Below are 248,379 nucleotides of genomic sequence, written 5' to 3'. Positions count from 1 at the left end.
TAAGGTTTGAAGGTGGTACAGTCAGTATGTTCTTATACGACAAGCTATTCAGTTATGTGGCAACATGTCTTTTTTTTCTAATACAAGTTTATTACAAAAGAAGTATTCGGAATTTAGATCCAATGTTAATGTATATTTAATGATATTAGATTGGTTGATAGTATTATTTCATTAAGTAAATTGACAGTTAGGAAAATATATTATGAATTGATCCAAGTAAAAACCAAAGAATCTAGAGCAGAGGAATTTTGGGGTAATACCTTAGTATTTGACTGTTCACCAGTTTGGATAGATGTTTGGTTATTTAAGTTAAAGTTTGTTAAGGACAATGGTCAATTTTAATTTTAAGTTCATGTATAATATTTTGGCCCCACCAGCTAACCTTTATAAATGGAAATTAAAAGAAAATGACCAATGTTTTTACTGTGATCAAAAAGGTGATTGCAGTCATATGTTTTTCTCTTGTAACATAATGATAATATTTTGGAAAAAAGTTGAAGAAAATGTACAGAAATATATTTTGCCAAATTTTTTTTTCCAGCCATGTCATATATTATCAGGAATTTCATTTAGATCAAAAGAAAAAAATGATGTAGATATAATTTTGAATTATGCTTTATATACCATTTATAAATGCTTTGCTGGAAAAGAATCTACAAGGAAAATAATGATTCAAAGGCTGTTTAATATTTTGTTTTACCTATTAAGATATCGTTTACAGATAGAAGAAAATGTGAAATCCAGAAAACTATGTATTTCCCTCCAGAAATGGAGGCAAATGTTAGCACTGTGAATGTATTTTGTTTGATGAATAAAGAAGACCAGCAATGGTTATTTTACTTATACGAGCCTAAATCTTTTGCAGAAGTACTCCATGGGGGCTTGTAATATTTAATAAATTCACCGCTAATCGACGTAACTCAACAGACCAATGCCAAATATGACTTTTGTACGGTAATCCCTCCGTCGATTAGGGTTGGATAACGATGCATAGAAAAAGGGGCAAGGCCAACGGGCATAAAGTCCCCAAAGGAAGCACAGACAGTATCACTGGTGTCGATCCGTGACATATTACGATATAGTCGAGATAGGGGGGATCATGAAACAATATAATAGATCATCACCCCTTGTCCTTCGACAACAAGACATAAATCGACACCCATCATTGCCCATGCACAGTGTATGGTCAATGGATACGAAATACAATTTGTATAATATTTTTCGTCAAGTAGGATTTACGTTGTGTCGAGGGTCTGAGAGCATTAAAACCACTGGCACTACATGCTACAGAGATTTTTACTTGACGGGACCTGACCTAAAACACACGGGCCACTGCCCGGCGGGAGTCTGATTGAATGTGGAGCAGACGCCATGGAGCCCGGCCGCTTGTTCATGTTGTTTTATCTCTTCAATTCAGTTTCACGAAAAAAAAGTCCCAAGTACTTACGACTGTGTACAAATTTACGTGTGTAAGAGTACTGATACAGTATGAGATATGACTTGTAAGGCTGCTTACCCTAAACTAATCGTAAGAAAGAGTCTTGAACACTCATCAATCGATCGAGTCTGAGCGAATTCGGAAGAAAGAGGCGTGTCGACATGGTGCATGCACGCAGCTGATGCGCCTAGTCTTGATGTTAAAGACTCGACTTCCTGTTTCCCTGTTGAAACATGGACCTATTATGAAATAGGTCCATGGTTGAAATAACATTCTCTATATAAAAAAAAATAATAATAATAATATATTATTATTATTGGCAAAGTTCATGATGTTAATTAATAATAATGAAAATTATAAAAATGCTAAATAAGCAATTGTAACATATACAGGATGGTGATGATGATGATGATAATGATATTAATAATAGTAATAATAATAATAATGATAATAATAATAAAACTAGTAATAATAATAACAGTAATAATAATAATGATAATAATAATAATAATAATGATTACGATAATAATTATGGTGACAATGATGATGGTGATGATAGCAATAATGATGATGATGATGATAATAATATTCATAGTAATGATTTTTTTTAAAGAAAATAAAAATCAGTATATAGTTGAAATATTATCTCTTTCGAGATCTGAATATAAATTTAGGATCACCATTGAAATGAAATAAATATATATGTTACAATTTTGATGGATATTAATTATGTGATTCTGTTATTAGAATTGACAATAAAAACTCCTTAAAAATGGCTAAGATGTATTGTGCATTTTCCATGACTTTTCAGGCCAAGGTTTGTGGGTACCATATAGCGCGGTAACATTCTGCATGGCCATGGAACTCTTCTGAAGATTCGCAGGATATTTAGTCATAAATTCAAAACAGTTTAGTATACTGTACACATACAATTCATAATTAATATGGCGCAAAAGTGATGCAAATGGGTCCTGCTTGCTAAATGGCACAAGTCCACCCCAATAAAAAGTGATTTGAATATACGGAGAAAATTTTAGAAATCATACTGCAAAATATTTCTCCCTAGAAATCAGATGTAAAATAAAAAAGTTAGGACATGATTTTTCAAGTTTCACTCATTTTTCATGAACAGCACAAAAAGATATGCAAATGGGAGTCGATAATATAATCCGTCGCTATTTCTTATTATTTCATTATAGGCTTCAATTTAAATCAAAATGATTTTATTTTCCAAATCGTTAAAACATGCATAATGTAGGCCTATACACATAATCCTACGAAGCCCCAAACCGGACATTTTTGACAACGAAAAAAAAAAAAAATTATTACGTACGTACGTGGTATTATTACGTACGTACGTAGTAATTATTACGTACGTACGTGGTATTATTACGTACGTACGTAGTATTATTACGTACGTACGTAGTAATTATTACGTACGTACGTGGTATTATTACGTACGTACGTAGTATTATTACGTACGTACGTAGTAATTATTACGTACGTACGTAGTATTTATTACGTACGTACGTAGTATTTATTACGTACGTACGTAATAAGCACCTCGCCGAACCTGTCGAGGAACCTGTATATAGAGTTTGGATTAATATATGGATGTCAAATTTTTCCATTCATTTATTTCGATTTCCCCGCCTTTTGTGACTCCTGGGTGCATGTGACTACATATTCACATTACAGCACATTGAATGATCGCTATGTGAGTTTGCTGGACGATATGGGGAGCGGGGGGGCGGGGGTCACCTCTCCCACGTGTGATCGAGCTTTGTAGTCAGTTTGTGGCGTGGCAAGAATCAGAATTAACATCGTCATAAAAATCCAGGGGCCAGCATAGGCAGATCCACTACGTGGTAAAGCTTAGGGCCGCCCCTCCTCCATTGGCGACGCGAAAAGAGGGGGAAAGAAAGAAAAAAAGGAGAGCTAGGGAAGGGAAGGGAAAGGAAAGAGGCAAATAACAATAGGGAGACGAGTGAATGAAAATAAGATGAGGGGAAAACTTTGAAAATAAAAAAATCTTGATCATGCAGCTACATAGTATATAATTTTTTTGCTCTTGCTCCGCGCTCTCGTTGCCTGTTATGAGATAGGCCTACATATCTTGCTCAACATGCTGAAATGGAGATAAACAACACATATTCAGCTCAGACATCGAGATTTATTTATTTTGTGTAATTTACAAATTCATTTTTAAGTGCTCTGTATTTTTTTAATGGTCTGCATCTCGAAATATCTCAGCTCGAGCTTCGCCCACGCGCATTATTCATGTGGGAAAATATATCCTTTTCATGAAAATACGACTATAGAGAATATAGGCCTATCCTATTTTGGGATTTAAATTTCAAACTTTGCGCACGCATCAATCTGCCTATATCGTGATCATAATTATTTTAAAAAAAGTGCTTAGAATGTCCAGTTTTTATGTCCGAATATCAATTTTTTGCTTTTTTTCGGGCACTTTAATCTTTGAAAGGGCACCGACAAAAGTTTAAGATTTAGATAGCAGTATAACTAAACAATTTATTGATGCGAGCGGAAAAAGTTTGAGATCGAGATCTAAAAACTGAAAATTATATTTTTTAATTATGAAAAGGATAGTTATCTTTCTTTATGAATAATGCGAGCGCGAAGGAATACAAAATATGCAACTAAACAATAATTGATGCGGCGAGCGCAAAGCACGAGCGGAAAAAGTGTGAGATTTAAGAAAACGGGATACTCTATTTTGTTACTATATTTATTTAACCTAGAAACGGGACATTCTAAGCACATTTTGTCATCATATGAAAAGGATAACTATTATTAGTTCCTCTACCCAAGGGCGAGCTGAAAATATTGTTAATATTCCGATCTGAAAAAAGAGACAATAAGGATTATGAATTCATAAAAAAGATTTTTTTTTCATTTAATAATAGGCCAAATGAGAACGCGAAATTTTGGAATTCATACAGAAGTATTCTCACTAACCAAAATGCAAGCGCGTAGTGCTAGCTGATATATTTTTGCAATCAGACCTGAACAAAAGGGATTTATTTAGCATTTAATTATTACGTACGAACGTAGTATTTATTACGTACGTACGTAGTATTATCACGTACGTACGTAGTATTATTACGTACGTACGTAATATTTATCACGTACGTACGTAGTATTATCACGTACGTACGTAGTATTATCACGTACGTACGTAGTATTATCACGTATACGTGATAATACTACGTACGTACGTGATAATACTACGTACGTACGTGATAAAACTACGTACGTACGTGATAAATATTACGTACGTACGTAATAATACTACGTACGTATACGTACGTAGTATTATTACGTACGTACGTAATATTTATCACGTACGTACGTAGTTTTATCACGTACGTACGTAGTATTATCACGTACGTACGCAGTATTATTACGTACGTACGTAATATTTATCACGTACGTACGTAGTATTATCACGTACGTACGTAGTATTATCACGTACGTACGTAGTATTATCACGTACGTACGTACGTAGTATTATTACGTACGTACGTAATATTCATCACGTACGTACGTAATAAGCACCTCGTCGAACCTGTAATCTTAACAGATCAATGACAGTCGGACTATAGATTTTGACTACTTTTGATGGATGTCAATCTTTCGATTTCCACACCTTTTGTGACTATAGATCTGCTGGACACTTAAGGGGGGTCACCCCTCCCATAATAGTGTTGGCATTATAATATTGATACATTATGTGATCGAGCTAAGTCAGTTTGTGGAGTAACAAGAACATAAAAATTAGCATAATGTACGTTCATAGAAACATTGCTATTGATCACCAACATCCTAAAAGATTTTTTTTTAAGTGCAGGGGTCAGCAAAGGCGGATCCAAGAGAAAAGGACAGCGCCCCCCCTCCCCCTTCCCCCTATTGGCGGCGCTATAAGAAAACTTCGGGACTCAAAAAGAAAAAAAAGGAAAGGATCGATCGAGAGGGTAAAAAGAAATAATGAAGACGGGTCACGAGTGAATAAAATGAGGGGGGCGGTCGAAGACTTTGAAAAAGTAATCTTTCATGTCAATTTATAAAGGTTGATATGGAGCTTAAAATATTCAATTTTAAGTCAGTCCACAAACATATTCCATTTCAGACATAGAGCATTCATTATTTTGTCTGATATGCACTCGCATTATTTGAAACGTGAACTAGGTCCTTCTTCGTGTATTCCATAAAGTTCTCAAGATGGTCTATTGTTCAGGTCTTATTGTAAAAAAATATCAACAGCACTGCGAGCTCGTGTTTTGGTTAGTGAGAATACTTCTGTATGAATTCCGAAATTTCGCGTTCTCATTCGGCCTGTCATTAAATTAAAAACTAGGTTTAAAAAATATATAGTAATAAAATAGAGTATCCCGTTTTCTTAGATCTCACACTTTTTCCGCTCGTGCTTTGCGCTCGCCGCATCAATTATTTATAGTTGCATTATTTGTATTCCTTCGCGCTCGCATTATTCATAAAGGAAGATAACCATCCTTTTCATAATTAAAAATATAATATTCAGTTTTTAGATCTCGATCTCAAAGTTTTTCCGCTCGCATCAATAAATTGTTTAGTTATACTGCTATCTAAATCTTAAACTTTTGTCGGTGCCCTCTTAAAGATTAAAGTGCCCGAGAAAAAAAATGCAAAAAATTGATATTCGGACCTAAAAACTGGACATTCTAAGCACCTTTTTTTATAATTATGAACAAGATATATGCAGATTGATGCGAGCGCAAATTTTGAAATTTAAATCCCGAAATAGGATAGGCCTATGTACTCTAGTCATATTTTCATGAAAAGGATGGTTATTTTCCCACATATGAATAATGCGCGAGGGCGAAGCTCGAGCTGAGATATTTTGAGATGCAGACCATGCATTAAAAAAAAATACAGAGCACTTAAAAATCAATTTGTAAATTACACAAAATAAATAAAAGCTCGATGTCCGAGCTGAATATGTTTTGTTTATCTCCATTTCAGCCTGTTGAGCAAGATATATGTAGGCCTATCTCATAACAGGCAACGAGAGCGCGGAGCAAGAGCAAAAAATTTATATGCTGTAGCTGCATGATCAAGATTTTTTTATTTTCAAAGTTTTCCCCTCACCTTATTTTCATTCACTCGTCTAGCTCCCTATTCTTATTTGCCTCTTTTTAAAATCCTTTCCTTTCCCTTCCCTCCTTTCCTTTTTTTTTTCTTTCTTTCCCCCTTTTTTCGCGTCGCCATTGCAATGGGGGAGGGGCGGCCCCTTTACCACCTGGATCTGCCTATGCTGGCCCCAGTGGATTTTTATGACGATGTTTCTTTGACCGTACAATATAGATAATTTTGATTCTTGCCACGCCATTAAACTGACTACGAAGCTCGATCACACGTGGGAGAGGTGACCCGGCCCCGCCCCCGCTCTCCCCATATCGTCCAGGGGCCGATTGCACGAAAGGGTCTTTGCAAGGACCGTCTTTCGTGTCGCCCATTTTTTATGATGCGCCATGTGAAACGCATTTCAATAAATTATCTGCAAACATATTTTATTCGTCCGTTAAAATAAACAAAATATTTGTTTATAAAATGATGTATAGCTCATGAAATTGTATAGAATTTGATTTAAAAGCAAGCTTACGAATTTTATTTGTTTATCATAAATTTCAGGAACACCCCGCTTATAGCGCATCATAAAAGATGGGCGACACGAAAGACGGTCCTTGGAAAGACCCTTTCGTGCAATCGGCCCCAGCAAACTCACATAGCGATCATTCAATGTGCTGTAATGTGAATATGTAATCACACCCCGGAGTCACAAAAGCCCTCAAAAGGCGGGGAAATCGAAATAAATGAATGAACAATTTGGCATCCATATATTAATCCAAACTCTATATATATATACAGGTTCCCCGACAGGTTCGGCGAGGTGCTTATTAATAATAATATTACGTACGTACGTAATAATACTACGTATGTACGTAATAAATACTACGTACGTACGTAATAATTACTACGTACGTACGTAATAATACCACATACGTACGTAATAATTACTACGTACGTACGTAATAATTACTACGTACCTACGTAATAATTACTACGTACGTACGTAATAATTACTGCGTACGTACGTAATAATTACTACGTACGTACGTAATAATACCACGTACGTACGTAATAAAACAAATTTTTTCGTTGTCAAAAATGTCCGGTTTGGGGCTTCGTATAATCCATTCTCGATAAAACTAATTGATCATGAAAACAGGAAAGAAGCAGAAAGCAAATACATAACGCTGTTTCCCTTTTCATTAAGAAATAGCATAGATAACAATTTTGCAGATTTGACAATAACAATTTCAAATCTTAATGAATCACAATCGTTTCAACTGACAACCCCTTATTTCCAAGTATAGGAATCAATTCAAGCTTGTTTCACTTTTATAATGGGGGGGGGGGGGGGGAGAAAATATTTCATAAAACAAAATAAAAAAGAAATGGGGAGTATAAAAAATGTAGGTGACGCAATTCCTTCTTTTGTGCATATAGTGATACAATACTTGGTGACACGACATTTTCTCCGGCGACAAAATGCTCCGGGCTTTATTTCGTATAAGATAGGGTTAGGGTATAGGCCTATAGCAAGGTTTTATGTTTAGGTCAGGTTTAGGATAAGGGTAAGTATAGTGTTAAATTCAAGGTGAAAGTTGGTCATTCCATTTGTGCGGGGAATTTAATTATAGCGGAGCAATATTGTCGCCGGAGCAAATATCATGGAAGCACTTTTACTACAACAGGACCCAAATTCTGGAACAGCCTAAATAACGAACTGGTTGATAGCCCCTCTCTCAATTGTTTCAAACGCAAGCTTAAGTTATACCGAGAGGTACAAACCTGGATCGTTCTGATGACTGCAAATATCTTTTTTTAGAGTTCAAACAGAAATATAGATTGTAACTCTGGATTTTTTTTTTTTATCTTTGAGTTTTATTTTTGAAGAAGAAAAAAAAAATCTTTACTGATCATAATCATAAGTGTACATTGCTGTTTTAAGGTCAAAAGAGGAAAGAACTTTGAAGCTTTGTCATGTAGGTTTACTCTGTTCACTGAGGACGTATATAGGACATGATTATTTGTAAAACCAGTAACCATTCTACATAAGAAAAAGATAGCTTTAGTTAATTTGTTTTTGACAAATCAACTATGATTAATGTACAGTGTAACATGATCTGGATCTCAGACGATCATTCTTTTTATTCATCAATTCAGCGGTATTTTGATCAAGCCAAACAAATTGTATACCAGGTGTAAGAATAGAAGTTTTATTTAAATGTACGAACACCATAACTACATTCGAATGCCTTTTCACCTTCTTTCAGTTTTCTGGGAAGCATGCCCTGAGTAATTTGTGTCATTCCTTATTCTATTCTTTATATGGGAGGCTTCCCAGCTTGTTTTATTCACGGGAGCTCACCCAACTCTTTTATGCTTATTTAGTACAAAAATTTTACGATGCAATTGACATCGTATATAATTGCCAATGTTTACCTGATGACTTTTCATGTGTTTGTGCTCCTTTTCTTCATAGGAATGTGTATACCGGTAACCAGTTTTTCTTTGTCCAATTATTATTCTCTCCAGGTCCTTGCCTCGCTGACACTCAGAGCACGCGGTCTCGTCGGTCTCTTCAGGAAGCGACTCTTTTGCATTTCGTGTTTTTCTCTTTCTATTCCCAGTGATTGAAAACTTCCCCTTTTCAGTGTTGAATGATGATGAGTTTTACAATTTGTTTTCCAAGATAACCATTGAATTTAACTCTTCATCACTCAAACTCTTGTATTTTTTTTAAAAATCAAACATGATTATCATGTCACGTACGCTTTTACATCTCTTTCGTTTTCCTGTCGATCAACGAGGTCCGTCTGTGAGTGCTGGGGCTGGATTCTGGAGACCTTTAATCTCTCTTTTTCTTATTTCCTTTTCTATTTTAATTTCCCCTATTTCCTTTTAATTTAACTGGTTCATGCTCTATAGTTGTTATTTTGATTTTTATATGTTATGCAACTACAAGAATATTTATTAGGAGGCTGCACTCTACAAGCTCCGCTTTTTAGCAGCCTCCTCCATTTCCAACCTGATATGTAATAATCTTGAATATAATTTTTGTACAGGAATACTTGAAATATGTTTTGTTATTTATATGTTAAAATGTACAAAATAAACTGTAATTGTTGAAAATGGAAATAAACGAAATGAAATGAAATGAAATGAAATAATAATAATGATTATTATGTTTTTCTATTCTTTCTTTCTTATACTCTCTATTATCCCTTGACTCCCCCCTCCATCTTTTTGGTCGTTTTCCAATTTCATTTTATCTTACTATTGTTATTCTTTTTCTACTTCATCATTTTCTGGTTACTTGATGCCTTTCGATATATTTTTTGTAAAACATTCAATGTAATAAATATGTTCGCCCAAAGTAACAACTTATATTTTCTCCCAATGGGACTCTAATTTTCTACAAGCACAGTGCTTTTTATTTAGGCTCCTCACTTTTTTTTTACATTTTGTAGTGTACCTTATGTTTAAATACTTATGTTAGTTTGATCTTTGATACACTATATACAGTATGTTTACAAATACATTTGTTATGTATATTATGTTATTTGTTTTAAAAGTGGAATCAATAAATGAATGAATGAAACCAGCAAAGTCGGATGTTAATTCTTTCTGATTTTACTTCCGACTTTGCTGGGGTGGATTTGGCCTTCAAACCGACCAGGGTGACACAGGGGGGCCGTTTCATAAAGCTGATCGTAAGTTAAGAGCGACTTTAAGAACGACTGGTGATCCTTTCTTGTGGTATTTGTGTGTGCGCTATGAACGCCTATAGCTTAGCCGGGTAATATAGGAGCGCCTTGAGCACCTATACTAACAAGGTGGATATGTGCGCAATATAAATACCCTATATTATTATTATTATTAAATGATATTCACCATTAAATGTTCATTGGTGATTATTTAGCGCGTAAGAATGGTTCACCAGTTCTTAAAGTCGCTCTTAACTTACGAACAGCTTTATAAAACACCCACCTGTGGACCAAAAAGAGGAGAAAAGAAGAAGAAAATGAAGAGAAAGGGGAAAAAGGAGTATCATAAAGACATGTATAGGCGCTAAAACTTTTTTTTCATTTTCGTCTTGTAGCAAATGTTAAACCTCATCACGGTTTGAAAAAAAAAAACAATATTCACTTACCATTACGGTTTTTTTTTGTAAGGGGGGGGGGGGGGAGAACTTTGGTGTTTACACAGGGTCAGCTAGCCATTTACTGGATACGCCGTATGAAATATGCGAAATCGAAACAATTAAACTATAATATGGTTCATCAAGTCATCAAGGTTGATGACTAATAATGAAGCGGGAAATTAACATAATCACAAGTCATCATTATAGGACTATACAGTGCGTCCCAGAAAAAACGACATCGAGATTTAGCGATGATTTATCATAACTTAGTCACAAATACAATAGACAAATGACCTACCATTGTAAAGCTTAGAATCTCCTCTTTCATCTGAAATTACTTAGATTATTTCTCATTCACGCATGAGTGAGCAAAAACAATTTGAAGAGGGGATACAAAAAAGTCTTTTGGCGGGCTGTATCTGGGTTTAAAAAAAAACACCACATTTCTAAAAAAGTTCAATATCTGCTTTTTAATTTGATACCTCAATTACAGCAAATGGTAAAGAAATAGGAAAGTTCTGGTTATTTGAAATAAGGCTTGAATTTCAATAATTTCATATAATGAAGAGGTTTTACAGGCTAGCGTTCAAACTCACTCGACACTCCGTTTTGTTGACGATCAGCCATGCATGAAGTCTTTTGTTAACCATGCGATAGCTTCTGTGGGAAACCGGTGAAAACACGTTTATTTAATGAAATTATGAAAATACAAGCATTATTCGAGGGAACGTAACTTTTTACTTCTTGACCATTTTTTGTGATTAAGGTATCAAATTAAAGAGCAGATATTGAACTTTTTAGGCATGTGATTTTCTTTTTAAAATTCAGATACCCCCCGCCAAATGAGTTTTTGGTATCCTTTCTTCAAATTGTTTTTGCTCACTCATGCGTGAATGAGGAATAATCTAAGTAATATCAGATGAAAGAGGAGATACTATGGTTTACATTGGTAGGTCATTTGTCTATTGTATTTGTGATTAAATTATGATAATAAATCATCGCTAAATCTCGGTTTCGTTTTTTCTGGGACGCACTGTACAATGTGTCCTTAAAAAAACCCCAATCTATCAGTGCCAATTAATGGTTTGATTCGCTTAAAAGGCAAAATGTTGGAGTCTGACTTTGAACAAAAGTGTAGGCCTAATTCCCATTTATATAAGCCTACTGCAGGTATAGGGCCTACGTATAGATAAGCTAGAAAAAAAATCAAAAGGAAAATATATAGGCCTTTAAAACCTTCTGTTCGTTTCATAATAAATCTTTGTTTATTATAATTTGGTCAACAAAGTCCAATTTAAAAAAGAACTGTAATCAAACGCAGCTTGATTTCTAACAATGCAAAAAAATCACAATCAGATGGTAATTGTTACGTTTTTTTACATGCATGGTTATGGGAAAAGTGTGGGGGTTGAAGCCCATGGCACAGCGGCGAGTCCCCCCCCCCCCCGCGCGGTTCCTCCACCGTCTTACAAAGAATTACATTAAATTAAAATCAACCTCGACTTTCGGTCGACATACTCATGTACAATACTATCTCATAAAAATCAACCTCGATTTGCGGTCGACGTACATGTAGAATAATTATTATCTCATAACTACAAAAAGAACCTATAAGATCAATCTCAATTTGGGTTACAATAGATTTGAATCTAGAGCGACACTTTTTAAGACGATCCCTGCCTGACCTCACCTTCGCTTAGAGTGTCATAAAAATAAAGGCTTGGAGGGGGGGGGGATCACCAGTGTCCCGTTTCATAAAGTCTTGTAACATTGCACAGTTTATATCCCGGGTTTATATAGCAAATTCACTATCAGCCAATCAGATTGAAGGACTCCAGTATAGCTTTTAACTGTCACTGTAAATTTGTTATAACAAGTTTTTATGAAACTGGCCAGTGTTAGCTACACACTAGCGTACCTACGGGGGGGGGGGGGCAGGGGGGCACTCTGCTCCCCCCTGACGAGCCACAACCCATGCAAAGGACGTATACCTGCCCCCCTGACGACCTTGAAAGACCTTTTTTTGCCCCCCCTGACGAGCTTGAAGACCTATATTGCCCCCCCCTGACGAGCTTGAAATCCTTTTTTTTTTTTTTTTTTTTTTTTTTTTTTGCTTGTCATTTTTTTTCTGGTACGAAATCCTTTATTTGTGATTGAAGACTTTTTTTTTTTTTTCTTGTCAAATTTTTTGGCGGACAGTTTCGCCCCCCTGTGGAAAATCCTAGGTACGCCACTGGTGCTACAGTGTTTAGACCATCAACAAGTATGTTTTCCGTGTTTTTTTTTTAAAAGGGGCACACTGTAACTTTGAATCATAAAGTAAAGAGAGGTAAAATTAGAGCATGATAAGGAAAGACAATGTTGTAATGCCAATGGGAGAGTGTTTGATATCCTGTTGGCTGAATTTAAACACTATATCGGAGCATTTAATTTGCTCCCTTTTTCCTGTGTAAATTCCGTTAACAAACATAACTCAAGTACAAATATAAGGCTTTCAAAATAAGCAACAAAAGAAAAATGAATAGTGAAGTAGATAATTAAAATCAATTATTTGTCGAAAATTAACTTGTTTTACTCTTAACAGTTTTATAATATGGATATGGTATCGCAAGTGAGTATATTTTGCTAAGAACTTCCTAATATCTCATTCGTGTCTTGTACTGATGCCATAACCAAGTAATACAAATGCATATAATAAATATCTTCGTTGCCTCTGATACGTCATGTCAATGGGTTTCTACGACATTAAAACATTTAAAAAAAAATTGGTCCCCAATGAACAAAAAATAAACGGACACAAAATAGATAAAAGTGCTGGACATGAATTCAGTTATTAATTTTATATATTTCGTCTTTAAAATTATTTAAACAGGTAAAATATATAATATAGCATACAAAAGTGACATTAACAAGCATAAATAATACATATATCAGGAAAAAAATACAAAGTTGATGGCGAATATAGTAATTTTTAACTATTATGAGATTCTGCTCTTTATGAAATTTCTTATTTTAATACTAAATTGAATATGCAAACATTCCAAAGCTTAGGCCGATACTGTGAAATAAAATTGTGTTCTGAGCCCATTTCACATGCATTTGAATTCAAAATTATTATTCACATTTCTATATTTATTTTGGTCGTGATTCTAACCAAATCAAAAATAACTTCGCTTCTTTCTGTCTATTTTAAAGACTCAAAGGATTAAAAATTAAGATTGAACGGTCTCTACATTAGAATATTAGACCATCTCAAATTAATGATGTCACTCACAGCGAGAGAGTGACATCATCACCTCTCTCATTTGCATAATTAATAATTGTTGTAGTGAATATAACTGTTTTTTTTTTAATAAGCAATTATGTATGTGAATATCCGATTTTGAAGAAATTTCAGCATAAGGTATACTGGACTCTTCTCTATTTTTATTTAAATCAGCTTTTTGTTGGGGTGGACTAATATTCTTTAAAAACATGATCACATGATCACAACATTAGGATTCCAACTGTATGCAGTCAAAGATCCATATGATATATAGGCCTTATACCCCCTCATAAGTTTACCTAATGGGGTAGAAAGAGAACATCCATGTTTGTTGTGTAAATTGGTATGAATACTTTGTAAGAATTTTATATGATGATGTTGAAATTTACCTCAGAACATAATCATGATATGGGATAAATCTGACCCCAAAACATCCATGTTCCCTAAGCTATTACCCAATATTCGGTAAATCTTTACTTAATCTTTTGTAGAGTTTTTATAAAACATCATTGGTTGTCTTGGTTGACAATTTTTAATGAAATATAACTAGAAGTTGTCTTCCAGACTATTGAATATCCTATCCAAGTTGTTTGATATAGAATAGATATTATTGGTATGCTCATAATACTAGCGCTGCACACCCCGATGGTCAAAGATCCCATGCAGTTCTATGGAAAAATATTCCTCATTTTGATGGAAAAGGTCTTATCAGCTAATGCTGTTGTTGGATCAAAGTTTATAATCTTCAAACCAAACTTATGGGGTTGCACTGTATATTCATTTATGAATAAAAGGTTGTCTTAATTGTTTATCCCTTGTTCAGGCAGGTGTTGACGGAAAAATCCAAACCAATTAAGTCCATGGTGAACTTCCACATAATCAGATCTTGAAGGTGCTTAGCTAGCCATCAGTGCAAACTCCTGTGGCTGAAACTAAGTTCTCTCCCAGATTTCCAGCACACCGATGAAATAGATATACATTTCTGCACCGAGTTTACGATTGAATTGCATCTTTAATTATTTATGAAAACAAAGGTCTTGTTACATCTTGAATCCGTGCAGGTGTTGACTGATATTCCCCAAAGTCCCTCACCTGATGATATTCCTCAGGTCTGTCAGCTTCTCTAAATTCCACTGATCCCAGGTTTCCAATGACAATGACAACTGTTAAATGATCCTACAAGTTGGCTGGCCTAGCTACTAAAAAGTCTCACCCTCCGGGCCCTTACGAAACAACGTAGAAATTGTCCGGAGTGTTTACGATCTGCGTGTAGACCGAGATCCAACCCAAGTCTTTGACGATGTCCTTGAGAGCTCCTAGGGTGGCGTTCTCCCTGTATGTTTCCCTCCACATTTCAAGCATCTTAAAGACCTGATGCTGCAGGTTTCCAGACTCTCTGACCTGGTCTAGCTGTGTCCTGGACAGTCCAAGCCGCTGACCAAGCAAAGGGTAACGGTCACCGATCAGAGTCGACAGGGTGATCAACTTACGATTACTCAGGATACCTGAAAAATACAACCAAGGCATGAATTTTATGCATATAATTTCGATTTCAAGTTAAAATCAGTATTCATCTTTCAAATATTCATCTTTTATTATCATTTTCTCATTTTTGTCCTCTTTTCACCCTGTTTATTATAAAAAAAAATGAAGGAGGCACGCACTCACAGCTGCCTTCTTGGAATATTTAGAATGAATACTACTGTAAAATGCAGAATAATATTAATGATGCAAATATAGTATGGTATAAAGCATGATCCAATTCAGATGTGAAAACAAAATATGCAGGTCGAAGTTATTGAATAATATATATATATATATATATAAAGTCAAATGATCTGCTCGGAGATTATAAGTAGGTTCAAACAAAGAAAAGTATAAAAACTCTGTGGACAATAATATTTTAACGAATTTTCGCCCATAGGGCTTTGTCCACGGAGTTTTTATACTTTTCTTTGTTTGAACCTATATATATATATATATATGTATATATATATATATATATACACACACACACTCAGTATATACAGTGGCGTACCTAGGATTTTCCACAGGGGGGGGGGGCAAATTCGTCCGCCAAAAAATTTGACAAGCAAAAAAAAAAAGTCTTCAACCACAAATTAAGGATCTCGTCCGCCAAAATATTTGACAAGCAAAAAAAAAAAAAAAAAAAAATCTTCAACCACAAATAAAGGACTTCGTACCTGAAAGAAAAAAATTTGACAAGCAAAAAAAAAAGGTCTTCAAGACTCGTCAGGGGGGGGGGGGGGCCTTGCATGGGTTGTGACTCGTCAGGGGGGCAATCGGCCCCCTCTGCCCCCCCCCGTAGGTACGGTAGTGAGTAAATCATCGGTATTTAGGCTTCAATCATGAGAATAAATCGTCATTAATTCAACAAATCAATATGGCTGTTCACGAAGAGCGAACTTGTGTTATTTTTAGAGCAAAATAATGCATTCATAGCTTGTGCGTTATTAATGTTCCCTTCGTCTGTTGAACGTCGAGCAACGCACATGCACACTGAATGCAGGGGTAATAGGGAGGGCGGGGAGTGAGCTCTATTGCACCTGTCGCGAGGCAGGAGCTAGCCAATTCTCTATATATATTCGCCAACCTTTTTTTTTTTTTTTTTAGATCTACCATCAGAATTTAAGGGTGAAATTTTGTTTCAGTCGAATTAATATGGCATAAGCTTACCGTCAGGATCATAATACGAAGTTACATTCGTCGCCATGGTTGAAAATATTAATATTCCATTCACTTCCAGTGTTTGATCAGCCGACACCGGTCATCCATTGTTTACCGTCGCGTTGCAACAACAGTGTTTACGTGATATTCTTATTTCAAGACTCCTTTGTTTTCATATTACTACGGCATGTCCATCGAGAGTCTACTTCATTTATATTGAGAATGTAAATTACATGCCGTGCTGTTTTTTTTCCTTTCAAAGCTTCAAATTGATTTCGTCAGATGGTTCTCCATTTTCGTTGTATTTATGCATACATTATATTATATATTATTATCAAATAACTGTAAACGACTTAAATAAAGAAAAGACAATCTAGATATCTCCCACGATCATAATTATATATGTATAAGTATACTCGTAATATACATGTATCTCTATATGCCGGCACTCGACGTGAATTACCTCTCCAACTTCATGTGATGTAATATGTTCTCATCATTCTTATATTTTTTTGAATTAGATAAATTCACTGGTATAAACGTACGGGTACAAAATTAATGTACCTACAAAATGAGAGATAAACAAGTATAGATTGAATCACCTCATTGAATATAAAAGTCCTGCTTTGCATGTTTGTATTATTTCGGTCATATAATCACAATATTTCAATTCAATTTCAATTTATTTACCATTTTCAAAAATCAGCATACATAAAAATATGACATGAAATAAAGTACATATTATTTAAAAATGGAGGGATACTACCATTATTAAGCAAAGTGCTTGTAGGCAGGGTCCCAACATACACTAGGGCCTATAGACCTACATTTGAAGTTAAAATTAATAAAAAGAATTAATATGTGATAATTGTAATAATAATAAAAAAACAATTATAAAATCAAATAAATTAAATTAGGTTTATTAATTTTAGATTTTTTTTTATAAGTAGAGTAATGATATGCGTTTTATGACAAGTCTTTATGACACGGGCCCATGCAGTTATTAGTAACAGCATGGACCTACTAGTATAGGTCTATACTTGTAACATGTAAGGAAGGGCGAGAACGATAAAAGAGAAGAAATATAATGGAAGGTTTTTCTCACTCTTGCACTTACAAATTTCAAACAGTGAGCTGCTAGGAATTATGTCCATCATTTTGGACTACCTACCCCCTTTTAAGTTTGTTTTGTTTGTCAATTTTTTTTTCATGGGAGGCAAATTTAGGTCCGTTATCCTGGGCGCGCCGTGGTCTAGTGGTTCTGACTTTCGCCTTTCAAACAGAGGGTCGTGGGTTCGAAACCTAGCCGTGTCGTGTTTTCCTTCAGCAAGAAATTTATCCACAATGTGCTGCACTCGACCCAGGTAAGGTGAATGGGTACCTGGCAGGATTATTTCCTTGAATGCACTGAGTGCCGGTGATGGTAGCTCGAGCTAAAGCCGGGGTAATAATAGCAGCGCCCGCAGCGCATATCCTCAGGTAAAAAGCGCTTTATAAATCCAGCTATTATTATTATCCTGCTTTTTTTTTTTTTTTTTTTTTTTTTTTTAGTTTAGTTTAGCTTTGTTTGTGTTTTTTTTTTTTTTTTTTGGGGGGGGGGGGTGCTTGTCAAATTTTCCAGAGTCGGCGCCTTTTTAGGCCTAAACTGGCTTACAAAACGTCAAGAACAGTCAAATCGCTGATTGGTTCATAGTTTTGACCCCATGACCCGAAGAATTGTAAACAATCGCTCATGCACGTGGAAAGTTGATCTCGATCACCACCGAGGAAAGGGATGAATTTGTTCACAGCTTTTAATAGTTTTATCACTCACGATTACTTTTAGTACGACAAGCTTGGATAAACTGGAAAAGGAGAATCAACAAGAACCTGGAACACCACTTGACAACTGATTGCCGGTATATGCGGTACCGGTACTACAGTCTACATGCTCTAGCTCAAGTTCTGCTCTTTGTGAGTCCCAGACCCAGTCCCAGATACATATTTTCATGTTTGTTTTTGTTCGAGTCATAGATCATCTCAGACATAACTGTGTTAGATCACTCTAATAATAATAATAATAATAAACAGTTCTTGTATAGCGCATATCACGATTATGAATAAATGTCTCTATGCGCTTCCAAAGGACTTGGATAAGCACCAAGGCTATTAATTCCTGTGTTAAAAAAGTGAGTGCACGCGAATTAAATGTTGGACTTAAATTACTTGATCTTACCCACTCAATATTTGTCCACTATGTTAATCTTGATCGTATGATCAAGTTTATTAGAAAAAGCAATTATAAATTATTTATTAAAGTGTTTTTATCGCTTACCTCCAAATCTCAACCAGGATACTTCGCTCGGTCCGTCCTTAGTCATCCTTCGTACTGCGGTGGAAATTACGCAAACAACAATCGAAATGCGAAATTTTCCTATCGAACATTCTCGATTCAAGTCGTCGGCGCATAATAGGAAATTGTACCAAAAATCAACATACTGTATAGTTCTCTATTTATTCAAACAATTTTTTCTGGGGTGCACTTGACCTTTAAGAGATTTTCCAATGAAAATATTACATGGAACTTGGAAATACAAATCATAATTTGGTTGAACAAAATGTTTTCTGTTAAAGTATAAAACAGAAGAGGAACATATCCTTCACGTATTTTTATATCCAAAATATGTTGCCTTAGTATGGAATAATCACAATGACATAAAATGAAAATGGGTAAAGTACCTTTCTAATGATCATTGAGATTTCGCCTATGGAATCATTGTTTGATAATTTTCAAAGCTTTAAATAGATGAAAATGTTCATTGAGAAAATATACATATATATGTATGAACAAAATGATAATGTCCCGATTGTTTCGCATTACGTGTGTTAGATTGCGGGCGTTTGTGTGTGTGTGTAGGAAGCAAGATGTTCGTGTTAATGTTTGCACAAAAAAGGAGAGGGAAAGGGAAAGGAAAAGGGAGGGGGAAAGGTAGAGGAGAGAGAGGGAAAAGGAGACCATAAAATAGAAAGAAAACAAAGGAAAGGAAGAGGGGGAGGGAGAGGGAAAGAAAAATGGAAAGAGCGAGAAAAGACTATAGGGGAGGGAGAAAGGAAAGAAAAGAAGGGAAAGGAAAAAGCGAGAAAGGGAATGGAGGGGGCGGGAAAGGAAAGGAGAGACAATAAAAGACAGATCAGGGGAGGGGGAAAGGTAGAGGAGAGAGAGGGAAAAGGAGACCATAAATAGAAAGAAAACAAAAGAAAGGAAGAGGGGAAGGGTGAGGGAAAGAAAAATGGAAAGAGCGAGAAAAGAGTAGGGGAGGGAGAAAGGAAAGAAAAGAAGGGAAAGGAAAAGCGAAAAAGGGAAGGGAAAGGGAGAGAAGAAAAGAAGGGAGAACGAAAATGGGGAAAGGGAGAAGGAGAGGGGATAATGAAGGGGATAGGAAAATGTCAAGTTTGAAGATCTGAATATTAACACTAAAACAAAATTAGACTCCCATGTTTTATTTATAAAAATACCATCTTTTTCATGATTATAAAGGTTCAACGTCCCTGTTCTAGGTCTAAACTTCAACATAAATCTACTGGCGCTTCGCGCTTGAATTCTGGAGGTCATTCCTCTTTTAAAAGTATAGGTAATCTGTCGGACTTTTCAAATCCCAAATTTAAATCTTAAGCGCAAATGCCCTCGCATTATTTTTCATTTAGATACAGTCCTGTCATCAATATCAAAAACATTTTTGTAAGTGACATTTATGATGTTGTTCATATTTTAAAAATGTCCATTTGTTGAGGTTTAAATGTCCAAAAGTTCAGCGCTCGCATAATTTGTAAGGTAAATAGACCTACCCTTTTAATTGTTATACAAAGGCGCTTATACAACGTCCAGAATGCAGTTCGGAATATTGAAAATAACTATTGGTCCCGCTATTTCTGCCCGTGCGACAAGCATTTATCATTTTGAATCATGAGATTCACCTTTAAAATATGATGAAAAAGTATTGTTAAGACTGAATTAAGAAAAAAAGAAGCTCACGTTTCACGCTCGCATTTTAATTGATCCGTTAGCTTGTGATAATAATGGTGACTTCGTTAATATATCTTAGCGGATCGACATGTCCACCTTTTGGTGCTTCAAGAAAAATAAACACAACACACAAATAATAATAGAAAACGAACAAGAATAGAATAGATAGTTACCTATCCCACTCATGAATTCTTATTTAACAGTCCCCAAAACGTATTTTTTTCGTGTTAGCTTATTTCATATACATATATATATATATATATATATATATAGGCGTAAATAAATCAAGCATTTTATATATATATATATATATATAGGTCTCCTCATCATGGTTATAAAAAGTGCTCAGAATGTTTTATTTTCAAGTCCTTGTATCAGAATTTTCAGCTCGGGCAGCTCTATCGCATTTTGATTACTATCCTGTTGATTTATTTACTTGAACAAAATATTTAAAATGTCCAGCTTTTAGAACAGATATCAAAAAAAGGTATTCACCTTTGATCATAGATGAGGAAGAAGAAAAAAGTGAAAAAAAATAGGAAACAAACTAACAAGGCGACTCTTTACATTTCATCATCGCTGATGGCGCTACAATAGAAAATACCGCTTGACAGCAAAAAAAAAACAGAAAGAGGAAAATAATGCTGAGCGTCTAAAATGCAGCTAGCAGTACAAGCTGCAGAACCGTAAACAAACATCTTGTGAATAATATCGCGCGCCCTCTTTAAGCAAAAGTTTACAACCACAATGACCCTGCGGTATCTACGTGAAGATCACGAGAAAATGCATTTTTTTTCTTAAAAACACACCAAAGAGAAGACAAGAAACGATCCATATGGTTCGGTAAGTGTCATAGCACAATTAGAAACATTATTTTAATAGGAATGGCTTAGTTATTTTAGTAAAAAGGGTGTGAAAAATTCGCGTGCACCATGTGCATATGAATCCTTCGCACGCGAGATGCATTGATCCCATGAGTGGATCTTACCATGGAGCTCCATGACGAAATATGTTCTTAAATTAGACTCTAGATATTAAAATTATTACTAAATTGAAAAAATGTATAATTTTATAAATATAAAATAGTACTCGCCTGGTCTTTTCTTGGGGTATTGAAGCCTTTTTGTCCAGAACTTGCTCAACTTTTGCGGCAAATTTTGTCGCCATAGGGTTGTGCACATTCTCGTTTAATACTGGTTGTTACCACTGGTTCACCCCGACCATTCGCCATACAGAAAAATGTACGGGGTGGGACTGATCTGAGACCAGTGCCGCTAACACAGTCATTTCTATGTAGGAACGCGCGAAGTAAAAGAGTCTGACTTACCAATTCTTGTGTTGACCCAAATGCAGATTTTGGTTCTACTTAAACAGGGGCCCGTTTCTCAACACCGTCATAAGTATAACTTCTTGACTAAATCGGAGATAGTGAGCTACTTGTCCGCTAACCGTTTCACGAAGCCCTCTTTACCAAGATCGGGTACAACAACCTCACTAAATATTTATGACACCTCCGAACCTGTCATAACTTCTTTCTTAATGACGTAGTGGCATCACGTGGGTAGACTATGACATGCAAAATTGCCCCGAAATTTGAAAATTGTAATCTTACGTAATCATTCATAGAAGTTGAGATTACATTGAAAAACAGGTGTGATAGCTCATTCAATAATAATTGTAATACACAGAAACTATAAAAACTGTTGGTAAAACGCAACAAATCCACTCATTGAAATAATAAAATAATTGAATCGATAAAGATTCTACCACGTCAGGTCATCCATAACTGGACTCGTATTCGTCGTTTTCAAACACCTATCAACATTTTTGATAAATTCTATCTCTAATTTATGCAAAGAATTTGTCAAATCGTGTGTTACGGTATGTAAGAATTTAAACATTTATGTTAAACTATATTTTGATGATGTTTGGAACCATAGATGATCGTATAATTATCATTATTTTACAAAGAAAATAATTGTGGTTTACTTTCGTAAACTATCAAAATTTACTATCCCGGGGATACCCATCTCAATGTCCACATGTGATTTTTTAGTCATGAAATGAATTATTCATAATTTGATTTTCTCAGCAATTGAATGCTCCAGTCTTCATGGTTTAAGTATGCATGGTTCATATTTTGCCTCTGCTATTATTTTTATTAGATTTATTTCCAAATTAATCACAATAATTGCAGTTTTATCACATTTTTGCTTTTCAAAAATTATGCTATTTTGTGACTAAGGCTACGTCTCGTCTGCTCTTTCTACCGATAGTATCGATATCAAGGAATTCTAGTTAGGAAGCCCTTCGTGAAACGGGTTTAGTAAGATTGGAACTAACTCCGTGGTTGGTGGATAAAGATATGACTAACTTGTCCAGGTGTTGAGAAACGGGCCCCTGGATTCCAATGCCCAATGAGTCAAATATCGTCCTTCAATTGAAGATTTCTTTCTAAATCGGGTAAAATCATAAGGAAATTTTTCCTTATTCTCGTCTGGTCCATAGTCTCCTACGCATAGCTCCTACGTAAGTATTTCAGCACGCCCTCTTGTGCTGAATAAAAGAAAGCTAGCCACTGAACAGTGGCAACCACAGAGCTGGTTACAATAAGCTCCTACCTGTTTCCGGTGAAGCATAATAATAGGAAGCTCCGCGATCCGGGGACTGTAGTCTTTTTCTCACCTGACACCACTAACGTACCTAAGGGGCAGGGAGGGCACACTGCACCCCCTGACGAGTCACAACTCATGCAAGGGACGTACCCCTGCCCCCCTGACGAGTCACAACTGATCCCTGTGACGAGCCACAAGTGGCCCCCTCTTTTGAACTTGAAGACCCAGCTTTTTTTTTTTTTTTTTTTTTTTTCTCAAATTTTTTGGCGGACGAATTTGCCCCCCCCCCCTTTGGAAAATCCTGGGTACGCCACTGCCTGACACTCAATATTTTGTTCACTATTTTTTTTTACACAAGAATTATTGTTGTCACAGGCGGCTGAGGGGGGGGGGGGGGTTACACATTCAATACCCCTTAAATTTCAGGAGGAGGGGAGAGTTCCCCTTAAGAAATAAAGAAAAAAAAAAAAGAACAAAGACTGAGAAAAAAGTAAGAAATAAAAAATCAAAAGAATTAATTTACGCTCAAAAGAAAAAAGAAAGAAAGGGTAAGGGAAGAGGAAAACAGACAAATGATGCTCTGGATACAGTACTAGAAATATTATAGATAAGCCCCCCAAAATAGCCATTTGGAGTTTTTGGACTTTTTTATTCTTTAAACATGTTTATCTATACGAAACAAAATTGCCAATCTGTCGAGGCTATCGAGACATGTTTACCAGAATGCATCACGAGTAGTGTTTCATCCATCCGGGTGGATGGACCTCTATGGCTTCGTGATATTTTTTTCTTTTTCGATTTGTCACGGTCAAACACCATTGAACGAACCAAGAGTAGTGACGGTCACCGGAGGTGGAAAAATCGGTGAGTTTTTAGTCATTTTTCATATTATTTTCAGCAATTAGATCATATTTGCTATATAAATTTATGTCAAGTATCACACTTGATCTAGTTCGATAAGGTCATGATGTTTGGGTGAGGGAAGAGGAGGAAAATAGTCGATGCTTTTTTTGGCCATGCTAGTGTATACACACGAGAACGAGGTTATATTATAAATAACCTCGTTCGTAGGATGAGTGGTTGTTACGTGACACGGCAATGTCGTTAGGCTGTTTGGCCTGTATTCAAGGCGTTCTATCCGTTATGATTTTATATTGAATGAAGCTAATTCCATCAGGTATAGCCTCACTATAGGCCCCTATCAAGTCAAAATCGATACAGGGATCGAGAGGGGGGGGGGGGGGGGTGGAGCCAAAAATTTCCCAGTCACATGGTATGAAAATGATATTTTTTAATGATTGTCCACGATCATTAGGGCAAACCCGTGTGTGGCAGTACGGTAGCGTGATGAGTAAAAAAAAAATAAAATAAAAGAAAGAAAGAGGGCCAATGTAGGCATACATGGCGCATGGGAATAAAGTTGCTTTATATGTTCCAAGCGAGTGAAGCAAGCGAGAAAAAAACTTTTCGTGCAAATCTAAATTTGAGATAGATATCTTAACTTACACTTTTCCTCTTCTTTTCATTAATTCCCTTCATTTCTTTTTTATCTTGGTTGTAGAACTTTCGGGGGCCCCTAGGCCTAACCCTTCCATCGTGTACCCCCAGTGCAATATCAGCAGGTGGGTCTCGATAACTCTGGATATTTAGCAATTAGACCTATTTATAGAAAAACATAACGTTAATGTTTTGACCCCTTCCCCCCCAAAAAAGGAAAAACAATTATAAACTAAGTTATATACATCCCCCTTTTCTCATTTCGCTTTTTATTTTCTCTATTCCCTCCTTATTTTTTTGGGGGGGAGGGACCTTTTCGGGGGGCACCGCCCCTAGCTACGCGCCTATCAGATGAAGAGGCGAGCGAGCAAAACCTTTGTCACTTTTATTACAAATATCAATTTTGCAATAGATTTTGACATAACATTTGGGTTTTAACTATAGCAATGATCGAAGGTCATTTTGTCTCGCGTAAAATTTGACAATTTTTTTATAAAGTTGTCACTAAAAAAGAAGGTCACTTTTTCCACCGTTATATTTGGCAAGCCCCCACCCCCATAAAAAGTTTGTCCCTAAAAGTGATGTATAGAAAGTCATATTGTTAATTTGTTCCCAGTAAAATTTGACAAGCAAAAAAAAGGCAAAAAAGAGAAAAGAATATGAACGAAATATCCCCATTACAAATAATGCTGTGATTCTCATAAGGGAGGGGGGGGGGCACATAACTAGTATTAACAAAATATTTAATTCCAAAATGTTTACTATAAATCTCAAAAGGGGGAACGGGCAGAAATGCTCACCCCAACCCCCCCCCCCCCCCCCGCCACTGATTCCAATCAATAATGACTTTTCTCTGCAATACTGATGCTTTGAAATCAAGATACTGAAGATTGATACGCTTAACATAAATTATGAACGTCTGACAAAAAGATAACCAACCGATCACCTGACCGATCAGCTGACCAGTACGCGTATCACTTCGGAGTTGATCACTCGTCGCAGCTGTGTGGAACGCTCACCGAAAATCAACAAAAAGGGCCTGAAATGTAAGTTTAACAATAATCGATTTTAATTTCAACTATTTTTACAACTAAATAAAGGTTTGCCGTCCGAATGAAAGGTATATCGGATAACTCTAACTTGTATTAAGGTGTACATTTACCAAAGTCTTGGGTTGGAAATCAGAACAGCATTGTCCAACCCATAATTTGGGTAATGTCGCCTATGAGGTCCATACATGTTAATGTTTGGACCTCATTGGTACTAGGAGTGTGTTAGATCTGAAAATTTGGGCCTTTACTTTTGAATTTTGCTTCTAAAAATAATAAAGAATGTTACTGCATTTTTGTAATTTATTTGAGGCCTGTGCCCGTGGCTGAGCTGTGCATGCATGCATGTAATTTTTATGTATCCTAAATTCAAATTGTAAATTAGCACTCGTCATGCTCATTCAATGAACAAGCTAACCTCGCACTATGTGTGAGTGGGTCATAATATACGGGAACCTACCCCAATGATGTTCGTGTAGGCTCCACTCCACTTCAATACCGCTACACCTACCCGAACATCAAGGTCCAAAACTCGCTCTGATACTCCGAGGGACAAAGGTGGATTTTATAAATATAAAATTTGTGCAACATCACGATCTTTAAAAATAATGAAAACTAATAATAATATTCTTACTTTTCACAAAGTTTCACTTCTTTTCCATGCTTCTAATTCTATCAGTCTCAAAATTGGTGATTTAGAGTCAGTAACGATATCCTCACACATAAATTCACTGCCGATTAAAAAACATCGCAAAAGCAAGCTGCACATGCGAGAAAATCGCTGCTCAATTCATGAATATTCATGAGTAGGACTATAGACTACGTTGAGATCTGATGCAAATGTGAAACGATCTGTCAATCATGTCAATGCATAGTAATTAAAGTGCTTTTTTAAAGCCAATGAGTAAAAATTTGAGCAAATTCTTAGCCCAAGTCTGATTTTTTCTCACAAAAAACCCATTCCATTTGTATATTTTTGGTCTGCTAAAATAAATATATTGACCTTGTTATTTTTTTTGCATTTTATAGTTGGTGGGATGAAGGCAACATTTCAATTTTTTTTAGGCCCTGGGGTGGTATTCTGAAAATGTTCTTATCTTTGTTCTTATCTTTTATATTATCTCATTGAGATAAGAAGACACTAAAATCATTGCAAATCGGTATTCTGAAAATCTTCTTAACGCGTTCTTATCTCTGTAAGGACTGCCTCCTTATCTTCAACACACCCATTTTTAGGATATTACCAATCAAAATGCGCTTTATATTGTCAGTTTAACCAATAGAAGCGTTCCTTATGTCAAGAGAATATCATGGGCACTGCGCGAACACTGTTTCTGGCGCATTGCGCGAAATAGGCATTTTATACGCAATGACTGATTATTATTTCGAGACACGTGCACAATAAGGAAAGAAAGAAAGAAAGAAAGAAAGGGAGGGAGGGAGGGAGGGAGGGAGGGAGGGAGGGAGGGAGGGAGGGAGGGAGGGAGGGAGGGAGGGAGGGAGGGAGGGAGGGAGGGAGGGAGGGAGGGAGGGAGGGAGGGAGGGAGGGAGGGAGGGAGGGAGGGAGGGAGGAAGGAAGAAAGAAAGTAAAGAAAAAAAGTAAATAAAGCAGGTACGAATAAAGAATAAACAGGAAGAAAGAAAGTAAGTAGGTAAGAAAGGAGACAGAAAAGGGTTAGAATGAAGCAGAAAAAAAAATGAAAGAGTAAACGAAAGAAAGCAAGCAAAAAGAACTTAAATGAAGAAAAGGAAAGAAAGAAATTTAAAGGAAAAAACGAAAAAGGACCAAAAAAAGATTAAAAGGATAAAATGAAGGAATAAAGAACTGGAAAAACAGAAAAAACGAGTGAAAGAAAAAAAAGAAAGAGAAAAAGAAGGAATAAAAATGTAAAAGGTGAAGGAATAGAGAAAAAAGGAAAATGAAACAATGAAAGAGAAGTAAAATAAGAATAAGGAAGAGATTAAAAAATTCAAAAGAATAAAGCAAAAGATATAAATGAAGAATGAAAGAAGGAAGATAGACAGATAGAAAGGAAGAAAAAGTGAAAATAGATAAAGAAAGACAAAAGGATAGAAAAAAGGTGAAAAACAAAATAAAGGGTGGATAAAAGAAAGGATGGAAAGAATACATGTTATTACCAGTGGCCATCTTTTTTTAGCAAGAAAGAACGCGAAGATCGTGAGATGTGATAACCCTCTAGCTATCTTAAATATTATCATAAATATCATAAAAGATAAAAGATAAGAACGTTTTCAGAATACCACTTATCTTTATTTTGTTCTTATCTTTTTAGCGCGCTTTTGTATTATGCGCGTGTAACAAACCTACGCGCTCAGCATAGGATGGAAAGCAAGATAAGAAAAAGATAAGAACAAAAGATAAGAACGTTTTCAGAATACCAATTTGAGAACGTGACGTAGATAAGAACAAAATTAAGATAAGAACATTTTCAGAATACCGCCCCAGGTCTTAATAATTAAAAGGGGGACTAATTTGATAGTTGCCTGGGGCATATTGAGACCAGCCAATGGGGCATCATAGCTTTGGTCTTGGTAGACTTGAATTATTGAATTTTATATTTAAAAAAATAAATTTTAATTAAGAAAAAGAGTGATTTAGTAATATTGCAAAGTCATTGCCTGATGCTGTGTAATGCAGACGGGGGTGTAAGGGGTGTTCCATTTGTAAAATCTTTATTATGTTTTATTTATCTGGGGTTGCCTTCTTGGTAATCTGAGTACTGTTTTCCAGGCAAAACAAATATTTACAATATAACATGCTAACAAAAAAAAACGAAAAAAAAAACGAACAAAACAAGCAAAATAATCTGTCTCTGTATGGCAATTCAGTGGTCTTCGCATTTCCTGTTTGATTGAATCATGCAGATATGCAGATATATGGGGCACTGGGCAGTGCTAGACAATGCACATCATATTATCATCATCATGTCTTGGCTCTTTTTGTTATCTCTCCCCAGATCAATATGTTCAGACTGGAAATATTTGCTGATTGTCGAGATGGATCAAACAGCTTTTGTACCGCACCTGGGACATGTCATTAAATATGAGCTTTCTGGCCATTCCCAACCTAACAGGGACAGCGATAAATCTTTATTCAGCGATGACTCCATATTCAGCGGCAGCGACGCACAGGCCATTCAACTTCAAGCGGTGTCTTTTGGATTTTCTTCAGAGAGGAGGAGTTTCGAGGAGGAGACTCGAAGCAAAACTTGTGTTCTTCAGAACGCTGATGGCAGAATCGTGTCAGTGAAGTGCCTCAGAGAAAGCCATACGGGTGTCATTCTTCCGTGCACGATCATCCAGAGTAAGACCTTACATGAAGATTATGTTTGTTCAGTCTTCTTCTACGTGCCTTCCAGTAACAAGCTCTGCCTTTACGGAGAGTTCTCCACCAAATTTGCACTGCCAAGGAATAGCGTTTACTTAGCTGATGGTCCGGTTATATGCTGGAGGGTGGTTGAAAGGAATGAGTTCCTTATCGCCAGGACAGAGGTCGGGAGCCTAAGTTTTACAGTGCATCGGTTCATCGATGTGAACGATGCTAAGGATAGCAGCATCATGCATTGCTCGGCGAATCCTGACGGCAGTTTACACCTCATCACTGCCCCTCAGATTGAAGTTGATGGTGGCAGCGAAGAAAGGATATGGAAAAGAGCAATATGGCAGTCGGAGAAGAGTTTTCATTTCACAAACTCCAGCTGTCTTGTGCCGGGGGTGTATGCTTCCATCACGTGTTGCATGCTTTACGAGGAAGGGAATACATCGAGCGGGGAATCTGAGAATGTTGGAGATTACAACCCATCTCTACAATGCTCATCGCCCTCGATGAACACAACTTACATTGCCACTTCCATGAAGCAGCTCTTGAAGTTCCAGAACGGTGTGTTCTGCAAACTCACCAACATCCCTTTCGATGATGCGATGGACATCGTTACCATGGAAACGAGAGGAGAGAAGGTGCTTGTTCTAAGGTCAAGGAGAAGTGGAATCTGTGTTATCAGTTGTACATTTTTTAAGGTGAGTGAGGTATTCACCTCTTACATAGAGAGATAAAAATTACATGTTTTTGGTGTGTCATAGACCTACAGTTACGCTTAATAGTGTTACAAACTTTGATACAACTGACCATGTCTTTTATTTATAATGTTAATATGTAATAGGCCCAGGCATTAGGCACAATACTCTTAATTTGATGTCATATTATAAAGTGAGAATCGAATAAAAAAAAATTGCCTTATCTAAAAAGTTGTATCATTGCAAATTTAAATTATTTGCAATTTTGCAGGGAAATTTAATAATGTCAACACTAGAACTGACTATATTAACAGACACAGCCACATAACCCCCCCCCCCCCCGTTTAAAAAAAGAAATAACAAAGAATCACAAGTTGCATGCTAAATTCATGATGATTTTCTAAGGAAACAAATGCTCTTCCGTGTTCATGTTGGTTATTTGTGATTGGAAGAGGTCTTTCATTGGTGGTGAGGTATAATGTATCCTCCATAACTTTGAATTCTAGATGCCACTGGACTGATGCCATATTGTCGGGCTTCTTTCAAATTCATTTTATTTCTTGATTATAATCAACTAAAAACATCAAATATGTATTATTACAAAAAAGTATACACTAAAAAATAAGCAGTGTATAATACTGAGTATAAAAATATTGATATTTTTGTATTATTTTATGTATTCTGAGTTACATAAGCACCATCCGTAAACAACTTCAAATCAAAACTATAAAGTATGTTAGGAGTCTTGTAAAGCACAGTAGAATATATACTATAGTGAATAGCTTCTGCACTTTAATTCTATATATTATATTTGTTATTATTGTTATTGTTGTTATCATCATGATTATTGTAGGTCATAGAGGAATGGAAGAATGTCATGTGTGTCTGTATTGATGATATCCTTGCAAATGGCCGAGACCAGCTCCTTATGCTCCTGCATGCCAATGAGGGCTCTCCTGAAGAGCAGCCGTTCCCTCAGTTCATCCTCACCGACCTTGATCTATGCCACATTATGAGATGTGACCCAGCACTGCATGATGGGAAAGGTCAGAGGTCGGGTGACAGGAAGTCTGCATCCAGCCCAGAGAGCCTTATTACAGCCATGAAAGCTTTAGAAGCCAAGGTGGAGGTAAGTAGAAGGCAAAAAAGAAAAAAAAAACACCTATGTATATTTTGGGGGACTAGTTTTCACAACCTACTGATTAAAAAGTTGGATAAGCTTTAACATTGCAGTGAATGGGGATTTTCCAGGGCTCTTTTGAGCATTTTGGGGTAAAATCTTCCTAAGCACCCTCTTCAATTCTCCCCCCCCCCCTGGTAGGTAGCATGATTTAAAGGGGAATGAAATATTTGGAACAAGTGGGCATGTGTGGAAACAAAAATCAAAGAATAAGATCAAAGAAGTTTAGAGAAAAATCGGACAAATAATGAGAAAGTTATGAGCATTTGAATATTGCTATCACTAATGCTATGGAGATCCTCCCGTTGGCAATGCGACAAAGATGTGTGATGTCACATGTGAACAACTTTCCCTTTGATGGACTATGAAATACCCCCAACATATATTTTTTGCTCTTTCGTATGGTGCCTATTCTTTGAAAATCTGTATTACATGCCTTCTTATAGAAAGAATACATCTTTTGAGAGTTGTGATAAAAGAGGCAGTTTAGGGGAAATATATACAAAAGTATTTGGAAAGTTGTTCACATGTGACATCACACATCTTTGTCGCATTGCCAATGGGAGGATCTACATTACAATTCATCATCTAAACTTTAAATGCCCATAACTTTCTTATTATGTAATAAATTTTCCTCAAAATTTTGTTGATCTTTTTCTTTGATTTTTCTATTATTTTGCACAAGCTATCTTGTTCCAAAAGTTTGATTTTCCTTTAAGGAATAAGTAATTGCTTTATTTCTTCAGGATGTGTATCTGAATATATCCTAATCACTGTGTGTCTAGAATAACTGGAAATGTCAGAAATGACTTGACTGAAATGCAGATTTTCAGAATAACTAACTTGTTCTTATTTTCAGATAGCGATCACCTTTAGCTGCTTATATTGTATCAACTCTGTATAGAATAACTTGGAATGTCAATAAATGACTTTTATTGAAATTAGATGCATGTGGCATAATTTCCTCATATAACTTCAGGAAATGCATTCTGATCATGTTGTAAAAGCATGCAAGGATTGCAAGATATATATGTATGCTTGCTGAGACAAATGCCAGTCACAACTAAGTTAGTCACAACAGTAAATTGCCAATTGGGCTACATCTGCTTTGCCTATTTTTTGTTAGGACTCGTCCCGCATGGTCTGTTTAATGACATTTGCTCCGACGACAATTGCTCCACTATAAATTCTACACACTAATCGAATGACCAACTTCAACCCAGGATGTAACTCTATACCCTATCCTAGTCCTAAACCTAACAAAACCCTATTGCAACCCTAATGGTAACCCTACGTCATAGACGAATTGTCTTTGGAGCAAATGTTTTGTCACGACAGGGTCTAATCCTATACATTACTGTAGTTGGTCTATTTATCCATTGGTCTAATTGCCATATAGCTGTACTGAAATGCTTATTTTCATTGTAGTATGTGTTTTGGTTCCTGAATAATACCTTATGCAATCACTGTTTGAAAATGCAAATTGGTAACTTGATGTTATATATAGTCATGATGCTATTATACAAATTTACTGATGTTTTATCCAAAGGATATTTTTATTTTCAAAGTATGAAGAAATTAATAGAAAAGGAATGATTATTGACAAAATGAATTTGATAATTAATTCAATCAAAGTATGACAATTTTTGATAGAAAATGAATGATTGTTGTCAATTTGATATTTTATATTATTCAAAGTATGAAAATTATGAAAAGAAACATTGATGATTGTTGCCAATTTGATATTTTATGTTATTCAAAGTATGAATATTATGAAAATGAATGATTGTTGCCAATTTGATATTTTATATTATTCAAAGTATGAATATTATTTCATAGAAAAGGAATAATTGTTGCCAAGTTGATATTTTATTTTATTCAAAGTATGAAAATTAATTCATAGAAAAGGAATAATTGTTGCCAATTTGATATTTTGTTTTATTCGGAATATGAATATTCTGAATAGAAAATGAATGATTTTTGCATAGAGATGTATACTAATAACGCTAGAGGGCGTACTTCGTCAAATCTCTGTGATTACGCGGAGACCGGCCGCCATTACTCGATAGGTCTTCGCAGCCTGCCATGCGCGTACATTACCTATGGGCCATGTACTGTGATAGCACAGAAACGGAACAAAATGATGACATATGAGCTTGAAAGCAAATGGAAAAGCAAAATATTGTAAATCGCACTGGATTAAAGTTCAAATTAACAAAGAATCTATCAAAACTGAGGACAAAACTGCCTATATAGACCTATCTATAGGGCATAATATATCCTACAAATAATACAGTCCAACGATAATATACATCCCCAATCGTTTTTGCTTTGGTCATAACATTTCGATGTATCATATATATGACTTCTATTTTCTGATGATTTGGAAGGGATGAATATTAAAAATAACATGCAGCTAGGTCTAGGCATATCGTTCTAGGTCCTGCAAATTTAACATGATCTGGTGTTCAAGTTGACCTCAGAAATTTCATAGGCCCTTTCACAGTGTCTGATGCATCCGAGACACAAGCTATCGAAAAAAACACGATTGCATTTTTTTTCAAGTATAGTTTCCTTATTACTATGATGCTGATTGCTGATAATTTATTTCTTTACTTTTGATAATTTTCATAATTCATTTTCCATATAGATCTACACATAGAAATCATATATAGAATATAGAGCCTAACTCCTTTCCCCATGGTTTTAAACGTCGATGTAACCAACATCACAACAACTCGTGAGTCATAAAATGACTTTTATTTATAATATTTGAAAACGATTTATGCATTGGTCCAGTTAATTGATAAGTTTATGATTTAAATTTCCAATGCTGTAACCATCCGGTCATATTGATTACTTATATACGTGCGAGCAATATTAAGAAATGTTTGTTGACAGCAAAATTTGCATATCAAATGCGCGCATGCAGTAGTATAATTTTGCAATGTACAGGAGGCCATGGGGTAAAGTGTAAGATGTTTACCGTGTATTATTGACTTGCAAACATTTCAATATTTCGGAGAGTAAACAAATTACAATGCGTGTTTAACGCAACATAGAACAATTTCACTTTGATTTTCTGGAAAGTCTAAACTTGATTCACTCCGGCTGAAATACTATGCAGATCGGCAAACCGGCTGAAATATTCTGTTGATATAATTATGGCCGGCGTTTGTGATCCTATACTGATTGGACCAATATTATGTGAACAAATCAAGGATAGAATAATAAGAAGGAGAGTAATAAGGAGGAGAAGAGAAGAAAAAGGGCGGGAGGATATTTGTATTATACTACAAAGATTATTATTACTAAAACTGAGTGTATAAAACCAGTTGATAACAATATCATGAAAGAGATTCATAAATGCAAACTTAATAAACTTATATGAAAACGGTTGCAAAATTGTGAGTACTAAAACCAAACATAAATTATTTGAATATTGCAAAACTGAAAATACTTGGAGTAAGATGTTATACAAATTGTCAGCTGTTGAGTGATCATCATAATTACCTGTCTTGAAATTGTGTTAATTAACTGTGTCTGTGTTAAATTTATGGCAAGGATTTCCAAACACTGGCACCGGCCTATGTCATAAACCGGTAAACATGCGTTTTGCATATTCAGTTTTGTTTGTCACTTTAAAAGTATAACTAATTTGATCTTCTAATTTTATTCTTTTAATTTCATTGGCTAGCCTATGGACCTGAGTTTGATTATTCATGTTTGTTTTATAATAAGGTTTTCACGGATGAACAAAATTATAATATCATTTACATACGGGGCCGCAGAATGATTTTGAAACAGGGGGTGCATAAAATCACAATCATTTATTATGTCATGTTCATTTTCACTTTAGGGAGGGATCCATGCAGTCGCGCCCCTATTTTATTTTTATTATAGTGTGTCAAAGTAATTTTGATTGGGTGCGTATGACACTTTAATTACACCCACCCCTTAAAAAGCGAATAAAAAATCGATTCTAGAATGTACACTGGTGTAACGCCAAGAAAAGTAATGAGATACCCTTTATACTACTTGCTATTATAATAGCGCATAATCAAAGATCAAAACACTAACTTATACAAATTATTGTTAATGATATATTTCTTACAAATTAAAGCAAGTTACATATAGTAGGCCTATATAGAAATTAAAATATTATATCCAACATAAACAAATTGGTCATGAGAACATCAAGTGACTTGAATGAAGGAAATGTGGAAAAGAACGATGCAGTTAAAGGTAGGGATATCCAGCGGAGAAGATGGGCTAATTCACTGTCTTTTGAATTAATTGTCAATTTTTCCATTAATGTACGTTGTATATCTTTATTTTTATCTGATATAATAGATATTATTATCTATTATTATCTAAAATAGGCCTATAAACAGAGAGGTAAATGCAAAAATTATATAAGAAAATTTCATCCCGAGAAGTCAGGTATAAATGCCAAATTCACAGCATAATCCCCATGTAATCACACTAATAATTAATTGAGATGCAATTTGTCATTAATATTTTCGACTGTAATGAGGTTGGATTCTTTTCTTCAAGAAAAAAGGCCGGAGACGGCATCCCTTTTTCACAGCGTTACAACGCACGAGCTATGTGTACATCCGGGTACTTCTGCAAATCAAGACCTATCGAGCAATGGCCGACCACGCTCCGCGCAATCACAGACATTAAGTACGCGCGCCTATGGCGACTCCGCACTCTAGCGTAATTAGTATACATCTCTTTGGATTTTTGCCATCTTATTCAAAGTATGAAAATAAATGATTGTTGCCAATTTTATATTTATGTTATTCAAAGTATGAAAATTATGAATAGAAAAGGAATGACTGTTTCCAATTTGAGGAGCAAGAAAGATTAATCATGAATATTCATTTCTTTGCTGTCAGATTGGAATAACATCATTGAAGGAGCAGGAACTAAGCAGAAGGCTCAAGGATTCTATCATCACACAATCGATGGTGAACCTGGCTCAGATGGCACATGGTGTATCTATCTCATCGCCGGGACAGGTAAGGATAATAATAATAATATTCCGCATTTATATAGCGCTTAACACATCGGAACGACATCTCTAAGCGCTTTACAGATATATTATTACCCCGGTCATTGGATCCTTGCATGCCTGCATACAATGTATGCACCTTCTCCACTCCCTGGGGAGCATTCCAACAAGAGTTCCAAGACTCAATTGCTAGGCATACTACATAGGCTTTTGCATCCTACCGGGCACCCATTTAACACCTGGGTGGAGAGTGGCAAATTGTGGATTGACGCCTTGCCAAAGGACGCTAGGCCATAGTGGGATTCGAACACACGACCCTCTGACACCACGGCGCTTCCACAAGGATGAAAAAAAGGTGGATTCGAATAAAGAGATAAAGGGAGAAAAATCAAACAGGCAAGTGATATCTAGTTATGATGGTAGTGTAGCATAATGAGTTATACCTTTAAAATGTATTTCATAGTTAAATCGTAGAGGGCGATATTTTTATGTTGTGGTATGCTTTGCGATTATTGGAGAAGTACGTGAGTTCGCTGGGAGCTGCGGTGGCGTGCGGTTGTAAGATGTAAGCTCCGAATAAATCAAGTTGAACTGTATATTGAATATCTCCCAAGTTGCTTCATTTGCATGATTTAGGGTGAGTGAGCGGGTGATTCGGTGTATTTCAGAGGAGCGAGAGAGTGTACCACGTTGCACAATATACTTTTGTGAGCGAACCTGCCCAAAAAGAGATATAAAAGTGAGGAGAAGCGTGGACCGGGTTCTGGAGACTGCGAGACGGCAGAACGCTACCCCGACAGAGCTCGGTTACGCCACACTGGTGGCAGCGGTGGGATCGAACAACGTGGTATTGGAAGCTCAGACAACTTATACAGGGAGCGCCACGTATAGAGCCTAGGAAGGGTGCCTGGAGAGAGGCAAGAAGAGAGCGTCTACACCCGTTGGTGAACAGCGCCCTGAGTGTGTGTGGCGGAGGTAGCGCCCATGCACGTAAATGTATAGTGGCTAGGAAGGGTGCCTGGAGAGAGGCAAGAAGAGAGCCCCTACACGCGTTGGTGAACAGCGCCCTGAGTGTGTGGGGTGGAGGTATGCATGTAAATGTATAGAGCCTAGGAAGGGTGCCTGGAGAGAGGCAAGAAGAGAGCATCTACACACGTTGGTGAACAGCGCCCTGAGTGTGTGGCGGAGGTAGCGCCCATGCACGTAAATGTATAGTGGCTAGGAAGGGTGCCTGGAGAGAGGCAAGAAGAGAGCCCCTACACGCGTTGGTGAACAGCGCCCTGAGTGTGTGGGGTGGAGGTATGCATGTAAATGTATAGAGCCTAGGAAGGGTGCCTGGAGAGAGGCAAGAAGAGAGCATCTACACGTGTTGGTGAACAGCGCCCCGAGTGTGTGTGGCGGAGGTAGCGCCCATGCACGTAAATGTATAGCGGTTAGGAAGGGTGCCTGGAGAGAGGCAAGAAGAGAGCGCCTATTCACATTGGTGAACAGCGCCCTGAGTGTGTGTGGCGGAGGTAACGCCCATGCACGTAAATGTATAGCGGTTAGGAAGGGTGCCTGGAGAGAGGCAAGAAGAGAGCGCCTATTCACATTGGTGAACAGCGCCCTGAGTGTGTGTGGCGGAGATAGCGCCTACACACGTTGGTGAATAGCGTCTTGAGTGTGTGTGGTGGAGATAGCGCCTACACACGTTGGTGAATGGCGCCTTGAGTGTGTGTGGCGGAGGTAGCGCCTATACACGTTGGTGAATAGCGTCTTGAGTGTGTGTGGCGGAGATAGCGCCTATACACATTGGTGAATAGCGCCTTGAGTGTGTGTGTGGCGGAGATAGCGCCCATACACGTGGGTGAATAGCGCATATTGAGTCGGTGTGTAGACGACAGCGTGGATAGCGCCTATACATGTAAATGTACATCGCCTAGGAATGGAGCCTGTGAGGAGCGCCTACGAGAAGCGCCTGTGAGGGGCGCCTATGAAGTTAGAGCGCCTACGGGGAGCGCCTGTGAATAGCGACTGAAAATGGAGGAGCGACTTTTCCCTGCATATACGCTGGTGTATGTTGACTATGATGTTGACGTTTAATTTATCCTGGAGCTCGCCAACATGAGGCGGGACAGCAAAAATAGCTTAGAATTAATTGCAATTTACTAGAGTGTCGTCTGTGTACATAAGAAATATAGTGTTCGAGTGTCGTGTGTGTACATAAGAAATAGTGTTGTATAAATGGCTGAACAACGAGTGGCTATGAAGAATGGATCTGAAATTCCGTGCAGGATAAGTGCAGTGTGGAGATGGGAATCTCTGAACATCGAAGAGAAGTACTTGTTGGATATGCAGATACTAGCAACGAGGGAACTGAAGCTGTCCTATGTTGGGAAGGAGCAAGTAATATCATATGCTAGTGGGGTACTGCATTCAGAAAGCAGAGAAAAACTACTATGGGGCTCAAAGGGAGTCATGGGCCATGGTAGTATTTCGGAGCTGCAACAGAACTTCTATGGGAAGAGATCAGGACGGATCATCGGGCACTTGGTTGGATCTTTGAAGAGGCAAGGGTGGTGCCGTGGAACTTGACATTAGCAAGGAGCAATTACCAACAGAAAGAAACTTCGATCTGGGGAGTGTTTCATCAATATTTTCATCCGACAAGTTGTCAGATCTGTCATCTTTCCGTGACTTTGATTGGCAGAGAGGCACTGTTCCTATGGTAACTGTCGGATAAAATGGGACTTGTCGGATAAAACGTCCGACAAGTCCTTTCATGAAACGCCCCCCAGGTAGATCTTGAAAGCAGAGCATCAGTCAGTCGACCGGCCCGATTGGTCAACGGTGGCTGCACAGTCTAGTGTGGAGAAGTCCTATTGGAGGATGCACAGCTAGAGATGAAGTAAGACGTACTCTACAGGAAGTAGGAGTGTGACCAAGGTCGGAATGTAACCTGGCATGTGATGTTGCTCTTCAGATAGATATTTCGAAGGAATTGCGTTGGAATGGATGCACATCCGCTGATTGTTATGGCAGGGTAACGCCTTGGCCTCCAAAGAAGTCTTTAGAGAGAGATCGAGATGATGAAAAGTAGTTCTAGACATGCGCCTTGAAGAATCCCCAAGAAGAAATCCTCTAGCACTTAGAAATCCGCAGAATAGATATTGGACATAACTTTCGCTATAACTTTGTGCCAGAAACAGTTAGTAAAAGACTCTGACGCATCTGATATTTGTATTCAAAATGTTGTTTTATGCCTTGATGTATGCTTTATATTTTTGGTTCCATGTTTTCCTTTTCCTATTTTCTAACCTTTCTTATATCATTCTCATCTTGACATTTTCCTGATCTCAATACAACTCCCTTTGCTCTTTCTTTCTATTTCTGTATAGATTATTTTGGTTGTTAATGTAAGAACGTTACTTCCTTTATGTACTATGCCAATGTATATACCTGTATACTTTTAACGATGTTTTAATGTTTTCTTTTCTTCATGAGAAGAGCGAGATAACATTTAAAGAAATTCTTTTTTATGCTTTGTTGTTAATATACATGTACCTGGTCCGAGGACAGTCCAGTCTTGGGGAGGGGCTATGTAGCATAATGAGTTATACCTTTAAGATGTATTTCATAGTTAAATCGTAGAGGGCGATATTTTTATGTTGTGGTATGCTTTGCGATTATTGGAGAAGTACGTGAGTTCGCTGGGAGCTGCGGTGGCGTGCGGTTGTAAGATGTAAGCTCCGAATAAATCAAGTTGAACTGTATATTGAATATCTCCCAAGTTGCTTCATTTGCATGATTTAGGGTGAGTGAGCGGGTGATTCGGTGTATTTCAGAGGAGCGAGAGAGTGTACCACGTTGCACAATATACTTTTGTGAGCGAACCTGCCCAAAAAGAGATATAAAAGTGAGGAGAAGCGTGGACCGGGTTCTGGAGACTGCGAGACGGCAGAACGCTACCCCGACAGAGCTCGGTTACGCCACAGTATCTTAAAACAAATGAATAAAATATATTTATTTTCCCCTACTTTCTTGTTCTTTTCAGGCTGTGCCAAGTAAGAATATGTTTATTACGTAAGATAATGGGGAGTGCAGGCGTAATACAAAACCAATATCTCTGGTGCAAAGATGCATGGTGACGATTAAGCTTAAAAAAAAAAATGTTAATGGGGGGGGGGGCAGGATACCCCACCTGAAATACATAGGAACCTGTCTGAAAGTTATGGGGTAAATTCTAAAGTGGAGATTTTCGTAACAAACGGATTTGTTCTATTTCACCCTCAGGCAACTCTAGTCCACCTCTGTGGGGCAGTCGCCAGCCAGCCATCGCAATGTCCGGAGCCCAGGAGAGATACAGGTCAAAGGTTAAATGTCACCAATGGATGGCATAGAATCGTCAATGGAAAGTGGGTCATTGGAGTCAAGGTCACAAACGATACCCCATGGTGAGGAATGGAATTAATAATTATAATAAAAATAGAACAATCTATTATTAATTAATTGTGATCGAATGTTTCCTAAAATAAGTGCAATGACTCGGGCCTATTGAAATCAAAGGTCAGTTGAATCTGATAATTACACTGTTGATATGCAAATGAGTTTCATATATTGATCAATGTCAAAATGGCCTAAATCTGAATGTGTTAGGGCATGGCCACTTTTGTATAGTAAAGCACTAATGGAAGACAAAACAAAACTTTTACAAATCTCCAATGCTAATAAGAGGGGGGGGGATGGGAGCCAATCAGAAGGGCATTAGATTTAGATTTATTTATTTCCGTTCAACAAAATAATATAATTGGAGTAACAGTATAAATACATATTAAACTGGCCATGGAATCTGATGGCCTTTGATTAATCTAGGGCCTGTATTAAACCAATGTTGGGTATTCTTGACTCATTTTCTAGGGCTGTGTCAGATGTCAAGTTGCTAGTATTGCCATGGAAGACTGATTTGTTTCAAGAACTTGACGGATGTGAGGGAAGTATTTATCATCCAGTATCCCACATTACCTCTGAGGATTGTCCAGAAACAGAGTTCCAAGAATCCAGTTCTGGTCCACCAAGTAAAAGGACAAAGCTTCAAGATGTGGCGGGACCATCCGCTAAGGACCATGGAACAACATCATCATCCTCATCATCATCAAGAGATTCATCATCTCCTGCATCGCCTCTGATGCCAGGAAATGAATGTGATGCTGTTGCTATGACGTCCATACCAACGTTCCTTGAAGGTTCTGTGGTCTTTCGATTGTTGATCCTACAGTGGATGAGTCTCCGTCCAGGAGAGCGGATTGGATCGGACAGACCAAGGGTGATGTCAAGGATCTGTGGGCGTGTCAGCGTTACTGCAGCTGACGTCCTGGGAACCAAACTGGCTGTGAAGTTACCAGAAGTCGATCCCACACCGGCGAAGCCACTTCCACTTCACCAAAACCAGACTAAAAGTAAGATAATATAATAATGATTATAACGGTGTATTTACCCAGGGTAGCCACTTCAGTTCCGAAAACTGTTCTCCCAGCGGGCCCTGCTATTATTACCCGGCTAAGCTAGGCTACCTATTCGGTGCACACAGCTTTTTGAGGAATCACTTCCTGTGGGTACCCATTTACCTCACCTTGGTCGAGTGCAGCACACTGTGGATGAATTCCTTGCTGAAAGAAATTACGCCATGGCTAGGATTTGAACCCAAGACCCTCTGTTTCAAAGTCCGGAGACTAATCAACTGGGCCACGACGCTCCACAGATATCGGGCTTGTAACACAAAGCTTAGCAATCATCGCAGAAGAATATCTTTACGATTGATTGCATTGACTACAATTTACAATGAATCATGAAAATCAGATGCACCATCAATTGCTATTAAACCTTTGCGTTACGGGACCATCACAATCGAGCTACGGAGGTCAAAGAAGATTTAACTCTTAACTTGCCACATTAATTTGTGTTGAAAAAATAGTAGATGTTCTTTTTGATCTTTGAGATAATACAAAAGATCCTTGCTTGGTCCACAGACACAATACAAGAAATAGAGTTGCTTTGTAAAGTCTGTATTGCTGGCATTAGAGAGAAAATGAATTATTACATCTGTATAAAGTACAATTGCATGCAATTGTGTCCGTGGCATGCTAACGTAGACTTGAGTTTTTTTTTACCAAAGTGACAGAAATAAAGATAAATATTTTAATTTATATCATCCATAATGCTGAAATCATTCTTTACATCAGGGTCAGTGCTATCAAGAACAGACAGACTAGCCATGGATGCATCGCAACTTTCCATCGCTGTCCGGGTCAGCTCTCGGTACACCCCTCTCCAGAACCTCCCCAGGGTGCTGTCCAAGGATCTGGGTTTCCAGGAGATGAGAGGAGAGAACAACTGTCTGTGTAACTGCACCAGTGTGGTATTGAGAGGTACGAGGGTCTATGTGGACGATATCAGAAACCATAGTGTCCTGCTAACAGTTTGTGCAAGGTATGTATTAATATGATATTGATTGGTCTTGAGGGGAACATCATGTGTATTGCCCGCAACAGAATCATGTTGGCCAGAGTTTTCGATGAGGGCAGTACGGTTCTTTTAAGCGCAATACATTTGATGTTTCCCATAAGAAGAGCCAGCCAATTCTTTTATGATAATCCAAATCAGACATCGAGAGCCAAAATCATGAAAATAAATATTTTACCCTTTAAAGGAGAATGAAAACTTGGGAACAAGTGGGCTTGTATGGAAAGAGAAAAATCAAAGAACAAGATGAAATAAAGTTTGAGAAAAATCAGACAAATAATGAGAAAGTTATGAGCATTTGAATATTGCAATCACTAATGCTATTGAGATCCTCCTGTTGGCAATGCGACAAAGATGTGTGATGTCACATGTGAACAACTTTCCCTGTGAGGGACTATTGAATACCCCAAAATATATCTTTTTGCTCTTTCGTATGGTGATACAAACTGTTTATCCATAATGTACTCTATGAAAATCTGTATTACATATGCCATCCTATAGAAAGAATACATGATCTACTAATAGATGTGATAAAAGAGGCAGTTTAAATTTAATATGTACAAGAGTAATGGGAAAGTTGTTCACATGTGACATCACACATCTTTGCCGCATTGCCAATGGCAGGATCTACATTACAATAATCAATCTAAACTTCAAATGCTCATAACTTTCTTATTTATTCAATTTTCCTCAAACTTTCATTGATCTGTTTCTTTGATTTGTCTGTTTTCACACAAGCTGTCTTCTTTCAGAGGTTTCATTTTCCTTTAAGATAGGATTCTAATATGTTATTTTTATGTCAAGACCTCTCAGCTGCGAAGCAGCCACCACCTACATGTATACACTCCGGTCTTGTGTTCTTGTCGTTTTTGTATGGACTATGATGCACTGCGGGTTCATTGTTATGAAAGACTACCACTGGACAATCGTCAATAAAAAAAACAAGAACTAACATGAAAATGGAGTGTATGCTTGGTGGTGGCTGCTTCACAGCCACTTTGCATAGTCTTTCACATCAGATATATTGCTGATGTTTCTCTTAACAGCATCAGATTTGTAAAGGCAAAGAACAAACCTGCAGCCTCTGCCTACATTATAGCTAAGCTTGTCCTAGTTTTCATAAAGATATATTTGTTGAAATACTTATTCATCCTTTTTTGACAGAGACAAGAGAGAGCTGATGCTATTCTTCCACACCTTGAAATCAAGTCTTCCTGTCGATATACAATTCAACTTGGACACCCCTAGTGAACAAATAGAAGAGGCCATTCAAAATGGCATCAGAAGCATGAACAAAGAGCTTCAGCATGTGCAAAAGACAATTGACCTGGCCTGTTCCACTATTGATGCAGGGGTGAATCATACAGAGAGGAACACGGAGGGAAGCGAGGTTGATAAAATGGAAATTGGTGGAGGTGGAGGAGACGGTTACAGTGGGGAGCAGGAAAGAGTCAAGAGATTGCGAGAGGATTTCCTGACACAGCAGGCATACACCAAGTCCAAGGATTGTGAACTGAAAGGCGAAGAGGCAGAGTCTCTTCGCTTCAAACTCTTAGAACTCAGAGAGACTACTGATGCTGCTGTCACGACACTAAGTAGATGCATCAGATAGAAGTAAAGTCAAACCTATATATAAAGACCATCCAAGTGACACAAAAAAATAGTCTTCATAAAGAGGTGGTCTGTGTGGACATGTTCCTTCAATACATGTTTCAATGGGGAATAGTATTGAAGGGAAACCCAACTTTATAGGGTTTCATGATATTTGCTCAGGTGACAATTGCTCAGGTGTAAATTCCACACACTAATGGTATGACCAACTTTAACCATGGATTTAACACTTTACCCTATCATAAACCTATCTCTAAATTAACCTAACGTAAACCCCTATTGTAACCCTAATCCAAACCCTATATCTTAGATGAAGTAAAGCCCATGCAGAGCATTTGTCGCCGGAGCAAATGTTGTGTCACCCTTCATAGGTAAGTGGTCCTTCTATACAGGTGATCTCCCATGCAGGTTTGACTGTAAATGTTTCAATGGGGAATTCTATTCATGGGAAAACAAAGATAGGTAGATGCAAGTGGGCATTAAAGTTGGTTTTACAGTATGTTTCCTGTTTGATGACCTTCATGGACAGGTGCTTGTAGTTCAGGGTTCAATGGGGAACTTTAGTTAATTGAAACCCAACTTGTGATCTTTTCAGATGGTTGTTTCTTCTGCACAGGTTGTCACATGACTATAAAAGCATGTTTGGATGATGATTTCATACTGAAAATCAAGGAGATATTAAAAGATCATTGATGGTATCTGGAGCATTTATCTAATAAAGCAGCTGTTAACTACAATTACAATTTCACCCAAGCTGTTCTTATTGCCTATCAATGCCAAGCTATTAAAAGTGACCTTGATGTATATCACAAAAATCCATTATAGCCGCTCCACTGCTCTCCTGTCCTGGTGAGTTACTAACATTCAGTCTTCAAGATACGTCACTTGCGGGTTGGACCCGACGATCTCCGAACCAAGCGGAGGGATGAGAACAGAGAGAGAGAGATGTAACATAGGCAGAACGGAATGAGAAAGAGACGATAACTGTGTACTTCTAGTGCAGTATTTGTTTCCTAGTTTAATTTTCTTTGTTATCCCCTTGGATCGCCCATCCTGCGGTGACATGACATTTGCTCCTGCGACACTTGCTCCGGGCTTTATTTCTTTTAAGATTTAGGGTTAGGGTTGGAATAGGGTTGCATGTAAGGTTTAGGATAGGGATAGCGTAAAATCCAGGGTTGAAGTTGGTCATTCCATTAATGCGTGGAATTTACAGCGGAGCAATCGTCGCCGGAGCAAATGTCATGGAACCCATCCTGCAGCATACTCATGCTGGTAGTGCTAGGCCCCGTGTTACATAAAGTTGCGATTGATCCAATCAACCACAACTATGGAAAGCCAGCAATGTCAACATCTAACCTGCATGTTTATTCAAATTATATTCTAGATATGATATATATATATTCATACATTCTTCGTTTTTTGTTGTTGATGACAATTCAGTGTGCTTTTCTTTGTTCAAGAAGTACATTGTGCAAATTTTCTGAAGAAAAATTATGGCATTGATGGATTTCCATATACTAGTAGCTTACATTGATTTGATCAATCGTAGTTCTTTATAAGACATGGCTCTGTTCTTCTATTCCATCACCATACTGGATGTCTTGAGATTATGTTTGAGATATCATCTGTATGGTGGCTCTGAATTACGGTCGATCAAGCATGACTCATGACTTCAGTCCAATTTTTTCGTTGCAAACTTTGTAAAGAAAGTTGCGAACTTCATGACTGAAATTGCAAAGTTTGCAACGAAAATCATGAACTTCAAATTTGAAGTTGTGTGTGTTCGTCTTCAATTCAGAGCCACCATAGATCTGAATTTTGCAGTTGCCCGTTATGTTTTTTTTTTTAGGTATTACAAGAAAGAAAGGGGGCAAGTTTTGGAAGGAATTCTGCATCATGAAATTCTATAAATGCCACGTTAAGTCCCCCTTGCACTGCCAATCTTAATAACTTGATGCCCCCCGAAACATTTTCCACCTTTAAAGTGCCTTGGTGTCTTATGACAAGAAAGATGATAATAATAATCAAATATGCATGTTGCATTGATGAGTTGCTGATTATCTCGTTGCCTATTCAATGGCACACTACATGTATATCACCCTGGCTTTAGGTCCAGCTGCTAAAGTTGCTTGGTGCATTCAAGGAATTAATCCTGCTGGGTAGCCATTCAACTCACTTGGGTTGGGTGCAGCAAAATGTGGATCAATTTCTTGATGAAAGAACTATTATGATCAACCAAAACCCTTCTATGTTGGTTAGAAATCATGTCCAGCTGTGTATTTTCGTGTCATAAAAATAATATATGTGATCTATATGTGGTCTGCAGTTTTGATTTCATAATATATTGTACCTTATAATTAAATTGCAAACAAGCAGACAAAGAGATTGCGTCTCATTCATTTTATGAAATCAGTGTCTTGGGTGAGGACATGGGTAGGGTGTTTCACAAAGGTTGAAGGTTGGCTAAAGATTGAATTTAAATTTCTGGTGGTATGTTATATAAGCAGAGGCAGCGGAAAGTCAGGCGCATACAATGAAAGTGGAGGGGCACCTACTGTTTGGCAGACAAAAGGTGCCCCTCCACTTTCTTTGTCCGAGCCCGATGTTCCGCTGCCTCTGTATACAAGGCATCACTGCATTGCTCAGCTTGGGCACAATGGGATGCCTGCTACCAAAAAATCAGATTACTTGTTACATATCATGTGTGCATTGATACTTGACTTTATGCATGACCTTAATGCAGAAGTAGGGAGTTTAAACACCACTAAGCAGAACAGATCCAAGAAAATACAAATGTATTGTCAAATGCCCTTTACGACATAGAAAAACTGACAAGGCTGTCAGAAATTGGTGATTCAAAACAGCAGTGTCGTCCCTGCCTGACTCTGGACAAAATGACATATAATTTGTCAGCCCCAAAACTTAGGAACAAATCTGCTGCTGTTCCGGTTCACCAATTTTTGACAAAGCCCTCCCAGCTGTTCTTTGTCAGTTGATGGGCATTTTCAAATAAACTTACTGGCCCGTATTCTGAAGTCGGGTTTAACTTAAACTCGGCTTTAAAGTTGTGGTTTAAGTATGGATAGCCAATTGATACATAAATCACTAAGAGTAGAGATATCAAATTCCAGCACATTTGGCTCTCAAATCATTCATAATTATCTAGGAAGTATAAATAGATGATTGTCTTCACCATTGAAGAATCAGGAAAGAGCACAGTAAATATAAGAAACGTACAACTTAAAGATTTTGACACCTTTGGCTTCCCATAATTTTAGCACAGAGTTAGACCATGGTCAAAGTTAAACCCGACTTCAGAATACGGGCCATTGTGTTCTTGAATCCATCCTGCGTTGCGAAAACTCTCTTATTAAATCTTTGTGAAACCCACCCCCCTTCCAGGTCAAATGTATTCACAAGGTTATGTCTTCTCATTATCTATTATTTCAGTGACTGACAGTTCTTTATATATTTCTTCTTTGATCTCAAAGACCTGGGACCCATTGCAGAAAGAGTTGGAATCAATCGTAACTCTAAATCATGTGCTACTTGATCTTCGACCAAACAGGGCGCATTCGGGACTTGCGATTGATTTTTTTGGCTTGCGTTTAAACGCAACTCTTTCTGCAACGGACCCCTGCATACATAAAAACTCATGAAGATCGGAGTAATGATTTCAAAGTTTATTCAGTTTTGACAACATTATTGCTTATAATACTTCAACAGAAATCACTTTAACATTTGACCAATACCATAATATACTTTCCATACCATCTGACATACATAAACACACCTGCATATCATTTCAGATAAAACTTGCCATCAAATTGAACAAACCACATCCCAACATATTATTCTCAATACATTTCAGTGACACAATGTAAGTACAGGGCCATGTCTTACAAAGAGTTGCAATTGATCCGATCAACATCACCACATGGAAATCCATCAATGTCCTGGGGGTGTTTCAGAAAGAGTTACGTATGACCTAGAGTTGCACTTTAATGCCTTGTTGCGTGCGGTATAAAAGCCATGACATTGTCAGATCATACAAAGAGGACATGCACTACTGCATATTAATAAGATAGCACGTTTCATATCGTGTACGCATCAGCATTTAAATCTTTGTGAAACACCCCGCTGGTGTAGATGCTGAATATAACATGTATATTTATAGAAGTGTGTATATCTTGCAATAGAAACGGTTGTCACTGCCACTTAGCTAGGTGGACACTTTCTCCTGAGGACGACAAGAATACACTTGTCGAAACGTCAAGTTAGGGTGGTCCTTTTTAGGACGAACTCATACCCACAAAAGAATGCATGGTGTATCGTGAAAGTGGTGAAACCTCTACTCATTTCAACTCCCTCTGAAGGTACATAATTTCCATAACATTTCCACTCGGCAGTGCATGCTTCAGGCAAAATATAATCCCTTCTGGGAAATGAAATGTTATATTCACTTCAACCAGGTAGGCAATGTATAATATTCCCATCTATATGGGAGCTGAACTTATCGTACACTCTTAAGTATAATGAGATATATTATATATTGCATCTTGTCTGCCAAAATCACACAAAATTTTTCAATAACTATATCAAAGTAAATGTACACCAGTCAGTTCACAATGGAGTGATATATTACATCTAGCTACAGACAAATCAACAAAAATACAACTTACAAGGGATATATATTGACTAGATTGAAATCTAAATTACATTCTATCCTTCGCTACCCTGTTTCTAATTCTACATCTATTACAATATGGCAGTGAATCCACAATGCTTTGCTTGCTTAGATTCCTTATCGCTTTTTCTTCATAATTTATTTCAATAAATTATCACAAGGACATATTCATTATCAAGAAAATGATTGAATATTCATGATCAACAGGATATTGAATATTCAAGATCAATATTCATGATAAGAAAATATACTGAGTAATCAAAATCAACAAGATGTTTGGATATTCACAATCAATATTCATGACAAATAAAATATTCAGTATTCATGATCAACACAATTTTGAATATTCATGTTGGCATTCATGATCATCAACATATTCAATATTCATGATGAACAAGATATAGAATATTTATTAACTGACAATATACTGGAAAACTTACAAGTACTGAATAAACATACTTTATGGTGACAATCTTGCACGACGGAAATGAGACATGGAAGAGCTTATACAGGTGTACACATATTCTAGCTGCTGTAATGATAACAAAATTAGTTTCAACAGAATGAGCATTCAACAAAATAACTACCAAACTGTTTAATGACTTTGGTTGAAACTTTGTAGTGCAAGCATGGTATTTTGTCTGGAGAAAGGTATATTTCCAAGCAATAAAAATAATACACATGCCCATATGTGCTAATCCATGTTGGCTATTTTCATCTAAATTTATATTGTAACAATTAAAAGATCTAGATCTATGATGATATTGTAATATTTGAATTGATATCAGACATTTTTATCAAAATCACTGCTCTCTGCAAATTCCTCAGTTCATTTAGAATATTTGCATGAGGGTTAATCGGCATTGATAAAGAGATATATATTTGATACAAGACATGAAATACTAAATTTGATTGATTTGGGGTAATTTTGCTAGAATGAGGACCTTTGTGACCATAAACATGTTTTTAGGAACAGCTAGAATAAAAAAAGATTAAAAAACTACAACAAAAAAGGAAACACAACATCAGCAGCTGATGTTCAGCACCAATCACCTTGTAAAAATTAAAAAAAAAGAAATATATAACAATTTCACTTCACAGTAAGATGCACAGAAAACATGCATAATTGCCTTGCTCTATACAGGCTGTAGTAGTGCCCTGTACTATGAAAGATACTATTGATTGTTTAATTAAAAGTTTACTGTTATTCTAGGGCAAACCATTTACCAAACGTTACAATCAGTCATAAATACATGTATGTGCACGCACACTAGCTAAAAGCTACTCAGACAACATGAATTGAGCAATTACATACCCGCTGGGATGTAGTCAAGCCAGGCCTCAAGGCCATATTTTGCCGGCCTTGGCTTCGACCTCGGCCCAAGTCACGTGTTCAAAGTCTTTGGGAGAACATTTTCTCCAGTGGCCTCTTGACTCCAAACTACTGGCCTCTGCTACATCCTTGTGTACTAGAATACCTGTTCGGACAATTACATATTACTATTCATCACAGTTATAATTTCATCATATGAAAGCTATAAATCACATCATCAATTTTATACAAACATTGAAAAATAATGCCAATTGTATTTAGAGTAAATAAAAGAGATGCACACAGTATCCCTTCCTTGAATTGAGTTGACAAAGTTTGGCTTTAGTACAAGATTCTTGTACTAAGGAACATGGCCTGTATTCTGAAATCTGGCTTAATTTATAAACCATGGTCTACATTTGGGCTAAAATTATGAGAAGCAAAAAGTGCCAAAAATCTGTTTACACTGTTATTGTGTAAAGCTTCTTGTGTGTACTTGGATCACTGCCCCTTAAATTGTAGGTGAACGGGCAGCAAGTAGGAGGGCACCAGCCCCCACCAGGATGTACCTAGGAATTCTGGTGGGTGATGCAAAACTGTTATCTTTAAAATTATCTCCCAGTTTGAATTTGTTAAGATCTCTTTTTTGACTTTGTTTACATTTATATTTGTTGTTGTTTGTATATATATATATAAATCCAAAAGAACTGTTGCTGCTCTAGCGCCATGAGCGTCTGTGGACGGTGTGTGCGCTCAGTAAGATATCACAATTATTATTCCCATGTTTTAATGAGAACATAACTGCGCTACCGGTAATCATCGAACGACAATATTGATGATTTGAATGCAAATCTGTGATTATTTATCATCTAATAAAGACATTGCTGTCACATATGGCTGCTTCCCACAGTTAAACCACAACCTCAGACCATGACTTAAATTATAATGGAGTTCAGATGGTAAATTGCCAATTTGTCTACTGCCAACTCGTCCAATCACCACATGGTCTACCTTCATTTAATCTAATGTCATTCCGTCCATCGACGTTTTGTCTAACAACCAAGTGGTCCAATCATCATTTCGTCCATGTCCATTTCTTCTCATAACCAGTTGGTCTAATATGCATTTCATTTTCATTCATTTTGCAGTATTAACACTTAGTCCAATTTAGACCAAATGTATGGACTAAATGGCTATTGGACCAACTGGTTATTAGACGAAATGGTGAGTGGATGAATTGGCAATTAGACCATGTGGATAGTAGACGAACTGATGGTAGACCAAATGATAGTAGACGAGTTGGCAATTGGACGAATTGGAAATAAACCGTTCAGACTAAGGGCCCATGTGACAACAACATACATTCAGATATATCCAATGTACATGTACTAAATTGCCCGGCCCGACATGCATTATTGGAAGCAAATTATCACTTGGTCTAATCATATTACCATTTGGTCTAATATCTCACAGTTCATCCATTTCACCCAGTTGGTCTGAATACCATACAAGTCACTCGCAATGTTACATATTTCTACTTTGGCTATGAGCACATTTGTCAGGAGACCAACTTGAAACAAACATCAATATCTGATTAATTAAAAGTATTGTGTAAGTCAGAACAAAACTGAACACATAATTATTGTATATGGCCCAAAAGACTATTTTCTCCCAAATAATGTGATACAATATTTATGTGGTAAGTCTTCACGCTGGGATAATCAGTAGGCATTCTTTGCTGTGATGTAACTTTTGATTTGCGTCAAGCAAGGCTCGACTGCAATAAGTGAATCCATACATGAATGAATTCATAATCCTACAAGGGTTGGGTAAAGTTCGTTGGAAAACACCTTTCCAATAATAAACAAGTCCTCAACTACTAGTATCTGGCCAGGTTCCTAACCCACAATGCATCATTCTCAGCCGTGTAGTCTTGTAATATAAACCCACTTGAATGGCAACACACCGATTCACTGACTACTCATTAGAACCATACTGCCAAGATTATGTTACCAAGTAGCTGTAAACAAATACTTTTTCTGTCGAGAACTGTTAGTTTCTCTGTAGAAATGCAACTATAGGCTAATTTATTCTCTGAACAATTAATAGTCATTTGAAAGGTACATTTTAAGACTAGCTAATGTATTTATGCATACAGTCAATAACGGACCCCAGACAATTCGCTCCCCCTTTAATAAACGAATAGTATCGACTAAGTTACTGTTATTAAGAAACACCACCCAAATTATTAGACCAAAGTTAATGGTTATGAACCCGATATTTCATGTTGCAGCTTTCTGATTATATCATCTACTCTTCTCGTAATTTCCTGGTGAAGTACTTTGGTGTACTCATGTGATATCGATGCCGCTCTCCAGATCCATGCCCTACTCGATAATCACCAAACCTTCAAGAAAAAAAAGATTAACAGTATCAAACATAATTGCCAGTTACGATGATGATCTCATAATGAGTGCAAACAGAATCCAATAAAATGACCAAGTATTTGCATGTACATGTATGAATCCAAAAATATGTGTCAATTGAATCTTGTAAAATATTCTGCTAATTGCTGAGAAATTAGAAGTATGACCATGGCATTCTAGTTTAGGGGTAGGGTCTTTATCCAAGTTATAATAATACACTGTTCGGTAAAATTGCCTTTTCGTCTATTGCCAACTTGTCCACTCATCACATTGTCTAGCTTCATTTTATTAGTCTAATGCCATTTCGTCCATCGACAGTGTGTCTAACAACCATTTTGGTCCAATAACCATTTGGTCCAATAATCACTTTGTCTAATCGCCAATCTGTCTATGACCATTTTGTCTTATAACCAGTTGGTCTAATACCCATTTTATTTCAATAATTTTGCCCAACTAAACACGTAGTCCAATTAGACCAAATGGTACATGTATATGGACTAAATGGCTATTGGAGCAAATGGTTATTAGACGAAGTGGTGAGTGGACAAAACTGCAATTAGACCATGTGGATAGTGGACGAACTGATGGTAGAACAATTGATAGTAGACAAGTTGGTAATAAAATGAATCGGCATTAGACCAAGTGACAATAAACCCACCGTTCCACATGTTTTTCTGTGTTGGTGAGCGTGAGAGATTTCATGATTTCAAAAAGTTAGATTTATGTACATGTAACAGATTTGAATCTATGATGATATTATGACAATTAACATTGGCCTTACAAGACTTTCTCATCACTTAAATACTAACTGAAAAGGTCACTTACTTATCTGTAAATCTGACGCTTTCATCAATCCTATTCTTGTCTGTGACGATTTCATCATTGTCTTCAAATTTTCTATTCTTGGGGATCTCAAATTTGGCCATCTGGTACTCAAACTTAGCCATCTGGATCTCAGTATCGCTAAGTCCTCCGTGAGTTACCCGGGCATATCCTAACCTGAAAACAGAAAAACAATCATGACATTCTGCATTATACAACTCATACAAAGATTCAGCTCATTTGATTGGTTGAAAGCCATTCAATATGTGATCCATTTTGTGCTGCATGCTAATTACAATACTGAAAATCACTGAGAAATGCATTCTTATCTGAATCAATAGTTATAAAGAAATTCATCAATAGGTATTAAAAATAAAATTACAATATACACCACTTACCTTCTTAATCCTTTATACATGATGTATTCACAGAATCTGTGGATATCAGTTGGATCTATATCCTGATGGGGGATACAAAGAGAGAGAGAGAGACAAAAAAATTGATTATCAGCATCTAAAATAGAGATTTCAAGCAGTTCATTTCACCACCATCATCATCATCATCATTATCATCATGATCATGATCGTCATCATCACCATCACCATAATCATCATCATCGTCAAAATCATTAAAATCATCATCGTCGTCAATATCATTAAAATCATCATCGTCGTCAATATCATTATAATCATCATCATCATCATCATCATCATCATCATCATCGTCGTCATCATCACATTCTGCTATAATACAGTATATTGCTTATCACACATGTATCATTACACCAGTCATTTGATTCTGGCTTGCCCACATACAGTGTGCAAACAATCTCCACTCCCTGGGGAGTATTCTGGCAATGAGCAGTCATGACACTCTTAATGCAAAGCCAATGACATCAAAATTCACATTGTAATGGGTACCCATTCACACCAAGGTGAAAGTGGTCAATGTGCATTGATGCCTTGCTAACGGACGCTAGTGCCTCATTGGGATTCAAACACATAACCCTCTGATTACAAGGTGAGAGTAAAAAACACAACACCGCATCATTTTCATCACCAAACCCACCAACAGAGCAAATGACTTGAACCACCCTTAAATCAGATACATTCACTTTTTGTTTTATATATGAAATATTTTATTACCTTTAACTTCCCAAAAGTTGTCAATTTTTTATAATCTCTGCTTCCTGGTTGCGATGTGACGTATCCCATAAAAACAACTGGATTTTTGCTGAAGAAGAAAATAAAACAAATTTATATTTAAACAGTGGGTGAATGAAGAAAAAATATCACAAGAAGATAAAATTGTCAGGTATAACAGACTCTAAAATAGTGGGTAAATAAAAAACAAACATCACAACAAGATAAAAATTTCAGGTATAAGAGAACCAGGAAAGTTATCATAATAAAGAATACATTCCACAATCAGATTACATCCATGCTATATTTAGGTAACCGAAAAAGGATTTCTAATTTCCAGAAAAATAGTAGTAATAATAACAATAATAATAATTAAAAAGATCCATTAGGAAGCACATAAAGATGTTATACAGTATATGCACTTTACAAGAACTGATTGTAAATGGTCCGTATTCTCGAAAGAGGTTTCAATTGTACCATGGTGCAAAATCATGGACTATGCAGATTTTGATACATAATTACACTTATTTCATTGCGCACACTAAGACAAATCCAAGTAAATGCGCGTATTTGGCAAAGGGCGCAAAAAAGGAAGCGGGATAATACAAGGATCTGCATGGTCCTTGGTTTTATATCATGGTACCATTGAAACCTCATTTGAGAATACAGGCCTTCATTATCGTTGTTATTGTTGTCATCGTTGTTGTTGCTGATGTTGTTATAATCATTATTATCATCATCATCATCATCATCATTCTACTTCTTCTTGTTATTCTTCTTCTTCTTCTTATTATTAGTAGTAGTATTACCTTCTTCTTGTAATATTAGCCAGAAATTCTGCTTGCAACTTTCGATCCTCGTCATCTCTGTCATTTCCCATGTGAGTGACGACAAAATCCACTAAGTTACCCGTCATATTGATTGTAGCGCTGATAGCTGGTGATAACTCGCCCCTCGGTGATGGAAGAAGATGGTGCTCCGAGTTTAGGATGGGGTAGCGGGATAGAAGTAAATTCCTGAAAAGTAGAGATATTAATAATGATGAAAATAGGCATTTACAAAGTGCCATCTATCTACAAATAATCTATTCTGAGGCGCACTATTATTATAACCTCAGCTTAAGCTCGAGCTGCCTTCCAGGGCTCAGTGCATTCATTGAATCATTCCTACCAGGAACCCATTCACCTCAGCTGGGTTGAGTGCAGTACAATATAGGTAAATTTCTTGCTGAAGGAAAATGCCATGGCTGGGATTCAAACCCACGAACCTCTGATTGAAAGACTCGTCATAACCACTAGACCATGAAAAGCAGAGACATTGATGCAATTACATGATAAACACAGATTAATTATGACAATAATGGCAAGTAGTTGGTAAAATGGGTGGTAAGGTGGACGTTTTATGGGAGTATTTCTATCATTTTTTTCTTCTAACGACTACTCCCGAGTCACAGGGCCCCTGGAGAAAACCTTCTCCCATGGACTTTGCACACATGACCCCGAGGCAAATGTGGCCTCCAAGCCAGCCTCGACAACATCCCTGCTAAATGATATTGTTGTGGTTGTTTTACCTCATATTGGTTACAATAATGGCATAAGTAGCAGAAGTGCAAGTCTTTTCTGAAACAGATTCCTGGATCCAGTTGGAGAAAGATTTGCAATCAAATGCAACTCTCAAAATCATACCCAAACTTGCTTTCAACCCATTGAATTTGCGCAATCGGTCTTGTGCTTGATTTTTTTTAGAGTTAAATTTAATGTAACCCTTGATGGAATATGCTTCCACTATCAGAAAACAAATGAAGAAAGAGATAACTTACCCCCATGTGTGGAGCTTGGTGGAAGGCCCAAAGTCATCTTGCATGCGTAGCCTTTCTCCCAGCCACATACTGATATCATTATGACCCAAGAACGGCTTTGAAGCATCACACTCTAGGAGTGTTATAACATCAGCCCCTGCAACAATAAGAACAATGAGATAGATTCATTAGACTAAAATAACTATTTTTTCAGTGGAGCACACAACCTTAGAATGACCTGGGGGCGTAGCAGGCCTTTCAGTGCTTCCACAAATGGGAACCCCCCTCCCCCTGCCAGACGGACTCCAAAACTATTAAAGGAACTCCTTAAATTGAATTTGAAAGTTTATTGCCAACATGAAGGAAAAGTAAGTTACTCAATGCTGCAATTTAATCATGGCACAAATAAAAATCTGAAATACTGGGAGAGGGGGATTCCATTTCTGTTAGAACCAAAGATATAGCACTGTTTAGACCCACCTGAATCTTCCAGCATCTGAGCAGCCCTTTCATAGCTTGGCCATCCATTGTTATCATACATAAAGTGTGCTGTCCAGATAAGACTGGTGAACTGTTGGGGGTTCTCTTTTGCTACACTCGATCTGGAGGCGTGGGCTGGAAGACGGAATGCGTATCCAGCAGTACCTACGATGGCAACCAGGATGATCACTGCAAAAATAATTACGGAAAATCATAAAGATTTAATCCCAATTAGGCGCGCCCAGGTATGCTGTCTGAAGTTAACTGCATGCCAAACCAAAGTTGCGCACAATTGTGATTTTGTGTAGAATTTAAAACAAATTTTGTTTAAAGCAAAAATTCAATTCAATTCAATTCATTTATTTTCTCTTTCAATCTTTTTACATTTACAATGATAGTTCAATATACATATTTACAAAATATAACATTTAAATCATTTTTATAATACAACAATACCGTGAAATCGAAAGAGAAGGAGACCAACTAAAAAGCAGAGCTTGTAGGGTGAAGGCCCCCTTTTATAAGTACATTTTATGAATCAAAATAAAATTAATTAATTTTATACTTCTAATCAGAATTACTTAAATGCATTATCGTCATCAATCATCAATATCATCATCATCATTATATCTGATAAATACATGTGTGCCAAAATTACACATCATTATCTTCCTTACTATCATCACTATCATCAATCATTATCATCATGAATATCATCATTACCATCATCATCATCGTCATCATCATTAATATCATCATCATCAATATCATCATTACCATCATCAATGTCATCATTACCATCATCATCATCGCCACTGTTACTATTATAAGATCACGGCCCCCTCTTACAAAGAGATGCAATTAATCTGATCAACCATAACTATGCAAAGCCAGCAACACGAACACCTAAAATGCAGGTTTGCTCGAAATATTTTCTACATATGTTTTGAATTAATAAATTCATTGATTGTTTGAAAATTCAGTGTGCTCCTCTTGGTTTACAAAAGACATGTACATTTTCCAAGAAAAAAATTATGACATCAATGGATTTCAATACAGTTTGAGGATGATTGAATCAATCGCCACTCTTTGTATGATGGGGCCCCTGATGTATACATGTGTGCCAAGGTTACATAAAATTCTTAAACTTACAAATCTTGGCATCCGCAAAAGCCTGGTGAGATCCGGTTCCATCTAGATTGGAGAATCCTATATGAGTGCAATCCTTGTCATCGGTGTTCCTCGGTGATCCCTTGGTCAAGGCTCGACCTATCGTAAACACACAGAACACCAATAGGATTGCACTCTGCTCCCTGCAACAACAACAAAAAATAATGATAGCTGGATTCATATAGCGATATTTCCAGAGGATACGAAATGCAACTATTATTTAGCACTCAGGGTTTAGCCTGAGCTGTTGATTCCTGACCACAGTGCATATTGCCAAGTAATCATTTACCTCACCTGGGTCAAGCAAGTGCAGCACAATATCAATAAATTTCTTGCTGAAGGATAGTGGTGCTGGGGTAGGGTTTGAACCCTGGACCATCTGATTAAAGGGATGGTCCGGGCTGAAAATATTTATATCTCAATAAATAGAGTAAAATTCACAGAGCGCAATGCTGAAAATTTCATCAAAATCGGATAACAAATAACGAAGTTATTGAATTTTAAAGTTTATCAACATATTGTGAAAACAGTCATATGCACATCGTCATGAATATTCATTAGGTGGGCTGATGATGTCACATCCCCACTTTCCTTTTTCTTATGTTATTACATGAAATCATAATTCTTTCATTTTTTCATACATGTGTAGATGGTGTGTCTCCATTATGATGAAATAAATTGTGGCAATAAAAAAATAATGCACTTAATCAGTTGTCAATCCAATTTTTAGTTCTTGGTAGAAAATTTTGAATAAACCTAATGTCATATAATAAAATACAAAAGAACAAGTGGGGATATGACATCATCAGCCCACCTAATGAATATTCATAAAGGCATGCCTTGAACTGTTTCACCGGAATAATGCAAATTTTCAAAATTCAATAACTTTGTTTATTTGTTATCCGATTTTGATGAAATTTTCAGCATTTTGCTTTGTGGATTTTACTTTATTTATTTAGATATAAGTGTTTTCGCCCCGGACCATCCCTTTAAGAGACGGGAGCCCGAACCACTCCAAATATACCTGGGCAATTCTATAGAACATTCAACCTTCTTGTATGTCCTACTCGAAATTCTCTCTAGTTTTTTACACTACATGAAATACACCAGCCAATTATAAAATAATTTGAAGAGCATTACAACTTTCATATGACCTAGAAATAGCAAAGGAAATACATGAGGGCAACGGGCGATTTCTTTGTAATGACAAAACAAATCGCCCCTAAAATTCCCCCAAAATGCGGCAACCATTCTTTGTCCTACGCACTGTCACAAACAATATTCAAGATTATTTAGAAAATCAATATTCTAACTATGGCAGAATAATGATACTTGCTTTTACTGGATAGTTGTAACCCTAAGAAATAGCCCATAAAATGAAATAAATAGCCCCCATATTCTGCAATCTCCCCTATGTGGGGGAAAAAAGGTAGACCCTGAAAACTAAAAATGATTTCCTACCCTGACTAGAAAACAGAGACAAATAATTTCAGAAAGTGCTCAAATGTAGGGGATGGGACGCATACACGACATGATTGCCAAACATCAATTTCAATGCCATCACTCCATTATACTTCACAGTTACCATAATTTCATTAATACAACCAGTTTTTCATCCCCTTTTCATGTATGGCAGGGAAAACTTACATGGGGGCACAAGGTAAATTTTCCCCCAAAATGCTTTAAAGAGCCCTGGAAAAAAAAAGTGCCACGGAAAATAATTATTCACTGCGATGTTATAGCTTATTCAATATTGCAGATCAAGGCAGCTACATGTAGTTGTGAAGAGTAGCACCCCTAAAATAAAAAAAAAAAGATTTTTTTTTCTTCCTAATATACAGCATTACAATAATTCAGGAATATCGACCTGGTGAGATATCCATAGGGCACAAAGTTGTAGGCCACGGTCCACACCGAGAAGAGCATCTCAAACAGATAGGTTGCCATGACAAGAAGCAGTGTCTTGACCGGAGGGCAGCTGGTCAAGCGGTCACTCATCTCTGGCCACGCGGCCATGATGAAGAGACTGAAGATGAGACCAAGGGCAAAGGAGAAGAAGCCTGAGGAAAAAAAAATGGGGAAAATAAATGAAACTGGACATAAGATCAAATAATACAGTGTGTCTTAGAAGAAATTGAGAATTATCAGTGATTTATCACAACTTCATCAAATTTACAATATGCAAATTACCTATAATTGTACATCTTACAATCTCCTCTTTCACCTGGTATAACTCGGAAAAAACCTCATTCTTGCATGAGTGAGTAAAAATAATTTGAAAAAAGGATACCAGAAAGTCACTTGTCAGAGGGTATTTGAATTTCAAAAAGAAATTTGCATGTCTAAAATGTTAAAAATCTGCTCTTTAATTTGATACCTCAAACACAAAGAATGGTAAAGAAATAACAAAATTTTGTTTATCTAAAATAATGCTAGAATTTCAATGATTTTATAAAATGAAGACTTTTCGAGGCTGGCTGTCAGGACTTGCTCAAAACTCCCGTTTTGTTGACATGCATTATTAAAGTCTTTTGTTAACCGTGCGATAGCTATGTTAGAATCCTTGAAAACGCATTAGTTTAATGAAATTATGGAAATACCTCAAAATCATTTTTTTACCTGAAAGAAAGTATAGTCCAATCGCTGCATGTCCCCCAATAAACCAAACCCATAAGAAGTTTGTGACAAGGTCCAGCTTGGTCGACAGCAGAACACCGGTGACGATTTCAAGAAATACTGCAGCACTGAAAAAACAAGAAGAAAAAGAAAGTTTATTGAAGAAAATAAACTTGATAAAAAAAAACAAGTTTAGTATTCTTTATTAGATGGTGATGGTTTTAGATAGTCATGTAGTTGTTCAAATGAAAAGTTTATTGAAGAGAATCAACTTGATTTGAAAAACCATGTTAATATTCTTGGAGAGGGTGATGATTTTCGATGAATAGTTGTTCAAACAAAAGGTTTGTTTTCAGGGATGGAATCGAGGTGGGTACTTCTGAGTCACAAAGCTGCTGGAGAAAACCTTCTCCAATGGACTTTGAACGTGTGACTCGGGCAGAGGCCAGCCTCGACTACATCCCTGCCTGTTTATCTATCAATGTGTACAGAGGCAGATCAAAAGGCTATTAGGCAGACCTGCCAACCTTCTACGACCCAAAAAAGTACATTTTGACAAACAATAGTATTTTTAAAAATTTGTCTCCACGTAACAATCGCCTGCCCGTTGTAGTCAGATCGGTGAAAAACATGTGAAATGACTCTACTTGAAAACCTGATAATTCACCCTTTTAAACATGTGCTCGTTGGCAAGAATTTACTTGTTCTTTTCATGCAACAAGTTACTGGCCCGACAGTGATTTTTACTGGTCTGAGACTGTCGGACTGGCGCTAGTGTCACGAGCTGTGTATACATGTAATACATACTCCATGATCAGAAATTAAAAAAAAAGTAACAAATCATACAAAAAAAGTATTGGTGTATTTATAGCAAAAAAGAGGACCAAATACTCTAAAAAGGGAACGATTGGCATGTCTGTATTAGGATATCAGTGGAGTTCAAACTAGCTTCATACATGCAGGTTAAAGGAATGTAGCATCTGGTCAGACTACGGTAATTTCATTTTTGATTTCCTCCTTTTTATCCTTGGTACTTACTGTAATACAGTAGGAACACAGGGCCATATTTAGTGTACCTTAGGCCATGGTCTAACTCTGTGATGCAATTATAGAAAACCGAACAAGTCAAAATTTTGTTTACAGTAAATTTTTGACAAAAGATATAAATTTTTTTTCTTGTTTTCTCTGCTCTTATTAAAACTAACTTTACATTGGGGAAACTTCTCCTTTCACTTTGTTACCATGTAAAGTGGAGCATCGTGGCCCAGTGGATTAGTCTCCGGACTTTGAAACAGAGGGTCGTGGGTTCAAATCCCAGCCATGGTGTAATTTCCTTCAGCAAGGAATTCATCCACAGTGTGCTGCACTCGACCCAGGTGAGGTAAATGGGTACCGGCAGGAAGAAATTCCTCAAAAAGCTGTGTGCACCTGAATAGGTAGCCTAGCTTAGCCGGGTAATAATAATAGCAGGGCCCGCTGTGAGAACAGTTTTCGGAACTGAAGTGGCTACCCTGGGTAATTATAACGTTATTATTATTATCATTATTATTATAAGTAGCCCCTGATGGCCCCATTGCCATTCAAGTTTTAGGCAGCAATTCCCACAATGCTTTGCAACTGAAAAAAGTCAAACTCCTAAACCGTATACACATTCATTTCATTGAATTGGTGATATGTTTAGCAATAGTTTGAAAACACATTTAAAGGGGAAGTTCACCCTGAAGAAAACTTTGTTGTAAAAATAGCAGAAAAATAATAAAAAATATTGGTGAAGGATTGAGGAAAATCCGTTAAAGAGTAAGAAAGTTATTAGAGTTCAAAGTTTAGGATTTGTGACGTCATAAATGAGCAGCTGCCCCATGTGTTATGTAATATAAAATGCATGAATTTCAAATTTTGTATGGTTCCTGATGACTTAATTTAGTTTTCTATTCATGATCGGGTGTGAAATGATTTGTCCATTAATATACAAAAGGTACAGTGAAAACCATTTTCAATTTTCTGAGAAAATGACATTTCATTGATTTTTTACCATTCGCTATGTAGGAATGCTGCTCGCATATGACGTCATAAATCAAATAATTGAAATTCTAATAACTTTTTAATTATTCGATGAATTTTTCTCAAACCTTCGGCAATATTTTTTATTATTTTTTCTGCTATTTTTACAATAAACTTTTTGTCAGGGTGAACTTCCCCTTTAACATTTTGTAAACAATGAGGAACCCAGTACTCTCCATTCCATCATCACGCATTTTGTAAAAAAAGTTTAGAGACATGCAATTTTGCCTGCTGTATTTTGTGCTACACAAAAAAGTTTCATTATCATTATTATTATTTGGTGATCTCTTACCTTGCTGGGAATGGGTGCGGCCCCGGCATGGGATACCCAGTAACCGACCATCGGCTGACCACCGACACCTCCCCATAGATCCAATGCGTTACGAACAGAAGACTCCCAAAGCCAATACCGATACTCTTCCAATAACCCGATATCGAAGCATTGGGCTTGGGCTCCGGACTCTTTGGCTCGGCTGAAAAGAATATATTCAATGAAGGTAAAGTGCCACTAGGTCTACTCCCACTTTTTCTACTCTGCGTTTGGTCTCATCCCACATGGTCTAATCCTAGTTCGTCTACAAACGAGCTCATCTGGGGAGCGTTTCATGAAAGGACTTGCCAGACTTTTTATCTGACAAGTCCCATTTTATCTGACAGTTACCATAGTAACAGTGCTTCTTGGCCTATCAAAATCAAGGAAAGCTATCAGCTCTGACGACTTGTGGGACAAAACTGTTGATGAAACGCTCAGCAGATGATCGTTTGGTCTAACTGCCATGACATTAAGCCAATTTAACAATTTGTCCAATTCCAATTATGTTATATTTCAACTACATGTAATATCCACTTGGTCTGAAACCACTTAGTCTACACGATTAGATGAACTGGTATGTTCAAACCTAAATTTTCATTTGACAAAGTGCAAAAAAATAGATAGACGATGTGGAAATATGACCAACCGAGCATGACACTAAATGACGGTCATACCAAATTAGTTGGACCAAATGGTAATTACTGTAGACCATATTGATAGCAGACCAAGTGGATTTAGCCATGATGTGATTGTTGTTATATTACCAGAGAATAAGATTATTAGCTTGTAAAACAAATTAATGAAAACCTAAATGAACACAATTACCATACTACAAAATGCTTATAAATTTGGATCAAGGTGTTGTAAAGTCACAAAAAGGTGTATTTTTGTTCTAAAACATTGCTACCGGGAAAACCAACAATTGTAACAGGTGCTGGTAATATTTTTTCCCACTATGGGTGCCGAAAGCAGAGAATGTAAAAATGGGGATATCATTTTTCTAAAAGAGAAAAGCAACAGCAAAGTTCAAAAGGTTAAGAATATCCGTCAACTTATGAAACTTCTTCTAGGGTCAGGAACTTCAAGGTAAACAAAACTCATGAACTTTTCAAACTCCCTTAATATACGCTTTGTAGTTTGTACGAGTTTTATGAACATCTATTAGTATATATCCTTACCAGTGAAGTATCGTTCCAGCACAGCGATGGCGCCGATGGTGAGGACGAAGGTATTACTGGTATTATCGCTCCAAGTTGGGTTGATTGAGACGTACCAGATACGGGATGCCAACATCGCTAGGAACCCAACCATGGATCCCCAGAAAGACACCACTCTGCAGTCAATAGAAAGACACAATGATAGGGAATCATCTTACTGGAAAGTGTTTCATGAAAGGACTTGTCTGACGTTTTATCCGACAAATTTTGATTTCTCTGACAGTTATCATGTAGCAACAATGCTTCTTAGCCTAACATAATTAAGGAAAGCTGTTGATGAAACGCTCCCCAGGTGACACATCGCAAAGCTACATTTTTTTTTATTTGTAATGCTAAACAAAAAGTCTTTTTGTACGGAAGATGTTGATCATTGCGGAACTTGAAAGAGAGAATAAACTTTATCTGTGGTCACACGAAGAAGTTGCCTGATGAAGACTAGCAGCTGGCAGTCAAAACATTACAACTCTCTCGTTTGCTCCTTCATGTGACAACGGATTAAATTTATTAAAAAAAAAAAAAAATCTTGTTTGGCATATTTATCTATTTATATTTTTTATCACATTAAAACAATAAAAAAAAAAATAATGATAATTCACGACCATCCTTATCCACCACAACAATTAACTTGAAGGTAACATTATGGAAACACTCGGTTATCTGTTAGCAAGTATCTGTAGATCTATTAAAAAAAGAGGAAATTTAAATAATAATAATAATAATAGTAGTACAGTTCTTTAAATAATACGCACAACACCTTCAGGTCTCTATGCGTGAGGAAAGCGAGAAATGTGGTTAGAATTGTAAATTTAAAAATTAGACATCAAATAATTATACATAACATCAAAGAATATGGATTGAATGTACATGTGACTAAGTTAAACATTCTGAAAGAAATGGGTTTTTAATTGTACTTTGAACTTCTCAAGCTGGGTAACATTTCTATATTAACCAGCCTAGTTCTCACAGACTAAAGAATTCTTTACCAATGAATGTTGCTAACCTTTGTTGAGATGTTTTATGCCACCAGGTTGCACACCACAGGAGCACGAGTGCAAAGTTACCGGCTGTTAGTACAACAAGGCGTGTCAACGTTGTGGGTGCCTGGAAGGATGCCACGCTACCCACCATGATCGCCCGGAGCAAGAACAGTCCCGTCCTGGTCTGCAGGGCTGTGAATATGGCAGGAATGGCGCAGAGGATTGGTGCGAACCAGACGACGGCGAGAGCTTCATACCCCGAGATTTCAAGCATGTTGAGGGGGTAGAACCATACCATCGGTGCAAAGCCATGGAGAACGCTCCAGAAGATGAAACCTGTAAAACAAGATAACATACAAATATCAAAACATACTAGTTGCAGGTTTAAACAAATCCAAGGCAAAAAAAAAGGGCCGTGGATGCTATTCATCCATTCACTTGTCAAGGGCAGACACCAGTCGAGTGCGCTAATTAATGTAAACAAATTGGTTTCATAACAAGAATGTAAGATAGCAAGTCATAATGAACTGTGGGAATCGACTCAATCGAGGTCACAGAATCTATTTTTAACTAAGCATTCTCAATCCCTGTTAAAAAACTTTCTTCAGAAACAATGACAATCTTGATTTCTCAAGACATGATTTGTCTTGGTGTAAGGACATCCTTGTTTTCTAGGCCAATCCTCATTTTCAGACCAGCTCCCTTACATTTTTAGTCAAAACAGTAAATGCGAGGCCCTCTACATCTACTCTTTAAGAATAATAACAGTCTACAGCACGAATGGGAAATACATGTATGAAAAACGCCTATTAAACTTGCGAATAACTGCTGATCCTCGAACGCGGCCTTGGCACCGGGGAAGGGAGAGGAAGCTTGGGTTGGAGTGATTGGGCTTAACTAAGACTAGTTCACTCCTTCACCAAAGAAGTGAACTAAGCCAAAGCCATCCCTAAAGTGAAGACTTCAGTTCAGGCCCCACCCCCTAATAACTTGTTTTTAAGTTACTTGTAGAAAAGACCAGGAATTAGACATGGCAGAACTTGAAAAAAGACTGAGGTTGCACCATTGCCAAAGCACCCTAAGGATTTTTCTAGGGGTGCTGTGTATACTAAAATGTAACACTAAAGATCTGACCCTAATCTTTTTTGTTTTCGAGCATTACACCCCCCCCTTTTTATTTGGCTTGTCCAATTTTTTCCAACCAAGGCAAAGTCACAGTACCATCGATTTATTAAATGAAAACCTTTTCTTAATTTTTTTTTCTTGTCTTATTTATTGGACCAAAATGTTCTTCATCTGGTTTTGACTTTTGAGTAATAACATTTTGTTCGCTCCTCAATTTTTCCCCCTATATGTTCACAAAGACTCTAATATATTTTAAAAAGATGGGACACTTAACCAATTACATGTAGGCCTATGTGTAACACTGTGTAAATCTGTAAGTTTCCGAGAATTCTTTAAATCCATTTGTACAAGTGATTTCTTTTACTACATGTAGTATAAAAGACTAAAGAAATCATCAATAGAGGCGCTGGTCCAAAAATTGAAATTGTCCCAGAAAACAAGGATATCCTAGAAAACCAAGACATATCATGTCTTGGACTCTTGATAAATTGAGATTGGCCTGGTTTATAGGGACAGTTTTTGTTCAATTACCCATGCGGGACATAGACGGCAATTACGGGGATCGAGTGCTAAAAATAGATTCAGTGACAGTGACCTAAATTTCCCCCAGTTCATCAACTATTTATCATGACTTGCCGTCTTCCAATAATTTTGTTATGATTATGAAATCTGATAGGTTTAACGTTACATTGACTAGTCACTAGGACACTGTCTAGTGCACTCTATTGATGTCGGCACTTGACAGGTGAATGAACTTTCCTAACATTAGATTTCTTGTGACAGTTGTATCAAGAAATCTTTGTCACTTTGATTGAAAACTGAGACAGTCCCTGTAAACTGGGACGATCCCATTTTTCTGACAAGCGCCTCTAACGTTAGTATAAATAGTAGTGCAACTAAAATAGTACTGATCATGGATGGAAATGTTGCAATTCAGTCAGTCTGCAAATCCCTATGTTAGTGAGCAAGATTTATCTAAGTCCTCTCGTGGCTGAATTCATATCCGAGCGTGATCGGTTCATCACGGACGGACATTTGATAGATTTTGGAAATTTTGAAGGCTTGTAACAAATTAGGAATAAGATGAACAAGGTTCCTTTGTGTTTTATAGAGAAGGGTAGGACAAAGTATGCTGAATGATGAAAAAAGTTTGTTGCCATGGTTACCTACAAACATATATATCCAGTAAATGTGCCATATCACAGACGGACATGATAGAAATGTGGTTTTCAGAATTTTTGTACATTTTTATTGTTTCTATCTAAACAGCTTAACATTGACCAATAATTGTTAATGCAACTAACACTCAGGTATGTTAGCTTAGAACTATGTTCAGCATATTGAATTCTTAACCAATATCAAACTTCTGAGAGGATTGCAAATATTTTCCATCACGGACGGACATCTCGGACGGACATCACGGACGGACACAATTAAAATACATTGGAAGTACCTTGTAAGACGTTCTTATTACTTTTTTGGGGGAACAAATGTTATTGTATTGATGATTTGTACATTTTTAATATGATTAAACAGTATTAGTTGCACAATCAAGTTGCTACAACTTGATTTAAGTTGTAGCAACTTGATTTCTATGCTAGACGCACAGTATAATCTAGACATATGATTGCTTTCAATCAAATGTAAAGAATGTCCTAGTGCATATTGTCTCCTTTTCAAATTATAGAATACTAGTAGGTACCAATTCAACATCTAGTTGATCAATGATCATGTTGATACAACTATTTTTATGATATATCATGATGATACATGTTAATACATTTTTAGGCATTAATTTTCCAAAAGCAAAGATATTTTTTTGGTCCATTAACTAAATCCAAAAGATTAAAAGGTTGCTGATCCTTATGCTTGTTTGGTGGATCAAGTATGACCACAACACTTGTCAGAGGCTCTCTTCAAATTTATCTTTTGTCCATATTAAAGTGGAGACACCCCATAACTTCAACAGCCCTCATGTATTTTGGCTCTGACCGAATCCAAAATTGAAATTGATAATTCATGTACCAATCAAAAGCTTATTATGCTTCTAATTACTGCAGTGCAAGCTTCATAAATAGTATGCATTTTAACAGTTTACCAGATAAGCAATTTGCTTAAAATTAGCTCCAAAATGGACTTCAAAAAAAGGTATTCTTGTACTTTTCACAATCCTCAAGACCGTGATGTCATGTTCTGTTAGAAGCATTGTGAATCCATAGGTTTGTACATGGAAAAAATTGATGATTTTTCTGCTTATCAGATTATGCATTCTACTTTCTTGTTTTCCATCACTTTCTGCAAGCTTGAATAGATTAAATCTACAGCTTTGGACTTGTTCTTGCAATATTTTATTTCCTGCTTTTTTGACACACATGTAGCTTTCCAACTCTATCTGCATTCCAATTATATTTAACAATTTTTCCTGACAACAATTTAGCCCCAATAACATCCAAACAAAGATACCATTAAAAAAATGTGAAGAGTTGTAGGTTTCCATCCATTTGAGTTCTGAATAATTTTCAGTGACATTTTTCACTGCAAATTGAAACTAAAGTTAAATTCATAATCTGTTCAGCAAAGTTTCCCATTTGCATGGATCATTCCACAGTATTAGCGTATATTGCTCACTTGTCCATCCATGATGAAATTAATGTCCGTCCGTGATCATTTCTTATTGATTTATGATATGCGTAAGATGTATAGATTTTAGCTATGTTCAAATAAAATGATGTAGGGGAGACCGGGGTTAGTTGGAACATGGGGTAAGTTGAAACATTATAATTTTCTTTAACGTCTTTAAATAAATTTCTGCAATACTGCCCTCAAGTTATTGTCATTATCAACGGCCATCCACCATATTACAGACAACACATGTGCAACAAGCCTGGTGAAGTTAGAAACAAATTTTTGTTTTTTGACCTTCTGAGTAAATTTTTTCTCGTTCAGAAATGTTTGATTATCTCGGAGAAGTTTACAGATCAAGTTGGCCAGTTTAGGGGTATAATAGACACTAATACCAAGCTACAAAATGAGGTTATTAATATGCCATGGTGAAGTCCCTTTTTTGTGCTGTAAGCTTATAAACGTCAAATGAGCCTCCGGGTTTAGTTGGAACAAAATTGAAGGGGCTAGTTGGAACATGTTCCAACTTACCCCAAACATAATTATGAATGAAAATATTGGATATGAGAAAAAAAAAAAGTATTTCACACTCTTCTGAACATGTATTGTATACCATGCTTGTTTTCTTTATCAGTTAGGTCTGAGTGTGCATTTAAGGCCTATTGTAGGCACCTAATGCAATGTTAACCCTTATCAAAAGGGGGGGGGGTCAATTTGAGCCCCCCTCAAGAAATTTTGTCACTACGCCGTCGCACAATTTTTTTTTATTACACTGCTAGCTGACTTTTTGCTCTCAAGTCTTGCGCATCATTTGAGACCAAATTGGTGATGCCTGTGTTTCAAAATTACGCAACAGATTGTATGTGCATGTTCGGACCCAAAATTGTTCAAAAAGGTGATTCCATGTACAAGGTCAATGCAAATTGTATTTTTCAACCAAAAGTCATAAATGTATGATTATTTTTCATTTTGCTGGTTCAAATAGATTCATTTTATGCTATTTATGATCGAAAAAGACTCCTGACAAAGTCCATCGGAAAAAACAAAGTTCGAAAAAACAAAAAATACATAAGAAATTATATTTTTTGCATTTTTTGGTGGATATTTGTTATTAATGTGAAAATTAATACTCTCACCAAATATTCTACTAGCTTAATAAATAGAGTTAAAGGCAAAAACATACAAAAGAAACAAATTTCTGGAAAATTTTATATGCTTATTTGCATAATTGATTATGAAAAAACTAAAAACAATCAATTTTTGTCTTATAAATTTGATGCAGAAGTACATGAAATTGCTGATAGTACACTTAATTGCATGTAAACTCAAACGCACCCAAATATGCGGAATTCTACTACACAGTCTGCTTGCGTGAGTGGCTGTATAATAGAAAACATAAAGTTCAACGAATCCACACTTTAATATTTTGAACTTGAATAAGATAAAGCAAATAGGCTAAAACCATGTAATATTACAGTTTTAAGTAGTTTTAGTATAATTCTTAATTGACCATGCAGTGTTCCAACTTACCCCATACTATGTTCCAACTTACCCCGATATGGGGGTAAGTTGGAACGTTTGCGATAGCCTTGTTCAAGGTGGATTTTTTCAGTAACCATAATAGAGTTAAAAATTTTATGGGGTACATTTGAAGCCCTGAGATATATGCTTCAAGCTGATAAATTGATTGTTTCTCGAATAAAATCTATTTGGATTTTACAGCCATTTTTGTAAAAAATGTTCCAACTAACCCCGGTCTCCCCTACAGTGTCTAGTGAGATACTTCTACACACTTTTAATTTTGTTTCTATTTTGATAAAGAATAAAAAGCTGAATCCATACATATTATCCATATCAATATTATCATAAACTCAATAAAAACTGATCACGGACGGACATTAATTTCATCACGGACACATCTACCAGAAAAATTTACTTCCTATATTTTTTTCTACTGATTTATGTTTGATGATATATTAATGTTAAAGAGTGCAAGAACATCCAAACCAAATTAGAGTAACTTTGAAAATAATAAATCTAGAGTGAATTGAATGTGAGTGAATTTACTTTGTCCGTCCGTGATGAAATTAATGTCCGTCCGTGATCATTTTTTATTAAGTTTATGATATGGATAAAGTGTATGGATTTCAGCTATGTTCAAATAAAATAATGTATGTACAGTGTTTAGTGAGATACCTCTACACCTTTTTATTTTTTATTTCTATTCTGATAAAGAATAAAAAAACTTTTCATCTTTTTTTTCATCACGGACGGAAATTTCAAAATGGAAATGTTAACACCTACCAAAAAAAATTAGTTCCCAATATTTTTTTTCTACTAATTTATGTTTGATAATAGATTAATGTTCAGAGTGCAAGAACATCCAAACCAAATTAGAGTAACCTTAAAAACAATAAAACTAGAGTGAATTTGATTTAAGTAAAAATGTCCGTCCGTGATGAGAGGTAACAGCACCCCCATGAATATAATGGACTATGTCAGTACTTTTGGAATCATCAATCTTCATGAAATTAATTTATTTGAAACCTGAGATATATTCAAAGATTATTTAAAAGCAATTTTGATAGAAATACCTTTAAAAAAATTTTTCACCTCAATGCTAACCCTTAAAGGAGAATGAAACCCTTGAAACCAGCTGAATCCATATCAAAGAGAAAAATCAAAGAAACATATTGTTGAAAGTTTGAGGAAGATTGAATGAATAATAAGAAAGTTATGAGCATTTGAATATTGAGATCACTAGTGCCATGTAGATCCTCCCATCGGCAATGCGACCAAGATCTGTGATATCACACACGTACAACTCCCTCATTACTTTAGTACTTATTTCACGTATATTCTCACTTTTATAGAGTCTATCACAAGGTGAGGTGTTCTCTTTATGAGATGACAAGTACAGAGGTTTCACAACATTATATCATTGATGAATCGTTTGTCATATGATTAGAATGAGCAAAAAGATATGTTTTGGGGTATATTTTCAGTGTCCAAATGGGAGAGTTGTACGTGTGTGACATCACAGATCTTGGTCGCATTGCCGATGGGAGGATCTCCATAGCATTAGAGGTGGGCTATAGAGGGTGACATTTTCAGAACATGCTCATCACACCTTAGTTTGATGAATTAGTGCACACTGACACCATAATCAGAAAAAAAAATGAAAAAAATGCGAAATCCAGGGTGCCCTGGCCGAAAAACCCGAAAATCCAAGATGGCCGCCGGTTTGCCTAAAAAAACGTGTTTTTGGCCATAAGTTGGTCATTTTTTAATCTCTTAGCCTAGTTTTGATGTCTAAACCTATGTTTTTGGGGTCACTGAACCCATTTATGACATTCATTTTAATATATAAGTGTTCAAATTCATGTTATATCAGTATTTAATCAAATTTCTACTTATTTTCTCAAAAAATGCGAATTATTACAATATCGCGATTCTACAGCTGACGTGTGCATCACAATCGTTAGTTTAAGCCTTCGTTTTTTTTGCTTCTCCTTGTCTCATGCCCATTATCCAAAATTTTATCTTCCACTTTGTAAGTATAGACAACTAGTTCCAGCACAGCTCCCTTCATCAATGCATGTAATGTCACTACATCACCACCTAATCCTTATTTCTCAACCATCTGCTGATCCCTACCATTTAGTAATACTTTCCTCATGTTTGATGGGGAATTTGATGCCATTTATGTACTTATCTATGACAAACAAATGTTATGTAATACATCATGTTCCTCTCCTTGCATCATATGGTAAAGTCATCATCTCACTCTGTGGCTGAAAGTGGCTATAAAATGAAGGAGGATTGTCTTTTGCTACCTCCACTCATGCCACTTTATTGGCAGTCATTCCCAGTTCTCTGGTCTAATTCTGGGGTCCATAATTGCTGACACAATGTGCCTTTACTACATGTATGATTCAACTTGGAAGACATGGCTGCTGAAACCAATGACCATTTGGTATTTGTCTTCATGGACATGCTACCTACCACAAGTGAGTGTGTTCTGACTATAACCAACTATTCTTCCAAACGTGAATCTACAAAGCAGAAACACGCAATTCACAAGTTTGCTGAAGCCCTCCAATTTCAGTGGCAGAAGGCATTTTCTGAAGAACATGTACTGACTCTCAACCCAATCAAGAAAAGGCTGTATAGTGCAATACAAGCATACTCAAGTAAAGTTCTCAAAAAGGCAAGAAAGGAAAGGCGAATTCATCACCTCAGATGGAAAGCTGAAGTGTCAGGGTTATTTGACATTTTGAAGCCGACTTCTGATCCTGACAAGTTTGATCCTGATGAACGTGCCTTCTATTACGATAAAAAATTTGGTGCTAGAAAGATGGCACTGAGTGATCAGATCGATCTTGAGTATGATGTTGCTGGTGAACAGGAGCGAAGTGAAGCATTGGAGCATCGTCAGGCCGAAGAAGCAGAACTGGCTTTTATTGAAGATGGTGCAAGACTGCCTGCTGCTGCGATGGATGCCGATTATCAGGATGATCACATGTCTGTGTCAACTGACTTAAATACCTCATTTACAAGGGCAGGCTCAATTCGACAAACCGTGCCAAAAGTTGATGAAGCCACTCAGACTACTCTTGATGTCAACTCGGCTGTTCCAATTCGTACTGGAAAACGCAACTTTGACCCCAAAATTAAGTGCGCTCTGGCATCAGCAAGCAGCCAAGCCTCAATAAGTGTAGAACAAGCACGTCGATCATTTCAAGTGACCAGTGAAGTGTTTTTTTTCTTATCTGCAGATGAAGCTCTACAGAATGAATTGGGTGAGTAATACATTCAAGCCTGTAGGCTAAGTTGCATTCAGTTTACAAGGGAACAAAATACAATGTATAAATTGATCAAGATATAACATTTCTAAATGTCCAATCAGCCAACATATTCAGGATAATGTTAGCATAGATTACAGCATTGCATAATAATAAATCATGATAAAGAGAGAACGAGAAAGTGAATATGAAAAAGAAAAAAAATGTTTCTTGTACTAGTACAAAAGCTGTGTCCTTTTTTATTTTCAAACTGCAGGTCAAGCTACTAGCAAGTCTCCTAAGCGTCCTAGGAAAGCTGCAGAGTATGCAGCAACTTACCAGCATGTTCTGCCTTCAGCCCGTGTCCTTGCACGTGAGAAACACATGCAAGCAATACAGCAAGAACGTAATGCTGCACTGGCTATTCTTGATGCATCTGGTGAAGACAAAGTGACTATACACTATGATACTACAACACGGCGTAGGATTTCTGGAGAGTGGACATCCATAATTGTCCGACTAGCAAGTGGGAAACTCTTCAGAATGCGACCTTTGTCTATGGCTCTTGAAAATCGAGAAAATATCACAAGGTTAATGGTTGAAGTTATCAAGCGTCTCTCTCTTGCTACGTGCAACCAAGCCTCACAAGAGGATCTGTGGAAGAAGGTTTTTGCATTTATGACTGACTCAGTTGCCAAAAACCTACACATTGAGTCTCAAATAGCAGCATCTCTTAACAGTCAGCACATACCTCTACACTTGTTGTGTGTGAGCCACACATGTGAGGTATTTGATGCAGGCAATATCTCTACCCTTGTTCAGCATGAAGTCAAGTTAGGGCTTCGTGAAAAGCTAATTGCACACATGCCGACCCTGAAATCCTTCCTCAAGAAGAGTGTAATCATAGCAGCAATACAGGCACTGACAAAACTAGTAAGTAATGATGGACACAAGTCGTCCATGTGGGAGATCTTCGAGTGTGAGGTTGCATCTGCAGGCAAAACAAAGAAGCACAGCCTCTTTAAAGAACGCCGATTTGCTCAGATGGGATACACTGCTGCGGCCATTCTATATCACATCCCAGAGTATGAGGCAACATTGCAGAACACCAAATCCAACAACCTACTTGTTCAAGCCTGCCATCTGTACCTTGAGTGTGACTTCATCATGCTAGCATTGAAGGTATTGGCCTGGTTCACATACTGCATAACCCTCCCATTCCTTAATATGGTAGAAGTCAGCTCTCAGAATGATCTAGTGACCATCCTCCCACGTCTTCATGATGATCTGCTGAATAACAAGACAGATACGCTGTCTTCATACAAGGTACCATACTCTTTCCAAGTGGAAAAACCAGAGACAACTGTAGGCATGTATCTTCTGCAGCAAATGTGTCAGCAAGCTGCCAAAGATTTAGCCACTCAGAGAGGACGTGAGTATGGATTTCAGCAAACAGCAGAAACGGGTTTGGCAGAACCTAGAGCAACTGAACTCCACAAACTCACACCAGAAGATCTCACCAATCTACCTACAAACAATTTGCAGTGTGAGCGGGATCTGTCAAAGTTTGACAAACTCGCAAAACGGTCTGCAGCTGCTTCCAATAGAAACTTCACCGGCAAGGGTATTCGAGATGATATGACTTTGAACAAGGCTGGTGTAGTAACTGTGGAAAAAGTGACCCATAACATTGCAAAAGTGTTGGATAAGAGTGAACAGAAATGGGTGGAAGAGCAACATCCTCTCTCAGGAAAAGCTTCAGCGAAATGTGGCCCAAGCACAACAAGCAGTAGAGTATGTGCATAGGCTGTTACAGAAATGTAAAACATGGGGAGGTCCTTTAACAAATGTTGATGAGCTTCAGGAATGCCTGGATACCCAAGATCCCACCAAGCTTAAAACTATGTTACGTGCAGAGCTGTCATATCGCAGACACATCTCCCATCGAGATTACTTGGTGCGCCCACACTTGTATAAGGTCAACCAACTATGTGAAACACAAATGAAGGTGAACTTGACTCTTCTATTGACTGGAGGAGAGTCTGATAATCTCCCTGCCCCTGATCTTCCAACTGAAGATGACATGGTGAATGCATTCAATCTAAAGCCATCCAGTGGGATCACACAGCCAACTGCCCATTCCAACCTTGAAGAAAATACCGATAAAGAAGTGGGCATCAATGAGTTCTGTATTGTGATATGGGATTACAAAGATAAACGAAACTGGTACCTTGGTATGTGTCGAGACCAAAATAAAGACGGATATGAAATCGAGCACATGGAAAGAGTGAAAGGAAAAGATCAGCATGAGCAATGGAGATGGCCAAAGAAAGATGATGTACATACAGTACTGCCGATGCAGATCCTTCCATGTAATGTAATTGGCTCATGGGATACAACTTCCAGCAGAAACATGACATTTGTGCTTGACAATTGGCATATTGTAGAAGGCTTATTCAAGTCATTTTACAATTAAATATGTACACCCACAGTGGACCTGTATGTACTCTCTGACTAGAGGTCTAATGACCAAAATCTTATTAATTGGTACTTTTAAGCAGATACAGTATTACTATTGGCTCCACAGTTACCATGCCTGTCGACTCGAAATTCACCAGCCACATACAGGTTTTCTGCTTGACACATACATGTATGTAAGTTATTTGTATACTTCTTGCTGTATTGTTTAAAATACAAAAAAAAAAACACCTTTAATAGCTAGAATTCATTATTAAGAATATCATAGCTAGCATGACTTGAAGAAAATACAGAAAAAAGTACAATTGCTGTTGGGGTAGGGGTGAAGGAGAATGAAAATTTAACATTAAATATGGGGAAAAGGTGAGTATAATGTAGAAGATTAGGTTTAACACCAAAAATATCATTATATTCAATTTCTTTGACCCCTAAAACATGGGGTTAGACACCAAAATTATTACAATAGACAAAAAAATGACCGAGTAACAGCCAAAATTGTCTCTTTTTAGCCAAAACGGCGGCCATCTTGGATTTTTTACGTTTTCGGTCAGGGCACCCCGGATTTCACATTTTTTTAATTTTTTTTTTCAAAAATGGTGTCAGCAGGCACAAACTCATCAAACTAGGGTGTGATGAGCATGTTCTGAAAATGTGACCTAATATTGACCCTCTATAGCCCACCTCTAATAGCATTAGTGATCTCGACATTCAAATGCTCATAACTCTTTTATTGCTAGTCCTATTTTACTCAAAGTTTTGTTGATCTTATTCTTTGATTTTTCTGCTTTCACAAAAGCTAACTTGCTCCAAGAGTTTCATTCTCCTTTAACCGATCATGCTCATCCCTGCAAAATCTTGTGAATTGTGAGACTTTCTTTCTCCAGGAATTTCAAGGCCAAATAATTATTATAATCACGTATTAAATTTTAGTATTAGTGGATCTATAATAAATTGTTCTTCAAAACGGCATTTTGTAACATCGCTAATCAAAGGTACGTCATACATGTCATAACGATGCGGTTCGATCAAGTGACAATTAAGGGTCAGACCTATTGTATTTGCTTTGTTGACAAACGGATCGAGGGATCTACACGAGATCGGTCTGACGTCTGGTAAGAAATCTTCAATTTTTAACCTTTTTATTAACCAATTTTTGAAACCTTCATACGCATTAGGCGTATGAAGGTGTAAAACTAAAATTTGCCAATAAGGCAATAATTTAAAATTTTAAAGAAAATCACGGCAGCCAAAATCACAAAGTGACAAACATTTATTTAGCCTAGGCCTACGTGATTTTTATCTTAGATGGATTTCCTAGGCCTTAGGGAAATCCATCATTGTTTTGATGAGTCTCTTATACATATATGGCAGGCGGTTCATCAAGGCTCCATGATGAAGTATATGTCAAAATATTAATAAATATCATCATGGAGATCAAGGCTAGTCCACGCCGCGCCTCCTGTATAGGCTGTACACCCAACAGCAGGAACTATGAATGGGACCTACATGTCGGTTTACGCAGCGTGGCCGCTTGCGACTGTCACTGACAGTGACACTGCACTGGGCAAGCCAACCAATGTTAGCTTTTGTTACGTACCTAAAATTGACTCCGAAAATATATCTCGCATGAAACTTCTACCATTGTAGACCTGTTTAATAGGCTTCCTTGTAGACGGTTTCTCAACATTTTCTGGAGAGCTCTCTTTTGTGGAACTGACTTTTTGTTTGGCTGATTCTGAACTTTCGTTGCTCCGGATTGACGCCATTTTGAACAGCTCCCTCTTCGCTCGCGAGCTGAGCGAGCGCGAGGCGCGGGTATTATGTGTGTATAACAGCGCAATACAGCATACCAGATTCAGACGGAAATGAGGCTAGATTAAACTGGATATTTTGACTTCAAGTTCTGTTCTGGTAAGGTTATTTCTGTATATTATGTATTAAAGCGAGATAACGCAGGCGTAACGTTTGGTACCGTACCGGTATATAAATTTCAGAATATAAACTTCCAATCAAATTAATATGAGTTTGTTGTCGCCTGTCGTCGAGTTTTTTTAATGTTGCCGAGTTCATGATCCATGTGATGAGGCCGATGTGCTAAGCGTAGGACTAGGTATGATGGTGGGCCCTTAGTCTGCGCACCTAACAATTTGAGTTAAGATTTAACATGAATTTCTTCTTATTTCACAAAATCTTTTGGATAATAATGTTCCTTATATTATTGAGAGTAAGTATACCAAATTTCTCATTAAAAAATAAAAGAAAATATAGGATTTTCTTGAAAAAACCTTGGGCAGTCATTTTCAGATTGAAAAAAAAAATGGTACCGGTACCCCATGTCTGCGCACTCATTCACTTTGCACACGATTCAGAGATTTTGATGAGAAAGGCTGTATTTTGAGGCCGTCACATGAAATGCCCTGAATTCATTATTTTTTCACCATTTTGAGTCGGATTTTTTTATGAATACCTGTCTATGTATTGCATGTGTAAAGTTCGTGCTCGTTGCGTATCTTCTTTTACTAGAATCGCGCAGATACGCGGGTGCGCAGACTTGGGAGACCGCACAGACATGGGGGAACTGACCATACATGTAGATATGTAGGCCTACATAGTACAGGTCTAACACAGTTGAGTTAGGTCGACTGTGAGTGTGAATGTGATGAGAAGTGATTGTGATTGACGACTTAGCTGAGCTGAGCTACATGTAGCAGACTGCAGAGATCTGTTATTATACTACTAGGGTGAGTGACTGGGCTGTTTAACTTAAGTTAGATCTTATTCTTGGTTTAGATTCTGACTTCAATTCAAATCCAGTAATGCAGTACCGTAAGTAACGGTGTATTAACCGCACCTTTTTCTCGGCGGGACAGAATCAAAAGTCGGGGGTGCGGTTTATACACGGTGACAGGTCTGAGCCAAGCCAATCTCAGCCCGATACCACTACCAGTTTTCAACTCGCGTCGGGTGGCCGAGCGTAGCCGCTTGGGGCAATCCCGTTTAGAGGGGTATGAGCCGCGGGTATAAAAGGGAAGCAACTATGACTACCGGTATCTGCCGTAAATGTCCCTCAAAGTTATATCACGGTAACAAACGCACCTACCTTCATGAAACTGACTTTTTTTAATGGTGTGACTCTGTCTTTGTTGTCATTTTTTAGTCATCGCGGCAAAGTTCAGACGCCAATCGATCGCACAGCGCGGTGCAGCTAGCCGAATAAGACATGCATGTGTAATGTTTATCGCAACGTCAACGTAAGCTGGCGCTTTACCTTTCCGTGGAAGTTATTTTGTTTGACAAATTATTGGTATTATTTGACAATTAATTTCTTTCATTTGCCTTTCCTTCATTTCTCTCTATCATCCATCATCTCAAAATCAATCTTCAATCCCCATCTTTACTCCTTCCGACTTTTTATTTTTAATTATCATTCACTTTATTCCTGCCCAGAGCTCCCATTGAAAATACGGTATACCGGTAGCCTACTAGCATTTTTTCCCCCTATTTTGCTGTCTGTAAGATACCGCCACACACGTACTGAGAACTACCGGTAGTGGTTCAAAGCAGACAAGAAAAACACCTGAACAAAATCGCAAATTTCATGTATCTTGAACCTTCCCGTATTCCCTTGTCTAAAATTCATGTCAAGACATTGAATGCTAGACAGAATTCTGAAAGCAAAAGTGGGGCTGTGATGCAGGAAATATGATATGAACGATCTTCTCGTATGGGTCCTACATGTCGGTTTACGCAGCGTGGCCGCTTGCGACTGTCACTGACAGTGACACTGGGCAAGCCAACCAATGTTAGCTTTTGTTACATACCTAAAATTGACTCCGAAAATATATCTTGCATGAAACTTCTACCATTGTAGACCTGTTTAATAGGCTTCCTTGTAGACGGTTTCTCAACATTTTCTGGAGAGCTCTCTTTTGTGGAACTGACTTTTTGTTTGGCTGATTCTGAACTTTCGTTGCTCCGGATTGACGCCATTTTGAACAGCTCCCTCTTCGCTCGCGAGCTGAGCGAGGCGCGGGTATTATGTGTGTATAACAGCGCAATACAGCATACCAGATTCAGACGGAAATGAGGCTAGATTAAACTGGATATTTTGACTTCAAGTTCTGTTCTGGTAAGGTTATTTCTGTATATTATGTATTAAAGCGAGATAACGCAGGCGTAACGTTTGGTACCGTACCGGTATATAAATTTCAGAATATAAACTTCCAATCAAATTAATATGAGTTTGTTGTCGCCTGTCGTCGAGTTTTTTTAATGTTGCCGAGTTCATGATCCATGTGATGAGGCCGATGTGCTAAGAATTCTGAAAGCAAAAGTGGGGCTGTGATGCAGGAAATATGATATGAACGAGCGGCGGCGGCGGCGTCAACATAAAATCTTAACCTAAGGTTAAGTTTTTGAAATGACATCATAACTTAGAAAGTATATGGACCTAGTTCATGAAACTTGGACATAAGGTTAATCAAGTATTAATGAACATCCTGCCCGAGTTTCAGGTCACATGACCAAGGTCATTTAGGGTCAATGAACTTAGACCATGTTGGGAAAATTATTTTCAAAATCTTAACCGAAGGTTAAGTTTTTGAAATGACATAACTTAGAAAGTATATGGACCTAGTTCATGAAACTTGGGCATAAGGATAATCAAGTATTAGTGAAAATCCTGGTCGAGTTTCAGGTCACGTGACCAAGGTCAAAGGTCATTTAGGGTCAATGAACTTTGGTCAAGTTGGGGGTATTTGTTGAATTACCATCATAACTTTGAAAATTTATGGATTTAGTTCATGAAACTTAGACATTAGGTTAATCAAGTACCACTGAATATCCTGTGCGAGTTTCAGGTCACATGACCAGGTCATAGGTCATTTAGGGTCAATGAACTTTGGCCAAGTTGGGGGTATTTGTTGAATTACCATCATAACTTTGAAAATTTATGGATTTAGTTCATGAAACTTGGACATTAGGTTAATCAAGTACCACTGAATATCCTGTGCGAATTTCAGGTCACATGACCATGGTCAATGGTCATTTAAGGTCAATGAACTTTGGCCGTGTTGGGGGTATATGTTAAATTACCATCCTAGCTCTGAAAGTTTATGGATCTAGTTCATAAAACTTGGACATAAGAGTAATCAAGTATCACTGAACATCCTGTACGAGTTTCAGGTCACATGACCTTGGTCAAAGGTCATTAAAGGTCAATGAACTTTGGCCGTGTTGGGGGTATTTGTTGAATTACCATCCTAACTGTGAAAGTTTATGGATCTAGTTCATAAAACTTGGGATATAAGAGTAATCAAGCATCACTGAACATCCCCTGTGAGTTTCAGGTCACAAAACCAAGTCAAAGGTCAGTTAAGGTCAATAAACTTAGGCCATGTTGGGGTAATTGTTGAAGTGCCATCATAACTTTGAAAGTTTATGGATAGAGTGAATGAAATGTGGACATGGGTGTAGTTGACAGTCTTAAGTCTCCGTTCAAATGTCATTTATGGTCAATGAACGTGGTATTATGTCATTATATGAATGATGTTTTTGTGAATGATTATTTTATAGTAGTTTTCAAAGTTAGCACTGCTGCTATATTAAATCGCGTAATGCAGGCGAGACTGCCAGAGGCGTTCCACTTGTTATTGTTTGAAAACAAAGTGCGTAGCTTTAGGTCCCCCATCATATAAGAGACACTTGTAAACAAAGATGGATTTCCCTAGGAAATCCATCTTTTATTGTTTTAATATAAAAATCACGTAAATTGTTGTGATTTTATTAATCTCTAGGCCTACAGTGTACACTTTTACTTGCCCTGGGCAATCGGGCAAGTGCTTATGTAGCACCCGGCACACACACAATAAACAAATGCCTTGGGCTTCTGAGTAGCCTGGAGGCTTCTGGGGAGTAAAAGATACGTAGGCTTACTCCCAATGAAGCCTGGCTTCGCGATGCCAAAGGCTCACACACACCGATGAATCGGGCAACAATAATAATGCGCCAAACTGTTAGTTATGTTTAGAATGTGATGTTAACACTTATGTCGATGGGCAATAATGTTGGTTGGCAACGTTTGGCAAAAATATTGTTATAGAATAACGCTAAAATGACATGAAATTATTAAAAGTAGAAGAGCGTCGTCAGGGACTCGGTTTTATAATTATAAGGGGAGCAATAAAAAGCTCTCCTAGAACTTTTAAGGAGAGCGGTAGAGGAGCACTTCAAAAAGCTCTTCTTCAACATACAAGGGGAGCTTTTTGCCCAATTAACAAAATGGATGGAGGAAATATATGTACTATAAAATTACAATCAACAACCAAAGGAAGTATTTATAATTGTTTTACAATGTATTGTAATTAGATTGTGTGTTGTTAAACCTGTTTTAGTTAGGTTTTGACTTTGGCTAAAAGTTAAGTCACTGACAATTTTATTTTTTTTCGGGGGCTCTATTTTAATTTTTTTGTCAAATTTCGGGGGCTCTTTTTAAATGCTACTTTTTTGTATTTTGAGGAATACCTGTTCACTTATTAAGGAATTATTACTTTTTGTTTAATATTGTATGATTTTTAAAGTTATTTATCATGTTTAGAATCTTGGATGTGGGTGTGTGTGGATGGGTGGGTGTGTGTGGGTGTGTGCGTGTGTGTGTGACTGTGAGTTGGACTTGGATATAAATGAATTCAATATCTAATTTCTACTCCACTTATTCCAGTACAATACCCTAGTCAGCCATGTACATGTAATAAAGGCCCACTTACCCTAACTTTTCCTGAAGTTCTTTGAAAACGCAGATCTCCATAAAAATTTAATTTCTCTATGGGGGAGTCTAAATTTGGTGAGAATGTATTCATTAAGAACTTAAATATACATGACAATGAAGAAATCATCAAACTTTATTGGCAGTTTTGAATAATATTCCTGAAATGTAAACTCTGTCTGAAACAGAAAATCACCATCATTGAGGCCTTTACTGAGCGAATTGTCCCCCAGAGCTCTGGCAGAGAGACAGAGCTCCAACTGGCTAGCTAGTAAAAGCGCCAATGCGTGAGCCTGCCGCCGTCCTTGTAAAAAAGATGGAGCTTTGTTTGATGATTTATTGTCTGATATAATACCTCATCCCCTAGAAAAAGAAAACAAATGATTTTTTAGTTATGATAAATTAGATAACTTATTTTAGAAGTTAATAAGCCGTTTTGAAAAGCAAAGCCGAATGACAACTCACCAATGCTAGGTTACTAGACTCAGGGATTTATTTCCTGTGTAATTCGAATTATTTTATCACAGAATTGTGATATCTGTAGGGGAAACATGTGCATTCGAAATGACACACGGTGGTAGTCATAATGGACCCCTATACATGCAACTCTTTCCCGACCGTTGCGTTGATTTTTTTTTTCCATACCTGGTACCATGTGTATGGAAATACGTGGTACAGAAAAAATAACGCAACTTCGGAATTTGAAACTGCGCTACTCGCTACTTTTAAGGTTTATTCGTGATTTTGAGTGTGGATTTTGGATGGTTTTTAAATGGTAAGCGGAGCTCTAGCATATGGCACTAGTGGGCCGTTGAGTTGTTATCACTCGGCAATAATTTTGAGGGCGAAATTCAGATTTTATGTCGCCCCCGAAAGCATGATTTTGGGTGATTTCGAGGGCGACTTTAGGCATTTTCGCGCTGGTCAGCTATCGCGAGGCGCGCTATTAATCGCGCTACCAAAAATGGATTAAGGCGCGCATGTAGCGCGCGATCGCTCTCGCGCGCCTTAAAATCGAGTCCCTGCGTCGTACTTACATGTTATTGACGCCATCTTGTCTCCTTTGTGATTGCATCCTAGCGACGTGACGCGTCTATAGAGGGCAGCAAAATCATGAGCAGTGCCAATTGTATATTATGAATATTAACTGGCCGAGGTTATCAATTAATTCACCGATTTGAATAAAATACAATCAAACGTTCGAAATGGATGATAGTGCTGCCACCAAACGGATATCCGAACGGTTTCCGCCCGCGTGGACTGATAATGGTTTTCATTTTTCGGGTTCTGGTATCCGTGGACACTGATTCACCACTTTCCTGTCACAAAAACTCATTAAATTTAGTAAGACTCGCCAACAAAATTTATAAGTTTTAGTCGCCAATATAATCACCAATATCAATTAATCTTCTTCGGTAATATATTCCCACCGAAAACCATCGTTTTTATATCAGTTTTGGAGCCAAAAAAAAAATTGCACATGGTGAAGTATGGAAAAACCGCTACCGGAAGCACGCGCGCACATGTATTACAGAAAAAAAAGATGGACGTAGCTCACTTTTTATGGTACAGAAAAAATACGCACTTTGCAATTTGAAACTGTGCTTATCGTAAATTGAGTTACTTGATTTTGGCTTTTCAGATATTTAAATTACATGTATGATATGGCTTCACTGCTCACTCACGGCGGGCGCAATTACCAGGAAAATATTTGCGCCCGGTCGTCAAAATTTTGATGATTTTGGGGCTTTATGGGCGCAATTGATGGTTTTATGAGCGCGAATTTGCGCTCAGCGCCCGCTTATTTCAAGGCTGGCTTAAATCTTTGTGAAACACCCCCCCCTGGAATCTTCAAAGAAGTGGAGGGATCAGCTAAGAGAGAGTACAATGTAAATGGAAATTGATATATATATTTTTATTCCATTTTTTTTCTCCTCCTGCGTGTAGGTTTTATTCTAAAGTAGTAGCGGAAAACATCATCAATCTAGAGGAGAAAAGTCAGTGCAATGTTTGGGGGAAGTAAAACCCCTTTTGGGGGGACATCATCATTTGGGACAGGTAAGTTTGTACCACTAATGCAATTAAAGTAGAAAACAATGTTTACTTTATTTAGGGGCTATTTTTAAGTTTCACAACGGGCCATTGTTGAATTTTTCAGGGCCATTTCTTACACTTCGAGGGCTACTATTTTGCCTAATAATGCAACAAACAATGATATGTTAGATGAAGATATCATTATTGGTGTGTGTTTGGAATACTGAATTTGTACATGTAAATATTATGGGATACTGTATGTCACAGATCTTGGGGCGACTCTTGAAAAATAGTTGCCCAAAAGCATTCAAATAGGGAATTTTAATAGGGGCAATATGGAGACATGTTGCATGAGGCTGTCAATTATGACCCTCAACCCCAAAACCCATTATAAGTTGTTCCAAATGAATAAATTTAGCTTTTTAATAGATTTACAAAAATCATAAGCTTTCATTTATATATAGCTTGAAAACTTATCAATAAAACCCACACAAACTTTTGATATAATGGAGAAGAATTTCAATGAGTACCTCAAAGGATAAAATTTTAGGTTCAAAGTTTAGGTCTGGGTTGACTCTAGCACGGAAATTGCACACAGTGTAACTTGTAATTCCAGCAGTCTAGAACTTCAACAAATTCAAATTTTTGCCAGAATAGAGAAAAACAGCCACTCTTGCAAACAAACTGATCTTTCCAAATGTTCATTTTTTTTAGATGATATCGTATTACTATTTTGACTGATTGTAGAAAACATTGCCTGAAGACTTGTTTTTGATTTTGAGGTGGAGGGCCACTATTGACCCTTTACTGTGATGGTTAGAAATTACGTCACCCTGGTTGATTTACCATTTAGTTTACTCTGTCAAATCATGAATTGCATGCAAATTTAGCTAGACTCTTGGACAACAGATTTAATGGTCTTCAGCGTTCAACTCGACTTTCTAATCTGACTTTGTGTTTTAATCCCTACATATTAGGAAATTGAAAAAAAGACATTGCTTCTGGGCAATTCCGTAAAATGATCAACCTTTTTGTATATCTGACCCACATTTTTCTCAAGCCCTACTTCACTTCATAAACCGACCAAGTTATGGTCATTTGACAGCATTACAGATTATTAAAAGAACCAGAAATCAGAGACAGAAACTTTCATGAAGGTCCCACATATAGGGGGTCGGATGTACATGTACATATCTTATGGAATTGCCCTTCTGGCTTCTGCATTAGTCAAAGGCAAGTATGTGATTGGCTGATGCAGAAGTGATGTTTTTAAAAATGTCAATCTTACAAACCTATTGTATGCCACGTATGGAAATAAATGGTCATTCAACAAACTTGGAATTTGGATGATACAAAATCCGAGTTTTAGGGGTGTTTGGTTTGATGAGATATGACCATTTTTCTGACGAGGTAGAATTCTTTTGGCAAGTTCACACTCTGTTGCAATTGGGTGACAAAGGTCAGGAGTGTATTAACAATCAGCCTGAGTGATTTGTTTCAAGACATTTCTTTTTTTAATGATTCCTGTTGGCCATTTTTGTAGCAGAGACTCGCAAAACAATGAAATAAAGAATTGAAATTAGTTTGACCAAAGACCTTATAAATTGACTTGTTTTAGGGAATAAATTTTCTTCTTATTGAAACCTTCACATTCTACCTTATTACTGATAGACCAGGGGTGTGGGGGAGGGGCATTATGACCCCCTTTGTGCAATAAATCTGTAACATGAAAAGCTTGCACATGAAATGAATATTTCTCTTTGAAGTGTTTCACAACCTTGAGCTGGTGTTTGTAGTTCCGATGGTCACAACATGCTAGCCCTAAAATTGTTTTAACGAAGAAGTTCACCCTGACAATAAGTTAGTTTATTATTAAAGCAGAAAAATAGGAGTATTAAAAGTATCGATCAAGGTTTTGCTGCATGTCATGGCCTTATACAATTACAAATGTTTAATCACATACCTGTATGTGCCAATTTGATAATTTGATCCTAATGTACTCAGAGTGGCATGTTATGTATACATGAGATCAATTGATTAAAGAAATCCTGTACATGCATGTATTATTAAACAAAATACTGCTCTTATACACATGTGATGTCCATATGTGTATTTACATTGTGTGCACAAAATCTGATGGGAGTTTACTGTGGTGTGTTTTTTTCCAATAAAAATGTGAGTTTCCATCTTTTCCGCCACTTCCCCCATTGTCATACTGTAGAAGCTGTTATTTTCGCGAATCGCGGGGGGCCCGACATTTTCGCGATCGGGAGATGTAGAATATATTTCCACAGCACTTAAAAGAAGTAAATCTAGTGCAAATCACGTACATATTTCTACTCCTCAAATGCCCTATGCTGATGTGTGTTTTGTACATAAATATGTCCCTGTAAAAACAGTTACAAACTGTGGAAAAAAGTGGTTTAAATTTCAATTTTTTTACCTTTAAATCTGAAAATTCATCATGCCACAGTTTGATCTGTAATTTATAGGGTTAAGCAATCTTTAGAATTGGTGTTTTGTTCTATTAATTTTTCAAAAAGATGGTAAAAGTGCAAAAATGTGGAATTTTGTGAACAGAATCTTCACCTTTAAAAGCTCTGGTCATATGACTTATGAATATTAATGAGTATGCAAATAGCTGCCAATACGTGTGTATAGAGTCAATCAGATGACAATAAAATCAAATTATTTCATGGAAAATACATTTTAATATTACAGTGAGTGAATAGATATTGATGAAATAATGTTAGAAAATACTTTAGGCTCTGATTTTGTTTGAGAAATTAAAAAAAGTGAAATTCTAGCTAACTTTTTGAATCACTATTAAACTGTACTTTCTAAGCCTTATTTTGTGTACATATACAGGTGCATATCTCCATTTTCTCACTGTACAGTATGTTTTCAATAGCAAAGCTTTGCTGCGGGGAACATTGGCACTGACTAAGAAGTGTGTCAATATTTTCGCGTGTTGTTAAATTCGCGGCCGATCGGCAATTCGCGAAATCCGCGAAAATAAAACCCCCGCGAAAATTACAGCTTATACAGTAATTTTTGTTCCCAAAATGCACAGATTTGATGATTGAAAACATGCATGCATGTCATGAGTCACATTTATGATTGTCATTAGAAATTTCCTGCATATCAGCATGGGTGAGGGGTCACAAGAAGCGGCAGATTGGGGGGAGGGCGGGGGGATGGCTGAAGGGGCATTGGCCCCTACAGCCCCATTTTTTTGAAAATTTGGCAATGGCTTCTATGAAAGTGACCTTTGAAGAGTTTTTTTGTTGTTGTTTGGTAGAACATATTTGTACAACAATAAACTGCCCCCCAACCCCCGTCAATTGGTTTATTTCCAATTCGCCTAATTTCAATTCGTCTAATTACCAACTCGTCTACTATCATTTGATCCATCATCAATTCGTCCACTATCCACTTGGTCTATTTTATTTCGTCCACTTACCTTTTCGTCTAATAACCAGTTGTTCCAAAAGCCATTTAGTCCATAAACCATTTGGTCTAATCGTATAAAGTGTTAATTGGGCAAAATGAATGAAAGAAAATGGGTATTAGACCAACTGTTTTTTAGACGAAATGGTCATAGAAGAACTGGTGATTAGACGAAGTGATCATTGGACCAAATGGTTGTTTAATAGACAAAATGTTGATGGATGGAATTGCATTAGACTAAATGAAGGTAGACCATGTGATGAGTGGACGAGTAAGCAATACATGTAGATGAATCGGCCGTCCTTGGTCTTTATTACAACAAGCCTATTTTATGAATTAAAAAATATCATAGTATTAAATGATCTAATAACTTTAATACAGTATTATGAGTGCAAATAATTAGAGCTTGATACTTGTAGATTTTATTTAATGAGCAACATTCAAATACTTGAACTTATTTTTGTGTAATATTTTAGCATTGGCATTCTGTATGATGAAACTTCTCTTCAATTTATCCCCAATCTCACTTTCGCCATCCAGACTTCTCATGTATAACTATTCGTTGAGATGATTGGCAGTGCATGCAGCGCAGAGGCGTGCTGTCATGAACTATCAATAATCACGATAGTTAACTTACAGTGCATTGATGTACATGTACGTGTATACTTCTGTTATGAACCAAGCTTGGTGTTGAAGCTTGATCTAGCAGCATTTTCACACTCTAAACCAACATCAAATATCGGACTTGAAACACCCACTGTAGCTTACATGTACAGTACATACATGTATTCAAATTGTGAATATACCAGCTTCCTTACAGTAGACTTCAAATAACCTAAAATCTTGCCTGACCGGGAGCTGGGCTATTGTAGTAGAGAAAAATCAGACAAGCATATAAACTCAAAAGTTCATCAGAATCAGATGTAAAATAAGAAAGTTATGACACTTTAAAGTTTCGCCTATTTTTCACAGGGCATTAATTACAGGAAAGTTTCAAGCTGCAATGTATTGCATTACATACCGGTACATGTATGCTACTTTAGTGTTTATGTGGATAAAATGAGTCAATAGGTTTGTTTCCTTTTAAAAATGCACTCCCTCTTCTGACTCTTTCTCAGATCACTGCTCCAAAGGTAAATACAGTTTATTTTGATGAAAAAAGTAATGATTTTTTAATAGACCCCCACCAAAAAAAAATAAAAATAAATAAATTTACTGACAGTGAGTAAAGATTTTGACCCAAAAATAAATCATTTCACAATATTGTGAAATGAACGACAGTATTATTGGGTCAAAATCTTTACTCATTGTCAGTAAATTTACTTATTAATGATCTTTTCCCCCCATACAATCTACATGTATGATCTTCCATAAAAAAAAATATGGGGAAAGAAAAGTACAGACATAGAGAGAGGGAGAGAGAAAGGAGGGGGGGGGGTACATGTAAGAGGGGTGCAGACAAAGAAGGAAATGGGAGAAGGGAGAGGGAGAGAGAGAGAGAGACAGAGAAAGGGACAAAGAGATATAAAAGAGAGAGAGAGGGAGAGGGACAGAGCGACATAGATAAGAACAGAGAGAGGGAGAAAAAGATACAGAGGGCAGGCAAAACATTGCCAAGATCATTGGCGGAAGTGCCATGACATTTTTAACTGGCTGGGTAGCTGTAGACTCGCGGGACCAGTGGTGAGAGGCAAATGTAAACTGAGAAGTCACCTCGAATTAGTTGCGTAATTATAACCTGTGCTGTTACGGTGTGGGGGAATAACGTGTGGGCATTCCCCTGGGGTCCTTGATTCAGCCATAGGTCTTAGGCAGACATGGGGCTTATCTTTGTGGATTCATTTTCATGCCGGGGACTCACTGGAGAGGGAGAGTGTGCAGGGGATGTTCCCCATTTCTCCTGCCACTTTTTTTTCAGGGATTGTCTGCCTCGACGTCAGTCAAGTAGGATGTGCCGTTTAGCCAGCTCTGGATCAAGCTCGTGTTTATTCTCACCTAGTGCTTTGAGTGAACCTTTATGCTACAGTTTTTGAGAGGAAGGAATATCATCAAAATTATATTATGATAGCTCCAACTCATTACTTACTGGAAGGACTCTGAAGTCTCTGATACTGTGTGGCACTGGAATGCCAAGTTATTTGTAAAATGAAAGCATTTGGTCTGTGGTGTGTTGTAGAAGCTGACCTCTCCTGATGAAGGACTTATTAGTGTAAAGTTTTTTTTTATATCAAATATAAAAAGATGATGACTTGAAGGGCATCACTTGTAGCACCTGCAGCGATTGCAACAGTGCAGGAAGTGTCCTGGAAACTGTGTTGTAAAACCAGGAAGGATGCTTCATCCCCTCTCCCAAGAAGCCTCAGAGCTCTACCTTGATGGCTTGATGGGGGGAATCCCCAGACACCTCTCTGATCTTGGTCTTTACTTCTACCCTCCAGGTAATACCAGCTTTGGTGGGACCACGCCTGCTACTGGAGGCTTTGGGACCCCCAATGCCTTTGGACAAAGCACCCCTGCAGGAGGAGGACTTTTTGGATCCAACCCTAGTACTTCAACTTCAGGTGGACTGTTCAGCGGGGGTACCAGTTCATTCGGACAGCCAAGCAGTACAGGTATGTTCTTTCTTAAAAGTCAAGACAAGTTTTCATACTGTGCTTGAAAATTTGTGTTGACAATATATCAATAATATCTGACAACTGCATTATTTGTTTAATTGTTGAATATCACAATGTTCAGTGACCAAGCTACAACAAGATTGTGGCATTATTCACTAGGCATCTTGGCGAATCATAAGGAAAAAAAGTAGAAGTTCAACTGAATTTATTTCTGAACAAAGTGATTTTTTTTGTTCTGGAATATGAATGAAACAACAATCTGATTTTAAGAATAGTTTTCAGTAATTTCTTTTCTCTGATATAAGATCAATCAATGACAGTTTATATGCACTTGGTGCAGATAGTCTCATTCTCAGATCGTCTGATAACATCATGGCTAAACCTTCTTTGTCTACTCTCAATTTGGTCTAATTACTGTTTGGTCCAATAATTACCTGGGCTCTGTAACACAAAGGTTAGCGATTAATCACTTATTTGAAACAACAATTCTGATTGGTTCCTATTCCGTCTACAGAGCAAAATGCGCATGCAAGGATGATCATGATAGGCCATTTCATTTAGCGATTAATCGCTAACCTTTGTGTTATGGAGCCCTGGTCATTTAGTCTACAATTCCCAGATGGTCCAAATCTACAATAATGTATTTATTACTTTTCACTTTGTCACTCTGATGATAGACTAAGTACATGTAGACAAACTAGGATTTGTCTATTTGGGATGAGACCAAATGGAAAACAGACAAAGTGGGTTTAGAAGAAGTGCCAATTTACCTCACTACCCCCCCTCCCCCTCCCCCTGCAGATGGACATTTGATGTGAGGGTTTTGATGATTTCCTTTGCTACAGCTTCTGTCACATTCATGGGATATTCCAATTTCTTTTGGGGGCAATAAAAGAGAAGGGGAGAAAGTTAAAACTTCCCCTCCAGACTCTCATTACAGTTAATAACCAGCAAAGAAAAAGTGATGATTCATTAGAATCCAAGCCATTAAACATCTAATTGCATAATACATGCTTCTAACTCAATTACTCAGTGGCCGTAATCCTCATGTGCCAATCGGGTCTCCGACCGTAATTTGATTATTGTGGTATTGGGACAAATTTGATAGATGCGGGAAGTGCAAAGTCATGAAGAAAATTCACTTCATGTGATTTTAACTCAAACAAAAATGTACACACCTGTCATATTCATTTTTTTCAAAGGAGCGTGCACTTTGTTGAGCATTGCCAAGGGCATAGGAAAAAAAAATGGGGGGGGGGGTCTTTACGAGTTAGTGTAGATGAGTGGTAAATGAGAAGAAAATATAGATAATGTAAATCCACCAGAGCACATTTAACTTTCATTTCAATGTATAATTTCAGTTCTGAAGCTATAACTTTAGGAGTAGAATTATATATTGGGTGATTTGCAGGACGGAGGAGGGGGGGGGGGGGTGTTGGGCTAAGAGCAGTACTCATCTACATATGGAAAAAAAAAATAAGAAAAGAGCCACCTTTAAATTTCTAGTTACCGGTATTTTAATACAAGCACACACTTCGGATGAATCCTTAGGGGTGTTGCAAGAAAACATTTGCGATCAATTGCAATTATTCTGTTGCAATTTTCCAATTGACTGATCTTTTAGCAGTAGCATATTGGACTACACTCCTTGTTTCAAGAAGCAGATAAGTTATCAATCACAAATTTGCGATTACTTTTAAAATTTTTTGACTTGTGAATTAGGTGCTGAAAATAGACTTGCAATTGATTACAAGATTCTTGCAGTTTACCCATTAGTCTTCAATATTACAGATCTATCCTATGATACCTCCTCTTACCGACCCCTGTTCTCTGAAAAAAGAAAAGAGAAACTTTATGTTTGTTCATGGCGTAGGAAAGTTTGCACTTTCCGTGGTGTCACTAAATACATGTATCAGATTTTGGGGAGCATACTAGTTTCATAAAACAAATGGTGTAGGCCTACACTGTATCTACTGACTTCTTGTTTAAAGCTATTTAAATCCTTGCATCTGATTGGCTCAAAGCAGATCTTTCACTGACAAGATGCTTCATGAAACACTCCCCTTGGGAAGTGTTTCATGAAACAAGTAGTTAGTTATTTTCACTGACAAGTGTTATAAGCTACTAAAATCCTTGAATACGATAGGCTCAGAGCAAATTTTGACAGTGAAAAATCAGTGACAGGATGTTTCACGAAACACTCGTGTGCTGTACAGTCATGTTGATTGTCAGCAAGAGAAGAATAGAAAATGTTGCAATGTTTATGAACCCAGAATAGGGGGACTGTGCTGATGATGTTTGTTGATAGAGTGCTGATGTTCTGTGACGTGTGGGGCCGTCCCAAGCGACCGGCTCTCGATTGACGGATTTCACCAGACACTGTATCGGGTATCTCCCTTCAAAGAATTCATGCCTTGAAAAGACAAACCACAGATGTGCTCAAAGTACAGTGTAAGAGAGAGAGAGAGAGAGAGACAGAGTGAGAGACAGAACGAGAGAGAGCGGGAAAGTGAGAACGGAGGGGGAAGCTGGATTGTCCCCCCCAAAAAAAAAATCTATAACCAGGGAGATGTGTAATTATTGTCACAAACTGTTAAATATTTAGGGAATACTGGACGGTCTTGAGTGGGATGCGAAGAAATATTGTACGAGCTAAAGAACAATATTGGATTCGTCTCCGACTCATCCAATATTGTTCTTCAGCGAGTAACAATATTTCTACGCATCCCACGAAAATTGGTCATCCAATATTATTATTATTTAAATACCCTCACAAAGCTAAACATAAAGTAATGAAGCAAAAAAAAAATGTTTTTAGTAACCATCATTAATGGCAATCCTGCAAATCATGAGCATGGCACCCGAGTATTGTCATTTAAAAAAAAGAAATCGCTGTATTAAAGTAGCGTATAGTGCAAGCGCATTTGAATTCAATAAATTGATGCTCCTTTACCACACCTCCTGGCAACTACGCAATGCAATTTCAATGTGACGTAGCAATAGCACAATCATTTATTAACCAATGATAATCTTGTGGGCGGGGCAAAATATTTATGTCTTATATTTTCAATATTGGATGGTTTTCATAGCATGCTCGTTAAAAATCAGTTTGAATATTTTGTCTCTTTGAAACGGCCTCGCAAGACGTCAAGAAATATCTGCGCCTCTATTGGGCATAACTTTTATTAAACTAATATTGGACGACATACTGTCCACATAAATATTGCTCAGAATCTGCCCAACTTGTAATAATTTTTGTTATTTGTGTTGGGTGAAAATTACACAGTGGTGTTTATAATTTACCGAGAGTTGGATATAGTTTTAACCACTTGTTGTGTGGACAGTATGCTGCCCAACATTTTAAGAGTGCAGATTTTTTTTGTGTGTCAGCTTTTAACAAAAATTCAATTGCTGTAATACGCAGTATACTGGTGTAGCGATAGGTAAACCGGCCTTTTTGAAGAGATATCGAGCATGAATGTAATGTAGGATACGCACTTGTGAACCCCTGCACCTACACAGACTACATGTGTCATTAAGTGTCTTGCCCCACATATTCAAGTTTTCTGGAGTTGGAAGGTATTTGATATAAAGCATAATAAATTATCTATTTTGTATATTTTTTGTTAATAGCTTTCAGTTTTGGGAATAAAACCACCAGTGCATCTGGTAGTCTATTTGGAGGTACCAGCACCAGTACAGGAGGGGGGTTGTTCCCCACCCCCTCTGCATCCACGTCCTTTGGGGGTTCCACCGCCTTTGGTACGGGAGGCGGCAACAAACCACGTAAGTACAAAATATGAGTTCTTTTTATAGCTGTTCTTGCAAACACACTGATAATGATACTATTAACATACATGTAGCATCTTTCCCAGGCGATGCAAAGGCGATAATCAACCCTAATTAGGTTGGGGTTTCATAAAGCTGCTTGGAAAGTTACCCACAACTTTACGAACGATTGAAACATGTACTTTGTCCTAAATGAATGACATAGGGATGTATCATTTAGCACAAGAAGGGGTCACCAGTCGTGCATAAAGTAATTAGTATCTTACGAACAGCTTTAAGAAACACCCACTAGGTTGATTTTTTTTTAGCTGTGCTGTGGCCCCAGGGAGGGTGGGAAACACCCTTTCAATAATCTTTTGATTCATATCCACTCAACACTGCTTAACATGTTTGCCATCATAATATAAAAATTTCGATTCGAATTGAATAGCAGACGGGGGGGGGGGGGGGGGGGAAGGAGGGGAACTCCCTGTAAAGTGCCCCTCAAATTACTCCAATGATTTCAATTAAAATCAGGAGAAATAATAGGCATGGGGGGCGAACTCCTTCGAAAGCACCCCTCCCCTATTCCTAATGTTCACACCCACTCAGCACTGCTAATGTTTGCCATCATGATATTCAATTGACCTCGGGAGAAATAACAGACAAATTTTGCTCTTCTCGTTAGGCCTGGGACTTTCGGGTATTTTTGTCTTCGGGTACCCACGGTAATTTTCGGGGGGGGGGGGGGGTACCCGGATAACCGAAAATTGTGTCGCATGAAATATGACTCGTGGAACAACCCCGTAATTGGCTAGAAATACTAAGAAGATAATGCTAATCTAACACTATTAAAAACGCAAGGATCATTTAAATCTAAATAATATAAAGTGAAGAAACTTGTCATGAAAATATTTTTTAAATAGTTTAAACGAGCCAAAAAACAGATTTTGTAAAGCCGAGAAAATTTCCTTTTCTTTTTATTTGATAATTTGTTCCTTCATTGGCACCATAACGTCTCAAACTCTCAACCGCGGACAAGCTAATTGTCTTCGCCATTGCGAAGGATTGCTGCACTAAATTCGATGTTTCTATCTTTTATGTACTAGTATTTGATCAGATATTGGGGATATTTGTCATATAAAGGGATATTCACGTCACATTTTAGAATTATCCTATTGCCTAATATCGATGTCGTCCATGTCCAGATGGAAGGGGTAACGTGTCTTACACTCCGCAATACAAATCAAATACATGTTTGTTATACCGGTAAGCAATTTTCGGGTACCGGGTATTGATTTTTCTTCCCAGGTACCTGAGGCTTCCGGGCGGGACCTGGGTACGTGTGTTTTAGTCCCAGGCCTACTTCTCGTACAAAAAATGTCATTTTTGTCACTTCTCTTCTCATTTTCAAAGTAGAGCAGCATGATATCAAAGTGTGACATTGGCCAAATTTTTTTATTATCAATTTGTCAAGCAAGAGATTTGTATCTTCGAGATGTACTAATGTTGTTCATATCACTCTTTGTCATTGACGCAATGGCTACCTAAAGCACTATGGGCGTTTGCATATACTTTTCATGTTTGCATAATTCCTTCAAAACCATTTAAAAACAAATCTTTTTTTAAAGTCCAAATAGGGAAATAGCTTGACATTGGTACATTCAATCGCTGTAGAAATGATCTGAAACTGATTGTTCTTCAGGCTTAACTGACAGAACCTGGCAGACGATATGAACTGCTGAACCTCCCAAATTTTGGACTGAGAATTGGGTGTCTTGGTTTATTTCCATGGCAATGTCTCAAAACTCCCACATTCATATCTTTCGTTCTCTGTCTTTCTTGTTCTGCTATTTTTCTAAAAATCTCTATCTCTTTCTCTGTCTCTGAATTTTTTTCTCCCCTTCCCTCTTTGATTCCATACCACTCCCTACATGTACATGTATCTCTTGCTAGATCCCTCTATCTTTTTTATTCTCTCTTGCTCTCTCGCTTTCTTCGTCTCTTGCTCTTATCCCTCATTTTGTTTGTTTCTCTATTTTCTTTCTTTCTCTCTTCTGTTTTGCACTTCATTTTTCTTTGGATTATCATTCTCCCTCTCTCTAAATCTCTTTGTCTCATTATGCTCTTACCCCTCATTTAATTAATTTCTGTCTTTCTCATGCTCTTCTATTTAAAACATAATATTTATCACTTCCTATTTCTTGTTGGACCACCTCTATTCCCCCCTCTCTCTCTCTCTCTTTGTGTGTTTCTTGCTCTTCTCTTCATTTTATTCCTTTCCCCTCTTTCTTATGCTCTGTCTTTAAACACACGTTTATCAATCACTGTTTCTTGCTGGACCCCCTTTATCCTTTTCCCTCTCTCTCTATCTTTTTGTCCCTTGCACCTCCCTTTTATTTCTTCTTTCCCTCCTACTTATGCTCTTGTATACATTTATTGCTCCCTTTCTTTTTGGAACCCCTTTCTATCTCCCCCTCTCTCTCTCTCTTTATGTCTTCTTGTTGGTCCCCCACTCAAATGATTATTGCCCTTGGCGGGCTGATGCGATTAGGAGATCCTGCGATTTTGAGTATCCGTCTGGCATCCTTGAATTAAGTAGGGGGATCCACATTGTCAATCTGCCACTTCTCCTTGGGAAGCACCCCTTTGGGACGACCATCCTCGGGTCTGGGGAAAGGCCAAATTAAAGAGGGATCATCGTCATCGAACTGATATGTGACTGATTGCTATGTGCGCAGCGTGTCCTTCTGATTAGACCATTGACTTTTATTTGTGTGTTATAAAACCTGTTGACCTTTCAGAATTGAGTATTATCAAAAGTTAGGGTCTGTATGCACATTTTAGGAAATAATTATTTCACTATTTTCCTCTTAAACTCCCACAGGGTATGGTCTAATAGTTATTACTCAATTTGTATTTAGCTACACATGTGTATAATTCAAATCTCACCTCATAATTCTATTTCTCCCATAAATGCCAATCCATCTGTCTTTTCGTCTGCTTATTTTCCTGTCTACCTATCTGTCTATCTCTCAGTCTCTCTATTCTGTCTCCCCACAAATCTTCACCTCTGCACCTCTTCTATTTTCGCTCCCCATTATGAACACTTTTCATTTGCATTGTGCATTGTTCAACTTCATTCGTTGTACTACTAATATTCTACATGTATGCTTTCATTACTGCTGTTAATAACAGATGATTTTCTGCCTGGCAGTGACAACATTTATCTTCAAACATGCCAAGCAGTTGGCTTCACTGGAGCACTGGCTTTTTCCATTTATAGTTTATTTTCTCATTTCAAAACACAAAAGTTTGATTTTTATTCACAATGTATGATATGTCTGCCTTTTATGTCTGTTTTTGTACATCATACATGTATAGTACATCCATGTATGTCTGATTTTTTTATGTATGTCTGCTTTTTTCCCATGTTATGTGCCTGGTATTTTGTAATATCTGTTTTTTCTTTTTTAAATAAAATGTAGTACATATCTGCTTTATTTCTACACAGTGTTTGGTACAAGCACTTCTAGCACGAGTCTGTTTGGTCAGTCGTCGACCTCCACCACACCGTTTGGTCAGACGAGCACCCAGCAGCCCTCAGGGGGTCTCTTCGGAGCGACTACTGGGAGTGGACTCTTTGGGGCATCACAACAACAGAATGGCACCACTATCAAGTTTGCGGTAAGTAATAATAATGAAGAAAGCAGTAAGTTATAATGATAAATGAAGCAGTAAGTTATAATAATAAATTAAGCAGTAAGTTATAATAATAAATTAATGATGTTTTATCTACCCAGGGTAACCACTTCAGTTAGGAAACTGCTCTTCCAGCGGGCCTTGCATGACGTAATACAGGGCTCGAATTAATCGACTGCCTCGACTCTTTGCTTGGCCGTTATGCCCTTAAAATTTTGGGGCATCCAAGGCCACTTTGCCCCAAGCTGAAAGTGCCCATTTAAAAATGGCCTTGCCCCTCTCAATTCTTAATTTAAGTCCTGGTAATATGTTATTACTACCCATTTCCAGTATAAATGCTGAGCCTCTAGCAAGAAGGCAGAAGGTCACATTTTGATAAGTCTTTGGTATGACTCAGATTGGGATTGAACCTACAACCTCCGTTCATGAGGCAGGCACTCTTCCACCAACCACCATAAAAGTATCATTAATTTTTTTGTTTTTTGGTGCACCACCTGTCTTTAGTATTATTGTGAAGGATGATTCAAGATTTTCATCAGTGTTTTTGAACATCTTCAATATTTGTTCTTGAGTTTGATACACAAGTTTGTGCAATTGTAAGAAAACCTGATATTTATGATCATCATTTCATATTTCCCCATTCCTCTCCCCTCTACCCGCAACAAAGGTTTCAATTTGGCAGAGAACCCCCGTTCTCTTGGGGAGCATTTCACAAAACGCTTCATCAGCGATTTCCACTGTCTAATTTGCTCTTTATAGCCAATCAGGTGCGAGGATTTCCAGTAGCTTAGAACTGTCATCAGTGAAAATCACTTGATGAAATGCCCGCCTGAATGTTAAACATTCACGATCCAACATCTGTCATCCAAGATGTAACCGACTCTCCGTGTGTTTGTCATCATGACGATGAGAACATTATAAAACTGACTCATGGCCTGATCTCAATACAGATATCAGATTATCACTAACTACAGCCCGGGACCTCAATACAGCTGGGAATACAACAGCCCTCCTTCCAAATACTTCATTTTTTTTAATGGTAAATCCTAATGTTGGATGGAGAAGGAATGGGGGTAGTTTTCATTCTGGATTGTGTAGATTGATTTGCATGGATGTTCATGGGGACGACCGGTTCTGACATTTAAGGGATGGTTGCAAGTGCGTTATCCCGTTGAATATGGAATGATCTTATTCCCGCTGGCCCGTGTTTTGAATCTCAGTTTAATTTAGACTCTGGTGGGTGTTTAAGTTGCAAATGATTTTATGAAGACTGGTGATTGTTTCTTGTGCTAAATGATATGTCCCTGTGTATCTGACTTACCACCTAAGAACATGTTCCAGTTGTGCGTAAAGTCATGAGTAACATAACAAACAGCTTTATGAAACTCCCACCTTGGTCCATTAACACAAAGGTTAGTGATTAATCGCGCACTTGATTTTCATGATTGACTGTTTTTCGTAGTCCTTGTAATCTATCATGAAAAAAAAATGTTTTACAATGATTGCTATTAAAGCTTTGTGTTACGGGCCACTGGTCTAATGTTGTGATTGAACTATGGATAGCCAATTGTGACATTAATCTCTAATAAGTACAGTTTCAGTTTGTCAACAATTTGGTGCTCGATGCATTCATAACTAGCCTTGGAATAATGACGATTAAAAATAGTCTTCGTCATAATTAAAACACAGGAAAAGAATAAAGAAAACGTACACTGTAAAGACGATGTGGACACTTTTGGCATCCCATAATTTGAGCACAGCATTCAGACCATGACCTGAGTTAGACTGGACTTCAGAGTATGGTCCATATACAGTACAGGGACCACTTGGTTCTAATATATATTATGTACATTGGGTTTATTCACAAGCAGAATCTTGGGCACATGCCTTTGATCTACCCTAGGGTGTGGAGAATGTCCAAACATTGAAATTCACATTTTTTTCTCTCTCTCTAAACTTTGCCTGCCACATTCAAACATCAGCAGAAGTGAATATGATAAACTTACACGATGTTGTGCAAGTAACAGTTGCCATATGTGTCATGAGAAGTGAAATAATTCAATTACAGCACTTTTGCATCGTTTTAGAACAAAGGGAACAGTGGGGTACATTAATGTATATTTTCATGCACTTCATGTGTGTTGATAGAGACATATCCCAGTCATCGTTTCAAAAATAAATATATGAAACGGCAGCCAGTGTAATTACACAGTTTTGGTAGGTGAGAGGGGCTGAAAAGGGAGAGGGAGAGGTGGAAAAAAAAAATTGGTAGGTGACAAAACAGAAAGATTGATCATGATTTAGGACAGGTGTGTGAGAGTTCAGTTTTGTTGTTGTTGAAATTTCAACTTATTTTAGCTTTCATCTGTTCAAAAGTATGGGAGCTCTTTTAATTCCAGCTTTTATCAACACTCTTCAGCCCTTTTTCAGCTCTTTATTTGTAATCACACCCTTAATAGTGAGGTTAGCATATTCTTACCTGATATTAAGTGTACAGTGTTTTTAAATACAATAAGGGAGACTTCCATATACTGTATATACATTATGGCAGCTTCTATTCTTGCACGGTCACATTCCGCCTAAGATGGCTGTACGGCGAGTCGAAAAAGTCGTTGTCATAATTTTTGTACCAGTTTCCTGGATGGGGTTCATGTAGAAATCCGTGAACTTACCATGCAGACACCGTAGGGGAAATGTGACCGCAGCATTCGAACATGATGAAGACACAAATAGCTTTCAGCAGTAAAGAAAAGAAAGTGAAGAATTACTGCATGCTATTCTTATTATGCATTTTTCAAATTCATGGATTGAAGATTGAAACTGAATGATGTGTTAAAGCTGTCATAGAGGAGTTTGGTTCATTACCTTGACAAATTGCAGTCTCTAAAATAAAATAAAAAGTTGTCATTTTGGTATATCTCATCACCTGACTTCCAGAAGATTTACACGTTCATCAATTCCCATGATAAAACTAAAAGAGGGTAGATGACTTCAGGCAATCCAGCAATCTGATTAACATTTGGAGACATTCACGAAAGAAAACCCCTGATTAAATCTTGATCTGTTTGTCCTTTCTGTCATGTTAATTGGGATGTAGATGGAGATCTGTAATAAATCCTGCCCCCAAGCCAGGCTTTGTTTGCCTTGCCGGGAGGCTCGGAGATCACATTACGCACAGGAAATTAATTCAAAGTCATTACCAAGGTCGGGTATGGTGTCTCTGAAGGGGAAATTCACATTGAACCCCTTCCAGGAAATCATCTAATAGCGGCTGCTTCCTATAATTGATCAGACATCGAACGATCAACCCATCCCCTCCCTTAACCACCCAAACAGTTGAATCACATTAATACCAACTTTGAATCCAAATGGATTATGTTCTGCAATTAAAAACCTGAAGTTGAATTATAAGTCCTTATCCCTGAACAAAGTAGGCCTGCCTACTTTGGTAGATCATATTAAAGAGATCTCATCAGTTGACTGCATGATCAGGCCAAAATGGCACCTGATGTTGTCCATTGCATAATTGATGAAAAAAAGACACTATTTAAGAAATTTGTGTGGTTTCATTGATTATCGATAATTTTTGCATGAAATCAGGATATTGCTCTTTAATCAAAACATCTTTTCACTATTTTGACATTGAGTCATGGTGGGGCTTGGAGCACCCCCCCCCCCCGCACGGCAATTGTATTTTTTATTCATTTATTTATTTTATTTATTATTACTATTATTATTTTATTTTATTTTTTTTTGGGGGGGGGGGTTTCACAGCTTTTTAATACTGCGTAAATCTGCAACATTGGATAAGCTTTATCAGCACAATGAATGGGTATATTGTGGAATCTTTTTTTTCACTAGGGCTCCTCTGAGCATTTCAAGGGCAAGATTGCCGAGCCCCAAGTAATTTTCCCCCCTCTCCCTCAGATAAGGTAAAATCTGAATAAGTTGGTTCCAATCGTAATAAATGAAAACTATAATGTAGATGTGCATGAGTGATTGTGTCACCTTGTAGATGCACCTTATGTGTGATGTCATATGTGTAAATAGTTTTACAACCAGAACTAAACTCTAACCATTTGGATCAATGTATTTTTTTTCTTACAGCCTACCACTGGTTCTGATACAATGGTTAAAAATGGTGCATCTACCAATGTTAACACCAAACACCAAGTCATCACCGCCATGAAGGAATACACCAATAAATCATTTGAGGTGAGTCGTATAGCAACATATTCATTTATTGATTAAGGTCAGACACCAAATCAATTAACACCAAACACCAAGTCAACACTGCCATGAAAGAATACACCAATAAATAATTTGAGGTAGTAGTATAGCAACATATTCATTTACTGATTAACGTCAGACACCAAATCAATTAACACCAAACACCAAGTCAACACTGCCATGAAAGAATACACCAATAAATAATTTGAGGTGAGTCTTTTATCTTAGTATTAATTCATTTGATTAACACCAAACATCATATTCTTCAATGAAAGAATATAAAATCATTAGAGGTGAGTCATATAGGCAAGTATTTATTCTTTGCTTTATACCAAACACCAAGTTATTACCAAGTCATTACTGCCATGAAAGTTTATTGATACACCAATAAATCATATGAGGTGAGTCCTATAGCAAAGTAGACATTTATTTGATTAACACCAAACACCAAGTCATTACTGCCATGATAAAATACACCAATAAATCATTTGAGGTGAGTCATATAATATGTCATAATAGCACTTTTAGCGAGTGTTTCTAATTGCTTTACGTAGGAATTAATACAAAATCACAATACAAATTAGTGAACATGTACATTTCATATGAATGCAACAATTAGTCAAGTAAAGATATTAACAGAAATTTAGAACAATTACAAACCATTACAATTAATACTTAATAAATTAGGACGGGAAGCGAAAAGGAAAGTATTTATTTATTTGATTAACACCATGACAAAATATACCAGTCAATCATTTTAAGTGTGTCCGATAGCAAAGTATTCATTGAATTGAATTGGAGGTTAGATTTTTTGCTCATTGGTTTTATTTCATTTAAAGATTTAAAATCCAATTAAAATCCAATTTAAATGGGGATTTTCTCCATACAGGAATTGAGAGCAGAAGACTACCTGGCCAATCGGAAAGGTGGATCCTCTGGTGGCGGGTTGCTAGGGGCAACAGGAATGACCTCAACAGACAACAAGCCGAGTCTATTTGGGCAACCCGCTTCCACGGCAAGCAGCGCATTCAACTTTGGTGGTCAAAGCAAGAGCACGTTTGGAAGCAGTAAGTATATCCTACCAAGTAGTCTGTAGCAATCAGAATATTGTGTTTTTTTATGTGAGAAAATCTGATCATTTTAAAGGAAATGAAAATTTGTGAGAGTTCTCACACAGTAAGGCTTTCCTCAAAAATTTGTTTCCAAAATTCCTTCAGGAAATTATTTGAACATTATTTTGAAATATAACACCAGTTGATGCAGTTTAAAAGTATGAAGGCAACTTCTTTATTATACAGTGGGCTTTTTTTTTTACTATTGCATAGGAGTTATTTCATAAGATCAAGTGGAATCAAATTATTCAAGGATAAGTTGATGAATGTTATAAAAGTCTATGCTGTCCAAAAGAACTGAACTCTTTTGCATCAAAAGCAATATAATATTTTATGAGTGTTGTCCTGCATAACTTGATGACCTGAAATAATAAATTCATCTTTTATTCTCAACATACTATAAATAAAGGCTTTATTTGATAGCTGGAAATTTTGAGGTAACTTTTCTTGTTTGTTAAGAACTGAAGATTTGTACTTTGTTATAGTCTTTCATGATTGTTGACATACGGTTTCTCTGAATTGTTGTTCATAACTAACAGCTCCCAGCTCCTTTGGCACTGGCACCAGCCTGTTTGGTGGCAACAACAACCAGCAACAGCAGCAACAACAACAACAACAACAACAGAGTGGCGGGCTGTTTGGAAGCAAGCCTCTCTTTGGTCAGACGTCAACCAGTACGGCTGGAAGTGGTCTCTTCGGACAGTCGTCAGGGACAAGCTTGTTTGGCCAAAACCCAACCCAACAAAAGGTAACTCACTCACATAGCCTATTTCAAGCTTTGGTTATCACCCTGACGTGCCTTTCACCATTCAAAATCATTACTAGTTTATTTGAATGTTGATACCCTAAAACAATTTTGTTATCGAGGTTATAATATAGACATTGTGTTCTTCTGGTAAATTTGCGGTTTTACATGAATATTCATTTTGGTTGGGTGCTCGATCGCAATTAGATATCTGTAATTTCTTACCCTTTTGATATTAAAGCACTTCTCAAGCATGAGATTGGTTGAAAATTTCAAGATTGTATTTTATTTTTGTCTAGCTTTCTGATATTGAATTACTAAATTTTTTTAGATACATTCTCAAAGGTTCCTGTAAAAAAAGAAAAGTTACAGAGAGGTGGATAGATGTTTCTGAATTTTCACAAAGAAATAAACAGCAGAAAAGAGATTCGACAGCCAATGTACTTTTGTAAGCTTGGAACGTTAGGTGATGCTGGAGTGTAATTCACATATATGACCCTTTACAAAAGCTAATGACGAGTTTAAGTCTACCACAGCTGTGGTTTCCAGCTGTAGAGAGCAGCATTTGCAGAAAGGTGTATTTGTTCCTGGTGGACGCGCCGTGGTCTAGTGGTTCTGACTCTCGCCTTTCAAACAGAGGCTCGTGGGTTTGAATCTAGCCATGGCGTGTTTTCCTTCAGCAAGAAATTTATCCACACTGTGCTGCACTCGACCCAGGTGAGATGAATGGGTACTCGGAAAGATTAATTCGTTTAATGCACAAGCGCTGAAAGGCAGCTCGAGCTAAAGCCGCGGTAATAATAATATTAACAATGTGCCTCTGAATAGATTGTTTCTATATAGATGGCGCTATACAAATGCCTATTATTATTATTTGTTATTTGGAGTTTATCATCAGTATTTGCACCCATTTGCAAGCTCTAGGTTTAGCTTAATTATGTTTTCCTGATTGTATCAATTGACAGAATCTATTTGGTGGAACGTCACAGACCCCAGGCACCGGTCTATTTGGAAGCACCCCAGGCTCAACAGGTTCAACAGGCTTTGGTACGGGAGGATTCGGAACCGGTACCTTTGGACAGCAGACCCAGGTATGAAGTGACTGTAACGGTGCTGATGGTACTAGGATAGAGATAGAGGGAGTGGGGTGGTTGGGGGTGGAGGTGTGGGCTGATGATAGAAATTATCAATTTTATCTAATTGTCATTGCTCCAAACTCATCTTATTGATAGATTCGCAGTAGTGCGCATCCTCATGGTATGATCTGACCAACGCGGTCAAGCCTTTCATACCGTACACAACTCAGTATTTAAGTGCGAATCTAAGTCATACTTAAATCTTTGTGAAACACCCCCAAGGTTTAACTTTAGTCTTGTACACAGACAGCCTAATTTCCACTTTATTTTGTTTTATTACTTTGCACGTTGCAAGTGAAAATTTGGTTCATAAACAGTTTGTCAAATCACATGGACTAAAATGGTGTTAGACTAGATAGCTGTCAGATGAAATGGGAAAAGCCTTCCTTGAAAAATTAGACAAAATGGTACATGTAAATGGACTAAATGGCAATTAGACCAAATGGGTTTTAGACAAACTGGTAAAAGACAAACTGGTAATAGACAAATTGGGATTAGAGCATATGAATTAATTAAACCAAATAGATAGTTGACAAAGTGGGAGTAGACCTAGTGGCTATTTACCCTTTTCAAAAATCCTTATACCAACTCTCTCTTCTTAGGGTTGGGCTCAATCACTTTCTTCAATTACAATCAAAATTGTGTAATTGAAGAAATGTTTAATTACAATTACTTTTCAATTAAATTTCATATTTTTCAATTACAATTACCAATTACTTTTGTCAATTACAATTACAATTTCAATTACTTTCTGCAAAAGTTATAAATGAAACCAATTTTAATTTTGTTCATAGTACCACCTATTTCAACATAATTCTAAGTTACAGAGAATCTGGCGAGATGAAGGTTTAGGTTAAAGAGCACTGATTTTGCCTATTACTTGCATTGATGCTGAAGCAGTTGACATGAAAAAGGTCATGATATTAAATCATAAATTAAGTATGTTTATTGTGAAGTAATTGAATGTAATTAAAAGTAATTGACAATAATTCAAGTCAATTACATTTTTTGTTCAATTACAATTACAATTGCTCTCCCTTTTAAAACTTCAATTACATTTACAATTACTCAAATAAATGTAATTGATTACGTAACTGATCAATTACCTTGTAATTGAGCCCAACCCTGTCTCTTCTTACCAAATTTTTACCAGCAGGGTGGCCTATTCGGGAAGACCGCCCCGAACTTTGGAACTCCCGCCAGCCAGACAGGTCTGAGTCTTGGAACCAGTACAGGGACCGGAGGTCTGTTTGGAGCCACTAGCAAGCCAGGACTAACCCTGGGAACCGGAACAGGTACAGGATTCGGTGAGTGGAAACATTCACTTTAAAATCTTCTTTTCGTACTAAGTCACAGTTAAAGATAAATACCAGTTGTGGTAACGATCTCAAAATGAGTTCGAACAGAATCCAATGAAATTACCACCAAAGTGTTTGTATGAATGGATAAACTATATGTGCCAAATAACTCTGGAAGAAAATGCTGTAATTGCTGAGAAATTAGCAAAATAAGCACAGAATTCCATCAAATGTCAGGTATTTTTTGAAGCAATATTAATACACTGTCCCACCTATGCTTTTCTGTGTTAGTGATCATCAGAATTATCAATTTTGAGCTAAGATTTCATGATTTTACAAATATATGTTGACATTAATGTACCAGATCTAGATGTATGATAATATTTTGGCAATTAGCCTTGCTTTAAAAAACTTTTTCAAGAAATAATTGTTTGCTGCAACTACTGTCTTTTACCTATAATATTGTATCCCTTGTATTAATATCATAGTATTATAAGTAAATAAGTGTTCAGTTTTGCTCACTATATTTCCTTGGCCTGCTCAATATCTCCTCTAGCATGTGCAAAGGGGGGGGGGATGCTTTATAATAGTACATACAATCATGTTATATTATTGTTATTGTAGATTTACTTAGTTTTGAATTTTCACCTATTTAAATACAGTGAGGATACCCAGACACAATGACAGCTTGTTGTAGAGACCCCAGTTTTCTGTTTTCTAAAAACACAAATTCGATGATATTCTGTGAGCACTATAAACATTGCGTTGGGTTGCTTCAGGTTTTTTTTTTTTAGTTCCTCAGGGACATGTACATTGTAAAAAGTAAACATCTTGGAAAAGTGCAAGTTTCAATGCAGATAAAGCGTGACAAAAACATGTTGAACACTGTTCAGATTGATAGGTAGATTCTGCACATATGCAGTTTTTTTTTTTTTTTCTTAGATTTTCATGATTTTTAGGGTTGTGGGAGGAATTGGGGGCTTATAATTCTGTGAATTCCCTGTTCCTTCTGAATTCTGTGAATTTTTCTTCAGTATTCCCTATCGCATAAAACTAGGAATTCTTAGCTTGCTCTTACACTATACCTTTGAATATTCATAAGCAATCCAAACTTCATCAGAACACACTGTATCTCATGACATATAACATTTTGTAAGGTACAACAGGTTTCGGAAGCGGTGCCGGTACAGGGTCCAGTCTGTTTGGAGGTAGCAAGGGCACCACAGGCTTTGGTACAGGGGGATTGTCTGGCGGTACCTTTGGTACAGGCAACCTAGGTTCAACCTTTGGTGGGGGCACTTCCGGTTCTCTCTTTGGAGGTACCAAGCCAGCGGGACTTGGGACAACCTTTGGAACCACAGGTAATTCCTTTGGGCATGCTAGGATCCAATGACTGGGGGAATAATTTATCTTTAAAGCCCTTAGCAGAACTGCGAACTAGTACTGAGTACTGAAAATAAGAATACTGATGGTTTAATGCCAAGTACTGACTTTCAATTTTGATTTATTTTATGTGTATTTTCTTTGAAAATACCGATTTTCCTCACCAATCTACCGATATTCAGCTTATAGATTACTGAAATTTTCTTGTTCACGTTGGCAATTCTGCTTTAGAGATGTCATTCCGATGTAAAAGCGGTATATTATTACTATTGTTATGATATTTGATTGATATGATTTCTCAGGTGCATTTGGTGGTGGTCTGGGAGGCACTACTGGTTTGACTGGTGGAGGAATTGGAGCTGCTCAAGGAGTAGGAGGGTAAGTACAAGGCGGTCATAGATTCACTGGAGGATTCACCAAGAGGGGGGAGGGGGCACTTGATGATGATAACGAGGAGGAGGAGGTCATGATGGTGGTGGTGGTTATAAAGATAAGGATGATGAAAATGATGTTGGTGGTGATGATGATGATGATAATGATGATGGTGATGATGATGATGATGATTGTGGTGGTTGTAATGATGAGGATGATGCAGGTTGTGGTGGTGATGATGATGGGAGTGGCGATGGTGATAATGGCAATGATGGTGGTGGTGGTATGAAGATGATAGTGGCAGTGGTGATGGTGATTGTGGTGATGAAGATATTGATGGTGATGATGATGTTGAGAGCCATGTATATATTAGACCTGATGAAATGTTCTGTTTTTATTTTCAGTCAACAAGCCAATGTCGATATGAACACTCAAGTCCAACAGCAGTTGATGACTCTCTTCAACTCACCTTACGGGGACAACCCTCTCTTCAAGAACATACTTGTGGTAAGTCAACAAAATAGCTCTCACTCAGCAGAATCACGTAGAAAGAATTTTCAAGATTTTTTTTTGTTCAGTAGTCAACGGGTTAAGAGAAAGTGAGAAAAAAAAAAAACAATGAGCCAAGAAATTCCAGTATTTGAGATGATTCCTTAGATAAGCAGTTGATGTTCTTGGAAGTGTAATTTCTTTTGTTTGATTCATTTTTTGTTTACTTATTTAGAAGTTTTTGTCTCGCCTGAACAAAGTTCGGCAGAGACCTACTAATCACGTAAGTTTGTTGGAAAATGTTAAAGTTTTTGTTCAATTAGGTTCGTAATTGGTATATATGATCCTTGGCAATACCACATGTAACGTCATGAGAATGATGGAGTCAAAGGTCATCTAGGGGCCAAACGGTCAAATCATAAGAGGTCATGTTCATCCTTTTAGAAGTTTTTGTTCATCTTCCTCTCATTTCTTTATTTCTGCATCAATTTTGATCACACTTGGCTAAAATGATCCAAGGGTGATACCACATGTGTGTTGTTGAGGAAGGTGGGGTCAATTGTCAGCTAGGGGTCAAAAGATCAATTTTTTGTTCAAATTGCTCTCATTTCTTAATTTCTGCATCAGTTATGTTCACACTTGGTACAAATGATACTTTGGTAATGCCATATGTGTTTTCTTGAGGATGGTATTAGGTCAAAGGTCATCTAGGGGCCAAAAGATCAAATTGCATACAGTATTTCATTGATTGTGAATTCAGGTGAGACTCGTGGTTCGTGAACCACCTTGTTTGCTGAACTCTTTTTCTTTTTTTTTGCAATACCTTAATCAATGGTAATACTTTGTTCATTCTTTTTTTATCTTCGTAGGATTCTGATAAGAAGAAAGACGCTCTTCCTGGAAGTTCCGCTCAGAAGTCACTGAGCTCTCCATCACATTATAAGGTAACTAAAAAAAGAATGAATAAATGATGAAAATAATGCATGTATCTAGCATATATGAGGCACCCATTATCTAGTTGCCTATCTAACGGCGCACTATGTATTACTGGGCTCTCGCTCCAGCTGCGAGGTGCTTGGTGCATTCTAGGAATTAATCCTGCAGGGAACCAATGAACCTCACCTGGGTTGAGTGCAGCACAATTTGCATCACATTCTTGCTGAAGGATATTGCGCCATGGCCAGGATTCGAACCCACAAACCTCTGTTTCAAAATCAGAAGACTAATCCACTCCACCACAATGCTCTAAACAGATAATCTTTGAGAAATTAATGCAGTTTCATTTCTAAATCTGTCTTCCCATAATTTTTTTCAGTGTAAAATGATGACAGTATTTAGCCCTTAAATACACAATACAAATTGTCTCTGTGTGTGGAGAAGATCCATTTTCAATGATTTTTATCTGTCGAAATCTTTGATTCTTATAGATGCAGATTGTATGTATAAGGACCTGTCTATAAAGATCACATTTTATGTACCTATTTTTGGTCACTATAGACAGGTTTCACCGCACTAGTGATTAAAGTGCTATTTAAATTCAATCTTGCAGGTGTCAGCGAGACCAGGAGCCAAGCTTCGACCAAAGCTACTTCAGAGAGGCGGAGGAAAGGTAGGCAATTTGTGCATTTCTTAATATATGCGTTACCAATGTTCATCATCATTTAGGGTCATGAGGTCAAAGGTCACAGAGGTCATCCCATACAAGGAAATGTCTTGTTCTTAGTGATGACAGAATAACCATTTGAGGGATCAACTTCAAACTTAATTCATGTGTGAATTTGTGGCTTGTGGGAAAATAAAAAATTGAATCGAGTTATGATGAGCTTGTGGGTCAACCGATTTCTTCATAAGATGGGCCTTAAGTAAGTATTGAACAATTAAAGAAATGTTTAACTTGGACAATGAATACCAAGCACAGGGAAGAATAAAGATTAATCAGTTGAACTATGTTTCTGTTTCTCTGTTATGGTAACTCTTGTAGGAACTCGGCAGGACAGATCTTTGCTGGTTTAATTCCAAGCTGGTACATAACCAGTTACATAGGAAACATTTTACGTCCAAGTTAATCAAGCATATAGTGGCTGACCTTTTAGACAACAGAAATTACTCTCGGGTCTTTTTATCAAAGTGGAGACAATAGCAGAGTGGGGATTAGAACTCACAACCTTGCGATCATGAGTCCAATGATCTAACCATTGGTTAGAGACTTCAGTGCTCTAACCACTAGACCACTCTGGGTGAGATCCCAAGGAAACAGAAGTGTTTGAATGGGGTTTGTGGCCACTTTGAAAGAGAAACACTGTGATCTTGTTGACTACCCTGTGGTCAGCCAATCTCTTGCATACTACAAGTTAAGTAGGTATTGTACGATAATGATAATTTACACTGTTTTTTTTCCTTTTCAGTCTAAACTCTTTGACGGATTAGAGGAAGAAGACAACACACTCAACTCAGAAACATTTGTTACCAGACGAAGCATCAAGAAGCTTGTCATAAAAAACAAAGGAAGTCAGGATGTAAGTCAATGTTGTATTTTCTTCTTAATGAAATTTCTAATAAATGAGGGCACTGTTTATACTCAAACCTTAAAATAAGGACTTAGAAAAAAGGGTTATTTACTCCCCTCCCTCCCCCCAAAATAAAATGAAATAAGGCTACCTGATAAATATCTTGATTTTGGTTAATGTGCTGTCCAAATCAATCAGTAACACAATTATTTTTTGAATTAATATAAAATCATCTTCCAACAAAGATTTTATTGGGCCATCTGGGTTTGTTGTGTTCAAATTGAAGGCATGTTATAAATTCTGTTCTACAGCCTTATGTCCCATTCTTGAAGTCTCCAACTTTGTCAAACTGTTTGTATTCCATAGTAATACTTTAGGACTCTTGGAATGAAAGCTATGGTTCTTGCAGTTCAATCAAAGCTGACGAGCTTGCCTCGTCCCTACCAGTCTACCCATGGGATATACCAGACCCCCTCCTTCCCCACCCCCCCCCCTCTTCTTACCTTTCTCCAACGTGATAACACTTTTTGTTTCCCACAATGTTTCAGGACTCTAGGAATGAGAGCTATCATGGTTCTAGGAGTTCAGTCAAACCTGACGAGCTTGCCTCGCCCCTATCGGTCTACCCATGGGATATACCAGACTCCCTCCCCTTCCCCCTGTCCTCTTCCCCCTAATCTCCAACTTGATCACACTGTTTGTTTTCCATGTTTCAGGACTCAAGGAATGAAAGCTATCATGGTTCTAGGAGTTCAGTCAAACCTGATGAGCTTGCCTCACCCCTTCCAGTCTACCCAAGAGATCAGTCTAATACATCAGTTCGTCTTACACCAGACAAAGAGTGAGTGTATCTCTTTTCATTTTCATTCTCTTCATTATTTCTCTGTACTCTCTCTGTTGATTGATAAAGATTTATTACTGATGGCTAAATGCAATGACTTTCCTTCATGAATTTGACCCGTGAAAGCATATTATATGAGGAACATTTTTTGCAGGTTGACAGTGATAAAGCAAGTCTATTGTCTTGAATAAATGGTTTTATAGAATTCATTAGGATGGTGGAATTTTAGGTTACATGTAAAAGAACTTAAGAGATTTGCACTGTGCAGATTATTATCAAATTTGCAAAAAACTTTGATTATTTTACATTCTTTTCCCTGTGTGTGCGTGTTTTTTACAGCGACGAGGAACCAAATACTTCAGACATTCCCCTCTTTAACAAACCTAAGGTCTTAGAAGATACAACCGCCATGGAAAGGTTAGAAATTCATTCATTCTTATTTTACACCTTGGTATGAAACTGGGAGATTCATGTATATGAAATAACACATATCAAATAGAGATGGGGTTCAGTAGTGTGAGTAGTTGGTTAGTCACAGGTGGACTGTTTTTTAAATTCCAACTTTAGGGCTCGAATTCACAAAGGTGGTTTTTAAAACCATCGGTTGAACCCTCGGTTTATGCAGACTTTGTGTATAAATGACGTGTATTTTCCGCCTATGTTAAAAAATGTCCAATGCTGATGAGTGCTTTTGTCACGGTGTGCCAAATTGATGCCTGTTGCCTTGGTTATCCACGCTATTTCATTTATGAGTCCACTGTTTTGAATTAAAGAGTCCACTCTTCAAACAGTGGACTCATGAATAAAATAGCGTACTTAACCATGGCAACAGGCGTCAATTTGGCACACTGACAAAAGCGCGCATCAGCATTGGAATTTTTTAATATACGCGGTAAATAAGCATTATTTATACAGGAAATATGCATAAAGCATGGGTTCAACTGATGGTTTTAAAAACCACCTCTGTGAATTCGTGCCTTAAAGTCTGTAAATTTAATTGACAAAGTAGTATTTCTTTCTCAAGGGCCCACCATGATTGGATTAAGAGTATTCTTGGAAATACATAAGTTTGGTTGTCATGGTTTTCTATTTAATGCAAACCAATGAAAGACTCAAGGACATGGAGAGCGGATGTAGAAATCGCTCATCTTATTACATTTACTACAGTGAAACTTGTCTATAGTGAGTACCTGAGGAAAACACAAAATATAGCCTTCATAGACAGTTGGATGCTATAGACAGGTTCTTATACACACAATCTGCCTCCATGGGAATCGGGTTTTAGTGGTCACTGAAGGCAGGTGGCAGGTATTAAGAAATGGCCACTAACACAGGTTTTTAGAGGTTTTGTGGCTGAATGGATAAGTCTCCAGACTTTGAATCACAAGGCTTTGGGTTTGAATCCCAGCGCAGCACTCGCTTCCTTTGGCAAGCGTTTATCTACATTTGCCACTCTCGACCCAGGTGTAGTAAAGTGGTAACCGGTAGGAAGAAATTCCTTGAATGCTCGAGCATCCAATCAGGGTAGCTGTGCTAAAGCCGGGGGTAATAGTTTGCAGTGCTTACAAACATTTGTATTAACGGTAACCATAAAAGAGCCGGATTATTTGGACCCCTCTCACAGCCAGGGGCAGAATCCCCCCTCCGGGCCTTTTAGGGTTAAGTGATATATAAATGTTGCATCGTATCATGAGTAATTTTGACTGTAATACCTTTTGTTTATCCCGTAGTCCTGGCAACAAGCATGAAGACCCTGACTGCACGATCCATGCGATGAACGCACAGCCAAAGAGACAGCAGAGAAAACGCAGTGGCTCCGGAGCTGCACCAACCCCACCGATCAGCTCCCTCTCTCCGGGCAGATCCCCTCCAGCATCCACCAAGGAGCCTCTCAACGTCAGCAGGGGGAGCCAGGGTGATGTGTCTCTAGAGGTCTCAGGTCAGTGCCATTTCATGTCATTATATTATATCATTCAGAATGTGTATTAGGTCTGAGTCGTATCATACCAGTTCGGCCCTAATCTGGCAAAAGGGTCTATCTGCAAAATTTTGGATTTTTTTTTTTCATATCTAGGGTTTATGAGGCCAAAATTTTCATCTGGCCAAATCTCAGTGGTGCTCGAGCTTTCGTTTTTGAGATACCAGAAGACACCAATATCAAATTCCATCATTTTACTGGTATCTAATCTGGCAGAAGGGTCTATCTGCACATAGTCCCTATAAAAAGTGGTAGTAATCTGGCAAAGGGGTTTATCTGCACATATATCCTTTTGCCGGATTACGTGGTGGAGAAGACGTATTTATTTAATCAGGCAAAAGGGTCTATCTAGTCCAGTAGATATGTGAAAAAGATGCTCGAATCTGGCAGAAAGTGTGAAATTTGGCATACAGGGGTATTTTTGGGCGCTGATTTCAAAAATTGTCAGCCCCAAGCGATTTTACCATCGGGTTGGCCGTCATTTTAAAATCCAAGATGGCTGCCATGAAAAATCATTAAATGTCATTTTCTTGAGTTTTACATGACACGTGACACTGAAATTTGGCATGTAGGGGTATTTTAAAGCACTGATTTCAAATATTGCTGGCCCCCAGCAATTTGAACATTTGGTTGGCAGCAAAATGGCCGCCATCTTGAAATCCAAGATGGCTGCCATGAAATATCGTTGCAATCATTTTCTCGAGTTTTTTATGAACTGCGGTATTGAAATTTGGCATATAGGCTTAATTTTGGGCGCTGATTTCAAATATTGCCGGCCTCAAGCGATTTGACCATCGGGTCAGCCGGCATTTGAAATCCAAGATGGCCGCCATGAAAAATCATAGAACTCATTTTCTTGAATTTTACATAATATGTGCCACTGAAATTTGTAGTATATGGGTATCTGGGTGCGTTAATTATAAAAATTGCTGGCTCCAAGGAATCTGACAATTGGTCGGCGGAAAAATGGCCGTCATCTTGAAATCCAAGCTGGCTGCCATAGAAATATTGCAATTATTTCGTTGAGTTTTATATGATCTGCGGCATTGCACTTTGACATATAGAAGTAGTGTGGGGAGCTTATTTCAAATATTGCTGGCCCTCAGCGATCTGATCCCCTGAGTCAGGGTTATACGGGCGTAATTACAACTGGCAGGCCAAAGATATTCATTCGAGCAAACCCATTCTAAATTTTTAATTTTGATATTGCTGATTGACAAAAATGAATGAATATGATTGATAATCTTACACTGATTCTAGGGAGGGTAACTTTACTGAACTTGCTTTTTTCAAATTGGGAAGAATTATCACCACTTTGGAACTATTTTTATACTGGCGGAAGAAGTATTGCCATTTTACTGTCTCAAGCCATGAATTTGATCCTGTCAGGTGAAGTCTTCATAAATGCCGATTTATTTTTAAAACGAGCTGCTCGAGGTACCCTTTTCTTAAGATGGCTGCCATGAAAACAAAATACGTGCATGTACATAATACCAATTTACAGTGTCACATGTAATGTATAGATCAGGAAAGATATTTCATAATAGCCATCCTAGATTTCAAAGTGGCGGCCACTTTCAGCTGACCTGGTGAATCAATCAATGGGGCAGCAATATTCTAATACCAGCAGGCCAAAACCTGCCTGTACATGTATGTCTAAAATGCAGTGCCTGAAATTATTTAAAACTCAAGAAAATAATTTTGATTTTCATGACAGTCGATCCTCTCTAGATTTCAAGATGGTGGCCATTTTGCAGCATATCTATTGGACAGACTACTGGGGGAAATTTCAATACCCCAAGTGTCAAATTTCAAAATAATATCTACGTTATAATTATAATACCTGATTTTTTTTAATGATTTTGTTTTCATGGCAGCCATCTTGGATTTCAAGATGGCTGCCAGTTTGCAGCTAAGGTATCACGGGCCTAAAACATTTCCCATAGACTCGTGTGTTAAAGAGGCGCTCAAAAAAAGGATGAAATTCGAGAATTGAATGTTTACTACCAGTGGATAGGATATATGTCTGACATTCCATATCTGACCAGAAAAGGGTACCTCGAGTAGCTCATTTTAAAAATAAATCGGCATTTATGAAGACTACACCTGACAGGATCAAATTCATGGCTTGAGACAGTAAAATGGCAATACTTCTTCCGCCAGTATAAAATAGTTCCAAAGTGGTGATATATCATCCCAATTTGAAAAAAGCAAGGTCAGTAAAGTTACCCTCCCTAGAATCAGTGTAAGATTATCAATCATATTCATTCATTTTTGTCAATCAGCAATATCAAAATTTAAAATTTAGAATGGGTTTGCTCGAATGAATATCTTTGGCCTGCCAGTTGTAATTATGCCCGTATAACCCTAACTCAGGGGATCAGATCGCTGAGGGCCAGCAATATTTGAAATAAGCTCCCCACATTACTTCTATATGTCAAAGTGCAATGCCGCAGAACATTGCAAAAGGTGAATACAGATTTAAGAAAGGAAGGGATGGATAGCACGAAAGGAGAAGAGTAGAGAAAAAGAAAAGGAGAGCAAGGGAGAGAGGAGAAAAAGGCAAAAAATAGAAGAAATGAAAAAAACACAATTGGTAGTTGTTAGACTGCCATATAAAAAATAAAATCATAGATTTTAGAAGAAAACAGATAGCCCTTAAAGAATGAAAGGCAAAGTAAAACTCTTCGTCAGTCTGTGGCATGTGTGAGAAAGAGAAATAAAAATACAATTGGTTATAATTAATGAAGATCTTATAAGATGGATTAAAAAAAAAAAATATTGTTATGCCCAACTTTATAATTGATTAATTTTGTATAATCAACAATATCCTACCCAATTAAGTGTAAAATCTTGGATAGTGTCATTATCATTATTATTATTATTATTTTATTTATTTATGTATTTTTTGTTGGGGGGGTTAAGTTTTAAATTTTCCAATCGCTAAGACACGCTGTGCATCAAACCAATTGCTTTCAGAACAAAGTCAATTAGTTATAAACGCCGTAGACCAAATGGCTGTGGACCAAATGCCTGTGGACCAAATGCCTGCTTAGACCAATTAGTTACGGACCAAACGCCTAGTACATGTAGATCAAATGTTTTTTGTTACATTCCTGGTAGACCAAATGGTTGTGGACCAAATGCCTACTTAGACCAAATGGTTGTGGACCAAATGACTACTTAGACCAAATGGTTGTGGACCAGACGCCTAGAAGACCAAATGCTTGTGGACTAAACGCATAGTAGACCAAATGGTTTTGTATCAATGCCTAGTAGACCGAATGGTCGTGGACTAAACGCCTAGTAGACCAAATACTTATGGACCAAACACCTAGTAGACCAAATGCTTATGGACCAAACGCCTAATAGATCAAATGGTTTTGTAACAACGCCTAGTAGACCAAATGGTTGTGGACCAAACGCCTAGTAGACCAAATGGTTTTGTAACAAATGCCTAGTAGACCAAATGCTTATGGACCAAACGCCTAGTAGACCAAATGGTTTTGTAACAAATGCCTAGTAGACCAAATGGTTATGGACCAAACGCCTAGTAGACCAAATGGTTTTGGACAAAATGGATAGTAAACCAAGTGGTTGTAGACCATGAAGTTGAGAGTCCTGCACAGCCTGTCCAATATTATAATAGTTTACCAACCATGCAGATATACCTTTCTGCCTGATTAAATTAACACAATTTCCCTCTGTAATTATCTGACAACAGGGTGTATCTGCAGATAGACCCCGTTTGCCTGATAAAATAAACATATTATCTGTCATCATTTAATCTGGCAAAAAGGTCTATGTGCAGATAGACCCTTTTGCCAGATAAATATCACTGTCTTTGCTCCCGAGATTAATCTGGCAAAAGGGTCTATCTGCATAAAATTTGATCTTACAAGAATAGTAAAGGGATTAAAATAATAAAAAGGGACTAAAATAATTTTTCAAAGATAAACTAAGTGACAGAATAGAGTCCACCAGCTAAAATTAACTCTCAAGTATTCTACAAGTAAATTAAATGCTCAAACTTCAAAGCTGATTTTCTCAGAAAGTTTTTCGAGGGCGAATGTGCAGATGACCCTTTGCCAGATTACGGCCGAGTTGGTCCTCCAGTGCCTTACTAATTCTGCTAGTTATCGATGTATGGACAGTGATTTTCTGTTCTCAGGTACCCAGTAAATCAAAACGGAAAATCTGTTTTAGTTATTTTCATGTGAAAATTCATTTAAGTTAGATGAGATTCATATTTTTTATGTGTAAATTTTCTATGACAAAACTGGATTTATATTGTAGATCAAGTTTGAAATTAATTATGGAAGACCAGTTTTTGAAGCGGAAATCACTGTCCCTATCTGTGCAATATCCTCCAATAGGATAGACCGATGAAATAAAGAAATGCATAACACTAGGCCAATTAACCATTTTGAGAACTAAAATTTCTTAACTTTTGGATGATATTATCAGTCAAGTGGGATGATACGGCATGATATTTAGATTTATTTGAGATGTTACAATATAAAATGTACAAAGGTTAGAAAATGGGTAGCACCTCAAGAAGCTTAAGCTTGACGAGGAAGGTGCTCCATTACGGAGAACAACAACATTAATAAGATCGTTACATTGAACATAGACACATGAGACATGTACAGTCAATGAAATGAAATGGATACATTGATACTGCAAGTTTTGAAGATAAGCCTCAGGGCCATCAGTTAGATATCTGTGATTGGAAAAATACTCTCTGATATTGTACAGACCAAAAAATATTCTTAATGCCACCACTGAATGGCCCTATAAATATGATAGTACTCTGTGCTCTATGTGATAATTCCCTCCCTTAATTGAAATAATCTTTGTCATCACAGGTGAAGATGAGATATTAGATCAAGAGAACCAACCCCCGCCCCACCCCGCCAAGGTGGTCCTACGTCGCACGGGGTACTATACCATCCCCACTCTCAGAGAGTTGGCAGACCTCACCGACGATGACGGGAATTGCTTTGTGGATGATTTCACTGTCGGAAGAGAGAGATACGGAAGTGTCTTCTTCCCCGGTATGACCAACGTTAAAGGCCTCAATTTGGATGATATCGGTAAGTTCATGAAGTCGATACTTTCATTGAGAAATATTTTGATTACTTGCAATTTTTTTGTGGGTGTTGTGGCTTGCGCCTGTAATCCTAGCTACTAGTACATTGTGGAAGTTACAAATTGATACACAGGTTCAAGGCTTGAGCCCTGGTCGCATCTTTCGGTTGGTGATGTTAAATGTCGGTCCCAGAGGTAAATAATCAAATCTGTTTGATTGATACACATCTGTTAAAGCTCAATCATACACACTCCTTGTTTCTGAGCAATTTTATAAGCTTGTTCCAATATTACTGATTTTATATGATGAACTGTGAACTGTTTGTGAACCAACCTTCATTTGATAAAGTGCGATAAAGTAAGTCAATGAAGAAATTGTGCCATCTGGGCATTAGACTAAGTGACAATTAACACAAATGAGTTTGAGTATGAGTGATGATTGACCCAAGTGGTGATTGGATCTAACTGATTGTACACCAGATTGGTTTAGCCACGATGATGGTAGACTATATGAGAATCCGTCCATCTTCTTGTGGACAACAAACGCAAGTTAGGGGAGAGTCACTTTGCTCTTCAGGAGCGATGTTGGCTCCGTGGTAAACATTGACCAAATGAAGGGGTGGCATAATGGTGACCTTTACCTGGAGTGGGTAATGCGACTCAAGAATTTGTGTATTAATAATTAATTCAAGCAAGCAAGTTAAGACAGTTAACTAGCATCTGTCAGGTATATTCATTTACTTATTGATGTAAATTAAAAGAATCTTACCTAATTTTTCTATTTCATATGAAGAAGTTACAATGTTCTCAAATTATCATGGCTTACATAGTTCATGAAGTAATAATAATAATAGTTTGTCCAGGGGAGCTGCTTCAGTTCTGAAAACTGTTCTCCCTGCGGGCACTTAAGTGAAGTAAGAATGCAAAAAAAAATGTACAAAAAGGTTGATTTTTTAATGAAATTGCCTTCATGCTTTGAAATATATTCTCCTTCATGCAGTTCACTTTAGACGGAAGGAGATCACAATCTACCCAGACGACACCTGTAAGCCTACCGTTGGTACAGGACTCAACAAGAAAGCAGAGGTGACCCTAGACCAGACCTGGCCCATTGACAAGTCAACAAGACAACCGATCAAGGTATGGGGAATTCATCGAGGGGAAAGGAAGGGAGAGGGATGCATACTTCAAAGTCTATTTAATTACGTTTGATTTAACAGGGATCTTGTTGACCCAATTTGCATTTGTTTATATATAAACGATTTTTCAACTGATTGCATTGACCACCGATTGGTTGACCAATGAAAACTCAGTCCTGGGTCCAGTCTCACAAAGTATTGCGATTGATCCGATTAGCAACAACTATGGACGGCCAGCAACGTCAACATCTAAAATGCAAATTTGTTCAAAATATTTTCTAGATATGTATATTCATACATTCATCATTGTCTTGAAGATTCAGTGTGATATTCTTGTTTACTGAGGAGATTGAGATAATTTCCTGTAGAAAATTTCCTGGGTGGATTTCCACACAGTCATGATCGATTAGATCAATCGTAACTCTTTGTGAGACAGGGCCCTGGTAATCAAGGGTACGATCAATTGCTGAGCTTGGTGGTACTTGCATAACTTGCCTTAGAGATGTTGTTTCACTTGATGTCTGTATTTTTTCCAGGATCCTGAAAGGTTGGTTTCCCTGGAATACGAGGAAAGGCTGGAGAGAGCAACAGCCAAGCTTGGAGCTAAGTTCATTGAGTACCGTCCTGAGACGGGATCTTGGGTGTTCCAGGTCCAGCACTTCTCAAAGTACGGTCTAACTGATAGCGACGAAGAGGACGGAGGACAGCCCCAGCAGCAGCAAGGGCAGAAGGGGGTTAAAAAGGTATTGTATACTTAAAACATCTAGGCTAATCTTCCCAGTTTTCTGCTGTATGGAAAATAGAAGATTTCAATCCATAAGGGAAGCACATGAAATTCAAAGAATTTCTTGGACAGATGATGATGGTGCGATTATGCTGGTGATGATGATGATGGTGCTGGTGATGAGTATGATGATAGTGATGATGACAGCGGTGAGTATGATGATGGTGGCGGTGATGATTATGATGATGATGGTAACGATGATGATGATGAAGATGATGATGACGATAGTAATGATGATGATGATGATGATAATGAATCTGATGACGACGATGCTGATGATGACGACGATGCTGATGATGATGACGATGCTGATGATGATGGTGATTTTGATGATGATGATGATGATGATTAGGAAGAGGAGGAAGATGATGATCAACATTGTCACTACTAAAACCCAATATTGTCCACTTCACACACAGGTTGATAAAGCCCCTGCCAAGGAACCAGCCAAGCCTCCCCCAGCCAAGCAGAAGGATGAGAAACAAAAATCCAGCAGCACCAGAGCACCCCTACAAGAGAATGGAAGCATCCAATACCTACCTGAAGAACCAATGAGAGAAGAGCTTGCTATGGACACAGTATCTGACCGGGCTGTCCCAAGAAGCAGAGGTCTCGGGGGTCAGATGATCCAAGACCAATACATGGCCGGAGAAGGTAGGTTTCATAGACCCATTGCAGTCACTTGGTACTAATTTTGAAATAGTAAAACTACTTGTTCGAAATGGAAATCTGCCACTTTTTAATCAAATATTGCCATTTTCATGCATTACTAAGGATGTAATGACTGCCAGAAACTTTGTCATACCGATTGAGGCATTGGTTCTTAATCAACTATTAGATGTGATGTGATTATCAAGAGGATTTTTTTAGTTTTGATAATCAGTTCATGCAAATATCTTTTAAGAGATTTTGATAAAAGTTTTATTGCTCTTTGTTCCAGCGGGTGACTTTGACACCTATATGCCGTGTGATGATACTGATCAGCATCCTGGACCCGATGAGGTCATGGAGGGAGGTCAAAGGTCGTTAGATGTCTCCCACCGTCTGGCTGAAGCCATCGGTGTGAGCTCTCACCGGATGCAAGTCATGAAGGCATCTTTCTTTGCCGAGGAGGAGGAAGAACCGTTTGCGCATTCTGGATCCTTCGCCAATGCCCCAGGGAGGGATGGAGAAAGGAGGATACCAAGGCCGTCGCGGGAGCCCTTGTTCGAGCGAGAGCAGGCAGGAGATATGTGGCAAGCCAGCATGATGGGAAGTCCGGCCAAGTTTCTCGCCGGGATGTCATCCCCGCTGTTACAAGGTAGAGTGGCAAGCCCTATCCCGCGCTTCCTGAGAGAGTCCATGGACACCAGGGATCAAGTTCCTGTCATGCCAGCTGGGATGAGTCCTCAAGAGAAGATCCCAAAGATCGTCGGTGCACGCCCCCACCTCAGCATGGCTCCACTGGAAGATTCCGTGGTCTTTGAGCGCCATGATCACATAGCTGATTCAGGACTAATGATGGGTCGCTCTTTTAGGGTTGGATGGGGACCGAACTGGACGCTTGTCCATTCTGGGAAAGCTGTTGGTGTCCAGGGGTTCAGACCCAAGATCAAAGAAGAGCCCATGCCTTTCACGCTGCTGACATCCAAGTCCATGGTCAAACCAGCGACGGAAAGCTCCCCTTTCAAAGTGACTCTTGAGAAAGTGAACATTGCACCCATGTTTGGAAAGCCTGGTCATACGTCAAGAATGTACGAAAGATCCCTGGGGGTAGAGTTAGACCACAGTATGTGTTCCACAGCGCAGCCATGCCCTGCATTCGCACCTCAATCTGGTATCGATGCCCTACACAGGTATGCCAAAGAATCTGTTACAGATAAGAAGGAAGGTACAGGGTACGATCTAGAACTCTTAGAACACACGCGGTTAGTGTGGGCTCTCATGGTTGCCCTGTGGGGTCAACTACCAGAAGAAGAAGGTAAAGGTCCACTGGATCCCACAAGCTACCCATATCGCAAGGCTAGGAGAAAAGCCATGTCACAGTGGCTCTCAGACTCCTGCAGGAAGCACATTGACGATGAGGTCCAGGACTCCAAGTTCCGGCACCTAGGTCACGTGGAGGCCATCTTTGCGCTCCTTACCGGCAGGCAGATCAATGAAGCGTGTCTCAAGGCGCAGGAATTCGGCGACCACAGACTAGCGCTTCTCCTCGCCCAGGCAGGTGCCACCCACGAATCCCGCCACCTGGTGGGGACGCAACTCATCCACTGGGAGCAATTGCGAGCTGACCAGTTCATCGCCGACGAGTACCTGAAGGTTTATTCATTACTTGCTGGTCAGTTGGTGTGGCAGTCTTCGAGAGGAGCGGTCAATGTCTGCGAGGATCTGGACTGGAAGAGAGCCTTGGCTGTTCACCTCTGGTATCATAACTACCAGGAAGCTTCTATTGCTGATGGCTTGCAGGCATTTGAGGACGGCTTCACTGGTGAGTAAAGGGATTCAGCTTCAGGGTCTGTCAAGAGTGAAAAACATCGTTTGCGATATTTTTCCTGCTTGAGTTCCAAAGCTATCAACTAGTACTGTGTTTCAGTACTTAGTACTAAAAATGACAAGAACACTGATAGTTTCATGCAAATTTGAGTTTTTATGTGGTGTCCTATGGAATTTCTTTGGAAATAGCAGTTTCCTCACCAATATATTGATTTTCAGCTTTTGGAATACTGAAAATTTTCTCGCTCATGTTGGCAGCTCTGGAGTTCTCTATTTATGAGAGCTGAGATTCCTACTTGACCGAGCAACAAATTATTACAATTTGCAAGTAATTATTGGTTTATTAGCTCATTGCCCACTGGATCCAGATGATCCATGCACAAAATCTGTGCATATTATAACATGAAGATTTTTGTTGTCTTCTATTGAATTGTATACCTTTTGCATTGAATTTATCTAATATCCCCACTTCAAGTGATTTGATTAAAATATTCTGACATCCTTCTAATCGTAGGCAAATCAGCGCTTGGTGACTACTGCCTCCCTCCCCGCCCACCATACATGGAAAGCAATCCCGGTTTCTACAAGGAAGACCTGAGTGCCTTGGAATCGATGGACGATGGGGACGGTCTGATGCCGAGTCGAGATAGGTTCCCCGTCTGGGATATGTGTTATCATTTGCTGAAGCTCTACTGCGACAAGACGCATCGTATGCACAACGTCCTAGCTCCAACAGCTCATTCGCCATACCAATTGGACTATAGACTCAGGTGGGTTCTATTATCTGCTATATAATGGTGATATAGATCCTAATACATGTGAAGACAAAATAATAACTAAATATATAGTGTAGAAAACTAATGATGAACATTAATATCATTGAATAGTTTCAGTTGAAGAAAGGAATTATACAAATGTCAATGAGAATGAAAGTGTGCTCAAGAAAGTTCTATCACGAAATATAGTGAAATTTAGTGATATAATGTAATAATAAATATAATAATTGTTTGTTTTCTTATATAGCTGGCACGTCTTGCAAGTCCTGCATGCCTTGGGTTATACCCACCTCTCTCCCCATCGCCAAGCACATCTAACCATCAGCTACGCCTCGCAGCTTGAATCTATCGGCCTCTGGCATTGGGCAGCGTTTGTCCTCCTCCACGTCCCCAATGACATAGCCCGAGAGGATCTCGTCCGGTCACTCCTCGGGTGTCACATCACCCTTGAGCTGACCGGTAACCAGCTGACCCCACAAGAGAGCTTCCTTGTTGACCGTCTTCATGTCCCTGTGGAGTGGATCCATGATGCCAAGGCATTGAGGGCGCTTTACGAAGGACGGGAGAGAGAGGAAGCATGGCATCTCCTGAAGGCTGGGAGGTGGAACGATTGTCATATGGTCTTGATCAAGAAGATAGCAGCTAATGCCATCATCAATGGTTAGTACCTAATATTATGCCTTTATTTTAGGTCTATGTTTTATGATATATTGATTTGGTAATTGTAAACTGCATAGAGATTCTTCACCAATTATTCTGTGTTTATAAATTTCAAGAATTATTATTATTATTATCATATGTTGATCTACAATCATATATTTTTTTCATGTAAGATGGGAAAAGAAAAAACCAAAATCCGTTCCAATTCTAAACCAAGTCCAATCCAGGTCCAGTCCAAGTCCTATCCAGGTCCAATTCAAGTGGCTCCCCGCAAAGAAGGGATTGTCTTTAAATTACTTCTTTTTGTTTTAATAGCTTTCATAACCAGATGCTGAAATATAGTAAGGATAGCGTTGCTTCCCGTAGACCATCTTGCCCTAATATCCGCTCATCCAAAGACCCATTTTTGCTTGCACTACCAAAGATGTTTCATCTGTACGTGAGAAGTGTTGATGATGATGAAAGTGAAATTAGGGAAAAACTGCAGTAAAATCCTGTTCAGAATGCAAAGTCTTCAATCATCTCAAGAAACCAAAAGGGTCAATATTATTACTCATTGAAATGTATAAAGCTCTTATGATTTGTACTCATCTTCACTCTAAAAGTTTGTGAGCTTGAGATACCAATACCAAACATGAAAGGATGATTTCTTAATCCCTCGGTGTTGATGTTGGTAAAATTAAATGTAGATCTTCAGCAGGCACAGCAGATGACATACATCTTATTTTTTTAGGTGAATCTCTACACCAGCCTCATTTCAAGTATTTTGTTAAGACTGGTGTTGTGTTGCATTACCAGCAGATTACATGTTGCTACCACACCAACACCAGATTTTGACACTGTACTTGAACTTGAAAATAAATAACCCATTGTCCATGTGAAATTACCCTTCCACATTAGTCCATGTACTTCATGTTGAGTTTGTGTCTTTGACTTCTTTTTCAGAGAGTTATGGCTTTCTGAAGGGGGTACTAGATGAGCTGAGCTATGTCGAACGGTCATCACTCATTCAGGATTGGTCTACAAACGGTCAGGTCTACCTGGATTTCATCAATATTAATGAGGTAAGGCTATGGTCTCACTTGGATTGAAGCGTCCAGTTATATTTTGTAATAATACCTATCATTGAGGGCATTAGTACGAATTACATGCATGAGGTAGCATTGGAACAGTTCTACTATGCCGGAGTCATAGAAGAGTGCTTATTGACTGTTTTAAAGGTAATAGAATGTGTCTAATGTCTGTAATGCCGAAGCAAAATAATGTGTATTTTATATGTTTTATGTGAAAACTGTATGTCAAATTGACCCCCCCCCCCCCCCCGTTAAGTTGGGGTTAGGCCCAATATAAAGGCAGAATATTATTATTATCATTTTCATTGTAAATTTTATCATTGTCATTATTATCATTATTATGATCATCATTGTTGTTATTGTTTTTATTAATATTTAAACATTTTTATTTTATTGCCTTATCTGCAGCGACTGGTCGAGCTCGGTAGACGAGAGCCAACGACCTTTGAGGTTGAGAAGCTTCACCCTGACATAGCATCACTCTGCCTTCGTGTCGGCGGGGTCTACTGTCAGACGGTCAAGGACAGGGTGTGCCGTTCAGAGATGGCCAAACGGACGGCAAACATGATGAAAGCCGTCCTTACCCTACAGGTAATACACTGCTCTGTTCCGGCCGCACAGAAAAATTAGCGCTCACAGAGCACTAAGAGTAGGCCTAGCCACATCTTTTGGATCGTGATATCAAACATTGATCCAAGATTTAAATAGCGAGTTGTGACAGTAGGCATCAGCTGCGACGTTTCTCGTTGTAATGACCTCTGTTGGCGTATTGTCAGTGCTAACAACGTTTCTGTGCGGCCGTTAACAATGGTTTGGGCATTGCCCCTACACAAATAGAAAAAATTACATTTGATGTACTAGTATGTTCATGTGTTTATTTCATTCTAATGTACAGAAAAAAATGTCATGAATCGTTTGCCCAAATTACGCAATTGTGCCTTAGACAGTGATGGTTTGGAATATTATGTTTGTCTAAATTGTATTGTATAATTATCTTAGACTTCTTTTTAAAATAAAGAATCTTGTAGAAGGGTGTACACTGCTCTACTTTACCTTGCAATCTTGTAATGTTGCGCAAATAACAATAGAAAAAGATGATTGTCTCATTTTTCAATATATATCTCTACATATGTGATACCTTCCTGAAATGGCCTGTTTGTATAGTTCATAATGTAATCATGGGGGAAAAAATGGATTGAGCGTACAAAAAGGCTCATTATTTCATGGAATTGCCCATGGTTTGTGGAGGGAGGGGGGGGGGGGGGTCATGAAGGAAATACATCCAGAGAGGTTTTTCTCATAATGATAAATATATCTTATTCTAAATAAATTTTCAACATACAATTCAATGCTTCTTTTGAAATTCAGTGAATAGAAGTACTTGTAGTTTACCAATACCGCCATGTCTTTCTTTGTATCTTACAGCAAGAGAGTCTCGCCAGTGCCGCAGGATCTTCACCAACCAGGCAACCTAATCCTCTCATTCCATCGCGTCTCCTGGCTCCTCATGTCACCAAACTCCCTCTCCCAGAAGATTACAGTCTGCAGGAGCTACGGCAGCTTACCAGGAGCTACACGCAGGAGCTCACTGCATAGCAATGACCACTGAAACAGTCAAACATCACAAAAGGCTTAAGAGGAACTATATGTAGGAGCTCACTGCATAGACTTTACCAATGACCACTGAAACATTGAACCATCAGATAAAGCTTTCAAGGAGCTATACGCAGGAGCTTGTTTCATAGACTTAACCAATGACCAATGAGCACTGAAACATTCAAACATTACATATAGAAGATGTGTACCAGCCTCAGAGCTACAACAGCTTACCAGGAGCTACATGCTGGAGCTCTTTTCATAGACTTTACCAATGACCACTGAAACATTCAAACATATATAGAAGAAGTGTACCAGCCTCAGAGCTACAATAGCTTACCAGGAGGACTTTACCAATGACCACTGAAACATTCAAACATATATAGGAGAAGTGTACCAGCCTCAGAGCTACAACAGCTTACCAGGATCTACATGCAGGAGCTCACTGCATAGACTTTACCATCAACCATTGGAGCAGTCAAACATCACATATATATAGAAGATGTACACCTGCCCAAGAGCTAGGAAAGCTTACAAGGAGATATATTAAGGAGCTATTCTGCAGGAGCTCAATTCATAGACTTCAGCGATGATCACATACAGAAGATGTGTTCCCACCTAGGAGCTACATCAGCTTACCAGGAGCTATATGCAGTACACGTGCCCAAGAGCTATGAAAGCTTACAAGGAGATATGATATATTAAGGAGCTATTCTGCAGGAGCCCAATTCATAGACTTCAGAGATGATCACATACAGAAGATGTGTTCCCACCTAGGAGCTACATCAGCTTACCAGGAGCTATATGCAGTACACCTGCCCAAGAGCTATGAAAGCTTACAAGGAGATATGATATATTAAGGAGCTATTCTGCAGGAGCCCAATTCATAGACTTCAGAGATGATCACATACAGAAGATGTGTTCCCACCTAGGAGCCACATCAGCTTACCAGGGGCTATATGCAGGAGCTCACTGTGGAGACTTCCTCAACGACCACTGAAACATTCAAACCTCTCATACAGAAGATGTACACTCCACTCTCCAGGAGTTATGCGCAGGAGCTCACTGCATTGACTTGATCAATGAAATGTTCAAACATCTCTTATAGAAGATGTGTACTCCACTCTTGAACGATGCACAGGAGCTCACTGCATTGACTTGATCAATGAAATGTTCAAACATCACTTATAGAAGATGTGTACTCCACTCTTGATGAACTGTACATAGGAGCTCACTGCATTGATTTCATCAATGTCCGCTGAAACATTTTGTTGGGGGGCTTCTTTCTCCGGACATAGAGTCCATCAAACATTGTCTTGGAGGATTGTATTCTTTGAGAGCTTCTTGAGCTTTGGGGAAGCTACATGCAGGAACTTCCTGCATGATCTCACAGACTTCTCCAATGATCTCAAAATCTTCTGTCAGGATACCTCCATAAAATACCAAGGCCTTTCTCCAGGAAAATTTCACTTTTCTAAAACAAGGATAGGCAACCATCTGATATTAGATTTTCACCACCACATTCCGATTTTTGTCCAGGCTCATTGTGTCTCTCCATGGTCCCTGTGTCCCATTGGGTCTCCATGGATCTTTATGTGTCTCCCATGATCTCTGAGGCTCCCTGTCTATCCCTGGGGCTCTGTGATTCCTTGTGTCTCACGGTTTCTCTAGGCATTCTATTGAGTATTAGATGACACCATGCCTGTTAAATGCTTATGACGCATTGAGTATGAATATCTACATAGCGATCTCAAAATCTCTCAGGATACCTCAATAAAATACCAAGGCCCTTCTCCAGGAAAATTTCACTTGTCTAAAACAGGGATAGACAACCATCTGATATTAGATCTGCACCACCACATTCCGATTTTTGTCCTGGCTCATTGTGTCTCAGAATGGAGACCATGGCTAGGATCACGAAATCAGGTTAGACAAAAATTGAGATGGAGTGACGAGCTCACAAAATTGGCATAAATTGGATTGCATCAGCACAAGACAAGCACCTTTGGTACCAACTTGAGGAGGCCTTCGCCTTGCTGTGGGCTGAACATGGCTGATATGATGATGATCTACATAATACATATTCAAGCTTTTCTTAGTCTACATTGCACGGACGCGTGAAAAAGCTTTGACTGGGAAATTATTTTCTGACAATAACCTCATTAAAAAAAAAATAATAAAAGAAGATATTTTTTATGAATGTCCATTCCTGCAAAGACGAATGTGAATGAGAGTCTATTATTATACCTATTTAGGCACCATTTTATACTTCTAATTCATATATATGTACATGTACATTGTAAACTCATCCAAATAAACATTGGTGATTATATTTTGCATATTGAGGGATATTCTACCAAATCTACCTTGTTTAAGTATATTCTGTACATGTTGTAAATATAGAATGCGTGCGTGGACTGTAAGGAGATAAAATGTAATTTTGATTACATGAAATTTACCAGTACCGTGTAAAATAATGATAAATTTTTTTGTATGCTCCAGACTGTCAAGATGGGTTCTTTGCTATGGATATATTGAATAAATTTCAAGACTTTTGGGCTTGAATTACCTAATGAGGTTGATATTAACCTTGGTTGAAATGCTTCCATTTTATTAAAGTGTTTGTGCAAGTGGAATGCGATCCTAGAATGATTTTTGTTCAGTAGCATGCATGGCCAGTTTGTGCTTAGTAAGTACTCTTACTCTCTTTATTGTAAAGCGCATAGAGAAACTTTCTGTTTATTTTGCGCTATACATATATAAGTGATGTATTATTATTTCACGGATTGAAACCTTAACTACGATTCAAGATTACATTGTGAATATTCTTATGTACTACAATCTAGTAAGAAATTCCTCATCTTCTGGATAATGTATTTGTCATGCTGGGTTATAATTTCATATTTTCTTTATAGATGGAATGAAACTGGTATTTACTTAAATTTGTAAGAATTTTTTTTGCCCTATTGTAAACGTGCTGCAAAAGATGCTCATTAATCCAAACCAGTGTCCGATAATGCTTTTGGAATTGTTTATATTATATTGTTTATTTGTACTGGAAAATGATTATCTCTCACTAGTGAATTGATTGTGCACCATTTACTAAAAAGTATGTTGCTCTGTGTATGAGAGGTTCTGGATGCCTGTTTCACAAAGCTTGGCATATTAACAAATTTGCAATATAACAGTTTAAAGCTACTTAAATCCATGAATTTGATTGGCTGATATTTCAGTTGATTTAGGAATTGTGCATTTGTTATTATTATACCAAGTCTTTATGAAAGGGGGGCCCTGTTATCATGCTGCATTCATAACTGAAACTGCAAAATATGACTTTAAAAAATATTGCAAAATAATTATAATCTCCCAAATCATGAAAGTACCGTTTGTAATCTAATTATGCGTGCAAGACAAGGGTTGCATGAGTTCATTTACATTGTTTCATTATTTTGACACGGTATAATATTCGGTTTCCCTACCTATTTCATCTTTACAGCGTAATTATTATAATACGACATCTTTACATAGGGGAATTGTAAAACTTAAAATTTTGTCATGAATTGGTTTTAATCGATAAGAAAATGACAGGACACTGCTCCAATTTGAATTGTAAAACTTTTATTCATGGTATGATATGAACATAGTCCTGGTCAAACCAGTCATAAATTTGGTCTCCTGAGCCCCGTAACACAAAATTTAGCGATTGATCATAGGGCTGCTGACCTTCTACAGTCATTTAGAATAATCAACCATACAATCAAATTGAAACTTTGTGTCATAGTACCCAGTTGGTTTATTATCTGATTTTGAAATAGACCATGGTATGTATCACTAGTACTGTTCCAGGAAAGGATAACTAAATTGGTTTTTAAGATTTTTTTTTTCTATTTGAATCAAGATGCTGATGTATTTAAAATGAATGTCAAATTCTGTTTTGTAGAAATAATGTTTTTTGCAAATGATTTGTGAAGTCATGAAAGTCATGGAAAAATAAATGTTGTAAGAATGTATTTGTTTGGTATCTACATGTATTTATTTAAATGTGTCGATCAATCGAAAGGTGAGAATTATGATGTAACAGAAGAATGGTGATGAAAATAATTGTTTTGTACAATTTTTGTTTGAAATGCTGACAATGATGCTGATATCAGTGATGACGGTGATGATGATTATGATGATAATGATGATGGTGGTGGTGATGACGATCATGAAGGCAATAGTGATAATTACAAGAATAAATAATATAGGATTTGTATAGTGCATGTATCCACCTTGCAAGGCGCTCCTATATTACCCCGGCTAAGCTAGTCTACCGATTCTGGTGCGCACAGCTTTTTGAGGAATTACTTCCTGCTGGTACCAATTTACCTCACCTGGGTCGAGTGCAGTACACTGTGGATGAATTCCTTGCTGAAGGAAAACACGCCACGGCTGGGATTTGAACCCACGACTCTCTGTTTGAAAGGTGAGAGTCAGAACCACTAGACCACCACGCACCCACAAGAAGCATTAGAGGGGGAGGGGATATCACTCGCAAACTACCTAAGCTCATATTTTTTATATGAAAACTTCATCACACAATAATACAGACATCACACCAATGATTGGAAATATAATAAAATTGTTTTTATTTTACATACATGTACAGATCCATTCTTTGAAATTCATTCCTGGATCAAAGATTTCATAAAATAGTTTGTAAAATCTTGAAATTATGCAACATCAAACACACACAAGAGATATCAAAACACGTTTGTTTGAAATAGTTCAAGATTCAAACATACTATTGGTTAATAATAGTAATAATAAAGTACGAACCATAGTAATAAAGCTGTTCAGGCTATGGGACAAGGTAAGAAAAACATTTTCTTGCCATAATGATCAGAATAGCCACTTGCAAAGTGCTTTATATCCAACACAAAGTGACATTCACAGCGCCAAGATGTGAGTGGTTAAACTAAATAGCCGCTGTTAAGAAAATTGGGTATTATATAACACCTAGACAGATTATGGTAATTTGATTGGTTGTTTGGATATCGATCATTCAGCCCATTTTACAATGACGTCATCATTCATGCAACTTTGGATCCATTCATTGTGCAGTTTTGGATCCATATGATTTAGTCGATTGCACGCTCGCCGAGACCACCGACGCTACACGCAAAATACTTGTGTTTGCAGTGTGCTGATTTATGTTTTATATTCAATCCTAGGTATCTTGGGAATTATGATCTTCACTTCTTTCTTTAAAAGTTAACTAAAAATACCAAAGTAACTTCTGATTAAGCTTTTGCTCTTGATGGCATAAATAAGCACACAGACTAAGTTCCATTCCATCAAACAGGTGCAGGGAACCAAAATATATCTAAATTTATCTTGAACATATAATACACAAGAAACCTACATGCATACAAATAAGAAATGACATTGCACACACTAATACATCTATTTGGAAGCCCCCTACTTCCAAATAAAAAAACTTTGGAAAAGCAAATAACTAGTGATCTAAAATATCAAAACCACAGCTTCTGAGTATTGCAAGAAAAAAGTGATTAATGACAATCAAAGATATTTCATAAAGATTAGGTACAAATTATAGGCCTGTCACATCGTTCAGTGCAAGCTTTGCCTGTGACCCGAGGGTGCGAAGCTACAAGCCAAATCAATGGTCGAGCCAATGAACCGGTAGGTCATTTTCAGAATGACCCTACAATAAAGAAAGCTAAGCCTTAAGCTTTAAAAAAAAAAAAAACTTACACACTATAATAATAGCTAGTTTTCATGAAGCGCTTTTTCCATAACGGGTCAAAATGCTTTACAGCATATTATTACCCCAGTCATTGGATTCATTTCGATCCCGCACAAAAAGTACATAATTTCCACGCATTCATCGCAGCCTCATAATGGCGTTGGCAAATTCAAACATACAATAACTTTTGCATCCTACCGGGTACCCATTTAGCACCTGGGTTGAGAGTGGCAAAGTGTGGATCAATGCCTTGCCAAAGGATGCTAGACCGGGGTGGGATTCGGACACAAAACCCTCTGTTTACAAGACAATAGTCAGAACCACTACACCACGGCTCTTCCCCTATAGAGGTCATTACTTATTGCATTTTCAGTGTTTGAGGCATTCAGGTATGTTTACGTATTCAAGTACTGCAATCACAAGTTTAATACATCTATAAAGTGTAGTTATCTACACAATGGTACTGTATCAGAACCTGCATGGCCTTAATATTTCATGAAATCATAAATTATGAATATATACAGTCAAACCCAACAGTGATAAACAATTACATGTTAAAAACGAAGTGTATCATTACTATTACTGTCTATTCATCTCTTCTACTGCAATACTAAAAAATGTGTTTATCATTACCACATTTTCACATCTTGTCCTTGGAAAAAAAAAAAAAAATCATGATCACACTCCTTATCTGCATCGGTTTTGAAAGCTCAAGGCATGCACAGGTACATGTGAAAGTGTAAGGAGAGATCCTAATAGTAATAATGCCTAATTTATTAGGTACTGAATAAAACAGAGTAATAGAGTTATAAGAATACATCTGGGCCCCCATCTTACAAAGAGTTACGATTGATCCAATCAATCGTAACTATGGAAATCCGTCAATGTCATAATTTTTTCTAACGGAAATTTGCACAATGTCCTTTGTTAACAAAGAGAAGCACAGTGAATTTTCAAGAAAACAATGAATGCATGAATATACATCATAGCTGGAAAATATTTTGAACAAACATGCATAATAGATGTTGACGTTGCTGGCCATCCATAGTTATGATTGATCGGGTCAATCGCAACTCTTTGTAAGAAGGGCCCCATCTTACAAAGAGTTATGATTGATCCGATCAACAATTATATGGAAATCCATCAATGTCAATTTTTTCTTTAGGTAAATTTGTACAATGTCCTATGAAAACACAGAGAAGCATAATTAATTGTCAAGAAAACAGTGAATGTATGAATAAACATACACTGTATCTAGAAATCATTTTGAACAAACATTTCTTTTAATTTTGACGTTGCTGGCTTTCCATAGTTGTGGTTGACTGGATCAATTGAACAAACATGTCTTTTAGTTTTTGACGTTGCTGGCTTTCCATAGTTGCGGTTGATTGGATAATTGTAACTCTTTGTAAGATGGGGCCCTGGATATGTGGATGAGCTGATAAAACATTCAGGAAAATTACATTTTTAAGATGAACTACACATTGACAATAACATTTATTAGGCATCACCTCAAAAAACACATCAAAGTGCAGTTTTGCATATCATATACAAACTCTTATACATGCATCAACCAAAGTAAGTTCTCAAATGTTTTTATAAACACCCGAACCCCATATCATGGTGTACAATGAAAGGAAGACAGATTATCAATTTGAAAAATGTTTGTTTATTCAATCAAATGCCCCAAGGGTCTAGGATCTGTCAATAATATTAATTATATCATTAAATAATAATGATGATAATAATAATAATATTTATATAATTATAACAATTATGATAATAATAATGATGATGATGCTGATACACAGGAAGACTATCATAAAATTAATTTATCCATTCATTTTTCAGTAATAAAATAATAATTTACTAGTAGGTTATCCTTTTTATTTCACTAAAAAAAAACTCAGATAAAAAGTATGTTTAAAAGCAATAAGATAATAATAATGATAAGCTAAAAGCAATAAGAGAATCATGAGTTTTCACTGGTAAAATCTCAGATTAAGAATTACTAATTCTAAAAATTTGATTTTAAAAGTCTGATAACTGCAATTTCAAGCAGTTGTCTTTATGATCATTGCATGTACATATCTCAGAAGACAGTAAAATGCTTCACATCATCTATTCATATATTAATAAGGGATTTCCTCACTACAGTGTGAACTGTAACAGAACTATTTGCTCCTTACTTTGAAAAATTCCTTTTGACTTTGTCTGGTTGAATAAAATAATACTTTTCTTATACAGCGCATAATAAACTGAAAGTTTCTCTACGCGCTTTACAGCATATGCAGCAAAATAAAACTTTCTGCATTGGCTTGCATAAAACAGAAAGAAAAACATAAAAAAAACCCAAGAACATATGTAAAATATATATTTTCATATATATATATATATATATATATATATCAGGAAATTCAAATCAGATAAGTGGAAAAGGATGGCTCTCAACATCTTAAGGTTACATACCATACATAGCATACCATTATGGTTACATTTCATCTTCAACGAAAGATCCTTAAGAGGTTTCATCATCAAGATATCATTATCATCATTTCTTTGAAAGGGGGGAAAAACAAAACACTTATCTCCATTGGTTTTAAAAACTGGAGGCATGCTTGAGTGCATGTGAAAGTGTTAGGAAATATCAGAGTTCAGATTTTGCGACAGCGACATTAACTAACTCTCTTGATTTTATAGTAATACTTTCTGTCTAGAAGTAAAACTGTTCCATTTTTGGTCAGGAAGTTTTTAGTTTTATTTCATCATATTGGCATATTTTTGTGTTTTTCATATTTTCATTGGCTTATAATCCAGCCATGCTATTTAAATTCAAATAATATCTAGCTGGTCTCAGCTTAATTGCTTGGACTTCTTTTAATGCATAATCATCATCAATAACCCCTGGGATGTAGGGGGGGGGGGCAACTTCTATAAGTGCAGCAAATCGGTTCTCAGATTCTCTCTGAGTTTAATCTTTGGTAGGAAAAAAAAGAATTATATTCACCAGTGATAATAATAATTTGCCTTTTCCATTAAATATGATAATAAAACAAAAAACACAAGATAAATCTGAAATTTAAAGACAGAACTTGATTTGACCAATATGGTTAACTGCTCATTCATGGCCTAACCAATTCCAGGTAGACACAATATGACTACTATTGATTTGTTGCACAAGGAAAAATCAAAATATACACTAAATCAAAGTATAGATAACTTTTAATATCAACATTTAACATCTGCAATAATCAGATGGACCCACATGTACAAGATATAATGTACCTTAAAAAAAGAGAAAAATTAAAAATTACACAAAATCATAAAGAAGATTTCTTTGGGGTTTAGAGAGATGGGGTATAGCACTATATTGCACTGATACATATAAATAGAATTGTTAATGAACAAGTTTTGGTTGTTACTGGGCTATAAAGTAAAACTTAACAGCTTTCTATAATTAAAGATGGGTAGATCAGATCAATAAATTCAAACTCTTGCCTACTAGATGTTTTCAGGAGGATTTATATGGAGTTGATATGATTTTTCTCAAATGGGATAATTGAATACCTTATTGCTAGCCAAGATCCCTTTTTGTATTAAAGTCCGATGGGTGCCAGATTTCATGGGGAGTAGATAATTTTTTGCTGGTCCCATACTTCTGTGCAAAGCATTGGAAATACCTGTAAAAGAGACATCTTTGGAGGAAAGCAAACTCGGTGTCCCTGTGGGAAATTCTTCGGCCGAGCCTAATGGCTTTACCATATGGCAATTTCCAGTGACATTACATAATGTCAGCTGGTCATTAATCTTGGTCTACTCTGGATGATTCATATCCAAATGGTGTCAAATTCCCCTAAAACACATATATGCTTTTCACACTGCATTTCCTTAATCCAAAACTATCCTTAATCCCATACTATCTTTTTTTGGTTCCACACTGTCTTTCTTAACCCCATACTATTTGCTTAGCCGTGGTGAACGCCTTAAACCCGGACCATAGCACAGCTCATGAATATTGATGATTTTGCCACACAGAGCGTGATTAACGTGCAATTTTGACTTCTGTGATTGGCTAATGCTTAGCCCCACTTTTCTTTAGCCCAGTTTCGTTTCACACTGCATCTCTTAGCAACACAATTGTGGTGCTAGCAATAGGCCAATAGGTCAGCTAACCCTGCCTTTTTGCAGAACCAGATAGTACCGTACTATTTACCGTTCTAGCCCACTTTGCTAAAACGTAGTGTGAAAGCGAAGTGGGCTAAGCTTAACCCCGGGCTTGAGGAAAATATGTGCAGTGTGAAAAGCATAATAGATTCAAAGTTTTTCTACAATACCTTGGATGGAGACAAATGTACCAGCCCCAAATCCAATCAAACCAAATAAACAGATGAAGGCATTTTTTATTAACCTCAGGATCGACGTTGGTGTCCTGTAACCATGGAAACCAAATGTTAGTTCTTCTATGAGAGGAGGGAAGATGAGCGCGAGGGTGGAGCTGGCCATGGCTCCGACTAACGAGATGAACAGGGAGAGTTGTGGTATGGCAATGGCAAGGATCACTGGAAAGAAACAACATAATTCAATAAATCATAATGTGACTTAGACAGATCTTACAAAAACAGTGTGTGAATCACTAACAAGGCTAGGTAAGACAAATTAATAAATTCAAAACAAATTCCTTAAGAATTTCTAACATCAATTTGTGTATTTCAATACATGGACCCAGTTAATGTAATTCTTGGAAACCGGTCGACTAAGTGTAATCAACACCACATATCAATCACAGAGTTTACCTTTTACAGCTATTATAAACCACTGTTTTTTTTCCACTGGGATCTCACATATAGTTTTACTGACCAATCCTTATTCTTACCTGTGCTTGGAATTCAGCATTCATTTAAATATTTCTTTAATTTGTCAATTTTTCCTGGCGATCTGTTTTATCTTGGATGCCTAATACCTTGGTCACATTTGCTACGGCCGCCGTAGATTCTAAAATTTCTACGGCGAGTAGCAATTCTACGGTCGCCTCAGAATTTCCACGGCCACTTACTCTAGCGGTCACATATGTTACGGTCGCCGCACGGCGTATTTTTTAATTTATGGAGAAAAAAAATCTGCGGCTGACGTATGTCCTTGAAATCATGACGTACGGTCGCCCTAGGGCAACCCTGCGCTGGCCGTAGGTTTTTGACAAATACTACGGCAGACGCGAGGTGGCCGCAAGGCGCCCTCACGGCGGCCGCAGGGGAACTATACAGTGAGTATACCATGAAATGCTTGTCACACTCATGATATTTTACATTAGACATTTCATTTCAGAAAGTTTTCAAAGTGTCGCATCATGCCCATGCGCGTATTCTGGGTGGGAGGGAGGGGGGGGGGTTCGGGGCCCGGGCCCCCGGGTAGGCGAAAAGGGGGCCCCAAAAAGAGGGAGGAAAGAAAGGGAAAGAAAAGGGAGATAAAAAAGGAGGGGAAAGAAGAGAAAGAGAAAAGGGAGAAAAGAAAGAGAGAAGGAAACAAGAAGAAGAGAAAAGGAGAGAAGAGAAAAGGGGAAAGGGGGAGTAATAAAAATGGGGGGGGGGGGCAAATTGATGTTCGACCTAGGAAGGGGGGGGGGGTCGCCAAATTATTGTTTGACACTGATCTGAATATTATAAGATCAGTAATGTTCGACCTAGGAAGGGAGGGGGGGGGGGGGCAAATCGACCTTTGGTGTGATTCGCGCTTCGCGCTCGCATCGAATGATTAGTTAGATGGACATCCTGTTAATGATTACCTAATGATTACCTAAATTGTGTAGAATGTCTAGTTTTGGAACGAAATATATAAAAGGTTCAGCTCGGATTGAATAATTTTTAAGTGCCCATCCTGTTCATCCTTAGAATTTCCAAACTTTGGGTCATTTTGGAATATAGACAATTTTCAGCTCGCCCTGACAGATAGAGAGATGCCCATCCTGCTCATGCTTACAAAACTTCTCAGAATATTCTATTTCCAGGTCTATACACAAGCTATCAAAAATCGCGTTCGCATTATTTATTTGGACTTATGAAATAAATCTCCCTTAACCATGTTAACTTGTTTGTATGAATAAAGTTAAGATGTTAATAAACGCGTTAGTCTTAAGTAAGAGCTACACCCTAGGAAACAACAAAAATCAGCATTTAACTCCCCATGATAATACTAATAATAATGATAATGATAATAATAATAATTTTACCCAAGTTAGCCGCTGGTGAAAGGGCAATATCTGTGCTTCCTGGTCACATTTGTTCTTTAAAAAAAAGTGGTATTATATCATATTCATGGATAGAAATGACTTTTTATCAAGTCATCATTAAAAAAGTGGTCTGCAGTTGCCCTTTTTCATGTGATTATGAAATAAGATAATTCAACATGCATTTAAGGCACCTGTTTGCCTGACGAGGAGGGGTCGCCATTTTTTTCCTGAAAAGTACACATGCATATGGGCCAAAATTATAGGTCGGGCCCCCGAGGTGCAAAATTCTAAATACGCGCCTGGTGGCTCCCGAGCAGATAACACAAAAGGAGAAGGGGAAAGGAGGGAAGAAAAACACGAGGGTAGCCGCACGGCCACCGTACGCTCGACGTACGGCCGCCGTAGACCGTTCTACGCCATGCCTACGGCTAGTCTAATTTCTACAGCGAGCGTAGAAAAGAAAAAATGTTATAACTCCGAGTTAAAATTCTACGGCCTGTAAAAAGTAGGAATCCGCCGTACGTCGACCCTGCGGCCACCGCAGATTTTCTGCGGCCGCCGCAGAAATCTCTCAAATTCAGGTATCTACGGCCGCCGTACGGCCGCCGTAGAGCAAATGTGACCAAGGTATTACAGTCCTTCACGTTTATAATTTCGTGGAGCTCAATAAATCGCTCTCCTTATTTTTCTGAGGAGCTCAATTGAGCTCCTCAGAATCGCTCTCCGTGAGGAGCTCAAATCAATTCATTACAATACATGTATGATAAATTGTAGATTTTTCTTAACATTGTATATATGCAGTAGCTGTGTTAGCTATTAATTAATCTGTGGTGAAACTAGGCCTGGGTCACGTCAATACGTTTACAAGATGTCGTATGCGCTACTGCTAAAAAAAAAAAAAAAAAAAAAATACCTTCCATAATACCTTGAAATTACTTTGATTTAGTTGAAAACTATCAGAAAAATGAAGAATATTCACCTCTTTCCCGACTCTGATTTGAACTTACCTCGGTAAATATTGTAGTCCCACATGTAGACTTTCATGGTGCTGCCATGAAAATCTACATATGGGACTACATGGGACTGCAAATATTTACCGAGTTTAAATTAAAATCAGAGTCGGGAAAGAAATGAATATTCTTAATTTTTCTGATAGTTTTCAACTACATGTAAATCAAAGTAATTTCAAGGAATTATGGAAAAAAGAAGACCATTTCATAAATTTAAAGATGTGAAATGTGAAATTTTAGCAATTTTTTTTTTCATTTTTTTTTAATTTTTTTTTTTTTTTAGGAGCGCGATTTTTTGCTCTCCTTATTTTTTTTAAGGAGCGCGGTAGGAGCGCCGGCGCGATCGCGCTCCTCAAAAATGAAGGTCTGGTATTAGGAAAAATTGGTCGACCCCAAATATAGTGAATGTGGATGGTGTGCATACTTTGAAACGCACAAATTAAAGATACCATTTACAGTATATGTTGGCACTCCTGCATAAAAGCTAATCATTAAACAATCCAAATTGGCAAATAATGCAATGACAAAAATCACTGTTTAAATATCCAAATTGACAACCACTCATTACAATTTTGATGCTATTATACAATATGACTGATGTTGCATCCTATTATTGTCATTTGAGGAGCAAATGTTGTTCAATCTTGACTCCATGAAAACTGTGTACTTATTGGTGAAAATGACAATTATTGTTCTGAAGTCATATTCAGCTATCTTGATCATATAAAAGCTGTGTACCTCTATTAAAGAAGAAAGTTAACAATTGTTGCCAATTTGAGGAGCAAATGTTAATCAATCTTGACTCCATAAAAACTGTGTACTTACTGGTGATAATGACAATTATTGTTCTGAAGGCATATTCAGCTATAGTGTGATACCTCTCCTGAGGAATTTTATTTCTTATAGGTGGCCAAACGAAGCTCAGTGGTACGTAGAACTGTAGTCCATACGATATATAGATGGCACCGACAAATAACAGCTTGGTTGCAGTATATAAACTATTTAGTAGCAAAGGATGATAAAAATGGGATTCAAGCATGAATTAGGTTTATAACTGTCGTATCTTTTTGTTCATATACAGTGATGCTAAAAGTTAGCGAACCCCACCAGAAAATTCACTCCTTCATGCTGAGTGTTGAATGGAGACAACAACACTACAATGTTTTGCGAACCCAGACAAAACAAACATCACTGAATATAATATTTTATCACCTGACTTCACAATTTAATATCTAAAACATGGCAGAACTTGAACACTTGAAATATGTTTATTTTCTGGTGAATTCACTAACTTTTAGCACCACTGTATACAGACACTTGGATTCTGTTGGAACTCATTTTGAAACTGTCGCCACAGCAGGTATTTCTCTTTATGTTGAGAGATGTACAAAAAAACAACTGAAAAACTGGACTCACCCATTATCTGGTAGATAAATTGTAACCGTGTCCTCTAGTTGGTCTCCAAAGCAAAGATAGCCAAAGGTCCCCGTTGAGATGTACAGGAACGCTACTACGATCATCCCAATTTTCAGCACCTTGGGAAAGTCTTCCGGATGCTTGGTTTTGTTCTCTAAAGGCAATACCTAACGCAAAGACAGGATACAAAATTGTGTTCCTCTCATCATTCTGTTACATCAAAATTTGTTACCAAACATTACTGCCATGAACGCAAGTGCAGTTCTTCTTCGCAAGGAGTTAATTTTGAAACACTTTGCATTTGAAATTAGTGGTGGACGGAAGCAGTGTTTTTCATGAAGAGTGGTGGTCTGGTCAGAAATCTGTGCCGGTTGGGCCCGAACACTGCCGTCCATTGTAGCTATAACACTGATTCCATGACAAAAGGAAGCAACTCTGGTTTTTTTCTTGATTTGGGATATTTTCTGAATGTTCTACATGATGCTGAAAGAATTGGAGTCACATAGCCCCAAATTTCAAAAATACAAGACCTTTCAAAAGCAAGTAAGTCTATATATTTCCGCATAAAACAATGACACGTTTTCCCCATTTAAAGCAGCTTATTCAACAGAGTTGCTTCCTTTTGTCATGGGACGGCAGAAACATTTTTATGACTTTTAATAAGATTAATTGGGTAAGTGTTTTATGTAATTACTTGCCGGATGTTTTATCTGACAGTTGCCATAGTAACAGTGCTTCTCAGCCAATAAAAATCAGGAATTTTTCAGAGAAAATCTTGATGAAACAGTCCCCTGATTTAGTGATTTCATTTGGGTATGTTCTTTTTCAAAATCAAGGAATTTTTTCCTTAACCTTGGTGAGTACTTTCGCCTCCTACTAGTGGCTTCTTTAGACTCCATCTTAAAAAGAGATATGACTCTGATCATGACAGAATTGTATCATATACATGTACGTATGTGATGAAGACACGAGTTGGAGGTGAAGGTACTTACTTATGGAAATACAAGATAGTATTCTTCATATAAAAAAAAAATTATTTGCTTTTCAACATAATCAAGATCAGGACAACAAATGATGTTTGTACGTGTAGTTCAAAGGAGAATGAGAAAAAGAAAGAACGTATTGTTGAATGTATTGTTGAATGACAATACAGCCGATTCATCATTACAACTAATATGTATATGCTGATAATGGCCTATTGATTTGACATGACTCTATATTTGAAAAAGAATATGCTCTCTGTGGTGGTGTTATCACGATTCCATGACATTCGCTCCGGTGAAAATTGCTCTGCTATAAATTCCATATACGAATGACTAATTTCAACCCTGGATTTAACACTATACCCTACCCCAAACCTAACCCTAAACCTAACATAAAAACCTTTTGCAACCATAATCCTCACCCTAACCATACATCTTAGATATAAGGGTCGTGTGGTACAGTGGTTAGAGCATTGGACTCATAATCGCAAGGTTGTGAGTTCATATCCCCACTCTGCCATTGTCTCCACTTTGACAAAAAGGCCCGATAGTAATATCTGACGTCTATAAGGCCAGCCATTATGACTGATTAACCTAGACGTAAACATGTCTCTATCAGAAATTGGTTATATATACCAGCTTGGCATTTACCAGCAAAATGCTGTCCTGCCGAGTTCCTACGGGGGTTAACATAAATAAAGCCCGGAGCAATTGTCGCAGGAGAAAATGTTGTGTAACCTTTACCAAGCCTTAAAAAAAAACATGGGGATATTTCATTATAGATTTCACATTCATAGGTTTTAGGGTCATCTTCCTTTATTCAATATAATATTTTTCTTTCTCTCTTTTTCTCTTTTGTTGCATCTTGGGCACTGTGCAGAGTGGATTTGGTGCATTATCATATTATAATTATCATCATTATTGTACAGTTGTTATTGTCATCATCATCATCAACATCATCATCATCATAATTATTATTATGAGAGATCAATTAAAAAATGTTTTCACTCACCACACCAATGCCTTCAAATGAGTACATAGCAGTGCCAAAGAAGAAAGCAATACCTTTGACATCTCCAATTAAAGTCAGTTCACTTAAGTTGAAAGATGCTCCATTACCACTTCCAAAGTGTGTCAGCATATACTGCATAGAACATCAAAATATGAAATAAATGCATCATAGAAAAACACGTTTCATTATAAAATGTAACAAAATTTAAATCATGATAATTAGACAAAAGGGCCTGGTTTCCTAAAAGATGGAATCAATTGCATACCATAATCGTGCTTACTGTATAAAGTCTATGGCACTCCATGTACAGTGAACAAAAAAATAAAATTAATTGTACATGTATGTATTAGGCACATCTCTTTGAATATCACCTTCCCATTTTTACATAATATTTTGTTTTCAATTTTGTTTGTACTGCTTTCATACTTGATAGATTACAATCAAACTGAATCGAATTGAAGTTTTATATTGACATTTCCAACTCGTTCTGCTCATTAAAGAATTCACTCATATGAGGTATCGAAATATAGAAGAAAAACTTAATTTAATGAAGACATCGATAAAATATCATAAATCTTGTTCCTATGCTGGAAGAAATAACTGAGGAACGTGGCTGGTGTTTTTTTTCTTAGGGGGGGTATGCACTGTAAAAATCATCAAAACTGAAAATGGAAACTCCATAAATGCATACCTCAAATAAGATAGCTATTCCAACCAGCGAGAGCACATTGGCAATCGATGATAGCGGAGCAAAGTCATCTAGATTTCTGATGTAGACTAACAAGATGACAAGAGGGGCTGCCATCAATACAAAAATCTTTTCGCTGGGCACCGATTCAGGATAAAACTCCGCATATACCTGTTGGTTTAGAGAAGATAGGATCAAATCTCATATTAGAGGATCACCTCTCCTTTATAGGGTAATTAATTACACAGGGGTAAATCCGATTCCTTTGATACTGGACATTCCTGACGTGGTTTGTCTCTGTTTTCTAGTTAAGGTGTAATGCTTATCAAATTTTCAATACTTTTAAAATATACTTTTGAAATAATAAATTTACACATTACTTTTAAAAATCAAATTGTATGACAGTAGAAGAACTTTCCCTAAAAGTTGCCAATTTGCATTTCTAAACAGTGATTTTGTTTATTTGCATAATGTTGCCAATTTAGAGTGTGTAATGATTTGAATTATTTTCATTCAGGAATGACTGGTTACTGCACTAAATATTAAAGACTGTTTTTAGCTAGGACCAATAATGAAAATTATACTGGACTATGATCTACATGTAACATTTCAAACTTGAAACTTGCAGTTATTAATCTCTTGATCTTTTTTTTTAACAGCCAATTCGCCATGAAAAATTAAATATTCAAATAAAACATCTATCGCCATCTCTCGGCAGTTTTTTTTTCATTTTTTCTTTCAAAGAGCTCTTTTAGCAGTTATACAAATTCAGGAATTGGATATCAAGAAGCTAAAGACACAGATTATATTCTGAAATTTTCAGCCCAGACCATGTTTTCGAATAGGTTTTATATCAAATAGAAATAAAAAAAAACAAAAGATATTTTATACAATATATATACCTGTATGCATTTTAACATTCACAACAATTATCCTGTAAAACACATTTTCATTTCGTATCCTCCACATCATACATGTAATTCAGGGGCTGATCCAGGATTTTCCGAAAGGGGGGCACATTTTCCCGAGGAAAAATTTGACAAGCAGAAAAAAAAAGAAGGTTTTTAACCAAAATTAGGGACATTTTGTCCACAAAAAAGTTTGACAAGCAAAGAAAAAAGGTCTTCACTTTCAAGGGGGGGGGGGGAGGGGCACACTTGTGTTTTATAACAGCATTTTTACATTACAAATTTTAATTGTGGCTCTCAAATGGGGGGGGGGGGGGGGCACGGGCCGGCTTTGCCGGATACGCCAGTGATGTACAGTGTTTAAGGGCATACACATTCATATAATCTAGTAATTTATTGGACTAGTCATATCACATTTGGGGAAGGGGGGGGGGGGTACCAAAGCAAAAGACAGGCTTGAAGATTTTTCCATTCCTTTTTTTCTTTCTTATCATACAAGTATTCCATATGTAATTGCTAACCTCGGGATAAGGAAAAAGCCATCTCTAGTGATATGCCCTTCAAAAGGTTTCAGACCCTATATACTTCATACACATGCAAATTTATAGATGGTGATTTGTGATTTAGATGCTGGTATCTCTTATCAGATGGATAAGCCATACCAGGTACCAGTAGATGTATTACCACAATGAAAGAATAGGTCTATATGATATATTCAAACCATGTAAAAGATAAGAGAGTGGTAAAATCTTTCCATTTAGGAAATCAACCTCAAATTGACAGTTGTAACCCCTACCATGCCATGCCATGCCAAGCGAAGTAAATCCTATGAAATTGGTTGAATAATGAACATTTTGCTTGGGTTCAGAATGGCATCAAAATTTGTCTTCAGGCAGAAAAACGTGTAGATAATATATTGATTATCTCAATGTTACACATGTATGCATGTGCCATAACCATCAAAATGCACTACTTGACAGTTTGATATCATTTTGAATATTGATTGAAAATTATTTTACCTGACCCCCCCCCCCTCCTGAAAACTGTTTTGAAAGTAAACATTCACTTATTAAAATTCTGCTCACTTTCTTTCAATTCTCAAAGTCATAAAAAACTAGTGAGTTGAACAAAGCCAAGTTTGGCATGATTAAATGAGAATGACACCCTTGGAGCAAGTAAGCTTGTGTGAAAGCAGAAACAAAGAATAGGAGCAACGAAAAATTGAATAAATCTGGACAGAAAAATAAGAAATATAAGGGCAATCACTAATGTAATGAAGATCATCCAGTTGGCAATGCAAACAAGATCTGTGATATCACACATATACAACTCCAAGTCTCCCCCTTTGGACACTGATAGTACACCCCAAAACATCTCTTTTTGCTCATTTCTATTGATATGACAAACAATTTATCCATGATATTATGTTGTGAAACCTCTACTACATGTCTCCTCTTAAAAAAAGAAAACATGATCTTGCCATACACTAAAAAAAAGATAAATTTGTATAGTGCAGCTTTTATATGAGTATATTCAGCTGCGCTTGTTCAGAGCTCTTTTTACTTAATTCTACGTGTACGCAAACATTTCTTACTTAAAGAGATATGTTTTCAATTTCGATGTGAAGATAGTAAGTGATGGAGAACTAAAGTTATGGGGAAGTTGTACATGTATCACATCACAGATTGGCTAAAGGGAGGATCTCCATAGCATCATCTCGGTATTCAAATACTCATAACTGTAAATCATTCAACCTTACTCAAACTTTTGATGGTCCGTTTCTTTGATTTTTCTCATTTATATGAATTGAACTGGTTTCAAAGGTTTCATACTCCTTTGGTCATGTAAAAGAGGATCTTACCGCATGTATATTATCGGCAATGAAAAGGAAGTATACACAACAGAATCCAAACTGTGTTATCACAAGGAATATATTCACCACTATTCTGTATAGGAAGAAAAACAAGGAATAGGAATGAGATGGTTTATTATAGAACCTTTATATCAGATAAAGTATTAAGCGCGCTACATGTATATAAGCAAGTATAAAGAATAATATATTGAGACACTGCACATACTAGGGTTGAGCCATTGTGTTTCCTATGAATGAAAGGTACACGTAACTACCGTAAATTTCAGCAGAGATCATTGGACTGTAAAATAAAGAAATACATGTATATTAGAAATTCAGCGTTACCAAAGACTATGAATATCAACCATTTACAGGCCTATATTTCCCTATCTACATGTACAAGTACTTGTAGATCTATACATCAGAACCTTTAAACGATACTATACAGTTTTTCAAAACATTAGATCAATCAATTAGAGCTATGGAAATAATAGTACAGTGCAGGATTTCAAAATTTCCTTGCTTGAATTTATCAACCTGTAAGAAGTTTTGTCTCTGGTTTGTTGGGCGAAAAGAAGCCCTTGAAATGAAAGAAATATTTCCCAAAATGTAGCAATTGCACCATGAGAAAATAGCCTCTAAAAAATAAAAATCATTTTCTACCCTGCTGCTTCTATAATGTATGTACATATAAATGTACATATATACACATCATGGTAGATTGCACTGAAAGTGGTGTATCTCCCCCCCCCCAAGCTTATTCTTATATAGATCTGTGTGTGTACATGTAGTAAAGCATTAACAATGAGTTCATTCAACCTCTTATCTAGCTTCAATCCTTTTGTTACCCTACTACATGTACAGTAACTATCACAGGGTTTCCACAAGGTATCATCTTTCACAGTGAATAGGGGTCAAGTGTGCTGTTCTTGCCCAGGTGTCAGCATGATATTATGACATAATAAAAGAAACTAAGCCTTTAACACTCAGGCTCACAGGCTGGTAGATAAAGGTCAAGGAAAGTAGTTGCAGCAAACGATCATTTCATCAGAAGGGCGATTCCATGCTAGAAAAATCAGCCATTTTCACAACATTTTTCACTCTACTGTCCAAACGAACGAAGAACTTCAAGACATGCAAAAAACTGACAACCAACAAAAATATGTTGTCCATAGGTGAATTAGAGCTTAAAATGTTGCGTGTCGTACGAACATTTCTGCGTCACGTACGACACACAACATTTTCACCTATAATTTACCCATAATCAATTTTTTTTTAGTTGGTTATTAGTTTTTCGCATGACTACCCACTATAGCTTTATCATTGACAAAAAAAATATTTTATTGCTCAAGCATTCGGCTAGGAAACAAGAAATTGTTGTCAAAATGTCCCGTACGACACGTATAGAATCGCCCAGAAAGTCTTTAAAATCAAGGTTAATTGTCATATCATCATACAGTGCGTCTCAAAAAAAACTATACACTTTTGAAATGGCTGCCAAACAAAAAATATGTCACTTTGGGGAAAAATACCTGTATATATGGAAAGCCAATAACGTAAACTTTCAAATGACACCAAAAGGTTGGAAAACTATTCATGCTTGGGTGAGCACTACCCACTTAAACAAAGAGTATGGAAATTAGGGTGGGCAGGAATTAGCCTTCCAATTTCTTTCAGTTTTTGAGAGGTGAGTCCCTTGGAACTTGCAAAGTTGAGGGTGTTGTGATAAATTAATGATCAATTTAAATTGTTAGAGTACATTTCATGAATTACTAAATTGAAATGTTAATGCACGAGTGAGTGTCAATTGTAATCTTTAGTGCAGCATTTTAACTTTTTATCATGTGGATCACAGCAGTGTGTTCATTGAAGGAGAATAGGGGTGAGATAGGATTTACTTAGTAGGTGGGGGAAGTGATCGCGAAGATAATTGTAACACAGAGGGATTGCCTGGTAGTTTGCGCTTTTTCATATCCTGTTGGTAAAGCAACAAATATATCCCTCCCGTCGTCAATAACGCTACGAATAACAGATTCTTGAAGGTCTCGGAACTTTCCACTAGGAATGGCGAGTTTATCGGCAGCATAATCCAAACTTTCTAGCAGAAGTTTCTTGCGTGTGCTCGTACTTGCCATTTTGGATGAAGAAAGTGACGTCATGTCACATGAATTATATGCATTACCTTTCTTCTTTCCAATGTATTTCTGATTGGTCCGATTTATTTCTTCTCATACATATGCATGAGAATTTTTCGTACGAAAAAGTGGCTTATCATTGTTGGTAATAAAAAAAACAACATCCAAAGCAAGACGGGAGTTTATAGGCGATGGAAGCTTCGCATCCACAATTCATAGACGTATTGCTTGCATTCAGCACAACAGCAAAGACAATAACTGCAGCCTCCGCCTAGATTATAGGCTACTGGAGTAATAGTATGCAGCACTTTATCAAGTGCGATATAAATGTAACATATTATTATTATCATTATTGTTGCTGTTATTATTATCATTATTATAATTATTATTATCATCATTATGGCAAACAAGCACCATATGATTTCACCTCAGGTGTGATTTTCTAAATAAAGATATAAAGTAATACATCTGACAGTTTATATAAGTCAGGATAACCCAACTAAAATATATAGGATCATATGTTACATATGTGGATAATAATTCAATATTTATATAGCACCTACTAAAATAATTATATAAATATCTAGACGAAAGATTTTCATAATACAACTCACAAACCGACCTTCCTACTCTGGCTCTCTCTCTAATGCAACGTGGAATATGAGCTTCTTTAAGAGCGGTCTCTGCTACCTCTCCGTAATCAAGAGAAACATGACATGTCCTAAAGAAAGAAAGAAGAAAAAAAAACACTAGAAGGAATCTCAACTTGCTTGAATATTCTTGGCAAAATATCAAATAACATTTAATAATGATAATAGAGACACTTATAATATGCAAAAATTAAAACATATATCCACTTAATTAAGGGTGCTCAAGGTGCTTAAATACATATATATATACATGTATATAAATTATATATATTCAATATCATGTATATGAACTAATTAAGACTTGACAAGGAAATACTTCAACGTTGGTAAAGAATTTATATACATGTATGTAACTGGGAATTTCCAACATACATGACGGGCCATAAAACATTATTTGCAAATTAAACGCCCAATTTCACATCAAACTTTTTTTTTTCCAGATGTCATCTTTGTAATCTAATCCAAAGGTTTCCACAAAGAAACTTGAGAAAGCCAATTTTTTTCCTTCTGTATTTCTTTGTTTTTAGAATTTCTTATGTATTTCATTGTTTTTTCATCTTTTGTTTTTCATTGTTTTTTTTCAATGGAAATTATTAGACCATTTAACAACTAAATTAAACCCTAAATCAATTAAGCAGACCAATTAAAACGAAAAATAATAATCCTTTTCTGAATTTCATCTCCCATAGACTTTGTACACAAAGTATAAAAATCAGCCATTTTTGGCATAACACTGTCTCGTAAAAAGTTGTGTGGCGTCGCGATGCTATACCCATATGTAACTAATTTGGTCTTAAAAGTTGCATAAGACTTCAAAAACAAAAGTTGTACAATTTTGCAGCGCTATCTTTTTGCGTTTCAGAAATATTGTGCGAATCGTCGAGGGGGGGCATCATTAAAATTCCTATGGTTGGTGGTTCTGAAAATAGATTTTTAAAATTGTTTGTGGAGAAATTTTCATTTTCATTAGACCAAATGGGTATTAAACCATATGTAGTGGAGACCCAACAGCAATTAGGACAAATGGGTTTAGACCATGTGGTATAAGACTATCTAATAAGTAGTCCACGTGAATATAAATGGCAATGAGACCAAATACATGTACGACCAAAATAATCTAGTAGACTGACTACCTCAGGATTAGACCAACTGCTCGAAGACCAAGTAAACATAAACTGATCATTTGAACCCTAGATGACCTAGGTCACGACCTACCTGCTGCACAGGTTATGACAGCATCGGACGAGAATAAGCATACAGTGGACAGCCATGATGGCAATTAGAAGCAGCAAGATAGGTCCAAGCTGCACAAAGAGAATTGAAAGAAAATTATAAATCCATGAAAAAAAAAAATACAAATAGGAATAATGATTACAGATGCGCATCAAATACTATTGCATACAAATATGTTCATTGTCTGCTTTTCCGGCAAGCTGAAGTCTGACGAGTCATGGGTGAATTTCTTCTCATGTGATATGATATGACAATTAATATCTACATGTAGTGTAGCGAATGGACTACAAATAGCAAAAAGAGAAATTCAGAGCAATAGTTCCAGCTTCAGAGTACAAAATATGATAGTATACTTGACTCAAGTTATATCACAAAACAGACAATGCCGCCATGTTTCTTTACAAGGTGAGTGCGTACATTTGTGGTTTTGTTGGGTGGGGGGCGGGAGTACATAAAGTAGAATACTCTCGAACTTATGTGAGATGCAATTTACTGGTAGAAATAATCATGACTATTTAGACCCCCCAAAAAATATAATAATAATAACAATAATAATAATAACAACAATAACAATAACAACAACAATACAATAATAATAATCATAGATAAACATTAACATTAGAAATATGAATAAATACATAAACTTAATAATAATAATACATAAACAGTAACATTAAAAATATAAATAAATACATTAACTTAAAAATTAGAATTATTTAAAAAAAATACAAACAAATGTAAATAACACATCAGAAATTTATTCCAAATCCTTAGCTGCTAAAACTGACAAATTTTCAAAGGACAAACATATTAGCACACACATGAGAAGGATTTGTACTAGTTAGATAAAACCATGATCTTGGACTTTTAATTCAAGCCTGAACTTTCATCAAGGTTGAATAGGCAGAACATGATTCATGCCTCTGACACCCCTTTCACATTAAAAGTTAAACTGGTCTTTAACTCTAACCAGGCCAAGCTTAACAGCAATTACTGTACTAAGAGAGATCCCAGACAATGAATGAAGGTTGTCACGTAATCGACTCTCGTATGTGTGGGGAGAAGGAAGGGAGGCAATAGGTAGGGGAAGGCGGGGTAAGTTGTGACACTTTTTGCATTTTGCATGATAGAATTGATATGACTAATAATATTGTAGAAATATAAAGTACCTTGCCTTTAAATATGATTATTGGGAAATCTTTTTCACCTATATTCAACTTGCTACCCCCACACTGAAAGTCGTTGTGACCTTTGAAAAAAACGATGTCAAGTGGCACAACTTGCCCCATCTGTGGGGTAAGTTGTGCCACCTTCGAGGGTAAGTTGAGCCACAAAAACTATGTACAAAATGTATGCGGGAAGAACCAGCATGTCAATTTTTTATTTAAAGTCTTTTCACTTGCTAATTCTCTAAAAATACTAACATTCTCTAAAAGTAAAAGAACTGTCATGTGAATTTGCTCTTTTCTGCCTGCATATCGATGGCTTTTTAAGGTTTGATTGTGTTTTCATTTACATTACCATAAGAATTACCATGGCTCAACTTGCCCCATGTTTGCTGGCTCAACTTACCCCAGTCCGAACTTAATGCGATAATTTCGCATCCACACATTTCTTATGTATCCATCATGTAAAAAACTGTGACAAGAATGAAGATCCATACCTGGACTGACAATGTTGTTCATATGCTTTATTATATGTAAAGAAGTGTGTGTGTAAAAAACACTTATCTATTTCACACCCTTTTTTACTTTTTTGGCTGAAATTTGTATTTTTCCCTCTAAAAAAGTACTTTTTGTTTCAAAGTTGAAAACAATGTGGTGGGGTTAAGGGTTATGTAATGGGTCATCAATACATGACACCACCATAATGTCTAACTAATTCATTATTCGCCTGGGGGCGGTGGCTCAACTTGCCCCTATGCTCAACTTACCCCGCCTTCCCCTACATGTATGTGGTAGACTGACGAAATTGAAGTTATATTAATTTTTTTTCAATTTGGATATGTTTGTTTTGGTTTTATGACCATAAGACTTGCCAAGAGTCCAGGCATTATTAAATGCTATTAAAGAACTTTGATAATCAAAAGCAAATGATTATCCCAAATTTGATCGATTTGTACACACCAAATTTTTATCTCATAAGTCTGACAGATTCCCATAACATACAGGAAACAATGTGCAATTAAACAAGCCTTTTTTCACATTTTGTATGTTTTTTTTTTTACTGTAGTGTGAAAGCGGTACAAGTTCCGATTCTTAAACGTACACGAAAAAGCAAATATTTGTTTTATGTTGATGACTATGTATAGTGGTGCTCAAAAGTTAGTGAACGGCTCCAGAAAATGAACTTATTTAAAGTGTTCCAAGTTCTGCCATGTTTTAGATATTGAATGAGGAAGTTGGGTGATAAAATACTGCATTCAATAAAGTTTGTTTCTCTGCAGTTTAATAGTGAACATTGTAGTGTTGTTGTCTACATCCACCACTCAGCATAAATAATTCATTTTGTGGTGGGGTTCAATCATTTTTTAGCACAACTGTATGTACCCTTCTAGTCATAGTCACTGCTGCACCCATATCAGCACATTTCAAGATAAAAAAATAATGTATTCAACAGTTTAATGATATTATACAAATATTTGTTCCTCTCTACACATGTAAAATAAATAAAAATGTGAAGAATGTAAATTCATTATCACTATTGTTTGTACAGGGGTGGGGGCATGACTTTCAGGTACCTCTATGGAAATTTGCAAATGTCATACAGAATTTATTTGCAGCAAATCCCCGTACTCCAAAGTAATGAAAAACCAAGGCCTTGTCTTACAAAGAGTAATCATAAATCATAGATTTGACATTTATATAGTTCTATGAAACGATACTTGAAAATATAATAACAAAAGAATACATTTGGCACGAATATTAATTTTTTTCTTCGAAGAAAATTCCACCTGAAATATACTTTAATCCCAACAGCATCCCAATCATGTGAAAGAGCTTAATACGCTCTTTCACTTGATACCAAATTCGTCATGGTAGTATTGATATTTTTTAAGATAATAGTTAATTTCACAATGTTTGGCAAGCGAACAAATTTCACTGATTTCCATGTAAACTTTTGGTCTCAACTGTATATTAATCCAATTTTTTTTTATAACTGTTATAAATCAAGTTATCAATAGGGTGGCATATACTCCTTTAAACATCCAATCAGAGTTGTATGCAGTATATTATACAGCAATTTGTATTAATCGCTGTATAAATGTTAATGATCAATTATTAGTTATTTAGTGTTATATAACACCTAGATAGATCCTTGGCATTTGATTGGTTGTTTGATATCGATCATTCGGTCCATTTTACAATGACGTCATCGACCGTGGAATTTAGGATCCCCTCATCGTACAATTTTGGATCCATACGATTTTGTCCATTGCACTTGCGCACCTAGACTGCAGCTCATGCACCAGCAGTGCGCATGTTGTTATGACGTAACAATCAACAGACCGAACTCGCACTGCATGAACATGTTTTGCATCGAAATTCATGAATTTCATATGAAAAAAAAAAACATTTTTTAGGTGTCATATAAACCAAATAATGAATGTTTTTTTTCATTCGTGCAATGGACAGAATACTTCATTCGGTGAAAGATGAAATAATGATCCATTCAACTGGGCTACGCCTCATTGAATGGATCATTTCATTTTTCATCTCATGAAGTATTCTGTCCATTGCACTCATAAACATTCATTTTTTGTATATTGATTACATGATATGTACATACCACGATGCCACATTCCCTGATTGCAAATGGTAGTCCCAGCATGCCGGTTCCCAAGCTTCCTTTGATCACGTGCATCAACGTCTGACCATTACTGTATCGAAAGGGAAATAAATGTATGTCTAGGCAGCTCAACAGGAAATCAATAAAAAGTTCTGAACATATTTTGGGCTTTACATATACATGTATATCCTTTCAGCATGGAGCCATATGAAGCTTGGAATGTACAGTTTATTAGTGTATGAAAAGAACTGAAAGTATTCACAATTGCATTCTTGACATTAGAAGTTTTCTTCATTATATGTACATTGTTCATTTAATATTATCTATTACTTATACTTCAAAACTGTATTTCTTATTAGGTTACAAAATCAATTTCTATCAAAGTAACTGGGATAATGAACGTCAATGTAATACTTAGATATTGGGTCAGATGCATAAAAAGTAGCAACTGCTGGAAAGCAATTGCTAGCCAAGCAAAAGATCATGCCTCAGCAATTGCTTTATTTCATATGCATAACCCTTTGCTAGTGCTTGAACCTTTTTCTTGCCTTCAGAAAGCAATTTCTAGCAGTTTGAACAATAGCGATGTCACGCTGGTGCAAACATGACTCACAGAACAAAAGCAGGACTCGAATGCAGAGGTGTGGCAGTACAAAATACTACTTCTCTCAGGTAACACCTTTTCCTTAGACAATGTAAGACGTGGTGTCAAACTATTTAACTTGTTTCTAATTAGTAAATTTATATGGTTTGCATTCGGTTTGCACTTACTAGGAAGAAAACATGTTCACGTAGGCTAGGCTACTGTACACCTTGTTGTTCTCTCTTAATAATAGGTGCATAAACATGATCATCGTAAAACGCGAACGCCCTGATCAACACCAATGGTCAAGCTGCTCTGACGGAGCTTGGAAAAACCCAAGCAAATGCTTAATCGCACAGACAAATTCTTTGCTTTATGCACATAGCAATAGCATTTTTTCGTCAAGCAAATGCTACCAGGAAGTTAGCAATTGCTTGAGCTTACTAGCAAAAGCATTTGTTTGCTCATTTTTATGCATACGGAATCAAGCAAAAGCCAAAGGAAAGCCTAGCAATTGCTACTTTTTATGCATCTGACCCATTGTGATTATACACATATCGAGAGGTTAGAGTTTCCTTTTTCTTGTATTAACATACACATACCGGTACAGTATAAATTACTACCTGTTTGCACCCATGGGACAATGTGAGAATATGATAAATACATATGTAGTATCTTTTATAAAAAAAAAGAATTGTATTTTACATTTTGGGAAAAATTTATGACAATAATGACTTGCACATCAATGATGTGGTGCTCATCCGGCATCGTGCAACAAAATTTAATACAATTGTTAATTTCAGCCCAGTTGACACTGTAGGGCAATTCCATAAAATATGTACGTCCGACCCCCTATATATGGGACCTTTATGAAATTTTCTGTCTCTGATTTCTGGTTCTTTTGAAAGTCTGTAATGCTCTCAAATGACCATGACTTGGTCAGTTTATGAAGTGAAGTAACACTTGAGAAAAATGGGGTTCGGACATACAAAAAGGTTGATTATTTTATGGAATTGCCCTGTACATAGTGAATTATATTGGTGACATAAATTGAGGAAACAGAATTGAAATTGATGAAGAAATGACAGAGAAGAAGTACATGTAATTTTTGTGATTTATGAATAAATTTCACATAAATAAGAATAAATAATTTTCTAGTCAAAATTTCTAGATTCTGTGAAGATGTTGAAGAACCTTGGTGAACTTCATGTAGCTCTCAGATGGAACAAAAAAAAATCAAAATCGGTCAACAAATTAATAAGAAGCATTCTTTGTGAGTTTTTAAAAATATGCATAAATTAGCATATTCAATGAGTTTCAAAATTATGTGGAGAAGTTTTGTATCCCCACTTAGAGCTATCATATAAAGCAAACAAAATTGAAATTGATCAACAAATGAAGGAGAAAAAACATTTTTGTGACTAATGAATAAATTTTGCATAAATTAGCATTTATAAATAATTTCCTAATGAAAATTTCAAAATTCTGTGGAAATTTGGTTACCCTCATGTAGCTCTACCAGGAGCCCGTAACGCAAATCTTAGCAATGATCGTAGAACGTTTTTCTATGATTGATTCCATTGACTACAATGTACAATCAATCGTGAAAATGAAACGTACGATCAATCGCTAACCTTTGTGTTAAGGGACCCAGATGGATGAAAAAAAAATCAGAATTGGTCAACAAATAAAGAAGCATTATTTTGTGATTATGAATTTTGCATAAATTAGCATAAATAATTTTCTAGTCAAAATTTCAAAATTCTACGTACAATTTTGGTGAACCTCATGCAGCTCTACCAGATGGAAGAAAAAAAATCAAAATCGGTCAACAAATAAAGAAGAGGCATGTTCTGTGATATATTTTGCATAAATTAGCGTAAATAAATTTCTACTCAAAATTTCAAATTTTAGTTTATAGTTTGGTGAACCTCATGAAGCTCTACCAGATAGAAGAAAAATAATCAAAATCGGTCATCAAATAAAGAAGAAGCATTTAAAAAAAATATGGATTGATTAATTTCGCATAAATCAACATCAAAATTTTTGAAGTCGAAATTTCAAAATTCTGTGTACAAGTTTTGTGAACCTCATGAAGCTCTACCAGATAGTCCTAAGCAAAAAAAAATCAAAATCGGTCAACAAATAAAAGAGAAGCATTTTTTGTGAATTTTGAAAAATTTGCATATTTTAGCATATTTAATGAGTTTCAAAATTCTGTGTAGAACTTTTGAATCCCCCACCCAGTGCGATCAAGCAAACAGAATTGAAATCGGACTGATCAGGTTGATTTGAATGGAGAGAGGAGGAACCGCTGAAATATCCAATGCTATTCTTGTTTCTTTTTACTCTCTGCTTCATTGTTTAAGTCAGCTTGTTACTTGGGTTTGACTTGAACGTTGAGAGCTGTATATCTTTTAATCCACATATATTTGGTTGTTTGCAGTCTTGTCGATTTTCTATTTGTCTCTTTTACCTTGTATGAACATTTGTAATTCTTTGGCTTATATATTAGTAGAACATGAAATATTTCCCTGTCAAAATTTGATTATGTTAATAATAATAACAATGGGGATGTCTTATTGAGCACACACAACGTCAAGAGACGTTCATGGCGCTGTTAAACGCAGCAACAGTTTCTTAGGATATAAATATATCTACATGTATATATACATGTACATGTATATATACAACTACAAACATAAATGTAATCAAAGTCAACAAAGAGATCTTACTACAAGTACAGTTTTGCATCACCCACTGGAATTCCTAGCTACATCCTGGTGGGGCCTAGTGCCCTCCTGCTAGCTCTTCTGTTCACCGACAATTTAAGGGGCAAGCAAGGTCCCAGTACTCACAGTCACAGGAGCTCTTGCATATAAGGCACCAGCCCCCATAGGAAGCTAGTCAGACCAGTGAGTGATGACAAAATAAAGAAAGTATATAACGCCCTCAATTTTCCATGTGATGAAATAATCATAAAAAGTGAAAATCTTAAACATAATTTTATTTTGATGATACAAAGTTAAATTATAACAGAAATTATAAAAATGACCAAAAAATCCACTTGATTTTCCATAAAATGGAAGGAATATAATTTCCAATATGTAGGTGTTCAAATGAATAGATGGTATTATTGGTGTAGATGAAGATGAAATAAAATATATTGCTAATTTCAATGAATACTTACCTCAAGACATGTACACTTGGAAAAGAATTTAATTGAAATGTAAACAATAGTCACAGGAGGATGTTATTATGCATGCGTATGACGGTCTACATGTAAATAGTGTTCGTGCTCTCTAACCATAACATACATGTACCTGCATGCACATGCATGAGCACCTACATGTACATGTATGAAGTATTGAGTTCATGAGCTAAAGTAGAACTACCTTTAAAAAAATAAAGTATTACTTTTAATACAATATTTCTACATATATAACTGTATCTATCAAATCAATTACTCCTAAATTACTACGTACGTCATTCATTATTTCATTCAATTATTTACTTGCTAACTTATTCACTTAAATCTAAAGACTGATTTATCATAATGTTTACTTATCAACTTATCTGTTTATTCGGAAGATGGACACTGTTTTCATCCATATCGTGATGCTCTCAACCCAGTTGAGGTAAATGGAGACCTGGGGGCCGTTTCATAAAGCTGTTTGTATAAAGTTAAGAGCGACTTTAAGAGCGACTGGTGATCCTATCTTTTGCGCTAACACATCGCCAATGAATATTTTGGTGTATACCATTTACCAAAAGAAAGGATCACCAGTCGTTCTTTAAGTCGCTGTTAACTTACGAACAGCTTTATGAAACACCTACCGGAGGCCTGCCGCCTGCTGGATAAAAGAAAATTCTGGCCATATTTTTTGCCAAAGTGTTTAATGTGTTTAAGTTCCAATGGTATAATTTTGTTTTACTAGCTACACTTGCTATACATCCTCTAGTACGTCAAGTTTTATACATGTATCAAGGAATATTTAATAAAGTCCTCTCAAGAAAGACTAGAGAAGTAGCCTTTAATAGCAAGTGAACAAGCATGATTGCTGTAGTGGAGGGGGACATGCCATATGGTCCGTGCCAGGGCGAGGGTGGGGCCATGATGACTTTTATTCCTACACTGTAAGGACTTACGTGGTTGAGTGGGAGGTATGGAGACGCGACTCTGTTGATAAGGTAAGGTTTGCATTCCTTTCCTCCTCGCGTTGATCGCTCTCGTAGCTGTGGCCATCAACAGGAAAGTCTGCTGACCGACTCAGACTCCGGGACTTGGGAAGAAAAGGCTGTCGTTCAGCCCGCGTCTCTTCCGCTGTCGACATGGTGATGGTGAGGTGTCTTCGGTGTTTTTAGGATAACTGTTTTCTTTGGTCAGCATGTACATTTATGAGTCCCTCTGTAGAACAAACAAGAAGAGAGAATACATTGTTAGATTCCTCTTTCGTGTCTAAATCAAATATTTGGTCAGGTTCTTGTGCTTTGAATGGCTTTCTCACTTCCCTGCTGCTACTGTATATGCATAATGCAGGGCTTCTCAATTAGAAGCGGACAGCTACATGTACATGTACATTTAAAAGCCTAAAACAGTTGTGACATTTATAGCCTGTGCAGATGTCCCACAGTCACAGGCAAAGTTATCTCAATGAATGTTGTATAATGTCTGCATGCCTTCGTCTGTTTGTAATTAAGTTTTGCAAATGAAAGAAAAACATTGCAAAACAAAAGTTCGGACAATTACATGCATTAGGTCTAGTATTAACTGTTATAATACAAATATATCAGGCTTTGAGGAAGTACATTATATGTATGTTTAGTGGAAATTATTATTCTGAGGCTGGTCTGGCAATAATAAACTACACTGTCCCTTTGAAAAATATAAAAAGATACAGACACGAATGTCATGTTTATCACTTGAAAGTATCATGTGTTCCAATGACGAACCTGAAAATTTCATAACTTAGGTACTTTCACTTTTTATAATAACCTGTGGATTAATGACCCATTGGCTACATAAAGCACCTGGAACATGTTGCATAAAACTTTTGCCTTAAAAAAACTCTGGCAAACAAAATTGTGCCATTGAAAATTACACATTTAAAAAGTTTTTTGTGGCAAAAGTTTTATGCAACGGGTCCCTGTGGATTAATATTTACATTTCAAAAGGGTGGGTTGGTTAACACTTGAATAAAATGTGTCAATTAATAATCCCTTTTAATAAGCGGCTTCAAAGCTATCCCGGGATGAAAACATTCTGTGTATCAGTGCGAGGTACCATGGTGAAGTAAATTGAAATTTAACTTATACTAGGCCGATACATTAAAAGTGAGTATGCACCGTGCAAGCAAGAATGCCTCTTGGTTTACAGCATAAAGAGGCCCAATAGGAGGCTTCATTGCACGAATGAATGGCAGTGCGGCCTCTCTAAACACAGCTGGGTTTGTTCCTATTACATGTACAACATATCCTGGTAGGTGATTCCAAATTTTGACAGTAATTCAACATCAGTAGGGTGATTCAAAACCAAAAGTGATTATAACCATGGGGTTAAAGTTGACTCACCTTTGTGACTTTGGGCAATAAAAAGTATTTCAAATTCAAAGTACATGTACTTTAATAATTAACAGTATGGCTCTTGCAAAAACTATGCAAAAAGATTACATCTACATGGACCTGTATAATTAGCTTTATTTGCAGACTTCTATAACTTGGATGAATTTTGAACCATTCTGACCTCTTGTTCCAAACTTCCAATATGATACTCGCTATTCTTGATAACTTTACTGTACAGCACTATACAGTGCGTCCCACAAAAAACGAAACCGAGATTTAGCGATGATTTATCATAACTTAATCATAAATACAATAGACAAATGACCTACCATTGTAAAGCTTAAAATCTCCTCTTTCATCTGATATTACTTAGATTACCCCTCATTCACGCATGAGTAAGCAAAAATAATTTCAAGAAAGGATACCAAAAACTCATTTGGCGGGGGGTATCTGAATTTCAAAAAGAAAATCACATGCCTATAAAGTTCAATATCTGCTCTTTTATTTGATACCTTAATCACAAGAAGTAAAAAAGTTATGCTCCCTCGAAACAATGCTTGTATTTCCATAATTTCATCAAATAAACGCGTTTTCACCGGTTTCCCACAGAAGCTATCGCACGGTTAACAAAAGACTTAATGCATGGCTAATCGTCAACAAAACTGAGTGTCAAGTGACTTTGAACGCTAGCCTGTAAAACCTCTTCATTTTATGAAATTATTGAAATTCAAGCCTTATTTCAAATAACCAGAACTCTGTTATTTCTTGACCATTTTCTGTAATTGAGGTATCAAATTAAAGAGCAGATATTGAACTTTTTAAAAATGTGGTTTTCGTTTTGAAACCCAGATACAGCCCGCCAAATGACATTTTGGTACCCCCTCTTCAAATTGTTTTTGCTCACTCATACGCGAATGAGAAATAATCTAAGTGATTTTAGATGAAAGAGGAGATTCTAAGCTTTACAATGGTAGGTCATTTGTCTATTGTATTTTTGATTAAAGGAGAATGAAACTCTTGGAGCAAGTTAGCTTTTGTGAAAGCAGAAAAATCAAAGAATAAGATCAACAAAAGTTTGAGTAAAATAGGACTAGCAATAGAAGAGTTAGGAGCATTTGAATGTCGAGATCACTAATGCTCTGGAGATCCTCCAATTGGCAATGCGACCAAGATATATTATGTCACAGATGAACAGCTCTCCCCTTTTGGACACTGAAAATATACCCCAAAACATATCTTTTTGCTCATTCTAATCATATGACAAACGATTCATCAATGATATAATGTTGTGAAACCTCTGTACTTGTCCTCTCATAAAGAGAACACCTCACCTTGTGAAAGACTCTATAAAAGTGAGAATATAAGTGAAATAAATACTAAAGTAATGAGGGAGTTGTACGTGTGTGACATCGCAGATCTTGGTCGCATTGCCAATGGGAGGATCTACATGGCATAAGTGATCTCAATATTCAAATGCTCATAACTATCTTATTATTCATTCAATCTTCCTCAAACTTTCAACGATATGTTTCTTAGATTTTTCTCTTTGATATGGATTCAGCTGGTTTCATGGGTTTCATTCTCCTTTAAGTTATGATAAATCATTGATAAGTCTCGGTTTCGTTTTTTGTAGTACTATTTATTTCCTATTTTGGGAGAAAATAATCCTTTTCTCCATTTTAAATGGGTTGGGAGGACTGCATTTTGGATACAATCCATTCATGTATCTACAATTTCAGTCCGTCTCTGCAACTCTGTGTGCGCTACATTGTACAGTTTATGTTAATCAAAAGGTAATGAAAATGTTACTTACATGGATCCAGCGTACACTCAGCCGATGCTTAAAACAGGATTTGTATTGTTGTAATGTAGGTATCAATCCATTACCTACATGTATGTCAAACTATTCCAATGTCCAATCCTACGCCTTCCTCAGCGTATTAGTACTACATTTAGACTTTGATCTCTCATGAACCTTCATACAGCTGCAATAAAAGATATTAAGGAGATTTTACATGGTGAGAATAATCACATGTTGTTTCAAACAGGCAGCTGACACTGTTTTATAGATTGATTGAAGCTATGAATTAGGCAAGAAAGTGTCAGATTCACGTGACAGGAACCGGGTACAGAGATAACAATGACCCAGCTTACCGTTTGGTTTCCTTTCACATGCCACAAGCCTTCAATTCAATTGAACTGATCCACTAGTCAATTATAATCTATAGTAAATTTCTACTTGGTTTACACCCACTTAATCTATTTGCCATTAAATAAAAAAAAATATAGCCTCATCCCACATGGTCTCATCCCACTTTGTCTATTTTTTTTATCAACTGTTCAATATAGCCTATTGACCGAATTCTGTCAAATTCATTCATGCTATAGCTACATGTACATGTAATATCCGCTCGCTTGGTCCAACTGTTGGATGAACTCATTACGAACCAAATTTTCATTTGTCAAAGTAAAAAATAAGAATAACAAGTGAGTATTAAACAAAGCAAGACTAAATAATAGTAGACTGTCCACTGTCATACTGACAGCCGAAGTCGAGTTATTCCATAGTCCAGAAGGAGTTACTCCACTTTGGAGGGCAGTATGAAAATGTTAGGATTATTTCGATCCGGATTCAAAGCAGAGTACTCAACCCACTTCCAGAAGAGGGTTACAAATGGAGTAAGTCCGCACCGGAAGTGCGGTATCGCCTATCTCGCACATAACTTCATTCATTTCCACATGTGGGAGATTCCGCGCGCCACACATTTGGTGTAACATACGTAACATGTTGTCCCATACGTAATAATTTATAATTAACTTTTAATTAAAAAGTAAACTATACTTTGAAACTTTTTGTGGTATATAACATTTTCATACTTAATAGGTTTAACCTCAACGTAGTGATCTTGTGGGGTCTAAAAATGCAAAAAAAAATTTTGAATGCACAATTCTCGAGAACTTCCAATTGGGAGAACTTCAAAGCTCAATAGCAAAAAAATCAGCACATGAACCCTTATATATTTTGCATATTTGAAATATTCAGGTGCTTTGTGATTCATAGATTAAATTTTAACTGTGGAACGTCCTCAATTGTCTTTTCACTCATTATTAACATAAATGTCAAACAGTGAAAATTTGAGCCAGCCAAAATTATATGGTACCGGTATTCTCTTCAGTATTTATTCATCTGACCAGACAATTCATAAAAACGAAATCGACCTTTGCTCAACTGAATCACACAGGAAGTTTCAAGTAAATAACACTCATAACAAATGCAGCAATTCCAAAACCAGGGTCAAATCACATGTAGATGTTTCATTTCCATCCCAACACATTAAAGTTAGGTTTCAGCCTTACTTCAGAAACAGTTAATGAATGAATTTCAAAGAGAGATTAATATACATGGATATTTTTTTAAATAAAAAATGAAAATCAGAGGAGTCCTGAGAGATTGAACAAAATAGGAAAAAATAGTAAGTTGTGAATCTTCAGGTGGTTACATACATGTAAGAATTTCAAACTGGCTGCATATAGTCTATTAAAAATAAAACTATTCATTCTATCTGTACAAATCCCCCAAACAAAATTTGACTATAAATGACATACATTTCCAAAAGTTCTGATATTTTCTATCACTTTGTATAGTGCATGTACATGAACACCAATATCCCACCTCCTACATGATCAATAAGTATTAAAAGGGGGTGCTTTAAAAACCCCTCACACATTCCAGATAATTTTAATACAGTACCATATAATTGGAAGAGTCCCAACAAAATGCCAATTGATACTTTTTGTCTTATAAACAGACCCAAACATGATTTGGAGTGGTGTGGGCAGGACTTAAAACCAAAAATATCTTTTGGATCGGGTTGGATTTAATCTCATTTTTCAAACAGTGATATATATATTTATATATATTATTTTAATTATGTTCTTATTTTTTTAAATATTTTTTCAATTCTTCTGTTTTCCCATTTTTCTTTTGGCACACCAGCTGTGTATTACAAATCATGTTTTGTTATGTTTTTAATTTATCAATAGTTCAACACAAGAATGGTTATAGTACATCAACTTCAAGAAGGCCAAATTGAAATGCAGTAAAAAAATCACTATAAATCTTGCTCGGCATAAGTGTCACTTTGATCATTCATGGTTTGTTTACCCCTATATACAACCATGAACTTGGGAGTGGAAAAGTACTGGCCACATCATTTTACATAAGAAAGGAGACAGATAAAAGCAGTTAGGCAAACAAAGCTTCTTACAACAATATGATGGTAGTAGTAGGCACAATGAAGAGTATGGATTCAGCCATCAGTTAGAGATTAGGCTTAACTCCTAATCCCAACAATACTGATGTCCATCCTTTGTGGATGAGTGATAGGAAAATTACCAGCCAACTTCTCGCACAGAGCAGACCAGAAGTTAGTAGCAGATACCAGGGAAATACATGTAGTTTAACTCTAGTACCTTTCAAATTTGATCAGCATTTGTGGTTGAAAGAAAAAAGCTTTCAACTACAGTATGTTCTATTTCGACTACAGGTCATGTTCTACATGTATGTCAAAAATTACTACCGGTACAATATAGAAATTTTGTGTAGAGTAGCCGTTATAAAAAAATGTGGAGGAAATTGTGATACAATAGACAATGGTCTAGTCAGGAAAGGAACTATTCACTGTATGCATACATTTTGCACATGATCTATAAGTATAGGGATAAGTACTATAATTAGTGAATATGCGCAGCAGTAAATCTTCTGGAAACAGTGCAGGCAACCGTATTTGTGTATTGTCATACTGTCGTACAAGAAATGTTTTAAAAAAAATAGGCCTACTAGGGGCCCTAGCTAGCATGCCATTAGATGATTAGATTCTAGAGCAAGGAGAGCTGGTATAATTTTTGAAGAGCGGAGGTAACGTTAAGCGTTTAAAGGTCATTAGAAGTTGCTTCTGCTGTTAATTATTTGGTGTTGAAGAATGAAGTGTCAAGTGGTTAATAAAAATGCAGTGTCAGGTTAAGTTATTTAAAGCTCTATAATACAGTCAGTGGCTTTGCTGCACACACACTGTGCTGTCATATCACAAATATCCTGCTCTTTGAATTTTTTTTCCAGTTAGGCCTATGGCTATGAGTCATAGTCATAGGTCTAACTGAAAAAAATATTTAAAGGAGGATATTTGTGATATGAATCATAATCATATGATAGCACAGACCAGTGACAGTGTCTATATTTATAATTATATTTCACTGAAAATATATAATCGACATCACTGACAGTGACATGACACTGTCCTCAGTCTCAGAGATTTGTTATAACTTTACCTTCTGTAGATGTATGTACGGTATGTATACTTTTATTTATGCCAATATGGTAGAAGTGATTTAACAAAAAATATTGACCGGATTAGGTTACAGTAGATTTCACTGCACTGAATACACACTGTAAGCAGTGTAACTACATGTAACTGTAAGTTACAGCTCGCTACACTCGGCACAGGCTGCATGCATTTTCTCACGAAAAACGTGAGCGGTTGAAGCGGGCAGCTCCCCGATGGTGAGATGGGAATATCCGTTGTCCTCGCAGTAGTCACTCGAAGTCGAATAGAGTGAATACCGGCTCCGCAACAAAAAACTACATTTTATTACATATCAGCAACTTTCATATTTTTAAAGAATGAAAATATGACCGAAAAGATCAATAAGTACAAATAGTAACATACCGTTGAGGAATAATATCCACTCCAGTTAACATTTTTAACAAAAAGAAATCTCCACCGGCCGCGCCTCCCCACCGTCGTTGACCGTTTTCTGTGAGATCAGCTGACTCGCTGAATTCTTTTATTTTCAAGCCGTCGCGATCGTTACCGTACCGGTACAGGCTGAGTTTGTTGTTGAGATTGATTTTATTTGAGTGAAGAGGCCGAGGCGATGGGTTCAAAAAAATATATGCTGATGGCTTCAATTCGTTAGGTTTTTGTATTTGACACTGAAAAAAAATTAAATATGTTGAATTTATTGTAGAAGTTTATTCCTAATGCATATTATTATTATCAATGTTATTTATAATTATGTTTTAGAAGATGTCTGACATGATTGTGTTTTATTGTAACATTCAAGAAAAAAAAATGATGTTAAATTTATAAGTTGTCAAGGTATTTATCAATTTGTAAAGACATCAAACTTCTATTTGTTATATATATTTTATTTTGTATATGATTTGAAGTTGTCAATAAAAACTACTTAATACAATAACAAAATTGTGCGCGCACCCGCCCCCAGCCCCCCAGTATAATTTATTTTTAAAATTGCAAATTGTGTTGGTTTTGTTGTTTTTCTTCCTTAATAACAGTTTTATACCGTTCCATTTTGATCAAAATTGTTGACGTAATCATGTAAGACTTGATCAGTGGCTTAACAGGCGGGGGGGGGGGGAGGAGGCAGGCTGCCCCCCCCCCCCGGGGCTGCCCCTCGATCCGGCCCTGGCCCCCGGCCGGGCCTGGCCCTTAGTAACTGGGCCCCCTGTATACCTTCCTGTTAAGCTGAAGCGAAGAAAAGGAAGACGACAATGAAAGGAAATGAGCTTAGAAAACCTGTGTTAGAAAACAATGAAATAGACATGTTATAGCTGAATATAAGTATCTATCACATCCCTCACATCACTTCGCTCGCTGGCGACTTTTGCCCCCAAATTTGCTATGTTGTGCGACTCCTCAAAGTACTTGGTTTATTACGTTAAACTCTGTTGAAGTATGAATGTGTTGTCCAAAAAGCTATAGGCATATACCGTGTATACCCGCGATTTGATTAAAAATAGCTGCCATCTGTAAGCCTGGCTTAATATCAGGAGTTCCTTGGGCTCCGCCCGGACCCCGATAGCACTGGCGTACAGATGCAAGGTTTTGTTTTTTCCATGGGCCCCAAAATGTTCTATAACCAAGAACAAAAATGAAAACGAGGAAATTAAAAGAAAGAAAAGGAGAGGAAAGTTTAAGAAATTTATATGGAATATAGTATGATATATGGAACCCAAAAGAATTGAAAGAAAAACTAACTAACAAAAAAATCCATTAAAATCTAAATAATGAATCAATTGGTTTCAAAATGAACGAAACCCTCAAAACGACCCCCCCCCCCAAAAAAGGAATTAAAAAAAAATCATATGAACTTCGTCCTAATCCAATAATTAAAATGAAATTGATATCAAACTACTACACATTTTTGTTAAACCAGGCTTTAAAACAAATATGATGTTATTTTCTGAATTGACCATGTAACAATCTATATATCAAATTTAGTTTCTCATGAAAAAGGTGATCGTTTTTCTTTCTCGCTTCTCTCTCTCTCTCTTTCGAGTTATATTAGACAAAATATTTATTTGCCACTCGCGCCATGCTGTGTCCCTCTTTTTTTATTAAAAAAAAACTCATTATGCTACAGTAATTATGCCCGATAGAGCTTCGCAGCGCACAATCATAAAAAATCCTTTCCTTACCATATGATCGTGAAAGTTTTTGCTATTTCCCCTCCCCCGACCTACTGACCAATGTTATGTCCCTGGACTTGATTCGTTTATTTTTTTTTCAGAAGTAATATTATTCTTTTATATTCGAATAAATATACGAGCAATGGCTTAAATAAGCTAGCGCATGATTTAATGCAATACTTGTGGTCTAGGCTTATGATGTCCATCTGATATGATTATAATAGGAAGAAAAAAATCAATGAAATTATACTTGTGAAGATAATTAACCCCAATCCCGACTGGCGTAAAGACGGTGGGGCCCTTTGCCTCATGCACCCCACCCCAAAAGTTCAACGACCAAGAAAAACAAGAGGACACGAAAAAGGGTAAGATGATGTTATTTGCTGTTTTTCACAACAAAATGAAAGTGATTTTGTTGTTGCTTTTTTGTATATTACCATGCCTCTGGTGAAAAACACTTGGAGCACCCCCCCCCCCCTCCAGGTAATTCTTGGGGGTGCTTCAACAACGGGGACAACTTACAGTCAAGTACTCAAGTGAATTTTGTTTGTAAAAGTAATTGCTGCCATCTCTTGGTGAAAATTTTTGAAGACATCTGGTATGGACAACCTCTGTGTAATATAGATTATTAGTATTCAGGGATACAGGACTGTCTCAATATTATTTGGGCTCACACAGAAACAGCGAGATTATACAAATCATTCAAATTATTTTTTGGTATTTCATGAAGATATGAAGGGGAATTTTCCGCTCCTTTTTTCAGTATCAACATCATAGACTTCTCGAAATCTTGCATCAATTTATCGACAGTTAGGTGCGGCGATTTCTTTATTTTATAATTGTTATTATTATTATAATTATATCATCATTATTATTTTATCATTATTATTATCATCATTATAATTATTAATACTATTTACTCATTTATTTATCTTTTCATTATAATTATTATTTTTAGGGGTGGGGGTCATTTTGTATAGAGTGGGAAGGGGACTGCGAACTCCTCCATAAGCTATAATTTACAAATACGGAATTTGACGGGGGGGGGGGGGGGGGTCACATCTCCCCATTCCCGAGTTTTCGCCAATGGTCACAGTGACGCCAACTATCGGACCAAAGCCCATCTCTTTCTTTCTCTCTCTCTTTCATGCACACAAGAGGCTCAACCACCATTTTAATATCTCAATATACCAACATTCGCAATACAGTTCCGCAAATAATTTGTGGAATTTCTTTTTTTAGATGAAAAGAAACATGTAATTGATTTTTATAAATGAACATCAAAGCTTTTTTTATTACTACCGATTTTTCAAATTCTATTTGTATTATCACTTTTTTTATAATGTGTAGCAGTAGTTTTTTTTTACGTTACTCACGTTTGTTAGGCAATCATATCGTTTTTATTACTTTCTTTCTTGTTTTCTTCATTGTTTTGCTTTTCTCGTAAATTTGAAAAGCGAGGTAATTTATAAATTATAACCACATTTGAACTGGCCTCACACATTACATTCAGGGACCAGGGTTATAAAAATACCAAAAAATGTCAGATGTGAATTATGCAATCAATAAAAGGTTGCGATTGCCGAGTGGTTAAGGCGTTTGACTAGAAATCAAATGGGATCTTCCCGCGTAGGTTCCGCGAATCCTACTCGCAACGAGATATTTTCCTCTTCATTTTCTTCTCCTTCTCCCCTACTCCTTCACCCTACTCTTTTTTCGCTTCACTTGTTCTTCTCCTTTCTCTTCTTCTTCTCCTTATTCTTTTCCTCTTCCTCCTCCTCTTGTTCTTGTTCTTCTTCGACTCCGCCTACTACTTCCACCATTTCCACGCAAACATGTTCTAGCTATAACCTCAAAATAATGATGTTTGGTGAAAAGCGTTTTGGCATTTGACTTTGAAATGTTTGTCGACTTTGTTGTATAAGAGCTCACAGATTTTCTCATCCTCATTTCGCAGTCACATAACAACGAGAAAACCGATTTCAGACCGATTAAAGCTTATACCATATATACGACAGTTTGAAAGGCATAAGTTGGTCGAATTTGGAGCTGTTTCGTTGGTGTGACAGAAGACATGGTAGACTTACGCAACGGAAAAAAGGGGAGAATGATGAATGGAAACCCTTATTGAATGCCCCATCTTCTGTATCCCAGCGAGATTCATCTAAATTCAGTCCCACCAACGAAACTGACTCCAAACCGACCGATGATACGCCTTTAAAAACAACATGATAGTTTCGATCGATTGGGACTCAGATTCATCGGTCTGACTGTAGCATTAGTGGTGAAGAACATTTCTCACAAGGCGTCTGGCTCGCACTTGAAGTGTTTCTCCGAGGACCTGTCGCATACAGGGAGGCATGTTTACATTCCGCTTAATCTACCATACCGTCGACAAATTAATTTTAAGTAATTATGATGGGTAGACTCTTTTCCTTGAGCACACTGTATATCACCATAGTCGTGCTTTCATGAAAAGGGAGGGGTAAGAACAACGTGCTCTTCAAAATACAGATCGGATGAAAGGTGATGGCATCTTTAGAATTAAAAAAAAGTTTACGAATAATACCAATTATTATTTAGATGTATGTAGGGTTTTATAGGCGCAGATATTTTTTGACGTCCAATATTGAAAATATTGGACGATATGAATATTTTGCCCCGCCCACAGTATATTCATTGGCAAATGAATAATTGTGCGCATGAAGCTATTGTTACGTCACAATGAAATTGCATTGCCTATTAGGTGCCAGGAGATGTGGCAAAGGAGCGAGATTGCCTCAATTTATTGAATTCATATGCGATTGCACTATACGCTAGCGCATCTTTACAGAGATTTCTTAAAATGACAAATGCAGTCGCCATGTTCATGATTTACAAGATTGACATAAAATGGTTAATAAAAACATATTTTTGCTTTATTAATTTATGTTTAGGTTTGTGGGAGTATCTGATTAGATAGCCAAGACAGATAGCAAAGCGCGATTGGTTCATAGCGCGTCACGTGATATGATCGAAATCAATGTATTTTCCCAGCCGGTGTCATAGGCGAAATGGCCCGGGTACCGGCGGTCCAAAACGGCTAGCTGATTAGTACCGCCAGTACAAAACGGTTAGTCGATCGGGCCCGCCAGATCGAAATGACTGGTTCAAATTTTGGCCGAAATGATAACAGAGCCGCCGTTTGGTTCCATATTTATCAAATTTTTCTAAGGTAGATATTATAATTATTTACTTTGATAAATGTTTCAAAATATATCATTTAATTTTTAATGTAATCTTAATATTATCTTAGAAATAATGATTTCTATAATTCTGTTTAAAGGTAATAAATATATTCTATAAATATTTGTTTTGATCAAATGTTTCAATATATATATTGGTGTAATTTTTAATGTAATTTTAATATCATTACAGGCCGATTATTTCTACAATTCTGTCAAAAATTAAAAATGTTGGTCTAGACAAGAGGTATTTCAGCCTCGTACGGTACCAATAGGCTACACTTTTTTTTTCGCACGCGACGTGCATATTATGTTGCAGCGCTGGAAAGTTGACATACGGTACCGTACCACTTCTCTTTTTTGGAGTAGGAGCTAGTTTTTAAACAATATTTTACTTTTTGATTGTAAACATGGACCGTGATTTTGTTTATCTAATGCGAGGACATCTCGCACTACCTCAGGCATGGGTTATCTGTTTGCACACAATACCCCTTTTGACGTATATTATTCTCTGAAAATTGTGTCAAAATCTATATATCACAAATTATATCTTTTATTAAAAATGACATTTTGCTTGCTCGCAGCTATAAAAAAATTCCCTCGTTCACCAAATCTGCCCCCTCAAAACTTTTGCCTCATTACGCCACTGGGGTAGATAGAAGACTATTTTTGTTCTTTGTTTTAAGTTCACTTTTCAAAAGAGGACGTGCCCCCCTCTTCCCCGTGCCCCTCCCACTTTCAAATTTGCTCCGCCGCCCCTGATTATATCATTCTCCGTTTCTTCATTATGTATACATTTGGTGAAATATATATAGCGTGAGAAATGACCCGCGGACAGAACTTCGGTACCATACTTTAATGATCAGTGAAAAAAAAATGACAATGACGTAGTAACTTTATTGCGCCAAGCTTTGATGATCGTAAGAAGCTACGACCAGTCTTGAATCGTCATAAATAAAATATATATACACCTGTGTGTGTGTGTTTGCTTATGTCAGCACCAAAGGCTCCCCCCCCCCCCGAGATTAAGGTCAATTTATATATTTCCAAAACATATACATCTCTATGTCCCAAAATAAGATTCTCAAATCGATAACTGTACTCATATCAAGTCCTTTTACGCCTTTTGGACCCCTTGCGCGCGCCAATGCTCAGCGGCGCACCCACAGTCGCACAATTAAGCGCAGCCCGGCGAGCGCTAGGGCTATACCAACGAACGTAGAGGGCAGCAACACACAAGCGTGTTGCTATAAGGAAGGTCAACTCGATACGCGCATGCAGCTGAGCTGCGCGCGTATTTTATTGTTCATGCCAACGAAATCAAATGCCGATCCAATACAACAACAAATTAGTAGCGATCAAAAAACGAATATGAAAGAATATGACTACAACAATATCAAAGATAACTTAAAAAATATGTTGAGGAATATACATACATATAAAAACATACTTTGATATTTAAAACTTTACAAATATAAGTTTCAGGAAACTAAAATCATTACCAAATCGGTGATTGTTGTTATCAGTGATTTCACCAGACGGCTGTATTAGGTGATTTGCGTCGAGACGATTTTGTGACCACTCGCAAAGCATTTCGGGATTGAATATAACCACCTTATTTTCTCTGAGCTCTTCGCTGAACCCATCATCACAGTGCAGCTGCAGCGCAGCGCGCAGCCAATGCAATGCATCCGATGCATGGGTTGTTTTTTCGCCGTCCATGCCATGGTCTCGGACTCAGAGTTGAAATTTAGACCCGGATTTCGGGGATACAGCGCCTTTATTTCAGATTTATAGACTTAAAAGTCAAATAACATTTAAAATTTGAAATCTAACCTTGAACAATCATCGTTGATAAACATCAGCCCTGAAGCCATTACACTTCAAATCAGGCCAGGCAAATTAGACGTCATTGTCTAAGTTGCTAGATCTATGACGAGTCGCCTGAAGCCCCAGCGCATCATCAACGTCACTAGCTAGCTGCGCGACCGGCCCAAACTCGGCGCACCCAGGCCAGAAAAATGACCTCGATTATTACGGTGGTTGTTTATGCATTTATTAGTGGTGCAGCGAAATTCAGCAGAAGAAAATAAGAGATACGAGGTATCCTCGTTACAGGCTTAATATTCCAAAATGAGGAAAAATGTCAAAATCATGATTACTTAAGCTAAATATTTTCTTTAAAAATGAAAGTAATATTTTTAATATTTATACCCAGAATAACCGATCTAATAATTGTTCATTAAAAAATATTTGAAATTAACAAATGAAAAAAAATCAACTCGACAAATTTCCCAAAACCCCACCTTATTTTTTAAAGTGGTCACAAAATTCGAGCGGAGTTGACCTTCCTTAGAGCAACACGCTTGTGTGTTGCTGCCCTCTACGTTCGTTGGGCTATACGCTAGGGCACGGCGGCCGTGGCCCCTGCCTGCTCCACTGCATGCACTGCGCTGTCTATGGTGATATGCATATTAGGTACAGTACGCGCCCGGCCCGAATATGACAACTTTTGCTATTGGCTTGTGGTCTGACACATGTTTATTTAAAGCTAAAACGCGAACGCGAAGTTTGACCAATGAACATCATTCTTACATCATCGTAAAGCTTAGAGAAAACTGCACAATGACTCATGGAAACTAAGCTGTAAGATACCATCAAGCGAAATTGGATCGAGTGGGAAATCGTTTGTGGTGACATAAAGTAGGATTTTACGTTGAGTTTCATCATATTTTTTATATGAAAGGGATGTTTTTTACCCCAAAACGCGAATGTAATTAACATCTTTGCAAAAATTTCAATTATTTAATGGAAATAATATGATATCATCAGCATTATATCATTGAAACTATGGATAAAAGTGGGAACTTTTTTCAGGAATGACAAAATTGTTAACAAAACATGAAATTTCCAATGGTATTTCCATAGAGTGGTAGACACGCGCGGAAAGCAGTTAGTGTCCCATAGGATTCGATATGAGCTGTTCTGAGTGGGTGTGGTTGATTTGGAGGAGCCAATTGGTTGAAAATGACTACTGGAATTTCACATTTTTGCTGAAGGGGTGTCAAAGTTGCATGAACGGCGTATAGGAACAAATCGCCTGGTCGGAACAAATCGGCTATGAAGAACGCATCACACAACAAAATTCGGAACAAATCGGCGGATAAAAGAGTCACCGATTAGTTCCTCCGGCCCCGATCGGTTGCCCGGTCCAATTCGCCTATGACACCGGCCCACCTTTGGTGAATATATCAACCAGCCGGTCCATGAATATATTTTTCTACGTGTATAGCGCCCTCTTGTGGAGCCTGCACGAACATCGCCCGAGGTAGATATAGACTAGATCTATAGTCTAGAGTCTAAAAGTTGGAGAAATCTAACGTTAAATCTTGCTAACGACAACGTGAACGTAACTTAAGTTATAGTGTTAGCAAAACATTAGTTAGATTTGGTCCTGGACCTGGTTCGACAACAGAAAGATCAAGACCACCACCAACAGTAGTCTGACATTGATCTAGATCTAACTTAGTCGTGTTTAGATCTATCTCATCCCCAATTAGATCAGAATCTGCACCTGATCATGGCTCAACATGCATTCTCGATCTGCATGCCTTGGGTTCTGGACCTGGACTGGATTATAAATTAGATCTAACAAGTTAGGCCTAAACAAACTTGAATTTGATTAGAAAATGGGCATTCAATGGGTTAGACAAACATTACTTATCCAGTTCCATCTGTCACTGTGAATATCATACACAACTTATCTACTGGAGTACTGCACGCACCGTAGATCTAACTTTAAATTTAGAGTTAACGTTAAAAGTTAGATCTATCTTCATCAGTCAAGGCTATCTAATATAACAGACAGTGGCGTACCTAGGATTTTCCACAGGGGGGGCAAAATCGGCCGCCAAAAAAATTGACAAGCAAAAGAAAGAAAAAAAAAAAAAAAAAAAAAAGGTCTTCAATCTTCAATCCAAAATAAAGGTTATTGTATCAGAAAAAAAATTGACAAGCAAAAAAAAAAAAAAAAAAAGGTCTTCAATCCAAAATAAAGGTTATTGTATCAGAAAAAAAATTGACAAGCAAAAAAAAAAAAAAAAAAAAAAAAAAAAAAAAAGGTCTTCAAGCTCGTCAGGGGGGGGGGGGGGGGGGCAGTGATATGTATTTTGTATGGGTTGTGGCTCGTCAGGGGGGGGGGGGCAAAGTGCCCCCCCTGCCCCCCCCGTAGGTACGCTAGTGATAACAGATATTGACTGATGGGGTGTGTAAAAAACATCCTTTGGACCGCCTAAAAGATTTATATTTTCCAAAGGGATCGTATTTTCCCAAGGGATCATATTTTCCCCCAGCGCGCAAATTGCGGCGGTCCAAAGAATGTTTATATTACACACCCCATCAGTCAATATCTGTATAATAGTAATATTGGATGACCAATTTTCGTGGGATGCGTAGAAATATTGTTACTAGCTGAAGAACAATATTTCTACACATCCCACTCAAGGTCATCAAATATTCCCTAAATATTTCCGTTCCAGAGCATCACCAATCCAGAAAGCGATGCGGCACATAGGTACCATGTTATAATCCGAGTACCCCCCCCCGCCGTAGATCAAGTCTAGGAACGACTGTATTAAAAGTGAGCTTAATTTAAAAAAAAAACCGCACTAGTCTTGCAAGAAGGCTTCAGCTGGTATATACCAAGAGAAGCTTCATGGTCAATGCAAGAAAGGTTAAAGTTCACATTTTCTACTATACTCTTTTTTGTTGTCTTTGTTGAGAGTTGGATGCATTTTGGTGTTTATGCCGTCAATCAAAACGTTATCTCTGGTGTCATTGAAGTTTAAGATTACTCTCAGACTACCAGTCGCTGATATTGCGCCCTCATGTGTTTGTGGCGCAACCACTGACAAAACAAAATCGCCGCCATATACTGTCATCCCACTGACTTACATTTTCCAACTCGACGCACTACACATGCTATACGAGGCTTCAAAGAGGAAGGCATTTTCTTAAACCTTCGTTCTACCACAGTCAACCTCAATTCTTGTAAATTCCCATAATCTCGAATTCCAGGACGATATCGATTATATTTCAACACAATAAATTACGAAATTTAAGTACCATCAAGTGCAGATTTTCCCAGTAAGTGTGGATATTTTTCAATCAGCATAGAAAATCCTCTGCATGAACTATTCATCCTATTCCCCTAATCCCTAAACTGTCTGCATGACCGAGACAGATTATACATCTGTAACACGTGACGCCATTGAAGATACCCATCCTTTATACTTTTTTACAGTCTCATGAACAAAACCGACTCCAAACCGACTGATGGTATCTCATTGGCGATCACGCAATAGCTTTGATCGGTCTGGAGTCGGCTCCGCCGATGTGACGTGGGCATAAATGTAGAGCACAAATCAAAGCCGATGATTATATTCAGTTTCTATCCGACGCGATCGTTGATTTATATCAGCCATTCATTGATTATGAGGTACTGGAGTCGAAAGGGTGAAGTAGGTATCAATATACTCTCTTTGAGAAGGGAATAATACATTCTAAGAAGAATAGGTTCAACTAGGTGCAGACCAGGGCCCCGTCTTACAAAGAGTTGCACCTGATCCGATCAATCACTATGGACGGCCAGCAACGTCAACATCTAACATACATGCATGATTGTTCAAAATATTTTCTATGATGTATATTCATACATCCATCGTTCTCTTGAAGATTCAGTGTGATTCTTTCTGTTTACTAAGAAGATTGCGCAAATTTCCTGTAGAAAAGAATATGACACTGATGGATTTCCATAGAGTTACGATTGATTGGTTCAATCGTAACTCTTTGTAAGACGGGGCCCAGATGTCACACTGGGTGCACCTATTGAAGGTGCAATTTTGCACCTTTTTGGAAAGGTGCAACTTTGCACAGTCCTCTCTGAAAGGTGTAAATTAGGGAAAGGGTTCCAAAATGTACCCCCACCAAAATTAACGAAAGATTGTCGAGACTTCCGGTTTGTTCACTTCAGATTTTCTATGGATTTTTAAGTGTTGCTTTCCTTGCCTGGGACTCGAACCCACCTCGTAATTGCAGTCAAGACCTCTTCCGGCTATGCTAGCGAGAAGCGCTGATACCAGAGGGTTTCTTTTAAGCGATTATGTGCCGATTGTTCGACCAGTCTAGACTTACAGACCATTTACTGATAAAACAAATCGATGTCTATGGACAATTATATTTTGGTATGTACATGTATCTCCACTCTCCCATCAATTATGTTCTATATAAAAGGCTAAATGTTGATGTGAGGATGAAGTATGACAGCAACTTAGACTATACAGGGAGTTCAAACTTGCACCCTGCCGCCAGCCACGGTGGCGAGTGAAAGGTGCAACGATGCTCGATTAGCCGCTCTGCACCAATTCCCGCAAATTTCACCTTTCTTGCACCCCTACTTCTTAGTATGTACGTTTTATGTCATGTGTCTTTCCAACTATCGAATCGGTCACAACAGTGAAACTCCAGACCCATCGAATATATTACGTTATTTCTCATAACATAATTACGGGTCGGTTAAGAGACAGTTTCGATGGTGGCGTGACGGAATCATTATACTTAACGGACAAGTCCACCCCAACAAAAAGATGATTTGAATAAAAAGAGAAAAATCCAACAAGCATAACACTGAAAATCGGATGTAAAATAAGAAAGTTATGACATTTTAAAGTTTCGCTTAATTTTACAAAACAGTTATATGCACACCCTGGTCGAAATGCAAATGAGGAGACTGATGACATCACCAACTCACTATTTCTTTTGTATTTTATTATATGAAATATGAAATATTCTAATTTCTTCTCATTGTCAAGTGATAAAACGATTGATTCCTCCCTGAACATGCGGAATTAGCATTGTTTAATACTATATGGTTCAGTCAAGTTGGTCCTTATTGTCAAATCTATAAAAAATGAAATATTGTATAATTCAAACAATGAAAAACAAAAGAAATAGTGAGTGATGGACATCATCGACTGACTCACCTAGTTGTGCGTATCACTGTTTTGTGAAAAGTAAGCGAAACTTTAAAATGTCATAACTTTCTTTTTTTACATCCGATTTTGATGAAATTTTCAGCACTATGCTAGTTTGATTTTTCTCTATTTATTCAAGTCAGTATTTTCCTGGGGTGGACTTGACCTTTAATATCAACTATGAATAAATTGAATTTTTTTTTTTGGGTGGGGGGGGGGGGGGGAGATGCCCTCGCAGATCGCCCCAAATATTTTGCGCTTAGCCATAAACCCCAGGTTGTTTTATAGCTTCAATTTTTTCAAAAAATATTAGCGAACCTTAGTAAATCAACCTTTCATCATAACATTCCTGACAAAGATCCTGGAGCCTGTTCCATTAAAAAGTTTTACAACTATTTTGTAACTTTGCGATTATGCTGTTATGGTAATCACCATGGTAACAGGGTTGAGCAACCGATCACAATCAAGGTTTCCATGGAAGCTACAATAGTGGCAAATTCACAATAGTTTTTAGCAATGGCGGCGGAAGACCAAAAGTTTAGGGGGACCAGCAAAAATTTTTGACAAGCAAAAAAAAAAAAAAGGTTATTAACCAAAATTTTAGGGGGGGGGGGACTACCTAAATTTTTTGACAAGAAAAAAAAAAAAAATAGGGTTATCAACTAAAATTTTAGGGGAGGGGGATCAAATTTAGGGGGACAGGTCCCCCCGTCCCCCCCGCTTCCGCCGCCTATGGTTTTTAGTCTTGATAAGAAACAGGTCCCCGGTAAAAAATCATCATAGTTTGATATACGATAACATGGATCTTTGTGAGATTTGAATACACTCACTCATCCATGTGTCATCACATTCTTCAAATACACACATAATTATGCAGATTCTGATTTGAGCATAAGTATGTGCAAATTTTAATGAGAGGTTAAAAGAGAATGAGGCAAGTTCAGAGGGAGAGAGAGAGGGGGAGTGAGGGGGAGAGAGAGAGAGAGAGAAGGGGGCGATTGACGGTGCATGGTGGGGGGGGGGCGGTATCATATTTTAAAATGTACTATGAATTATAACTGACCTCTAATGGAACAACAACAAAAAAGCCAAGAGTTTAGACATGAGAGCCTGGCTAGTTATGCGTTTGAAATAGTCCGTCCATGACAATGGACGCGGACGGATCGCTGATCGATGTTTCGAATGGGGGAGGGGGAAGGAAATGATGATTTTGTCCGAAATCCGCCCTGCCTCCTCCTTTTTTTACCCCAGGAATGACACTTTTGCCTTCACCATGTTCATGATAGGCCTAAACTACTAAGGCTCTATGACGAAATGATCTTGGATGGGGACTGGGCTATATAATACGTAAAATGTTTAAAAATATCATGTTTTGGGGAGTCATTCTAAGGTTGGAAGAAATATTTTTTTGCACAATTTATATACTTATAAAAGTATATCATTTTGTAAAATTTTGCAGTTAAAAAGAGGATATTAATTTTTAGGGGAGGGGGAGGGGGGCTGGGGGCTTTGTCAACTTCCCCACCCCTTTCGCTGCGTATGGCCATGGAAAAGACGATGAGAAGCACTTGCTGATTAATGCGCCACAGAATGTCAATTCATCTGTGCTAGCTCTATAATTATTTTGTAATTCCCGTTGGAATTTCATGCGATACGATCAAGATTGTCGATGAATCAACGAGATTTTCAAGCCTCCTCTGACGTCACAAGATTTCATTCATTAACGGCCAGTCACACCAACACAACGTGCTTCAAACCGATCGATGGTACGTCATAATAGGAAATAACGTAATAGTTTTGTTAGGACTTGCATCAGTTTCGCCGGTGTACCTCGGGCATTTTAATGTTTAAAAACTATACATTAAATCTCTCTTTCCCGCCAGTTATTTGCACAGGCGCCATTTTCACTTGAAGTGGTGAGTATTTATAGCTTAAACATGACGAGAATTATGAGTATGTTATGATTTACTGTTTGCGTTGTGCCAGACAAAAATCAAAACTTAGCGTGGCAAGACGTCCACATCTTGAAGAAATCGATGCGGTATATATGATGCAGTGACGAATCCAGGTGAGGGGCACGTCCGGCCCGTGCCCCCTCCCCCCTTTGAGAGGCACAAAATATATGTTGTATAATTAGGGAATCGTGTTTCCTGGAAAAAAAATAACCGATTTGGTATTGAAAACCTTTTTTTTTTGCTTGTCAAATTTTTCCTGGAACAAAAGAACCTCCATTTTGTAAAGAAAACCCCTTTTTCTTCACTTTTCCAGTACAAAAATGCAGGCCCTGGAAGGGGTGGTGCGTGTATTATTCTCCATTGGCAGCACCCCCTGGAACACTAGTAGGTGTGAGAAATCCATAAATTCAATACAACAATTCCCCCCTTTGTTTTGCTTGTCATATTTCTCGGGACCAAACTGATCTTCATTTTTAGTGAAGGTTTTTTTAAATGTTTGCTTGTCAAATTTACATCGTTCCCATGGACCTGCAAAAATTCCCCCTTTGGAAAATCCTGGATCCGCCCCTGCAAGATATGAAATACGTAGAATATCTAGGGGATGGAATTCATATTCGATTAGGATGAAAAAGGGGGAATGGTAATTGAAAGCAAACTACAACATCGGCTCACCTTTGTAAAAAAACAAATCTATACTCTTAAAAATCACTGGTAATGAAAGCGATGTATTAATGAACATGTGCCCGACCGAAAAAAATTGGTCAAATTCAATCATTATTCCTTTGTAAGAATCGAACAGATTTTTGGCTTACACGTAGGCCTACCTCTTTTCTCCATGTCATATTCACCAACATATTGGCTACTTTAACCAATCCTTTTTTTATACATTTTTTAAGAGTTTACTTTAATATATTTTAAAGTTCAGAATAATGGTATAAGAAATTAAGTATCTGCTTCGATCCTGTAAAGTATTAATTGCCTAAAATATTAATTTATCTTCGATCGCAATGCAAAATAAATTTTCACATGATATCAAAAAAGAGAAGGGCATACGATACCTTAGTGTAAATAATGCACCCCTCCCACACGCACCCGCGCACCTACTCCCACACAAAAGCGTTTACTAATAAATGGATGGAATCACTTAATATTGATTTTCCCCTTTTTCGTTTTGTTTAATTTGTGACTCGTTCTGTTTATTGTTAGACATTTTAATTTATCAATGTAACTTGACTTAGACCCAGATGACAATTTTTATATTTTTGACAATCCATCAAGATATTGGTTATGTAATGAATTCAATAATAACAAACAGATATGTGATGATAACAAAGAGAGATTTAGTATGCTTCATTTTAATTCTAGAAGTCTATATAGAAATTTTGATGATATTCATTCCTTTATTACTCAACTTAATTTGAAATTTTCTATTTATGGTTTTAGTGAAACGTGGATTCATAATAACACACCATTCTTGTTTAATTTTGACGGATACAGTTTTTATCACAGTGACAGACATGATCGAAGAGGAGGCGGTGTTGCCTTGCTCATCCATAACTCATTTAATGTCAAAATAAGATCAGATATATGTTTATCAAATTATTTTTGTGAATCTCTTTTTATAGAAATAGTATTGCAACATAGAAAGAATATTGTGGTTGGTGTCATATATAGAGATCCTCATGTAGATATCAAAGGCTTTAATGAAAATATTGATGAATGTCTTGACAAATTGTCACATGAAAATAAGTCCATTTACATTATGGGCGACTTTAATATAAATTTTCTGAACATTGATTCCAATAAATACATAAATGATTTTGTTAATATTTTATATAATAATTCATTTCGTCCTTTAATAGATAAGCCCACCCGGATTACCACCCAATCTTCAACTTTAATCGACAACATAATTACTAACGTACATACTTCTCAAATTCAGACAGGGATATTCTACAGCGACATTACTGATCATCCCCCCATATTCCAAATAAGTAATCTGTATTGCGAACAAAAGACCAATAAAATTCTACCTCCCACTTTACATAAGACAGATACAGCTTCTATAAATTCTCTGAAAAATGATTTATCTAATATTTCCTGGGATGAAGTTGTATTATGCAAAGATATTGATAATGCCTATTGTAAATTCATGCACTATTTTAAAACTGCGTACGACAGTAACTGTGTATCAATAAGAACAAAAACAAAACAAAAAATACGCAAGCCATGGATAACAAACTCTTTATTGAAATGCATACATAAAAAAGACAATTTATATAAACGTTTTTGTAAAAGTAGAAATCAAACAATTGAAAGGAAGTTCAAATCTTACCGAAATAAATTGAACCTTATTCTAAAAAAGGCCAAAAAACAATATTATAGTAACTTGCTGCAAAAACATAAAAATAATCTTTCTAAGTTGTGGAAAATAATTAATGAGGTTCTTTTTACAAATAAACATAATTTAAATACTTATTTCCTGAAAGATGGTGTTAAAATAACTGATGATCAAATTATCGTAGAAGAATTTAATACATTTTTTGCTAATATAGCTACCAATATCAAATTAAATATTCCCCAGTGTTCTAATAATTTTTTGTCTTATCTCTCAAACCAATGTCAAAATTCTATATTCTTACATCCAACAAATGAACATGAAATTATTGAAATAGTAAAACATTTTAAATCAAGTAAAAGCATGGGATTTGATGGAATTAGTCAGTGTGTTATTAAAAAAATAATTCATTTCATAACAAAACCCCTAACACATATCTTTAATGTATCATTTTTAACAGGTAGATTCCCAAAGGACATGAAAATAGGGAAAATTATTCCAGTATTTAAAAAAGGGGACTTGCATATATTTTCAAATTATAGACCTATTACTTTACTCCCTAGTATTTCCAAAATCTTAGAAAAGTTAATGTACAATAGGCTTATACGGCACATTGATAAAAATAATCTATTAAATAATTCACAATACGGTTTTAGATCAAATTACTCATGCGAGCTTGCACTTATCGACCTTAATGATCATCTCCTAAATAATATGACTAATAATCTACATTCACTCGGTATTTTTCTCGATTTAAGCAAAGCCTTTGATGTTATCAACCACAATATTTTACTTAGTAAACTATCTCATTTTGGTATTTGTGGCATTGTCCTTGAATGGTTTAAAGATTATTTAACTGATCGTTTTCATTATACCGTTTATAATAATGCTGTTTCTCATCATGAGAGGGTCCATTGTGGAGTCCCCCAGGGCTCCACACTGGGCCCGCTCTTATTCTTGATATATATCAATGATTTATGTAATGTTTCTCATTTTTTTCATTTTGTCCTTTTTGCCGATGATACAAATTTAGTTGCGTCCAATTGTGATTTTGATTTACTTATTAAGAATACAAATGGAGAATTAATTAAGATTATAAACTGGTTCCATGCTAATGAATTAGTAATCAATTATGAAAAGACAACTGTTATGTATATTAGTAAAGAACATGTAAAACATGACATTTCGGATGTTAAAATATTTATGAATCAAATCCTCTTGAATTGTTCGAAAACAACCAAGTTTCTCGGAATCACTTTAGATGATACACTGTCATACAGCAGCCACCGTTCTATTTTAGCTAACAAAATCTCAAAAAATATTGGTATTCTTTTTAAACTTCGCAATTTTTTGCCACAGAAGGAGTTATTTATGATATATAACTGTCTTTCCTTACCCTATCTTCAATATTGTAATATTATTTGGGCGAATGCTGGAATAACGAAATTGGAACCCCTTCATAAATTACAAAAGAAAATATTAAGAATATGTACCAACTCCCCCTTTAGAGCTCCCTCACGACCTTTATTTTTTAATCTCAATACCCTTAATATATATGATATTCATAAATTTCAGATAGCATCTGTGATGTTTCGTACTATTCATAACATAATTCCTTTTAATATATCCCGTATGTTTTTAATAAATAATTCCGTTCATTGTCACAATACTCGCTCAAGTAATAATTTTCATTATCCCAAGGTTAAAACACAAATTCTCCTAAATTCATTAAGGCATTATGGCCCACGCATTTGGAATAATCTCCCCGATGGAATTAAGTACTCAACAACAATTACGTCATTTAAATCTAAGTTAAAAAGAATGTATTTAAATGAATATGCAAAATAATTTGTTGCCTTTCTCCTTGCTGAAATCTCATACATTTACCGCCCTACCCTCCCTGTGTGTTTGCTGGTGTTTGTTGATGCTGTGTGTGCATTTTTTCTCTTTTTTTTTGGTTTTAATTCAATATTAATGTCATACAATGTACTGGGAACTACTACTCACAAGTTTTTATAAACTTTTCTGTAGTTTCCAATTTTCTCTGATACTATTTGTCATTCCTGTACATATTGTATATATATCATTTTTTTATGCTGAGAAAATGAATAAATTGAACTGAACTGAACTGAACTGAACTTTTGTTTGATAATTAAAATTCGTTAATTTTATTTGAACGTAATCCTTTATGTTTAGATTTGAAATCAATGAAATAAACTTGAAACCTATTATTGACTGTAGTATTTCTTCCAAAATGAAATGGCGTAGAAAATGGTGTGAGTGTGTGTGGGTGTGTGTGTGTGTGTGTGTGTGGGGGGGGGGTGTTCATGACTTGCTCCCCCTATAAAGCTACGTCTGGAGACCAACAACTTCTACAACAGACTGATATAAGACCGATCCCAAACCGACCATTGATTGCGGCAGGTTATGACGATTGTGACTGATAATTAAAGCGGTCAATTGTGAAGAAAAAAATGCGATTGTCTAAATAAATAAATAAATAAATCTTTCGTTGCGAGTAGGATTCGAACCTACGCGGGAAGATCCCATTTGATTTCAAGTCAAACGCCTTAACCACTCGGCCATCGCAACTTGATATTTCTGGTATGATTATTAAAAGTTAACTTTGAATCAGTTCTACCAAGTTCTTGATGCATTCAAAGTTATTTAAGATCGATTAAATGGAAATAGGTATAGACTTAAACTAAATAATAAAATGCTTTTTTCACGCTCATGTAAAAAAGAGGCGGGGTGGGGAGAAGATGATACGGAAGGAAAAATAAAAATAATATGCACCCTCATAATCATTCGCTCAAATCAAATCCGCTCATTTGCAAAAAAAAAAGAGAGAAGAAAACCAATTCCTATCGTTGCGAGTAGGATTCGAACCTACGCGGGAAGATCCCATTTGATTTCTAGTCAAACGCCTTAACCACTCGGCCATCGCAACTTGATATTTCTGGTATGATTATTAAAAGTTAACTTCGAATCAGTTCTACCAAGTTCTTGGCCTGTTCTTGACGCATTCAAAGTTATTTAAGATCGATTAAATGGAAATGGGTAAAGACTTAAACTAAATGATAAAATGTTTTTTTCACGCTGATGTAAAAACAGGCGGGGTGGAGAAAAGATGATACGGAAGGAAAAGGAAAAATAATATGCACCTTCATAATCATTCGCTCAAATCAAATCCGCTCATCTGCAAAAAAGGGAAGAAAACCAAATCCTATCGTTGCGAGTAGGATTCGAACCTACGCGGGAAGATCCCATTTGATTTCTAGTCAAACGCCTTAACCACTCGGCCATCGCAACTTGATATTTCTGGTATGATTATTAAAAGTTAACTTTGAATCAGTTCTACCAAGTTCTTGATGCATTCAAAGTTATTTAAGATCGATTAAATGGAAATAGGTATAGACTTAAACTAAATGATAAAATGCTTTTTTCACGCTCATGTAAAAAAAGGCGGGGTGGGGAGAAGATGATACGGAAGGAAAAATAAAAATAATATGCACCCTCATAATCATTCGCTCAAATCAAATCCGCTCATTTGCAAAAAAAAAAGAGAGAAGAAAACCAATTCCTATCGTTGCGAGTAGGATTCGAACCTACGCGGGAAGATCCCATTTGATTTCTAGTCAAACGCCTTAACCACTCGGCCATCGCAACTTGATATTTCTGGTATGATTATTAAAAGTTAACTTCGAATCAGTTCTACCAAGTTCTTGGCCTGTTCTTGACGCATTCAAAGTTATTTAAGATCGATTAAATGGAAATGGGTAAAGACTTAAACTAAATGATAAAATGTTTTTTTCACGCTGATGTAAAAAAAGGCGGGGTGGAGAAAAGATGATACGGAAGGAAAAGGAAAAATAATATGCACCTTCATAATCATTCGCTCAAATCAAATCCGCTCATCTGCAAAAAAGGGAAGAAAACCAAATCCTATCGTTGCGAGTAGGATTCGAACCTACGCGGGAAGATCCCATTTGATTTCTAGTCAAACGCCTTAACCACTCGGCCATCGCAACTTGATATTTCTGGTATGATTATTAAAAGTTAACTTTGAATCAGTTCTACCAAGTTCTTGATGCATTCAAAGTTATTTAAGATCGATTAAATGGAAATAGGTATAGACTTAAACTAAATGATAAAATGCTTTTTTCACGCTCATGTAAAAAAGAGGCGGGGTGGGGAGAAGATGATACGGAAGGAAAAATAAAAATAATATGCACCCTCATAATCATTCGCTCAAATCAAATCCGCTCATTTGCAAAAAAAAAAGAGAGAAGAAAACCAATTCCTATCGTTGCGAGTAGGATTCGAACCTACGCGGGAAGATCCCATTTGATTTCTAGTCAAACGCCTTAACCACTCGGCCATCGCAACTTGATATTTCTGGTATGATTATTAAAAGTTAACTTCGAATCGATTCTACCAAGTTCTTGGCCTGATGCATTCAAACTTCAAAATTATATAAGATCTGGTGATTTAGTCACGTGATCTTTGCAAATCAAAAGCACGGTAATCAGCCGTCATGACAACAGGATATTTAAACTTAGCAGTGACCTGTGTCACAATCATGATGCTCAATTCAAATGTTCATCAATATTTAAAAGATCATTTTCATGAAATATGTTTTAAGATTGAAAGTTACCCAATAAGGCAGTGTGCCTTGATAATTTAATTGTATTTCTCTGTAAAGTCAGATATTTTGTTTATGATGTGAAAGTCAAGATAGTCCAAGAGCATTAGGCCAAAATAGGCTTAAGAAAGGAAATTTCAGGTAACAAGCTGAATTTTTCAGGATAGGTCCAGGAATGTGTCTAGAATAATATACTAAAAGTCTTCTTATATCCTCCTTGAGGGTTTTCCGTAATCCAAGATGGCGTCCAAAATGGCCGCCATTACAGAAAAATGGCGATAACGCTCTCATTATCCAACCTAGACATCGAATTTTGGGGCATATTTCATGGTTTAAAGGTGTAAAAAGAGCTATTGATAAAAGTTAGAGTGAACATATATAGGCAGACCAGTATACCTAAAAATCCAAGATGGCGTCTAAAATGGCTGCCAAAGCCTAAAAATCCACAATTCATCTATTGCTTATGTTAGTATCTTTAATTTTGTTTCTATTCAGTGGTGTTAAGGGTCAAGTAGTACATTTGGACAAGTTACAAGGACAGTCAATGGTCAAGTTTGTCCAAAAATCCAAGATTGCTTCCAAAAATGGGGTTTAAAATGGCTTCTATTACTTACAAATGGACATAGTACATTTAATATCTGCCTGCATATATGATTGTGGTGTCTAAACCATGGTTTGAAGGGTCAAACAATACATTAGGACAGGTTAAAAAGACTCTCACAGGTCCAGTATGTCCAAAAATCCAAGACGACTTCCAAAAATGGAGTCTAAATTTACTGCTGTTTCTGAAAAATTGACATAAAAATCAAAGACGGCTTGTAAAATGGAAACTAAAATTGACATAGTTCATCTAATATCTGCCAGGGAGATAATATTTTGTTGTCTAAACCATGGTTTAAAGGGTCAGATAATACCTAAGGACAGGTTAGAAAGGACATGCAGTGGTCCAGTATGTCCAAATATCCAAGATGGCTTCCAAAAATGGAGTCTAAATTGACTACTGTTACTGAAAAATTGACATATTTCATTAAGAATCCACACGAGAGATATGATTGCGGTGTCGAAACGATTGTTTAGAGGGTCAAATAATACACTAGGACAAGAAAAACAGGACCGCCAGTGGTCCAGTATGTCCAAAAATCGAAGACGGCTTGTAAAGATGGAGTCTAAAATGGCTGTTGTTACAAACAAATTAACATAACAGTTCATTTAATATCTGCCTGGGAGATGATAGTGTGGTGTCTAAACCAATTAAAGGGTCAAATAATACATTACGAGAAGGTAAATGGACACGCAGTGGTCCAGTATGTCCAAAAAACAAAGATGGCTGCCAAAAAATGGAGTCTAAAGTGGCTGCTATAACTTACAAAGGGACATTAGTATATTTTACATCCGCGTGAGAGATATTACTAGTATTTTGGTGTCTATAGTTTCAGGAGTCAAATAATACTTTGGGACCCCTCACAATGATATGCAATTGTCCATTTTGCATTAAAATCCAAGAGGGCTTCCAAAAGGGCGTGTAACTCCCATCACTTAAAAACGGTCATACTTCATATCCACCTGTGAGAAGTGAATTGGCAAATATAGGACAAGTAACAAGGATGTTCAGCTCTTCATTATGTGCAAAAATCCAAGGGGGTAAAATTATTGAAAAATGCCTGCTGTTACCTGCTCCTGAAATCATAAGCCATAGGATCACTTTTCCCCAATGCATTTAAGCGTTGATACCGCAATTATTCCTCACAGGTGGATATTGTATGAATTAACACTATTTTCAAATGATGGGAGTTATTAAGACGCCGTTTTGGAAGCCATCTGGGATTTTTAGGTAAAATGGACAACTGTATATCATAGTTAACAGTCAAAAATATTACTTGACCCTTGAAAACGTAGTATAGACACCACAATCATATCTTTCAGGTGGATTTTGGATAAAAATTTGTCCTTTGTTTTCAGTCACAGCAGTCAATTAAGATTTTATTTTTGGAAGCCATCTTGGATTTCGGACATAGGCCTACTGGACCACTGGCTGTCCTTGTAACTTGTGTCAATATATTATTTGGTTCTATAAACCATGGTTTACACACCAAAATCATATCTGCCAGGCAGATATTAAATACTTTGATTTTTAGACATATTGGACCACTGGCGGTCATGTTTTTCTTGTCCAAGTGTATTATTTGACCTTCTAAACAATAGTTTCGACACCACAATCATATATCTCGGGTGTATTCTTAATGAAATATGTCAATTTTTCAGTAGCAGCAGTCAATTTAGACTCCATTTTTGGAAGCCATCTGGGATTTTTGGACATACTGGACCAATGGCGGTCCTTTTTACTTGTCCTGGTGTATTATTTGATCCTTTAAACCACAGTATAGACACTACAACCATATCTCTTAGGTGGATTTTTAATGAAGTATGTCCATTTTCAGTAACAGCAGTCAATTTAGACTGCATTTTTGGAAACCATCTTGGATTTTTGTACATGCAGGACCACTGACTGTCCTTTGAACTTTCATAATATATTATTTGACCCTTTAGACAATGGTTTTGACACCAAAATCATATATCCCAGGCAGATATCAAAATAATGAACTATGTCCATTTTCAGTAACAGCAATCAATTTAGACTCCATTTTTGGAAACCATCTTGGATTTTATGACATACTGGACCAAGGAATGTCCTCTTAACCTGTCATAATGCATTATTTTACCCTTTAAACCATGCTTTAGACCCCAAAATATCATCTCCAAGGTAGATAATAGATAGACTATCTCAATTTAGACTCCATTTTTACAAGCCATCTTCAATTTTTATATCAATTTTTCAGTAACGGCAGTCAATTTAAACTCCATTTTTGGAAGAAATCTTGGATTTTTTGACATACTGGACCACTGACTGTCCATTTAACCTGTCCTTATGTATTATTTGACTCTTCAAACCATGGTTTAGACACTAAAATGATATCTCTCACGCGGATGTAAAATTAACTATGTCCCTTTGTAAGGAATAGCAGCCACTTCAGACTCCATTTTTGGAAACCGTCTTGGATTTTTGGACATAATGGACCACTGAAACTCCTTTTAACCTGTCCTAATGTATTATTTGACCCTTTAAACCATGGTTTAGATACCAAAATCATATATCTCAAGCAGATATTAAATGTACTATGTCCATTTGTAAGTAATATCAACCATTTTAGACCTCATTTTTCGAAGCAATCTTGGATTTTTGGACATACTTGACCACTGACTGTCCTTGTAACTTGTCCAAATGTACTACTTGACCCTTAACACCACTGAATAGAAACAAAATTAAAGATACTAACATTAGTACTCGATGAATTGTGGGTTTTTAGGCTTTGGCGGCCATTGTAGACGCCATCTTGGATTTTTAGGAATACTGGTCTGCCTATGTTCACTCTAACTTTTATCAATAGCTCTTTTTACACCTTTAAACCATGAAATATGCCCCAAAATTCGATGTCTAGGTTGGATAATGAGAGCGTTATGGCCATTTTCTGTAATGGCGGCCATTTTGGACGTCATCTTGGATGACGGAAAACCCTCAAGGAGGATATATAAGGACTTTTAGTATGTTATTCTAGACATATTTCTGGACCTATCCTGAAAAAATCAGCTTGTTACCAAAAATGTCCATGTTAAACCTAATGCTCTTGGCCTAAGATGGTGACAAAAAAAGAGAGAAACAAAAAACTAACAGGAAGTATATTTCGTTGCGAGTAGGATTCGAACCTACGCGGGAAGATCCCATTTGATTTCTAGTCAAACGCCTTAACCACTCGGCCATCGCAACTTGATATTTCTGGTATGATTATTAAAAGTTAACTTCGAATCAGTTCTACCAAGTTCTTGGCCTGTTCTTGACGCATTCAAAGTTATTTAAGTTCGATTAAATGGAAATGGGTAAAGACTTAAACTAAATGATAAAATGTTTTTTTCACGCTGATGTAAAAAAAGGCGGGGTGGGGAAAAGATGATACGGAAGGAAAAGGAAAAATAATATGCACCTTCATAATCATTCGCTCAAATCAAATCCGCTCATCTGCAAAAAAGGGAAGAAACCAAATCCTATCGTTGCGAGTAGGATTCGAACCTACGCGGGAAGATCCCATTTGATTTCTAGTCAAACGCCTTAACCACTCGGCCATCGCAACTTGATATTTCTGGTCTGATTATGAAAAGTTAACTTCGAATCGATTCTACCAAGTTCTTGGCCTGATGCATTCAAACTTCAAAGTTATATAAGATCTGGTGATTTAGTCACGTGATCTTTGCAAATCAAAAGCACGGTAATCAGCCGTCATGACAACAGGATATTTAAACTTAGCAGTGACCTGTGTCACAATCATGATGCTCAATTCAAATATTCATCAATATTTAAAAGATCATTTTAATGAAATATGTTTTAAGATTGAAAGTTACCAAATAAAGGCAGTGTGCCTTGATAATTTAATTGTATTTCTCTGTAAAGTCAGATATTTTGTTTATGATGTGAAAGTCAAGATGGTGACAAAAAAAAGAGAGAAACAAAAAACCACAGGAAGTATATTTCGTTGCGAGTAGGATTCGAACCTACGCGGGAAGATCCCATTTGATTTCTAGTCAAACGCCTTAACCACTCGGCCATCGCAACCTACTTGTTACTTAACATATTGGAAGTAAAATTTAAAATAAACTAGATAACCACTCGGCCATATCAACTCCTTCAAACCAATAGACCATACCACAGTGCTAACAGAACAATAACAATAGGCCCAGTCACATCTCTCGGTATTAAGTGACGTCAAACGTTGATCCAATATATGGCGTGTTATGTTTCTGATTTTTCTCCAAAGATCATTATTTTAACGTTGATAAAAGTAGAATTACAGATACAATTTTGTGAAACGAATACCTAATTGACCCTTTCCGTATTAGGGTGATTCCATACGTGTCGTACGGGACATTTAGAGAACATTTGACAGTTTTTTTATAAGAAAAACAAAAAATATTCCAGTAACTAAAGGTGATCATCAAGTACTACCAGAGTATTAGGAAAGCCTAGACTTAACATGACTTGAATTCACATCCTGTATTATACAGATTTAAAATAGTAATGTGTCGTACGGACGCAGAAAAAGTGGCTTTTTTAGAAACCTCAAGTTTGTACTCTAAAGTCTGTGAGTTGGACAGATAATTTTCATAGAAACTGAAATCAAATTGATATTCAATTACCCAAGAACAAACACATCTATGAAAGAAAGCAAAATAAACATTCATGAATAAATAAAGCAAATTACAATTTTCAAGAACATTGTGGCGTACGGGACACTCAAAATGTGTCTTACGGGACATCTCTAAATTGAAGCCAAACTTTCTTAGTTTATGTCTCTTTAACTTCTTTAATCACTTTATTTGGCTGATGATAATGATAATCCTATCAAACGTAAGACATTCATTATGTTAGAAACCGCTATTGGCTGAATATTTCTGTCAATATATCATAAACAAAATAATGTGTCGTACGGGACACTTGTGTGTTGAACAGGCACTTGCGTGTTGTACTGGACAGCCTGAATAAAACAATGAACTCTTTATCAATCAGAAGGGGAGCATCGCCCCTTAATTCTTCCTTTTGAATGAAAAGCATTTTAATAAGTAGTCATTCATTACAATATAATTAAGTAACCTCGATATATACAATCGGGATCAATATATTATCATTTTTTTCATGATGGGAAATGTAAAATGGTTCACAGCATTTTTACGAGCTCAAAAACTTGAGGTTCTCTGTGAAATTATATTTTAGTGAATTAATTGATGATTTCCAATACACTATTTAAACAATGAATGAATGAAACTGTTTGCAAAAATTATGGGGCTAAAATGTCATGTTTTTTCATATAAAATGTATTATACATGATATATGTGACAACTTTCACTGGTAATTCTACTAAATATTTTTTTTTCTAAGGAAATGTGATTCTACTTTTTCGAACCTTTCTGCATTTGATGAAACCATATGGTTTGTCTTATTTTCCAGATTTTTTTACAAATTGAAAAAAAGTAAGGAGTTTCAATACTGCATATAACAAAATTAGTGATCATCAAGGGAAGTCCAAATAGATGATTGATATGTAAATATTTTTTTTTTACATCTTATAATAATTTCACATTAGCATGCAAGAGGAAGTCATCTTCCAGGCAAGGGTGAATCAATTATAAAGGTTTTCTTTTCATGCTCAATGACAAAGAAATTAACCTGCTCTGACCAGTGAAAATCACCAGTTTAGCTGAAGGGATTCACAAAAGAATACGCCTACATGAAGTCAATTAAAATGGTTAGAATCACCTATTTCATGTTCTATGGAGATAGAAAGAGTACTTTATTAGTTCACTTTATGTCAAATCAATTACTTAAATTAAAATAGGCCTACTATTTATAGTTTCTGAATCCAAATCCTGCAATTAAATGCAGTATATATTGTGTGTCGTACGGGACAACTTTTAATAGGACAATTATTGAAAAATGAAGGGCTGTAATTAGATCCTTATTGGATAAATCGATCACCCATGGGTCAAAAATAGAGAAACTGCTATTGTGAAATTGCATCATCAAAAATAAAATTGTAGGAAAAACTTTTGCATTTTCATGTGTCGTACGAGACATTGCTAAAAATAGGTTCGGAAAAATCAGGGCTGCCCCTATTATGGATCATGAAAATGTTGTAGATATTATTTGGAACCATCAATGATACATTATTCCATTGACCTGCAATATTTTCAATCATCTCGTGCTTTGCCAATAAATGGTTTCAGGCAGTGTTTGTAAATGACTGTTTAATTAGCAAAATTATTGAAAATTGAAAATTCCATTGTTTTACATCGCACACTACCAGCGTGCAAATTTTTGCGGCGCTCGCGCGATCGGCGGCCGAGATCTCAGGGGGGGGGGGGGGGTTGAATCAACCCCCCGGTCACAGAACAGCCAAAAAAGCCCGGCCTAGTTAGGGTTAAGATTGAAAGTTACTCAACAAGGCAGTGTGCCTTGACAATTTTCATTGTATTTCTCTGTAAAGTCAGATATTTTGTTTATGATGTGAAAGTCAAGATGGTGACAAAAAAAAGAGAGACACAAAAAACCACAGAGAGTATATTTCGTTGCGAGTAGGATTCGAACCTACGCGGGAAGATCCCATTTGATTTCAAGTCAAACGCCTTAACCTCTCGGCCATCGCAACCTCTTACTGATTGTCAACAGTGAAAATAAAGTACATCTATTCGGAGTCATTCAACCAACCAGTGATCTTACCTCTTCAAAACCAATAGACCAGCCTCCCGTAACACAAAGGTTAGCGATTGATCGTACTGATACGCTTGATTGATTGCACACTTTAGTCAATGGGATCAATCGTAGAAAAATGCTCTACGATCAATCGTAGAAAAATGCTCTACGATCAATTGTAGAAAAATGCTCTACGATCATCATATTTTTGTGTTACGGGCTCCAGTACTGACCACACAGAAATTTTGTAAAAGGCTAACAACGCCATGTTACAAACGGCCCTGTTACAACCGGTAATGTGACAGCGATGCCCATTGTCACAACTTAAACATTGAAATAAATGATTTTAATTCAGAATCCGAAAGACGTGATTGGGCTTACAGGAAGTATGTTTCGTTGCGAGTAGGATTTGAACCAACGCGGGCAGATCCCATTTGCGTTCTAGTCAAACGCCTTATCCACTCGGCCATCGCAACTTGATATTTCTGGTACGATTATTAAAAGTTAACTTCGAATCAGTTCTACCAAGTTCTTGGCCTGTTCTTGATGCATTCAAAGTTATTTAAGATCGATTACATGGAAATAGGTAAAGACTTAAACTAAATGATAAAATGCTTTTTTTCACACTGATGTAAAAAAAGGCGGGGTGGGGAAAAGATGATACGGAAGGAAAAGGAAAAATAATATGCACCTTCATAATCATTCGCTCAAATCAAATCCGCTCATCTGCAAAAAAGGGAAGAAAACCAAATCCTATCGTTGCGAGTAGGATTCGAACCTACGCGGGAAGATCCCATTTGATTTCTAGTCAAACGCCTTAAACACTCGGCCATGGCAACTTGATATTTCTGGTCTGATTATTAAAAGTTAACTTCGAATCGATTCTACCAAGTTCTTGGCCTGATGCATTCAAACTTCAAAGTTATATAAGATCTGGTGATTTAGTCACGTGATCTTTGCAAATCAAAAGCACGGTAATCAGCCGTCATGACAACAGGATATTTAAACTTAGCAGTGACCTGTGTCACAATCATGATGCTCAATTCAAATATTCATCAATATTTAAAAGATCATTTTAATGAAATATGTTTTAAGATTGAAAGTTACCAAATAAAGGCAGTGTGCCTTGATAATTTAATTGTATTTCTCTGTAAAGTCAGATATTTTGTTTATGATGTGAAAGTCAAGATGGTGACAAAAAAAAGAGAGAAACAAAAAACCACAGGAAGTATATTTCGTTGCGAGTAGGATTCGAACCTACGCGGGAAGATCCCATTTGATTTCTAGTCAAACGCCTTAACCACTCGGCCATCGCAACCTACTTGTTACTTAACATATTGGAAGTGAAATTTAAAATAAACTAGATAACCACTCGGCCATATCAACTCCTTCAAACCAAACTGCTATTGCTAGAGAAACTGCTATTGTGAAATTGCATCATCAAAAATAAAATTGTAGGAAAAACTTTTGCATTTTCATGTGTCGTACGAGACATTGCTAAAAATAGGTTCGGAAAAATCAGGGCTGCCCCTATTATGGATCATGAAAATGTTGTAGATATTATTTGGAACCATCAATGATACATTATTCCATTGACCTGCAATATTTTCAATCATCTCGTGCTTTGCCAATAAATGGTTTCAGGCAGTGTTTGTAAATGACTGTTTAATTAGCAAAATTATTGAAAATTGAAAATTCCATTGTTTTACATCGCACACTACCAGCGTGCAAATTTTTGCGGCGCTCGCGCGATCGGCGGCCGAGATCTCAGGGGGGGGGGGGGGGGTTGAATCAACCCCCCGGTCACAGAACAGCCAAAAAAGCCCGGCCTAGTTAGGGTTAAGATTGAAAGTTACTCAACAAGGCAGTGTGCCTTGACAATTTTCATTGTATTTCTCTGTAAAGTCAGATATTTTGTTTATGATGTGAAAGTCAAGATGGTGACAAAAAAAAGAGAGAAACAAAAAACCACAGGAAGTATATTTCGTTGCGAGTAGGATTCGAACCTACGCGGGAAGATCCCATTTGATTTCTAGTCAAACGCCTTAACCACTCGGCCATCGCAACCTACTTGTTACTTAACATATTGGAAGTAAAATTTAAAATAAACTAGATAACCACTCAGCCATATCAACTCCTTCAAACCAATAGACCATACCACAGTGCTAACAGAACAATAACAATAGGCCCAGTCACATCTCTCGGTATTAAGTGACGTCAAACGTTGATCCAATATATGGCGTGTTATGTTTCTGATTTTTCTCCAAAGATCATTATTTTAACGTTGATAAAAGTAGAATTACAGATACAATTTTGTGAAACGAATACCTAATTGACCCTTTCCGTATTAGGGTGATTCCATACGTGTCGTACGGGACATTTAGAGAACATTTGACAGTTTTTTTTATAAGAAAAACAAAAAATATTCCAGTAACTAAAGGTGATCATCAAGTACTACCAGAGTATTAGGAAAGCCTAGACTTAACATGACTTGAATTCACATCCTGTATTATACAGATTTAAAATAGTAATGTGTCGTACGGACGCAGAAAAAGTGGCTTTTTTAGAAACCTCAAGTTTGTACTCTAAAGTCTGTGAGTTGGACAGATAATTTTCATAGAAACTGAAATCAAATTGATATTCAATTACCCAAGAACAAACACATCTATGAAAGAAAGCAAAATAAACATTCATGAATAAATAAAGCAAATTACAATTTTCAAGAACATTGTGGCGTACGGAACACTCAAAATGTGTCTTACGGGACATCTCTAAATTGAAGCCAAACTTTCTTAGTTTATGTCTCTTTAACTTCTTTAATCACTTTATTTGGCTGATGATAATGATGATCCTATCAAACGTAAGACATTCATTATGTTAGAAACCGCTATTGGCTGAATATTTCTGTCAATATATCATAAACAAAATAATGTGTCGTACGGGACACTTGTGTGTTGAACAGGCACTTGCGTGTTGTACTGGACAGCCTGAATAAAACAATGAACTCTTTATCAATCAGAAGGGGAGCATCGCCCCTTAATTCTTCCTTTTGAATGAAAAGCATTTTAATAAGTAGTCATTCATTACAATATAATTAAGTAACCTCGATATATACAATCGGGATCAATATATTATCATTTTTTTCATGATGGGAAATGTAAAATGGTTCACAGCATTTTTACGAGCTCAAAAACTTGAGGTTCTCTGTGAAATTATATTTTAGTGAATTAATTGATGATTTCCAATACACTATTTAAACAATGAATGAATGAAACTGTTTGCAAAAATTATGGGGCTAAAATGTCATGTTTTTTCATATAAAATGTATTATACATGATATATGTGACAACTTTCACTGGTAATTCTACTAAATATTTTTTTTTCTAAGGAAATGTGATTCTACTTTTTCGAACCTTTCTGCATTTGATGAAACCATATGGTTTGTCTTATTTTCCAGATTTTTTTACAAATTGAAAAAAAGTAAGGAGTTTCAATACTGCATATAACAAAATTAGTGATCATCAAGGGAAGTCCAAATAGATGATTGATATGTAAATATTTTTTTTTTACATCTTATAATAATTTCACATTAGCATGCAAGAGGAAGTCATCTTCCAGGCAAGGGTGAATCAATTATAAAGGTTTTCTTTTCATGCTCAATGACAAAGAAATTAACCTGCTCTGACCAGTGAAAATCACCAGTTTAGCTGAAGGGATTCACAAAAGAATACGCCTACATGAAGTCAATTAAAATGGTTAGAATCACCTATTTCATGTTCTATGGAGATAGAAAGAGTACTTTATTAGTTCACTTTATGTCAAATCAATTACTTAAATTAAAATAGGCCTACTATTTATAGTTTCTGAATCCAAATCTTGCAATTAAATGCAGTATATATTGTGTGTCGTACGGGACAACTTTTAATAGGACAATTATTGAAAAATGAAGGGCTGTAATTAGATCCTTATTGGATAAATCGATCACCCATGGGTCAAAAATAGAGAAACTGCTATTGTGAAATTGCATCATCAAAAATAAAATTGTAGGAAAAACTTTTGCATTTTCATGTGTCGTACGAGACATTGCTAAAAATAGGTTCGGAAAAATCAGGGCTGCCCCTATTATGGATCATGAAAATGTTGTAGATATTATTTGGAACCATCAATGATACATTATTCCATTGACCTGCAATATTTTCAATCATCTCGTGCTTTGCCAATAAATGGTTTCAGGCAGTGTTTGTAAATGACTGTTTAATTAGCAAAATTATTGAAAATTGAAAATTCCATTGTTTTACATCGCACACTACCAGCGTGCAAATTTTTGCGGCGCTCGCGCGATCGGCGGCCGAGATCTCAGGGGGGGGGGGGGGGGTTGAATCAACCCCCCGGTCACAGAACAGCCAAAAAAGCCCGGCCTAGTTAGGGTTAAGATTGAAAGTTACTCAACAAGGCAGTGTGCCTTGACAATTTTCATTGTATTTCTCTGTAAAGTCAGATATTTTGTTTATGATGTGAAAGTCAAGATGGTGACAAAAAAAAGAGAGACACAAAAAACCACAGAGAGTATATTTCGTTGCGAGTAGGATTCGAACCTACGCGGGAAGATCCCATTTGATTTCAAGTCAAACGCCTTAACCTCTCGGCCATCGCAACCTCTTACTAATTGTTAAAAGTGAAAATAAAGTACATCTATTCGGAGTCATTCAACCAACCAGTGATCTTACCTCTTCAAAACCAATAGACCAGCCTCCTGTAACACAAAGGTTAGCGATTGATCGTACTGATACGCTTGATTGATTGCACACTTTAGTCAATGGGATCAATCGTAGAAAAATGCTCTACGATCAATCGTAGAAAAATGCTCTACGATCATCATATTTTTGTGTTACGGGCTCCAGTACTGACCACACAGAAATTTTGTAAAAGGCTAACAACGCCATGTTACAAACGGCCCTGTTACAACCGGTAATGTGACAGCGATGCCCATTGTCACAACTTAAACATTGAAATAAATGATTTTAATTCAGAATCCGAAAGACGTGATTGGGCTTACAGGAAGTATGTTTCGTTGCGAGTAGGATTTGAACCAACGCGGGCAGATCCCATTTGCGTTCTAGTCAAACGCCTTATCCACTCGGCCATCGCAACTTGATATTTCTGGTACGATTATTAAAAGTTAACTTCGAATCAGTTCTACCAAGTTCTTGGCCTGTTCTTGATGCATTCAAAGTTATTTAAGATCGATTACATGGAAATAGGTAAAGACTTAAACTAAATGATAAAATGCTTTTTTTCACACTGATGTAAAAAAAGGCGGGGTGGGGAAAAGATGATACGGAAGGAAAAGGAAAAATAATATGCACCTTCATAATCATTCGCTCAAATCAAATCCGCTCATCTGCAAAAAAGGGAAGAAAACCAAATCCTATCGTTGCGAGTAGGATTCGAACCTACGCGGGAAGATCCCATTTGATTTCTAGTCAAACGCCTTAAACACTCGGCCATGGCAACTTGATATTTCTGGTCTGATTATTAAAAGTTAACTTCGAATCGATTCTACCAAGTTCTTGGCCTGATGCATTCAAACTTCAAAGTTATATAAGATCTGGTGATTTAGTCACGTGATCTTTGCAAATCAAAAGCACGGTAATCAGCCGTCATGACAACAGGATATTTAAACTTAGCAGTGACCTGTGTCACAATCATGATGCTCAATTCAAATATTCATCAATATTTAAAAGATCATTTTAATGAAATATGTTTTAAGATTGAAAGTTACCAAATAAAGGCAGTGTGCCTTGATAATTTAATTGTATTTCTCTGTAAAGTCAGATATTTTGTTTATGATGTGAAAGTCAAGATGGTGACAAAAAAAAGAGAGAAACAAAAAACCACAGGAAGTATATTTCGTTGCGAGTAGGATTCGAACCTACGCGGGAAGATCCCATTTGATTTCTAGTCAAACGCCTTAACCACTCGGCCATCGCAACCTACTTGTTACTTAACATATTGGAAGTAAAATTTAAAATAAACTAGATAACCACTCAGCCATATCAACTCCTTCAAACCAATAGACCATACCACAGTGCTAACAGAACAATAACAATAGGCCCAGTCACATCTCTCGGTATTAAGTGACGTCAAACGTTGATCCAATATATGGCGTGTTATGTTTCTGATTTTTCTCCAAAGATCATTATTTTAACGTTGATAAAAGTAGAATTACAGATACAATTTTGTGAAACGAATACCTAATTGACCCTTTCCGTATTAGGGTGATTCCATACGTGTCGTACGGGACATTTAGAGAACATTTGACAGTTTTTTTTATAAGAAAAACAAAAAATATTCCAGTAACTAAAGGTGATCATCAAGTACTACCAGAGTATTAGGAAAGCCTAGACTTAACATGACTTGAATTCACATCCTGTATTATACAGATTTAAAATAGTAATGTGTCGTACGGACGCAGAAAAAGTGGCTTTTTTAGAAACCTCAAGTTTGTACTCTAAAGTCTGTGAGTTGGACAGATAATTTTCATAGAAACTGAAATCAAATTGATATTCAATTACCCAAGAACAAACACATCTATGAAAGAAAGCAAAATAAACATTCATGAATAAATAAAGCAAATTACAATTTTCAAGAACATTGTGGCGTACGGGACACTCAAAATGTGTCTTACGGGACATCTCTAAATTGAAGCCAAACTTTCTTAGTTTATGTCTCTTTAACTTCTTTAATCACTTTATTTGGCTGATGATAATGATAATCCTATCAAACGTAAGACATTCATTATGTTAGAAACCGCTATTGGCTGAATATTTCTGTCAATATATCATAAACAAAATAATGTGTCGTACGGGACACTTGTGTGTTGAACAGGCACTTGCGTGTTGTACTGGACAGCCTGAATAAAACAATGAACTCTTTATCAATCAGAAGGGGAGCATCGCCCCTTAATTCTTCCTTTTGAATGAAAAGCATTTTAATAAGTAGTCATTCATTACAATATAATTAAGTAACCTCGATATATACAATCGGGATCAATATATTATCATTTTTTTCATGATGGGAAATGTAAAATGGTTCACAGCATTTTTACGAGCTCAAAAACTTGAGGTTCTCTGTGAAATTATATTTTAGTGAATTAATTGATGATTTCCAATACACTATTTAAACAATGAATGAATGAAACTGTTTGCAAAAATTATGGGGCTAAAATGTCATGTTTTTTCATATAAAATGTATTATACATGATATATGTGACAACTTTCACTGGTAATTCTACTAAATATTTTTTTTTCTAAGGAAATGTGATTCTACTTTTTCGAACCTTTCTGCATTTGATGAAACCATATGGTTTGTCTTATTTTCCAGATTTTTTTACAAATTGAAAAAAAGTAAGGAGTTTCAATACTGCATATAACAAAATTAGTGATCATCAAGGGAAGTCCAAATAGATGATTGATATGTAAATATTTTTTTTTTACATCTTATAATAATTTCACATTAGCATGCAAGAGGAAGTCATCTTCCAGGCAAGGGTGAATCAATTATAAAGGTTTTCTTTTCATGCTCAATGACAAAGAAATTAACCTGCTCTGACCAGTGAAAATCACCAGTTTAGCTGAAGGGATTCACAAAAGAATACGCCTACATGAAGTCAATTAAAATGGTTAGAATCACCTATTTCATGTTCTATGGAGATAGAAAGAGTACTTTATTAGTTCACTTTATGTCAAATCAATTACTTAAATTAAAATAGGCCTACTATTTATAGTTTCTGAATCCAAATCCTGCAATTAAATGCAGTATATATTGTGTGTCGTACGGGACAACTTTTAATAGGACAATTATTGAAAAATGAAGGGCTGTAATTAGATCCTTATTGGATAAATCGATCACCCATGGGTCAAAAATAGAGAAACTGCTATTGTGAAATTGCATCATCAAAAATAAAATTGTAGGAAAAACTTTTGCATTTTCATGTGTCGTACGAGACATTGCTAAAAATAGGTTCGGAAAAATCAGGGCTGCCCCTATTATGGATCATGAAAATGTTGTAGATATTATTTGGAACCATCAATGATACATTATTCCATTGACCTGCAATATTTTCAATCATCTCGTGCTTTGCCAATAAATGGTTTCAGGCAGTGTTTGTAAATGACTGTTTAATTAGCAAAATTATTGAAAATTGAAAATTCCATTGTTTTACATCGCACACTACCAGCGTGCAAATTTTTGCGGCGCTCGCGCGATCGGCGGCCGAGATCTCAGGGGGGGGGGGGGGGGGGGTTGAATCAACCCCCCGGTCACAGAACAGCCAAAAAAGCCCGGCCTAGTTAGGGTTAAGATTGAAAGTTACTCAACAAGGCAGTGTGCCTTGACAATTTTCATTGTATTTCTCTGTAAAGTCAGATATTTTGTTTATGATGTGAAAGTCAAGATGGTGACAAAAAAAAGAGAGACACAAAAAACCACAGAGAGTATATTTCGTTGCGAGTAGGATTCGAACCTACGCGGGAAGATCCCATTTGATTTCAAGTCAAACGCCTTAACCTCTCGGCCATCGCAACCTCTTACTAATTGTTAAAAGTGAAAATAAAGTACATCTATTCGGAGTCATTCAACCAACCAGTGATCTTACCTCTTCAAAACCAATAGACCAGCCTCCTGTAACACAAAGGTTAGCGATTGATCGTACTGATACGCTTGATTGATTGCACACTTTAGTCAATGGGATCAATCGTAGAAAAATGCTCTACGATCAATCGTAGAAAAATGCTCTACGATCATCATATTTTTGTGTTACGGGCTCCAGTACTGACCACACAGAAATTTTGTAAAAGGCTAACAACGCCATGTTACAAACGGCCCTGTTACAACCGGTAATGTGACAGCGATGCCCATTGTCACAACTTAAACATTGAAATAAATGATTTTAATTCAGAATCCGAAAGACGTGATTGGGCTTACAGGAAGTATGTTTCGTTGCGAGTAGGATTTGAACCAACGCGGGCAGATCCCATTTGCGTTCTAGTCAAACGCCTTATCCACTCGGCCATCGCAACTTGATATTTCTGGTACGATTATTAAAAGTTAACTTCGAATCAGTTCTACCAAGTTCTTGGCCTGTTCTTGATGCATTCAAAGTTATTTAAGATCGATTACATGGAAATAGGTAAAGACTTAAACTAAATGATAAAATGCTTTTTTTCACACTGATGTAAAAAAAGGCGGGGTGGGGAAAAGATGATACGGAAGGAAAAGGAAAAATAATATGCACCTTCATAATCATTCGCTCAAATCAAATCCGCTCATCTGCAAAAAAGGGAAGAAAACCAAATCCTATCGTTGCGAGTAGGATTCGAACCTACGCGGGAAGATCCCATTTGATTTCTAGTCAAACGCCTTAAACACTCGGCCATGGCAACTTGATATTTCTGGTCTGATTATTAAAAGTTAACTTCGAATCGATTCTACCAAGTTCTTGGCCTGATGCATTCAAACTTCAAAGTTATATAAGATCTGGTGATTTAGTCACGTGATCTTTGCAAATCAAAAGCACGGTAATCAGCCGTCATGACAACAGGATATTTAAACTTAGCAGTGACCTGTGTCACAATCATGATGCTCAATTCAAATATTCATCAATATTTAAAAGATCATTTTAATGAAATATGTTTTAAGATTGAAAGTTACCAAATAAAGGCAGTGTGCCTTGATAATTTAATTGTATTTCTCTGTAAAGTCAGATATTTTGTTTATGATGTGAAAGTCAAGATGGTGACAAAAAAAAGAGAGAAACAAAAAACCACAGGAAGTATATTTCGTTGCGAGTAGGATTCGAACCTACGCGGGAAGATCCCATTTGATTTCTAGTCAAACGCCTTAACCACTCGGCCATCGCAACCTACTTGTTACTTAACATATTGGAAGTAAAATTTAAAATAAACTAGATAACCACTCAGCCATATCAACTCCTTCAAACCAATAGACCATACCACAGTGCTAACAGAACAATAACAATAGGCCCAGTCACATCTCTCGGTATTAAGTGACGTCAAACGTTGATCCAATATATGGCGTGTTATGTTTCTGATTTTTCTCCAAAGATCATTATTTTAACGTTGATAAAAGTAGAATTACAGATACAATTTTGTGAAACGAATACCTAATTGACCCTTTCCGTATTAGGGTGATTCCATACGTGTCGTACGGGACATTTAGAGAACATTTGACAGTTTTTTTTATAAGAAAAACAAAAAATATTCCAGTAACTAAAGGTGATCATCAAGTACTACCAGAGTATTAGGAAAGCCTAGACTTAACATGACTTGAATTCACATCCTGTATTATACAGATTTAAAATAGTAATGTGTCGTACGGACGCAGAAAAAGTGGCTTTTTTAGAAACCTCAAGTTTGTACTCTAAAGTCTGTGAGTTGGACAGATAATTTTCATAGAAACTGAAATCAAATTGATATTCAATTACCCAAGAACAAACACATCTATGAAAGAAAGCAAAATAAACATTCATGAATAAATAAAGCAAATTACAATTTTCAAGAACATTGTGGCGTACGGGACACTCAAAATGTGTCTTACGGGACATCTCTAAATTGAAGCCAAACTTTCTTAGTTTATGTCTCTTTAACTTCTTTAATCACTTTATTTGGCTGATGATAATGATAATCCTATCAAACGTAAGACATTCATTATGTTAGAAACCGCTATTGGCTGAATATTTCTGTCAATATATCATAAACAAAATAATGTGTCGTACGGGACACTTGTGTGTTGAACAGGCACTTGCGTGTTGTACTGGACAGCCTGAATAAAACAATGAACTCTTTATCAATCAGAAGGGGAGCATCGCCCCTTAATTCTTCCTTTTGAATGAAAAGCATTTTAATAAGTAGTCATTCATTACAATATAATTAAGTAACCTCGATATATACAATCGGGATCAATATATTATCATTTTTTTCATGATGGGAAATGTAAAATGGTTCACAGCATTTTTACGAGCTCAAAAACTTGAGGTTCTCTGTGAAATTATATTTTAGTGAATTAATTGATGATTTCCAATACACTATTTAAACAATGAATGAATGAAACTGTTTGCAAAAATTATGGGGCTAAAATGTCATGTTTTTTCATATAAAATGTATTATACATGATATATGTGACAACTTTCACTGGTAATTCTACTAAATATTTTTTTTTCTAAGGAAATGTGATTCTACTTTTTCGAACCTTTCTGCATTTGATGAAACCATATGGTTTGTCTTATTTTCCAGATTTTTTTACAAATTGAAAAAAAGTAAGGAGTTTCAATACTGCATATAACAAAATTAGTGATCATCAAGGGAAGTCCAAATAGATGATTGATATGTAAATATTTTTTTTTTACATCTTATAATAATTTCACATTAGCATGCAAGAGGAAGTCATCTTCCAGGCAAGGGTGAATCAATTATAAAGGTTTTCTTTTCATGCTCAATGACAAAGAAATTAACCTGCTCTGACCAGTGAAAATCACCAGTTTAGCTGAAGGGATTCACAAAAGAATACGCCTACATGAAGTCAATTAAAATGGTTAGAATCACCTATTTCATGTTCTATGGAGATAGAAAGAGTACTTTATTAGTTCACTTTATGTCAAATCAATTACTTAAATTAAAATAGGCCTACTATTTATAGTTTCTGAATCCAAATCCTGCAATTAAATGCAGTATATATTGTGTGTCGTACGGGACAACTTTTAATAGGACAATTATTGAAAAATGAAGGGCTGTAATTAGATCCTTATTGGATAAATCGATCACCCATGGGTCAAAAATAGAGAAACTGCTATTGTGAAATTGCATCATCAAAAATAAAATTGTAGGAAAAACTTTTGCATTTTCATGTGTCGTACGAGACATTGCTAAAAATAGGTTCGGAAAAATCAGGGCTGCCCCTATTATGGATCATGAAAATGTTGTAGATATTATTTGGAACCATCAATGATACATTATTCCATTGACCTGCAATATTTTCAATCATCTCGTGCTTTGCCAATAAATGGTTTCAGGCAGTGTTTGTAAATGACTGTTTAATTAGCAAAATTATTGAAAATTGAAAATTCCATTGTTTTACATCGCACACTACCAGCGTGCAAATTTTTGCGGCGCTCGCGCGATCGGCGGCCGAGATCTCAGGGGGGGGGGGGGGGGGGGTTGAATCAACCCCCCGGTCACAGAACAGCCAAAAAAGCCCGGCCTAGTTAGGGTTAAGATTGAAAGTTACTCAACAAGGCAGTGTGCCTTGACAATTTTCATTGTATTTCTCTGTAAAGTCAGATATTTTGTTTATGATGTGAAAGTCAAGATGGTGACAAAAAAAAGAGAGACACAAAAAACCACAGAGAGTATATTTCGTTGCGAGTAGGATTCGAACCTACGCGGGAAGATCCCATTTGATTTCAAGTCAAACGCCTTAACCTCTCGGCCATCGCAACCTCTTACTAATTGTTAAAAGTGAAAATAAAGTACATCTATTCGGAGTCATTCAACCAACCAGTGATCTTACCTCTTCAAAACCAATAGACCAGCCTCCTGTAACACAAAGGTTAGCGATTGATCGTACTGATACGCTTGATTGATTGCACACTTTAGTCAATGGGATCAATCGTAGAAAAATGCTCTACGATCAATCGTAGAAAAATGCTCTACGATCATCATATTTTTGTGTTACGGGCTCCAGTACTGACCACACAGAAATTTTGTAAAAGGCTAACAACGCCATGTTACAAACGGCCCTGTTACAACCGGTAATGTGACAGCGATGCCCATTGTCACAACTTAAACATTGAAATAAATGATTTTAATTCAGAATCCGAAAGACGTGATTGGGCTTACAGGAAGTATGTTTCGTTGCGAGTAGGATTTGAACCAACGCGGGCAGATCCCATTTGCGTTCTAGTCAAACGCCTTATCCACTCGGCCATCGCAACTTGATATTTCTGGTACGATTATTAAAAGTTAACTTCGAATCAGTTCTACCAAGTTCTTGGCCTGTTCTTGATGCATTCAAAGTTATTTAAGATCGATTACATGGAAATAGGTAAAGACTTAAACTAAATGATAAAATGCTTTTTTTCACACTGATGTAAAAAAAGGCGGGGTGGGGAAAAGATGATACGGAAGGAAAAGGAAAAATAATATGCACCTTCATAATCATTCGCTCAAATCAAATCCGCTCATCTGCAAAAAAGGGAAGAAAACCAAATCCTATCGTTGCGAGTAGGATTCGAACCTACGCGGGAAGATCCCATTTGATTTCTAGTCAAACGCCTTAAACACTCGGCCATGGCAACTTGATATTTCTGGTCTGATTATTAAAAGTTAACTTCGAATCGATTCTACCAAGTTCTTGGCCTGATGCATTCAAACTTCAAAGTTATATAAGATCTGGTGATTTAGTCACGTGATCTTTGCAAATCAAAAGCACGGTAATCAGCCGTCATGACAACAGGATATTTAAACTTAGCAGTGACCTGTGTCACAATCATGATGCTCAATTCAAATATTCATCAATATTTAAAAGATCATTTTAATGAAATATGTTTTAAGATTGAAAGTTACCAAATAAAGGCAGTGTGCCTTGATAATTTAATTGTATTTCTCTGTAAAGTCAGATATTTTGTTTATGATGTGAAAGTCAAGATGGTGACAAAAAAAAGAGAGAAACAAAAAACCACAGGAAGTATATTTCGTTGCGAGTAGGATTCGAACCTACGCGGGAAGATCCCATTTGATTTCTAGTCAAACGCCTTAACCACTCGGCCATCGCAACCTACTTGTTACTTAACATATTGGAAGTAAAATTTAAAATAAACTAGATAACCACTCAGCCATATCAACTCCTTCAAACCAATAGACCATACCACAGTGCTAACAGAACAATAACAATAGGCCCAGTCACATCTCTCGGTATTAAGTGACGTCAAACGTTGATCCAATATATGGCGTGTTATGTTTCTGATTTTTCTCCAAAGATCATTATTTTAACGTTGATAAAAGTAGAATTACAGATACAATTTTGTGAAACGAATACCTAATTGACCCTTTCCGTATTAGGGTGATTCCATACGTGTCGTACGGGACATTTAGAGAACATTTGACAGTTTTTTTTATAAGAAAAACAAAAAATATTCCAGTAACTAAAGGTGATCATCAAGTACTACCAGAGTATTAGGAAAGCCTAGACTTAACATGACTTGAATTCACATCCTGTATTATACAGATTTAAAATAGTAATGTGTCGTACGGACGCAGAAAAAGTGGCTTTTTTAGAAACCTCAAGTTTGTACTCTAAAGTCTGTGAGTTGGACAGATAATTTTCATAGAAACTGAAATCAAATTGATATTCAATTACCCAAGAACAAACACATCTATGAAAGAAAGCAAAATAAACATTCATGAATAAATAAAGCAAATTACAATTTTCAAGAACATTGTGGCGTACGGGACACTCAAAATGTGTCTTACGGGACATCTCTAAATTGAAGCCAAACTTTCTTAGTTTATGTCTCTTTAACTTCTTTAATCACTTTATTTGGCTGATGATAATGATAATCCTATCAAACGTAAGACATTCATTATGTTAGAAACCGCTATTGGCTGAATATTTCTGTCAATATATCATAAACAAAATAATGTGTCGTACGGGACACTTGTGTGTTGAACAGGCACTTGCGTGTTGTACTGGACAGCCTGAATAAAACAATGAACTCTTTATCAATCAGAAGGGGAGCATCGCCCCTTAATTCTTCCTTTTGAATGAAAAGCATTTTAATAAGTAGTCATTCATTACAATATAATTAAGTAACCTCGATATATACAATCGGGATCAATATATTATCATTTTTTTCATGATGGGAAATGTAAAATGGTTCACAGCATTTTTACGAGCTCAAAAACTTGAGGTTCTCTGTGAAATTATATTTTAGTGAATTAATTGATGATTTCCAATACACTATTTAAACAATGAATGAATGAAACTGTTTGCAAAAATTATGGGGCTAAAATGTCATGTTTTTTCATATAAAATGTATTATACATGATATATGTGACAACTTTCACTGGTAATTCTACTAAATATTTTTTTTTCTAAGGAAATGTGATTCTACTTTTTCGAACCTTTCTGCATTTGATGAAACCATATGGTTTGTCTTATTTTCCAGATTTTTTTACAAATTGAAAAAAAGTAAGGAGTTTCAATACTGCATATAACAAAATTAGTGATCATCAAGGGAAGTCCAAATAGATGATTGATATGTAAATATTTTTTTTTTACATCTTATAATAATTTCACATTAGCATGCAAGAGGAAGTCATCTTCCAGGCAAGGGTGAATCAATTATAAAGGTTTTCTTTTCATGCTCAATGACAAAGAAATTAACCTGCTCTGACCAGTGAAAATCACCAGTTTAGCTGAAGGGATTCACAAAAGAATACGCCTACATGAAGTCAATTAAAATGGTTAGAATCACCTATTTCATGTTCTATGGAGATAGAAAGAGTACTTTATTAGTTCACTTTATGTCAAATCAATTACTTAAATTAAAATAGGCCTACTATTTATAGTTTCTGAATCCAAATCCTGCAATTAAATGCAGTATATATTGTGTGTCGTACGGGACAACTTTTAATAGGACAATTATTGAAAAATGAAGGGCTGTAATTAGATCCTTATTGGATAAATCGATCACCCATGGGTCAAAAATAGAGAAACTGCTATTGTGAAATTGCATCATCAAAAATAAAATTGTAGGAAAAACTTTTGCATTTTCATGTGTCGTACGAGACATTGCTAAAAATAGGTTCGGAAAAATCAGGGCTGCCCCTATTATGGATCATGAAAATGTTGTAGATATTATTTGGAACCATCAATGATACATTATTCCATTGACCTGCAATATTTTCAATCATCTCGTGCTTTGCCAATAAATGGTTTCAGGCAGTGTTTGTAAATGACTGTTTAATTAGCAAAATTATTGAAAATTGAAAATTCCATTGTTTTACATCGCACACTACCAGCGTGCAAATTTTTGCGGCGCTCGCGCGATCGGCGGCCGAGATCTCAGGGGGGGGGGGGTTGAATCAACCCCCCGGTCACAGAACAGCCAAAAAAGCCCGGCCTAGTTAGGGTTAAGATTGAAAGTTACTCAACAAGGCAGTGTGCCTTGACAATTTTCATTGTATTTCTCTGTAAAGTCAGATATTTTGTTTATGATGTGAAAGTCAAGATGGTGACAAAAAAAAGAGAGACACAAAAAACCACAGAGAGTATATTTCGTTGCGAGTAGGATTCGAACCTACGCGGGAAGATCCCATTTGATTTCAAGTCAAACGCCTTAACCTCTCGGCCATCGCAACCTCTTACTAATTGTTAAAAGTGAAAATAAAGTACATCTATTCGGAGTCATTCAACCAACCAGTGATCTTACCTCTTCAAAACCAATAGACCAGCCTCCTGTAACACAAAGGTTAGCGATTGATCGTACTGATACGCTTGATTGATTGCACACTTTAGTCAATGGGATCAATCGTAGAAAAATGCTCTACGATCAATCGTAGAAAAATGCTCTACGATCATCATATTTTTGTGTTACGGGCTCCAGTACTGACCACACAGAAATTTTGTAAAAGGCTAACAACGCCATGTTACAAACGGCCCTGTTACAACCGGTAATGTGACAGCGATGCCCATTGTCACAACTTAAACATTGAAATAAATGATTTTAATTCAGAATCCGAAAGACGTGATTGGGCTTACAGGAAGTATGTTTCGTTGCGAGTAGGATTTGAACCAACGCGGGCAGATCCCATTTGCGTTCTAGTCAAACGCCTTATCCACTCGGCCATCGCAACTTGATATTTCTGGTACGATTATTAAAAGTTAACTTCGAATCAGTTCTACCAAGTTCTTGGCCTGTTCTTGATGCATTCAAAGTTATTTAAGATCGATTACATGGAAATAGGTAAAGACTTAAACTAAATGATGAAATGCTTTTTTTCACACTGATGTAAAAAAAGGCGGGGTGGGGAAAAGATGATACGGAAGGAAAAGGAAAAATAATATGCACCTTCATAATCATTCGCTCAAATCAAATCCGCTCATCTGCAAAAAAGGGAAGAAAACCAAATCCTATCGTTGCGAGTAGGATTCGAACCTACGCGGGAAGATCCCATTTGATTTCTAGTCAAACGCCTTAAACACTCGGCCATGGCAACTTGATATTTCTGGTCTGATTATTAAAAGTTAACTTCGAATCGATTCTACCAAGTTCTTGGCCTGATGCATTCAAACTTCAAAGTTATATAAGATCTGGTGATTTAGTCACGTGATCTTTGCAAATCAAAAGCACGGTAATCAGCCGTCATGACAACAGGATATTTAAACTTAGCAGTGACCTGTGTCACAATCATGATGCTCAATTCAAATATTCATCAATATTTAAAAGATCATTTTAATGAAATATGTTTTAAGATTGAAAGTTACCAAATAAAGGCAGTGTGCCTTGATAATTTAATTGTATTTCTCTGTAAAGTCAGATATTTTGTTTATGATGTGAAAGTCAAGATGGTGACAAAAAAAAAGAGAGAAACAAAAAACCACAGGAAGTATATTTCGTTGCGAGTAGGATTCGAACCTACGCGGGAAGATCCCATTTGATTTCTAGTCAAACGCCTTAACCACTCGGCCATCGCAACCTACTTGTTACTTAACATATTGGAAGTAAAATTTAAAATAAACTAGATAACCACTCGGCCATATCAACTCCTTCAAACCAATAGACCATACCACAGTGCTAACAGAACAATAACAATAGGCCCAGTCACATCTCTCGGTATTAAGTGACGTCAAACGTTGATCCAATATATGGCGTGTTATGTTTCTGATTTTTCTCCAAAGATCATTATTTTAACGTTGATAAAAGTAGAATTACAGATACAATTTTGTGAAACGAATACCTAATTGACCCTTTCCGTATTAGGGTGATTCCATACGTGTCGTACGGGACATTTAGAGAACATTTGACAGTTTTTTTATAAGAAAAACAAAAAATATTCCAGTAACTAAAGGTGATCATCAAGTACTACCAGAGTATTAGGAAAGCCTAGACTTAACATGACTTGAATTCACATCCTGTATTATACAGATTTAAAATAGTAATGTGTCGTACGGACGCAGAAAAAGTGGCTTTTTTAGAAACCTCAAGTTTGTACTCTAAAGTCTGTGAGTTGGACAGATAATTTTCATAGAAACTGAAATCAAATTGATATTCAATTACCCAAGAACAAACACATCTATGAAAGAAAGCAAAATAAACATTCATGAATAAATAAAGCAAATTACAATTTTCAAGAACATTGTGGCGTACGGGACACTCAAAATGTGTCTTACGGGACATCTCTAAATTGAAGCCAAACTTTCTTAGTTTATGTCTCTTTAACTTCTTTAATCACTTTATTTGGCTGATGATAATGATAATCCTATCAAACGTAAGACATTCATTATGTTAGAAACCGCTATTGGCTGAATATTTCTGTCAATATATCATAAACAAAATAATGTGTCGTACGGGACACTTGTGTGTTGAACAGGCACTTGCGTGTTGTACTGGACAGCCTGAATAAAACAATGAACTCTTTATCAATCAGAAGGGGAGCATCGCCCCTTAATTCTTCCTTTTGAATGAAAAGCATTTTAATAAGTAGTCATTCATTACAATATAATTAAGTAACCTCGATATATACAATCGGGATCAATATATTATCATTTTTTTCATGATGGGAAATGTAAAATGGTTCACAGCATTTTTACGAGCTCAAAAACTTGAGGTTCTCTGTGAAATTATATTTTAGTGAATTAATTGATGATTTCCAATACACTATTTAAACAATGAATGAATGAAACTGTTTGCAAAAATTATGGGGCTAAAATGTCATGTTTTTTCATATAAAATGTATTATACATGATATATGTGACAACTTTCACTGGTAATTCTACTAAATATTTTTTTTTCTAAGGAAATGTGATTCTACTTTTTCGAACCTTTCTGCATTTGATGAAACCATATGGTTTGTCTTATTTTCCAGATTTTTTTACAAATTGAAAAAAAGTAAGGAGTTTCAATACTGCATATAACAAAATTAGTGATCATCAAGGGAAGTCCAAATAGATGATTGATATGTAAATATTTTTTTTTTACATCTTATAATAATTTCACATTAGCATGCAAGAGGAAGTCATCTTCCAGGCAAGGGTGAATCAATTATAAAGGTTTTCTTTTCATGCTCAATGACAAAGAAATTAACCTGCTCTGACCAGTGAAAATCACCAGTTTAGCTGAAGGGATTCACAAAAGAATACGCCTACATGAAGTCAATTAAAATGGTTAGAATCACCTATTTCATGTTCTATGGAGATAGAAAGAGTACTTTATTAGTTCACTTTATGTCAAATCAATTACTTAAATTAAAATAGGCCTACTATTTATAGTTTCTGAATCCAAATCCTGCAATTAAATGCAGTATATATTGTGTGTCGTACGGGACAACTTTTAATAGGACAATTATTGAAAAATGAAGGGCTGTAATTAGATCCTTATTGGATAAATCGATCACCCATGGGTCAAAAATAGAGAAACTGCTATTGTGAAATTGCATCATCAAAAATAAAATTGTAGGAAAAACTTTTGCATTTTCATGTGTCGTACGAGACATTGCTAAAAATAGGTTCGGAAAAATCAGGGCTGCCCCTATTATGGATCATGAAAATGTTGTAGATATTATTTGGAACCATCAATGATACATTATTCCATTGACCTGCAATATTTTCAATCATCTCGTGCTTTGCCAATAAATGGTTTCAGGCAGTGTTTGTAAATGACTGTTTAATTAGCAAAATTATTGAAAATTGAAAATTCCATTGTTTTACATCGCACACTACCAGCGTGCAAATTTTTGCGGCGCTCGCGCGATCGGCGGCCGAGATCTCAGGGGGGGGGGGGGGGGTTGAATCTACCCCCCGGTCACAGAACAGCCAAAAAAGCCCGGCCTAGTTAGGGTTAAGATTGAAAGTTACTCAACAAGGCAGTGTGCCTTGACAATTTTCATTGTATTTCTCTGTAAAGTCAGATATTTTGTTTATGATGTGAAAGTCAAGATGGTGACAAAAAAAAGAGAGACACAAAAAACCACAGAGAGTATATTTCGTTGCGAGTAGGATTCGAACCTACGCGGGAAGATCCCATTTGATTTCAAGTCAAACGCCTTAACCTCTCGGCCATCGCAACCTCTTACTGATTGTTAAAAGTGAAAATAAAGTACATCTATTCGGAGTCATTCAACCAACCAGTGATCTTACCTCTTCAAAACCAATAGACCAGCCTCCCGTAACACAAAGGTTAGCGATTGATCGTACTGATACGCTTGATTGATTGCACACTTTAGTCAATGGGATCAATCGTAGAAAAATGCTCTACGATCAATCGTAGAAAAATGCTCTACGATCAATTGTAGAAAAATGCTCTACGATCATCATATTTTTGTGTTACGGGCTCCAGTACTGACCACACAGAAATTTTGTAAAAGGCTAACAACGCCATGTTACAAACGGCCCTGTTACAACCGGTAATGTGACAGCGATGCCCATTGTCACAACTTAAACATTGAAATAAATGATTTTAATTCAGAATCCGAAAGACGTGATTGGGCTTACAGGAAGTATGTTTCGTTGCGAGTAGGATTTGAACCAACGCGGGCAGATCCCATTTGCGTTCTAGTCAAACGCCTTATCCACTCGGCCATCGCAACTTGATATTTCTGGTACGATTATTAAAAGTTAACTTCGAATCAGTTCTACCAAGTTCTTGGCCTGTTCTTGATGCATTCAAAGTTATTTAAGATCGATTACATGGAAATAGGTAAAGACTTAAACTAAATGATAAAATGCTTTTTTTCACACTGATGTAAAAAAAGGCGGGGTGGGGAAAAGATGATACGGAAGGAAAAGGAAAAATAATATGCACCTTCATAATCATTCGCTCAAATCAAATCCGCTCATCTGCAAAAAAGGGAAGAAAACCAAATCCTATCGTTGCGAGTAGGATTCGAACCTACGCGGGAAGATCCCATTTGATTTCTAGTCAAACGCCTTAAACACTCGGCCATGGCAACTTGATATTTCTGGTCTGATTATGAAAAGTTAACTTCGAATCGATTCTACCAAGTTCTTGGCCTGATGCATTCAAACTTCAAAGTTATATAAGATCTGGTGATTTAGTCACGTGATCTTTGCAAATCAAAAGCACGGTAATCAGCCGTCATGACAACAGGATATTTAAACTTAGCAGTGACCTGTGTCACAATCATGATGCTCAATTCAAATATTCATCAATATTTAAAAGATCATTTTAATGAAATATGTTTTAAGATTGAAAGTTACCAAATAAAGGCAGTGTGCCTTGATAATTTAATTGTATTTCTCTGTAAAGTCAGATATTTTGTTTATGATGTGAAAGTCAAGATGGTGACAAAAAAAAGAGAGAAACAAAAAACCACAGGAAGTATATTTCGTTGCGAGTAGGATTCGAACCTACGCGGGAAGATCCCATTTGATTTCTAGTCAAACGCCTTAACCACTCGGCCATCGCAACCTACTTGTTACTTAACATATTGGAAGTAAAATTTAAAATAAACTAGATAACCACTCGGCCATATCAACTCCTTCAAACCAATAGACCATACCACAGTGCTAACAGAACAATAACAATAGGCCCAGTCACATCTCTCGGTATTAAGTGACGTCAAACGTTGATCCAATATATGGCGTGTTATGTTTCTGATTTTTCTCCAAAGATCATTATTTTAACGTTGATAAAAGTAGAATTACAGATACAATTTTGTGAAACGAATACCTAATTGACCCTTTCCGTATTAGGGTGATTCCATACGTGTCGTACGGGACATTTAGAGAACATTTGACAGTTTTTTTATAAGAAAAACAAAAAATATTCCAGTAACTAAAGGTGATCATCAAGTACTACCAGAGTATTAGGAAAGCCTAGACTTAACATGACTTGAATTCACATCCTGTATTATACAGATTTAAAATAGTAATGTGTCGTACGGACGCAGAAAAAGTGGCTTTTTTAGAAACCTCAAGTTTGTACTCTAAAGTCTGTGAGTTGGACAGATAATTTTCATAGAAACTGAAATCAAATTGATATTCAATTACCCAAGAACAAACACATCTATGAAAGAAAGCAAAATAAACATTCATGAATAAATAAAGCAAATTACAATTTTCAAGAACATTGTGGCGTACGGGACACTCAAAATGTGTCTTACGGGACATCTCTAAATTGAAGCCAAACTTTCTTAGTTTATGTCTCTTTAACTTCTTTAATCACTTTATTTGGCTGATGATAATGATAATCCTATCAAACGTAAGACATTCATTATGTTAGAAACCGCTATTGGCTGAATATTTCTGTCAATATATCATAAACAAAATAATGTGTCGTACGGGACACTTGTGTGTTGAACAGGCACTTGCGTGTTGTACTGGACAGCCTGAATAAAACAATGAACTCTTTATCAATCAGAAGGGGAGCATCGCCCCTTAATTCTTCCTTTTGAATGAAAAGCATTTTAATAAGTAGTCATTCATTACAATATAATTAAGTAACCTCGATATATACAATCGGGATCAATATATTATCATTTTTTTCATGATGGGAAATGTAAAATGGTTCACAGCATTTTTACGAGCTCAAAAACTTGAGGTTCTCTGTGAAATTATATTTTAGTGAATTAATTGATGATTTCCAATACACTATTTAAACAATGAATGAATGAAACTGTTTGCAAAAATTATGGGGCTAAAATGTCATGTTTTTTCATATAAAATGTATTATACATGATATATGTGACAACTTTCACTGGTAATTCTACTAAATATTTTTTTTTCTAAGGAAATGTGATTCTACTTTTTCGAACCTTTCTGCATTTGATGAAACCATATGGTTTGTCTTATTTTCCAGATTTTTTTACAAATTGAAAAAAAGTAAGGAGTTTCAATACTGCATATAACAAAATTAGTGATCATCAAGGGAAGTCCAAATAGATGATTGATATGTAAATATTTTTTTTTTACATCTTATAATAATTTCACATTAGCATGCAAGAGGAAGTCATCTTCCAGGCAAGGGTGAATCAATTATAAAGGTTTTCTTTTCATGCTCAATGACAAAGAAATTAACCTGCTCTGACCAGTGAAAATCACCAGTTTAGCTGAAGGGATTCACAAAAGAATACGCCTACATGAAGTCAATTAAAATGGTTAGAATCACCTATTTCATGTTCTATGGAGATAGAAAGAGTACTTTATTAGTTCACTTTATGTCAAATCAATTACTTAAATTAAAATAGGCCTACTATTTATAGTTTCTGAATCCAAATCCTGCAATTAAATGCAGTATATATTGTGTGTCGTACGGGACAACTTTTAATAGGACAATTATTGAAAAATGAAGGGCTGTAATTAGATCCTTATTGGATAAATCGATCACCCATGGGTCAAAAATAGAGAAACTGCTATTGTGAAATTGCATCATCAAAAATAAAATTGTAGGAAAAACTTTTGCATTTTCATGTGTCGTACGAGACATTGCTAAAAATAGGTTCGGAAAAATCAGGGCTGCCCCTATTATGGATCATGAAAATGTTGTAGATATTATTTGGAACCATCAATGATACATTATTCCATTGACCTGCAATATTTTCAATCATCTCGTGCTTTGCCAATAAATGGTTTCAGGCAGTGTTTGTAAATGACTGTTTAATTAGCAAAATTATTGAAAATTGAAAATTCCATTGTTTTACATCGCACACTACCAGCGTGCAAATTTTTGCGGCGCTCGCGCGATCGGCGGCCGAGATCTCAGGGGGGGGGTTGAATCAACCCCCCGGTCACAGAACAGCCAAAAAAGCCCGGCCTAGTTAGGGTTAAGATTGAAAGTTACTCAACAAGGCAGTGTGCCTTGACAATTTTCATTGTATTTCTCTGTAAAGTCAGATATTTTGTTTATGATGTGAAAGTCAAGATGGTGACAAAAAAAAGAGAGACACAAAAAACCACAGAGAGTATATTTCGTTGCGAGTAGGATTCGAACCTACGCGGGAAGATCCCATTTGATTTCAAGTCAAACGCCTTAACCTCTCGGCCATCGCAACCTCTTACTAATTGTTAAAAGTGAAAATAAAGTACATCTATTCGGAGTCATTCAACCAACCAGTGATCTTACCTCTTCAAAACCAATAGACCAGCCTCCTGTAACACAAAGGTTAGCGATTGATCGTACTGATACGCTTGATTGATTGCGCACTTTAGTCAATGGGATCAATCGTAGAAAAATGCTCTACGATCAATCGTAGAAAAATGCTCTACGATCATCATATTTTTGTGTTACGGGCTCCAGTACTGACCACACAGAAATTTTGTAAAAGGCTAACAACGCCATGTTACAAACGGCCCTGTTACAACCGGTAATGTGACAGCGATGCCCATTGTCACAACTTAAACATTGAAATAAATGATTTTAATTCAGAATCCGAAAGACGTGATTGGGCTTACAGGAAGTATGTTTCGTTGCGAGTAGGATTTGAACCAACGCGGGCAGATCCCATTTGCGTTCTAGTCAAACGCCTTATCCACTCGGCCATCGCAACTTGATATTTCTGGTACGATTATTAAAAGTTAACTTCGAATCAGTTCTACCAAGTTCTTGGCCTGTTCTTGATGCATTCAAAGTTATTTAAGATCGATTACATGGAAATAGGTAAAGACTTAAACTAAATGATAAAATGCTTTTTTTCACACTGATGTAAAAAAAGGCGGGGTGGGGAAAAGATGATACGGAAGGAAAAGGAAAAATAATATGCACCTTCATAATCATTCGCTCAAATCAAATCCGCTCATCTGCAAAAAAGGGAAGAAAACCAAATCCTATCGTTGCGAGTAGGATTCGAACCTACGCGGGAAGATCCCATTTGATTTCTAGTCAAACGCCTTAAACACTCGGCCATGGCAACTTGATATTTCTGGTCTGATTATGAAAAGTTAACTTCGAATCGATTCTACCAAGTTCTTGGCCTGATGCATTCAAACTTCAAAGTTATATAAGATCTGGTGATTTAGTCACGTGATCTTTGCAAATCAAAAGCACGGTAATCAGCCGTCATGACAACAGGATATTTAAACTTAGCAGTGACCTGTGTCACAATCATGATGCTCAATTCAAATATTCATCAATATTTAAAAGATCATTTTAATGAAATATGTTTTAAGATTGAAAGTTACCAAATAAAGGCAGTGTGCCTTGATAATTTAATTGTATTTCTCTGTAAAGTCAGATATTTTGTTTATGATGTGAAAGTCAAGATGGTGACAAAAAAAAGAGAGAAACAAAAAACCACAGGAAGTATATTTCGTTGCGAGTAGGATTCGAACCTACGCGGGAAGATCCCATTTGATTTCTAGTCAAACGCCTTAACCACTCGGCCATCGCAACCTACTTGTTACTTAACATATTGGAAGTAAAATTTAAAATAAACTAGATAACCACTCGGCCATATCAACTCCTTCAAACCAATAGACCATACCACAGTGCTAACAGAACAATAACAATAGGCCCAGTCACATCTCTCGGTATTAAGTGACGTCAAACGTTGATCCAATATATGGCGTGTTATGTTTCTGATTTTTCTCCAAAGATCATTATTTTAACGTTGATAAAAGTAGAATTACAGATACAATTTGGTGAAACGAATACCTAATTGACCCTTTCCGTATTAGGGTGATTCCATACGTGTCGTACGGGACATTTAGAGAACATTTGACAGTTTTTTTATAAGAAAAACAAAAAATATTCCAGTAACTAAAGGTGATCATCAAGTACTACCAGAGTATTAGGAAAGCCTAGACTTAACATGACTTGAATTCACATCCTGTATTATACAGATTTAAAATAGTAATGTGTCGTACGGACGCAGAAAAAGTGGCTTTTTTAGAAACCTCAAGTTTGTACTCTAAAGTCTGTGAGTTGGACAGATAATTTTCATAGAAACTGAAATCAAATTGATATTCAATTACCCAAGAACAAACACATCTATGAAAGAAAGCAAAATAAACATTCATGAATAAATAAAGCAAATTACAATTTTCAAGAACATTGTGGCGTACGGGACACTCAAAATGTGTCTTACGGGACATCTCTAAATTGAAGCCAAACTTTCTTAGTTTATGTCTCTTTAACTTCTTTAATCACTTTATTTGGCTGATGATAATGATAATCCTATCAAACGTAAGACATTCATTATGTTAGAAACCGCTATTGGCTGAATATTTCTGTCAATATATCATAAACAAAATAATGTGTCGTACGGGACACTTGTGTGTTGAACAGGCACTTGCGTGTTGTACTGGACAGCCTGAATAAAACAATGAACTCTTTATCAATCAGAAGGGGAGCATCGCCCCTTAATTCTTCCTTTTGAATGAAAAGCATTTTAATAAGTAGTCATTCATTACAATATAATTAAGTAACCTCGATATATACAATCGGGATCAATATATTATCATTTTTTTCATGATGGGAAATGTAAAATGGTTCACAGCATTTTTACGAGCTCAAAAACTTGAGGTTCTCTGTGAAATTATATTTTAGTGAATTAATTGATGATTTCCAATACACTATTTAAACAATGAATGAATGAAACTGTTTGCAAAAATTATGGGGCTAAAATGCCATGTTTTTTCATATAAAATGTATTATACATGATATATGTGACAACTTTCACTGGTAATTCTACTAAATATTTTTTTTTCTAAGGAAATGTGATTCTACTTTTTCGAACCTTTCTGCATTTGATGAAACCATATGGTTTGTCTTATTTTCCAGATTTTTTTACAAATTGAAAAAAAGTAAGGAGTTTCAATACTGCATATAACAAAATTAGTGATCATCAAGGGAAGTCCAAATAGATGATTGATATGTAAATATTTTTTTTTTACATCTTATAATAATTTCACATTAGCATGCAAGAGGAAGTCATCTTCCAGGCAAGGGTGAATCAATTATAAAGGTTTTCTTTTCATGCTCAATGACAAAGAAATTAACCTGCTCTGACCAGTGAAAATCACCAGTTTAGCTGAAGGGATTCACAAAAGAATACGCCTACATGAAGTCAATTAAAATGGTTAGAATCACCTATTTCATGTTCTATGGAGATAGAAAGAGTACTTTATTAGTTCACTTTATGTCAAATCAATTACTTAAATTAAAATAGGCCTACTATTTATAGTTTCTGAATCCAAATCCTGCAATTAAATGCAGTATATATTGTGTGTCGTACGGGACAACTTTTAATAGGACAATTATTGAAAAATGAAGGGCTGTAATTAGATCCTTATTGGATAAATCGATCACCCATGGGTCAAAAATAGAGAAACTGCTATTGTGAAATTGCATCATCAAAAATAAAATTGTAGGAAAAACTTTTGCATTTTCATGTGTCGTACGAGACATTGCTAAAAATAGGTTCGGAAAAATCAGGGCTGCCCCTATTATGGATCATGAAAATGTTGTAGATATTATTTGGAACCATCAATGATACATTATTCCATTGACCTGCAATATTTTCAATCATCTCGTGCTTTGCCAATAAATGGTTTCAGGCAGTGTTTGTAAATGACTGTTTAATTAGCAAAATTATTGAAAATTGAAAATTCCATTGTTTTACATCGCACACTACCAGCGTGCAAATTTTTGCGGCGCTCGCGCGATCGGCGGCCGAGATCTCAGGGGGGGGGGTTGAATCAACCCCCCGGTCACAGAACAGCCAAAAAAGCCCGGCCTAGTTAGGGTTAAGATTGAAAGTTACTCAACAAGGCAGTGTGCCTTGACAATTTTCATTGTATTTCTCTGTAAAGTCAGATATTTTGTTTATGATGTGAAAGTCAAGATGGTGACAAAAAAAAGAGAGACACAAAAAACCACAGAGAGTATATTTCGTTGCGAGTAGGATTCGAACCTACGCGGGAAGATCCCATTTGATTTCAAGTCAAACGCCTTAACCTCTCGGCCATCGCAACCTCTTACTAATTGTTAAAAGTGAAAATAAAGTACATCTATTCGGAGTCATTCAACCAACCAGTGATCTTACCTCTTCAAAACCAATAGACCAGCCTCCTGTAACACAAAGGTTAGCGATTGATCGTACTGATACGCTTGATTGATTGCGCACTTTAGTCAATGGGATCAATCGTAGAAAAATGCTCTACGATCAATCGTAGAAAAATGCTCTACGATCATCATATTTTTGTGTTACGGGCTCCAGTACTGACCACACAGAAATTTTGTAAAAGGCTAACAACGCCATGTTACAAACGGCCCTGTTACAACCGGTAATGTGACAGCGATGCCCATTGTCACAACTTAAACATTGAAATAAATGATTTTAATTCAGAATCCGAAAGACGTGATTGGGCTTACAGGAAGTATGTTTCGTTGCGAGTAGGATTTGAACCAACGCGGGCAGATCCCATTTGCGTTCTAGTCAAACGCCTTATCCACTCGGCCATCGCAACTTGATATTTCTGGTACGATTATTAAAAGTTAACTTCGAATCAGTTCTACCAAGTTCTTGGCCTGTTCTTGATGCATTCAAAGTTATTTAAGATCGATTACATGGAAATAGGTAAAGACTTAAACTAAATGATAAAATGCTTTTTTTCACACTGATGTAAAAAAAGGCGGGGTGGGGAAAAGATGATACGGAAGGAAAAGGAAAAATAATATGCACCTTCATAATCATTCGCTCAAATCAAATCCGCTCATCTGCAAAAAAGGGAAGAAAACCAAATCCTATCGTTGCGAGTAGGATTCGAACCTACGCGGGAAGATCCCATTTGATTTCTAGTCAAACGCCTTAAACACTCGGCCATGGCAACTTGATATTTCTGGTCTGATTATTAAAAGTTAACTTCGAATCGATTCTACCAAGTTCTTGGCCTGATGCATTCAAACTTCAAAGTTATATAAGATCTGGTGATTTAGTCACGTGATCTTTGCAAATCAAAAGCACGGTAATCAGCCGTCATGACAACAGGATATTTAAACTTAGCAGTGACCTGTGTCACAATCATGATGCTCAATTCAAATATTCATCAATATTTAAAAGATCATTTTAATGAAATATGTTTTAAGATTGAAAGTTACCAAATAAAGGCAGTGTGCCTTGATAATTTAATTGTATTTCTCTGTAAAGTCAGATATTTTGTTTATGATGTGAAAGTCAAGATGGTGACAAAAAAAAGAGAGAAACAAAAAACCACAGGAAGTATATTTCGTTGCGAGTAGGATTCGAACCTACGCGGGAAGATCCCATTTGATTTCTAGTCAAACGCCTTAACCACTCGGCCATCGCAACCTACTTGTTACTTAACATATTGGAAGTAAAATTTAAAATAAACTAGATAACCACTCAGCCATATCAACTCCTTCAAACCAATAGACCATACCACAGTGCTAACAGAACAATAACAATAGGCCCAGTCACATCTCTCGGTATTAAGTGACGTCAAACGTTGATCCAATATATGGCGTGTTATGTTTCTGATTTTTCTCCAAAGATCATTATTTTAACGTTGATAAAAGTAGAATTACAGATACAATTTTGTGAAACGAATACCTAATTGACCCTTTCCGTATTAGGGTGATTCCATACGTGTCGTACGGGACATTTAGAGAACATTTGACAGTTTTTTTTATAAGAAAAACAAAAAATATTCCAGTAACTAAAGGTGATCATCAAGTACTACCAGAGTATTAGGAAAGCCTAGACTTAACATGACTTGAATTCACATCCTGTATTATACAGATTTAAAATAGTAATGTGTCGTACGGACGCAGAAAAAGTGGCTTTTTTAGAAACCTCAAGTTTGTACTCTAAAGTCTGTGAGTTGGACAGATAATTTTCATAGAAACTGAAATCAAATTGATATTCAATTACCCAAGAACAAACACATCTATGAAAGAAAGCAAAATAAACATTCATGAATAAATAAAGCAAATTACAATTTTCAAGAACATTGTGGCGTACGGGACACTCAAAATGTGTCTTACGGGACATCTCTAAATTGAAGCCAAACTTTCTTAGTTTATGTCTCTTTAACTTCTTTAATCACTTTATTTGGCTGATGATAATGATAATCCTATCAAACGTAAGACATTCATTATGTTAGAAACCGCTATTGGCTGAATATTTCTGTCAATATATCATAAACAAAATAATGTGTCGTACGGGACACTTGTGTGTTGAACAGGCACTTGCGTGTTGTACTGGACAGCCTGAATAAAACAATGAACTCTTTATCAATCAGAAGGGGAGCATCGCCCCTTAATTCTTCCTTTTGAATGAAAAGCATTTTAATAAGTAGTCATTCATTACAATATAATTAAGTAACCTCGATATATACAATCGGGATCAATATATTATCATTTTTTTCATGATGGGAAATGTAAAATGGTTCACAGCATTTTTACGAGCTCAAAAACTTGAGGTTCTCTGTGAAATTATATTTTAGTGAATTAATTGATGATTTCCAATACACTATTTAAACAATGAATGAATGAAACTGTTTGCAAAAATTATGGGGCTAAAATGTCATGTTTTTTCATATAAAATGTATTATACATGATATATGTGACAACTTTCACTGGTAATTCTACTAAATATTTTTTTTTCTAAGGAAATGTGATTCTACTTTTTCGAACCTTTCTGCATTTGATGAAACCATATGGTTTGTCTTATTTTCCAGATTTTTTTACAAATTGAAAAAAAGTAAGGAGTTTCAATACTGCATATAACAAAATTAGTGATCATCAAGGGAAGTCCAAATAGATGATTGATATGTAAATATTTTTTTTTTACATCTTATAATAATTTCACATTAGCATGCAAGAGGAAGTCATCTTCCAGGCAAGGGTGAATCAATTATAAAGGTTTTCTTTTCATGCTCAATGACAAAGAAATTAACCTGCTCTGACCAGTGAAAATCACCAGTTTAGCTGAAGGGATTCACAAAAGAATACGCCTACATGAAGTCAATTAAAATGGTTAGAATCACCTATTTCATGTTCTATGGAGATAGAAAGAGTACTTTATTAGTTCACTTTATGTCAAATCAATTACTTAAATTAAAATAGGCCTACTATTTATAGTTTCTGAATCCAAATCCTGCAATTAAATGCAGTATATATTGTGTGTCGTACGGGACAACTTTTAATAGGACAATTATTGAAAAATGAAGGGCTGTAATTAGATCCTTATTGGATAAATCGATCACCCATGGGTCAAAAATAGAGAAACTGCTATTGTGAAATTGCATCATCAAAAATAAAATTGTAGGAAAAACTTTTGCATTTTCATGTGTCGTACGAGACATTGCTAAAAATAGGTTCGGAAAAATCAGGGCTGCCCCTATTATGGATCATGAAAATGTTGTAGATATTATTTGGAACCATCAATGATACATTATTCCATTGACCTGCAATATTTTCAATCATCTCGTGCTTTGCCAATAAATGGTTTCAGGCAGTGTTTGTAAATGACTGTTTAATTAGCAAAATTATTGAAAATTGAAAATTCCATTGTTTTACATCGCACACTACCAGCGTGCAAATTTTTGCGGCGCTCGCGCGATCGGCGGCCGAGATCTCAGGGGGGGGGGGGGGGTTGAATCAACCCCCCGGTCACAGAACAGCCAAAAAAGCCCGGCCTAGTTAGGGTTAAGATTGAAAGTTACTCAACAAGGCAGTGTGCCTTGACAATTTTCATTGTATTTCTCTGTAAAGTAAGATATTTTGTTTATGATGTGAAAGTCAAGATGGTGACAAAAAAAAGAGAGACACAAAAAACCACAGAGAGTATATTTCGTTGCGAGTAGGATTCGAACCTACGCGGGAAGATCCCATTTGATTTCAAGTCAAACGCCTTAACCTCTCGGCCATCGCAACCTCTTACTAATTGTTAAAAGTGAAAATAAAGTACATCTATTCGGAGTCATTCAACCAACCAGTGATCTTACCTCTTCAAAACCAATAGACCAGCCTCCTGTAACACAAAGGTTAGCGATTGATCGTACTGATACGCTTGATTGATTGCACACTTTAGTCAATGGGATCAATCGTAGAAAAATGCTCTACGATCAATCGTAGAAAAATGCTCTACGATCATCATATTTTTGTGTTACGGGCTCCAGTACTGACCACACAGAAATTTTGTAAAAGGCTAACAACGCCATGTTACAAACGGCCCTGTTACAACCGGTAATGTGACAGCGATGCCCATTGTCACAACTTAAACATTGAAATAAATGATTTTAATTCAGAATCCGAAAGACGTGATTGGGCTTACAGGAAGTATGTTTCGTTGCGAGTAGGATTTGAACCAACGCGGGCAGATCCCATTTGCGTTCTAGTCAAACGCCTTATCCACTCGGCCATCGCAACTTGATATTTCTGGTACGATTATTAAAAGTTAACTTCGAATCAGTTCTACCAAGTTCTTGGCCTGTTCTTGATGCATTCAAAGTTATTTAAGATCGATTACATGGAAATAGGTAAAGACTTAAACTAAATGATAAAATGCTTTTTTTCACACTGATGTAAAAAAAGGCGGGGTGGGGAAAAGATGATACGGAAGGAAAAGGAAAAATAATATGCACCTTCATAATCATTCGCTCAAATCAAATCCGCTCATCTGCAAAAAAGGGAAGAAAACCAAATCCTATCGTTGCGAGTAGGATTCGAACCTACGCGGGAAGATCCCATTTGATTTCTAGTCAAACGCCTTAAACACTCGGCCATGGCAACTTGATATTTCTGGTCTGATTATGAAAAGTTAACTTCGAATCGATTCTACCAAGTTCTTGGCCTGATGCATTCAAACTTCAAAGTTATATAAGATCTGGTGATTTAGTCACGTGATCTTTGCAAATCAAAAGCACGGTAATCAGCCGTCATGACAACAGGATATTTAAACTTAGCAGTAACCTGTGTCACAATCATGATGCTCAATTCAAATATTCATCAATATTTAAAAGATCATTTTCATGAAATATGTTTTAAGATTGAAAGTTACCCAATAAAGGCAGTGTGCCTTGATAATGTAATTGTATTTCTCTGTAAAGTCAGATATTTTGTTTATGATGTGAAAGTCAAGATGGTGACAAAAAAAAAGAGAGAAACAAAAAACCACAGGAAGTATATTTCGTTGCGAGTAGGATTCGAACCTACGCGGGAAGATCCCATTTGATTTCTAGTCAAACGCCTTAACCACTCGGCCATCGCAACCTACTTGTTACTTAACAAATTGGAAGTAAAATTTAAAATAAACTAGATAACCACTCGGCCATATCAACTCCTTCAAACCAATAGACCATACCACAGTGCTAACAGAACAATAACAATAGGCCCAGTCACATCTCTCGGTATTAAGTGACGTCAAACGTTGATCCAATATATGGCGTGTTATGTTTCTGATTTTTCTCCAAAGATCATTATTTTAACGTTGATAAAAGTAGAATTACAGATACAATTTTGTGAAACGAATACCTAATTGACCTTTTCCGTATTAGGGTGATTCCATACGTGTCGTACGGGAAATTTAGAGAACATTTGACAGTTTTTTGACAAGAAAAACTAAAAATATTCCAGTAACTAAAGGTGATCATCAAGTACTACCAGAGTATTAGGAAAGCCTAGACTTAACATGACTTGAATTCACATCCTGTATTATACAGATTTAAAATAGTAATGTGTCGTACGGACGCAGAAAAAGTGGCTTTTTTAGAAACCTCAAGTTTGTACTCTAAAGTCTGTGAGTTGGACAGATAATTTTCATAGAAACTGAAATCAAATTGATATTCAATTACCCAAGAACAAACACATCTATGAAAGAAAGCAAAATAAACATTTATGAATAAATAAAGCAAATTACAATTTTCAAGAACATTGTGGCGTACGGGACACTCAAAATGTGTCTTACGGGACATCTCTAAATTGAAGCCTAACTTTCTCAGTTTATGTCTCTTTCACTTCTTTAATCACTTTATTTGGCTGATGATAATGATAATCCTATCAAACGTAAGACATTCATTATGTTAGAAACCGCTATTGGCTGAATATTTCTGTCAATATATCATAAACAAAATAATGTGTCGTACGGGACACTTGTGTGTTGAACAGGCACTTGCGTGTTGTACTGGACAGCCTGAATAAAACAATGAACTCTTTATCAATCAGAAGGGGAGCATCGCCCCTTAATTCTTCCTTTTGAATGAAAAGCATTTTAATAAGTAGTCATTCATTACAATATAATTAAGTAACCTCGATATATACAATCGGGATCAATATATTATCATTTTTTTCATGATGGGAAATGTAAAATGGTTCACAGCATTTTTACGAGCTGAAAAACTTGAGGTTCTCTGTGAAATTATATTTTAGTGAATTAATTGATGATTTCCAATACACTATTTAAACAATGAATGAATGAAACTGTTTGCAAAAATTATGGGGCTAAAATGTCATGTTTTTTCATATAAAATGTATTATACATGATATATGTGACAACTTTCACTGGTAATTCTACTAAATATTTTTTTTTCTAAGGAAATGTGATTCTACTTTTTCGAACCTTTCTGCATTTGATGAAACCATATGGTTTGTCTTATTTTCCAGATTTTTTTACAAATTGAAAAAAAGTAAGGAGTTTCAATACTGCATATAACAAAATTAGTGATCATCAAGGGAAGTCCAAATAGATGATTGATATGTAAATATTTTTTTTTTACATCTTATAATAATTTCACATTAGCATGCAAGAGGAAGTCATCTTCCAGGCAAGGGTGAATCAATTATAAAGGTTTTCTTTTCATGCTCAATGACAAAGAAATTAACCTGCTCTGACCAGTGAAAATCACCAGTTTAGCTGAAGGGATTCACAAAAGAATACGCCTACATGAAGTCAATTAAAATGGTTAGAATCACCTATTTCATGTTCTATGGAGATAGAAAGAGTACTTTATTAGTTCACTTTATGTCAAATCAATTACTTAAATTAAAATAGGCCTACTATTTATAGTTTCTGAATCCAAATCCTGCAATTAAATGCAGTATATATTGTGTGTCGTACGGGACAACTTTTAATAGGACAATTATTGAAAAATGAAGGGCTGTAATTAGATCCTTATTGGATAAATCGATCACCCATGGGTCAAAAATAGAGAAACTGCTATTGTGAAATTGCATCATCAAAAATAAAATTGTAGGAAAAACTTTTGCATTTTCATGTGTCGTACGAGACATTGCAAAAAATAGGTTCGGAAAAATCAGGGCTGCCCCTATTATGGATCATGAAAATGTTGTAGATATTATTTGGAACCATCAATGATACATTATTCCATTGACCTGCAATATTTTCAATCATCTCGTGCTTTGCCAATAAATGGTTTCAGGCAGTGTTTTTGTAAATGACTGTTTAATTAGCAAAATTATTGAAAATTGAAAATTCCATTGTTTTACATCGCACACTACCAGCGTGCAAATTTTTGCGGCGCTCGCGCGATCGGCGGCCGAGATCTCAGGGGGGGGGGGGGGGTTGAATCAACCCCCCGGTCACAGAACAGCCAAAAAAGCCCGGCCTAGTTAGGGTTAAGATTGAAAGTTACTCAACAAGGCAGTGTGCCTTGACAATTTTCATTGTATTTCTCTGTAAAGTAAGATATTTTGTTTATGATGTGAAAGTCAAGATGGTGACAAAAAAAAGAGAGACACAAAAAACCACAGAGAGTATATTTCGTTGCGAGTAGGATTCGAACCTACGCGGGAAGATCCCATTTGATTTCAAGTCAAACGCCTTAACCTCTCGGCCATCGCAACCTCTTACTGATTGTTAAAAGTGAAAATAAAGTACATCTATTCGGAGTCATTCAACCAACCAGTGATCTTACCTCTTCAAAACCAATAGACCAGCCTCCCGTAACACAAAGGTTAGCGATTGATCGTACTGATACGCTTGATTGATTGCACACTTTAGTCAATGGGATCAATCGTAGAAAAATGCTCTACGATCAATCGTAGAAAAATGCTCTACGATCATCATATTTTTGTGTTACGGGCTCCAGTACTGACCACACAGAAATTTTGTAAAAGGCTAACAACGCCATGTTACAAACGGCCCTGTTACAACCGGTAATGTGACAGCGATGCCCATTGTCACAACTTAAACATTGAAATAAATGATTTTAATTCAGAATCCGAAAGACGTGATTGGGCTTACAGGAAGTATGTTTCGTTGCGAGTAGGATTTGAACCAACGCGGGCAGATCCCATTTGCGTTCTAGTCAAACGCCTTATCCACTCGGCCATCGCAACTTGATATTTCTGGTACGATTATTAAAAGTTAACTTCGAATCAGTTCTACCAAGTTCTTGGCCTGTTCTTGATGCATTCAAAGTTATTTAAGATCGATTACATGGAAATAGGTAAAGACTTAAACTAAATGATAAAATGCTTTTTTTCACACTGATGTAAAAAAAGGCGGGGTGGGGAAAAGATGATACGGAAGGAAAAGGAAAAATAATATGCACCTTCATAATCATTCGCTCAAATCAAATCCGCTCATCTGCAAAAAAGGGAAGAAAACCAAATCCTATCGTTGCGAGTAGGATTCGAACCTACGCGGGAAGATCCCATTTGATTTCTAGTCAAACGCCTTAAACACTCGGCCATGGCAACTTGATATTTCTGGTCTGATTATTAAAAGTTAACTTCGAATCGATTCTACCAAGTTCTTGGCCTGATGCATTCAAACTTCAAAGTTATATAAGATCTGGTGATTTAGTCACGTGATCTTTGCAAATCAAAAGCACGGTAATCAGCCGTCATGACAACAGGATATTTAAACTTAGCAGTAACCTGTGTCACAATCATGATGCTCAATTCAAATATTCATCAATATTTAAAAGATCATTTTCATGAAATATGTTTTAAGATTGAAAGTTACCCAATAAAGGCAGTGTGCCTTGATAATGTAATTGTATTTCTCTGTAAAGTCAGATATTTTGTTTATGATGTGAAAGTCAAGATGGTGACAAAAAAAAGAGAGAAACAAAAAACCACATGAAGTATATTTCGTTGCGAGTAGGATTCGAACCTACGCGGGAAGATCCCATTTGATTTCTAGTCAAACGCCTTAACCACTCGGCCATCGCAACCTACTTGTTACTTAACAAATTGGAAGTAAAATTTAAAATAAACTAGATAACCACTCGGCCATATCAACTCCTTCAAACCAATAGACCATACCACAGTGCTAACAGAACAATAACAATAGGCCCAGTCACATCTCTCGGTATTAAGTGACGTCAAACGTTGATCCAATATATGGCGTGTTATGTTTCTGATTTTTCTCCAAAGATCATTATTTTAACGTTGATAAAAGTAGAATTACAGATACAATTTTGTGAAACGAATACCTAATTGACCTTTTCCGTATTAGGGTGATTCCATACGTGTCGTACGGGAAATTTAGAGAACATTTGACAGTTTTTTGACAAGAAAAACTAAAAATATTCCAGTAACTAAAGGTGATCATCAAGTACTACCAGAGTATTAGGAAAGCCTAGACTTAACATGACTTGAATTCACATCCTGTATTATACAGATTTAAAATAGTAATGTGTCGTACGGACGCAGAAAAAGTGGCTTTTTTAGAAACCTCAAGTTTGTACTCTAAAGTCTGTGAGTTGGACAGATAATTTTCATAGAAACTGAAATCAAATTGATATTCAATTACCCAAGAACAAACACATCTATGAAAGAAAGCAAAATAAACATTTATGAATAAATAAAGCAAATTACAATTTTCAAGAACATTGTGGCGTACGGGACACTCAAAATGTGTCTTACGGGACATCTCTAAATTGAAGCCTAACTTTCTCAGTTTATGTCTCTTTCACTTCTTTAATCACTTTATTTGGCTGATGATAATGATAATCCTATCAAACGTAAGACATTCATTATGTTAGAAACCGCTATTGGCTGAATATTTCTGTCAATATATCATAAACAAAATAATGTGTCGTACGGGACACTTGTGTGTTGAACAGGCACTTGCGTGTTGTACTGGACAGCCTGAATAAAACAATGAACTCTTTATCAATCAGAAGGGGAGTATCGCCCCTTAATTCTTCCTTTTGAATGAAAAGCCTTTTAATAAGTAGTCATTCATTACAATATAATTAAGTAACCTCGATATATACAATCGGGAGCAATATATTATCATTTTTTTCATGATGGGAAATGTAAAATGGTGCACAGCATTTTTACGAGCTGAAAAACTTGAGGTTCTCTGTGAAGTTATATTTTAGTGAATTAATTGATGATTTCCAATACACTATTTAAACAATGAATGAATGAAACTGTTTGTAAACATTATGGGGCTAAAATGTCATGTTTTTTCATATAAAATGTATTATACATGATATATGTGACAACTGTCACTGGTAATTCTACTTAATATTTTTTTTTCTAAGGAAATGTGATTCTACTTTTTCGAACCTTTCTGCATTTGATGAAACCATATGGTTTGTCTTATTTTCCAGATTTTTTTAACAACATGGTTTGTCTTATTTTCCAGATTTTTTTACAAATTGAAAAAAAGTAAGGAGTTTCAATACTGCATATAACAAAATTAGTGATCATCAAGGGAAGTCCAAATAGATGATTGATATGTAAATATATTTTTTTTTACATCTTATAATAATTTCACATTAGCAAGAGGAAGTCATCTTCCAGGCTAGGGTGAATCAATTATAAAGGTTTTCTTTTCATGCTCAATGACAAAGAAATTAACCTGCTCTGACCAGTGAAAATCACCAGTTTAGCTGAAGGGATTCACAAAAGAATACGCCTTCATGAAGTCAATCAAAATGGTTAGAATCACCCATTTCATGTTCTATGGAGATAGAAAGAGTACTTTTTAGTTCACTTTATGTCAAATCAATTACTTAAATTAAAATAGGCCTACTATTTATAGTTTCTGAATCCAAAATCCTGCAATTAAATGCAGTATATATTGTGTGTCGTACGGGACAACTTTTAATAGGACAATTATTGAAAAATGAAGGGCTGTAATTAGATCCTTATTGGATAAATCGATTGGAGGGGCACTGTATAGTTTGTGAACAATGCTGTGCCCCTCCGGTGCTTTGTCTCCTCCGGGTCGCGGTCCGCCACTGTCACTCGGTGCTTACAACCGTCTTTAACAATTTGTATTTCTAAGCTAAGTAGAGTTTTTTGTTTTTTTTCCTATCGCAAGTTACAAAAATCCACTTAAGGAGCATCTCAGTTGGACATGGTATTCTATCGTGCCCAAGCCGCTTGTTTTTCATGTCATGCATCATATCACTCCATGCAAGTAAGTTCCCCTGTTATTACCAGTGCGCACACACATTCACTCCCGCACTCGCACAACCCGTCACAATCTACCAACCACAACATATACACATACACGCGTGCGCGCGTGCGCGCACACAAACACACACACTCACACACACCTACCCTCAGTTCACAACACAGTTCTTCATCCACAATACGGTTTCATTCAAACAGTCTAAATGATACCCCGTGACGAAAGCATGCATGACCAAGACATGATAGACTCAGAAAGTAAATATTTCACAATAGAAGATTTTAATAATAAATTCAACGTTTCACCGAATGATTCTGTTACTACAACCGAAACCAACACATCTTTTAACAGCATTGCTAGTGACCAAAATCATATTTTGTCTAGTCATTCTTTAGGTTTTTTGCACATCAACGCTAGAAGTTTAAATAAATCATTTGATTCGATTGAATTACTCCTTTCCAATATTAACAATTACCCCTTCTCTATTATCGGTATATCAGAAACTTGGCTGCACAAAAACTCACCACCTCTATTTAACATTGATAATTATCAAATGATTCGTTCTGACCGTGAGCATGGTAAAGGGGGTGGCGTTGCCTTGTACACGCGCAATGATATACATTTTAAAGTAAGGGCAGATATACATATCCAAGGCACGGAGGATATTTTCATTGAAATTTTAAACAGTAAAAATAAAAACATAATCGTAGGTAATGTGTACAGACCCCCAAATGGTGACATTGATTTGTTTTTAGATAAGCTCGATCAATGTCTTAGTTTTATTTCTCGGGAAAATATAGACATTTACATAATGGGAGATTATAACATTAATCTTATTAATACTGACAATAATTACACTCTAAAATTTATTAGCTCATTGCTTTCATACTCTTTCCACCCGCATATTAGTAATCCGACACGAATATCAAGTACGTCTAAAACCCTCATTGACAATATCATTTCAAATGTAACTAACATAAACTTCATAAATGGCATAATTTATTCTGACATTTCGGACCATTTACCTATATTTGTTATGTCTAATCAAGCTAAAATTCAACAACATACAAATAAAAACAAAAAAGAAATGCACAGAAAAGAAACCCAACGCAACATCGATGCACTAAAAACTGATTTAGCTGAAGAAGATTGGAATGAAGTATTGAACGAAACTAACGCCGATGTTGCTTATGAAATATTTATTCAAAAACTCTTACATTATTATAACAAAAACATACCTCTTGTGAAAGATAAGGTCCTTAAAAAGAATAAACAACCATGGATCACAAAGGGCATTAAACGATCAATATCAACACGGAATAAACTCTATAAGCAAGCTCTAAAAACTCAATGTAAGGTAAAATTTGACAAATACAAAAAATATAGAAATAAATTGACATCCATTATTCGTCTATCTCGAAAACTGTACTATTAAAAAAATATAGAGGAAAACGCAAATAATGTTACTTTTTTATGGAAAACTGTCAACGATCTCTTGGGTAAGAAAAAACATGATATTACAAATAGTTTTAATGTTGATGGTCAAGAAATTACTAACCCAGAAACAATTTCAAATGCATTCAATGATTATTTCACTAATGTAGGTCCCAATCTAGCCTCAAACATTCATGTAAATGATTCACATTTCACTAAATTCCTATGTCCAGCATGTGAAAACTCACTCTTTTTAAGACCAACTAATGAACTTGAAATAATTAGTATTGTTCAACAACTGAAATCTAGCAAGTCTTGTGGGCATGACGGAGTTAGTGTTTATTTGCTTAAACAAATTATTTATTACATTGCTCATCCACTATCCAATATATTTAATCTCTCTCTTTCAACAGGCAAATGCCCGGATTCCCTGAAACTCGCAAAAGTAATACCAATTTATAAAAAAGAAGATTCCTCCTTAATCAGCAATTACAGGCCCATATCTTTACTACCATCAATATCTAAAATTATTGAAAAAATTATGTATAAACGACTCTTTACTTTTCTGAAAAACAATGATATTTTTATTCCTAATCAGTTCGGTTTTAGAGAAGGACACTCAACAGATTATGCCTTATTATATAATGTACGACAAAATTATTGAAGCTTTCACCAGAAAGGAACATTTGATTGGAATTTACATGGATCTTTCGAAAGCTTTCGATACAATCGACCACAAAATATTAATTCATAAATTAAAGTCATATGGAATAAGGGGACAAGCACTATCCTGGTTTGAAGACTATTTACATAATCGACAACAATACGTACATTTCCAATCTCAAAACTCACAAAAACAAAACAGGGATCAATTCTGGGACCCCTACTTTTTATTATCTATATTAATGATATCATAAATTCATCCCCAATTCTAAATTTCATAATTTTTGCCGACGATACCAGTATTTTCTATTCCCATGCTAATTTAGATACTCTAACTCATATTCTTAATTCAGAACTCTCTAAAATATCCCAATGGTTTAAAACAAACAAACTTTCACTTAACATAAGCAAAACCAATTTTATACACTTTCGAGAAGCTAATCCACACTTACCAGTTCCCAATTTATCAATTGACGGTTTACCTCTTACTGAAAAGCACTCTACCAAATTCTTGGGAGTAACAATTGACTCCAATCTAACGTGGAATGAACACATACACAATGTACATACATCTATATCAAGAAACATAGGAATAATTTACAAATTAAAAGACTTTCTTTCTGAAAAATCATTATTGGTTCTATACAACTCCCTAGTACTTTCACATATGATGTATTGCAATATTGTATGGGGTAACTGTAGTATAAACGAAAATAAACTCTCTTCTACTTCTCCAAAAACGAGCAATTCGTAACGTTACTCATTCGCATTATATTTCCCACACAGAACCTCTATTTCAGCGTTTAAATGCACTTAAAATACAGGATATTCACACTCTACAAACAGGTATATTTATGTTTAGATACACTTACAATAATCTTCCATCATTATTCCAAAATCTATTCAATTTAAATTCAAATATACATGCATATCCAACCCGCCACTCTTCTGATTATCATCTACACAACCCCAAACTTATTCTTGCTCAAAAATCAGTTCGCCATCATGGACCAGATACCTGGAATTCCTTACCACAATACTTAAAACAATATCCCTCTCTTAACTCATTCAAATCATCCTTTAAAAAAATTATGACACGCAAATACAATTCTGAATAATTTATGCATATATATAAAAAGAGTTCTACGGGTCTTGGTCAATTTTCAATTTTCTTGGTCAATTTTTAATTTCTATCTGATCTCATAAACTGTTACATCAGAAAATGAAAAAAGTTAAGTCATAGTATCAAACTTTTCTATCATTTCAAGCTGTATCCTGGAACCATTCAATAATTCCTAATTAATACTACCCCCACACCCTCATATACCGACACACATTTTTTTCCTTGTACACATACACGCACACCCACTCTCAACACACACACACACTTATACATACACATACAATTTTAAATATACATTTGCACACGCGCACACGTTTGCACATGCACAAACACATGCAAATACGTCAAATGTGCACATAATATCAGGCATACAATGTTCTTGCATGTAAATATCGTATTAATAATATCTGTTTATAATTAATTTAAGTCAATGCTTGATTTGTACTTCGTTCTTTTTTGTCTATTTCGCTAATACGTGTTGAGGCCGCTACCCTAGTCAAGCACTGCTTATGGTAGCGGTCTCCAGCATTTTTTTTTTGTCTACTCAACAAAGTACAATTTATAATATTGCAAACTAATACTATCTATATACATTTTTGCAATGAATGATTATTTGTATTTATTTTTGTAAAAAGAAATGTATCACTTTTTTTTCTTTATGTTGTACATTATGTTTGTTAATTATTTCTGTTGGAAAAATGCTGAAATCAAATCAAATCAAATCAAATCACCCATGGGTCAAAAATAGAGAAACTGATATTGTGAAATTGCATCATCAAAAATAAAATTGTAGGAAAAACTTTTGCATTTTCTTGTGTCGTACGAGACATTGCCAAAAATAGGTTCGGAAAAATCAGGGCTGCCCCTATTATGGATCATGAAAATGTTGTAGATATTATTTGGAACCATCAATGATACATTATTCCATTGACCTGCAATATTTTCAATCATCTCGTGCTTTGCCAATAATGGTTTCAGGCAGTGTTTGTAAATGACTGTTTAATTAGCAAAATTATTGAAAATGGAAAATTCCATTGTTTTCCCCCCAAAAAAATTATATCTGACTTCAATTTTGGTTAAAACTCATAACTTTCATAAATATTAGATATCATAGTAAAATATTACACTACTTATGACTTATTGATAGCATGTAGAAATTTATGATATTTTTGAAGTTCTAGTGTGGAATTGCCCATTATGGAGAGTACGCTTAACCGAAATAAAAACGACAAAATTAGATCGTTGCGAGCAGGATTCGAACCTACGCGGGAAGATCCCATTTGATTTCAAGTCAAACGCCTTAACCACTCGGCCATCGCAACTTCATGATGACTCCCCGAGATAAACCCGATTCTGATAAAACTTAATTTTGATCCATATTAATCCACTTATGTCTTAGCCTAACCATGTGTCACAATGTACATAATTGGAATCCCGAACCCCACTTAACAACCTGTCCAGCAAAAGTGTTGTGTCTGGCTCATTTAGTTTGAATGGAAAGGTATTAGTCCAGGATAGAAGAGGCATAACCTTGTTTTTTTATATATACAATATTTTTTAATGGTTTCTTGTCAATTCGAGGGTGCTGATTACGAATCTAGATGATGCCACTCGTGTCACCTTGAGCATTTTCCGCAAATTGGCAAAATCCAATATGGCCGCCAAAATATGCAAATTGCCCATGAAAATCCTAAAATTGTCCGCACATTGGCTATGAAATGCATTAAATCGTGTGGCAGGAGTGAAATACTCTCTGAAAAAATAATTTTTGACAAAATGTTTATTTTCCTGATATTCAAAATGGCCGCCATAGGCCCTTGTATACTCTATTATGTACAATGTGAATAGGGAAAACTAATTTTCACAAAAATGAGTACTAAACTGCAAAAAATCGCAATGTATGAACGAAGTAATATATGCAAATCATCATTACTAACGAGATATATCATTTATTATGTCATATATGGGAACATTGCTGTATTTTATAACTAAAATATCCGCCACTGGCCCAAACAGTATTGCGTACAATGGCAATGGGGCCAAAAAAATTAACAAGAGTGATCACTAAAATGCATATTATTAAGATTAAATGAGTGGAATACTGACTAAAAACATAATTGTTAACGAAATATATTATTAATATGCCATGTATGTGAAGAATGTTGTATTTTGATATTCAAAATGGCTGCCAAAGGCCCTAAAAGTATTATGCACAATGAGAAAGAGGAGCAAAGAAATCACAAGAGTGAGCACCAAAATGCATATATATATATGTGATAAATTATTGGGATACTGTCTAAACACGTATTTTCTAATGAAATATATCATTCAGGTTTCAAGTTTGTGTTAAATACTGTATTTTGAATTTCAAAATGGCCGCCATAGACATTAACAGTATTATGTACAATGCAAAGTGGGAAACCAATATTCACAGGAGTGAGCACCATAAATGCACTTAATAGTGATCTATGAGTAAAATATTGTCTGAAAGCATAATTTCTATTAAGATATATCATTTATTCTGCCGGATAGGTGATAAATGCTGTTATTGGAAAGTCAAAATGGCCGCTACAGACCCTTACGGTATTATGCACAATGTGAATAGAAACAAATTATTTCAACAGAATTTGGCCTTGTTTGGCCAAATGGTGATGTATGAGTGAAATATTGTCTGAAAACATGATTTATAACAAAATATATCACATCTTATGTAATTTAGGTGATAAATACTGTATTTCAACATTCAAAATGGCTGCCATATGCCCTTTTTGTGAACATTATTTGTCTCCACTCAAATTGTATAGTATGCGATAAGGGCATATGGTGGCAATTTTCAATTTAAAAATGCAGCATTTATCACCTTAATTACACAACATTATGATATATCTCGTTAGAAACCATGGTTTTAGACAATATTTCACCCTTACATCACAATTCACAATTATATGCAATATTTAGAGTCAAGCAAAGCCAAATTCTGAATTATATGTCCCATGTTACAATGTACACAATACTTTTAGGACCTATGGCAGCCATTTTGGATTTCAAAGTACAGCATTTATTACCTCCACGACCAATATGTGATGTATTTAGTTAGAAATCATGTTTAAGACAATATTTTTACTCGTACATCACAGTTATATGCATTATATGATTCTCACTCTTGTGAAAATTACCTTCCCTATTCGCATGTTACATAATTTAGTTAGGGCTTGTAGAGGTTATTTTGAATGTCAAAATTCAGTATTTATCCCATATATGGCAAAAGAAATGCTATAATTAAAAAAATATATTTTTCAAATAACATTTTACTCATACAACATGATTATTTGGATGTCATAGTCAAGCAAATCCAAATTCTTACAAAATTATATGTCCCCATTCACATTGTAGATAATACTGTTAGGACCTATAGGGACCATTTTCAATTTCATAATACAGCATTTATCTCATGAATGACAAAAAAATGATATGTCTTGCTATAAAACATGTTGCCAGACAATATTTTACTCGTAGATCACAATTTCATGCATTTTATTTTTCTTACTCGTGTGAAAATTAGTTTCTCCATTCGCATCGTACATGATAAATATAGGGCCTACATGTATGGCGGCCATTTTGAATTTCAAAATACAGCATTTATTACATAAATGGCATAGTAGCAATGATGTTTTTAGTCAGTATTCCACTCGTTCATCTTAATAATATGCATTTTAGTGCTCACTCTTGTCATTTTTTTGGCCCCGGCCATTGCCATTGTACACAATACTCTTTGGGCCAGTGGCGGCTATTTTAGATATCAAAATACAGCAATGTTCCCATTATGACATAATAAATGATATATCTCGTTAATAATGATGATTTGCATATATTACTTCTTTCCTACATCGCGATTTTTAGCGGTTTAGTGCTCATTTTTGTGAAAATTAGTTTTCCATATTCATATTGTACATAATAGAGTATACAATGGCCTATGGCGGCCATTTTGAATATCAGGAAAATGAATATTTTGTCAAAAATTATTTTTTCAGAGAGTATTTCACTCCTGCCACACGATTTAATGCATTTCATAGCCAATGTGCGGACAATTTTAGGATTTTCATGGGTAATTTGCATATTTTGGTGGCCATATTGGATTTTGCCAATTTGCGGGAAATGCTCAAGGTTACACGAGTGGCATCATCCAGATTCGGAATCAGCACCCTCGAATTGACAAGAAACCATAAAAAAATATTGTATATATAAAAAAACAAGGTTTGGTCAAGTTTCTATGGGGCCTATCCTGGACTATATGTGAGTTTTCATGGAAGTGAATCGTCGTAATTTCGCGGGAACCTTGAGTAGCTCGGACCTGATTCCAGCAACTTTGGATATGTGATTAATTCTAGGGTTGCAGATTCAGCACATGGTTGCTTTGCGGGTGAGTGTTTAGGATCAGACGAATAGTTTAATGGGTCATTTTTGTGTAAAAGTGATTTGTGTGGTGGATTGACGTAAGGAGAAAATTGAGGTTCATTAAATGTGCCATTTCTGGTACTTGGAATTGTAATGAAGGTATACTGAGAATTTTAACGAGTATATTATTGAGAAGTGTTACTTGGATTTGAGTGAGATAGTACTCTCGTCAGATAGCTTTCCCGGATCTCGGAATAGACCCTCTTGATTTTGTCTGAATCTGGAGTGTTAGGGTGTGTAAATGTTCCAGGGTAAGCAATTAGGTCACTAGTTTTAGCAATCACTTCGGACACGCTTTCTACAACTCGAATAATCTCTCATCAAAATCCCTTCATAACAAAGCAGCTTTTGTCGAAAGTCGGTGAATCAAAACAGCAGTGTCGTCCTGGACTTTGGACAAACGACATATTTGCAATTTTTCGTCCGACCCGAATCTAGAGACGATGTGCTGTCCCGGTCCACCAACTTTCGACAATGACCTCTAATCTGTCCATTGTGATTTGACGGGCATTTTCAATAGATTCTCAACGTTCAAGAGAGCGTCTGCGAAGAGGATGCGAAAATACGCTACAGACAGACATTGCAACAAATTTCAGACAATTCAGGCTATGGTAAAAGCCACCTCACCATCACCTTAATAAGCACCAATGTTCTACAAGAACTGTATAAGTTACATTAATTATTTAATTCAATTGTGTACTTTTATCGAGCAGTTAGCTGCACATTAAATTTAAGTACACTTAGTCCAATGAGTACTCTAAAAAATAATTTGAGGTTTTATTTTTGAATTGTTTTTATCAAATCTATAATGATCTTAATATGATATTATGTCTTGTAATATTTTGACTTATGTTTATTTTATTTTGTACAACACTGTGAAACGGAAATCAATAAATGAAATGAAATTGTTTGTTATTCTCCAGTTGTATTTTTTCATTTTAGTAATAGCTGATCTATTGTCAGACATAGTAGAGTCAGTAGGGCTTACTCTTATATGACACCGTGCACGGCGCATTCAAATTTGTATAAAATGTGGTGCTTTAGTCGTGTGATTCGCTTTATGATACAATGTGTATGATGTGAGAGTTCTAATTTTGGCAATCAGTCATTTTCCCTTGATTGTGTAAAATATTTTGTATATATAGTCATGGCTGTGGAAATGACTGTCGTCTTGAACCCCCCATACAACTATTAAATCATGAAATCCAATTGTTTCCTGCCAAAATGAAATGATAAACATCATTTAAGCATACATTCTTAAAGCATGCATGGTATGTTTTATGGTTTAATCGTCAATATGTAAGATGTTTCATATTCATCATGATCAGTCTTTAAAAGCAATTTGTATATAATTTGTCACACCAAAGTGTAATAATCAATTTTACACAAATTACATGTATAGTATACAGATTGGTTTTACAAATAGACTACGAAAGGAGATGACTTGTCATCGAGATTTCTCGGCTGGCATTCAAAATTTACAATTCGACTCGGTGTAAGACATATTTATCTTAAGTCATCACCTTCACGTCTGCAGACCTGGGGCGAATCCGCACTTGGCTTCCCATCCCCTCCTCTCCTAATTCTTGTCTTCTCCAGAATTCAAACAAAAATCCTTCCTATCTTTTCCCGTCGTAGCTGGAGACTGGAGGAGTTACGGTGGCTGGCTGCTGGATGAAGGTGTCGCACATAGTGATGAGGGGAGGTGGGGGAACAACCAATAGTAGAGGAGGAGGGGGGGGGGGGAGATCGCAATCCTCTTGTTCATGGTAAACGCCAATGTTTAAGACATTTGTGAGCATGCAATATAAGCAAACCAATTCGGAATGCGATATGTATGTGGATAGATTTATATAAATGAAAGTAAAATCAAACAAATAATGAAACCAACAAAAAGTTAATGTGAAATGCTACATTGAAAACGGAATGAATAGGAGATGGTCGCTCTTTTCGTGATTAAAAAATAAATAATAGTTATACTTGTGTAAATAGCGCTTAGCATACAGTAGGCTAATAATGCCGCATAATTACCCTGGCTTTAGAAGAGCAGGGCTCCGTCTTAATAATGGTTTGCGATTGATCCGATCAACCACAACTATGGACAGCCAGCAACATCAACATTCTGAAATGCATGTGATGTATATATATGATTTATATCCATAAGGTGACACGACATTTGCTCCTGTGACAATTGCACCGGGTTTAATTTCGTAGGGTTAGGTTTGCAATAGGGTTTTTTATGTTAGGCTTTGGGTATAGGGTATATACATAGGTCCGTATTCTGAAGTCGGGTTTAACTTAAACTCATGTTTAAAGTTTTGGTTTAAGTATGGACAGTCAATTGTTACATAAATCACTAACGGTAGAGATATCATATTTCAGCTCATTTGGCTCTCAAATCATTCATAATTGTCTAGGAAGTATATATAGATTATTGTCTTCACCATCGATGGATCAGGAAAGAGCACAGTAAACATATTAAGAAACGTACAACTTAGTAAACAAATTGATACTTTTGGCTTCCCATACTTAAACCACAACTTTAAACCTGAGTGTAAGTTAAACCTGACTTCAGAATACGGGCCATAGGGTTGAAGTTGGTCATTCGATTAGTGTGTGGAATTTAGAGCGGATGAATTGTCGCCAGAGCAAATGTCATGGAATCATCCATCGTTTTGTTGACAATTCAGTATGCTCCTCTTTGTTTTCCAAAGGACATTGTGCAAATATCCAGTAAGAAAAAAAATATGGCATCGATGGATTTCCATACATTCGAGGTTGATCGGATCAATTGCAACTCTTTGTAAGAGGGAGCCCAGCTGTTGTTTCGCGCACTTTGTTTGAAGGAATACATTCCATTCACCTCACCTGGGTTGATGACAGCACAATGTAGATCAATGTTCTTGCTGAAGGAAATTACGCCGTGCCTGGGATTCGAACCCACCATCCCCTGTTTCAATGTCCGAAGATTAATCCACCAGGCCCAAGAAGAAGATCGAGTATGGAGGGGGCAGCGGAGACTATAGCCCGTATTCTGAAATCGGGTTTGATTTAGACTTTGGTCTTGAATTGTGGTTAAACTATGGAAGCCGGTCGTGAATCACATCTCTATATATCTGTAAATGTTCAAGGAAAATCTATTATCAGATCACTTAATAATGATAATAATATTTGAAATTTATATAGCGCATAATAGTCAAAAGACTCTCTATGCGCTTTACAAAATATATTTGATAAATAATACATTAAATCTTATCTGAATCATACAATAAACCTAAACCTTAATCCTAAAATACTTAATACAAATTAGAACAAATTAAATCAATAAATAAAGTTACAATATTTAACAACATAATATATTTATCATCTTAAAAAGACTATTTTGAACATAAGTGAGTTTTGAGCATTGATTTAAAGATGGGGAAGGATGGTGCAGTTCTTATATTTAAAGATAGAGAATTCCAGAGTACAGCGGCAGATAAAGAAAGGGCTCTTTGACCATATGTATTTGTATTTGTGGAGGGAACAGTGAGAAGATGTTGTGAGGATGATCGAAGGTTACGTCTTGGTTTATATGGTTCTATGAGTTCTGATATGTACTGTGGGGAGAGGCAATTCTGGGCTTTATAACAGAGGATGAGTATCTTAAAGATTATACGTTTTTCAACGGGCAACCAATGGAGCTTAACTAGTACAGGAGAAATTGAGTCACGTGCGCGAGCGCCTGTTATGAGCCTTGCCGCTGTATTCTGGATTCTTTGTAGACGGTTCAACTGGGTTTGGGGTAGGCCATATAAAATAGAAGAATAGAACTTGGCCCTCAATTACTTCAAAACTCTGTAGGAGTAAAATAAGCATCCAGATACAACATCTGAATAGAATGTTAAGCATTATGGTAAGGAAGTAAGATGATATGATTGAAATATCCGATAACCCAGCTTTTAGATTGGAATTGGAAACAGAATCAGGTCCCCTCCATTGCAAACAATTGATACAAATCGCAACCTGATTACAACTATAAAACGTAGGAAACAGGAGACTTCAGAACATGAATTATAATTCAAAGAACTTTCCTTTTTTTACAAGCTCAAAATGTTCCGGATAGTATATAGCCAAATCTTAAATAAGTTAAATCATTTTCAGCCCAGCGCACACTGTGATCAGATGCGATGTGATTTTTTTTATTAATCGCATTTTCCCCCCATTAAATATGACATTTCCAAGAAGCAAAATAATTTTATTTGAAGTTCGGCATAATGTTAAACATAATAAAATCATAGTTTTGCTTCTCAAACCCTGTGTTCGGAGTATAGTCCAAATCAGCTTCGCGTCGTAGGCGATGATGACGTCAGTACGATTTGAAATTGATTTTGCTTTTATTCCCACAGAGAGGCACGAAATTGGGTGACCCGACAATTGCTCCGCCGACATCTGCTCCGCCGACAACTGCTACGCAAAATACGACAACTGCTCCGCCGACAATTGCTCCGGACAGCTGCTCCGCCGACAGTTGCTCCGTCGACACTTGCTCCGCCGATATTTGCTCCGTCGACACTTGCTCCGCCGATATTTGCTCCGTCGACATATGCTCCGCCGATATTTGCTCCGCCGACATCTGCTCCGCCGAAAATTGCTCCGCCGACATTTGCTCCGATTATACGACAATTGCTCCGCCGATATTTGCTCCGCCGACATCTGCTCCGCCGATAATTGCTCCGCCGACATCTGCTCCGCCGAAAATTGCATCGCGACAATTGCTCCGCCGATATCTGCTCCGTCAATGTTTGCTCCGCCGACATCTGCTCCGCCGACATCTGCTCCGCCGTAAATTGCTCCGATATTGCGACATTTAAATTAATTCGTACTTTCATGCGCATAACAATATTGTAGCACAGGATGAAGACGTCAATTTACAAATGTGTATATTATAATATATATATTGCAAAGTAAATTTGATATATTACATGACATAAACAGGGACCGCGGAACGGTTTTCAAAGTGGGGGCTGACCATGCTAAAAATCACAATCATATGGTCATTTTTACGTTTTTGTACACGGTTTTGGAAAAAAAAAGGGGGGGAGGGGGGGGGGGGGGGGCTGAA

General features: G+C 36.5%; 5 protein-coding genes and 35 non-coding genes across 63 annotated transcripts; 3 read left to right on the top strand and 37 right to left on the bottom strand.

The window, feature by feature from the left end:
- Window positions 1-13,537: 13,537 nt before the first annotated feature.
- On the bottom strand, window positions 13,538-19,063 carry LOC129260218 (uncharacterized). 2 transcript variants are annotated; one of them, XM_064100373.1, is made up of 2 exons: window positions 18,980-19,063; window positions 13,538-15,482 (listed from the first exon to the last, which is right to left on the bottom strand). In XM_064100373.1, exons 1-2 carry the CDS (start codon window positions 19,023-19,025, stop codon window positions 15,202-15,204), a joined length of 327 nt encoding a protein of 108 aa, XP_063956443.1. In that variant the 5' UTR covers window positions 19,026-19,063; the 3' UTR covers window positions 13,538-15,201. The 2 variants fall into 2 exon arrangements, with proteins under 2 accessions (XP_063956443.1, XP_054754218.1); XM_054898243.2 differs by lacking the exon at window positions 18,980-19,063 and adding an exon at window positions 16,675-16,804.
- A 2,312-nt stretch (window positions 19,064-21,375) lies between these two features.
- On the top strand, window positions 21,376-46,557 carry LOC129262003 (uncharacterized). The gene is made up of 8 exons (XM_064100372.1): window positions 21,376-21,511; window positions 28,808-29,867; window positions 30,718-30,993; window positions 35,949-36,071; window positions 40,337-40,497; window positions 40,961-41,499; window positions 42,283-42,529; window positions 43,727-46,557. The coding sequence occupies exons 1-8, from the start codon at window positions 21,504-21,506 to the stop codon at window positions 44,172-44,174; spliced, it is 2,862 nt and encodes a 953-aa protein (XP_063956442.1). The 5' UTR covers window positions 21,376-21,503; the 3' UTR covers window positions 44,175-46,557.
- A 1,287-nt stretch (window positions 46,558-47,844) lies between these two features.
- Window positions 47,845-65,531, bottom strand: LOC129262006 (PGAP2-interacting protein-like). The gene is made up of 13 exons (XM_054900030.2): window positions 65,221-65,531; window positions 64,182-64,336; window positions 62,983-63,163; window positions 60,633-60,757; window positions 59,881-60,073; window positions 57,996-58,156; window positions 56,844-57,032; window positions 56,385-56,520; window positions 55,375-55,581; window positions 54,569-54,656; window positions 53,822-53,883; window positions 53,427-53,600; window positions 47,845-52,582 (listed from the first exon to the last, which is right to left on the bottom strand). The coding sequence occupies exons 1-13, from the start codon at window positions 65,493-65,495 to the stop codon at window positions 52,486-52,488; spliced, it is 2,043 nt and encodes a 680-aa protein (XP_054756005.2). The 5' UTR covers window positions 65,496-65,531; the 3' UTR covers window positions 47,845-52,485.
- A 12,497-nt stretch (window positions 65,532-78,028) lies between these two features.
- LOC129262007 (nuclear pore complex protein Nup98-Nup96-like) lies at window positions 78,029-132,230 on the top strand. 22 transcript variants are annotated; one of them, XR_010293761.1, is made up of 31 exons: window positions 78,033-78,117; window positions 84,917-85,027; window positions 90,892-91,065; window positions 94,702-94,854; window positions 98,351-98,523; window positions 102,646-102,753; window positions 103,658-103,835; window positions 104,420-104,628; window positions 105,591-105,716; window positions 106,915-107,056; window positions 108,226-108,420; window positions 108,745-108,820; window positions 109,219-109,321; window positions 110,173-110,247; window positions 110,853-110,912; window positions 111,709-111,819; window positions 112,527-112,651; window positions 112,991-113,068; window positions 114,382-114,590; window positions 119,498-119,725; window positions 120,721-120,860; window positions 121,396-121,602; window positions 122,063-122,297; window positions 122,584-124,110; window positions 124,630-124,885; window positions 125,139-125,551; window positions 126,497-126,615; window positions 127,033-127,215; window positions 128,050-128,999; window positions 129,153-129,280; window positions 129,362-130,808. XR_010293761.1 is itself a non-coding variant. In XM_064100365.1 (29 exons), exons 2-29 carry the CDS (start codon window positions 84,976-84,978, stop codon window positions 128,218-128,220), a joined length of 5,835 nt encoding a protein of 1,944 aa, XP_063956435.1. In that variant the 5' UTR covers window positions 78,029-78,117; window positions 84,917-84,975; the 3' UTR covers window positions 128,221-132,230. The 22 variants fall into 22 exon arrangements, 15 of the variants coding, with proteins under 15 accessions (XP_063956435.1, XP_063956438.1, XP_063956434.1 ...); XR_010293759.1 differs by having other exon boundaries at window positions 108,217-108,420; XR_010293757.1 differs by having other exon boundaries at window positions 106,915-107,068.
- Window positions 132,231-136,707: 4,477 nt separating this feature from the next.
- LOC129262008 (proton-coupled amino acid transporter 1-like) lies at window positions 136,708-167,849 on the bottom strand. 2 transcript variants are annotated; one of them, XM_064100371.1, is made up of 13 exons: window positions 167,740-167,849; window positions 163,827-163,998; window positions 160,601-160,859; window positions 159,642-159,656; window positions 155,869-155,959; window positions 152,062-152,150; window positions 150,819-150,917; window positions 148,071-148,155; window positions 145,305-145,472; window positions 144,614-144,745; window positions 142,619-142,785; window positions 142,028-142,200; window positions 136,769-138,528 (listed from the first exon to the last, which is right to left on the bottom strand). In XM_064100371.1, exons 3-13 carry the CDS (start codon window positions 160,783-160,785, stop codon window positions 138,284-138,286), a joined length of 1,449 nt encoding a protein of 482 aa, XP_063956441.1. In that variant the 5' UTR covers window positions 160,786-160,859; window positions 163,827-163,998; window positions 167,740-167,849; the 3' UTR covers window positions 136,769-138,283. The 2 variants fall into 2 exon arrangements, with proteins under 2 accessions (XP_054756016.1, XP_063956441.1); XM_054900041.2 differs by lacking the exon at window positions 159,642-159,656 and having other exon boundaries at window positions 136,708-138,528.
- A 3,225-nt stretch (window positions 167,850-171,074) lies between these two features.
- On the top strand, window positions 171,075-171,159 carry TRNAS-AGA (transfer RNA serine (anticodon AGA)). The gene has a single exon. It is a non-coding gene; the product is annotated as a tRNA-Ser (tRNA).
- A 15,401-nt stretch (window positions 171,160-186,560) lies between these two features.
- Window positions 186,561-186,642, bottom strand: TRNAS-UGA (transfer RNA serine (anticodon UGA)). Its single transcript has one exon. It is a non-coding gene; the product is annotated as a tRNA-Ser (tRNA).
- A 276-nt stretch (window positions 186,643-186,918) lies between these two features.
- Window positions 186,919-187,000, bottom strand: TRNAS-AGA (transfer RNA serine (anticodon AGA)). Its single transcript has one exon. It is a non-coding gene; the product is annotated as a tRNA-Ser (tRNA).
- Window positions 187,001-187,280: 280 nt separating this feature from the next.
- On the bottom strand, window positions 187,281-187,362 carry TRNAS-AGA (transfer RNA serine (anticodon AGA)). The gene has a single exon. It is a non-coding gene; the product is annotated as a tRNA-Ser (tRNA).
- Window positions 187,363-187,637: 275 nt separating this feature from the next.
- On the bottom strand, window positions 187,638-187,719 carry TRNAS-AGA (transfer RNA serine (anticodon AGA)). Its single transcript has one exon. It is a non-coding gene; the product is annotated as a tRNA-Ser (tRNA).
- A 280-nt stretch (window positions 187,720-187,999) lies between these two features.
- On the bottom strand, window positions 188,000-188,081 carry TRNAS-AGA (transfer RNA serine (anticodon AGA)). The gene has a single exon. It is a non-coding gene; the product is annotated as a tRNA-Ser (tRNA).
- Window positions 188,082-188,357: 276 nt separating this feature from the next.
- On the bottom strand, window positions 188,358-188,439 carry TRNAS-AGA (transfer RNA serine (anticodon AGA)). Its single transcript has one exon. It is a non-coding gene; the product is annotated as a tRNA-Ser (tRNA).
- Window positions 188,440-192,436: 3,997 nt separating this feature from the next.
- Window positions 192,437-192,518, bottom strand: TRNAS-AGA (transfer RNA serine (anticodon AGA)). Its single transcript has one exon. It is a non-coding gene; the product is annotated as a tRNA-Ser (tRNA).
- A 279-nt stretch (window positions 192,519-192,797) lies between these two features.
- On the bottom strand, window positions 192,798-192,879 carry TRNAS-AGA (transfer RNA serine (anticodon AGA)). Its single transcript has one exon. It is a non-coding gene; the product is annotated as a tRNA-Ser (tRNA).
- A 397-nt stretch (window positions 192,880-193,276) lies between these two features.
- TRNAS-AGA (transfer RNA serine (anticodon AGA)) lies at window positions 193,277-193,358 on the bottom strand. Its single transcript has one exon. It is a non-coding gene; the product is annotated as a tRNA-Ser (tRNA).
- Window positions 193,359-195,863: 2,505 nt separating this feature from the next.
- TRNAS-UGA (transfer RNA serine (anticodon UGA)) lies at window positions 195,864-195,945 on the bottom strand. Its single transcript has one exon. It is a non-coding gene; the product is annotated as a tRNA-Ser (tRNA).
- An 801-nt stretch (window positions 195,946-196,746) lies between these two features.
- Window positions 196,747-196,828, bottom strand: TRNAS-AGA (transfer RNA serine (anticodon AGA)). Its single transcript has one exon. It is a non-coding gene; the product is annotated as a tRNA-Ser (tRNA).
- A 397-nt stretch (window positions 196,829-197,225) lies between these two features.
- Window positions 197,226-197,307, bottom strand: TRNAS-AGA (transfer RNA serine (anticodon AGA)). Its single transcript has one exon. It is a non-coding gene; the product is annotated as a tRNA-Ser (tRNA).
- Window positions 197,308-197,974: 667 nt separating this feature from the next.
- TRNAS-AGA (transfer RNA serine (anticodon AGA)) lies at window positions 197,975-198,056 on the bottom strand. Its single transcript has one exon. It is a non-coding gene; the product is annotated as a tRNA-Ser (tRNA).
- A 2,507-nt stretch (window positions 198,057-200,563) lies between these two features.
- On the bottom strand, window positions 200,564-200,645 carry TRNAS-UGA (transfer RNA serine (anticodon UGA)). Its single transcript has one exon. It is a non-coding gene; the product is annotated as a tRNA-Ser (tRNA).
- Window positions 200,646-201,421: 776 nt separating this feature from the next.
- On the bottom strand, window positions 201,422-201,503 carry TRNAS-AGA (transfer RNA serine (anticodon AGA)). The gene has a single exon. It is a non-coding gene; the product is annotated as a tRNA-Ser (tRNA).
- A 397-nt stretch (window positions 201,504-201,900) lies between these two features.
- Window positions 201,901-201,982, bottom strand: TRNAS-AGA (transfer RNA serine (anticodon AGA)). The gene has a single exon. It is a non-coding gene; the product is annotated as a tRNA-Ser (tRNA).
- Window positions 201,983-204,492: 2,510 nt separating this feature from the next.
- TRNAS-UGA (transfer RNA serine (anticodon UGA)) lies at window positions 204,493-204,574 on the bottom strand. The gene has a single exon. It is a non-coding gene; the product is annotated as a tRNA-Ser (tRNA).
- Window positions 204,575-205,350: 776 nt separating this feature from the next.
- TRNAS-AGA (transfer RNA serine (anticodon AGA)) lies at window positions 205,351-205,432 on the bottom strand. The gene has a single exon. It is a non-coding gene; the product is annotated as a tRNA-Ser (tRNA).
- Window positions 205,433-205,829: 397 nt separating this feature from the next.
- On the bottom strand, window positions 205,830-205,911 carry TRNAS-AGA (transfer RNA serine (anticodon AGA)). Its single transcript has one exon. It is a non-coding gene; the product is annotated as a tRNA-Ser (tRNA).
- A 2,510-nt stretch (window positions 205,912-208,421) lies between these two features.
- Window positions 208,422-208,503, bottom strand: TRNAS-UGA (transfer RNA serine (anticodon UGA)). Its single transcript has one exon. It is a non-coding gene; the product is annotated as a tRNA-Ser (tRNA).
- Window positions 208,504-209,758: 1,255 nt separating this feature from the next.
- On the bottom strand, window positions 209,759-209,840 carry TRNAS-AGA (transfer RNA serine (anticodon AGA)). The gene has a single exon. It is a non-coding gene; the product is annotated as a tRNA-Ser (tRNA).
- Window positions 209,841-212,343: 2,503 nt separating this feature from the next.
- Window positions 212,344-212,425, bottom strand: TRNAS-UGA (transfer RNA serine (anticodon UGA)). Its single transcript has one exon. It is a non-coding gene; the product is annotated as a tRNA-Ser (tRNA).
- Window positions 212,426-213,681: 1,256 nt separating this feature from the next.
- On the bottom strand, window positions 213,682-213,763 carry TRNAS-AGA (transfer RNA serine (anticodon AGA)). The gene has a single exon. It is a non-coding gene; the product is annotated as a tRNA-Ser (tRNA).
- A 2,506-nt stretch (window positions 213,764-216,269) lies between these two features.
- TRNAS-UGA (transfer RNA serine (anticodon UGA)) lies at window positions 216,270-216,351 on the bottom strand. The gene has a single exon. It is a non-coding gene; the product is annotated as a tRNA-Ser (tRNA).
- A 1,280-nt stretch (window positions 216,352-217,631) lies between these two features.
- Window positions 217,632-217,713, bottom strand: TRNAS-AGA (transfer RNA serine (anticodon AGA)). The gene has a single exon. It is a non-coding gene; the product is annotated as a tRNA-Ser (tRNA).
- A 2,499-nt stretch (window positions 217,714-220,212) lies between these two features.
- Window positions 220,213-220,294, bottom strand: TRNAS-UGA (transfer RNA serine (anticodon UGA)). Its single transcript has one exon. It is a non-coding gene; the product is annotated as a tRNA-Ser (tRNA).
- Window positions 220,295-221,549: 1,255 nt separating this feature from the next.
- Window positions 221,550-221,631, bottom strand: TRNAS-AGA (transfer RNA serine (anticodon AGA)). Its single transcript has one exon. It is a non-coding gene; the product is annotated as a tRNA-Ser (tRNA).
- A 2,500-nt stretch (window positions 221,632-224,131) lies between these two features.
- TRNAS-UGA (transfer RNA serine (anticodon UGA)) lies at window positions 224,132-224,213 on the bottom strand. The gene has a single exon. It is a non-coding gene; the product is annotated as a tRNA-Ser (tRNA).
- A 1,255-nt stretch (window positions 224,214-225,468) lies between these two features.
- Window positions 225,469-225,550, bottom strand: TRNAS-AGA (transfer RNA serine (anticodon AGA)). The gene has a single exon. It is a non-coding gene; the product is annotated as a tRNA-Ser (tRNA).
- Window positions 225,551-228,056: 2,506 nt separating this feature from the next.
- On the bottom strand, window positions 228,057-228,138 carry TRNAS-UGA (transfer RNA serine (anticodon UGA)). The gene has a single exon. It is a non-coding gene; the product is annotated as a tRNA-Ser (tRNA).
- A 1,256-nt stretch (window positions 228,139-229,394) lies between these two features.
- Window positions 229,395-229,476, bottom strand: TRNAS-AGA (transfer RNA serine (anticodon AGA)). Its single transcript has one exon. It is a non-coding gene; the product is annotated as a tRNA-Ser (tRNA).
- A 2,507-nt stretch (window positions 229,477-231,983) lies between these two features.
- Window positions 231,984-232,065, bottom strand: TRNAS-UGA (transfer RNA serine (anticodon UGA)). The gene has a single exon. It is a non-coding gene; the product is annotated as a tRNA-Ser (tRNA).
- Window positions 232,066-233,320: 1,255 nt separating this feature from the next.
- On the bottom strand, window positions 233,321-233,402 carry TRNAS-AGA (transfer RNA serine (anticodon AGA)). Its single transcript has one exon. It is a non-coding gene; the product is annotated as a tRNA-Ser (tRNA).
- Window positions 233,403-240,060: 6,658 nt separating this feature from the next.
- TRNAS-UGA (transfer RNA serine (anticodon UGA)) lies at window positions 240,061-240,142 on the bottom strand. The gene has a single exon. It is a non-coding gene; the product is annotated as a tRNA-Ser (tRNA).
- Window positions 240,143-248,379: the final 8,237 nt, after the last annotated feature.

Source organism: Lytechinus pictus, chromosome 5 (assembly GCF_037042905.1).
Source record: "Lytechinus pictus isolate F3 Inbred chromosome 5, Lp3.0, whole genome shotgun sequence".
Lineage (NCBI taxonomy): Eukaryota > Metazoa > Echinodermata > Echinoidea > Temnopleuroida > Toxopneustidae > Lytechinus > Lytechinus pictus.
This window is presented reverse-complemented; position numbering and strand designations above follow the sequence as displayed.

Excerpts from the sequence above, each read along its gene's own strand:
- LOC129262007 (XM_064100361.1), top strand. The coding sequence starts at position 84,976 with ATGTTTGGGGGAAGTAAAACCCCTTTTGGGGGGACATCATCATTTGGG. Across the intron at positions 113,069-114,381 it reads GATACAACCGCCATGGAAAG|TCCTGGCAACAAGCATGAAG; the intron begins GTTAGAAATTCA and ends TTTATCCCGTAG. Across the intron at positions 121,603-122,062 it reads GGCAGAAGGGGGTTAAAAAG|GTTGATAAAGCCCCTGCCAA; the intron begins GTATTGTATACT and ends CTTCACACACAG.
- LOC129262003 (XM_064100372.1), top strand. Across the intron at positions 36,072-40,336 it reads CTATCTCATCGCCGGGACAG|GCAACTCTAGTCCACCTCTG; the intron begins GTAAGGATAATA and ends TTTCACCCTCAG. Across the intron at positions 42,530-43,726 it reads CTGCTAACAGTTTGTGCAAG|AGACAAGAGAGAGCTGATGC; the intron begins GTATGTATTAAT and ends CTTTTTTGACAG.
- LOC129262008 (XM_064100371.1), bottom strand. The coding sequence starts at position 160,785 with ATGTCGACAGCGGAAGAGACGCGGGCTGAACGACAGCCTTTTCTTCCC. Across the intron at positions 150,918-152,061 it reads TGTCATAACCTGTGCAGCAG|GACATGTCATGTTTCTCTTG; the intron begins GTAGGTCGTGAC and ends TTCTTTCTTTAG. Across the intron at positions 142,786-144,613 it reads CATTTGAAGGCATTGGTGTG|GTATTGCCTTTAGAGAACAA; the intron begins GTGAGTGAAAAC and ends TCTTTGCGTTAG.
- LOC129260218 (XM_064100373.1), bottom strand. The coding sequence starts at position 19,025 with ATGACTAAGGACGGACCGAGCGAAGTATCCTGGTTGAGATTTGGAG. Across the intron at positions 15,483-18,979 it reads ATCCTGGTTGAGATTTGGAG|GTATCCTGAGTAATCGTAAG; the intron begins GTAAGCGATAAA and ends TGTATTTTTCAG.
- LOC129262006 (XM_054900030.2), bottom strand. The coding sequence starts at position 65,495 with ATGGTATGGTTCTACCCCCTCAACATGCTTGAAATCTCGGGGTATGAA. Across the intron at positions 60,758-62,982 it reads CCGCACCCATTCCCAGCAAG|TGCTGCAGTATTTCTTGAAA; the intron begins GTAAGAGATCAC and ends TTGTTTTTTCAG. Across the intron at positions 60,074-60,632 it reads TGGACTATACTTTCTTTCAG|GCTTCTTCTCCTTTGCCCTT; the intron begins GTAAAAAAATGA and ends TTTTTTCCTCAG.